Below are 243,793 nucleotides of genomic sequence, written 5' to 3' on the forward strand. Positions count from 1 at the left end.
AAAACAAAACACTTTAGTCACTTTAACAAATAGACACCAACTAGCAGTGACTGAAATAAGATAGAAGCTTATTTCTCTTTCATAGAAAGGTACTGTGAAAGGAAAATATCTTGGGCCCCCAAAATTACTAAGTAAGGGAAAAATCAAGCCGGGAACTGCTTATGGCAAACCTGCCTCCCATTCTGTTCAAAGTCACCCCTCTGCTCACTGAGATAAACGCATATCTGATTGCCTCCTTTGGAAAGGCTAATCAGAAACTCAAAAGAATGCCCCCCATTTGTCTCTCACCTACCTGTGACCTGGAAGCCCCCTTCTCTCCCCCACTTCCAGTTGTCCCGCCTTTCTGGACCTAAACAATGTTCATCTTACATATGTTGATTGGTGCCTCATGTCTCCCTAAAATGTATAAAACCAAACTGTGCTCTGATCACCTTGGGCACATGTCATCAGGGCCTCCTGAGGCTGTGTCATGGGCAGACGTCCTCAACCTTGGCAAAATAAACTTTCTAAATTAACTGAGACCTGTCTCAAATTTTCAGGGTTCACAGTACATATGGGCAGACTTGGGCTCAATGGCAGTTCCATAATTATCAGGTACCTGGGCTCCTTCCATCTTATTTTTATGCTATCCTCAACGTTGTCTGCCCTCTTCAGACACAAGACAGCTGCTGTAGCACCTGCCATCATGTCTGTATTCCAGCCATAGAGAAGCTTGCAACGGGGAAGCAAAGGGCATGCCCCTTATTTTTAAGGACACTTCCTAGAACTTGTACATACCATTTCTGTGTACATCCCATTGGCTGGAAGGTAATCATAAGATCATATCACTACCACAGAGCTGCAATTGTTACTGGAAAGGAGTCCTGATCCAGACCCCAAGAGAGGGTTCTTGGATCTCGCACAAGAAAGAATTCAGGGCAAGTCCATAAAATGAAAGCAAATTTATTAGAGAAGTAAAGAAAAGAAAAAAAGAATGAGCCAGGTGCAGTGGCTCATGCCTGTAATCCCAGCACTTTGGGAGGCTGAGGCAGGCAGATCATTTGAGTCCAGGAGTTCAAGACCACCCTGGGCAACATGGCGAAACCCCATCTCCACACACACACAAAAATTAGCCAGGCATGGTGGCATGTGCCTCTAGTCACAGCTACTCAGCAGGCTGTAGTGGGAGGATCACTTGAGCCCAGGAGGCAGAGGTTGCAGTGAGCTGAGATTGTGCCATGGCACTCCAGTCTGGGTGACAGAGTGAGACTCTGTCTCAAAAAAATTAAAACAAATTAAAGGCCGGGCACAGTGGCTCACGCCTGTAATCCCAGCACTTTGGGAAGCCAAGGTGGGTGGATCACGAGGTCAGGAGATCGAGACCATCCTGGCTAACACAATGAAACCCTGTCTCTACTAAAAATACAAAAAATTAGCTGGGCGTGGTGGCACCTGCCTATAGTCCCAGGTACTCAGGAGGCTGAGGCAAGAGAATTGCTTGAACCAGGGAGGCGGAGGTTGCAGTGAGCCGAGATCATGCCACTGCACTCCAGCCTGGGTGACAGAGCGAGACTCCGTCTCAAAAAAAAAAATTTTTTTTAAATTAAAATTAAAATAATAGCTTCTCCATAAACAGAGAAGCTATGAGAGCTGCTGATTTGCTATTTTTATAATTATTTCTTGATCATATGCTAAAGGGGTGGATTATTCATACGTGTTTTGGGAAAGGGGGAGGGATTTCCTGGAACTGAGAGTTCTTCTTCCTTTTAGACCATGTAGGGTAACTACAAAAATTAAAGAAAGAGGAAAGAAACACGAAAGGTGGCTCACCAGTCAAGACAGGTTTATTTTAGAGAAAACAAACCTGAGAGGAGCTTCTGGTGAGTTGTCAAAGGCACACTCTCTTACAGACTAAGAGTTTTTAAGGATTCAGGGTGGGAGAGTTTATCAGAGCCTTGGGCTGCTTCTGTGTCTCTTTGTTGTGCTTATCTGGGAGGGAGAGTTGTGTGTTTGTTGCCAAACATCTTCCTGCAGCTGCAGGCATATCCTCTGAGTCTGCTTTTAGCTTCCCTATCTTAGTGCACCTGAAGGGAAAGGAATATGCTTATTTAAGGCTCACTGTTTTACTGGGGCCCATTGTATGAGGGTGAAGTTTGGCAGTTACCTAAGAGACTTTCCCCCTACCTCCCTCTGTGCCCGAGCTATCTTATCTGTGTTTTACTGTCTGCTCTTTCTGGCTGCTTGTAGTTAGAAGAGAAGTGATTTCCTTGAAATGAATGAAGCTGGAAAGGGAGCTGGAACTTAAAGTAGTGGTATTTGTCAGAGATTACAGTGCTCCTGCTCTGTCAGTAGCTTCCAGATGTTGCCATGGCATTTGTAAACTGTTGTCGTGCTGATGGGAGTGTCTTTTAGCAGCTAATGAATTATATTAAAAAAAATACGCACACACGCACACACACACACACCCAGAGGGGTGAAGTCATTTGCTCAAGGTCACATGGCCAGGAAGCAGCCATTGCTGCTGTATCTATCTATCTATCTATCTATCTATCTATCTATCTATCTATAGATATAGATAGATAGATAGATAGATTTGTTTGTTTGTTTTGAGACAAAGTCTCACTCTGCCATCCAGGCTGGAGTGCAGCAGCACAATCTCAGCTCGCTGCAACCTCCGCCTCCCAGGTTCAAGTGATTCTCCTGCCTCAGCCTCCCGAGTAGCTGGGATTACAGGTGTGTGCCACCATACCTGGCTAATTTTTGTATTTTTACAGGTCATAAAAACCCCACTGATAAAACAGGATGCAGTAAAGAAGCTGGCCAAAACCTGCCAAAACTAAGATGACAATCAAAGTGACTTCTCGTCATCCTGACTGCTCCTTATACACTAATTATAATGCATTAGCTTGGCCGGGCACAGTGGCTCATGCCTGTAATCTCAGCACTTTGGGAAGCCAAGGCAGGCGGATCACCTGAGGTCAGGAGTTCAAGACCAGCCTGGCCAACATGGTGAAACCCCATCTTTACTAAAAAATACAAAAAATTAGCTGGGTGTGGTGGTGGGCGCCTGCAGTCCCAGCTACTCGGGAGGCTGAGGCAGGAGAATGGCATGAACCCAGGAGGCGGAGCTTGCAGTGAGCCGAGAATGCGCCACTGCACTCCAGCCTGGGCGACAGAGTGAGACTTAATCTCAAAAAAAAAAAAAAAAAAAAATTGTAAACTCCATATTAATTCAGAGCAGGGGCTGGGCCTTGCAATGGGTAGGGCAGAGACCGCAGGTATGGAATTGTCTGATTGGTTTCTCCTCTGGCCCCCAAACTAACAAAACAACACCCCCACTGCCAAAAGGCTGTGGATGAGGACGGGCACAGTGGCTCATGCCTGTAATCCCAGCATTTGGGAAGCTGAGGTGGGCGACTCACGTGAGGTCAGGAGTTCAAGACCAGCCTGGCCAACATGGTGAAACCCCATCTCTACTAAAAATACAAAAATTAGGCCAGGCATGGTGGCTCACACTTGTAATCCCAGCACTTTGGGAGGACGAGACGAGCAGATCACGAGGTCAGGAGTTCAAGACCAGCCTGGCCAACATGGTGAAACCCCGTCTCTACTAAAAATACAAAAATTAGGCAGGCGTGGTGGCAGGCACCTGTAATCCCAGCTACTCGGGAGGCTGAGGCAGGAGAATCGCTTGAACCTGGGCGGCAGAGGTTGCAGTGAGCCAAGATTGAGCCACTGCACTCCAGCTTGGGAGATAGAGTGAGACTCTGTCTCAAAAAAAAAAAAAAAAAAAAAAAAAAGCCAGGTGTGGTGGTGCACACCTGTAATCCCAGCTACTCAGCAGGCTGAGGCAGGAGAATCACTTGAACCCGGGAGGTGGAGGTTGCAGTGAGCCGAGATCGTGCGACTGCACTCCAGCCTGGGTGACAGACCAAGATCCAAGACTCCGTCTCAAAAAAAAAAAAAAAAAAAAAAAAAAAAGGGCTGTGGATGAGATGGGCTTGTATTATCCCAATGGAACCTGGCTTTTCCAGGACTTTCTTCTGACTATACTCATCTCTGAGGCGGGTCCCTGTGAATGGTTTTCTTGTCCTGTCATCCACAGGGTTAATCCCATGAGGGATGTGTTCAGATTGCTGCTTGGCTGCTTCCTGGCTGTGTGACCTTGGGCAAATGACTTCACTTCTCTGAGCTTCAGTTTCCTCCTCTGCAAAATGGAGGTAAGAATAGTGCTTAGCTAACGCAACTGTTGTGAGGGAATGGAAGAGATGAGCAATGGGAAGTGTTTAGCCTACAACCTGATCTTAGAGCACCTGATGCAATCAAACTATCATTACCATTCTCAGATAATTTTTTAAAATAGTGTCTCCTTAAGCAACTGTTTAGAACAGCACTATCCTTTAGAAATAGAATTCAAGGCTGGGCGCAGTGGCTCATGCCTGTAATCCCAGCACTGTGGGAGGCCAAGGCAGATGGATCTCTTGAGGCCAGGAGTTCGAGACCAGCCTGGCTAACATGGTGAAACCCCGTCTCCACTAAAAATACAAAAATTAGCCAGGTGTGATGGTGGGCGCCTGTAGTCTCAGCTACTTGGGAGGCTGAGGAAGGAGAATCGCTTGAATCCGGGAGGTGGAGGTTGCAGGGAGCCGAGATCTCACCACTGCACTCCAGCCTGGGCAACAGAGTGTGTTTAAAAAAAAAAAAAAAAAAAAAAAAAAAAGAATTCAAACCACATATGGACTTCTAATTTTTCCAGTAGCCTCATTAAAAAAGCTTTACAAAAGGTGAAGTTAATTTAAATGATATATTTAATTTAACCCAACATATTTTAAAAATGACCATTTTAACATGTAATCAATATAAAGAAAGTATTCTGGTTGGGCACGGTGGCTCATGCCTGTAATCCCGGCACTTTGGGAGGCTGAGTCGGGTGGATCACCTGAGGTCAGGAGTTCAAGACCAGCCTGGCCAACATCTCTACTAAAAATACAAAAATTAGCCAGGCGCGGTGGTAGGCACCTGTAATCCCAACTACTTGAGAGGCTGAGGCAGTAGAATAGCTTGAATCTGGGAGGCGGAGGTTATAGTGAGCCAAGATCATGCCATGGCACTCCAGCCTGGGCGACAAGACAGTCCATCTCAAAAAAAAAGAGAGAGAGAGAAAAAAGAAAGTATTTCAAGGCTAGGTGCAGTGGCTCATGCCTGTAATCCTAGCACTTTGGGAGGCCAAAGTGAGAGGATTGCTTGAAGCCAGGAATTTGAGACCAGTCTGGGCAACATAGTGAAACCCTGTTTTGAAAGAAAGAAAAGAAAGAAGGAAAGAAAGAAAGAAATAGAGAGAGAGAGAGAGAAAGGAAGGAAGGAAGGAAAGAAGGAAGGAAGGAAGGAAAGAAGGAAGGAAGGAAGGAAGGAAGGAAAGAAGGAAGGAAGGGAGGAAAATTAGCTGCAAGTGGTTACACATACCTCTAGTCCCAGCTACTTGTGAGGCCATTACAGCTTGGGTGACAGAGTGAAACCCTGACTCATAGAAATAAAAAAAGAAAGAAAGAAAGAAGGAAGGAAAGAAAAAGAAAAAGAATGAATGAAAGAAAGAAAGAAAAGAAATTAATTTAGCACCATAGGAAAGGTTTTTCCAAAAAAAGCATGAGCTATTTTATCCTCTTTTTTTTTTTTAATGTATAAGGCTTCAAAATCTGGTATTTTGCACTTATATCCCATCTCAGTTCGGACAAGCCACATTTCAAGGGCTCAAAACCCCATTCGGGGAGTGGCAGCCATATTGGATAGAGGCAGCCCACCCTCTCTGGTTTTGTCTCTGCAGATAGCCAAGGAAACCTAATTATGCATCCAACTCGCTGGCCCATTGGCTGAGTCACCTGCCGGGAAGCTTTCAGAATGTTTATAGGTAACTGATCTACAGAAAACAGAAAGTGATACCATCTCCAGCCCCCACAACCTTCCTTCAGTCTCAAGTTTGCTGTCTCAGCTACTGTTTTCTAGAGGCCCAGTGGGAAGGGTATGCAAAGTGGCAGTAAAGTATATATGTAAACGTGTAGGCAAAAGGCTGAGAGGATTCTTACCAAATTACTCACAGTGGAAAATAAGAGTAATGTCAAAGCAGAGTTTAGTTTTGTCAGTCATGCCCTAATTTTGTTTTTGTTTTTTAGAATGTATTCATTCACATATTACTTGTGTAAGTGAAAGTCAATTGATATATATAGAGATAATGATAAAGAAAAGTAACCATGATTTGCGGTAAATCCCCAAGAAGTTTAATGGAAAGCAGTGAGTGCAGAGATTACAAGGTGGACTCTGGGGCCGGCTGCCTGCCTTTGCATCCTAGCCCTGCTGTCTACTAGCTGTGTGACCTTGGGCAAGATTCTCTTGCTCTCTGGGCCTCAGTTTCCTCATCTATAAACTAAGGATAATGATGGGACCTATGTTACAAGGTTGTCACGATGATTCGATGAGCAGGTGTAAGATGTTGAGATGGGGTCTGGAACACAGAGTGTCAGCTGTAATAACTAAAATAATTAGTATTATCACTGTTTTTGGTGGGAGGAGTAAGTAGCAACAAACTCTCTTGGTGAAAATACAAGAGCTGTGGTGGCTCACGTCTGTAATCCCAGCACTTTGGGAGGCCGAGGTGGGCAGATCACTTGAGGTCAAGAGTTTGAGACCAGCCTGGCCAACATGGTGAAACCCCATCTCTACTAAATATAGAAAAAATTTGCCGGGCATGGTGGTGCACCCCTGTAGTCCTAGCTACTCAGGAGGCTGAGACAGGAGAATCGCTTGAACCTGGGAGGCGGAGGTTGCAGTGAGCTGAGATCACGCCACTGCACTCCAGCCTGGGCAACACAGCGAGACTCCATCTCAAGAAAAAAAAAAAATGAAAGAATACGCTGGAGTGAGAGCTGCGAGACCAACTGTTAAGCCTGGATCTGCCATTACCTAATTTGTGTAAACTTGGGCCTCAGTTTTGTACTAATTCTAACAACAACAACATACATTTTCTAGTCCTTACTATCATCTCGGAACTCTACATGTCTCGTTTCATCAGATCTTCACAACACCCCTCTGAGAGAGAGATACTGTTGTTATTACTATTATTATCTTGAGACGGAGTCTCATTCTGTCGCCCAAGCTGAAGTGCAATGGCACGATCTTGGCTCACTACAACCTCTGCCTCCCGGGTTCAAGTGATTCTCCTGCCTCAGACTGCCGAGTAGCTGGGATTACAGTTGCCCGCCACCACACCCAGCTAATTTTTGTACTTTTAGTAGAGACGGGGTTTCACCATGTTGATCATGCTGGTCTTGAACTCCTGACCTCAGGTGATCCCCTGCTTCAGCCTCCCAAAGTGCTAGGATTACAGGTGTGAGCCACCACGCCTGGTCGAGATACTGTTATTATTACCATTCTACAGATAAGGAAACCGAGGCTCAGAGAGCTGACACGGCTTGCCCAAGTCAGCAGCTTCTAAGTCCCAGGGAAGGGATTTGAACTCAGGGTTGTCTAGCCGACATGAGAGACTGAGGCAATGCTCTCTGCACCATGCAGCCCCATGTGTGAAGTCTTTTCCAGCTTTGCTTTGTCTGTGATGCTGGCCGTTGAGTTGCATGATAAGAGCTAGGAGTTTGGGGTTGGAGTACAGGTTCTTTTGAGCTTTTGGACCCTAGAGTTTTTTCATCTGTAAAATGGGGCCAAGAACAATGCAGTGCCCTGAATTTGAGTTTTGTATTTGCTTTTGTTTTTTTGGGACAGGGTCTTGCTGTGTCGCCCAGGCTCGAGTGCAGTGGTGTGATCTCGGCTTACTGTAACCTCCGCCTCCTGGGTTCAAGCAATTCTCCCACCTCAGCCTCCTGAGTAGTTGGGATTACAGGTGCCCACCACCATGCCAGGATAATTTTTGTATTTTTAGTAGAGAAGGGATTTCATCATGTTGGCCAGGCTGGTCTCGAACTCCTGGTCTCAAGCAATCCACCCACTTCGGCCTCCCAAAGTGCTGGGATTACAGGCGTGAGCCACCATGCCTGGCCCTGAATTTGAGGGTTTTCTTTCCAGCCTTCTCCAGGGCTTTCTTTAGACTTTCTTCCTCATTTTATCTTATCTTTCCAAACACCTCACTCACAAGATCACTTGAAGATCACTGGATGCCAGTGGAAGGTATTTGAGATGATTAAACAGCACCAGGTTTTTTTAGCTATGTTACGTAAGAGGAGGAAAAGAGGGAAGTTGCAGGGGAAGAAATTTGAATCAGATTACATTAAAGGATACAAGTGGGGCTTTCAGACAATGGTGACTTTTGCACAGGGTCTCATGAGGCAACACACGGGGGCACACACGTGCGTGTCTTCACGTAGACATGCTGTGTTAGACACCCCCGCAGCGGATGTTCTGGGGGAAAACAAGGAAGCCGTTAAATGATCCAGCTGTTCTGTCTGAATATGTTGCACATCTGGTGGCCTGGAAATCTCCAGGTGACTTTTCACTTTATATTCACTGTCTTGCTGCCTGGCCCCAATCTTGAGACTCTAGAGGAGGGGAAAAGGGAGGGAAAAAAGAGAAACGGGGGTGGATTGGAGGCAAGGGGTCGGGGGAGGAAAAGAGCAGAGAGAGAGAGAGACAGAGAGAAATGGGGAAAGGGAGAGGAAAATCAAGAGAAAGTGACATGGAGGGATAGAGAAACACAGAGACAGAAAGATAAACTTCACAGAGAGAGAGACAGACAGAAAAAGAAAGCTAGATGATACAGATCCACATAGAGAAAGTCAGTCATATACAACATACAGTGTAAGAGAGAAATAGACAAAGATTGTGAATGAGGGATCCACATACAGAGATGGAGACAAAGAAAGTCAGAGACAGCTGGGCACAGTGGCTCACACCTGTAATCCCAGCATTTTGGGAGGCTGAGGCAGGCAGATCACTTGAGGTCAGGAGTTCGAGACCAGCCTGGGCAACATGACGAAACCCTGTCTCTACAAAAAAAAAAAAAAATTAGCCAGACATGATGGCTGGTGCCTGTAGTCCCAGCTACTTGGGAGGCTGAGGCGGGAGGATAACTAGAGCCCAGGAGATTGAGGCTGCAGTTAGCCAAGATCTTGCCACTGCATTCTAGCCCGGGTGACAGAGTGAGAACCCATCTCTAAATAATAATAATAATAATAATAGAAAGTCAGAGACACACCCACAAACACTCCATGAGAGAGATTCACATAAAGAGATGGACTGCCAGCCCTTTGAGGAAGAGAGGGACAGAGGAAGAGACAAAGAGATTGAGACTGAGAAAGACAAATGCACTCACAGAGATACACAGAGAGATAAAAGAAATAGAGACAGAAAGAAAAAGGCACAGAAACAGAGATCCACTCAGAGAAGGAAAATAAATTGTTTAAACAAAAAGAGCCATCAGGGGCTTGGCATGGTGGCTCATGTCTGTAATCCCAGCAATTTGGGAGGCTGAGGCATGTGGATCACTTCAGCCAAGGAGTTCGAGACCAGCCTGGGCAACATAGTGAGACCTTGTCTCTTAAAAAAAAAAAAAAAGCCATCAGGATTTTCTGTTCTGCCAAAAAAATCCTGAGAGTCAGAATGTGTTAGGCCTTAATGCAAAACATTCGTCTCTTCAGAGGAAAGAGTGGGTTTTAAAAATGTTTTTAATATAAGTAATTACTCCCCAAATGGAAAATTATTTTATTCATTTTTTTCTTCTTATAACATCAGAACTTTCTGAGCCACACCAAAGACAGTATTCAAGTGTTGTTTATCTACTTTCTACTAACATCTAGCATCAGCGGTTTCTTTTTAAGAGGAGAAAAAAGTTTCCGGGCAAGACTGAGGCCTCTTGCTGAATGTTGTGGGCTGCAGAGCAGGCTGCCATGTAGAAAATGCTAGAACAGGGAAGGAAATCCCCTTGCACCTCCTGTGTGGATGGGTGATGAGGAGTGGCTGCTGGCGGGGCTGTGTGAGAGACAGTTCTGAGGCTGCCTCTCAGGGAGAAAGAGTGCTATGATCCATTGCTGATGTCTGCCACAATCAGGGAGGGGGCAGTCACAGTGGGCTTGCCATGTATTTGCCATTCCTATACCAGAATCTAGAACTTGCCTGAAATATCAGCATGGTCTGGGATAAGAGTATAAATGGAGGCCACATACCATACATGTAAATATGTAAGTTAGAAAAGTCAGAAATCAGCCGGATGTGGTGGCTCATGCCTGTAATTCTAGCACTTTAGGAGGCTGAGGCGGGAGGATCGCTTGAGCCCAGGAGTTCAAGAACAGCCTGGCCAACATAGCAAAACCCTATCTCTACAAAAAATACAAAAATTAGCCAGGTGTTTTGGTGTATGCCTGTGGTCCCAGCTACTTGGGAGGCTGAGGTGGTAGGATGACCTGAGCCCAGAAGGGTGAGGCTGCTGTGAGCCGTGCCACTGCATCCAACCTGGGTAACAGAGTGAGACTCTGTCTCAAAAAAAAAAAAAAAAAAGAAAGAAAGAAAAGAAAAGTTTGAGGCCGGGCACAGTGGCTCACATCTGTAATCCCAGCACTTTGAGAGGCCGAGGCAGATGCATCATCTGACATCAGGAGTTCAAGACCAGCCTGGCCAACATGGTGAAACCCTGTCTCTACTGAAATACAAAAATAAGCCAGGCATGGTGGCAGGTGCCTGTAATCTCAGCTACTCAGGGGCTGAGGCAGGAGAATTGCTTGAACCCAGGAGGCGGAGGTTGCAGTAAGCCATCACACCATTGCACACCAGCCTGGGCGAAAGAGCCAGACTCTGTCTCAAAAAAAAAAAAAAAAAAAGAAAAGAAAAAGTAAAGTTCAAAACCAAGTTATTCCAATGGCCTGGCCATGGGATCTTCCTCTTGGTCCCAGCAGCCCAGCCCCTGGGATTTCTCTGACAGCCCGTGCACAGGCTAAAGGAGCTGAAGTCTTCCCTGGGCCATCCTCGCCACCCACAGTCCTGAGTGGTGACTGGATGTGCAGGGCAAGGCATGGTGACGGGACCTGCAGAGGCCTGCAATGGAGACTTCTCTAGGCGATCTTACTCAGGATTTCCAGGCAGTTCTAAATTACAACTATCCCAGTAGGGGGGAGGAAGGAAGCAAGGCTATCTGGGGAGTGTGATCTAAGACATCAACTTTGGGCGATTAGAGGCAGCCGGCTTCAAACCAAAGGAGCCATTTTTCCTTCAGTGCCCAGCTCAATGTCTGGCACATAGTAGTTGCTCAGGAAATATTTGTTTCAAAAAAATGAAAGTGTTAATGTCAGTGTTGTAGGACTCTTTAAAGATGTTGTAGGACTCTCTCTGTAGTTCAGCTAAGAGCTGGATCCTTGTCACACGGCCACAAAAAATTAGGCTTACAGATAATTTGAAGGGTGAGGAAGGCAGGGTTTATTGGGTGAAAAGGAAAAAAGGGAAACAGAGACCCTCCGCAAGGTCAGAGTTCTCCTGACGTGCTTCCTGCTTCACAAATTGAATCCCAGGTTCCGCCCAGGAAGAGGAGGGGCCAGGCTCCTCCCCGCTGCAAATGGTGGGAATTTCTGTGGCTCCACCCCAGTGCACACTCCTCCCAGTGCGCAGGCTAGTTGGAGTTTTTTTGGGGACCCCCTTACACTTGACTGTCTCATTAGTTCCTGCAACTCAGTACTCCCTCCCAAAGGTGAGGGACCAGGGAGTGCGGGGTGGGGGCGCTGATTTTATTTTATACAGGTGGTCAGAGGAGGACACACAGGTAAAGTGACATTTGAGCAAAGACCGAGGGAAATGAGGGAGTGAGCCGTGAAGGTATCTGGGGGATGAGGTGGTAGGCAGAGAGAACAGCCAGTGCAGAGGCCCCGAAGGCAGGTGCCTGTCATGTTTTAAGAACAGAAAGGTGCCGGGCGCGGTGGCTCATGTCTGGAATCCCAACACTTGGGCAGGCTGAGGCCAGCGGATCACCTGAGGTCAGGAGTTCGAGATCAGCCTGGCCAATATGGCAAAACCCCGTATTTACTAAAAATACAGAAATTAGCTGGGTGTGGTGGGGCATGCCTGTAATCCCAGCTACTTGGGAGGCTGAGACACGAGAATCACTTTTCCAGTTCTCTCTCTCAAAAAAAAAAAAAAAAAAAAAAAAAAAGAGACAAAAGAACAGCAAGGAGGCCTGTGTGGCTGGAATGGTGTGAGTGAAAGCGGAGCAAGGGGTTGTGTGATCAGAGAGGCTGAGGCTTATTCCCATAGGGCCCTGTGGCAATGTTACGGGCTTTGGCTTTTATTCTGAGTGAGATGGGTTCATCTGAGAGTTTGGACCCCAGAACTGCCTTGCCCAGGTGAGAAGTGATGGACCAGTAACTTGGAGATGGAGAGAAGAGGTCAGATTTGAGATCTACAGTCGTCCCCCACTTCTCTGCGGTTTCACTTTGTGTGGCTTCAGTTACCCATGGTCAACCGCAGTCAGAAAATCATAAAATAGAAAAATTCCAGAAATAAATAATTCGTAAGTTTTAAATTGAGTGCCGTTCTGAGTAGCATGGTGGAATCTTGCCTGTCCTCCTCCGTTTTGGGATGTGAAACATCCTTTTGTGTCACTTGGTAGCTGTCCCAGTTATCAGATCAAAAAAACATAGTCTATGCAGGCTTCAAGGACCGTCCTCAGCTTCCAGCATCCACAGGGAGTCTTGGAGCATGTCCCCTGAGGATAACGGGGGACTGCTGTGTGTTGGAGGCAGAGATGACAAAATTCGGTAAAGAATTGGGCATGGAATGGGAGAAAAAAAGAGTCTGGGAGGATCCAAAGTTTTTGACCTGAGCAATTGGAAGGATGGAGTTGCCGCTATTTCCTGAGTCTGGGGAAAGGTGTGGGAAGCACTCATTTAGGGCCACCAACCATAAATTTGACATCAGAAATGGATTCGGGGCCAGGCGCAGTGGCTCATGCCTGTAATTCCAGCACTTTGGGAGGCCAAGGCTGGTCTCCAGCTCGAGACCAGCCTGGCCAACATGGTGAAACCCCGTCTCTACTAAAAATACAAAAAATTAGCCGGGCATGGTGGCAGGTGCCTGTAATCCCAGCTACTCGGGAGGCTGAAGCTGGAGAATTGCTTGAACCCGGGAGGCGGAGGTTGCAGTGAGCCAAGATCACGCCACTGCACTCCAGGCTGAGCGACAGCGAGACTCCGTCTCAAAAAACAAGAAACAAAAATCAAAAAAAAAAAGAGAAATGGATTCAGGGGCCAGATTGTGCAATCCAGTTGCAGTAAATACCACATAAGATAATTGCATTTTTTTTTTCTCCTTCTAGGACTTCCTGGCTTCTCATCTTTATTTTGATTCCCCCTCTTCTCTCTGCAAATAGGTTTTTCTCTGGTTGTCAGCACGCCTCAGGCTGAAACCACCCATCTCTTCCCTGATTCCACCACTGTTTGGCCAGCTACTGCCTCTGTCTCTCAGTTTACACCCTGAAAGCAGCAATTTTCAAATTGTGGGCCAAGGCGCTGGGGTTCCCCACAAACTCACAGGTTCAGCAGGGGATATTTACATTTTCAAAGCAAATACAGTGAAAGTTCTCATCTCTCAGATGCTTCCCAAACTACTGGCTAAAGGAGCTTACAGTTTCAGCGTGAGACCGCACTACATCCCTTTCCACAATGTCATCTTTTTGCACGCTGGGCTTTCCATGATTGCTGTAATAAAAAGCAATTAGTAGCCGAAAATCAGCATGGAACAGGAAATGAGGCAGTGCCCCAATCTGATTCCAAGGTTCGAGAATTTGTGCAGTGCCCAACAGACACACACTTTCCATTCGACAGCAAGCATGGATATTTCAGAATGAATGAAAAATATTTTTTCTTTCAATTTATCTTTTCAAATGGCTGCTAAGTTATTAGGCCACAAATAGTTATTAAGTTGCTTGATGTAACTACTTAACAAATGGAACTGTTAGGTATTTCTTTTGGCCTAAGGCTACCCTGAAAAAAAAAAAAAGAAAACCCTAAGATTCCTTTTTTTTTTTTTTTTTTAGAGACAGAATCTCGCTCTGTCACCTGTCACCCATGCTGGAGTGCAGTGGCACAATCTCAGCTCACTGCAGTCTCCGCCTCCTGGGTTCAAGTGATTCTCCTGCCTCAGCCTCCCGAGTAGCTGGGATTACAGGCATGCACCACCGCACTCAGCTGATTTTTGTATTTTTAGTAGAGATGGGTTTCACCATGTTGGCCAGGTTGGTCTTTAACTCCTGACCTCAAGTAATCCACCACCTCAGTCTCCTAAAGTGCTAGAATTACAGGTGTGAGCCACTGCACCTGGCTGAAACCCTGACCATTCTTTTATTTATTTATTATTATTATTTTGAGACAGAGTCTCACTCTGTCATCCAGGCTGGAGTGCAATGGCATGATTTCAGCTCACTGCAACCTCCGCCCTCCCAAGTCCAAGTGATGTGATTTTCCTGCCTCAGCCTCCCGAGTAGCTCAGATTACAGGCACGTGCCACCATGCACAGCTAATTTTTTTGTACTTTTAGTAGAAATGGGGTTTCACCATGTTGGCCAGGCTGGTCTTGAACTCCTGACCTCAAGTGATCCACCCGCCTTGGCCTCCCAAAGTGCTGGGATTACAAGCATGAGCCATCGTGCCTGGCTGAAAACCCTGACCTTCTGAGGACACCAGGAATGGAGAAAGCTTGAGAGCCTCTGCTCGTGGGAGAGGCTCTACTTGGCTACTGGCCAGCCAATGGGTTGATAGCTTTGGATCAGGTGGCCATGGCTGCCCCAGTCAGGGGCCCGTCTGGTCCAGAGGTTTCATCTGGGGAAGGGAGTGTGAGCTGGCAGGTAAGATCCTTTAGGGACGGTCACAGCGGCTCATACCTCTATTTCTGGTGCTTCGGGAGGCTGAGGTAGTAGTTTGAGGCTTCAGCTTCCTGAGGCTTGAGTCCAGGAGTTTGAGACCAGCCTGGGCAACACAGCAAGACCCCATCTCTACAAAAAATACAAAAATTAGCCAGGCGTGGTGGTGTGCGCCTGTAGTCCCAGCTATTCTGGAGGCCGAGGCAGGTGGATCGCTTGAGCCCAGGAGTTGAGGCTGCAATGAGCTACGATCACACCACTGCACTCCAGCTAGGCAACAGAGCAAGATCTTTTCTTAGAGAAAAAAAAAAAAAAAGATCCTTTAGGACTTTAGGATCCACTTTGGTGCCTGCCCCTAGTCTCTGACATACCTGGCAAAGTAAACACTGTGGGCTTTCCATGTTTCCGCTGCTCAGCGATTGTCTCCCCGGGCTGAATTTGTGACTTCTCTGGTTGATGGCTCTCAGGGGCACAGGCAGAGCACACCTCAAGGAAGCCGGGTTGCCTGTACTCCCTTTCCTAGTATCCCTTATAACCGACTAATCAGCTGCACCCACCGATGATTTTTTTTTGACTGGGGTCTTGCTATATTGCCCAGGCTGGTCTCGAACTCCTGGGCTCAAGCAATGCTCCTCCTGCCTTGGCCTCCCCAAATGCTAGGATTACAGGCATGAGCCACTGGGCGTGGCCCATCCACAGAGGATTTGGACCCTGGAGTGGGCAGAGAAAGGGACAAAGAGAAATTTGGGGTGATGGATGGAAGGTGGGGTGGAAGTGGCAGGACTGTGCATGTTCCAGGGTCAGCAGTAGCAGTCAGTGGGCTGGCAGGGTTCAGAGACACGAGCTGGGGGGTTCTTAGCAGCCTGGTCCCAGGCAGGTTTCTGGATGTGTTTCCCACTGTGTGTCTGTCTTCTGTATGTGCCTTCCAGGCAATTGTGGGAGCTCATGGCTCTCCGTGTTGAATTCCTTTTCTGCTGAATTTAGCCAGTCTGCTTCTATGTCTGGAGTTGCTACTAAAAACCCTGAAGAGGCCAGGCGTGGTGGCTCACGCCTGTAATCCCAGCACTTTGGGAGGCCAAGGTGGTCAGATCACTTGAGGTCAGGAGTTCAAGACCAGCCTGGCCAATATGGTGAAACCCCGTCTCTACTAAAAATACAAAAATTAGGTGGGCGTGGTGGTGGGCACCAGCTATTCAGGAGGCTGAGGTGGAAGAATCTCTTGAACCCGGGAAGCAGAGGTTGCGGTGGGCTGAGGTCATGCCACTGCACTCCAGCCTGGGCGACAGAGTGAGATTCCATCTCAAAACAAAACAAAACAAAACAAACAACAACAACAAAAACCCTGAGCTGATACTGGTACTCACCTCTGAGAGTGAGGACAAAATTGAAAAGTTTTTCAATTTTCAATTTTTTCATTTTCAGTTTTTTCCTCTGCTCTCACTCCTCAACTGCAACAATCACAGGCGACTTCTGTGACCATATGCATAGGGGTTTCTCTCCACCACTAAGCAAGCAATCGAGTTTGCAGTGGACACCAACTGAGCATCCTCCAATTCATTTCTGACACTATGTCCTTGCAGGTGGTGTCAGATCCAGGTGTCAGGTTGGGGGCTCAGTCCCCAGGACTGCTCCCCCACCTTCAAACACCAATCGCAAGTCCCAGCGTCCAGAATTTCTACTGACCTACTTCAGGATGGGGTTCCCATGACCTCCTTTTTGGGTTTGATTAATTTGCTAGAGTGGCTTACAGAACTCAGGGAAATACATTTACCGGCTTATTATAAAGGATTTTACAAAGGATACAGATGAAGAGATGCATATGTTGAGGTAAGGGGGAAAGAGCATGGAGCTTCCCTGCCCTCCAACAGCCTTGGGGAGAGAACACCATCCCCTGGGAACCCCCACATGCACGGCTGTCCAGAAGCTCTACAAACCCTATCCTGTTGGGCCTTTTTTTTTTTTGATGGAGTATCGCTCTGTTGCTCAGGCTGGAGTGCAGTGGCACAATCTTGGCTCACCGTGGCCTCTGCCTCCCAGGCTCAAGCGATTCTCCTGCCTCAGCCTCCCGAGTAGCTGGGATTACAGGCACGTGCCACTGTGCCTGGCTAAATTTTGTATTTTTAGTAGAGACAGGGTTTCACCATGTTGGCCAGGCTGGCCTTGAACTCCTGACCTCAGATAATCTGCCCTCCTCGGCCTACCAAAGTGCTGGGATTACAGGCTAGCACACGCAGCCGGCCCTTTTATGAAGATTTTATGGGGTAGACATGACCGACAACTGTGTAGAAATGTGATTGGACGAAAAGGGCAAATGGTCTAATGCTAGTAGACTGAGGGGGGAAACCCAGCAAGCCTGTCTGTTCAGATTCTTCTTGGCCTCTCTGTGTAGCCTTCTTTCCTCTGCGTTATGGGGCAGGACGCCTTCTGAAATGAGGGTCTTATGATTTTACTATCAGACAAGGTAGGTCAGAGAATTTCCTTATGGTCAGCTCCAAGGTAGAAAGATGGGGGAAGATTTCTGCTTTGGGGAGAGAATGGAGCAGGTGAAAGAAGGGGAGGAGAAGGTCAGATAGAGATTCTGTTTCTGAGGCTGGCTTCTGAGGCCTAAAGCACCCCAATGTTACAAAAAAGGCTGTGGGGGCGGGGCGCGGTGGCTCACGCCTGTAATCCCAGCACTTTGGGAGGCTGAGGCTGGCAGATCATGAGGTCAAGAGATCGAGACCATCATGGCTAACATGGTGAAACCCCGTCTCTGTTAAAAATACAAAAAGTAGCTCGGCGAGGTGGTGCATGCCTGTAATCCCAGCTACTTGGGAGGCTGAGGCAGGAGAATCACTTGAACCCAGGAGGCAGAGGTTGCAGTGAGCCAAGATTGTGCCATTGCACTCCAGCCTGGTGACAGAGCAAGACTCCGTCTCAAAAAAAAAAAAAAAAATTAGCTGGGCATGGTGGTGCATGCCTTTTTTCCCAGCTACTTGGGAGGCTGAGGCAGGAGAATCACTTGAACCCCGGAGGCAGAGGTTGCAATGAGCCAAGATTGTGCCATTGCACTCCAGCCTGGTGACAGAGCAAGACTCCATCTCAGAAAAGAAAAAAAAAAAAATTAGCTGGGCATGGGCATGGTGGTGCATGCCTGTTTTCTCAGCTACTTGGGAGGCTGAGGCAGGAGAATCGCTTGAACCCGGGAGGCAGAGATTGCAGTTAACCAACATCGTGCCACCGCACTCCAGCCTGGGAGACAGGGAAGTCTCTGTCTCAAAAACAAAAAAAAAACAAAAAACAATTGACTAGTAGGCCACCTATGTTCTCCACTTCCCTTCCTCCATTGCAGCCCCTTCCTTTTATCAAGGAACCACTATCTGGAAATTTACTTTACTTATTTTTCCCTTTTCTTTATGGTTTAAGTACCCAAACAATGTATTGCTTAGCTGTACGTGTTTTCAAGCTTATATAAATGGAATAATCCCATTCATTTTTTTTGTGACTTGCTTCTTTCTCCCACTTAATGTCAAGTATGTGAGATTTATGCTTTTTGTTGCAAATAGCTATGGTTTATTTCTTTCTCCCACCATATAACATTCCATTATGTGCAGAGACCACAGTTTATCCCTTCTCCTTTGGGTGAGAAGTGACTTGTTTCTAGGTTTTGTCATTATAAACAATGCTGCTAGGAATGTTCCTGGATGTGTGTCTTGGCTGACTTGGGCAAGCATTTCTGCAGAGCTTATCTCAAGGGGAATAGCTGGCTCATTGTCATGCACATAACGAACTTTATAATTTAGTTTTGCCAAACTGTTTTCCAGAAAAGAGGTACCTTTTGTGTTAGTTTCCTGAGCCGCTGTAATGAATTACTGCAAACTTGGTGGCTTCAATCGACAGAAATGTATGCTGTCTTTCTTTTGGAAGCCAAAAATCTGAAATCAGCATCACTGGGCTGAATTCAAGGCGGGCAGGACTGTCTCTCCAGCTTTCAGGGGAGAGCGCTTCCTTGGACTTTGCAGCTTCTGGTGGCTCTAGGCATTCCTGCCTTTGTCCCCATGTGGCTCTCCCCTCTGTGTGTGTGAAATCTCCTTTTGCATCTTTTCTAAGGACACTTGTGATTACATTTAGGGCCCACCCAGATAATCCAGGATAATCCCACCAACGTAAGCTCCTTAATTTAATCACATATTTTGCCATATAAGGCAATATTCTCAGATTCTGGGGATTAACGCCTGATCAGTTTGGAGGGGGGTATTTTTCAACTTTCCATCAGCAACGGATAAACCTTCTTGCTGCGCCTCATCCTCCCACCCATGCTTGGCATCATCTGACTTCCACATTTTGCTAGTTTTATTATTTTTATTTTTTGAGACAGAGTCTCGCTCTGTCGCCCAGGCTGGAGTGCAGTGGTGCGATCTCGGCTCACTGCAACCTCCGCCTCCCGGGTTCAAGTGATTCTCATGTCTCAGCCTCCAGAGTAGCTAGGATTACAGGCATGCACTACCATGCCTGGCTAATTTTTGTATTTTCAGTAGAGACAGGATTTCACTATATTGGCCAGGATGGTCTTCAACTCCTGACCTCAGGTGATCCACTGGCCTCCCAAAATGCTGGGATTACAGGTGTGTGTGAGCCACCATGCCCGGCCATTTTGCTAGTTTTAAAATGTATTCATCTTGAGGTATTGATGCCTCTTCTGGGCCTGGCCTGGTGCTAAGCATGGAGACACAATGAATCAGACACAATCCTTGACCTCTAGGACTTCAGGGTTGGATGAGCGAGATGGACAAGTGAGTCAGGTGCTGTGACAGAGTCAATTGTGAGTGTGTCTAAGAGCATTTGACCCAGCCTGGGGAGGTCAAGAAGGACTTCCTGGAGGAGGCGATCCTTCAGTTGAGGCGTAAAGGACTAGAAGAAGTTAGGTAGGTGGGAGGACTTGAGGAAGTGAGAGAGGGTGTTTCAGAGACCAGCAAAGGTAAAGTCGTGAAGGCATGAAACAACATGACTTATTTGAGAAATGGTAGGTAGTTTCATGTGGTTGGAATGAAGGGTGGGGGTAGTTGAAGAAATGAAGGCTTTGCGTGTTAAGCTAAAGAATCTGGGCTGGGCTCTATGACTCACATTTGTAATTCCAGCTCTTTGGGAGGCCAAGGCAGGCAGATCCCCTGAGCCCAGAAGTTGACCAACCTAGTGAGACCATGTCTCTAAAAAATATATTAAAAAACGTAAAGAGTCTAGGCTGGGTGTGGAGGCCAAGGCAGGAGGATTGCTTGAGACTAAGAGTTCGAGACCAGCCTGGGCAACATGACAAAACCCCATCTCTACACAAAATACAAAAATTTGTTGGACATGGTGACACGGGCCTGTGGTCCCAGCCACTTGGAGGCTGAGGTGGGAGGATCGCTTGAGCCTGGGAGGTCGAGGCTACAGTGAGCCATGATCTTGCCTCTGCACTCCAGCCTGGGTGACAGAGCAAAACCCTGTCTCAAATAAGAAACAGAATACCAAAAAACTCCACAATGATTTTTCATATATATTTAAAGAGAAAAAAATTTTTTGAAGAGTCAAATAAAATATGAATTTAAAAATATTTATATTTCAAAAGTATTTGTATTTGTGTGCTTATAAAATATTTAGATACACATTGGAAGTCAAAAGCTCCCCATGATCCCAACTGTTCCAGGAGATAATCCCTAATCATATTTTTGGGGTATATCTTTTTTTCCTTTAAAAAAATTAAGGCAGGCTTGGCGCAGTGGCTCACACCTGTAATCCTAGCACTTTGGGAGGCTGAGGTGGGCGGATCACCTGAGGTCGGGAGTTTGAGATCAGCCTGGCCAACATGGTGAAACCCCGTCTCTGCTGAAAATACAAACATTAGCCAGGCATGGTGGTTCACGCCTGTAATCCCAGCTACTTGGGAGGCTGAGGCACGAGAATCGCTTGAACCTGGGAGACTGAGGTTGCAGTGAGCCAACATTACACCACTGCACTCCAGCCTGGGTGACAGAGCAAGACTCCATCTCAAAAATAATAATAATATCTAGAGTCACTACCAATAGTTGGATGTAGCTTTTATTTTAAATAATAGAATGAATCCTTAAGTTCAGATATAGAGGAAGACAATCAAACAGTTGCTGAATACCAGCCCTTTTCAGCTGCTTGGGAGGCTGAGGCAGGAGAATCGCTTGAACCCAGGAGGCAGAGGTTGCAGTGAGCCAAGATTGCACCATTGCACTCCAGCCTGGGCGACAAGAGTGAAACTCTGTCTCAAAAATAAATAAATAAATAATTAAAACATGATAATATACAGTATATAGGAAAGTGTCCAATTCTTAAGTACAAATTGCTGAATTTTTACCCATGTTTAACCTATGCTTACGTAATCACCAATCACCACTAAGAGCAAGATGTAGATCAGTATGCTGGGGGTCTTTCTATATACATATATATATATATATATTTTGAGACAGATGCTCTCTATAGCTCAGGCTGCAGTGCAGTGCCACTATCTCGGCTCACTGCAGCCTCTGCCTCTTGGGTTCAAGCAATTCTCCTGCCTCAGTCACTTGAGTAGCTGAGAGTATAGGCGTGCCACCACCCCTGGCTAATTTTTATATATTTAGTAGAGATGGGGGTCTCACCATGTTGGTCAGGCTGGTCTCGAACACCTGACCTCAAATGATCTGCCGACCTCCATCTCTGAAAGTGCTGGCATTATAGGCATGAGTCACTGCACCCAGCCTAGATTTTTTTTTTCTATTTATAGACCAGTAATCATATACATATCCAAATATATCCTAATATGTACAATATCCACCTGTATACTAACCTACACATGCATATGCTAATATCCAATACAATTTTGTGTACTGAATGTAATTATCTTATCTCTCAAAAATGAGATCATCCTTTATGTAATATTCTACACTTTTTCATATCAATACATATCAAGAGATAAAGTATGATCCTGTTCATTCACACATGTATTAATTTACCAATCCAATCAACAAATACTTTTTTGAAATTATCCAATATACTCAGCTATGTGTCACTGAAAGGATTTAAACAGTGGAGCAACATAAAGAGGAGAAATATAATCAACTTTCTTTTTTACTTATTTGTTTATTTTATTTATGTATTTTTTTGAGACAGAGTCTCACTCTGTCACTCAGGCTGGAGTGCAGTGGCAGGATCTTGGCTCACTGCAACCTCTGTCTCCAGGGTTCAAGTGATTGTCATGCCTCAGCCTCCCAAGTAGCTGGGACTGCAGGTGCCTGCCACCACTCCCAGCTAACTTTTGTATTTTTAGTAGAGATGAGGTTTCACCATGTTGGCCAGGCTGGTCTCGAACTCCTGACCTCAGGTGATTTGCCCGCCTCGGCCTCCCACAGTGCTGGGATTACAGGTGTGAACCACCACACTCGGCCAGGACTCTTTATTTTTCTATTAAAAAAATATTTATTAGGCCAGGTGTGGTGGCTCATGCCTGTAATCCAGCGCTGTGGGAGGCCGAGGCAGGCAGATCACCTGTGGGCAACATAGCAAGATCCTGTCTCTACAAAAAATATAAAATTAGCCAGGTGTGTTGGTGTGCACCATAGTCCCAGCTACTCGGGAGGCTGAGATGTGAAGATCACCCGAGCTGGGGAGGTTGAGGCTGCAGTGAGCCATGATTATGCCACTGCACTCCAGCTTGAGCGACAGAGTGAGACCCTGTCTTAGGGAAAACAAACAAACAAAAAAACCCAAATTAAAAAAAATTCATCTTTCTTACTTCACAACATCTCTTAGAGACCAGTCCCATCAGTATATAAGGAGCATCTCATTGTTTTTTGCCACTGCACAATATTCCATGGAATTGATGGACATTTTCCATTTCAAACCCTACCCAGCAGCCTGGGGTCGTGTAGTCCCTGCCAGACTTGTCTCTGCTCTTGGCCAGAGAACACATAGGTGGGCTGGGTGGGAGGCAGGGCTCTGAGGGTTGGCCAAGTTCCCTGGCCTGTCTGGGGATTCTTGGAGCTAGAGTGGAGGGACACACCTTCCTGCCTTCCCAATTCTTTGCCCCCGGAAGGCATCCTTTGGCCCCATCCTGTTCCCATTCTGTTATTTCAAGAAGCTGCCCTGGCTTATTTCTGGTCCTTTTCTCCCTTGTCTCTGTGGCCAACTGGGTCACCAGCTGGCCTCAGGGGCCTCCACCCACCCCACATCCATTCTCGACCTCTCACCCACGCAGGCGTCCAGCTGTTCCACAGCTGTGTCAGAGCCCCCAGGCCTGTGTCCACATTTTCTGGGGCAGTTGCCAGGCAGACAGGGTCACCCTTGGTCATGGGATAAAAGGACTCACTTAATGAGTACCTACTATGTGTGAGGTTGTCTGGTAGCCTTTTGCAGGTTTATGTTTAATTCTCATAACAATCCTGCCAAATAGATATTCTTATTCCCATTTAATGGATAGGGAAACAGGCTCAGAGTCAGAGATGGGGAATGATGGGGGAGCCTGAATTTGAACCCACCCATTTTATGGATGGGGAAACAGGCTCAGAGAGCAGATGTCAGAGATGGAGAATGACGGGGGAGCCTGAATTTGAACACACTGTTGCCAGAAGTCTTGGTTACCCTTGTACCCTTGGGGTTCCTGAGTCATTAAGCAGTAAGCCTCAGTAAATATGTGCTGAATGAATGAATGAATGAATGAATGAATGAGTTTGAGAGATATTTCCTGGGCAAGTCTTATATGTCAGGCACTGGTCTAGGGGCTAGAGATAGAGCAGTGACTAAACAGGTTTCTTGGCACTGAAATTCTAATGGGGAAGACAATCTAAATAAGTAAGCAAGCAAACAAAAATAAGATAATGAGGCGGGGCGCGGTGGTTCACTCCTGTAATCCCAGCACTTTGGGAGGCCCAGGCAGGCAGATCACCTGGGGTCAGGAGTTGGAGAGCAGCCTGGCCAACATGTGAAACCTCATCTCTGCTAAAAATACAAAAAATAGCTTGACGTGATTGTGTACGTCTGTAATCCCAGCTACTCGGGAGGCTGAGGCACGAGAATTGCTTCAACCCTGGAGGTGGAGGTTGCCATGAGCTGAGGTCACGCCACGGCACTCCAGCCTGGGTGACAGAGAAAGACTCTGTCTAAAAAAAAAAAAAAAAAAGATAGTGAGATAGTGACAGGCTCTATGGGAGAATTCTAATAAGATGAGGTAGTAGGCAGTAGCTGGGTGGGAGTGAGAGTGGGTGTGCCTCATTTAGATGGGAATGGGGTCTCTAAAGAGGCGACTTTTGGACTGAGATCTAAATGGCAAGGTCAAGCCAGCTACACAAATAGGTGGGAGAGGGGAGAGGATTTCAGGTGAAAGGAACAGCACATGCAAAGGCCCTGAGGTCAGATGAAGCCTGGTGTGTACGGGGAACAGGAAGAATGCATGTGGCTAGCGTAGAATACAGGAAAGGCTGAAAGTTCAAGATACAGGCCATAGCCAGATGAAACAAGTGTGTGGCAGCCACATAAAAACTTGGAGAGGCTGTTGAGTGCAGTGGCTCACACCTGTAATCCCAGCACTTTGGGAGGCTGGGGTGGGAGGATGGCTTGGACCCAGGAGGTTGAGGCTACAATGAGCTGTGATTACGCCACTGCACTCCAGCCTGGGTGACAGAGTGAGACCCTTTCTAAAAAAAAAAAAAAAAAAAAAAAAAAAACATAAAATGCAAAATAAAACAAATTTTTAAATAGAAACGTGGAGAGCTTAAGCAGGAGAATCATGTTTCTCAGGGTGCTGTGTGCAGAGCAGGCTGTGGCATGGCAAGAGAGGGAGTAGGGAGCAGGTTGAGGAAGTTCCTGAAGTCACCCTGGCCTGAGAAGGCAGTGAGCTGGACTAAGGTGGGAGCCGTGGAGACAAAGAGAAGATTGGGGAAATGTTTGGAAGGAGAGCCAATCAAATGATGATGAATTATAGTTGGGGGATTCAAGAGAAGAATCAAGGCTAAATCCTTGGTTTCTGGCTCACGCAACTGGGCAGATGTGATGGGGCCATTTATCGAGATGGGGAATACGAAGGAGTAGGTTTCAGTGAGGGTGGTTGGAGAGCGAGGAGGATGAAATGGAGAAGCTCTATTCTGCACGTGGGAGGTTTGCTATGGCCATTGCACCTTCTGGCTGACATGTCAGTTAGCAGGTGGATAATGGTCAGGGACTTAAGGTGGAGGCAGGGGAGGAGACTGATGAGTCATCCTATGAACGATCCTTAAAGCCTCAAGACTAAGGAGATTGGGCAGGGAGTGAGTGAAGACAGTCCCCTTCCGGAGACAGGAGAGTGATGAAGATGCTTGTCACTCAGGGTGGAGGGCTGGCTTCCAGAATGGTGACCTGGGTCCGGGCTTAAGCCTGTAATCCTAGCATTTCAGGAGGCTGAGGCAGGCAGATTACCTGAGGTCAGGACTTTGAGACCAGCCTGGCCAACATGGTGAAACCCCATCTCTACTAAAAATACGAAAATTAGCCGGGTGTGCTGGCACATGCCTGTAATTCCAGCTACTTGGGAGGCTGAGGTGGGAGAATCGCTTGAACCTGGGAGGCAGAGGTTGCAGTGAGCTGAAATCACACCATTGTACTCCAGCCCAGACGACAGAGCGAGACTCAGTCTCAAAAAAAAGAATGGTAACTTGGGACATCCAACAGCTCAGCCTTCTACCCACACCCAGTGGGGCCTGGAGGGGCCCTGACTGGGGTCGCTGTGATATTCTGGCAGCTGGATCTTAGCCACTGTCCTCAGGGTCTTTGACCTTTTATTTCAATGCCCTCATTCTGAAGGCCCTGAGCTGGTCATGATCTGGACTTGCTATTTCCCTAACATCTTCCTCCTAGAACTTCAGAGGCCTGGCTGGGGTGCCCAGGAAGCTGCTGTTCTCCCCTAAGGGGCAGGAAACTGGGATAGCAGATACCTCATTCAAGGTCACAAGGGTTAGGGCAGGGCTGCCTACAGAACTGGGGAGGCCAATCCCTCTTCCATCCATGTCCACATTGGTTTGACTTATCACCAGGCTTTTGTTGTGCCAAGTGGAGTATGAAAACAAAAAAGAACTCCTCGGAATAATGAAGATGTTTAGCAAGGCAGGACGGAGAGAAGACATCCTGCATAACAGAGCTTAAGGAGAGAAGAGAAGTTTAATACAGAAATCTGAAGCCAGGTGCTGTGCATGTACCTGTGGTTTCAGCTACTTGAGAGGCTGAGGTGGGAGGATCACTTGAGCCCAGAAGGTTGAGGCTGCAGTGAGCTATGATAACACCATTGCACTCCAGCCTGGGTGACATGAGCAAGACCCTGTCTCTAACAAAAGAAGAAAAGTTTGACAACATTTAGTTCATAATATGTGATGTAATTCCTTATTAGTCCGTTTTCACACTGCTATAAAGATACTACCTGAGACTGGGTAATTTATAAACAAAAAAGGTTTAATTGACTTACAGTTCTGCATGGCTGGGGAGGCCTCAGGAAACTTACAATGAGGGTGGAAGGAGAAGGGGAAGCAAGGCACATCTTACACGGTGGCAGGAGAGAGAGCGCAGGGGAAATGCCAGACACTTATCGAACAACGAGATCTGTGAGAACTCCCTCACTATCATGAGAACAGCATGGAGAAAACCACCCCTATGATCCAATCACCTCCCATCAATTCCCTCACTTAACACGTGGGGATTACAATTGGAGATGAGATTTGGAAGGGGACACAGAGCCAAACCATATCAAATATCATCCTTGGTCTCCACTAGGAAACTTAAGCAAAATATTTTAAGCAAAAGTATTGTACGTCAATGCTTTGGGGGTCAGGTTTGTGGTTTGGGGGTGGAACAATGTACTGAAACCAGTCCTTGGAAGGTTCTGGAGTCTCAACTACATATGGGTTATGTTGGGAATAGTTGAGGAATGCCATGGGATGCTTTCTGCTCCAGATTGGAACTCCTGGAGACTGGGAAACACATGAGTCACTTCTGCGCCCCCACTAACCATCACTGTGCATGAACAGAATAGGGGGTTCAGGAATTGTTTGTGGAATGAATGAACGAATAAGGAGAGGAGTAGGTTCCAGGCGTGAGCCACCGCACCCAGCCTTTTCTTTGTTTTTTTTTTGAGGTAGAGTCTGGCTTTGTCACCCAGGCTGAAGTGCAGTGGCATTGTCTCCACTCACTGCAACCTCCACCTCCTGGGTCCAAGTGAGTCTCATGCCTCAGCCACCCAAGTAGCTAGGACTACAGGTGTGTGCCACCACACCTGGCTAATTTTGGTATTTTTAGTAGAGATGGGGTTTTGCCATATTGGCCAGGCTGGTCTCAAACTCCTGTCCTCAGGTGATTCGCCCACCTTGGCTTCCCAAAGTGCTGGGATTACACGTGTGGGCTGTTGTGCCCAGCCCAAATTCTTCTTAGCTTTGACTCTCTCTGACCTCTTTTAAGGGCTTACTGGATTAGGTCAGGCCACTTGAGGCATTTTCCCTTTTGATTAACTCAGATTCAATTGACTAGGGACCTTAATTACATCTGTAAAATCTTTTCTGCTTTATAATATAACATAATCATAAGAGTGATATCCCACTATCTTCGTAAGTCTTGACACACACAAAAGGAGGAGAGTATACAGGGTATGTACACCAGGAGGTGGGATCTTGGGAACTGTTTTAGAATTCTGCTTACTACAACGGTGTAGCACCCTTCCACACTGAATAGTGCTGACCTGTGTGACCAGATGGATATTGCAGAAATGATGGTGTGTGATTTCCAAGTCTGAGTCATAAAAGACATTATGGCTTCTATCTTGCTCTTTCTTTCTTGGATCACTTGCTTTGCGGAAATCCAGCTGCCATGTTGTGAGGATACTCAAGCAGCCCTGAAAATCACAAATGTACACACACAAAGAATTTATTTAAAAAACACATGTGGCCTCCATCACTTGGAGTCTGTCACTTGGAGCCTGGTACTCAGAACTATCATGGCACAACCTACAGTCCAAAACCCTCACTTTCATGACTTATACGATTTCGACTCTAGAGAAAAGCTTCTCCACATCCCTTAGACTAGGTCCTCAAAATAACAACCGTGTCCTAATGCAGTGAAAGTTCATGGGTTGGGCTACTGCCAATGTTGGAGATTGGGCTGCTGCCAATGTTGGAGATGAATGTGCTTATAGGGGGCAAGGATAATTTAAGAAGTTGAGGCACTTAGATAAGAGCAAAGACCAGTGAATTAATTTACCAAATTCTTCCTCTCTGGCTGGGCGTGGTGGCTTATGCCTGCAATCCCAGCACTTTGGGAGGCCGAGGTGGGAAGATCACTTGAGGTCAGGAGTTCAAGACCAGCCTGGCCAACATGATAAAACCCTGTCTTTACCAAAAAGACAAAAATTAGCTGGTGTGGTGTCATGTATTTGTAGTCCCAGCTACCCAGGAGGCTGAGGCATGAGAATTGCTTGAACTAGGAGGCAGAGGTTGCAGTGAGCTGAGATTGCGCCACTGCACTCCAGCCTGAGACAGGCTTCTTTCTGTGTTCCACTTTGTGGTTCTGGAAGTCCTCACACATCAGTGTAATCTTTGCACAACTGCACAAGACAACTGTAGGGGACACATTCTAAAACGCTCCCCAGTGATCCCTGCCTTCTAGCATTCATACCCCTGTGTAATCCTCTCTGCTGGAGTATGGGAGGGCTCTGGGACCTGCTCTTAGCATATAGAATACAGCAAAGGTGATAGGATTTCACGTCTGTGACTACATGGCAGAGGATTGTAACTGCTGTCTTACATGCAGACTCTTCCAATTGATGTTCTTCTTTGCTGGCTTCGATGAAGTAAGCCACCAGAGGAGTTGGCCCATGTGCTTAGAAACTGAGGATGACTTCCAGCCAACAGCCAGCAAGCAACTGAGGCACTTAGTCTGACAGCCTGAACTGGATGCACAACAACTGTATGACCTTAGAAGCAGATCCTTCCCCAGGTGAGTCTCAGATGAGACCCCAGCCCTGGCTTGACACCTTGATTGCAGCCTTATGAGACCCTGCAGCAGAGGATCCAACTAAGCCATTTCTGGATTCCTGATCACAGAAATGGTGAGATAGTAAATAAACTGCCAAATTTATGGTAATTTGTTAGGAGCAATATATAACTACCACAACAAGAGGATCATTTAGAAATATTAAACAATTTGGCTGGGTACAGTGGCCCACACCTGTAATCCCTGCACTTTGGGAGGCCAAAGTGGGCAGATTGCTTGAGTCCAGGAGTTCAAGACCAGCCTAGGCAACATGGTGAAACTCCATCTCTACTAAAAATACAAAAATTAGCCAGGCATGGTGGCAGGCACCTGTAATCCCAGCTACTCAGGAGGCTGAGGCAGGAGAATCACTTGAACCAGAGAGGTGGAGGTTGCAGTGAGCCAAGATTGCGCCACTGCACTCCAGCCTGGGCAACAGAGCAAGACTCCGTCTCAAAAAAAATAAATAAATAAAAAAGAAAGTTAAATGCATTTTATTTGACAACTGTAAGCTTGATTTATCCCATGAAGATGTTTAGCTGGTGTGGTGGCATGTACTTGTGAACCTCCCTTCATACTCTTGTCCTGGGTCCTGTGGCTGTCAGGGCAGGCTGGCTCAAGCTCACTCAGCTGGTAAATGGAGCTGAGATTCAAGCTTGGACCCTGAGGTCTGGACTGTGTGAGATGGGGCCCTGCCCTGGGTCAGCTCATCTTCCAGGTAAGAAGCTGCCACCTCAGGAAGCCGATGGGAACTGAAAGACTCCATGGTTAGAGGCAGGAGAAGGACATAATTTGTGGGGCCATTTGCAGAAAGAAAATGCAGAGCCCCTTGTTCACCAATGACTAAGAATTTCCAAGTGCTGACAGTGGATCACATGAGGCCTCCTAAGGGCAAGCATGAGGTCCTTCTAAGGGCAGAGTCCTATGCAATTGCATGGGTCGCATGCCACTGGTTGGGGGGCTTCCTGGAGGTGGTGGCATCGGATTCTCCCAACCTCCCTGATAACAGAAAGGATTGAGTGTGGTGGAAAGAAGGGGCAAAAGCCAACAGAAAAGATGAGGATCATCTATGTATAGGACTCATCAGTGGCTTCCTTTAAAAATGAATTTATTTAAACAAAAATATCTGTCACTTAAAGAAAAAATTAAGGAAATAAGAGCACATGTGATGTACAGATATGGAGAAAAAAATTGAGTTGTGTCATTTGAACGACTGGAGTTTGGGAAATTGCTATCTGGGTGTGTGCGTCTACAGTGTGTAATTGTGAATCTGTGCATGGGAGTCTGCATATGGATCTTTGATTGTATCCATGGAAATGAGTGAGTCTATGAGTGTGGGTGTGTGATATATTTATAAAAATGTGTGAAAGTGACAGTGTGTCTGAGCACATGTTATTGTGTGACTGTGTATAAGGGGGTCTGGGGAGGTAAATTTTTCTTATCCTAAGCTTCTCCAAGGGAAATGTACAATTGTGGACTTGTTTACACTGAGCACATCTCTAATACTTGTGTATCTGTCAGCTATTGCCACAATAACGCTGTGTAACAAGTACCTCTCTAACCCACTTAGTGGCTTCAAACAACAAACAGAAATGGGAAGAGACTGGGGATAAGAGTGAGACTTCTCTAAAAAAAAAAAAAAGGAAAAGGAATGGGGAGAGACTGCTAATACAATAGGTATAGGGTTTCTTTTTGGGGTGATGAAAATGTTCTAAAATTAATTGTGGTGATGGTTGCACAGCTATAAATATGCTAAAAACTGCTGGATTATACTGTTTACATTGGTGAATTTAACAGTACATGAACGACATTTCACATACTACTAAAAAGCCACAACAACAAACATTGATTTTCTTGCTTGTGAATGTACGAATGAACCGTAGGTCTGCTGGAATCACTTGGGCTTGGCTCCTGGCTGCAGCTGGGTTCTGGTATGTTCCATGTATTTCTTCTACATTTTTTTTTTTTAATCCTCTTCGGTCAGCAACTACTCAGGCAGGTTCAAGGTGGCTAGCAGAAATGCAAAGGGATGAGCAGACACGTGTAATGTTTCTTAACACCTTGGCTTGGAGCTAGCACATCACTTCTGCACACGTTCCATTGGCAAAAAATCTATGCCACTATCTATAGCTATTGCCAAGCCTGACATCAACAGGAAAGGGAAATAGACCTTCCTCACTCTCATGCATTTCAAGGTCATATGACAGAAGGGAATGAAGAATTAAGAAAGATAATCCGATCTACCACACCTGTGTAACATGGTGCTCCTTCTCCTCTGAGATCTACTTAAACATGGCATAGACCCAAATTCCAAGTTGTGGACAGCTTAAAGCCTCCCGTCAATTTCTGCCTGTTCCTGTATCTTATATCCTCTTGCTCTTCTCTTCCTCATACTCCTCCTGGTCTCAGGGCTCTTGTGACTGTGTGAGCTATCTTGCTCCCACCCCAAGTCAAAGCCAGGTTAAAATCCCCACCCCCCACTATTTTTGAGAAGACACCCAGTCACACTCAGCATTTAGTACATGTAGTGATTTTGTGGAAGATTTGAAAGGTTATGCAGAAGGATTGCAAGTTGCACAACCTTCTACTGCATTTGTGGCCCCACCACTCTCCCATTTCTGGCTGGAGACATTAGGGAAGGCTTCCTAGGGGAGGTGGCATTTGAACAGATCTTGAAGGTTGAGGAAGAGCGAGGCATAAGATGGTGGCAGGAAAGAACATTCCAGACAGAGGGAACAGCAGCATGGACAAGAGAGGAAACATCTGGTGTAGTTGAGAAAATGCAAGTCGTTGGCATGGCTGGAGTAGAAGATGTGAGCTGGGGAGTGCTGGGGGGTGAGGCTAGAATGCTGCACAGGCCCATGAATGGCTTGTTCTGTGTTCAGCTAGGCTAGAACCACTTTTCCAGAATTACCATCTCCATATGGTTCTGGGTTGGCATTAGCCACAGGAGAAATTTGTATGAGATTTGGAAGGTGGGAATGAAACTGAGCCATATTTTTAATGCTAAGAAGGTCAATGCAGAGCCCCAGACACTGTGGACACAGCTTCCAGTTGGTGCTCTCAGTTGTCCTTGTGGTTCCCAGTTCATCCTCAAGGTTCCAATTTGTCCTAGTTCTCATTCATGTCCAGCCTCCTCCTTGACAGCCGATATAAGTGACCCAGAGACAATATTAATAAGTGACCCAGAGACAACATTAGTGAATAGAGTCCTCTACCAGCTCCCACAATTGTGTAAGGTCTAAACCCTGTAATAAATCCCTTCTCTGATGCTCACAGTGGATCTCTGATTGAACCCTGAGTGATAGACCTTTGTGTGCCACACTGAGGAATTGGGGCTTAATCTTATAGACTTGTTTTTCTCAACTTTTTGTCATTTGAGGACTGCAGTGGCAGAGGTAATACTAAATGTTCACCATTCTCGTCTTCTTCCTGGGCTTGTGCTTTAAAGTTCCAGCCTCTCTTGCAGCTAAGTGGAACTATGTGATGAAGTTCTAGCCAATGGAATGTGGGCTAAAGTGAAGTGTTCATGTCTAGGCCTGGTCTCCCAAATCCTTCCACATGACACCACAGCCTCTCTCTCACTTCTCCAGTTGGCCAGCTGAACGCAGAAGGTTCCATGGTGGACCCCAAGGTGTGGGGGGTTTCAGAGCCAGTAGCTGGAAGGAGCCTGAGTTCCTGAATGACTCTGTGGAACCGAGACTCTGACTGCCTTGCACTGGGCTGTGACTTGAGAAGCATAACTTTATTATGTAAAGCCAGTGAGATTTGGAATTACTTGCTAGAGTGGGTAGCCAACATCTGTACCATTACTGATTTAATCATATTTAAAAAATAAGTTTACTCATTTTTTTTTTTTTTGAGGCGAAGTCTTGCTCTGCCACCCAGGCTGGATTGCAGTGGTGCTATCTCGGCTCACTGCAAGCTCCGCCTCCTGGGTTCACGCCATGCTCCTGCCTCAGCCTCCCGAGTAGTTGGGACTACAGGCGCCCACCACCACGCCCGGCTTATTTTTTGTATTTTTAGTACAGGCTGGGTTTCACCGTGTTAGCCAGGCTGGTCTTGATCTCCTGACCTCGTGATCTGCCTGCCTCGGCCTCCCAAAGTGCTGGGATTACAGGCGTGAGCCACCGCACCCGGCCTCATTTTTTCTTTTTTTTTTAAGATGCAGTCTAGCTTTGTCACCCAGGCTAGAGTGTAGTAGCATGATCTCGGCTCACTGCAACCTCTGCCTCTTGGGTTCAAGTGATTCTCTTGCCTCAGCCTCCTGAGTAGCTGGGATTACAGGTGCCATCACGCCTGGCTAATTTTTGTATTTTTAGTGGACATGGGGTTTCACCATGTTGACCAGGCTTGTCTCGAACTCCTGGTGTCAGGTGATCTGCCTGCCTTGGCCTCCCAAAGTGCTGGGATTACAGGCGTGAGCTACCACACCTGGCCAGTTTACTTTTTATAGCTTTAATTTATTTGAAAAGAGAACTTTTTATTACTATTTATAAATGCAAAACAGTATCACTCATAGTAGAGAGAAGGTAATAACAAAGAAGTGGTATGAAAATCAAGCAATGATGTGATATTCTTTCCATATCTTGTTCAGGACAAGAGCCCCGAAGCCTGAGCCTGCTCTCACTTTGTTATAATGGGAGATTAACAAGTGCTTGACAGATGTTAAAGACAGGGTGGCACCAAACTAGACTTTTTCTGCAATGTCCTTGAAACACCATATTATCATGATTATATGATAATCACATCACACTTTATGAAACTACACGAGGGAAATAAAACTGATGAATAATTTTTAAACATTCCTTACCATGGGAAATTTCTTTCTTTCTTTCTTTCTTTTTTTTTTTTTTTTTTGAGACAGGGTCTCACTCCATTACCCAGGCTGGAGTGCAGTGGCGATCTTGGCTCATTGCAACTTCTGCCTCCCAGGTTCAAGCGATTCTCCTGTGCCACCACACCCAGCTAATTTTTGTATTTTTAGTAGAGTCGGTGTTTCACCATGTGGGCCGGGCTTGTCTCAAACTCCTGACCTCAGGTGATCCACCCGCCTCGGCCTCCCAAAGTGCTGGGATTACAGGTCTGAGCACCGTTCCTGGCCTGTAATGGAAAATTTCAGACACACACATATAAACATCATGAAGATAGTACCATAAACCCCTGGGTATGCATTACGCAGCTTTAACAACTACCAACCCTCTGCCATTCTTACTACATCTCCTACCCCTTACACATACTCTACTTCCTTTTCTTGCTGTTCTTGTTGGAATATCTATGTTTTATTTTCTTTTTTTTTTTTGTGAGACAGGGTCTCACTCTGTCGCTGGAGTGCAGTGGCATGATCAGGGCTCACTGCAGCATTGACCTCCTGGGCTCAAGCCATCCTCCCACCTCATCCTCCAGAGTAGCTGGGACCACAGGCACGTGCCACTGTGCTTGGCTAATTTTTTAAATTTTTTGTAGAGACAGGGTCTTGCTATATTGCCCAGGCTGGTCTCAAACTCCTGGCCTCTAGCGATCCTCTAGCTTCGGCCTCCCAAAGTGCTAGGATTACAGGCATGGGTTACCATGCCCAGCCTGGAATATCTTTAAATAAATTCCAGACATCATAACACTGTAATACATATTTCTTTTTTTCTTCTTTTTTTTTTTGAGACAGAGTCTCGCTTTGTCACCAGGCTGGAGTGCAGTGGTGCGACCTTGGCTTACTGCAACCTCCACCTCCTGGGTTCAAGTGATTCTCCTGCCTCAGCCTCCCGAGTAGCTGGGACTACAGGTGTGCGCCACCACGCCCAGCTAATTTTTGTATTTTTAGTAGAGATGGGGTTTTGCCATGTTGGCCAGGATGGTCTTGATCTCTTGACCTCATGATCTGCCTGCCTCGGCCTCCCAAAGTGTTGGGATTACAGGCGTGAGCCACCCCACCCGGAATGTAATATGTATTTCTAACAATAAACGCATTAGAAAATATTCACAATACCATTATCATAGTTAAAGAATTAACACTTCCTAAGCCGGGTGCTGTGGCTCATGCCTGTAATCCCAGCACTTTGGGAGGCTGAGAGCGGGTGGATCACCTGAGGTCGAGAGTTTGAGACCAGCCTGACCAACATGGAGAAACCCCATCTCTACTAAAAATACAAAATTAGCCAGGCATGGTGGCTCATGCCTGTAATCCCAGCTACTCGGGAGGCTGAGGCAGGAGAATCGCTTGAACCTAGGAGGTGGAGGTTGTGGTGAGCTGAGATCACACCATTGCACTCTAGCCTAGGCAACAAGAGTGAAACTCTGTCAAAAAAATAAATAAATAAAATTTAAAAACCCACTTCCTTGTTACCGTCCAATATTCTATGTTCAATCTGCCCTAATGACTACAAAAATAAGGTTTTGCAGTTGGTCTGTTGAAGTCAGGATCTGAGCAAGGGCACACATTGCATTGATTGATATATACTTAGTCTCTTTCTACTTTGTGGCGGATTGATTGCCAAAAAATGGTCTCTTTCTGTATTTACGTCCTTGGCAAGGTGAAGGCGTCTTCTCTTGTTGAGGAGGAGTCTATTTTCAACCTTTGAAGCTGGGCTTGGTCAGGTGACTTGCTTGGGCCAATAGAATGCAGCAGAAGTAAAAGTGAGTGACGTCTCGGTCCCAGCCTTGATGCCTCTACGTGATTCTACATGCTTCTTGGACCCCTGCCTCAGCAAGGAGAGCAAGCCCAGGCATCCTGCTGTGGGACAAGCGATTGTGGGCAGAAGAGCTGTGCCAGGTGAGGCCGTTCTAGGCCAGCCCATCTTCTGACCCGCCAGCTGACCACAGAACATGAGATCAGCCCAGCCCAGCTCAGCTGAACCTAGCCCAGACCAAAAGAGTCACAGCTTCTTGTGTAATAATAATTGTTATTTTAAAATCACTAAATTTGGCCGGGCGCAGTGGCTCACGCCTGTAATCCCAGCACTTTGGGAGGTCCAGGTGGTTGGATCACTTGAGCCCAGGAGTTCAGACCAGCCTGGGCAACAGGAAGAAACCCTGTCCCTACTAAAAATAGAAAAATTAGCTGGGTATGGTGGTGTGCGCCTGTGGTCTCCACTACTCAGGAGGCTGAGATGGGAGGATCACCTGAGCCTGGGACCGGAGGTTGCCATGAGTCGAGATCGCACCATTGCACTCCAGCCTGGGCCACAGAGTGAGAACCTGTCTCAAAAAATAAATAAATAAATAAAAATAAAAAAATAGGCCAGGCGCAGTGGCACACACCTGTAATCCCAGCACTTTGGGAGGCCAAGGTGGGCGGATCGCCTGAGGTCAGGAGTTCGAGACCAGCCTGACCAACATGGAGAAACCCCGTCTCTACTAAAAATACAAAATTAGCCAGGCATGGTGGCACATGCCTATAATCCCAGCTACTCGGGAGGCTGAGGCAGGAGAATCACTTGAACCCTGGAGGCGGAGGTTGTGGTGAGCCGAGATTGTGTCATTGCACTCCAGCCCGGGCAACAAGAGCGAGACTCGGTCTCAAAATAAATTAAAAAAAAAAAAAAATCACTAAATTCTAGTGTAATTTATTATATAGTATTATTGTGGACAATAGATAACTGATACAAATCTACAAATTTCTTCCTGTTTTTTAAAATGTCATTTACTTGCTGAAGACCTTGGAGCCTTGCCTTCGGTTTCCAACATTCTAGATTTTTGCTAATTACATTCCAGGTGTTATTTATTGTTGGGCTCCATATTCCTTGTAAATAAGTAGTTACTCTACAGGCTGGATTAGAGTCACATGGGGCAAGAACACTTTATAGGGATTCTTGTTCGCATCACATTAGGAAGCACTCAATGTTCGGTTATCCCACTTGGAGTGATGTCAAGTTTGGTCAGTGGGTTCAGTGAATAATTTTAGACAAGGTTGGGATACCCAGGGGAGACTTCCTAGAGGAGTCAGGTTTGAATTAAGCCTCTTTTTTAAAATGAATTTTATGTATTTATTTTTAAGACAGGGTCTTTTAAGACAGGATCTCTGCTCCGAGTTGAGCCTCTTTGAAAGATGGGTGGGATTTAGATAGGCAGAGAGAAGGAGGACACATCCAATGTGGGGAGGGAGGGGTGGATGGCATGAGTCAGAGAGTGTTTTGAAAATGCAGAGCAATAACCAGCAATAACCTTCTATCAGCTTTCTTTATTATCCTCTGGTATAGAGGTCAGGGCAGGAACCAGATTTTATCTCAGGTTCTAATTCTAATGGGTTGGTAATGGGTACATGGAATACTTTGTTGAGATACATTGTGAAACCACATTCTTGCTCAGTGGGAAACTTGCTGTAATTGACTAGTGATGTCTGTCATGGATGTGAATCTGTTCCAGATCAATGCCTCTGCTCCTGCCTCGGGGTCTTTGACATGGAAGCCCCTAAGGAAATGAGGGCTGAAAGGGATATCTAACATGGACTGTGGCAGACCTTACCAACATGCATTCACTTTTTTTTTTTTTTTTTTTTTTGAGGTGTAGTCTCACTCTGTCACCCAGACTGGAGCGCGGTGGCATGATCTCAGCTCGCTGCAACCTCCACCTCCCCTGTTCAAGCAATTCTCCTGCCTCAGCCTCCCAAGTAGCTGGAATTACAGGTGTGTGCCACCATGCAAAGCTAATTTTTGTATTTTTAGTAAAGAGGAGGTTTCACCATGTTGGCCAGGCTGGTCTAGAATTCCTGAGCTCAAGTGATCTACCTGCCTTGGCCTCTCAAAGTGCTGGGATTACCGGCATGAGCCACTGTGCCCAGCTGCTCCATTTCCTTTTAAGGAGAGCTCTGTTCCAGCTGCTGAAAGTGGTGTCCTCAGAGAGCATCCAGGTGTCAGGTCCTTGGGCTGAGCCCCTGCCTCACCTGCAGAAGGCCACCTTGCCAAACGTCACATAAATTTCCTGGGATGTCCCATGTCTAGTAATTTTGATTAGGGGATATACAAAGGTCTGGCCATCTTGGTCCAATCTAGACAATTCTGAACAGCCATTTTAACTTCCTGTTTCCTGGCAAGGTTGGTTAAGATGGTGTTGCACCTGCATTTCAGGTCAACTTCTCTCCCTACCCACTCCTGCTTCCTCTCCGCTCCTTCCGCAGGAGGTGATCTCAAGGGGGCTCCTTCAAATATCCCCTGAACACTAAATTCTATCTTAGAGTCTGCTTCCTGGGGATCCTAACGCAGGACACACATAAGTCAGACAAGAGTTTTGAGAAACGATACTTATCTTTTCTATGTGTCATGCATTCTCATATTATCTATACTATTTTATTTATTTTCATGTTGGTCATGACCTACTACATTGATTTCAATCAGCCGTGGCTTTGAAAACACCTGCCTGGGCTATGCCTGTGAAGCATGGAGGATGGTTAGTGTGTCCTTTGGGCTGTCTTTGGCTGCAAGTAAAAGAGCGCCTGGCTAAACATGGATTAAATACTAGGGGTTCCTTTTTTGCATAATGGATTTGGTAATAGGTGATTTCAAAGTTAGTTCATGACTCAACAACTTCATCAATGACCCAGGTTCTTTCCATGTATTTCCTCTCTGACACCCTTGACATGTTGGCCATGTCTCCTCATAGTCATAGAATGGCTGTTGCTGCCACTGCCAGGTATCACATCCTCATACAACCACCTCTAAAGGAAGCAGGTGTGGAGAGCAGCTCCTCACACATTTATTTTAATTCAGAAAAAAAAAAAATTCTGCAGTTAAATTCAGGAAAAAAAAAAATTCTGCAGAAGCCCCAGGAATAGCCTTCCCCTTATGCCTCCTTGGCTAGAAGTGGGTCATTGTTTATGTCTAATGAATCTCTGCCTATCCAATACCTAAGGTTTCATTAGCAAAAACAAAAAGATGACTAGGCCAGGCACAGTGGCCCACTCCTGTAGTCCCAGCACTTTGGGAGGCTGAGGCGGGAGGATTATTTGAGGTCAGGAGTTCGAGACCAGCCTGGCCAACTTGGTGAAACCCCGTCTCTACTAAAAATACAAAAATTAGCTGGGTGTGGCTGTGCGTGCCTGTAATCCCAGCTACTTGGGAGGCTGAGGCAGGAGGATCGCTTGAACTTGGGAGGCGGAGGTTGCAGTGAGCTGGGATCATGCACTGCATTCCAGCCTGGGTGACAGAGCAAGACTCCATCTCAAAAAAAAAAACAAACAAAAAAACAAAAAAAAAACAAAGGAAATGGAGCATTTCATGCCCATCACAGTGTGAGTGTGTGTTTGTGTGTTTGTGTGTGTGTCACTAGATTGTGATGCAAATGTCTTCCTTATTGTGAGTCCTGGTCAGAGTGGTTTGCAAGCCCCTGGCTGGGCTGGGCTGTGCTTCTGCCTGAGTTGTTTTTCTCCTAATTGCCTTGTGGGGTGTAGTCACTTTTTCCAAGGCTCTGTTTGTGAGAAGCAGCCCTGCATTCATGAGGCAGCCCCCTGGCATATTTGAACACCAATGCCAGGCAGAGTTGTTGGTGCCTCCCATGCATTAAGAAATGGCAGCTGCTGCTGATGTCCCCAAATGAAAATGACTAAGGAGGGCTAAAGCCAAGCAATGTCACTGCTACCCCTGATGCATACACTCACAGGAGCCTTCTGGTTTCCAGGTCCTCCTCTATCCTGTCTTGGCTGCCTCCTCCTTGACCCTTGGTTTCTTTCTTTCTCTGTCTGCCTTCCCAGAAGATTGTCTTCAGCAAATTGTATTTTAAGTCATGTAATGATGAGTTGGTTAGAGGCTCAGAGCTAGCTCTGCCCTTGGCAAAAATCTGGATGAACCTCTCACGCTGTTGGTTTGCAAAGCCCTCCATGTGTGGCTCTTTGCTTGTTGCCTGGAACAGCAGGGAGGGACAGAGAGTAAGAACCTTACGGGCTGTGCTTCTGCCCTCTGGGAATGTAGGCTTGCATGTCTGCAGAGCTCCCATGTCAGGCTTCTTGTGTGCCCAACTGCCCTAGGGAGTGTGCTAAAAATGCAGATTCCTGGGCTGCTCCAAAAGTCCCGTGAGTGACCTGGGGATCTGCATTTTACAAAAACCAAAACTTTTCACTGACATAATTTCACCCTTAAAGAAAAGTCGCAAGAATAGTTCCAAGGAGTCATGTATAGCTCATCACATTTGCTCTATCACTTCTCACTTTCCAGATATAAATATGCGTATTATTTTTTTCTGAATCATTTGAGAAGTTACAAATGTAATGCCTCTTTACCTGAGCTTATCTCCTGAGAACAAGGAAATTCTCTTACATAACTCAGCACTGAATTATGAAATTTAGGATACTTAGCATCAATACGAATATCTAATCCACAGTACATGGTAAGTTTCCCTAATTGTCACCACCCCTTTATTTTTTAATGATCACACATTGCTTTAGTCATATTAGAACAAAAAATTCGTTCTCTTTTATTTTTTTTGAGACAGAGTCTCACTCTGTCGCCCAGGCTGAAGTGCAATGGTGTGATCTTGGCTCACTGCAACCTCTGCCTCCTGGGTTCAAGCGATTCTCATGCCTCAGCCTCCGAGCAGCTGGGACTACAGGTGCGTGCCACCATACTCGCCTAATTGTTTTGCATTTTTATTAGAGATGGGTTTTCACCATGTTGGCCAGGCTGGGCTCAAACTCCTGGCCTCAAGTGTTACACCCGCCTCAGCTTCCCAAATTGCTGGGATTACAGGTATGAGCCGCCATGCCCAGCCTATCTCTTTTAATCTGAGAGTTCTTCAGCACCCCCCACCCCCATCATTCATGACCTTGACATTCTATTTCTTCTATCTCTTCCTCCTCCTCCTCTTCCTCTTCCTCCCCTTCCCCTTCCCCTTCCCCTTCTCCTTCTCCTTCTCCTTCTCCTTCTTCTTCTTTTCCTTTAGAAATGGGGTCTTGCCATGGTGCCCAGGGCAGCCTGAGCTCAGGCTATCCTCCCACCTTGGCCTCCGCAGACTTGGATATTTTACAAGTGTTTAGACCACTTGTTTTGTAGAATGCCCCTCAGTTTGCATTTGTCTGGGGAACCTGTATTTTTAACATCTCCGTTGACCTTGAAACCTTTGGAGGATTGGGCGGCCCTATCTGAGATGCACATATTTACAACTCTTACCTTTCAAGAATTCAAAAGACTTGAAAAAAATAGCTTTGCGGGGCATCAGATTTAGTTCCTCAGAGGGGTTTTGAGTTGGGGACATTTTTTTTCAAGATCCGATTTGCTCAGAACTCAAATCCCAGAGATTTCTTAATTGCCTGGGTTGCTAAGCTGGCTGAGTCTTAAGGGATCCTGCTGGGCTTTTAATTTCTCTGACTTTGATCCTGTGGAAGGCGGGAGGGTTTTGGCAAGGTCGAGGAGCAGGCTGGCAGGTGGGAAGTGCAGGGCAGACAGGGATCAAGGCTGGGCGGGGATAAAAACAGCAACGTGGCTGGGTGCAGTGGCTGTTTGTAATCCCAGGTCTTTGGGAGACGGGCAGATCACTAAAAATACAAAAATTAGCCCGGCGTGGTGGCAGGTACCTGTAATCCCAGCTACTTGGGAGGCTGAGGCATGAGAATCGCTTGAGCCCAGGAGGGAGAGGTTGCAGTGAGCCGAGATCACGCCATTGCACTTCAGCCTGGGTGACAGAGGGAAACTGCCTCAAAACAAAAACAAAAACAAACAACAACAACAAAAACCAAAAAACAAACAAACAAAAACCTCAAAAAACAGCAACGTGTCCTCCCTGCACAATAAGTGCCAGCAATGTGCTAGGCACTCTGGGCTGATCTGTCCCCCAGGACTCTCACTGTTCTATTACCATTAGCTCCATTTCTCAGATGAGGCGACTGAGGTTCAGAGAGGTGACATCACTTATCCCTCATTGCTTAGTTAGGAAGTGGCTGAGCTGAGATTTTGTTGTTTTTTGAGACAGGATCTCACTCTGTCACCCAGGTTGGAGTGCAGTGGTGCCAACATGGCTCACTGCAGCCTGGAACTCCTGGGCTCAAGTGATACTCTCACCTCAGCCTCCGGAGCAACTGTGACTACAGGTGTGCACCACCATACCCAGCTTATTTATTTATTTTTGAGACAGAGTCTCACTCTGTCACCCAGGTTGGAGTGCAATGGAGCCATCTCAGCTCACTGCAGCCTTGACCTCCTGGGCACAGGTGATCCTCCTGCCTCAGCCTCCCAAGTAGCTGGGACTACAGGCATGCATCACCACGTCTGGCTAATTTTAAAATTTTTCTTGGTCAAGGCTGGTTTTGAACTTCTGGGCTCAAACAATCCTCCCATCTTGAACTCCAAAGTGTTGGGATTACAGGCATGAGCCACCACACCCAGCCTTGAGCTGGGATTTGAACCTAAGCCTGTCTGACTGCAAACAGGCTTTCACTGTGTTTGCTTAACCATTGTGGCATCCCTCTCACCAGGGATCAAATAAGGTCCAGAAAGTTCTGGAAGGAACCCAGTTTCATGAATGAGAAGCATGCAATTTGACCCAAACACCAGTTTAACTGAGGTTGTGATCCAGCTGTGTTGGGGTGCGCCCCATCCGTTAGGTGGTCTTTAGACCTCACCATCTGCAGCTGAGTATGTGCTGGAGCCAGATGGCTTGAGTTCGAATTGTGGCTCTGCCATTAACTAGCAGTGTGACCCTGGGCAGTCCTGGGTGTCTTCTGGTGGCCTCCCCAGATCCCTTCCCTGCCCCCTCCACTTTCTCGGCACCTGGGAGTTTGCCCTCTGCTTTTGGGTGAATTTGGCCAATTGGGAACCTGGACGGAATAGAGGGCAAGAGGGGAGGGGCTCATGATGTTCATTTTCCCAGCTCCTTCTGTTGGGGACACCATGCATTCTTCCATTGAAGGCCACAGTTTCAGTCAGGCCTCTCTCCCAGCCAGGACAGCCACTGGGTCTGGTTTTGGAAGCCTCCTCTTCTAAAACACTCCCTCCTGTCTCCTTTAGGGCTGCAGTGCTAACGGCTCCCTGCTGTTTTGTTTTGTTTTGTTTTTTGTTTTTTGTTTTTGTTTTTTTGAGATGGATCTCACTCTGTACCCCCAGGCTGGAGTGCAATGGTGTGATATCTCGGCTCGCTGCAACCTCTGCCTCCTGGATACAGGCGATTCTCCTGCCTCAGCCTCCTGAGTAGCTGGGACTACAGGTGCCTGCCACCATGCTTGGCTAACTTTTGTATTTTTAGTAGAGACATATCACCATGTTGGCCAGGCTGGCCTTCAACTCCTGACCTCAAGTGATCTGCCTGCCTCGGCCTCCCAAAGTGCTGGGATTACAGGCCTGAGCCACTGTGCTTCGCCCCAATAGCTACTTTTATTGAATGCTTACTATGAGCTAAGATTTGTGCTATACCCTTTGTATTACTCAATTCCTCCTCACAATCCTACGAGGTAGGTACAATCACCATCCTGTTTTACAGCTGAGGAAACTGAGGTTCAGGCAACTCAAGCAACTTGTTCAAGGTTACACAGCCGAGAAAACATTGAGACCCTAGGCTCAGGCTGTAGCCACTACCCTGCCTCGGCAGCATGAAGGCAAATATGTGGTCTGAATGGGAATTCATGATACAAGAGGGCAGTATTGTGTCAGCCTGGCCCTGGTTTTGGGACCTGAAACGTTTGGGGCATTTTTGGCTGGGTGGTAGGTGACAATGAGATGTTTTGCTCTGACACATGCCGAGGGTCACCTGGTCCAATTCCTGCTCAGCTACTTCCAAGCCTTGTCACCCTGGCAAGTTCCCTAACTGCTCCGTGCCTTAACTTACCCTTCCGTAAGATGGGGATAACCACATTACCTGCCTCAGAGGTAATGTTGTGAGGGTGAAATGAATGAATGTATTAAAAAGCTCAGAACAGCATCTGGTAAATATTTCATTACATTAATGTTAGCTATCATCATTATCATCATCGTTGTCATCTCACCTGTTGGACAACCCATGTGTGTGTGGCTGAGGAAATGGAGCATCTTTGGCGAATTCCCTCCTTCCCTTGCTGCCTGGATCTCATCTGGTGCAACTGAGCTGGTCTCTGCTGAATTATTTTACTTCTTTGTCCTCTGCAGCCAAATGGAGACCCCTCCCTGACTCTGCCTGGCCTTCAGACACTTTCAGAAGGCAGTTAACACCATCTGGCCTTGAGAATTCTGAGTCCTTATATTTCAGGATTGAGCTGAGACCTTTGTGAAACATCATCTCTGGGAGGGCTAGCCTGGGCCCAGCTCACAGACATAAGCTGTCCTAATATCCCAACTTCTCATTGACTCACACATGCACTCAGTGCTTTATTGAGCACCTAGTGTGTGTCAGTTGCTGTGCAAGGTGCCGGGGCTGTACTGCAGCAAGGAAAACAGGAGACAAGGTCCCTGCCATCATGAAGCTCATGTGCTATAGGGAGTGACAGACAGCAGGTAAGTAAACAATAACAAATGAATATATAATAGCAGAGAAAAATAACAGCAATGGAAACAAGCAAAGCAGGGGAAGGGGGTTAGACAGTGACTGGGACGGGGAGGTGGATGGTGTGTGAGTGTTTTAAACTCAAGGAGGTGCTTCTTCCTGGGATGCTCTGGGATATTCTGGGATACCTGAGATAGCCAGGTAAAATCCACTAGGAATTTGTTGCTGACACTGAGGCAGGAGAATAGCGTCTGGAGGCAGGGAACCTAAGGTCGGTTCACGCTGACTTCCTAGAACTAAATCAAAAGGAAAATCCCAACTTTCCAAGCCCAAGTAACAAAAGGACCAGAGGAAAAAAGGACCAGGGGCTGGACCGCGCCCGGCCTGTTCTTCCTACAATCTTTATGCAGATATAGATGAATGTGAAAACTAGAGAGTTTTAAAAAGTCTAAAAGGAGCTAGTTAGAATGTCAATAGAGGTTGTTCACAGAACCGTAAGAGGCAGAGGAGATAGAGGGTGGAACCTCGTTTCTGAGCCTGGCTGCCTGGGTTCATATCCTAGCCTTGCCACTTGCTAGCTGTGAGAAGAGGGCAAATCACTTCACCTATGTATGCCTCAGTTTCCTCATCTGTAAGATGGTGCAATAATGACACGCAGGTATGAGATGATCTTACTATTTATAAAGCACTTCCAATAGATCTACTACAAAATGAATCCAGTCTAAGTGTTTTTTTTCTAACTGTATTGAAACAAGTGGGCACGAAAAGAGATTCCTTTTCCACGCTGAGCTACAGATTGAGAAGTTTTTGGGGCTGGGTTCTGCTACCTGCATTAAATATATATTTTTAAATTGAAAACCTTTTGTTGTAGAAAATGTTGAACATATATGAAAGTAGAGAGAATATTACATTTTTTTTTAATTGAGATGGAGTCTCGCTCTGTCACCCAGGCTGCAGTGCAGTGGTATGATCTTGGCTCACTGCAAGCTCCGCCTCCCAGGTTCACGCCATTCTCCTGCCTCAGCCTCCCGAGTAGCTGGGACTACAGGCACCCGCCACCACACCCGGCTAACTTTTTTTTTTGTATTTTTAGTAGAGACGGGGTTTCACCGTGTTAGCCAGGGTGGTCTCGATCTCCCGACCTCGTGATCCACCCGCCTTGGCCTCCCAAAGTGCTGGGATGAGCCGCTCACTACAGGCGCCCACCACCACGCCTGGCTAATTCTTTGTATTTTTAGTAGAGACGGGGTTTCACTGTGTTAGCAAGGATGGTCTAGATCTCCTGACCTCGTGATCTGCCCGCCTCGGCCTCCCAGAAGTGCTGGGATTACAGGCGTGAGCCACCACGCCCGGCCAGGTGTTTGTTTTTATCCTCCTATTTTTTCCATTTCTAGCACTTTCCATATCTGTAAAATAGGATTAATAATAGTACCTATCTCATAGGGTTATTGTCAGAATTAAATGAATTAATGCTTATAAAATGCTTATAAAATGTTATAAAACATGGCCTCCCAAAGTGCTGGCATGAGCCACCACGCCCGGCCACAATTTTTTATTTTGTTTCTTTTCTTTTAAGACAGAGTCTTGCTCTGTCACCCAGGCTGGAGTACAGTGGCACCATCTCAGCTCACCTTAACCTCTGCCTCCTCCTAGGTTCAAGTGATCCTCCTGTCTCAGCCTCCCGAGTAGCTGGGACTGCAGGCATGTGCCACCACGCTCCACTACTTTTTTGTATTTTTAGTAGAGATGGGGTTTAACCATGTTGGCCAGGCTGGTCTTGAACTCCTGACCTCAAGTGCTCCGTCTGCCTTGGCCTCCCAAAGTGTTGGGATTACAGGCGTGAGCCACTGCACCTGGCCTATTTTTTATTTTCTTGAGACACGGTCTCCCTCTCTTACCTAGGCTGGAGTGCAGTGGCACGATCATGGCTCAGTCACCTCAAACTCCTGGGCTCATGGGATCCTCCCACCTCAGCCACCTGAGTAGCTTGGACTATGGGTGTGCACCACTACACCCGGCTAATTTTCTAATTTCTTTTGTAGAGACGGGGTCTTGCTATGTTGCCAGGGCTGGTCTTGAATTCCTAGGCTTAAGAGATCCTCTTGCCTCAGCTTCCCGAACTGCTGGAATTATAGGCATGAGCCACCTTCCCTGGCTCAGAATATTATAATTAACCTTTGTACACCCATTGTTCATGTCAATGATTAGCAACTCATGGTGACACCTGCATTTTTAACAAGGCCCTGGTGCACATTACATCTTGAGAAACCCCCAGTGGAATTCCAGGACACTCCTGAGGCTGTTACTGGAAAGGGGTCCCGATCTAGACTCCAAGAGAGGGTTCTTGGATCTCTCAGAAGAAAGAAGTCAGAGTGAGTCCATAGAGTAAAGTGATAGCAAGTTTATTAGGAAAGTAAGGGATAAAAGAATGGCTACTCCATAGACAGAGCAGCTCTGAGGGCTGTTAGAGGCCCTATTTTTATGGTTACTTCTTGATGATATGCTAAACAAGGGGTGGATTATTCATGCCTCCCCTTTTTAGATCATATACGGTAACTTCCTGACATTGCCATGGCATTTATAAACTGTCATGATGCTGGTGGGAGTGTAGCAGTGAGGACAACCAGAGGTCAGTCTTGTCGCCATCCTGGTTTTGGTGGGTTTTAGCCGGCTTCTTTATTGCAAACTGTTTTATCAGCCAGGTCTTTATGACCTGTATCTGCCTACCTCCTATCTCATCCTGTGACTTAGAATACCTTAACCATCTAGGAATGCAGCCCCGTAGGTCTCAGCCTCATTTTACTCAGCCCCTATTCAAGATGGAGTTGCTCTGGTTCACACGCCTCTAACAAGGCCTGTTGGATACATGTTAGTATGTTGGGATTTTGCTAGACCAATTGCTAATCTTGAAATCAGAAAAGATAACAAAACACTTTTTTTCTCTCCCAAGAAAAATTTTGTCTGCTCCTAAGAAGAGGATTTTCTGTCCAAGTTCAGTGGACGAGAGCACCAGACACTCCCTGGAAAGGCTCAAGATTCCAGCCGTGTCCTGTGGTCCCTTCAACTGATGGCAACCACTCACTCCCCAGCCCCACTTACTATCAAGGGAGGCCAGGCCCTGCTTCACCCATGCCCTGGGAACCAGATTTGAGAAGCAAACGAATTGTGTGAGTTAATTCAAGGGCCACCTTTGGCTCCCTTAGCAGCACAAATTGTCCCTGAGGACATTGACTCGATTCTTGGATACAAAGGGAGATACGAATTTACCTTTGACTGCTCTCTGGGCATTAAAGCTGCTCTTGAATGTTTTCTCTGGGCGGTTCCCTGTCATTAGGGAGGTGCCCACATTTACCAAATCAACGAGCCCGATTTCACCTGGTCACACCCTTCTTTGGCACAGAAAACAGTGACTTCTTTTTCCTCCTGCTAATTTGCTATCAAGATGTTCTACTAATCATCATCATAATTACTAATATTCACTGCCACTTAGTAAGCTCTTTATACCCATTAACTCAATTCGTTCTTGCAACGACCTTGTGAGGTGAAACTATTGTTACCCGCAGTTCACAGAAGAGGACACTGAGGCCTAGAGAACTGTGGCAAAGACTGCTCCATGTTCCCAACATCCATTTTTTTCCCTCTTTCAAAGTAAAAGAAATCCAATTTTACCAGGGAACATGGCTGTCCAGAAATTCCCAGCCTCCTTTGTGGGTAACTGTGGCCATGGGACTCCGGTATGGGCTAAGAATGTCGGGGGAAGAGTCCCGCAGTGGTTCTGAAACACTCTCTCTAAGAGGTCACTGCTTCTTCATCCCTTCTTTTATTCTGGCATCTGGAACTTGAAGGCCGCCATCTTGAACTGTGACGTGGGAGTGCCCTGAATGGAGGTGCATCTGGCTGAGAGGATACCCTTGACCACCATAACCAGGCCTAGTTAAGAAAGAAATAAGCTTCTTCCTTCTTTGTTCTTCCTTTTTCCTCTTCTTTCTTCTCCTTCTTCTTCTTCTTCTCCCTCTTCCCCTCCCCTTCCCTTTTTCCCTCCTTCCCCCTCCCTCCTCCTCTCTCCCTCCCTCTCTCCCCCTCCTGTTCTTTTTTCTTCTTCTCCCTCTCCTCTCCCCTTCCTTTCTCCCTCCCCCTCCCTCCCCCCTCCCTCCCCCCTCCTCCTCCCTCTCTCCCCAGTCTCCTCCTTCTTCTTCTTCTTCCTCTTTCTTCTTCTTCCCTCTCTCCCCTCCCCTTCCCTTTCCCCCTCCCCTTCCCTTCCCCTGGCCCTTCCCCTCACCCCCTCCCTCTCTTCCCCCTCCCTTTATCCTCCTTCCCCTCCTCCTCCTCCTCCTTCTTCTTCTTCCCCTTTCTTCTTCTCCCTCTCCCTCTCCCTCTCCCCTTCCCTCTCCTCCTCCCCTTCTGTCTCCCCCTCCCCCTCCCCTCCCCCTTCCCTCCCTCTCTTGCTCCCCTTTTTCCTCTCTCCTTCCCTTTCTCCCTCTACCCTTCCCTCTCCACTTCTTCTTTCTTCTCCTTCTCCTTCTCCTTCCTCTTCTTCTTTTTCGGTAGAGATGAGTTCTCACTGTGTTGCCCAGGCTGGTCTTGAACTCCTGGACTCAAGGGATCCTCCTGCCTTGGCCTCCCAACGTGCTAGGATTACAGGCGTGGGCCACTGTGCCCAGCCTCTTCTTTCTTCTCAAAGCTTTACATTTTTATTTATTGAGTCAAACCTCAATACCAAACATGGTGACAGAATTGGGACTTGAATCTACATCTGTGTGACTCTTAACTAACCTATCTGCAATTGTGGGAGTATATTGTGTAACCCTGTAGGATTCAGAAAACCCCTGTCCAAGGCGTTATCTCACATGGTCTCAGATATCAATTCACTTTTGAGTAAGGAGTCTGTTTTTTTTGTTTTTTTGAGACAGAGTTTGCTCTGTTGCCCAGGCTGGAGTGCAGTGGCGCAATCGTGGCCCTCCACCTCCTGGGCTCAAGTGATTCTTCTGCTTCAGCCTCCCGAGTAGCTGGGATTACAGGTGTGTGCCACCAAGCCCGGCTAATTTTTGTATTTTTAGTAGAGACTGGGTTTCACCATGTTGGCCAGTCTGGTCTCGAACTCCTGGGCTCAAGCGATCTGCCCTCCTTGGCCTCCCAAAATGCTGGGATTACAAGCAGCAGCTACCACGCCTGGCCAGAATTGTATACTCTAAATGGGTGAATTGCAATGTATGGGAATTATATGCCAATAAAGCTGTTAAAAAAAATAGTAGTGCTGAGGTTGAGAAGCCCTGAACTAGGGGGTAATTAATTTGAGAGAAGAAACTTGGGGGATCAGGTAAGGGGACAGGTTAGGCAGGCTAAGGAGTTTTATCTTTGTTACCACTGATGGGTGACAAGGTTGGTGGACTCACCCCTGGAGACGCATTCAAATTTCAAGGTTGTTTGGGCACCTACCTTGTGCTGGGCATTTTCACGTATAGCATTCTGTATCATCCTCATGATGAATCTGCAGTTAGGTCTGGCCAGCTCATTGTGGAGATGAGTGGCTGAGGCTCAGAGAGGTTTGGTGACTTGACAAAAGCTGCACAGCTGGTAAGTTGTATAGCTGTGGTCTGAACATGTTTGGACCCTGTGGCTTTCTATGTTGCGCCCTGACTCTCACTGAGGGCTGTGGACCAGCTGGTGCCAGGGGGGTCACCTTGCCTCTGCTCTCTCCTGTTACAGCCCTGGTTGCAGCTTGAGTCCTGGAAATGCCCCCAGGAGACCCTTCTCAGAGTGTTGATGTCATCCCTCGGCTGGGGTGCAGCTGGCATCTGGATGGGGGTTGGTTGCTTAGCAATGTAGAGGCAGATTCTGCCCTGAGCAGAGGGAACCATCTTATAGTCTTGGCTGCGGGAACTTCAAGGAGAACAGCCCCAGGAGGGCCTTGGGAACCTGGGGCCTGTTCTGAGTTGGGAGGGCTGGGAACAGCTTTGTCCCTGGGCTGGACTGGACAGAGAGAGCCCTCCTTAAGGGGGTAATTGAGCTTTAGAGGACAGAAAAGGAGAACCATGAGGCCTGGGTTGATCATAGTGATATTGTTATTATAACCACAGCTACCTTTCATGAGCACCACCTGCACTATGCCAGGTACTGCGCTAAGTGCCTCAATTCCATCATCCTCCCTGAGCCCCTTGCTATAGGTTACTATTAGCATCCCCTTTGCAAAGAAGGAAGCCAGGGCTCATAGAGGTTAATTGACTTGCCTGTAGCCAGAAAGTGGAGAATCTGGGACCTGAACCCCAGCTTCTCTAACACCCTGGATCACCTCACATGGCAGCTCTGCCTGGTGGAGAGACTTCACCCTGTGTCCCCAAGGTCCTGGGTGGTCTGTTCTAGTCTCTCTGTGGCTGTCCTTTGCCAGCTCCAGACATCGTGTCCTTGCTTCATTTCCAGAAACACTCCGACCCCCTTCCAGCTACAGGGCCTTTGCACTTGCCGGTTCCTCTGCTCAGGGTGCTCTTTCATCCCTTTGTTCACGTGGTTTGCACTGACTTATCCTGGTCTCCAATGCAACATCCTTTCATTCATTCATCCATTGATCCAAACGTAGTTACTGGCCGGCCGTTGTAGCTCAGGTCTGTAATCTTAGCACTTTCCATGGCCGAGGTAGGTGGATCACCTGAGGTCAGGAGTTCAGGACTAGCCTGGCCAACACGGTGAAACCCCATCTCTACTAAAAAAACAAAAATTAGCCAGGTGTGGTGGCACGTGTCTGTAATCCCAGCTACTTGGGTGGCTGAGGTGCAAGAATCACTTGAACCCGTGAGACAGAAGTTGCGGTGAGCCGAGGTCTCGCCACTGCACTCCAGCCTGGGTAATAGAGCAAGACTCTGTCTCAGAAAACAAAAACCAAAAAAACTCACATAGTTGGGGTGCCTCCCAATGCCAGGTAAACAGCAGTAAATAAAATATACACGATCCCAGACCTCTTGGAGCTTACACACTGGTGCCAGAGGCAGACAATGAATGATAAATGAATGGACAAGCCAATAAAGACACAGTTGCAAACTCCCTCTCCTCCTTGGAAACATTCCCTGACTCCCCTGCCCTTTGGCAAGAATAGATCTGGTCTCCCTTTTAGATATACTCATGGCCTTTCACAGTGGTTAGGCCAACAATAACTAATCACTTAATTGTGTAATTATTTAATGCTGGTCTGCCCTCTTAGGCTGTGGGTTCTGTGAGGCCAGGGACTGTGAGGCCATCTGGGACTTGCTCACAGGTTTGTTCACAGCACCCACCATAGCTGCTCCTTCAACACCATTTAACAATAATAACAAACACTTACACAGCACTTGTGAAGCACCAGGTGCTGTTCGAAGTGCTACCTGTGCAGTAAGTTATTAAATCTTCTCAACAATTCTATAAGGTCAGACTATTTTTTTTTGTTAGACAGAGAATGAATAACTATTCTTATTCATATTTTACAAATGAGGAAACTGAGGCACAGAAAGTTGGCTCACTGCAACCTCTGCCTCCCAGGTTCAAGCGATTCTCCTGCCTTAGCCTCCCAAGTAGCTGGGACTACAGGCATCTGCCACCATACCCAGCTAATTTTTGTATTTTTAGTAGAGACGGGGTTTCACCATGTTGGCCAGGCTGGTCTCAAACTCCTGACCTCAGGTGGACACCTGCCGTGGTCTCCCAAAGTGCTAGGATTACAGGCATGAGCTACTGTGCCTGGCTGGTGCTAGACTTGAGCTCATGGCTCCAGGGCCCATGTTTTGAATCAGTAGTCCTTGAACAAAAGTAAGAAAGGAAGGAAGGAAGAAAGAGAGGAAGGAAGTAGGGAAGGAGGGAGGGAAGGAAGGAAGGAGGGAAGGAAGGAAGAAAGGAAGGAGGGAGAGAGGAAGAAAGGAAGGAAGGGAGGGAGGGAAGAAAGGAAGGAAGGAAGGAAGAGAGGGAGGGAAGAAAGGAAGGAAGAAAGGGAGGGAAGGAAGAAAGGGAGGAAGGAGGGAAGGAAGAAATGGAGGAAGAGGGAAGGAAGGAAGGGAAGGAGGGAGGGAGGGATGGAGGGAGGGAAAGGAAGGAAGAAAGGAAAGAAGGATGGAAGGGAGGGAGGGAAGGAAGGAAGAAAGGAAGGAAGGAGGGAAGGAGGAAAGAAAGGAAGGAAAGAAGGAAGGAAGGAAGTGAGGGAAACAAAGGAAGGGAAGGGAACTAGGTGCGGTAGCCCATCAAGTGGTCATACCTGTAGCCAGCCAGATTTGGAGGGAAGTTGTCATCTTTTTCAGAGCTGGGAGCCCAGCCTCCTGGGTCCCTGCCTTCCCTCCTGCTGTGTGGCAACCAGGGTTATACAACAGCCTGGGGAAACTCTTAGTAATAGAACATGCCGCCCATCAGCTTGCTTTGGGCCACAGGGAGGGAGCCAGGAGAAGGCAGGTTTGAATGTGAGAGTGGCCTTTGGGATGGTCATTGCAACTTCTGCTTCTCAACTGGGAAAGCCAGGATCTCGAAAATCTGATCTCACAGCTCCTGAATCCAGCCCAGAGTTCTAGAAAGTACTCGGCTACTCTGTGCCAGTATTCCAAAGAGTGCATTCTCTCAAATCTCTGAGCCAGTGGGCTTTCTGGGGCCTTCTACATTGTCATACCAAGGAAAGATTCTGGCCAGAGAGCCCCAGAGAACAGTTTTATGAAAGGCTGGGGTCAGAGCACAGAACCAATCCTGTTTTATACAAAAGAAGGCTGGCGATGTTGAGCATGTGCCATGCGCCAGGCAGTGTGCTAAGAATTCTACATAGACCCACACCTTCAACAGCCCTTCTTGTCTCTGTTAGACATAATTTTGCTCCCTCTCTTGCTAGTTGTGACCTTAGGCAAGTCCCTTCCTTTTTCTAAACTTCCATTTCTGTTTGACCTCAGAAAGATAAGGGGACTTGGCCAAAGTCACAGAGCTAGTAAGAAGGAAAGCCCAATGTGTCCATTCACAAACATTTCCTTAATGTATGAACACCTATTACTATTTGGGGCAGTGAGTGGGAAGAGCTGATGAAGACTCTAATAGAACTCGTGGTTTGTCTTGACAGATAACCTGGATCACTTAGTAATGGCTGCCTGGTGGGTTGCATCCTGGATCTAAGTGGAAAGAGTGCCGGAACTGCTTAGTAATGTCTGCCATGGGATCAGCCATGGGGAACTAAATATTTGCCATGCCTGGAATTGGAAATACCAGAGAGAAAAAAGGGAGGGGGAGACAACAACTTACAGTTCAAGGAAAACTCTTTGGTGATGGCAGAGGTGCTCTGAGGGGGAAGGGATGGACTGTGGCTGTGAAGATGTGTATGGTGTTGCATCCACCCAAACTGAAGCTCTCTGGAGACAGAACAGCAGGCTAGAGAGTGCACAGGCCCTGGATTAAATAAAATTTTTGATTGTTTTTTTCTTTTTCTTTTCTTTTCTTTCTTTTTTTTTTTTTAGACAGAGTCTCACTCTGTCACCCAGGCTGGAGTGCAGTGGTGCGATCCCAGCTCACTGCAGCCTCCACGCCCCAGGTTCAAGCAATTCTCCTGCCTCAGCCTCCCGAGTAGCTGGGATTATAGGCATGCGCCACTATGCTGGGCTCATTTTTGTATTTTTAGTAGAGACAGGGTTTCACCATGTTGGCCAGGCTGGTCTTGAACACCTGACCTCAAGTGATCTGCCCGCCTTGGCCTCCCAAAATGCTGAGATGACAGGCATGAGCCACCACACCTGGCCTGTTTTTTTTGTCTTTAGAGACAGGGTCTTATTTTGTCACCCAAGCTGGAGTGCAGTGGCAGTGATCGTGGTTCACTGCAGCCTCAATTTCCTGGGCTCAAGTGATTCTCCCACCTCAGCCTCCTGAATAGCTGGGACCACAGGTGTGTGCCACCACACCCAGCTAATTTTTAAAATTTTTTGTAGAGATGGGGTCTCACTATGTTGCCCAGGCTGGTCTTGAACTCCTGGGCTCAAGTTATCCTCCCACCTCGACATCCCAAAGTGCTGGGATTACAGGCATAAGCCATCCTTGCCTAGCGTGAAAGAAATTTTGTATTCTAATTCTTGCTCAGTCGTTTATTTGACCTGTGACCTGGGGCATATCATGTAACCTCTCTGAATCTCAGTTTCCTCTTTTGTAAAATGAGAAGGCTATTGGGATGATTGCTGAGTGCCTACTCTTGACATGTGGAGCCCTGACTGAGGGAGGCAGTGTTGTCAGCGCCACCACCTCACAGGACCCTAGGGATGGCGTTCACTGTATTGTCTGTGTAAGTGGCGCCCCCTGGTGCACCAACATGAATGGTGTTTCCTGGAATTGTGCCACATGGCAGCCTGGATCATGAAACAGAGGCCGCGAGAGGTTAAACCACTTGCCAGAGTCACATCGCAGAGGTGGGATTTGAGATCAGGTCTGTCTGCCTCCACCGCCCAAGCTTATAACCAGCATGCCCTCCTGCCTACTACCAATTTACCACATCTGCAACAGTTCAGCATCCGTGACTGCTTGAATGTCGGGAGACCGCTTCAGCTGTGTAACCTCCTCACGTGGCTCTTCCCACAGGGGTGTGCAACAAATGAGCTCAAGCCTGCAAAAATCTCTAGCACACTCCCTTGAGTGCGGTGGCCACTCGGGCAGGGAGGGCTGAGAGGGCTGAGCGTAAAAATCAGAACAGTGAGGAGGAGGCTTGCTGGGAGATTGCCCCCACTTGAAGCTAAGTGTGAGAGGGGAAATCCTAAGAGAGAGAGGTGACAGCTCTCCCCGGAGCATTTTCTTTCTTTCTTTCTTTCTTTTTTTTTTTTTTTTTTAACTTTTTAAATTAAAAAAAAAAATTTTTAAGACGAAATCTCACTCTGTCGCCCAGGGTGGGTTGCAGTTAGCAGGATCTCAGCTCACTGCAACCTCCACCTCTCCAGTTCAAGCGATTCTCCTGCCTCAGCCTTCAGAGTAGCTGGGACTACAGGTGCATGCCACCACGCCCAGCTAATTTTTGTATTTTTAGTAGAGACGGGGTTTCACTATGTTGGCCAGGCTGGTCTCGAACTCCTGACCTCAAGTGATCCACCCACCTCAGCCTTCCAAAGTGTTGGGATTACAGGCATGAACCACCGCGCTGGCCCCCAGGGCATTTTCAATGAAAGGGAAAAGCCCAGGAGTCCTTGGCCTAGAGGCAAAGAGGTAAAGGGAGCCGGGCAAACAATGTAGGGAGTGGTGGGAGGTGTGCTCAGCTCTCAAAAGGACTGCTGGGTCTCCAGATGTATCATTAGGGTCCCCTGGAGACAGTCACGTGGGAGTGACAAGCGAGTGTGTGGGCAGGATGGGGAGAGCCAGCAGGGATGGCGAAGTGCCTGGGACTGGCAAGTGCAGGGGAAAGACTGTTCTGGAGTCTGAGATCAGAAGCTGTGAGAGAGGGGCTCCCTGATAGGAGCTCTCAATAGAGGAATAGCTACCTGCATCTGACAGCACGGGGCAGCCTCCACAATCTCATGGACTGAGCGCCAGGAGATGGGATGACCCTCCAGAGGGAAATTGATGTGCTCTTACAAGAAGGCAGAAAAAGACAACAGCGGGTCCTTACACAGCCCCGAACAGGATAATTTCTTTTCTTTTCTTTCTTTCTTTCTTTCTTTTTTTTTTTTTGAGATGGAGTCTTGTTCTGTTGCCCAGGCTGGAGTGCAATGGCATGATCTTGGCTAACTGCAACCTCCGCCTCCCGGGTTCAAGTGATTCTCCTGTCTCAGCCTCCCAAGTAGCTGGGACTACAGGCGCCCACCACGCCTGGCTAATTTTTGTGCTTTGTTTTTTTTGAGACGGAGTCTCACTCTGTTGCCCAGGCTGGAGTGCAGTGGCACGGTCTCTGCTCACTGCAACCTCCGCCTCCTGGGTTCAAGCAATTCTCCTGCCTCAGCCTCTCAAGTAGCTGGGATTACAGGCTCGCACCACCATGCCTGGCTAATTGTATTTTTAGTAGAGATGGGATTTCACCATGTTGGCCAGGCTGGTCTCGATCTGCTGACCTCAAGCGATCCACCTGCCTTGGCCTCCCAAAGTGCCGGGATTAAAGGTGTGAGTCACCATGCCTGGCCAATTTTTGTATTTTTAGTAGAGATGGGGTTTCATTATGTTGGCCAGGCTGGTCTCGAACTCCTGACCTCAAGTGATCTACTCACCTTGGCCTTTCAAAGTGCTGGGATTACGGGCATGAGCCACCACGCCCAGCCCGAACAGAATAATTTCAGAACATGCTGGCAGCTCTCAAGTTTTTTAGTTTGATGACTATTGACTTGATCAGCTTTTATTTTCCAGGACATTAAATTGTAAGGAATTTGGTGGAAGTTTAAAAGGGCACAGATTCTGGGCAGGGTGGGTGGCTGGGGGGAGGGGGCCGAGGGCTGAGGCCATGGGTGTTTAACTACAGCTCTTCCTCAGGTGGCCTTTGTGTTCAAGCCACCGATGCTCCCAGAAGGTGAAAAACGCACCATCCCCAAACTCCCTGCTGTTATTAATCAGCAAACATGTCAGGGGCAGGTGCGCATGAGTGAATTTTGGGGTCACAGAGGGTAATCAGGTCTGGCTGGGCTGAAGCAGGTGACCCGACTGTCTGCCTGATCCTGAGCTATTGGAGAAGGAGATTAATCTAATTCTGTCTGAGGAGAGGATGGCTTTTTGAGAAAGCCTGGGACCCAGAAAATGAAAGTTGGATTTAGACCTCAGGCTAAATTCCCAGCTCCGGGGCCAGCGTGACCTGAAGCGTGCTCCCTGGGGATCTTTTGGCAAGGCTGTCATTGTGCTTGAGCCCCCAGGATGTAAGGAAAGGAAACACAGAGCTCAAAGGGGCTTGGGAGGAATGGAAATAGGAAATTGGGGTGGGAGTTGGGGCGAAGTGGGGAGTCCATGCCCTCCTCGAGGGGTTAATTAAGACCCAGTGGTAGCTGACAGTCATGCCTAGAGTCAGACAGTTGGGGTTCAGATCCTGGTTCTGCCCTTTACTCGTCGTGTGACACTGGACAAGTCACTTCCCCTCCTTGTGCCTCAGTTTTCTCATCTGTAAAACTGGACAATAGCAGAACCCATCTTGGCCAGGTGCAGTGGCTCACACCTGTAATCCCAGCTCTTTAGGAGGCTGAGATGGGCGGATCACCTGAGGTCAGAAGTTCAAGACTAGCCTGGCCAACATGGTGAAACTCTGTCTCTACTTAAAACACACACACACACAAAAATTAGCTGGGCGTGGTGGTGTACATCTGTAATCCCAGCTACTTGGGCGGCTGGGGCAGGAAAATCGTTTGAACCCAGGAGGCGGAGGTTGCAGTGAGCCGAGATCATGCCATTGCACTCTAGCCTGGGTGACAGACTGACACCCACTCAAAAACAAACAAAAAAAACAGAACCCATCTCACAGAGTTGTTCTGAGGGCTGAGTGGGTGAAAGTTTTGCAAACGCTTAGAGCAGTGCGTGGTGCGTAGTAAAAAGTATTATATGCCAGGCGGGGTGGCTCGCACCCATAATCCCAGCACTTTGGGAGGCCAAGGTGGGAGGATCACTTGAGCTCAGGAATTCGGGACCAGCCTGGTAACCTAGGGAGACACTGTCTCTACTTAAAAAAAAAAAATTAGCCGGGCATGTTGGCGCATGCCTGTGGTCCAAGGTACTCGGGAAGCTGAGGTGGGAAGATAACCTGAGCCTGGAAGTTCAAGGCTGCAGTGAGCTATGATCACGCTACCATATGCCAGCCTGGGTGACAGAGTGAGACCCTGTTTCAAAGAAAAAAAGGCATTATATACAACATTTGCTAAATAAATTAGGTAAATAAGAATGTAACCACCCTTTTTGTTGCCAGATCTTCTAATCTTTCGAGGAAATTAAATCTGGAAATCCAAATTTTCATAATCCTATTAATGCCAAATACTCAGGCAGTTCCAAAACACCTTAAGATGTTAAATATTAACAAAACGTTATGACGTAGATACGGTTATTACTCCCATTCTACAGATGGGGAAACTGAGGTACAAAGATGTCACATAATGTGTGCTGGGCCGGGCTTGGTGGCTCACGTCTGTAATCCCAGCACTTTGGGAGGCAGAGGCAGGCGGATCAATTGAGGTCAGGAGTTCAAGACCAGCCTGGCCAACAGGGTGAAACCCCATCTCTACTAAAAATACAAAATTACCCAGTTGTGGTGGTGCGCACCTGTAATCCCAGCTCCTCAGGAGGCTGAGGTGGGAGAATCACTTGAACTTGGGAGGTGGAGGTTGTATTGAGTTGAGATCACACCACTGCACTCCAGCCTGGGTAACAAGAGTGAACAAACAAACGTGTTAAAATTATACTAGTTATTGGTAACTGGGATATAGGGTGACCAACTGTTCTGATTTTCCTGGGACTGTCCCTAGTTTTTGTACTGTAAGATCCACGTCCCAGGAAACCCTTCAGTCCAGGAAAACCAAGACTGTTCATCAGCCTAGGCTGAAACCTGGTCAGTGCGGCCCCAGCATCCTGCCCTTCACCACTGTGCTCCATTTTCTCTTGTGTGAATGCTCTGGATTTTTAAATGTTGGTCCCTGTGAGCCAAACGAACAAGTTGCAATTCTTGAAAGACTGATGCTTCGTGACATTAGATTTCCCACTTGTTATACAGGTGGGCCTCAGTTTCCTCACCTGTAAAGGGGGAAAATCATAATCTAGACCTCATAGGGTTCTTGTGAGCATTAAATGAGTTCATAGATGTGGAGCACTTAAAGCTGTGCCTGGCACAAAGAAAGTGCTTTATAAAAGTTTGTGTTCATGATTTGTTGTTGCTGTTGTTGTTGTTTGTTTCTTTTCTTTTCTTTTTTTTTTTTGAGACAGAGTCTCATTCTGTTTCCTAGGCTGGAGTGCAGTGGCGTGATCTTGGCTCATTGTGACCTCCACCTCCCAAGTTCAAGCAATTCTCCTGCCTCAGCTTCCTGAGTAGCTGGGACTACAGGTGCACGCCACCAAGCCCAGCTAATTTTTGTATTTTTAGTAGCGATGGGGTTTTGCCATGTTGGGCAGGCTGGTTTTGAACTCCTGACATCAAGTGATCCGCCGCAGCCTCCCAAAGTGCTGAGATTACAGGCGTGAGCCACTGTGCCTGGCCTATGATTGTTGATAAATACATTCTCAAGATTCTCTCAGACTTTCCGAATTGAAATCTCCAGCCATGTCTCTGTGACCGGCCCCCAGTAAAAACCCTGGACACCAAGGCATGGATGAGTCTTCCTGGTTGGCAATGCCTCTGATGTGTTGGTGTACATCATTGCTATTTGTTATTTTTGTTATTTGTCACTTATAATTAAGTGATGTTTGTAAGACTCCACTGGGAAAAGACAACTGGAGGCTCATGTCTGCTCTCTGTGCCTTTAGTCTTTACTGATTTTGATCTGTACCCTCTCACTGTAGTAAACTATAATCATGAATATGACAGCTTTTCTAAGTTCTGGGGGTCCTTCTAATGGAATCATTGAACGTGGGGTTGGTCTTGGGTGACCATCTTGGAGCATATCTATTATAAAAGGAGGGAAAGTGGGAGATTTGCCCCTCATGGTCTTCTCCTTTTTGGGCAGAGACTCCCTGCAGAGATCTCCATATGCCTCATTTGCCTGAAAGGATATGCCCACCCCTTGACTAATATGTTGGGTATGGTTTAGCTCAAATTAATCCATCCCCAGGACTAAGGAAGAAGTGTAATGGCAAGTGGGCAGGCAACTAAAAGTGACTTCTGTGCTGATGGGGTGGGTGCAGTCATTACCTTCACCTTGCAGATGAGGAAACTGAGGCCCAGAGAGGTAAAGTGTCTTGCCCAAGATCTCACTGCTAGCTAGTGGCAGCCCAGGTCTTCCTGACTCCAGAGCCTATGTCTGGATGCTGTGATGTACCACTGAACCCAGCTTGGTGCCCTACAAACAGCAGACTCTATGGAAATGAGTTAGGGAATCAAAGATGCACAGCAGAGGGCCCAAGAAGAAGAGGAAAGCGGCACCTGTTTCCTCCGAGCTATGCTGGCGGGGCATGGAAACATCTCTTTTTATTTATCAAGAGAAACAGCTTGATGTCTCATTTTTAAAAAAACAAAATGAGGAATAATGATTGTTTTTAATGTTGTCTGTGATTTGAGTTGGTTGCCCAAGAAGTGTGGGAGAAGCTCTCTTAGGGTGAAAATTACTCTCTTATTTAGGAAACCATCTGGATGAGACATTTTAGTTTCAGAGGTGATCCTTCCTAGCTCCTTCCATTTTCCCTGAGCCAATCTAGCAGAATCAGGAGATGAAAAGGGTTTTTTTTTTCTTTTTTTTTTTTTGAAATGGAGTCTCACTCTTTTGCCCAGGCTGGAGTGCAGTGGCTCAATCTTGGCTCACTGCAACCTCCACCTTCTGGGTTGAAGCAATTCTCTTGCCTCAGCCTCCCAAGTAGCTGGGATTACAGGTGCCTGCCACCACACCCGGCTAAATTTTTTTGTATTTTTTTTAGTAGAGATGGGGTTTCACCATGTTGGCCAGGCTAGTCTCGAATTCCTGACCTCAGGTGATCCACCCGCCTTGGCCTCCCAAAGTACTGGGATTACAGGTGTGAGCCACCGCGTCCAGCCAAAAAGGGGTTAAATTTATCAGCATAATGTGCTAACCAGGATTCTGATTTTTGGATGGTCCAGAAGAGTGGGCAGTGTAGAGTTAGCCTGAGTTATTCTCAGTTGCCTCATCTGTAAAATGGGGATAATGTGGGTATCTACCCTGTGGGGTTGTTATAAGAATGTTGGCCAGGCGCGGTGGCTCACACCTGTAATCCCACCACTTTGGGAGGCTGAGATGGGTGGATCATTTGAGGTCAGGAGATCAAAACCACCCTGGCCAACATGGTGAAACCCCGTTTCTAATAAAAGTACAAAAATTAGCCGGGCATGGTAGTGGGTGCCTGTAATCCCAGCTACTTGGGAGGCTGAGGCAGAAGAATTGCTTGAGCCTGGAAGGTGGAGGTTGCAGTGAGCCAAGAGTGCACCATTGCACTCCAGCCTGGGTGACAGAGTGAGACTCCGTCTCAAGAAAAAAATAACAATAAAGAATGTTTAAGTGAGTTATTGTATGAAAGGTGCTTAGAACAATGCCTGGCACATAGTAAGTGTTCAACCACTGTTACTACTACTGCTACTATTATTATTGCCATTGCTATTATCATGGAAGAGAGAGATTTTGATTTTCTATGGAGGGGACAGGAAGCTATAGGGGGTGAGTGGTGATCAGGGCCTAAAGAGAAAGATATTCAAGGGAGAAACTCCCTGTCGTGGGGAAGATTGTAGAACTTTATTAGTTGACTATATTAGCAGTTATGTAGGTTGCTAAATCTAAAACCTGAAAAAGAGTCGGCTGGGTGCGGCGGCTCATGCCTGTAATCCCAGCACTTTGGGAGGCCAAGGTGGGTGGATCACCTGAGGTCAGGAGTTTGAGACCAACCTGGCCAACATGGTGCAACCCTGTCTCTACTAAAAATACAAAAATTAGCCAGGCGTGGTGGCACACGCCTGTAGCCTGTAATCCCAGCTACCCGGAGGCTGAGGCAGGAGAATTCCTTGAACCCAGGAGGTGGAGGTTGCAATGAGCCAAGTTGGTGCCACTGCACTCCATCCTGGGCAAAAGAGTGAGACTTCATCTCAAAAAAAAAAAAAAAAAAAAAAAAAAAATTAACGCTCTATTTTTCTCTCAGATAAAAGAAGTCTGGAAGAGGTAGGAGTCTAGGACTTTTGGCTACCCAAAGTTATCAGGAAGCCACAATCTTTCTATCTCTATGCTTATTACGGTTACAAGATGACTGCTGGAGCTCCAGCCATTATATCTACTTTTTAGGCAGGAAGGGAGATAATGGTAAAAGAAGGAAAGAGAGAGCATGCCAGTTCAGTCAGACTGTTTTTAGGAGATTTCTTGGAAGTGTCCTGCTTAGGTCACATTCTCCCAGAAGACCCTGAACCAAAGATCCAGATGCAAGTGATTAATTCGGGAAATGCTCTCAGGGGAAACTGGTCAGGGAGTGAAGGAAGCAGAATGAGGAAAAGGAACACGCCAAGCAAGGGTGCAACTTCAGGGCAGCCTCAGCTGGATCCTTGGGGAGCTTGGGAGTATAAATTACATCTCAGAGTTTGTCCTGCCTCAGAGGAAAGGAACTGGGCTCCTGCATTCCAACCCAGCCATGGGCTGCCCAGAAGAGGTTGGAAGGAAGTAAATCTCCAGGAACTTCTGGCTTTCCATACAGCAGAGGTGGCCCCATTGCCCAAATCTATGTTAGAAGCATAGAAAGGCTGCAGATGCTGGTGAATGTTTGCAGAGTTAGTAAAGGGTAGGCATCTGCTCAGGGCATCAGCAGAGCTCCTTCTACCCCACCCGCCGTAGCTGCTGGTCCAGATCTTAGTCACATGGCTGTCCATTTCTGTAAAGGAGCCTGGGAGATGCAGTTTTTATTTTTTATTTATGTTTATTTTTTTATTTTTTGAAATGGAGTCTTGCTCTGTCCCCCAGGCTGAAGTGCAGTGGCACGATCTCAGCTCACTGAAACCTCTGCCTCCCAGGTTCAAGCAATTCTCCTGCCTCAGCTTCCCAAGTAGTTGGGATTACAGGCGTCCATCACCACGCCTGGCTAATTTTTGTATTTTTAGTGGAGATGGGGTTTCACCATGTTGGCCAGGCTGGTCTTGAACTCCTGACCTTAAGTGATCCACCCACCTCGGCCTCCCAAAGTGCTGGGATTACAGGCATGAGTCACCATGCCCAACTGAGATGTGGTTTTCAAAGGTGGGCATGTGCCATTCCCAGTAAAAGTAAGAAAAGGGAGGAAGGAGAGAGTAGATATTGAGGAGACAAACTGTCACACTGAAGCTTCCATTTTCCCTTGAGGAGGAGGCCAGACAGACATGACCTTTGCTCAGAGCAGCTGGGCAGCACACTGGGTACGTATACTGCTTGGGGCATCAGGTCTCTGCTGCTGCCTCCAGATGGGCAGCCATTTGTTCTCCCGTGCCTTGCAGGGCCACAGCATGGCCTGCAATCTTCTCTTTTCCTCTCACTCTCCCAAGCTCTGTGAGCTCTACCTGTTCATAGCCTCAGCTGGGGAAAGTGGGACCATGACAGGGAGAGGAAGGTGGCACATAGAGGGAGGGAGAGAGCTCAGTTCTTTACTTTTTCAAAAAGATGAAACAAGGCTGAGGCAGGAGGATCACTTGAGCCTAGGAGGTTGAGGCTGTGCTGTGATTGCACCACTGCACTCCAGCCTGGGTGACAGATTGAGACCCTCTCTTGAAAAAAAAAAAAAAAAGAAAAGAAAAAGAAAAAGATGAGGCCGAGTGCAGTGGCTCCTGCCTGTAATCCCAGCACTTTGGGAGGCCGAGGTGGGCGGGTCACCTGAGGTCAGGAGTTCGAGACCAGCCAGGCCAAAATGGTGAAACCCCAACTCTACTAAAAATACAAAAATTAGCCGGGTGTGGTGGCATGCCCCTGTAATCCCAGCTACTAGGGAGGCCGAGGCAGGAGAATTGCTTGAACCCGGGAGGTGGAGGTTGCAGTGAGCCGAGATTGTGCCACAGCACTTCAGCCTGGGCAACAGAGTGACTCGGTCTCAAAAAAAAAATTAAAAAAAAAAAGAAATAAAATAAAAGATGAAAGCATTTGGCACAACTCCTGGTGCCAAATTGAAATTAATGCTGGCTTCACTCCCGGGCTGGTTCCCACCACTCTGCTGAAGGCACAGTCTCTGCAGCATTGAACCCAAGAAGGTCACTTACTTGTCACATGGGAAGGTGAGGAGTGGCTGTGATGGTCAGGGCTCCGAAGAAAACTGAATCCAACCCAGACAGTTCAAAAGACTTTAAAGAAGGACTTCTCTTAGAGTGTGGGCAGGGTTAAGGGAACAGAGAAGGGAGGTTGAGGCACTGAGAGAATAGCAAGAGAAGGAAGCCATTGCTACACTAAAGGTAGGATGAGGCAGGAGAAGGAACTGGTGTGATGGAAGCCCAGTGAGGGCTGGAGCTGGAGAGGAGAGCCGTGTGGACAGAAGCTGTAGCTGCACAGGTATGTAGCGACTAGCAGGGACAGGATGTCAAAGCATGCAAGAGCTTTGAAAGAAATGTCTCACATCTCTCTCACCCTGCCTGGCTGGTCTCCCGCTGGTCTCTGTCATTGGCTACATTCAACCAGAAGACAGAAGGCAAGGGAGCCCTTGAGTGATGTGGATCACACTGTCCACCTCTTGAGACACACAGCAGGAAGAGAAGAGTGGCAAATGAACTGGACAGAAGATGGACTAGATGAGAAAAAACAATATGTACATACCATGCATATGCTTAATAGATGTGGGTATTTTATTTTATTTTATTTTATTTTGTATTAAACATTTTTAAATAGAGATGGGGTCTCACTATGTTGCCCAGGCTGGTCTCAAACTCCTGGACTCAAGCGATCTTCCCACCTTGAGCTCCCAAAGTGCTAGGATTATAGGTGCAAGCCACTGCACCAGGCCAGGTGTGGTTATTTTTATATTTTTCAACGCTCTAGAATGTTCCATGAGTAGATAAGCCATAATTTACTTTAAAAATCCTCCTCTTGGCCAGGGTGTGGTGGCTCACACTTGTAATCCCAGCACTTTGGGAGGCCAAGGCGGGCGGATCACGAGGTCAGGAGAGCGAGACCATCCTGGCTAACATGGTGAAACCCTGTCTCTACTAAAAATACAAAAAATTAGCCAGGTGTGGTGGCGGGCACCTGTAGTCCCAGCTACTCGGGAGGCTGAGGCAGGAGAATGGCGTGAACCTGGGAGGCGAGGTTGCAGTGAGCCAAGATCACACCACTGCACTCCAGCCTGGGCAACAGAGCGAGACTCTGTCTCAAAAAAAAAAAAAAAAAAAAATCATCCTCTTGTTCATCTGTCTAGAAAACTTTTGTATCGGAGTACAATACACACATATAAAGCGTCCATATCAGAAGTGTACAGCTGGATGAATTTTCACAAATGAAATTGACTACGTAACCAGATCAAGAAACAGAACATCTGCAGCCCTGAAAGCCTCTTGATTTCCCTTCCAGTTATTCCTTCTCTATCCCCCTCTACCAGATAACCTCTATTCTGACTTCTAAAGGCAAAGTTAGCTTCCCCTAATTTCGTGCTTTGTATGAATGGCATTTTTCAGTATGAGCTCTTTTGGGCTTGGCTTTTTTCATTCCAAGTGTTTATTTTGTTGATTTTTACTTATTTCCACTTCCCTATGTAGAGATGATTTTACAATCGGCATCTTTGTATATATGGATATTTTTTGCCTTTAGCTTATTTTCTTTTTCTTTTTAAAAAGTGCAATGCTGTTAATGTAACTTGAAAAACACCTCAGCATTCTAAACATACAAAATAAAGAAGATTCTTCTTCTTCTTTTTCTTTTTTTTCGAGATGGATTCTCACTTTGTTGCCCAGGCTGGAGTGCAGTGGCAAGATCTTGGCTCACTGCAACCTCACTCCTGGGTTCTAGTGATTCCCCTGCCTCAGTCTCCCGAGTAGCTGGGATTATAGGTACCTGCCACCATGCCTGGCTAATTTTTTTTTTTTTTTTTGAGATGGAGTCTAGCTCTGTCGCCCAGGCTGGAGTGCAGTGGCGGGATTTCGGCTCACTGCAAACTCTGCCTCCCAGGTTCACACCATTCTCCTGCCTCAGCCTGGCTAATTTTTTGTTTTTTTAGTAGAGACGGGGTTTCACCTTGTTAGCCAGGATGGTCTCAATCTCGTGATCCGCCCACCTCGGCCTTCCAAAGTGCTGGGATTACAGGCATGAGCCACCGCGCCCTGCCTTTTTTTGTATTTTTAGTAGAGATGGGGTTTGCCATGTTGGCCAGGCTGGTCTCAAACTCCTGACCTCAGGTGATCTTCCTACCTCGGCCTTCTAAAGTGCTGGGATTACAGGCATGAGCCGCTGCGCCCCACCTGATTCTTGAACTTTCATTGATGGGTGGCTCTTTGCTTTGCTGACAAGGAAGAGTTCTGTAGTTTGTTTAAAACAAAATTTAGGCCAGGTGCAGTGGCTCATGTCTGTAATCCCAGCACTTTGGGAGGCCGAGATGGGAGGATCATTTGAGGCCAGAGGTTCAAGACCAGCCTGGCCAACACAGACCCTGTCTCTGTTTAAAAAAAAAAAAAAAAAAAAAAAAGCCAGGTGTGGTGTAGTTCCAGCTCCTCAGGAGGCTGAGGTGGGAGGATCACTTGAGGCTGGAAGGTCAAGGCTGCAGTAAGCTGTGATTGCACCACTGGACTCCAGTCTGGGCAACAGAGGGAGAGCCTGTCTCAAAAAGAAAAAAAAAGGCTGGGCATGGTGGCTCACGCCTGTAATCCCAGAACCTTTTTAGGAGGCTGAGGTGAGTGGATCACCTGAGGTCAGGAGTTTGAGGCCAGCCTGGCCAACATGGCGAAACCCTGTCTCTACTAAAAATACAAAAATTAGCCAGGTGTGGTTGTGGGCGCCTGTAATCCCAGTTACTCGAGAGGCTGAGGTAGGGGAATCGCATGAACCCGGGAGGCGGAGGTTGGGGTGAGTCGAGACTGCACCATTGCACTCCAGCCTGGGCAACAAGAGTGAAACTCTGTCTCAAAAAAACAAAAAACAACAACAAAAAAACCCCAAACACTTCTCATGCCAGCTGATCCCACTTTGTCCACAGCTAAGAATGGCAGCAGAATGCTATGTCACTCTATACGGAAACAAGACCACCTGAAGCTAAATAGATGCTCACCACGGAGTCAACAGGTCCTGTCTCACAGTGCACACCCTGAGCTACCACTCCTCCGAAAGCCATCTTCCCCCACGGCCTCATTGCCAAGTGAGGAACATTGAGAGTTTGTCTTGGTTGTTTTGTTCTTTTTTACAAATTATGGATATGTACAGTTGATAACTCAGGATTTCTAGCCAATAACCGTATAGTTAACATTGTCTTAGAATTTAAAAAAATGCCAGAAACATCTTTAAATGCCTTGCCATACCATCAAAGGGCACAGAGAGAGGAGAACACAAGAGTGTCTTTGCATTTTAAAAATCTTTGACTTGGCCGGGCACGGTGGCTGATGCCTGTACTCCCAGGAGTTTGGGAGGCCAAGGCAGGTGGATCATGCGAGGTCAGAAGTTCGAGACCAGCCTGGCCAACATGGCAAAACCCCATCTCTACTAAAAAATGCAAAAATTATCTGGGTGTGGTGGCGCACACCTGTAGTCCCAGCTACTTGGGAGGCTGAGGCAGGAGAATCGCTTTAATCTGTGAGGTGGAGGTTGCAGTGAGCCAAGATAGGGCCACTGCACTCCAGCCTCAGCAATAGAGGGAGACTCTGTCTCAAAAAAAAAAAAAAAGTCCCCAAGTTTGACTTATTTTCTTAGGATGAATCTCCACATTTAGGTTTCCTGGGTTGAAGAATACAAACATTTTTATAACTCTTGCTGTGTGAGGCCAAAATGTTTTCCGAAGAATCTACACCTGTGTCAGAAGTCTGTCACTGAGATAATGAGTGGCACTTATCTTATGGATTAGTACTGTTTTTACTTATGTCGTTTGTTTGTTTTTTGAGATGGAATCTCACTCTGTTACCTAGGCTGGAGTGCAGTGGTGTGATCTCGGCTCACTGCAACTTCCACTGCCCGGGTTCAAGCGATTCTCCTGCCTCAGCCTCCCAAGAAGCTAGGACTACAGGCACGCATCACCACATCCAGCTCATATTTGTATTTTTAGGAGAGATGGGGTTTTACCATGTTGGCCAGGCTGGTCTTGAACTCCTGCCATCAGGTGATCTGCCTGCCTAAGCCTCCCAAAGTGCTGGGATTACAGGTGTGAACCACCGTGCCAGCCCTGTTTTTATTTTGAATGCCATGGGTGGGGTAAAATATTTCACAATCTTTGCAGGCTGTAAAGTTCTCCATTTGGTCCTGGCAGTCTCAATAAATCAAGGCTCAGAGAAGTCTATTTGCTTTTCTAGGGGCACACAGCAAACCAGTGGCATATCCAGGACTCCAGCATTCTGTCCACTGCGCCATTGTGCCTCATTGTGTTACAGGAAAGGGATCCGGATCCAGACCCCAAGAGAGGGTTCTTGGATCTCCTGCAAGAATGAATTCAGAGTGAGTCCATAGAGTAAAGTGACAGCAAGTTTATTAAGAAAGTAAAGGGATAAAAGAACGGCTACTCCATAGACAGAGCTGTCCCGAGGTCTGCTGGTTGCTCATTTTTATGGTTATTTCTTGATGATATGCTAAACAAGGGGTGGATTATTCATGTCTCCCCTTTTTAGAACATTCCTGACATTGCCATGGCATTTATAAACTGTCATGACGCTGGTGGGAGAGCAGCAATGAGGATGACCAGAGATCACTCGTCGCCATCTTGTATTCGGTGGATTTTGGCTGGCTCCTTTTTTGCAAACTGTTTTATCAGCAAGGTCTTTATGATCTGTATCTTGTGCTGTCCTCCTGTCTCATCCTGTGACTTAGAATGCCTTAACCATTTAGGAATGCAGCCCAGTAAGTCTTAGCCTCATTTTACCCAGCCCCTACTCAAGATGGAGTTGCTTTGGTTCAAACGCCTCTGACAATTGGAAGGGAGGCCAAGAGGGGTGCAGTTCTGGATCCCACTAGGGAGGAATTGGAAACTCTGGATGTCAACAATGGCCACGGTCTCTGTATCTGATAGTTCTTTTTTCTTTCCTGCCTCAGTTTATTTGTACAAAGAGCACAGGAGGACAATAGTCCCGTGGGGATGACAGCCCAGGGGTCACGCCAGTCCTTCCATCGTCATGTAGGCAGACAGAGACCTCTACTGTGAAGCCTTTGTCAGGGCCTGGGTGCCTTCAGGAGCCTGAGCTGGAAGTGAAGCTGGACCCCAAGCCTTGCTTTGATCCTTGGCCTTGGCCTTTGGCCGACAGAGCCTGAGATGCTTGGCAGTGCCAGCACGAGGCAGGAGAATCACTTGAACCTGGGAGGCAGAGGTTGCAGTGAGCTGAGATCGCACCACTGCACTCCAGTGGGGTGATGCAGGCAGGTTGATGGAGCTTCCCAAGCTTGGAGTGGGCGATGCAGGCAGGCCGATCAAGCTTGTGGCTGATGCCCTTTGGGATCTTGGGTTTAGCCTCCTCGGGCTTTGCCAGGGCCTTGATAGCCTCGGCACGTGCACCCATGGCCTTGGCATTGTTGGCCTGCATCTTCTTCAGGCTCTTTTTGTTGTGCTTCTTGGCAAAGCGCATGTTCTTCAGGAACTTAGGGTCCACCCCCTAAAGAGATTCATATCTTTGCGATCAGAATTTGTTTTTTGTTTGTTTGTTTGAGACAGAGCCTCCCTCGGTCACCCAGGCTGGAGTGCAATGGTGCAATCTCAGCTCACTGTAACCTCTGCCACCCAGGTTCAAGCGATTCTCCTGCCTCAGCCTCCTGAATAGCTGGGACTACAGGTGCATGCCACCATGCTCTGCTAATTTTTTTGTATTTTTAGTAGAGACAGGCTCTCACCATGTTGGCCAGGCTGGTCTCAAAGTCCTGACCTTTAGTGGTCTTTCCACCTTGGCCTCCCAAAGTGCTGGGATTACAGGTGTGAGTCACCGCACCCGGCCTGTGATCAGAATTTTTTGATGCCATTTCTGTGCTGTTTTTGGGACTGGTTGTCTGCAGTGTGGTTCTTGGACTTGGCAATGTCTGCACCGTAACCTGCAGCCCCTGAAGCACCTGGTTCTGGAAGGGAAAGGCTGTATCTGATAGTTCTTGGTTGCAAACAACAGAATCCTCTCCAGCTGGCTTAAGTGGACGTGGAATGCACTGAAGGCCATTAGGCAGTCCATGGATGATCTGGTGGACTTGGTGGCTCTGCAGCGGGAACAGAACTCACCTCCCTCCACCTGTGGGTCCATGCGCTTCAGCTTACACCATGGACTCTGAGGACTGGAGATATTCGGCCAGCACCTGTCCCAAGTTCTCCCAGCGGACTTCCCCTCTCATTGGCCACCCTGAGATCTCAGGTGGGCTCGATGAGATCTTGAGACCTGTGAGATCCAGGGTCCTCCACTCAAGTCTAGAATAAAAATCGGGACTTTGCTAGCAAGGAAAACGTGAGGAAGGGCTTTGTGCACAGTCTGCCTGTGCGGCCACGGCAATGTAGACTTGGCAAAAGAAGGCTACCCTGGCCTGACTTCACACAGTCTGTTGGCTCCAGCACCCAACATCTCATGAACCTATTCATCAGTCCTTTGTTTCCCAGGGAATTTTGTGTCCAGATTCCATTTCCTGGGAAAGGAGCTCTGGTTGGTTTAACTTGCGTGAGGTGTTCTTGTCCAATCCGCCACAGAAGGAGGGAGGATTAGGGGACTTCGAATGCTACAGGTGTGGAGATTAGGCCACTCAGCAGGGCAGGGGAAGATGGAAGGGGCTGGAGTGGCCTCCTTCGCTGAGGAACAACAGTTTATTTGTTACCAAGAAAACAAATGAAGTGAGACTAATGGCACTAGTGAAGTCGAGACACCCACACTTTTTTTTCCCCCAAAATGATTTGTTATGTTATTCAATACACATGACAGCAGAAGTCAGAATCCAGACTACTTGACACTTAGCTTGTGGATCAGTACTGTTTTTATTGAATGTCATAGGTGGGGTGAAATGTTTCACAACCTTTGCAGACTTTAAAGTTCTCAATTTGGTCCTGGCAGTCACAAGAAATTGAGGCTCAGAGAGGTCTATTTGCTTTTCTCAGGGCACAAAGCAGAGCAGTTCTCTCCATTACACTACTGTGCCCTCCCTGCCTGTGCCCCCTTTTCTAAGAATTTTTTTATTTTTTATTTTTCTGAGACAAGCTCTTGCTCTGTCACCCAGGTTGGAGTGCAGCAGCATGATCATAGCTCATTGCAGCCTCGAACTCGCAGGCTCAGGTGTTCCTCCTGTCTCAGCCTCCTGAGTAGTTAGGACTACAGGTGCATGCCACCATTCCCAGCTAATTTTTGTATTTTTTGCAGAGACAGAGTCTTGCCATGTTGCCCAGGCTGGTCTCGAACTCCTGGGCTCAAGCGATCGACCCACCTTGACCTCCCAAAGTGCTGGGATTACAGGCATGAGCCACTGCGCCTGGTGAGAATTATTTTCACAGTCCCTGTTGGGGGCCACCTGACCATGTTACCCTGGACCCACATCATTGGGCCAGGACATCAAATCTAGACTAGGACAATCGTGTTCTTTTGGGAAGAGAGGAGGACATTGGAGCATCTCTTGGGAAGAGATGAGGAAGTTGAGACGAGGACATTGAATTTTTTTTTTTAAACTGAGCTCTAAAATGAGAACTCATAAGAAGCAAGATGGGAGGAAGAGGGGACAGCAGAGAAAATAGTCCTTAAAAAAGAGGCCAAGTTGAGAGACCAGGTGGTTCCAGAGAGGGCTGGAGGGAGGAGCTGCCTTGGTTTCTGACAGCTTACTAGTTCTGGGTTCTTGTTCCTCATGGGATCTGTCTCCAACCTTCGTGAGATAGCCCTAGTATTCATACGATGCAGCATGCTTTTGATGAAAGAAACAGAAATTGCAATCCACACTGGCTTAAAAAACAAGAAAACATATTCATTCACATAATAGGAAGTGCAGAGCTCCTATTGTTCATAAGGTGGGTTTCAGGCAAGGTATGATCAGGGTGCCAGCCACATTGTTCTGTAATTCTCCCTAGGCTCCTCCCTCCACCGTGTGTTAGCCTTGATCTCACACTGGCTTCCCTCATAGTTGCCAGAGGGCTGCCAGCAACATGAGGGGCAACATGCTTTCTTGTTTGCATCCATAAGGGTGGAAAAGCCTCTCTCTCCACCCCAAGTTCTTCTTTTCTGTCTGATAGGCCACTGTCAGTTGCATGCCTATTCCTGGACCAGTAGGAGTTTCTGGGAGAATGCCATGCACTAATTGGCTTAAACTTAGATTCCCAGTCATTGGCAAGGAGGATGGGATGGCTGTGATTCGCTAACACTAATGGAGATCTACCTTGGAGGTATGTGTAAAACTCAACTGCTCCTGGTTACATAGGCTCAACGGGGAAGGACTGTTACTGGAACAAATTGGGATCGGCTGGGAAGAAGGAAAGGGAAACAGATGAGGAGGCCAAAAAAAAAAAAAAAAAAAATTCATTTTGAGTTAGTTCAAGTGGGTTTCTGATTTTTGTAACCAAGGAGTCACTTGGACTGTCAGTTTCTGGTCTGCGTCCAAATGCCTCTGCCCGGTCCCTCTGAGGCTTGGCTCTAATTTCCTCCTGTGCTCTGGAGGCTCTGCTGTCGCCAACATTTCCCACCGCTGGCTCATCGCTTTGGCAAGCTGGCATCTCACCCTGCTCCAAGTCCCGCTGATGAAGCAGAAGGTCCCTTTAGCAGAATCGATTCTGACATGTTCTAATTAAAAAAGCCTGGTACGTCTCTGCATGGGGGCTGCTGAGAGCTGAGCCCATAAAGACAAAGAGAGTAAATTCGTCGGAGGAAGGTCTATTTTTAACAAGTCCTGAACCTAATTGAACTTAAATTATTTTTCAGTCGTTGACACTTGAAATGTATGAGTCATTGGGCTCTGCATGGAGCTGAGTGCTGGAGCAGCCCTTTAAATATCAGAGATGGGAGATATCAGCTTGCAGGGCTGCTCAGCTTTGGGGCTATGGTTTCAGTCAGGGTGTGGAAAAGCGTGGGGCTCTAGAGACAGGGAGCCTTGGGTTCAAATCCTGGCTGCTCCACTGACTGCAAAACTCAGTTTCTCTAAGTCTGTTTCCCCATCCGTAAAATGAGGATGGTCAAATGTATCCAAAACACTTCATATGAATCATTTGGAGGCAAGACCTGACATGTAGCTGTTCATAATCTATCCTTATCTTACTCGACATGAATATTGATGTTTCCTTGCAGAAACGGTAATGCGTTTGATCTGGACTGTGTGGCCCGAACCCTATATGTAATACACTGTCCCACTGACTTCCCTCAGGGTTACAACGTGGCTGCCAGCAACATTAGGGGCAACATACTCCCTTGTGTACCATATTATCTTTCTGAAACCAAAAATATGGTAAGTTCTTTTTTTTTTTTTGAGACGGAGTCTCACTCTGTCACCCAGGCTGGAGTGAGCGTGATCTTGGCTCACAGCAACCTTTGCCTCCTGGGTTCAAGCAGTTCTCCTGCCCTAGCCTCCCGAGTAGCAGAGACTATAGGCACCCACTGGGTGTGTGCCACCATGCCGGGCTAAATTTGTTGTATTTTTAGTAGAAATATAAATTTGTTGTATTTTTAGTAGAAATACAAAAAAAAAAAAAAAAAAAAAGAAAGAAAGAAATACACAGGGTTTCGCCGTGTTGGCCAGGCTGGTCTTGAGCTCCTGACCTTAAATGATCTACCCGCCTCAGCCTCCCAAAGTGCTAGGATTATAGGCATGAGCCAGCGCACCTGGCCTCCAAAATATGGTAAGTTCTAAAACACATCCTGTCCCAAGAATTTACCGATGAAGTGGAGACCTTAGCAGGGCTGAGCTACTACAATCCACTCAGGGGGCTAGGAGTTAAAGTGGAAATCACATGGAATCAAAATTACTGTAGAAAACAGATACCCCCAATAATTTTCCATTAATTCTGTGATTGTTTCTAGAGCTTAGCCCCAGAGAAAGTAGCTGACTTGTGTTTCAGGGCTGATTGTACGAAAAATGTGTATCTTTAAACTACTAAACTCCGTTAGGGCAGTGAAAAAAGCTCACTTGCCTGGATCACACTTGGGTTCCCGTGTTACGCTCACAGTGGGTGGGGGTTAGGTGGATGTTCTGAAGAAAATTCTCCTGCACTGATGAAGTTATTTTTCTCATGAAATATTTCTCTTCCCCCCCAACATTTTTTTAAATTTATTTTTATTTTATTTTATTTTTCAGAGTAGGGAAAACTGGGCTCCTTTGAGTTAGCTGCGTGTGAAGTCTGTACCTAGCAGGGCTGCTGTGAGCATGAGTGTAGGTGTAGGCTAAGAAGACGGTGAATGGGGTGTGAGTGGGGCGAGGTGGACCAGCGATTACATGGCGTTGGCCGAGGGAGGAGCTAAGACTGTTGATTGACTCAAGAAGTCACTTAGCGTCATGAGCGTCCGGGTAGTCTGGTAAGGGGTCGCTGGAGAGTGTGTCGCCCCTCTCCCCCAACCAAAAGCTTCCCTCCAACCAGCTGCTCTTGTCTTCTCCTCCCGAGGGCCCTGTGCCCTCCCAGTGGACTTGCAGGGGAGAACGTCCATGTCTGTGCGAGTCACAAAGGCACCCGTTCCAGGGGTCCCAGAACGCCCGGGCGTGGGGCTGGGGCTGTGGCGCAGCGAGGCCGCGCAGCAAGCAGTCCTCCCGGCACCGTCGGAAGCCTAGTTGCAGCAGCCGTCGGACAAGCGGCCCGAGCAGCCACGGACAAGCAGTCCGGGCCCCGCCACTGGTAAGTTTCACCGCCCGCCCGGCCGCGCCTGCTGCGCCACAGCTCCCCCTGCCAGGGAAAAGCAAAGAGCGGTCGCGGTCCCCAGTCCATTCAGATCTTGCTGCCCTAAGCCTGGAAAATATCAGGGTCTCCCGCAATCATGCATAAATAAATCGTAGCGTGTAAAATAACTTCAGAGCCGCGCGAGGTGGCTCACGCCTGTAATTCTAGCACTTTGGGAGGCTGAGGCAAGAGGATCGCTTGAGCCCAGGGGTTCGAGACCAGCCCGGGCAACTTCGTCTTTACAAAATATTTAAAAATTTAGCCGGGCGTGGTGGCGCCACCTGTAGTCTCAGCTTCTTAGGAGGCTGAAGGGGGAGGATCGCTTAAGCCCGGGAAGGTTGAGGCTGCAGTGAGCCGAGATTGAACCACTGCACGCTAGACTGGGTGACAGAGAGAGAGAGATCCTGTCTCAAAAAAGGAAAAAAAAAACACTTCAACAAATTTTTATTTTCCTCCCATAATAATCCTTAAAAAACAAAAAACAAAAAACAAAAACAAAAACAACAACAACAACAACAACGACAAACCGTGTATGTGTTTCTGTGCTCCTGTTTGGCTAGTGCCCTAAGCACATGTTTAATTCCATCACCAGGTTGTGCAGCCCTGGCTCAATATGATCCACATAGCTGCCTGTCCCAAGGTCCCTAGGGAATCCTTCGGGGGCAGGCTTGTCTTTTAAAGGCAGGTTGTTAAAATTCAGAAGCAGAGGAGGTACAGGCCTAATTAGATATTAGATAAATGAAGATGATCTCCGCCTGGAGGAAACTTCATTCATTCAAACTGTATTTGCCAAGAGCTGCCCATGCGCCCAGGACTGTGGATGCTGTGGTGAATAGACTGAGGCCCAAGGAGCAGGAGGCCCTTGCCTGACGTCCCCTGACCTGGGCCGCTGGACTTCTCTGCACTTTTCCTCGCACACGCTGTTCCCCAGAAGTGGGCAGGTTTTAGATTCCTACCAGGAACTGCAAATTCAAATTCCTGCTGGCTCTAGGCAGTTACAGAAAATGTGAGAATTGTGGGGAGGGGAGGTTAGCCAATAGGGAGGAGTGGGGCCTGTGGCCAGGAGAGCGAGTGCATGACCCACATTTATGTTTTGAAACACTGTGGAACAGAACTGGAGGTAGGCTGAATTGGCCCCATGGGCTGTGAGTTTGAGACCCTTGAATGAGAGGGTGGTAAGCCAGGGGTCAGGACATCTGGGAGATGCTCTGCAGGCCAAGCTATGAGGATAGGGGTGAGGGGGTGGATCTGTTCCCCAGGGAACATAGGAGCCCATCCCAGAGGGCACTGACTGAAATGGAAAGGCCTGGGTTAACATCTGGAACCTGAAGAGAAGCCTAGGGGAGAGTGACTATGTATGCATGTATGGATCAGCAAAAAGGCAGGAGGTGACGGAGCTTTTGGTTCCTAGAGAATGGTGCATAACCCAGCCAATGATCTCATGGGCCAGACAGACTGGTACTTGAAAATCCCAATTCACAAACAGGCTACGTTCACCCAGCGTCTGTCACGAGCTAGGCACTATGCTAACCACTGAGACATTATTTTACACTGAGATATGGGTGTGGGTATCCCCATTCTACAGATGAGGAAACTGAGGCCCAGAGAGGCCAAATCACACTGTCAGTGAAGGTCAGGTATACCCAATTCATGTTATTAAGATGGTGTATTACAAATCCACTTAGGACCCAAAGGGCCCTGGAACATAGAACAGCTCCTGGACAATATGAAATTGGAGCAGTCCCAAATTCCAGGGTTGAAAGAGGTCCCAGAGAGAGTATCCTTTGCCCATACCTTGTTAGTCAGGTAAATCCTCCTACAGCTTCTACCCCTACCTGGAGGACCCTTCCAGAAATGATCAAGATACAGAACCATTGTCTTATACCACTTCCCTGCCTGTGGGAATTTCCCAACATTAGACAATTCAGTTGGCCCCCAAACCCTCAAAAACATCGGGGAAAATCCAGAGGTTCCTACATTACCAGCCACTATTTTCCTATCACCCATTAACCTGAGAACCATTTCCAGGGTATGGACCATGTGAGTTAGGAATGCTTTAGGCTTCAATGAACAAAATATTTGGTGACTGCGTTAATCAACAGTGACTCTTGTTATTTCACCTAACGTGATGTCTAGAGGTAGGCAGTTCCAGGGATGGGGCAGTAGCCAACAGTGTCAGTTAGGACCTAAATTTTTCCCCATCTTTCCTCTTTGTTGTCTTTCGTGTGACGGTGATATTTCTCTTCATGGTCATGGGATGGTTGCCACTGCACCATCATGCATGCCTTCACAATAATTTCTAAAAGTAGAAGGAGAGAGGAACACGGACAAGCTCTCACTTTTTTTTTATTTTTTTGAGGCGGAGTCTTACTCTGTTGCCCAGGCTAGAGTGCAGTGGTGCGATCTCAGCTCACTGCAACCTCCATCTCCCAGGCTCAAGCGATTCTCTTGCCTCAGCCTCTTGAGTAGCTGGGATTACAGGTGCCCACCACCATGCCCAGCTAATTTTTGTATTTTTAGTAGAGATGGGATTTCGCCATGTTGGCCAGGCTGGTCTCGATCTCCTGACCCCAAGTGATCTGCCTGCCTTGGCCTCTCAAAGTGCTGGGATTACAGGCATGAGCCACCGTGCCCGGCCCAAGTTCTCACTTTTTGTCCCAAAGGAATGGAATATACTTCTCCTTATGTCTCATTGGCCATATCTGGGTCACATGTCTATCATTAGACCAATCATTGACAAAGGGAAGTGGGGTTACTATGATTAGCAGGAACCAATCATGAGTCATCCTCTGGGACTGGGCACATTGAAGGGGTACAAAATCAGATTTGTGTTAGGAAGAAAGAAGTTAGTGTATTCTCTGAGGCATGCTAGCTGCTCTAACAAATACATCCCCACATTTCACTGGCTTAACACAACAGAAGTTAATTTTGCATTTGTGTAACAGCCCCATGAGGATGTTCATGGTTGGCAGGTGACTTCTTCTACAAGTAGATCTGGGGACCTGTCTTGTGGCTCTGCCTCCTATAAATGTCAGATGAGGCAAGAAAGGATGGAAAGGTCACATCCACTTCTTAAAAGTCATGATCTGGAAGTGACAGACTTCCCCTCTGCTCACATCCCATTGGTGAGAATTCATCAGAGAGCCCTGCCTTGATCTGAGAGGAGCAGGGAAGCGAAGCCCTGGATGGGCAGCTAACTCAAACAACAATGCCACATGAAGGGAAATGACTGTTGGGAAGGCAATGAACTGATCTCTTCCAGGCTGATCTTATCTCATCCTTGCTTTTAAGAAGCATCCAGGCTGGGCGTGGTGGTTCACGCCTGTAATCCCAGCAGTTTGGGAGGCCGAGGTGGGTGGATCACCTGAGGTCAGAAGTTTGAGACCAGCCTGACCAAAATGGTGAAACCCCGTCTCTACTAAAAATACAAAATTAGCTGGGCATGGTGGTGCATGCCTGTAATCCCAGCTACTTGGGAGGCTGAGGCAGGAGAATCGCTTGAACCCGGGAGGCAGAGGTTGCAGTGAGCCGAGATTGTGCTGTTGCACTCCAGCCTAGGCAACAAGAGTGAAATTCTGTCTAAAAATAAATAAATACATAAAAATAAAAAGCAGCATCCAGTCTTTTCCAGATCTCTTTGCTAGCCACTTTCCACTAGATACTGCCTATACTTGAGCGCAAATCATTTTCTGAACACTCCTTTCAGTCACTTCCTTCTCACCCTTTGCCCGGACAGTTCTCTCTGCCCAGAATACACCCCCAACCTCCAACTTTTCTTCTCTGCCTGGTGAGCTCCTATTCATTCCTCAAAACCCAAGTTAAAAGTCATCTTCTTTGTGGAGCCTTTTTTACTATTTTGTCCTAGGCAGGATTTATGGCACTTTGCAGGCTGACTTACCGCTGAATTCCACACAATGTGTAGCATACAGTGGGGGTTCAGTTTATGTGCTAAATAGATATAAGTACTTCAGGTATGAGAACTCATTTGGTTGCAAGCAATAGAAAATGCATCTCAGGTTGCTTTAATGGAATATATTGATTTCTGTAATTAGACATTACCCAGAGGTATGTTCAGGCTTGGCTAAATTCAGGTGCTTGGATGATGTTCTCAAGCCTCAAGATTCAGTCTGTCTTCATTTTGTCTTCTCTCTTCCATTTTATCTTGGTTCTCAGCCTCTTGCAGAGGCAAGATGGCTGTCAGCCCCTCCTGACCTTATCCACCGAGGTTCAAGTGCAGCAGGAAACAAAGTCTCTCTCTTCTTGAGTGTTCCAGCTTAAATTCCACCATTCACTCTGGTTGGACTAGCTAGCTTCATGTGCCCATCCACCCCTGAAGAAAGCCCAGGCTAGAGGGCTGAGATCATGCAGATTGACCGGGATCTGGCGCTCTGATTCGTCCATCCAGAGTCAGATGCCCCAATCTTGAAGGTGGTGGGGTATGGTCAGCCCCCGGGAGTGCAGGAAGGTGTGGCTTCCCATGGGAACTTCAGGGTATTGTTACCAGGAGATAGAGGAACACCCCTCTCACCCTCATCAACATTCACCACCCTGCACCTTCGCCCTCTGAAACAATCCATATCCTGCCATATCATCCCAGCCACTGTGTACTGAGAGCACTTACTACATCCCAAGCACAGTGCTGAGTGTCTTACACACTCAATGACGTGGCTTCTAGAATTTCTCCCATTTTCCAGGTGAGGAAAATGAGGACTACAGAACTGAAGTGACTTGCCCAAGGTTAATAAGTGGCTTTGGAGGAATTTGAAATGAGATCTGATGATTGGCACAACCAATGCTTTAAACCACTGCATTGCAGGACCCTCAATGGTGGCAAAGCTGGAATTTCTGCTTTTGGAACCCAGCTCCTGCAGTCTGGAATTGGCTGTGCACGGGGTCTCACAACCTCAAAGGATGTGTGGGATTAATGCTGTCCCTTGCTCCGAATAACTATGGGCTAGATGAAGTTCAGGTGGTGACATGATAAGAATACTGACTCCTGCTCTAAGATGGGAGGATGGGGATTGATTCCCTGACAGTTGCAGCTGAAGTTGGGCACATTTCTATTTAACCCCATCAGGGGACACACTGCCCCGATGCCTTTTTTTTGTGAGATGGAGTCCCGCTGTGTCACCCAGGCTGGAGTGCAGTGGTGCGATCTTGGCTTACTCATTGCAATCTTTGCCTCCAGGGTTCAAGCAATTCTCCTGCCTCAGCCTCCTGAGGAACTGGGATTACAGGTGTGTGCCACCACGCCTGGCTAATTTTTTTGTATTTTTTGTAGAGACAGGGTTTCACCATGTTGACCAGGCTGGTCTTGAACTCCTGACCTCAAGTGATCCACCGACCTTGGCCTCCCAAAGTGCTGGGTTACAGGCATAAGCCACCATGCCCGGCCCCCTGATGCCATTTTGCCCCCTCTTTGGGTACACAGGGAGCAGGAGGGTAACTGACATGCCAGAACCATCTGCCCAGCTCCTAATAATAAATGGTGAGAGAAACAGGTTCCAGGCAAACATTGCTTTAAAACAAATAAGTGCCTTTTGTCACACCCGGGCAGCCATCTTTGTATCCTCCTCATGTGCCAAGGTGTGGGTGGAGGAAGGGATGGCAGGGGGAGGGAGGAGGTGCCGTTCTGACCTGCACCCCCAGCAGGGTTGGCTTACAAGTTCTCTTCCTTTTGCCACTATGAACAGGGCATTGCAGAGAGACAGAGAGAGAGAGGAAGGCTCGCTGGCTTTGAGCTCTCTGGGTACAGTGTCTGAGCGGAGGCAAAGTGTGGTTCCTTCAAGATGTCTGTGGTAGGTGATGCCAGCTCCTGGCCACAGAGCACCTACTATGGGTTCAGGCACTGTGCCATCCACTTTACACATGTTAGCTCATCTCATCCTGACAACAGATCTGTGCTCACCCATTTTGTAGGTGGGAGGCTGGAGGCTCAGAGACATCCAGTGACTCACCCAAGTTCCCACTAGATGGAACAGTCAGAGCTTGAACCAAGAACCCCAAAGAATACCCTCACCTCACCACAGTATGCAATTACAAGTCAGTCATCTCTCCACCCTAGCAAGCCAGAGTGGATTTTCCATGTAATAGACAAGCAGCTGACATCACCCAAGGGAAGGTCTTCCACTTCTAGCCATGGCCCAGCCACCCCCACTGCCCTTCACCCTTAAGCCCATCTGTGGGCTTGTCTAGCCACCTGACCCACTACGGCCTCCCACTCCTTTCCGTCTCCCCCAGTTGAAGAAGCACAGGAGAAAAGACTCCGACACTCCCCAGGAACTTTCGGAGAAGGCCAAAGAGCAGCAGGCAGAGGCAGAGCTCCGGAAGCTAAGGCAGCAGTTCAGGAAGATGGTGGAAAGCCGGAAGTCTTTTAAGTTCCGAAACCAGCAGAAGATCGCGAGTCAGTAGTAAGTGATGCTTGGAGTTTCGCACTGAGTGACCTTGGAGGAAAGTTGGGGTTGGGTTTCACGTTGCTTGTCTTCTGTCCTGTGACCCCTGGGGTAGGGAGCCACCTCTGAGCCCCATTGGAGGACTCATGGTCTTTTATCTGCAGAGCCTAGTTTCAAGAGAAACTCACTTGAGATGGCTTCAGTGGAGAGGGGGAATTTATTGTCAGAATGCAGGGTGTTTCGGGGACCCCCGGGGGGCAGGGCACCCAGATCTCAGGGAAGGACCTAATTGAGGAAGGAGTTCTGGTTTCTGTTTTTCTCCACACATGACTTTTGTTCTCTCTCTCTCTGAATTTCAGCCTCAGCTGGTGGGAAGTGGCTGCTCCAACTCTTGTTTACCAGCTGCACAGAGAGAGGGTCTTGAATCAATTCCAACCCCACATTCCTGGGAGACGGAGACTCTGATAGGCTCAGCTTGGGTCAGCGGTCTCCTCCTGGTCCAATCAGCTGTGGCTTGAGAGGGCAAGAGATATGAAAATGTCTGGGGCTGTCACTCCCTTGGTCCTACCAGGGAAGTGGAGGAGTTCCCAGAGAAGGCGGAAACCCTAATGACGTTTCCTATTTGTGTGTCTTATGAGAACTACAAGATAGAATATTTGAAATTGGATTGCATCAGAAATTACAGAGTGTATCATTTCTTTTCTTTTTTTTTTGGAGATGGAGTTTCACTGTTGCCCAACCTGGAGTTGGCAATGGCGTGATCCCAGCTCACTGCAACCTCCGCCTCCCGGGTTCAAGTGATTCTCTTGCCTCAGCTTCCTGAGTAGCTGGGATTACAGGCGCCCACCACCATGCCTGGCTGATTTTTGTATTTTTAGTAGAGGCAGGATTTCACCACATTGGCCAGGCTGGTCTCAAACTCCTGTCCTCAGATGATCCACCCACCTCGGCCTCCTAAAGTGCTGGAATTACAGGTGTGAGCCACCATGCCCAGCTGAGTGTATCATTTCTTCAGGCAACAGAAAGGTGTTCCCTGGGGTTGAATACACAAACATTAAACAGGCTTTCTTAGATTCCCTCCAAGGGAATGTAATTCCTTAGCTGCATCCATATCGTTTATAAAGGCAGAAACTGTCCATTGTTAGAAAGGAAATCTTACTGTTAGATGTGAAGTTCACAGGATGGGGAAAAGGAATTTTTATTTTTATTCTTTTTTGAGATGGGGTCTGGCTCTGTAACCCAGGCTGGAGTGCAGTGGTGCCGACTCGGCTCACTGCAACCTCTGCCTCTCAGACTCAAGCGATGCTCCAACCTCAGCCTTCTGAGTAGCTGGGATCACAGGCGTGTGCCAGCATGCCTGGCTAATTTTTTGTATCGATGGGGTTTCACCAAGTTGCCCAGGCTGGTTTCAAACTCCTGAGCTCAAGCAATCCGCCTGCCTAGGCCTCCCAAAGTTCTAGGATTACAGGCATGAGCCACCATGCCCGGCCTGAAAAGGGATTCTTTAGATTTTCCATGGATTCAACTTACTCAGGGCCAGGGCTAGCCCATAAGGGACCTCCATGTGAATTTTTTTAAAAAGTACACTTTCTCAAGACACTTTACTGTCATCTGTTGCAAAAATTGTCATTATGTAGAGATTTTGTTAGAACAAGAAAGTGTCTCCCAGAAAAGTGTAATAAATCTACAAAACAGTGGTGGGTTTTCAAGCCAGTGGCGCTTCCTAGGGTTGTGCAGGCCACAACCTGCACATCTGTGGCTGGCTGACCTGACTCTCAAGCCTACCTCTGGTGGGCATCAGGCAATGCCTCCTTTTGATATGTCTCTGACAGTTTTTCTTGAATTTAACCCTTCTTCACCCCAACCGCACCCCACACACAGGCTTCTGGCTCTACTAAGTCAATCCATTTGATCTGGTTTCACTTTGATGGAACTGAAGGGGAGGAGGGTGGAAGAGTGGAGAGTTTAGGTTCTTATTATTTTATTTGTTTATTTTTTGAGACGGAGTTTCGCTCTTGTTGCCCAGGCTGGAGTGCAATGGCGTGATCTTGGCTCACTGCAATCTGTGACTCCTGGGTTCATGCAATTCTCCTGCCTCAGCCTCCCGAGTAGCTGGGATTATAGGCATGTGCCACCAAACCCAGCTAATTTTGTATTTTTAGTAGAGACGGGGTTTCACCATGTTGGTCAGGCTAGTCTCAAACTCCTGACCTCAGGTGATCCGCCCGCCTCGGCCTCCCAAAGTGCTGGGATTACAGGCATGAGCCACCGCGCCAGGCCAACTTTAGGTTCTTTAGAGTGAAACACCTATACAGTATTTAAGGAAGCACTTTTCCCCAGCGCCAACCCTGGCTTACAACATTCAGGGAGTAACTTAAGGTTTTGGGGTACTTCACTTCCTTTACACCAGTCCTGGCCCTGCCTGCAAGAGAGACACACCTTCCTTTTGCTTTTACCAACCCTCTCTGAAAACCTCTTTTTTTTTTCTTTTTTTTTTGAGATGGAGTCTTACTTTGTTGCTTGAGCTGTAGTGCAGTGGTGCAAATTTGGCTCACTGCAACCTCTGCCTTCCAGGTTCAAGCGATTCTCCTGCCTCAGCCTCCTGAGTAGCTAGGACTACCGGCGCCCACCACCATGCCTGGCTAATTTTTGTATTTTTAGTAGAGAAAGGGTTTCGACAGGTTGGCTAGGCTGGTCTTGAACTCCTGACCTCAGGTGATCTGCCTACCTCGGCCTCCCAAAGTGCTGGGATTACAGGCATGAGCCACGGCACCCTGAAAACCTAACTCTTGTAGAGTATTGTACTCTCTTTTTTCTCTCCACCTTAACAAAGACACTCGCCCCAGCTTCCCCCGCCCGCCTCCTTCCAGGAGGGGCTTAAGCAGGGCAGAAGAGTCCCCAGGCTGGTTGAGAAGATGGCAGGTCACTGGCCAAATGTGGCTATTTACATTTGTAATTAATTAAAATAAATAAAATAAAATAATATTTAGTTCTGCTGAAATAGCTGCATTTCAAGTGCTCAATAATCACTTGTGCCTAAGTGGATACTATGGGCCCCTCAGATAGAGAACATTTTCATCACTGCAGAACGTCCTATTAGAATGGGATCTACAAACTACGGCCAAATCCGGCTGGCTGCTGGTTTTTGTAATTAAATCTCTGTTGGCACACAGCCATGCCTGTTGGTTCACTTTTTGGCCGGTTTGCCAACTCCTGTCCTAGGACATTTTCTTTTCTTTTCTTTCTTTTTTTTTTTTTTTTTTGAGACAGGGTCTCACTGTGTGTCTCCCAGGCTGGAATGCAGTGGCACGATCTCAGCTCACTGCAACTTCTGCCTCCTGGGCTCAAGCAATCCTCCCACCTCAGCTACTTTTAATATTTTCTGTAGAGACAGGGCCTCATTATGTTGTCCAGGCTGGTTGCAAACTCCTGAGTTCAAGCAATCCTTCCGCCTTGGCCTCCCAAAGTGCTGATGTTACAGGAGTGAGCCACTGCGCCAGTCCTGTAGAATATTCTTTTTTGTTTGTTTTTGTATTGTTGAGATGGAGTCTTGCTCTGTCGCCCAGGCTGGAGTGCAGTGGCACGATCTCGACTCACTGCAACCTCCGCCTCCCGGGTTCAAGCAATTCTCTGCCTCAGCCTCCAGAGTAGCTAGGATTACAGGCGCCCACCACCACCCCCGGCTAATTTTTTGTATTTTTAGTAGAGATGGGGTTTCACCATCTTAGCCAGGCTGGTCTCGAACTCCTGACCTCATGATCCACCGGCCTCGGCCTCCCAAAGTGCTGGGATTACAGGCATAAGCCACTGCTCCAGGCCTGTAGAACATTCTTTACTGTTCTATAGCAGTGTGTCCAAAACTTTTGAAGCATCTGGACAGTCAATCTTGTAATAAAGCAGATTCTGATCCAGTTGGTCCCAGGTTGGGCACCTGAGATTCTGCATTTCTCCAAGTTTCCAAAGGACATTCATGCTACTGATCCGCAAACTACATTGGGGAGTGGGTGTCAGTCTCTAGACTGCCAGAAACTCAGCCTCTGTGCCATTTCTGCTTGTTCTATTGTGCAGTCTTTCAAGCTCCCTTTGCTCTTTTCCAGATTCCCCTGTTTTCCCACATCCCAGTAGACATTTCATCGTTAGCACCCCAAGGAGAGAAACTGGTGGAGCTTAGAGGCTATTATGCATCCCTGTGTTGATGCAAACTTGAAAAATCCTGCCTGGCCAGGCACGGTGGCTCATGTCTGTAATCTCAGCACTTTGAGAGGCCGAGGCAGGTGGATCACATGAGGCCAGTAGTTTGAGACCAGCCTGGCCAACATGGCGAAACCCGTCTCTACTAAAAATACAAAAAGGCTGTAGTCCCAGCTACTCAGGAGGCTGAGGCAGGAGAATCGCTTGAACCTGGAAAGTGGAGGTTGCAGTGAGCCGAGATCATGCCACTGCACTCCAGCCTGGGCAACAGAGTGAGACTCTGTCTCAAAATAAAATAAAATAAAATAATAAAATAAAGTAAAATAAAATAAAATAAAATAAAATCCTGCCTGATGGTTTGCTCCTCATTACTGGAGATAATTGGCGGTAAAGTCTGGAAGGATGGTCTGCAGAATCAGACAGGTGCCAGGGAGTTGCTGGCAAAGGAGAACTTGGGGGCTTCCTGCATGTCTGGGTAATGGGTTTTGACAGGCACAGCTGCAAATTGTTACCTAGAGAAAATACCCACCTCAGAGAAGGCGGGGCAGCAGGAAATCATGGTGAACAAGGTCTCAGGTGATCAGGCTTCCAGACCTGGATCTGAGACCCTGCACACGTCCCTTTTGCCTGCTTGCTCAGATGGGAAATTCCTCCCTCCCAGTCTCCTTGCAGGGCTGATGTGCCTGGAGTGCTCCGTCAAGTTAAACTTAGGGGTTTGGGGTTAATCATGGGCTGCTTTTCCAACAGCAAGGAGATCAAGACCCTGAAGGCAGAGCAGGATGAGATCACCCTACTGTTGAGTCTCATGAAATCCTCGAGGAACATGAATCGGAGTGAGAAGAACTACATGGAGCTGTGTCTCCTGCTGCAAACCAAAGAGGACTACGAGGCCTTGATTAAATCCCTGAAAGTGCTGTTGGCTGAACTGGATGAGAAGGTGTGGTCTTTCTCTTAAAGGGTTAACCAGAACACAGAGCAATGGGGAGGAGGTGGGGTGCATATTCATGATGCCTTAGGCCAGACCTGACACCCCTGTATCACAGTATCTCCTCTGGACAGCCTGCTAAATGTGACTGCTGCTATTGTCTCGCTACCCTTGAGACCTCTGGGCTCCGGTACCCAGGCTCAGCCATACCAATCCATCCCTCTGCCGTGCTCCCCAGCGCCACCCGCTGCACCTTGAATAAACCCCCACAGCTGCACCCTATCAGTTAGGAGAGGCAGGAATAAATGCCACCCCCTCACGCATTCTTAGTGGTTTAAAACTTTAAGGTTTCTTCCTTGTTGATGCTATGTAACTGTTGTGGGTTGGCTAAGAGCCTTTATATCTTCTCACACTGGGACTAGGCTGAAGGAATAGCCACCATCTTGAACATTGCCAGGTATTATGGGAAAGAAAAAGTTCTAGAGGGTTTCATGCTGGCAATTGAATGTTCCAGTCTGGAAGTGAAACATGTCACTTCTTCTTCTTCTTTTTTTTTTTCTGAAACAGAGTCTTGCTCTGTTGCCCAGGCTGGAATGCAGGGGTGCAATTTCGGCTCACTGCAACCTCTGCCTCCTGGGTTCAAGTGATTCTCATGCCTCAGCCACCTGAGTAGCTGGGATTACAGGCGTGCACCACCATGCTGGCTAATTTTTCTGTTTTTAGTAGAGACAGCATTCCACCATGTTGGCCAAGCTGGTCTCAAACTCCTGACGTCAAATGATCTGCCTGCCTCGGCCTCCCAAAGTGCTGAGATTACAGGCGTGAGCCACCACACCTGGCTGAAACACGTCACTTCTGCTCATGACCCAGGGGCTCAAAATAGTTGTGTTTTCCAATTATGGTAACAATAAAATAAAATAAAATAAAATAAAATAAAAAGCAAGAGAAAATAGTCATGTACGTGATCCTACCCATCCACAAAGGGGTCCGGGAAGGGCCACCCTCTCATTATCTGGAAGGCAAAGAGCTGAAAGTATTTGCAGGACAGCATTAATGGTAATGCCCCTTTCCCTGGCTTGAAAGGCCCTGTGTGATCTAGCCCCTGCCTACCCCTTGGCCCACCTCAGGGCCTTTGCTTATGCTCCCCCACTCCCACCCCTTCCCCCACTCCTGCTTGTCCTTCAGGTCTCAACTTTAATGTGACTTTCTCAGGGAGGCCTTTTCTGTGCCCACTCTCCAGTTTATACCTCCCTGTGTCAGTCAGGTTCTGGCTGGAACACAGAGCACTCCCAGCGGGGTACTTTGAGGAGAGTTGAATGCAGGAACCATTTACAAGGGTGTGGGCATGAGTAGGGATGTCGAAACACTAGGGTTCACAACATCGGGGGAGGGGGCAGTGGTCTGGAACTTGGAGAGCCTGGGGCAAGCCAGGGGAAATGGCTCCTCTTTCTTCCAACCCTCTGATCCTCAGTGCAAGGGAGCCCCTCAGGGATGCAGCCAGGTCAGCCTGTTGGGGCACAGAGCAGTGGGTCTGGGGGGCAAGTGGGGGATCCCATGGCTCCCCACAGTACCCCCTTCATAGCTCTTCTCACCATTGTCCTTATGCCTTAATCTGATGTTTAACGGCACCCTAAGCAGCCTGACAGCTTCACAAGGGCGAGGACCACGTCTACTTTGTTCCCTACGGTGCCACCCCTGCCCCCAACCCCATGCCTGTCCCAGTGTCCCGGACACAGTAGATCCTCAGTAAACATTTACTATTTCTATTATAGTATTAATTAATTGCTATAAAGAAATGGCTGAAACAGGTAATTTATTAATTTTTAAATATTTATTTATTTATTTATTTATTTATTTATTTTTGAGACAGAGTTTCACTCCTGTCGCCCAGGCTGGAGTGCAGTAGCACGATCTTGGTTCACGGCAGCCTCTGCCTCCCAGGCTCAAGCAATTCTCCTGCTTCAGTCTCCCGTGTAGCTGAGATTACAGGCATGCACCCCCACGCCCAGCTAATTTTGTAATTTTAGTACAGACGGGGTTTCACCATATTGCCCAGGCTGGTCTTGAACTCCTGACCTCAGGTGATCCACCCACCTGGGCCTCCCAAAGGGCTGGGATTACAGGCGTGAGCAGCCGTATGCGGCCAACACAGGAAATTTATAAAGAAAAGAGGTTAATTGGCTCACAGTTCTGCAGGCTATACAGGAAGCATAGCAGCTTCTGCTTCTGGGGAGGCCTCAGGAAACTTATAAATCATGGTGGAAGGCAAAGGGGGAGCAGGTACGTCACATGGCTGGAGCAGGAGGAAGAGAGAGATGGGGGAGGCGCCACACACTTTTAAACAACCAGATCTCATGAGATTTCACTATCGCCAAGACAATACCAAGGGAGATGTTGCCAAACCATTCACGAAAAACCGCCCCCCACCATCCCATTGTCTCCCCCAGGCCCCTCCTCCAACACTGAGGATTACGATTCAACTTTAGATTAGGGAGGGACACAGAGCCAAACCAAATCACTACGGAATGAATCTGGAAATCTCTTCACATCTTTTGTCTGCTTCAAACCCTTCAGAAAGTTCCTGTTGTTCTTTCCATAAAGGCCCAACTCCCCAGTGGGGCTGCATCAGCTCTGCGTGCCTCTCTCACCTCCTCCCCTACCCCCACCTGCTCTGTGTTCCACCCACTGAGGCGCCCTTTGTGTCCTTTGAGCCCACAGTGCTGTCCCTCACTTCCAGGACTTTGCACGTGCTATTCCCTCTGCCTGGGGTGCCTTTCCCTGTCCTCTTTACTTGGAGACCTCCTATTTATCACTTAGGTCTCAGCTCAAATGCTCTTTTTTTTTTGAAACGGAGTCTCACTCTGTCACCCAGGCTGGAGTGCAGTGGTGTGATCTCGGCTCACTGCAACCTCCACCTCCTGGGTTCAAGCGATTCTCCTGCCTCAGCCTCCAGGGTAGTTGGGACTACAGATGCCTGGCTAATTTTTTTTTTTTTTTTTGTACTTTTAGTAGAGATGGGATTTCACTGTGTTGGCCAGGCTGGTCTCGAGCTCCTGACCTCAAGTGATCTGCCCTCCTCCGCCTCCGAAGTGCTGGGATTACAGGTGTGAGCCACTGTGCCCGGCCTCAAATGCTATTTCTGCTGGGATGTCATCCCTTCATCTTTCCCCACTAGATGCCCCTACTGTGCGTGCCTGAAATACCTTGTGTCTCCCATCCCCTAGGTCTTGACGCCCCCTTCGTGGCTTGTTTCCAGTCCTAGATTGTAAGTTCTCAGAGGGCAGAGACCCTCTGTCTTGATTATTATCATCACCCACCCCTGCTGTCTGGCACCAGAGCAGGTGTTTAATAAACACTGGTGAATGAATAAATGGCTGCAAGATGACAAAGGAGGCAATAAAGGGAATAAAGAGAAAAATTGAAGAAGAGCTGGGGCCATGGGTCTTTAGAAGCATTAGGAAAAGGCAACACAGTGTGGGGTCCTCAAAAGTTTCTGGGGCTCACTGCCCAGTGCAAACCATCTTTGCCCAATTTCATTCCAGGGTGGCAGGCACCAGAATCCCTTCCTCCCATGCCCACCCTTGATGGGCAAAGCCTCGTCCTCACAGGAGGTCACTGGAGGTGGGGACCTCCCCAGGCCCTACCTGGCCTTCCTCGCAAAATAGTTAATAAGCCGATGGGAAGACAGCATCTTGCTTAGGGAATACAATTCTCCACCAGCCGTTGCCTTGGAGAATGTCTCCCATTGGGCAGAGGCTGAATGACTCCCAGCATCACAAAAGCAGCATCTGACAGAAAGACTCCAGAGGAAATCCAACTCTGAATGTACTCATGAGAGTCACCAGGAAATGCTGATGCCACAGCTTCCCTTGACAGGGAGCCGGAGCTGGAGGACTGCAGGCCCAACTCTAGTGGGGGCGGGCCTGCCTTCAGAGCAGGTGATGGCGCAGTCTGGAGATGCCGCCCTTGTGGATATGAAAACAAATTGGTTGTTTTCTTTCTTTTCTTTCTTTCTTTTTCTTTTTTGAGACCATCTTACTCTGTCACCCAGACTGGAGTGTAGTGGTGTGATCTCAGCTCACTGCAACCTCCACCTCTCAGGTTCAAGCAATCCTCCCGCCTCAGCCTCCCTAGTAGCTAAGATTACAGGCACCCGCCACCATGCCTGGTTAATTTTTGTATTTTTAGTAGAGATGGAGTTTCACCATGTTGGCCAGGCTGGTCTCGAACCCCTGACCTCTGGTGATCCACCCGCCTTGGCCTCCCAAAATGTTGGGATTACAGGCATGAGCCACGGCGTCCAGCTCTTTGTTTTATTTCATTGGTGAGTTAGTGAGGGTTTGCACTGAGACCCGGCTGTTTGTTTTATTTCATTGGTGAGTTAGTGAGGGTTTGCACTGGGGGCGCTGCCTGTGTACGGAACAGAAGGGACACCAAAGTAGAGCGGGGGCCTGACTCCACTGTGTGTGTCAGGGCAGGTGAAGCCCTTTAGTCTCGCTTTGAGTGACACACACGCGTGTGTGTGTGTGTGTGTGTGTGTGAGTGTTCCAGCCGAAGTCCCAACCACGGCTAGTATCCATCGTAATAGCATTCATATGCCTCACCAGTTTGTGTGAAACCCAACAGTTCCCTTGACACCTGATCATCCGAGCTGCCACTCGCATGATGTACCAGTGAGGAAAGGTTGGGCTGCAAGTAACAGAATTCTCAAGTGGTATTAATTGAGAGGGTAGAGGTTTGTTGTTATCATGTTGTTATCACATAACAAAATATCTGATTGGAAATAGGCTATCCCAGGGATTTTTTTTTTTTTTTTTTGAGACAGAATTTTGCTCTGTTGCCCAGGCTGGAGTGCAGTGGCACAATCTCGGCCCACTGCAACCTTTGCCTCTCGGGTTCAAGCAGTTCTCCTGCCTCAGCCTCCCTAGTAGTTGGGATTACAGACACGTGCCACCATGCCTGGCTAATTTTTGTATTTTTAGTAGAGATGGGGTTTCACCATGTTAGCCAGGCTAGTATTGAACTCCTGACCTCAAGTGATCTGCCCACCTCAGCCTCTTAAAGTGCAGGGATTGCAGGCGTGAGCCACCATGTCCAGCCTCCAGGGATGGTTTAGCATCTCTGCAATGATGGTTTGTCTTTTTCTCTCTGATCCTCTTTACTGGTCTGCTCCTCATGGTCACAAGGTGACTGCCAAAGCACAGCTGGCATCAGCTTCTGCCATAGCCACATTCATCCTCACAGAACCACATTCAAAGACATGAAGATGAGATGGGAGAGAGTATTTCACAAAATCCCTCTGGCAGATTTCCCCTCATCAGCCATGGCTGGCATATATGCCCATTTCAATGTCAATCACTGACAAAGGGAAGTAGAATTTCCAGAACTGGCTTTGAGTAGACCAGGGGTAGCAAATTACAGGCCAAGGGCCAAATCCAGCCTATCTGTTTATAGTCTTCCAGCAAAGAATGGCTTTGACATTTTAAATGATTGTATGAGTACCTGGTTATAACCTCTTAGTCCGTGGAGCTTAAAATATTTACCATCTGGCCCTTTAAGAAAAGTTTCTGAGTCCTACACAGTCGCCCCTGTGGTCCCAGTTACTGGGGAGGCTGAAGCAGGAAGATCTTTGAGCCCAGGAGTTTGAGACCAGCCTGGGCAACATAGCAAGACCCTGTCTTAAAAAAAAAAAAAAAAAAAAAAGAGACTGGACGCCGTGACTCATGCCTGTAATCCCAGCACTTTGGGAGGCTGAGGTGGAAGGATCACCTGAGGTCAGGAGTTCCGAACAGACCAGCCTGGCCAAAGTGGTAAAAACCCCATCTCTGCATATGGTGGCGCATGCCTGTGATCCCAGCTACTTGGGAGGCTGAGGCAGGAGAATCACTTGAACCTGGGAGGCAGGGGTTGCAGTGAGCCAAGATCACGCCACTGCACTCCAGCCTGGGCAACAGAGTGAGACTTCATCTCAAAAAAAAAAAAGGAAAATAAAATAAAATGTTTTCCACTTGGCTTAGACCAGTGATGCTCTATCCCCTGGAGCTGGGGTGGAGACCACCTTCCCTGATAGATGACTGGTAATAAGGAAATGTTTTGTCTCATATGACAGGAAGTGCAAAGGTAAGGCAAGCTTCAGGGCTGGTTGGTTTAGCAGCTCAATTTTGCTGTCAGCTATGTTGGGTGTTATCCTTTGGCTGGGGCAAGACGGGAGCAGCAATTCCAGGCACCACACCCAGACTGACACTACCTTCAGGAGATGTACCCTGTCCTCCAATAACTCTTTTAGGTATGAGAAGACTTTTTCTAGACGCTTCCTTAGCAGATATCCCTTCCCAATAGAGAGGCCCCAGCTGGTTTAGTCCTGCTCACTCTGGAATCGATACATCACAGGCAGAGGGGGTTTCTCACTGTGGCCTTGGATATGGGAGGAATGGATGTGGGGAGCCACCAGCCACTGTGTCTATCACAGTCCTGGGTGTCACCTCTGCCAGCTGTCTGGCTCTGGGTCACTCTTCTGTCTTCCACTGGGCACTTCTTGCTGCCTAAAATCCATCTTTCATCAGAGCGCTGTGGTTCCATGACTCTAAATGTGGATGTAGACCAAGGATCTGAAACTGGTAGATCTCAGGATGGATTAAGCCTGGTGACATGAAGGCTTTGGCCCATTTATTGTTTAAGATTTCATTAGTTGACAACATGTTAATAATTGATAGATGTTCAGCACATACAAAAAAAAAAAAAAAAGAAAAAAGAAAAAGAAGAGACAAAGAAAAAAGAAAAAAAATTGAGAGATTTCATAAAGAAATAAGAGTTCTGGCTTTAGAAACCGAAAGATCTGGGATATCAGGCCTGAATTTTCATAGAACAACCATTAACTAGTGTTGTGGGTGACACTGACAACTGTTCCCCTATTCTCTACTTTTTCTTCTCTAACAGATTTCTGACTTTGTTCAAGCTGGTCTTGTGCCCAGCTAAAATGCTCCTCCTGTCTTCCCTTGCAGCTAAGGGTGGACAGTGAGTTTTAAGAGGAAGTCTGTTGGGGTTTCTGGGAAAGTCTTGCTTTCCAGATAGATGACCTACGTCTTCAAACGTATTGCATCTTCTACTTTCCTCCCTGGAATAAGACCGTGAAGGTCGGTGCAATGGCAGCCATCTTTTAACGATAAGGGAACAGTCAGGTGAATTACAGAGATCTTGTCCTTACTTCTTTGAGCTATGGAACTTAGCTCAGCAACTTTTTTCTTTCTTGTGTGTGTGAGACAGAGTCTCCCTCTGTCACCCAGGCTGGAGTGCAGTGGCGCATCCTCAGCTTACTGCAACCTCCGCCTCCCAGGTTCAAGCAATTCTCATGTCTCAGCCTGCCAAGTAGCTGGGATTACAGATGTGCACCACTATGCCCAGCTAATTTTTGTATTTTTAGTAGAGATGGGGTTTTACCGTGTTGGCCAGGCTTGTCTTGAACGTCTGACCTCAGGTGATCCACCTGCCTCGGCCTCCCAAAGTGCTGGGATTACAGGCAGCAGCAACTTGTTATGAGAAAAAGATAAACCGTAATTTGCTTAAGCCGCTCTTTAGTTGGGCTTTCTGTAACTTACATTTTTTCTTAACTGATAACAAGCTGGTGCCCCTTAAGATAGGGTGCACACATTCTAGTTTGCTATCGTCTCTGCCATCCTGTCATGTCTATTTGCTGGCCCACTTTACTTTTGTATGCCACCCTCCTGCCACTTTTTGCAGCCCACTAGTGTAGATTTTTCTCTCAGCTTCCCATGAAGATAGCTGAGACTGTGCTGTGTAGACTTTCTGAAGACTTGGGGATAACCAAAGGGAATTAAAACTCAGGGATGCTAACACGGAATCCCAGATGCAACTGCTTGCAGAATTCACCAGCCCGGGCTCTGCACGGGGCCCCTAATTCCCAGCCGGAGGCTGACAAACTTTATATTTCACAAAACTGAGCACTTAAGCCTTCCTCATCTAGAACTTCTCAATTCCAGAACAGGAACTGAGCTTTAGACTATCCTCATCAAGCCACCATCTTGACACAAACAGGAACAAACCAAGTTGCTTTGAATGTCATTGTCCTCTTCATTCCCTGTTGCCTTTACCTACCAGGGTTCCAAAAAGACATCTCAGAGCTTAGTCTCAGCCCAGCCTCTAAGAAGATAATGTGCCTCTGTTGTGCTTAGGATCTGGTATTTACTAGTCTTGAAGGGCACTCTTCTTCAGATACTAGTTCTGAAACTTCTCTAAGGCCTTCCGGGACTTAGCATTAGCTGTCTGCTTCTAGATGGGGTTAAATATTGAGGTGGGGTTAAATATCTGAAACTTCTCTAAGGCCTTCTGGGACTTAGCATTAGCCGTCTGCTTCTAGATGGGGTTAAATATTGAGGTGGGGTTAAATATCTGAAACTTCTCTAAGGCCTTCTGGGACTTAGCATTAGCCGTCTGCTTCTAGATGGGTTTAAATATTGATAATGAAGATATTTGGGTGTGGGCTAAGGCTGCATCGTGGGCTGGTTATGCACACTGCTAGCAGTGTGTTGGAATGCCTCATATGAGAAATTATGGAGTGAAGTTTCCCGGACACTGGCTGGGGAGTGTTTGGGTCTGGAGAACTGAGCTGGCATTACGAGGGTATAGAGAGACACTAACATTTTTTCCTGCCAGCCATGGCAGGGTAGATTTCACTTATTTGAAGTCAGAGTCAATTATCCTAATGAGTAAAGTGGATGGTGTTTCAGGAATGCTTTTGGCTGCAAGTAACATAATACCCAACCAAGAGAGGCTTTGACCAAAAGGACATTTATTTATCAATTATTTTTAATAAGCTTTTTATTTTGGCATACTTTAAAATTTACAGAATGGTTACAAAGATAATATAGTTCCCACATATCCTTCACCCGGCTCCCCCTAATGTAAACATTGTACATTACCATGGGACATTTGTCAAAACTAAGCGATGAATGTTGATATGTTACTATTAACTGAACTCCAGTTTTTATTGGAGTTTCTTTTTTTGAGATGCAGTTTTGCTTTTGTCGCCCAGGCTGGAGTGTAATGGCATGATCTCGGCTCACTGCAACCTCCACCTCCCAGGATCAAGCAATTCTCTTTCCTCAACCTCCCAAGTAGCTGGAATTACAGGCGCCCACCACCATGCCTGGCTAATTTTTGTATTTCTAGTAGAGACGGGGTTTCACCATGTTGGCCAGGCTGGTCTCAAACTCCTGACCTCTGGTGATCCACCCGCCTGGGCCTCCCAATGTGTTGGGATTACAGGCATGAGGCACAGCACCCAGTCCTTTATTAGGATTTCACTAGTGTTTTCCATTCATGTCCTTTTACTGTCCCAGGATCTAACCCAGGGCACCACTTTGCATTTAGGTTATTTATGTTTCACTTAGCAAAAAGTCCTCTGAACATAGGTGGCCTCAGTGTTGTTTCATCTGCTTTAAAAGACTGTGGCAGCCATGCCTTTCCCTGCACCCCAAGAGGATGCATCCCTCCATCCTCTGCTCCATCTGCATTGCCTCAGAGGGAGAGGTGTCCCATTGCCCTTCTACGAGGCCAGACCCCATCCTGTGTTAGCCTCCTTCAGTCACATCCCCCATTATTAGAGAAAGACCTCTCTCCATCAATGACTGCCCTGGTTGCTCTCATCTTCACCTTCTGTTTTGTCAAGGTATCCCTCCCTTGCCTCTTTTATTTCAAAATAACCTAAAAACTGAGCACAAACGAAACTCAAAACACAACCCACCTGCAATCCCAAATTACTGCCAGCTTCCCCCTTTCTAGAAGTTTCTAGAAGGACTTGCCTACATTCCCTGCTTCCCTTTCTTGGGCAGATGTTATTTCCACCTCCGTCCCTGGTGAGGGGAAGAAGTCACCTCCACTGAAACTGCTTTCTCTGGGGTCACCAAGGACCTCGACCTCTCTAAGCCCAGTGGCTTTGCCTCAGTTTCCATCCAGAGACTTTGAATCTGTGAATACCAAACTTCCAAGCAGGAAAGGACCTCCTAAATACACAGCCCATTTGTGGATCCCTTTAGGACAGTGGTTCTTTTTTTTTTTTTGAGACAGAGTCTTGCTCTGTTGCCCAGGCTGGAGTGCAATGGTGTAATCTTGGCTCACGGCAAGCTCCACCTCCCAGGTTCACGCCATTCTCCTGCCTCAGCCTCCTGAGTAGCTGGGACTGCTGGTGCCCGCCACCACGCCTGGCTAATTTTTTGTATTTTTAGTAGAGACAGGGTTTCACTGTGTTAGCCAGGATGGTCTTGATCTCCTGACCTCAAGATCCACCCGCCTCAGACTCCCAAAGTGCTAGGATTACAGGCGTGAGCCACTGCGCCCAGCCAGGACAGTGGTTCTTAAACTTATCACTCCCAAAAACCATAACACTCCTTCCTTCCTTCTTCCCTTCCTTCCTTCCTTTCTTTCTTTCCTTCTCTTTCTCTCTCTTTCCTTCCTGCCTTCCTTCCTCCCTCCCTCCCTTCCTTCCTTCCGTTTTTTTTTTTTTTTTGAGACAGAGTCTTGCTCTGTCACCAGGGCAAGACTGGAGTGCAGTGGTGCAATCTCCTTCCACTGAGTTGTTAATTACACATGATGAGGTGCACATGTCTTAAGGATACAGCTCAATGAACTGATACTTAGGTATATACTCATGTAATCATCACCAAGATCAAGAGGTAGATTATTGCAGTGTCCGGAAGGCTTCCTTGGTCTCTTTCCACAAACCACCCCCAAGGAACCTCATCCTGATCTCCAGCATCATAACTTTGTTTTGTCTGCATATAGAATTGCATCTAAATCACCTCTTCCAGGATATGCACTTTATAACTGGCTTTTTTCATTCAACATTATGTCTGCCAACACCCTTTTTCAACAGCAAATAATTATCCCTTTACAATCCTGAAATGAAATCCATAAATGATAGAATATTTTCCCTTTACTTATGCTTTAAAATCAATATGATGCCTTAATTATAATATAAGGAAGAAATAAAAGTTATTTGTACTAAAATGATATTTATTTTGATACGTGAATGTCCTCATCTGACTTGCCTAGAACAGGGCCAGCAAACTGTTTCTGCAGGGAGCCAGATAGTGAATATTTTGGCCTTGTGGACCACGTGGTCTCTGTTGCAAGTCCTTAGCTCTGCCTTTGTAGCTTGAGGGCAGCCATAGACAATACATAAATGAATGGGCATGGCTGGATTTCAATAAAACTTTATTGACAAAAACAGGTAGTGGGCCAGATTTGGCCAAGGGCTGGAGTTTGCAGACCCCTGGCCTAAAAACTGCAGTGAGAGGCCTGTATTGATAGGCAGAACTGCCAAGCATTACACATACTGCAGACAGATGCAGGCCGACTGTATCCACAACTCGAAGAACATGATTCAGGCTGTGCTGGTGACGTGATTTTCAGAATGGTGACCAACTCTTAAGTAAAGTTCCAAACAAATCGAAGAATAATCTTCTCTTGATTGATACAGTGACTACAGTCCCGGATAATTCAGTGTCTATTAGAATTGAATGGAAAATTCTGTGTGTGTACATAGAAAAGATAGTTGTGTTTTTTTTTTTTTGTTTGTTTGTTTAAGATAGGGTCTTGCTCTGTTCAGGCTGGAGTGCAGTGATGCAATCATGGCTCACTGCAGCTTCGACCTCCCAGGCTCAAGTGATCCTCCTGCCTCAGCCTCTCAAGTAGCTGAAACTATAGGTGCATGCCACCAACCCTGACTATTTTTAGATTTTTCTGTAGAGATAGGGGTCTCACTTTGTTGTCCAGGCTGGTCTCAAATTCCTGGTCTCAAATGATACTCCCATCTTGGCCTCCCAAAATGCTGGCCAAATTTTCTGTACCTAGAATCAAACTATCTTTTTTGATCAGATGTGGAAAAGGAGCTGGGCACGGTGGCTCATGCCTGTAATTCCAGCACTTTGAGATGCTGAGGCGGGTGGATCACTTGAGGCCAGGAGTTTGAAACCAGGCTGGCCAACAAGGCGAAACCCCATCTGTACTAAAAATACAAAAAAATTAGACAGGCATGGCGGTGCATGCCTTTAGTCCCAGTTACTCGAGACGCTGAGGTAGGAGAATTGCTTGAACCTGGAAGGTGGAGGTTGTGCTGAGCCAAGATCACGCCACAGCACTCTAGCCTGGGTGACAGAGTGAGACCCTGTCTCAAAAAACGAAAAGAAAGTTTCAAAAGAAAATAAAAGTATAAAGAGGACTCTCATCTACGTAACGTCCAGAGGGCCACTGGGAGGTCATAAGGATGGAGGATAAGTCTTGGATGCCTGGTGCTATCTCACATGTTGCAGGGTATGTGACCTCTCGTGACCCATCCATTACATGCCACTAGTGCCTTCATCATTGCAAGAGCCAAAAAATCACTTCTCCAAGTTTACAGAAGGCCCCTGGGAGGACGATGTCATTTCTGCTGGAAACCATGGCTTTGGGTAGGCAGAATGCATGTCACTGTATATAAATGTCACAGGTGAGTGACATTTACATGCACAGGTGACAGAAAATCTCCAGATTGCTTTATTGTACCCCAAACTGGCTAAGATTAAGTCTAATTGAGGAGGCATCCAAGAGATAAGTTAAAATTCCATTTATAGGAAAAGGAAGAACATTGCAGTTTTTGTCTGAGCACACTTCAGTTAGTGAACTGTAGAGCTGGTACCCATACAGATGCTATCTGAGCACACTTCAGTTAGTGAACTGTAGAACGGGTACCCATACAGATGCTAACACAGCTGGAATTTCTCTCTCTCTCTCTCTTTTTCAGATTCTTCAGATGGAAAAAAAAGTCGCAAACCAAAAACAGATTTTCGCAAAAATGCAGGAGGCCAATAACCCCCGGAAACTGCAGAAACAGATTAACATTTTGGAAACCCGTCTGAATCTCGTATGTAAGGTGTTCTCTGCAGCTCTGCAAACAGCTCTGCCCACGTTTGCTCAGAGCAAAGAATGATGTCTGCCCAGCCATTAGCAGAACATTCCCATTTTCCTGGTTGACTCAGGAGAGTGAACTAATGGCCACACAGGCCAGAAAGCCTTTAGGATTTACCCTCCACCTTAGCAAATGCGGTTATCCCCTCAAACCCTTACCCGAATCCCCCAACCTATCTGGGATGCCTACTCTTAGTTCTCTGCCTCCAAACTTCCTGTTGGTTTTCAAGAAGCAGCTCAAGCATTACCCATTACCAAAGCAGCATTAGTTAGACCTTCCTCCTCTGTAACAAGCTGCTCATGCCTCTATCATAGCCAGTGCCTTTTTGTTGTTGGTGTTGTCTCTGAGAATGAGTAGGCATAGATATGCATAACTTGATAATGGGAAAGGTGACACTGATCATCCTCAATCTACAGGTGACTTTTGCATTAAGCCGGGTTCCCTAAATTGCAATCTGGCTTAAGAAAAAAGGGGAATGTGTTTGTCATAGAATTGAAAGATCCAGAGGAGGAAGTGGGGCCTTCAGGCATAGCTGGATCCAGGTGCTCCATACATGTCTTTAGGACATATTCTCTGTCCATCTCTCCTCTGAGTGGATTTCATTTTTGGGTAGCCCCCAGTGTGAACAAATGCTAGTAGAAATGAAACATCTTTTTCCTAAGAGTTTAATCACATATTCTGGGGAGAGTTCCCACCGGGCCAGCTTGGGTCATGTGCCCATTTCTGAACCAATCAGGATGGTCAGAAGAATGAAATACATGGGCCTGAGTCACATGGCTACCCTGGGGCCCCTCTCCCCCAAACCCACCCACTGCTACCCCAACTCAGGGAAGGGCAGCCCTATTCAAAATATGTGGATTAGAGAAGAGGTGGTTCCCCTGGAAAAGCAAAGAGTGGAGAAGGAATGATGGACAGGGACAAACCACACATTCCAGTCTGGTTTGTGAAACTGTAGCTCCCACATGAGCTACTAGAGAGAGAAAGTGAATGGATTTGGAAGAAAGCCTGTCATTCCCTCACTAAACAAAGCTCTTAGCTTCCCCCAGACTTTGACCACCAGGCTTTGACCAGGCATGGTGGGAGCTAATTGGATCTGATCTCTGTCTGCCTCCCCAAGTTGCTGCTGAAGGACTGGGCAGTGTCTTTTTAATATCCATGCCCAGTGATTTGCAGCTGTGCCTCAGAATTCCCAGGATATGGGTTAAAAATACAGGATTTTTGGATTTCCTCCAGATTCACCAAATCAGAACCTCCAGGGCTTAGGTTCGGGCATCTTCACCGTTATTAGCAAACCCAGAGAGACTGAAGGTCCCGTTGGTTAAGAATCATAGATTTAATGCCTGGCATGGGGTTTAATGCCTCAGCAAATGTCTGTCGATTGAATGAGTTACTAAATGCATGCATGATTTAATGATGACTTGTCTATAGGTATAATTTTTTTTTTTTTTTTTTTTTTTTTTTGAGACGGAGTCTCACTCTGTCACCTAGGCTGGAGTGCAGTGGCACGATCATGGCTCACTGCAGCCTCAGAGGTCTGCTTTTTTGTTCTAAGTCTATTCAGATGTTCTATTCTTCTCGAGTCAATTTCAGTAGTTTATGTCTGTCTAGGAATTTGTCTATGTCATCTAAATTATGCTAATCTGTTGGTATATAGTTGGTCCTAGTATATCCCTTATACTTTTTCCATAAGATCTGTAGTAATGCTCCTTTTTATATTTCTGAGAGGTCTGTTTTTTGTATCTCAAACTGGTCCCCTCTTCCCTTCATCCCTAACGAGATGTGATTGTGCCTTTTAATAGGTTAGGCAGCTGGCCTGGCGCGGTGGCTCACGCCTGTAATCTCAGCACTTTGGGAGGCCAGGGTGTGTGGATCACTTGAGGTCAGGAGTTCGAGATCAGCCTGGCCACCATGGTGAAACCCTGCCTCTACTAAAAATACAAAAAATAAAAAATAAAAATTAGCCAGGCACGGTGATGCATGCCTGTAATCCCAGCTATTTCAGAGGCTGAGGCAGGAGAATTGCTTGAATCTAGGAGGCGGAGTTTGCAGTGAGCCAAGATTGTGCCACTGTACTCCCGTCTGGATGACAGAGTGAGAACCTGTCTCAAAAAAAAAAAAAAAAAAAGGTTAGGCAGCCATCTCTAAAGGCGATTTTGGGGTCTCAGAGTACCCCATGGTCCTAAATATCCTCCATCTACTCAGTGGGGCCTGAGAGTCCTCCCCATAGGTCAGGTCTTTCCCCCCCACAATCAGAGGATAGATAGTATGCCTACGGTCCTGGAGCAAAATTCACAGTAAGGAGCAAATGACTGGTAACTGATAACTTCCCAAGAGGAAGTGGAGGATGCAAAGATAGAATAAGAATACTCTGCTCCCAGGGACTCCCCTACCTTGTATGGTGGCTATGGAGACACTCAGGAACACCCAGAGCTCAGACTAGCAGAAGCAAGCAAAAAGCCCAGGATGCAACATTTTAGGAGGCTCTCCCACTCAGGCTTGTGGAAACACAGGACTGGCACCTGAGAGTGAGTGCCTCCTTAAATTTCATGCCCTGGTTGCCTCACTTGCTTTACCCCAGTGTTGGCCCTGCAGAAATCGAATGTTTCTTAGAACATACTTTGAAAACCTCCAATGAAATTAAATCCCCTTGCTGTTAGGAATTTTTTTTGTAGTTGTCTCTTTTCAGTGCTTATGGGGGCACTTCACGTGGTCTTTTAAAAAAACTTAAAAAATAATTTTATTGAAAAAAATAGACCAGATGTGGTGGCCCACATCTATAATCCAAGCACTTTGGGAGGCTGAGGTGGGAGGATCATTTGAGCCCAGGAGTTTGACACCAGCATAGGCAACATGGTGAAACTCTGTCTCTACTAAAAATACAAAAAAAAAAAAATAGCTGAGCGTGGTAGCCTGCACCTGTAGTCCTAGCTGCTCGGTAGGCTGAGGTGGGAGGATCACTTGAGCCTGTGATTGCACCATTTTATTCCAGCCTGGTTGACAGAGCGAGACCCTGTTTCATAAAAATAAAAAATAAATTCTACTGTGTATATTTAAGGTACATATTATTTGATACATATAGATATTAAAGTGGTTACTATAGTGAAGCAAGTTAACATATCTGTTATCTCACATAATTACCCATTTTTGTTTTTGTGACAAGAACCTCTAAAATCTGCACATTAGCAGGAATCCCAAATACAGTACAATTTTTTTTTTTTTTTTTTTTTTGAGATGGAGTCTGTCTCTGTCCCCCAGGCTGGAGTGTAGTGGCACGATCTTGGCTCACTACAACCTTCGCCTCCCAGGTTCAAGTGATCCTCCTGCCTCAGCCTCCTGAGTAGCTGGGACTACCGGTGTGTGCCACCACACCCAGCTATTTTTTTGTATTTTTAGTAGAGACAGGGTTTCACCATGTTGGTCAGGCTGGTCTCAAACGCCTGACCTCAGGTGATCCACCCATCTTGTCCTCCCAAAGTGTTGCGATTACAGGCATGAGCCACTGCACCTAGCCCCAAATACAGTACAATTAGAGTCCCTGGAGTCCTGATGTTGTACCTTAGGGCTCTAGACTTGCTCATCCTCCATATCCGCTACTTGCTATCCTCTGACCTCCATCTCCCTGCTCCCCTTCCCCCTCACCCCACCTGCCCTGGTAACCACTGTTTTATTCTCCTTCTCTGTATATTTGACTTTCTTTCTTTCTTTCTTTTTTTTTTTTTTTTGAGACTGAGTCTCATGCTGTCACCCAGGCTAGAGTGCAGTGGCGTAATCTCGGCTCACTGCAACCTCTACCTCCCAGGTTCAAGCGATTCTCCTGCCTCAGCCTCCCAAGTAGCTGGGGATTACAGGTGCCCACCACCATGCCTGGCTAATTTTTGTATTTTTAGTAGAGATGGGGTTTCACCATGTTGGCCAGACTGGTCTCAAACTCCTGACCTCAGGTGATCCACCCGCCTCAGCCTCCCAAAGTGCTGGGATTACAGGCATGAGCCACTGCGCCCAGCCTTGACTTTTTTTTGTTTAGAGTCCACATATAAATGAGATCATGCAATATTTTTCATTCTGCGTCTGGCTTATTTCACTTAGCATAATGTCCTCCAGTTTCATCAATGTTGTGGCAAATGGCAGAGTCTCCTTTTTTAAGGCTCAGTAATATTTTATTGTGTATATATATGCACACACACACATATATGCATCCACATATACATACATATATATACCTATATGCATATATGTATACACACGTATACATACATAGGCACATACATATACACATACATATAAGTATGTGCATATATATACACACCCACACACCCCAATTTCTTGTTTTTGAGACAAAGTCTCACTCTGTTGCCCAGGCTGGAGTGTAGTGGTGTGATCTCGGCTCACTGCAACCTCTGCCTCACAGGTTCAAATGATTCTCCTGCCTCAGCCTCCCGAGTAGCTGGGATTACAGACACCTACCATCATACCTGGCTAATTTTTGTATTTTTAGTAGAGACGGGGTTTCACCATGTTGGCCAGGCTGGTCTTGAACTCCTGACCTCAGGTGATCCACCCGCCTTGGCCTCCCAAAGTGCTGGGATTACAGGTGTGAGCCACTGTGCCCAGCCCCCCACTTTCTTCATCCATTCATCTGTCAGTGAATACTTAGGTTGTTTCCAAATCTTGGCTGTTGTGAATAATGCTGCAGTGAATGTGAGACTGCAGATGTCTTTACGAGGTGGTGATTTTATTTCCTTTGGGTGTATGCCCAGGAGAGGGATTGCTGGGTCATATGGTAGTTCTATTTTTAACTTCTTTAGAAACCTTCATCCTTTCATTCCATAATGGCTGCACCAATCTACATTCCCATGAACAGTGTAACCAATCACATTGCCTTTAAAAAAAAACTTTTAAAAAAGCTAAGACAGTTTATAAGACATACAGGAAAGTAAAGGGAATAAAATAATGAGCAAATCTATCACTTTGATTTAATAACTGTTAACATTTGCTTTATTTGCTTCACCATTTTTCCCCTAAAGTATTTAAAGGCGAATTACAAGTGTCACGACATTTCATCCCTAAATACTTCAGTTTGCATATTTTAAAATTAAACTTTTTCTTTCACAGTCATAAGACCAGTATTACACCCTACAAAATGAATAATATTTCCATAATATTACACAATACCTAGTCCATATTAACATGTACCTGGTTGGCCCTAAAATGTCTTTTAAAGGTAGATCCAGTCAAGGTTCACATAATTGTTAGGTCTCTTAAATTTCTTTAATCTAGAACAGTGGCTTTCAATTGAGGGTGATTTTGCCTCCAAAGGGACGTTGTCCCCAAAAGGAGACACTGTTGGTTATCATAACAGAGTTGGAGGTGAGGGTGCTACCTGCATGTAGTGAATATTTAATATCCCACAAAGCATAGGACAGCCCCCTATAGCAAAGAATCATCCAGCCCAAAATGCCAGTAGTGCTGAGTTTGAGAAACCCTGCATGAAAACAGCCCCACCCAATTTTTTTCATGCTATCAATCTGTTGAAGAGTCCAAGTCAATTGTCCTGTAGAAAGTTCTATTAATATCTTCTCAGTTTGGCTGATTATTTCCTATGCTGTCATTTAGCTTGTTCCCCACTCCTCTGTTAATTGCCTACAGCTGGAACTTAGGTCTAAAAGTAGTTAAGGAATTTGAAATACAGTAGTAAAAAGGATCCACTAAAGAGCCCTTAGCCAGTTGGTGGGCCACTCAACTGGCTCCAACCAGTTGAGCCTCTTGCCTAGTGCTCCAGCCACTCTTCCATGGCCCTTGGGTATGAGGTGGGGCAAAGACCTGACAGCCCTCCAGGTGCCTTCTGGTAGCTTGTCTTACACCCCAGAAATGAGACCTGTTTTGAAGTATGGCCCTTTCAACAGGTCACTGTTCACTTTGACAAGATGCTGACCACTAATGCCAAGCTCCGGAAGGAGATTGAAGACCTACGATTTGAGAAGGCTGCTTATGACAATGTCTACCAGCAGCTCCAGCACTGCCTGTTGATGCAGAAGAAAACCATGAACTTGGCCATTGAGCAATCTTCTCAGGCCTATGAGCAGAGGTGGGCTGGGGATAGGTCCAGGGGCAGTGAGGTCTTTTAGCCCCTTGCTGAGCATCTAGCTTCCTCCTCTGAGCCACCACTGTCCCTGGTTGTTGTGTGTTGGAGAATCTTAAATCATAGTAGTGATAATTCTGAGCACTGACTGTGTGCCAGGCATGATGCTGGGTACTCTGGTGGGTATTGTTTTAACTCTCACAACTGGCCTAGGAGTTATTATCCCCATTTTACAGACCGGAACATGCAGGCTTAGAGATGCTAAAATGCCTACCTGAGATCCAGGTAAGTGCTGATTGTGGTGAAGTTGAGATTCAAACCTCTGTGCTGTACCATCTCCTCCAAGTTCCCCTGCCTCTAGTCCAAGGGGATCTTTCTCAATCTGGGTCTCTGCTGGCTTCACACTCATAGGAGCAAAAGGCATATAGTTTGGCTGTGAAGGGCATAGGCTTCAGAGTCAGATCTGGGTTTAAATCCTGGTTTCATCACTACTATATTGTTGTAGGAACTCTTTAGATGGTAAAGAGGATTAAATAATATATACATGTAAAGTAGTGCCTGGGACACAGTAATTGATAAGTGGTGATGATGGTGGTGACGATAATGATGGTAATAATGGTGATGATGGTGATGGTGATGACGGTGAATAATGGTAATGGTAATGATAATGACTGTGGTGACGGTGGTGGCGATGATGGTGATGGTGATGATGGGGATGATAGTGGTGATTAGGAAGATAATGATAATGATGGTGATGGTAATCATGGTGATGATGGTGATAATGGTGATGGTAATGATGATGATGATGATGGTGATAATGATGGTGATGATGGTGGTGGTGGTGGTGATAATGATGATGGTTATGGTGATGATGGTGATGATGAGGATGGTGATGGTGATGGTGATGATGGTGATGAGGATGGTGATAGTGGTGATTAGGAAGGTGATGATGATGGTGAGGTGGTGATGGTGGTGGTGATGGTGGTGGTGGTGATGATGGTGAGGTGGTGATGGTGGTGGTGGTGATGGTGGTGAGGTGGTGATGGTGGTGGTGATGATGGTGAGGTGGTGATGGTGATGGTGGTCATGGTAATGATGGTGATAATGGTGATGATGATGGTGGTGGTGGTGATGGTGGTGATGGTGACGGTGGTGATGATAATGGTGATAATGGTGATGGCGGTGGTGAGGATGATGATGGTGACAGTGATGATATTGGTGATGGTAGTGATAATGGTTATGATGATGGTGGTAATGGTGATGGTGGTGGGGGTCATGGTGATGGTGATGATGGTGGTGGTGAGGATGGTGATGGTTGTGATGTGGTGATGGTGGTGGTGATGGTGATGGTGGTGATGATAGTGGTGATGGTGGTGATGGTGGTGGTAATGATGATGGTGATGGTGGTGATGAGGATGGTGATGGTTGTGATGTGGTGATGGTGGTGGTGATGGTGATGGTGGTGATGATAGTGGTGATGGTGGTGATGGTGATGGTGATGGTGGTGATGATAGTGGTGATGGTGGTGATGGTGATGGTGATGGTGGTGATGATAGTGGTGATGGTGGTGATGGTGATGGTGATGGTGGTGATGATAGTGGTGATGGTGGTGATGGTGATGGTGATGGTGGTGATGATAGTGGTGATGGTGGTGATGGTGATGGTGATGGTGGTGATGATAGTGGTGATGGTGGTGATGGTGATGATGGTGATGGTGGTGGTGGTGATGGTGTGGTGATGATGATGGTGGTGGTGATGATAGTGGTGATGGTGGTGGCGGTGATGATGGTGATGGTGGTGGTGGTGATGGTGTGGTGATGGTGATGGTGGTGGTGGTGATGATGGTGATGGTGGTGGCGGTGATGATGGTGATGATGGTGATAGTGATGATAGTGGTGATAATGGTGATGGTGGTGAGGATGTTATGGTGACAGTGATGATGGTAATGGTAGTGATGATGGTGATAATGGTGATGATGATAGTGGTAATGGTAATGGTGGCAGTGGTGATGATGGTGATGGTGGTGGTGATGATAGTGGTGATGGTGGTGACGGTGATGATGGTGATGGTGGTATGGTGATGGTGATGGTGGTGGTGGTGATGATGGTGATGGTGGTGGCGGTGATGATGGTGATGATGGTGATAGTGATGATAGTGGTGATAATGGTGATGGTGGTGAGGATGTTATGGTGACAGTGATGATGGTAATGGTAGTGATGATGGTGATAATGGTGATGATGATAGTGGTAATGGTAATGGTGGCAGTGGTGATGATGGTGATGGTGGTCATGGTAATGATGTTGATAATGGTGGTGGTGGTGATGGTAATGGTGGTGATGGTAATGATTGTGGTAATGGTGGTGGTGATGATGGTGATAGTGATGGTGATGGTGGTGATGATAGTGATGATGGTGATGATGGTTATAGTGATGGTGGGGTGGTGGTGGTGATGGTGGTGATGATAGTGGTGATAATGGTGATGGTGGTGGTGATGATGATGGTGACAGTGATGATGGTGATGGTAGTGATGGTGATAATGGTGATGGTGATAGTGGTAATGGTGGTGGTGGTAATGATGATGATGGTGACGCTGAAGGCAATGATGATGATAATGATAGGAAAATCATTTCTGGGAGTGATCTAGAGCTTACACCTCCTGTTGTTCAGGTAAGGAGGATTGTTTTTACACACTGAGAAACCTTTATGATTAATAAAAGTGATAGTCATTCTCTAGGCAGGAAGGCCTTCTGGACTGGCAGGGAAAGGGAAGTAGAGAGGAGGAGCCTCAGATGCTCAGGCTCTGTACTCCCTTTGCCCAGGGTGGAGGCCATGGCTCGAATGGCTGCCATGAAGGACCGCCAGAAGAAGGACACCTCTCAGTACAACCTGGAGATCCGAGAGCTGGAGCGTCTCTATGCCCACGAGAACAAGCTCAAGTCCTTCCTGCTTGTCAAGCTGAATGATCGCAATGAATTTGAGGAGCAGGCCAAAAGGGAGGAAGGTACACCCTCCAGGAGCAAGCTTGTGCTCTCTCGCTCTCTTTCTTGCCTTCTTTCTCTCTTTCTCTCTTTTTAAGTGAAGGTGCCCAAGTCTCCTTGTGGTTGTCAAATTTAGCAAATGAAGATATAAGATGCCTAGTTAAGGTTGTGCATGGTGGCTCACGCCTGTAATCCCAGCACTTTGGGAGGCCAAGGCAGGCTGATCATTTGAGGTCAGGAATTTGAGAACAGCCTGACCAACATGGTGAAACCCTGTCTCTACTAAAAATACAAAAAAATTAGCTGGACATGGTGGTGAGTGCCTGTAATCCCAGCTACTTGGGAAGCTGAGGCAGGAGAATCACTTGAACCCAGGAGGCAGAGGTTGCAATGAGCCAAGATCATGCCACTGCACTCCAGCCTGGGCAACAGAATAAGACTCTGAGACCCTGTCTCAAAAAAAAAAGCCTAGTTAAATTTAAATATCAAATAAACAATAAATAAATGTTTAGGATAACTATGTCTCATGCAGCATTTGGGACATGCTTATGATAAAACTTGTTTGTTTATCTATAATTGGGACATATTTATACTTAAAAATATATTTGTCTGAAATTCAAATTTAACTAAGAACCCTCTATTTTATCTGCCAATCCTAATTTGCAGCGTGTGTCTTCATCTGGGGCTCTCTTTCTATTATTTAGAGGGAGACTTATTGTCAGGGGTCCCCAGGTTCATCTCTAGGTTTGATGATTCACTAGAATATCTCGCAGGACTCAGCACTGAGGCACATTCATGGCTGCGATGCATTACTGTGAAAAGGCGCCAAGCAAGATCAGCACAGGGAGAAGGTGTACGGTCCGGCGTCTGGAGGAAACTGGGCACAAGTTTCCAAGTACAGTCACACTGAGCACACACGGTTCTTCCAGGATCTGTGACCACACATGTCAAGAGTTATCTACTAGGCTGGGCATGGTGGCTCATGCCTGTAATCCCAGTGCTTTGGGAGGCCAAGTTGGGAGGGTCACTTGAGGCCAGGAGTTTGAGACTGGCCTGGGCAAATGAGCAAGACCCCATCTCTATAATGAATAAAAAAAAAATTAGTTGGGCATAGTGGTACATGCCTGTGGTCCCAGCTACTCGGGAGACTGAGATGGGAGGATGGCTTGATCTCCGGAGGTCTGATGGTGACAAGGTGCTGAGGGGTAGAAAAAAGCAGATCCTAAGTCCAGGAGTTTGAGGCTGCAGCAAGCTATGATTGCGCCACTCCAGCCTGGGTGACAGAGTGAGACCCTGTCTCTTAAAAAAAAAAGGTTATCTCATAGTGGGGTATACTAGAGATTCAGTACCCCAAATTCTTACCGGGGGCTGGTCGTGTAGACACCCTCTGCCTAGCACATACCAAAATTCTAGACACCCAGAGGAAAAACAGGTGTTTGGGATAAACTGCTGGGCATGGTGGCATTTGCCTGTGGTCTCAGCTACTGGGGAGTCTGAGGTTGGAGGATCACCTGAGCCTCCCCAGAACAGTGGGGAGCCACAACCTGTAAAAAGGTCACATGGTCAGGTGTGCCTAAAAGATCCCTTTTTTTTTTTTTAAAGAAACAGGGTCTTGTTCTTTCTCCCAGGCTGGAGTGCAGTGGTGTGACAGTCACAGCTCACTTCAGCCTTGACCTCTTAGGCCCAAGCCATCCTCCCACCTTGCCGTCCTGAGTAGCTAGGACCACAGGCATTCACCACGACACTTGGCTAATTTTTAAATTTTTTTTTTTTAAGACGGAGTCTTGCTCTGCCTCCAGGCTGGAGTGCAGTGGCGCAATCTCGGCTCACTGCAACCTCCACCTCCTGGGTTCAAGTGATTCTCCTGCCTCAGCCTCCTGAGTAGCTAGGACCACAGGCATTCACCACGACACTTGGCTAATTTTTAAAATTTCTTTTTTTTAAGACGGAGTCTTGCTCTGCCTCCAAGCTGGAGTGCAGTGGCGCAATCTCGGCTCACTGCAATCTCCACCTCCTGGGTTCAAGTGATTCTCCTGCCTCAGCCTCCTGAGTAGCTGGGACTACAGGCATGCGCCACCACACCCAGCTAATTTTTGTATTTTTAGAAGAGACGGGGTTTCACCATGTTGGCCAGGATGGTCTCAGTCTCTTGACCTCGTGATCCACCTGCCATGGCCTCCCAAAGTGCTGGGATTACAGGTGGGAGCCAGTGCACCCTGCCTAATTAAAAAAATTTTTTGTAGAGGTGGGGTCTTGCTATGTTGTCCACGCTGGTCTTGAACTCCAGGGCTCAATCCCTGTGCTGGGATTACAGGTGTGAGCTACCATGCCCGGCCAGGGCAGGGATTTTGTATCAGCAGTGCCTAGCACAGTGTGTGGCTCATAGTAAATGCTTCATGAGATATTTGTGAAATGAATGATGGGTGAAGCTTCTGCTCTATCTCCTGAAAACATCTAGCCTCATCCCTAAAGCATACTACTAGATAGATAGATAGATAGATAGATAGATAGATAGATAGATAGATTTTTTTTTTTTTTTTTTTTGAGATGGAGTCTTGCTCCATTGCCCAGGCTGGAGTGCAGTGGTGCAAACTCAGCTCACTGCAACCTCTGCCTCCCAGGTTCAAGCAATTCTCCCAGCTTAGCCTCCCATGTAGCTGGGATTGCAGGCATGTGCCACCACACCTGGCTAATTTTTGCATTTTTAGTAGAGACAGGGTTTCGCCATGTTGGCTAGGCTGGTCTGGAACTCCTGACCTCAGGTGATCTGCCTGCCTTGGCCTCCCAAAGTGTTGGGATTACAGGCATGAGTCACCATGGCTGGCCACAATAATATTGATCACGTTACTGTCTGCCTGGCACGGATCTGAGGTGCTTCCTTTTGAGTGTCACAGTGGCTGATTTTTCCTTTCCTAGCTCTCAAGGCAAAGAAGCATGTCAAGAAGAACAGGGGAGAGAGTTTTGAGAGCTACGAGGTGGCCCACCTCCGGCTGCTGAAGCTAGCTGAGAGTGGGAACCTAAACCAGCTCATTGAAGATTTTCTGGCCAAGGAGGAGAAGAATTTTGCTCGGTTCACATATGTCACGGAGCTCAACAACGACATGGAGATGATGCACAAGAGGACCCAACGAATCCAGGTCAGGGCGGCTCTGCTTTCCCAGGCCCTGGGCCCCTGTGTCCACAGCAGCCTTTCCAGGGCAGTCTCCTAGGAAGGCTCTGTGAGAGGCACTACAGAAAGCAGTTTGGCCAACACCACTCTGTTCCCCCTACATTTTATTTTTGAGACGGGATCTTACTCTGTCACCCAGGCTGGAGTGCAGTAGTGCGATATTGGCTCACTGCAGTCTCGACCTCCCAGGCTGAAATGATCCTTGCATCTCAGCCTCCTGAGTAGCTTGACCTACAGGTGTGCACCACCATGCCCGGCTAATTTTTGTATTTTTTGTAGAGTTGGAATTTTGCCATGTTGCCCAGGCTGGTCTCGAACTCCTGACCTCAAGCAATCCTCCCACCTTGGACTCCCAAAGTACTGAGATTACAAGTGTGAACCGTTGCGCCCAGTGTCCCCTTACTTTTTATTTGTATTTTTTTGAGACGGAGTCTTGCTCTGTCATCCAGGCTGGAGTGCAGTGGTATGATCTTGGTTCACTGCAACCTCCACCTCCCTGGTTCAAGAGATTCTCCTGCCTCAGCCTCTGGAGTAGCTGGGACTACAGGCGCCTGCCACAACGCCCTGCTATTTTTTTTTTTTTTTTTGTATTTTTAGTAGAGATGGGGTTTCATCATGTTGGCCAGGCTTGTCTCAAACTCCTGGCCTCAAGTGATCCACCACCTGCCTCAGCCTCCCAAAGTGCTGGGATTATAGATGTAAGCCACCACACCTGGCCTGTAATTGTCTTTCAATGTATAGATACATTTCATGTATTCATGTCCCCCAACCCAATAGTGACTTTATAATCCATGGCATGTTTTATTAACCAGCATTCAGTAAACTACAGTCCATGGCTATTTCTGTGTAGCCCATGAGCTAAGAATGATTTTTACATTTTTAAAGGATTGTGAGAAGAAAAAAAAAAGAGAGAGAGAGAAATATGCAAGAGGGACCTGCAAAGCTGAAAGTATTTCTTATTTGGCCCCTTACCTGACCCTTGTTAATCAACAGTTTCGAGGAGTGAGAACTCATTCTTATCTTGGTGAGACTTGATGCACAGGCCCTGACAAGTCCTGCAGTAAAGAAGCCTGTCTACCTTTGTTGAACCCATAATTTCTCAAATGTCATTGGCTTCCTGGGCTATTTACACTCCAGTACATAAATAAACATCCTTTGGAACTGTCTGCATGGAATAGAGTCTAAACCCTTCAGTGTGACATTCCAGCCCCTTCAAAATTTGGCTTCTACCTGCCTTTGCAGACACAGGTCCTGTTATGACCTCCAAGACACCCTCTGCTGCTGCCAGCCCCAGCTGTCCCATGCATTTCCCTCCACCAGTGCCTTCCCGTGCTGTTCCCTCTCCCTCCCCTCCTTTTCTTTTCTGATGAAATCCTGCTCATTAGTCCTGACCCTGCACAAATGTCGCCTCCTCTGGGACTTCATTAGTCCTTCTTCTGCAGGACCTGTCCTCTGCTTACGTGATGAGGGGAGCTGCTTTCCTTTGCAATATGTCACTGTTTCCCAAATGTGGGGCATGCACGCTGGCCATGTGCAAATAGATTGCAGCTAGAATATAGGTGAAAACATTTTCATTTACTAGTGACGAATTAATTTTTAAAGGAATAATAGAGCTTGCAGAGCAAACTTGTGATTTAATGGATATTTACTTAGGGTAGTAAGTAATAATAACAGTAAACAAAGAATAATAAACATAATAAACAGATTGGCTTGGTTTACAGAAAACCATTATAGATAATAACAGTCCATGTGGCTGCAAAAAATGGAGTGAAGGTGACTTTATCAATTAGGGTTGTCACAGGAAACAGCACAGCCAACATGGGTAAATTGGTCAGGCACAGTGGCTCACACCTGTAATTGCAGCACTTTGGAAGGCTGAGGCGGGTGGATCACCTGAGCTCAGGAGTTCGAGACCAGCCTAGGCAACATAGTAAAACCCTGTCTTTACTAAAAATACAAAAATGAGCTGGGTTTAGTGGCCTGCACCTGCAATCCCACTATTTGGGAGGCTGAGGCAGGAGAATCCTTTGAACCCAGGAGGCGGAGGTTGCAGTGAGCCAAGATGGCACCACTGCACTCCAGCCTGGGCGATAGAGGGATACTCCATCTCAAAAAAAAAAAAACAACAAAAAAAAACCCACCCCAAAAAACCACCAAAGCTCAAAAATAAAATGGGTAAATTGAGGAGAGTTTTTAAAAAGGGACTGTTTCCAGACATCTAAGGAAATTAAGAAGGGAGCATGCGGGAGTATCCAGAGCTCCAGAAATGGGTCAGGGGAGGGAGGAATGAGGATATGGCTGCCTGCTATGCCCTTCCTGGAGGGGTGCAGCCAAATTAGGGACGGGCCCAGGGGGTGGCAAATACCCCAACCTCCCTCTCCTCCCACCCTTTATCTCCCACTTGTGCCTCCCACTGGCTGGCTACTCAGCAGCCAAGCACAAGGGAGCCCATTGGTGCAAGCCCTGCAGGTCCCAGGCAGGGCATGGGGAGGTGTGGGGTGGGAGGTGCACCCGGGGGTGGGGAAGACAGACTTGAAGGACCCTCATGCCACTCTCTGTCCCCCTCCCAGAAGGAGGTCTTCCTGGACAAGGGTCCAGGACAGGCACAGGAAATGGTTCTTCCCCAGAAATGACCTTGACCTCCCATTCACCTTGAGGCTGCTCTCATCCTTTCCTCCTGCAGTCGCACAGCATCTCCCGCACAAGGACAAGTGCAGGCACTCTGGGACTCAGTGTCTCTATCTGTCAAATGGCACACACACTTGGACTAGAGGAGTCTTCCAAGTCCAAACTCTTTTTGTAAAAAAAGTTTCAAACTTTTATTTAAAAAGCTACAAAACTTTTTTTTCTTTTCTTTTTTTTTTTTTTTTGAGACAGAGTCTTGCTCTGTCACCCAGGCTGGACTGTAGTGGCACGATCTTGGCTTATTGCAACCTCCACCTCCCGGGTTCAAGCGATTCTCCTGCACAGGCTCTGGAGTAGCTGGGACTACAGGCATGAGCCACCACGCCTGGCTAATTTTGGTATTTTTAGTAGAGACAAGGTTTCACCATGTTGGCCAGGATGGTCTTGAACGCCTGAACTCAGGTGATCCGCCTGCCTCGGCCTCCCAAAGTGTTGGGATTACAGGGATGAGCCACCACGCCCGGCCATACAAAACGTTTTTGTTTAATCCCATGTTATGAGGAAACACTGGTATATAAAACATAGGAAACGGAGCAGACCTGGATGAAGGAGTGGGGGTGGGATGGGCCATGGGCGGGGGCTGGGACCCTACCTTTTTGCCTTCTTCTGGCACCTTTGCTCAGACTAAGGGATCAGGTTAAAAAAATTTTTTTTAATTAAAAACAATTAGGATTCTAACATCTGACTTCACCCCTCCCTAGAGGGCTGGGGGCGGAGTCTCATAAACCAGCCTCCTGAGTTGCTGGGACCACAGGCACGCGCCACCATGCCCAGCTAATTTTTATATTTTTAGTAGAGACGGGGTTTCACCATGTTGGCCAGGATGGTCTCAATCTCTTGACCTCGTGACCCGCCCGCCTCGACCTCCCAAAATGCTGGGAATACGGCGTGAGCCACCGCGCCCGGCCCCAGCCTTCTTTTTTAGTTTCGTTTGGTCTCTTCCACCTCCCCAAGTTGTTAAATTCTTAGTGGCAGTGATTTAAAAACCAGGATATTCCACATGAAACTCTGAATTTCTGGTTTTTCTTGGAAAATCAGATCTGACACCTCCCGCCCACATTCCCGCGGGAATCCGAGTTCCTACAAACGGAGCCATAGGCTGCCGCTTCGCTCACAGACACCAGCCAGGCTGAAGTGCTCCAGGGCCCGCAGAGTTTAGCGGGCCTTTGAGTTGCTAACTGAGGTTCAGGCGCGTCACCACTGTCCTCTGGCGGCCATTTGCGGTATTGCAGGGAAGGTCTTTGCGGGCAGGCCTGGAAGTGGGCAGGACTCTGAATTCTCGGGTCCCAGTGGGACACCGAGGACAAGCCCTAGCAGAGGGGTGTGAGGACCCCGGCTGGATATCCTGACCTGATAGAAAATATTCCTGAGTTGAATTGGCCTTGATTTTCCCCACTCCTCATAAGGGGACCCTCTTCCTTAGAGTCATGACAAATATGTCTAAGATGGGTAAGCGCTGCCCTCTCTGGGCCTCAGTTTCCCCATCTGTAGAGTGATGTTTGGACAGAACAGTAGCTTCCAAGCTCTTTGTTAAGGTTACATAACTGTGACTTTTTGGGCTCAAATAGAGCTGCAAATGCCTGTTGAATAAGTCCAGAGAGCACTGATTTCCAATGGTAAGACTTAATTTTGCAAAAAATGTTACAGGACAAAGATACGCTCACTGTAGAGAATCTGGAAAGCAACTAAGGATGGAAGGAATTTTAAACCACCCACTATCCCATTGCCTGAGACAATCACTGGTGACATTCTGAAATATTTCCTTCCAACTTCCAACTTTTTTTGGTCCTTCTTTCCTTCCTTCCTTCTTTCCTTCCTTCCTTCCTTCCTTCCTTCCTTCCTTCCTTCCCTCCCTCCCTCCCTCCCTCCTTCCTTCCTTCCTTTTTCTTTCTTTTTCTTTCTTCTTTTTTTGCAGGATCTCACACTGTCACCCAGGCTGGAGTACAGTGGCTTGATCTTGGCTCACTCCAGCCTCAATCTCCCTGGCTCAGGTGATAGTCTCATCTCAGCCTCCAGAGTGGCTGGGACTACAGGCGCACACCACCACACCCAGCTAATTTTTGTATTTTTTGCAGAGATGAGGTTTCAGTGTGTTGCCCAGGCTGGTGTCATTGGTTGTGCTTTTAAAATGTACCATGGTTATTATCATATAAAGTTGTGTATCTGATTGAAGCAAATGTCCTTTTGGTTATTCGTTCATCCAGCAAGTATTTATTGAGCACCTACTGTGTTCCAGACACTGCTCTAGACCCTGATAATGTGGCAGTGAACAGGATGACAAAAAGTTCAGCCCTCACAGAACTGCTGTTTTGGCAGGGAGAAACAGACAATAAACAACAAGCCCAATACTTACGTAAATTATAGAGTAAGTTAGAAAGGGAGATGCAGTGTGAGTAAAAAGAGGAAGTAGCACAGCGTAAGACGGGTTTTGGAGCTGGTTGGGGGCCCCAGGCAGTTGGGAAGTTAAGATCTGAGTGAACTTACAGGTGAGGGATTGAGCTGTCCAGATCTCTGGGGAAGAATGCTCCAGGCAGAGGAAACAGCACACACAAAGGCCCTGACGCAGCTTGCAAGCAGGCCAGGCTGTCTGGCTCGCAGAGAGAGACATGGGAGGGAGAGGAGATGAATCTGGGAGGTGAGGGCTGCTGGGCACATTTCCAGAAGAGGTTTTGGCCATGTCTCAGAGAGGCAGGGGCCATGGGAGATCTCCGAGCAGGGGAGCGGCGCCATCGACTCAGGTTATTGATGCAGTTTGAAAAATAGTAAAAAGTCTCAATGTGAATCCCATCACCTGGATATGGCATTGGTTCATCTTTTTGGTAGAGATCCCCCACCCCACCCCTGCCCTGTAAAGATCGGAAGACTCAATTCCTTTCTTTTTTTCTTTTTCCAAAATAATATATTTTTTTCCGATTAGAATTTTTTTTCACAATTTGAAAAATACTAAAAAGTATAAATACAACCCCCAAATCAGGAATAATTCCATCACATGGACATAGCATTGTTTCATCTTTTTGGTAGAGTTCTTTCTTGCTTTTTTAAAAATTAAAAATTTTCAGCACTTTGGGAGGCCGAGGTGGGCGGATCACTTGAGCCCAGGAGTTTGAGACCAGCCTGGGCAACATGGTGAAACCCCATCTCTACACAAAATACAAAACACAAAAAGAAATTAGCTGGGTGTGATGGTGTGTGCCTGTAGTCCCAGCTACTCAGGAGGCTGAAGTGGGAGGATTGCTTGAGCCTGGGAGGTCGAGGCTGTAGTGAGCCAAGATTGCACCACTGCACTGCAGCCTGGGCAAGAGAGCAAGACCCTGTCTCAAAAAAAATTTTTTTAAATTAAAGGAGATGAGCCTTCCAATCTTTACAGGGGGAAAAAAAGCAAGATAGAGCTCTTACCAAAAACATGAAGCAATGCTATGTTAGGAGATGGGATTCTTCCTGATTTGGGTTTGTATTTGATCTTTGTAGAATTTTCCAAATTATGTAAATATATTATTATACACCTGTGGGAAAGTGTAGGCAATTCAGAAAAACATAAAGAAAAATTAAAAGTCACCAAGATATCATGACCTGGAGATAATAAACATTTTGTTGACACTGCTTTATGAAGGCAGTGTGTGGTTACACGTGTGCACACACAGACACACAGACACACACACACACATGCCCATTTACAAGCCTATTTGTAGTACTAGATCATACTAGACAGTTCATGCTGTTTTGTAAATCTTTTGTTTCCCAACAATTTACCATAGATACCGGCATCTTCTATTTTTTCCTCCCTTTTTTTTTTTTTTTTTTTTTTTTTTTTTTTTTTTTTTTGAGACAGGGTCTTGCTCTGTCTCCTAGCTGGAGTGCAGTGGCGGGATCTCAGCTCATTGCAACCTCCGCCTCCTGGGCTCAAGGGATTCTCCTACCTCAGCCTCCCGAGTATCTGGGGACTACAGGCGTGTACCACTACACCTGGCAGATGGGATATCACCATATTGCCCAGGCAGGTCTCGAACTCCTGGACTCAAGCAATCTGCCCGCCTTGGCCTCCCAAAGCACTAGGATAACAGGCGTGAGCCACCATGCCCAGCCCACTGTGTTTTTTTAATGGCTTCTGGAGACCCTAGCTGCTCTGTAGTATGGAATCACAAGATGCTTCTTAAAAATGCACATTCCAGGCTGGGCGTGGTGGCTCATGCCTGCAGTCCCAGCTACTCAGGAGGCTGAGATGGGAGGATCGCTTGAACCCAAGAGGCAGAGGTTGCAGTAAGCTGAGATCACAGCCACTGCACTCCAGCCTGGGCAACAGAGCGAGAGCTTGTCTCAAAACAAACAAACAAATAAACAAACCAACCAAAAAACAAAAAAATGCATTCCTGGCCAGGCACAGTGGCTCACACCTGTAATCCCAGCACGTTGGGAGGCTGAGGCAGGAAGATTGCTTGAGCACAGGAGTTCAAGACCAGCCTGGGGAACATAGTAAGACTCCGTGTCTACAGAAAATTTTTTTAAAAATTAGTCAGGCATGTGCCTGTGGTCCCAACTGCTTGAGAGGCTGAGATGGGAGGATCGCAGTCAAGGCTTCAGTGAGCCGTGATTATGCCACAGCACTCCAGCCTGGGTGACAGAGACAGAACCTTTCTCAAAAAAAAAAAAAAAAAAAAAGAAGAAGAAGAAGAAGAAAAGCACATTCCCCAGAACCCCTCCCATACCTACAGACCTAGCTTCCCTGTGGATGGGCCAGGAATCTGCATTTTAGCCATATTTTAACCTAAGACCCTCTCCCCTGTTTTATGAATGTGCCATCATTAACTGACCCCCTATCAGTAGACATTTGGATTGTCCCCAACTGGGGGCCGCTATAAACAAGAATACAACAGACATCCCTGAGGGTCCACCTTTGCCGACCTGTTCTGTTATTTCCATGAGACAGAGTCCTAGGCATGAGATTGCTCAGTCGAAAGGTGTGTGCCTTTTTCTGTCAGGGCACATGGTTTAAGCCCAGTGGTTCTCAAAGCTGGTCCCTGGGACAGCAGTGGCAGTATCACCTGGGAACTTGTTAGAAATGTACATTCTTAGGCCCCACACAGACCAACAGAATCAGAAGCCCTGGGCATGGGGCCTGGCATTCTGCATTTTCACAAGCCTCCAGGTGACTCTGGAGAGTCTGAGAGTATGCTCAGGTTTGAGAACTCCCACTCCACAGCCACACTGTTCAATACCATAGCCACCAGCCACGTGTGGCTTTTTAAGTTACATTAACTGAAATTAAATAATATCTAAAAATTAGTTCATCAGAGGTTGGGCACGGTGGCTCATGCTTGTAATCCCAGCACTTTGGGAGGCTGAGGTGGAAGGATTGCTTGAGTGCAGGAGTTCGAGACCAGCCCGGGCAATATAGTGAGACCTCATCTCTATAAAAATAAAAAAAGAAAAAAAAAAATTAGTTCCTAGTGGCACCAGTCATATTTCAAGTGCTCAGCACCATGTGGCTAGTGACTATAGTATTAGGGTGGATAGGACATTACCATCAGAACAGAAAATTCTATTGACTGCATTGTTCTAGAATTTTCCAGAAGAGGCTGAGGCAGGCAGATCGCCTGAGGTCAGGAGTTTGAGACCAGCCTGACCAATATGGTGAAGCCCCCGTCTCTAGTAAAAATACAAAAAGCTGGGCTTGGTGGTGCGCGCCTGTAGTCCCAGCTACTCAGGAGGCTGGGGCAGGAGAATCGCTTGAACCTGGGAGATGGAGGAGGTTGCAGTGAGCCAAGATTGTGCCATTGCACTCCAGCCTAGGCATCGCAGCGAGACTTCATCTCAAAAAAGAAAAAAAGAAAGGATGACTCACCCCTCCCATCCCCTTTCATGCTCTCACCCTCCTTTTACTTAAGAAACATCAGAAGAAAAAAAAAAATAACCTCACAGGCCTAAGAGGGGCCCAGGTGTTCGGGGCTCCTTGAAACGGATCATTGAAATCCTCATCGACTCTTTGAGGCGCATACTTATTTTTGGGAGCGGTGGGGAGGAAAGAGCCTGCTTTTCCTCATGGTCTTGTTCTCTTCCGAGCAGGACGAGATCATCCTTTTGCGATCCCAGCAGAAATGGTCCCACGATGACAACCGCTCTGTCCTGAGACAGCTGGAGGTGAGACCAGGATCGGGAGGGAGGGATGCGGGAGCTTCTGTTGTCTGTCTCTGTGTCCGACGGGAGCTTCTGTCTGTCTGTCCGTCAGGCATCTGTCAGCTGATTCTCAGGAGCAGTAAGAGGTCTGCCCCATGACTCGAGGCTGGCCTGGATCACATCCAGACATGTCCTGACATTTTGTCCCAGGCAGCCTCTGCTACAATGTCATTGTAGAATTCTGTCCCTTCATCCATTCTAAAGGCCCCCCCTTTTCAGGGAGTCCAGCCCGGGCTCTTGGGCCTACAATTTCATCCCCGATGGGCTCCTTCCACATGGATCTCTGCCTCTTTCCCTCTTTCTTCCCCTTGTCCTGCCTGTGCCCTGTTCTCAATCAGTAATAGCAAATACACACATTTCTGGAGTAATTACCATGTATGAGGCACCGGGCTAAGAGCTTGGCTTGCACTTTCATTGAATCCTGGCGGCAGGTGCTGTTGATCTCGTCGTTTTACAGATGCAGAGGCTAAGGTTCACAGAAGTTAAGTCACTTGACCAACATCAAGGAGCTGGGATATTGTATAAGTTTTGAGTTTTATTCAGCTGCTAATAATAGGGACTCCAAATAATAGTGGCTTAAGCAAGATACAAGTTTATTTACTTTAAGAAATAAGTCTGCCACCCTGGTGAAACCCCATCTCTACTAATAATACAAAAATTAGCCTGGTGGTAGTGGCGCACAGCTGTAATCCCAGCTACTTGGTAGTCTGAGGCAGGAGAATCGCTTAAGCCTTCTCCTTAAGGTGGAGAAGCCTTCTCCTTGAGGTGGAGGTTGCAGTGAGCCGAGATCGTGTCACTGCACTGGGCGACAGAGTGAGACCCTGTCTCAAAAAAAAAAAAAAAAGGAAATAAGTCTGGAAATAGGCACTTCAGGGCTGGTATGGCATCTTTATGATGTCATCAGTGACCTGGGCTCCATCTATCTTTCTGTTTTGCCATCCTTAGTGGGTGACTTATATTCCAAGGGCAGCTCATGGTTGCATCGTAGCTGCCACAGATCCAGCCGTTGCATATACATTCCAGATAGGAAGAAAGTGGGAGCTGCAAAAAAAAAAAAACCAAAAAAACCAAAAAACAAAAAACAAAAAAACAAATCCTCACTAGCAGAGTCAGACAGCTTAAAAGTGCCTTGCCAGAAGTCTCAGCCAATGACTTCTGTATTTACACTTAATTGGCCACCCCTATTGCAAGAGAGGTTTGGAAATGTAACTTTTAGTTGGTAACATTGCCACCCTACATACAATCAGAGTTTTGTTACTGAGGTATAAGGAAAGAGTGAATAGCATATGTCTGACAAAGATCTGGGAACTGCCCTCCGGAGTCATTTCCCTTCCCTTCTTTGCGGCTGTTTTCTGCTTTTTTTCTGTGTGACGCGCACCTGGGAGACAGAGATGGCCACCACGGTGTTATTCTCCTGTAGGCCACTGGATGGCAGCAAAGCATATGCTGCCCATTGAGGTGCTCAGAGCGGCATCTCCAGGGTATCTGGGTATGGAGAATAACAGGGTTCCAGGCAGGGTCCGGGTCCACGGAGACCCTCCCCAAGCTGGGCAGATGCCTGGGGGCCCACGTCCTTCACTCGGGGCCACCCAGAATCCAGACTCTTGTTGGGATTGAGACTGGCGCCCCTCTACATCTTGGGGCTTGGAAGAGGCTGATCAGGCAACCCCAAACATCTCCCCCGCCTCTGCCTGAAGCCCCTCCGCTAGCTTTTTGTTGCTTTGGCTTTAGCATGACTTTGAGGGGCTTCTTTTCAAATGCAGATACTCTAAGCAGGATAATTGTTTTGTTTGTTTGTTTGTTTGTTTAGACGGAGTCTTACTCTGTTGCCCAGGCTGGAGTGCAATGGTGCGATCTCCGCTCACTGCAACGTCCACCTCCCGGGTTCAAGCGATTCTCCTGCCTCAGCCCCTGAGTAGCTGGGATTACAGGTGCACACCACCATGCCGAGATAACTTTGATTTTTAATTTATTTTTTATTTTAATTAATTTATTTATTTTGAGACGGAGTCTCGCTCTGTCGCCCAAGCTGGAATGCAGTGGCACGATCTCGGCTCACTGCAACCTCCACCTCCAGGGTTCATGCGATTGTCCTGCCTCAGCCTCCCGAGTAGCTGGGATTACAGGCACGTGCCACCATACCCGGTTAATTTTTTTGTATTTTTAGTAGAAACGGGGTTTTACCATGTTGGCAAGGCTAGTCTCCAACTCTGACCTTAGGTGATCCGCCCGCCTTGGCCTCCCAAAGTGCTGGGATTATAGGCGTGAGCCACTGTGCCTGGCCAGAATTAGTCTTGATAGCAGTGGACTCACAGATGTTTCCTACGCCCTGCTAAAGATCACTTCCACCTGCTCTATTCTTGAAACCCTTTATTTCATCATCTCCTTCCCCTTTGGGAGAAGTGGTGGGACCACATCCATCATGGGAGGGTTTTGCATAGCAATTAAGCAACCAAGCTCTGGGAGCCTGACTATGACTTGCAGAAAAGTCACTTCCTAGCTCTGTGACTTTGAGGTAGTGGCTCAACCTCTCTGAGCTTCAGTTTCTCATCTGTAAAATGAGGATAATAATCATATCTACTTCTTAGGGCTGTGAAGGTTGAATAAAATCACACATGTATACATTTGGCACACTGTAATGCAGACAGCTGTACATTGTAGCTATTATTATTGCTGTTGTTGTTTATCATGTGAGCCAGAAAAACTGGTAAGTCACCCTCACTTTGTTACTAAATAATTGCCCAAGTAAAGAGTCGAGCTCAAGGTCAAGCCTTTGGATGAGCTTGGTACAGGGAAGCTAAACCTGAGTTCACTTTTCTTCTCTTACCTCAACATTCCTCATCTGAAAACTAGGCCGATTATAAGGCTGAGTTCAGATGATGTGTGTAAAGTACCTGGAATATTTTAGGAGCTAGACATGTATTATCACCAGCACATCAAGCTGAACATTGACTTTTTAAAAATGAATCCTGTGATTTTTTAAAAAATGTGATTTTCTTAAATGCACTTTTATTATAATTTATTTATTTTTTGAGACAGAGTCTTGCTCTGTCGCCCAGGCTGGAGTGCAGTGGTGCGATCACAGCTCACTGCAGCCTCAACCTCCCAGGCTCAAGTGACTCTCCCACCTTAGCCTCCCAGTGTGCTGGGATTACAGGTGTGAGCCACCAAGCCTGGCCTAATGCACCTTTAGAGAGGGCCGCTCTTGTTGTCACATGGGAAATTTGCGGCCCTGGGAACTAAACATTCTAGTAGCCAGGTGGAGGAAGCCACCTGATGTGCTGGTTGAGAGACTGAGCTCAATTCCTGGCTTCCTTCTCGTGGCTGTGTGTCTCAGAGCCTCAGTTTTCTCACCTGTAAAATAGGGGTGTGAATAGGGCTGACCTCTTGGGATCATTATCCGGGATGGTGCGTGCAGAGTTCACCAGTGGGAATGGGACTGGTTCATCCAGGGTCCAGTTCACCTTTGCAAGCTAAGATCTCTGAGGGAGAGGCAGGAATCCGTGAAGGAAATACCCTAGAACAGTGATCCTCAGTCCAGCTGCATGTCACAATCACCTGGGAGGCTTTAATGAGAACTCCCAGGTGCCCAGGCTGCGCCCCAGGCCAATTAAGACTCTGAATCGCCGAGGGTGGGGTTGCGCAGCAAATATTTTTAAAGTTCCCAGGTGATACCAGTGTGAAGCCAAGGTTGAGATCCAACAGGCTGGCAGAGCTTCTCAGACTTTACTGTGCACCAGGATCACCGGGAGGCTTGCTAAAACCCAGGTGGCCCGGTCCACCCCCAGGGTCTTTGACTGAGTAAGACTGAGGTGGGGCCCAAGAATATGCATTTCTAACAGTTCCCAGGTGAAGCTGATGCTGCTTGTCCTGGGACCACACTTTAAGAACCACTGAGCTAGGGCAATGTGTTTTAAACTGTGAATGGTAAAATCAGTTTATTGGATGGTAACCAACATTTTAAAATAGTGAGATAGAACAGAACAGAAGAGAAAATATTAGAACACATAATAAAAATATTGATTTGAGGCTGGGTGCAGTGGCTCACATCTGTTAATCCCAGAACTTTGGGAGGCCGAGGAGGATCATTTGAGCCCAGGAGTTTGAGACCAGCTTGGGCAACATACTGAGACCTTGTCTCTAATTTCATTTAAAAAAAAAAAAAGAATATTGATTTGAACCGGCATGGTGGCTCACACCTGTAATCCCAGCACTTTGGGACCCTGAAGCGGGAGGATTGCTTGAGCTCAGGAGTTCAAGACCAGTAGATCCCATCTCTACAAAATTTTAAAAAACCCCAAAAACTTAGCTGGGTGTGGTGTTGCATGCTTGTAGTCCCATCTGCTCAAGAGGCTGAGGCAGGAGGATCGCCTGAGTCCAGGAGTTCAAGGCTGCAGTGAGCTATGATCACACCACTGCACTCCAGCCTGGGTGACAGAGCAAGACCCCAACTGTATTTTTTTAAAATATTGATTTGTGAAATTTTATATTCATTTGATTAGATAATATGGATAAATCTACATACACAACATACGTATGTATGCTGTGTATGTGTTGGCTGCAATGTATTTCTTCCTGTGGACCACGTTTTTTTGTTTGTTTTGTTTCATTTTGTTTTGTTTTGTTTTGTTTTTGAGATAGAATCTCGCTCTGTTGCCCAGACTGGAGTGCAGTGGCATGATCTCGGCTCACTGCAACTTCTGCCTCCTGGATTCAAGCAATTCTCCTGCCTCCTCCCCAGTAGCTGGAATTACAGGGACATGCCACCACACCCAGCTAATTTTTGTATTTTTAGTACAGACAGGGTTTCACCATGTTGGCCAGGATGGTCTTGAACTTCTGGCCTCAGGTGGACCACCATTTTTTAAAAAATGAGTGAACTGGCTGGGCGAGGTGGCTCATGCCTGTAATCCCAGCACATTGGGAGGCCAAAGTGGGAGGATTGCTGGAATCCAGGAGTTCAAGACCAGCTTGGGCAACATGGCAAAACCCCATCTCTAAAAAAAATACAAAAATTAGCTGGGCATGGTAGCGTATGCCTGTAGTCCCAGCTACTCTGGAGGCTAATGTGGGAGGATAGCTTGAGCCCAGGAAGTTGAGGCTGCAGTGAGCCGAGATTGGGCCACTGAACTCCGGCCTGGAGCCTAGATGGCAGAGTGAGATCTTGTCTCAAAAAAAATAAATAAATAAAAATTAAGAAAAGAGTCAACAGCTTTTAAACAATATTCTAGTCTGGGCGTGGTGGCTCATGTCTGTAATCTCAGCACTTTGGGAGGCCAATGTGGGCAGATCACTTGAGATCGGCAGTTTGAGAGCAGCCTGTGTCTCTACTAAACACACACACACACAAAGTTAGCTGGTGGGGCACCTGCTTGTAATCCCACCTGCGTGGGAGGCTGAGGCATGAGAATTGCTTGAACCTGGGAGGCAGAGGTTGCAGTGAGCTGAGATCATGCCACTGCACTCTGGCCTGGGTGACAGAGTGAGACTCTGTCTCAAAAAAAAAAAAATCATAATCCTGTAGACATGTAGACACACATAGACACGTAAGTGAAGCAAAACTTACATTGAACAATATTTACCCCTAAGTCCCTCAATGTACACTAGTATTTTTTCTTCTCTCCCTTTCTATGCTATTCTATTTTATTTTATTTCTTCAAAATTCGATGTGAACCCATTTAATTGATCTCATGTCCCCTCAGAGGTTTGAAAACCTGCAGTTTGGAGACCCTGACCCCAGAGGGTCCCAAACACCCTGCCCACTGAAAGTCCTCCTGAGCAGGTGGGAATTGGGGTCTGCCACCAGGATAAACTGAGGAAGACCATGGAGGAGGCAGATATGTATGAGAGCAAGTACAGGGAGGTCAGCAAGACCTTGGATCTACTGAAGAACTCAGTGGAGAAACTATTCAAGAAGATAAACTGTGATGCCACCAAGATCCTGGTGCAGTTAGGGGAGACGGGGAAAGTCACCGACATCAACCTTCCGCAGTATTTTGGTGAGTCAAGCTGGGGCCTGTTGGAGTCTTAGGAAACATTTCCAGAACTTTCTGTGACTGGGCATAAGGACTTGCTCTTATGGAGTAGTGAGCTTGGTGGCGAAGTGTGTGGGCACTAAAGCCAGCCTGCCTGGGTTTGAATCCTGGGTCTACACTTACCAGCTCTGGAGCCTTAAGCAGGTTTGTTTTTTGGTTTTGTTTTGTTTCTTTTGAGACACTGTCTTGCTCTGTTGTCCAGGCTGGAGTGCAGTGGTGCAATCATGGCTCACTGCCATCTCAACCTATTGGGCTCAGGCGATCCTCCCACCTCAACCTCCAAAGTAGCTGGGACTACAGGCATGTGCCGCCATACGCGGCTGATTTTTTGTATTTTTTGTATTTTTTTGTATTTTTTGTATTTTTTGTAGAGACAGGATCTTACCCAGGCTGGTCTCAAACTCCTTTGCTCAAGTGATCTGCCCTCCTTGGCCTCCCAAAGTGCTGGGATTACAGGTATGAGCCACTGCACCTGGCCAGGGCAGGTTTTTGAACCTCACTGTGCTTCAGATTTTTGATCTGCAAAAACGGGTCTCTTTTAATGCCTTCAGTTTTGTTTTGTTTTTTTAATTGGTGTGAACCCAGTATTTACCTCGTAAGACTGTTGGGAGGCTTAAATAAATGTATAGTTATTAGAGAAAAATGATATTATCATCTCAATAAATGCAGAAGCACTTGATAAAATTCAACATCCATTCATGATTTTAAAAAAGAAAACTCTCAGCAAACTAGAACTAGAAGGAAACTTTCTTAACTTGATAAAAGACACCTACAAAAAAACACCCAAAACTAGGCCAGGCACAGTGGCCTGTAATTCCAGCACTTTGGGAGGCCGAGGCGGGCAGATCACTTGAGGTCAGGAGTTCAAGACCAGACTGGCAAACATGGTGAAACCCTGTCTCTACTAAAAATACAAAAATTAGCCGGGCGTGGTGGTGTATGCTATAGTCCCAGATACTCAGGGGGCTGAGGCAGGAGGATTGCTCAAACCCGAGAAGTGGAGGTTGTAGTCAGTCAAAATTGTGCCACTGCACTCCAGCCTGGGTAACAGAGCAAGACTCTGTCTCAAGCAAACCAAAAAACAAAACAAAACAAAACAAAAAAACCCACCCAAAACTACAGCAAACCTTATCCTTCCTGCTGGGAGTGGGAAGTGGATGTTTTTCTCCTAAGATCAGGAACAAGGAAGGGATGTCTGCGTGCTGTCACCATGCCTGTTCAGTGCTGTACTAGAAGCCCTAGCTGATGCAGTAAAGCATGGAAAATAAATAAAAGGCACACAAATTAGAAAGGAAGGAATGAAGTGCTCAGAGCAGTGCCTGGCATGTAGCAAATCTATTAGCAATCACATACATTTCTAGGCATTGACCCTAAGCTCAGAGTGGACAGGGAGGGGCATGCCTGCATAGATCCTCACAATTTGGAATGAATGGCTTCCACTGCTCCTTGAGTTAAACTTCAGATTCTTTTTTTTTTTTTTTTTTCTGAGATGGAGTCTCACTCTGTCGCCCAGGCTGGAATGCAGTGGCGTGATCTCAGCTCCCTGCAACCTCTGACTCCCTGGTTCAAGTGATTCTCCTGCCTCAGCCTCCCGAGTAGCTGGGATTACAGGCACGTGCCACCACGCCCAGCTAATTTTTGTATTTTTAGTAGAGATGGGGTTTCACCATGTTGGCCAGGATGGTCTCGATCTCCTGACCTCATGATCCACCCGCCTTGGCCTCCTAAAGTGCTGGGATTACAGGCGCGCCCGGCCAAACATCAGATTCTTAATACACTCTGTGTTTGGGAGGTTCCCCAAACACATTCTAGCCTCCTGGCCACATTCAGTGATTTGCTAGAGGACTCCCAGAACTCAGTATATAGTCACACATATGGCTATGATTTATTACAGTAAAAGGGTACAGAACAAACTTAGCAAAGCAATGTGTTAGTGTGAACCATGTGATAAACCATATAGTGCAAATTAGGCATGGTGAGACACTCTTTTAAAAATTTTTTAAAAAATTTTGTGGGTACATAATAGGTGTGTATTTTTGGGGTACATGAGATATTGTGATTCAGGCATGCAGCGCACAACAACCACATCGTGGAAAACAGGGCGTCCATCCCCTCAATCATTTATCTTTTGTGTTACAAACAATTCAATTATACTCCTTTAGTTATTTTAAAATGTACAATTAAATTATTTTGACAATAGTCACCCTGTTATGCTATCAAATACTAGTTCTTACGCATTCTTTTATCTATTTATTTTTATTATTTTTTTGTAGATATGGGGGCTCGCCATGTTGCCCAGGTTGGCCTCGAACCCCTGGACTCAGGTCATCCCGCTGCCTTGGCCTCCCAAAGTGCTGGGATTACAGGCAGGAGCCATTGTGCCCAGTCTTACTCATTCTTTCTGTTTTTTTGTATTCATTAACCATCCCCACCTCCCTCCCACCAGCCACTGCCCTTCCCAGCCTCTGATAACCATCCTTCCACTCTCTAGCTCCATGTGTTCGTTGTTTTTCATCCTGCAAATAAGTGAGGGCATGTGAAGTTTGTCTTTCTGTGCCTGGCTTATTTCACTTAACATAATGACCCCCAGTTCCATCCATGTTGTTGCAAATGTCAGGATCTCATTCTTTTTTTGTACATATACATCATGTATATGTACCACATTTTCTTTCTTTCTCCTTCCTTCCTTCCTTCCTTCCTTCCTTTGATGGAATTTCGCTCTCATCACCCAGGCTGGATGATCTTGGCTCACTGCAACCTCTGCCTCCTGGGTTCAAGTTATTCTCCTGTCTCAGCTTCCTAAGTAGCTGGGATTATAGGCGCCCACCACCATGCCCGGCTAATTTTTGTATGTTTAATAGAGATGGGGTTTCACCACGTTGGCCAGGCTGGTCTCAAACTCCTGACCTCAGGTGATCCACCTGCCTTGGCTTCCCAAAGTGCTGGGATTACAGGTGTGAGCCACCACGCCCAGCCACCACATTTTCTTTATCCATTCAGGCGAGCCACTCTTATCAGTTAATGGTGTTGGGAACCCTGCTGAAATCCAGGTTCCCGGATGCCAGCCCAAGCCTGACCTGGTCAGCAAGGCTTTCAGAGGAGAGAGCCTCACCCTGCTGTGTTGACTTTTTTCTGCACACAGCCTATCAGGTTCTTTCTAGCCTGGTCTTGCTTACATTTCTCATCTCCTCTTGTCCTGCTCTGTCCCTGGCTCACCTGTAACCACACTATCCTCCTCTCAATCCTTCCAAATCCATTGCTGCTCCTGCATCTTGTTCCTACCTCGGGGCCTTTGCACAGGCTGTTCCTGGAAGACCTGTCCCACGCCCAGTTCCTTCACATTCTCAGATCTCAGTTTCATTGTCCTCCCTGCACTGAAGCTGCCCTGTTCCCACCCATCTGAAGCTGCCCCCCACTCCCTCCCACCACTATTATTCCCTCTCACCGCAGTCCTAGTATTTAGCATTCACCCAATTTGTCTCTATGGACAGGTTGCTTTCAATGTCTGAATCTATGTGGTTCCTGAGATATGATAGCAAATTTTGGATGCCAGTATTTATTTATTTATTTATTATTTTTTGAGACAGAGTCTTACTCTGTTGCCCAGGTGGACGTGCAGTGGCACAACCTTGCCTCACTGCAACCTCTTCCTCCCGGGTTCGAGTGATTCCTCTGCCTCAGCCTCCTGAGTAGCTGGGATTACAGGTGCCCGACACCACGCCCAGCTAATTTTTTTTTTTTTTGAGATGGAGTCTCGCTCTGTCACCCAGGCTGGAGTGCAGTGATACCATCTTGGCTCACTGCAACCTCCGCCTCCCAGGTTCAAGTGATTCTCCTGCCTCAGCCTCCCGTGTAGCTGGGACTATAGGCCTGAGCAACCACATCCAGCTAGTTTTTGTATTTTCAGTAGAGATGGGGTTTCACCATGTTGGCCAGGCTGGTCTCGAACTCCTGACCTCAAGTGATCTACCTGCCTTGGCCTCCCAGAGTGCTGGGGTTACAGGTGTGAGCCACTGCACCTGGCCTAATTTTTGTTTTTTAGTAAGACTGGGTTTCACCATGTTGGCCAGGCTGGTCTTGAGCTCCTGACCTCAAGTGATCCACCTGCCTCAGCCTCCCAAAGTGCTGGGATTACAGGCGTGAGCCATTGTGCCCGGCCTGGATGGGAATATTTTTGATCCCTGATTTTCAGATAGAATAGCAGCAGTCTGTATAGTGTGAGGTTTATTCAAAAAACATACCCAAATCCAGTAGTTATTGAATCAGATAATGAACATCGGGATGGCGAGGGCTGCCTGTAGTGATCAGTTCAATTGTTGAACTTGACTTTCTATCTATGCCTCCATACATACTGAAGCTCTGGTAGGGCAAGGGCTGTATTTTTGTTGTTAGTGTTGTCATTGTTTTGTTTTTCCTCCATTGCATCCTTAGCGTCTAGCACGGTGCATGGCGTGGTAGACTTTGAGTAATCATTTGCAAATGAATGAATGAATAAATGAATGAATGAATGAATGAATGCTCTTGTGACTGCATGGGGCTATGGAGCTACAGTGCAAGGGGATGTCCCCCGAATGAGGCAGGCCAGGGAAGCATTCCTGCACGTGGCGAGGCCTGACCTGAGTTTTAAAACACCTCTAGGGGGTTATTCAGGAAGTGTGTAGGGAAAGGCATTCTGGCAGAAGGAACAGCATAAGCAAAGGCCTGGAGACTTGAAACAGAGAACACTGGGGCAAGCCAGGGGTTTAAGGTGGGGCTCCCAATTTTTAGTGTAACCTGGTGTTTCTCAACCTTCTTTTCATTATCATCCTGCTAAGGAGCCTCTCTATACATATTTTCCTAGTTGCCCTCCTTGTGAATGTAGTATTTTAATATTGTTGAGATACTGTATGTCTGCTTATGTCCTGTGCGTATCTGTGTTGTATACATTAAGAAGTCAGAGGCCAGGCACGATGGCTCACGCCTGTAATCCCAGCACTTTGGGAGGCCGATGCGGAAGGATCACTTGAGCCTAGGAGTTCAAGATCAGCCAGACACGGTGTCTACAAAAAATACAAAAATTAGCTGGTCACGGTGTCATGTGTCTTTGGTTGCAGCTACTTGGGAGGCTGAAGCAGGAGAATCACTTGAACCTGGGAGTTTGAGGTCGCAGTGAGCCGAGATCACGCCACTGCACTCCAGCCTGGGCAGCAGAGCCAGACCTTGTCTTAAAAAAAAAAAGGTCAATTATTTTTCTCTCAAGAACCAAATTTCAGCCTCTAAGGGTGAGGAGTGATGTTGTCCTGTTGAGAATGCATGGTGACACCCAGGAGAAAGCCTTGTCCTTGTCAGAGCCCAGATCCCGCACCTCCTGTACTTCCTGCTCCTCCCCGCCCTCTGCAGTGGGGGCACTACCCACAGCGCCCCCAGGCCCCGGTCTCTTGGCAGCCATCTTGGTCCTGCTTCTTGTTCTCCAGCCATCATTGAAAAGAAGACCAACGACCTACTGCTGTTGGAGACCTACAAGCGCATCCAGGAAGTGGAAGGGGCAGAGGCTGAGATCCCGCCACCCTTCGTCAACCCTTTCTGGGGTGGCTCTGCCCTCCTCAAGCCCCCAGAACCCATCAAAGTCATCCCCCCAGTGCTGGGGGCTGACCCCTTCAGCGACAGGTTGGATGATGGTGAGTTCTCTCTCTCTCAGTCTGCACAGGTTACTAGGGAACCTGTGCCTTCAGGTCTGGGGAGACCATGTCCAGGTGCCCGAGAGGGTCTGCAGTATTGAGCCTCAGTTTCCTCTCTTTATGAGCCCTGTGGCCCGCCAGTTTCCTTGGGTGCCATCTTGGCTGTGGTCACTTGGTGTCATTTGCTTAGGGACTTTTCTTTCTATGATGCTAGGGTGACACAGATCCTGAAGTTTAGTTATTTTGGATATTTTTAAAAGTCAAAACTACCTTTTGATCATTTAAAATGAACCTTAAAATATCAAAAGCTTACAAGTTGGCAAGTTATGGGTAAACAGAGTTCCCAGACTCTGTGTCTCATGCTCACCCTATCTATGCTCCTGAGTCTCACTCACCTATGACCTCCCTTTCCCTGAACCATTGTGCCTCCAGGACCCATCCTTGGCCCCTCCCCATTTTTGTCCCCTAACCCCACGGTTGAAGCAGCTTCAACCTGGTCCATGCCAGAAGCGAAATGGTCAACTGTGGCTCTTCCAACACTGGCCCATTGATCTTCCTTCTTTTCCAAGGTGGAAACTCACTCATCCCCCTCATGCAGGGAGCCAGGCCTTTGCTCTGAAGGTGGGAATCAAATTGACCTCACCTGCTTTTTGGAGAGCAGTTTGGCCACATATATGGGAACCGATCCTTCCAGAAGGACTACTCAAGGGTGGAAGATGAAAGGTGGAGGAGTGGAGGCTGTTCACTGCATCCCCAAACTGGAAACAAATATAATGCCCACCCCTTAGAGACTGGTTATTGTAAGGTCCAGCTCATCCACCCATGCAGTGGAATTCTAAGCAGCCCCAAAAATAAGGCATGGGGCCAATATGAAGAGACTAGGAAGATGCCCTTGATATTAAGACAAAAAGGGAAAACAGTCAGTTGCACGACAATTGTCTGGGCATCCTGAGAAGTACTGTATTGTATAATCCCATCTTTCTAAAAACATTCTCTACATATGCATGCAATACACAGGCACACACGTGTGTGTACACACACACGTGAGTGTATATATATGTGCATGTGTGTATATGTGTATATATGTATGTGTATGTGTGTGTATATCTATTATATATAATAGATATATTATATATAATATATATAATATATAATATATAATATATTATATATTATATATTATATTAATTATATATTATATTATTATATTATTATATATTATATATATTATATTATTATATAATATAATATATATTATATAATAATATAATATATATAATATATAATAATATAATATATATATTATATATAATAATATATATATTATATATATAATATAATATATATTATATATAATATAATATATATAATATATAATAATATAATATATATTATATATAATATATATAATACATATATTATATATTATTATATATATAATATATATATTATATATAATATATTAATATAATATATATAATATATTAATATATATAATAATATTATATATTATTATATATATAATATATATATTATATATAATATATATTATATATATAATAATATATAATATTATTATATATATTAATATATTATATATATTATATTAATATATATATTAATATATTATTATATATAATAATATAATATATATATTATTATATAATATAATATATATATTATATATATAATATATATATTATATATAATATAATATATATATTATATATATAATATATATATTATATATAATAATATAATATATATTATATATATAATAATATAATATATATATTATATATATATAATATTATATTATTATATATATATATACTTTTTTTTTGCCAGTAGTCCTCAGTCAGGGGTAATTTACCCTTTATGGGACATTTGGCAATATCTGAAGACATTTTTGGTTGTCACAACTGAAAGTGATGGTGCTGCTGTCATCTAGTGGCCAAGGATGCTGCTAAAAATCTCACAATGAACAGGACAGCACTTCACAACCCTGATACGTAATAAGAGATATAAGACATGTGAGAGAGGGGGAGGGAGAGGGACAGAGGGAGGAAGGCTCAGAGGTAGGAAGAGGAGGAGAAGGAGGAGGAGGAGGAGGGAGGGGCAATGAGAGAAAGGGAAGGAGGAAGGTTTCTAGATTATGCATAAAAAACCAAACAGAGGTGTATAAGCCACCTGTTACAGTGAATAATTCTGGAGGGTGGTTTGCAAATAATATTGCATTTCTAAGTTAAACAATTCTGTATTGTTTGAAATTTTCTCTTACAATGACCTTGCATGACTTTAGTAAGTAGAGAAAAAAATCAATTTTTTAAAAGCTGCCCCCATTTCTGTGAGCAGCATTTCAAGTGTGCCAAGGATGAAGGGAGAGACCCCCAACAAGCACATGTGCACACACACACACACACAACACATGCATACACACGCACACACAGAGATCCTGTGTGTTTCAGCTGAGGAGACTGAAACGCGGCAGGAGTGAAAGCTAGGTCAGATGTCACCCATCTCAGCACAACTTCCACCGCCCTTTCAGTTTCTAAAAGGTTGGGGGGAGAGGTGGGCCGAGCTGCTGGTTAAGTTGTCCTCACAAGGTCAGAAATGTACAGATACTGTCTTCACATCTGTTCAAGGGAATGTTGATGAATATTAGGTTCTCCCAGCCCACTGGCCTCTATGGCCTACAGGTGTGAATTAGAAGGGCCACTTCTGGGTAGATTAATTAGAAAAAGGTGTCCCTTCTGGGTAGCTATGGCTCAGCAATCAAGTGGGGGCTGGATTTCAGCCCATCCATCTACCCCTCTCCTCAGGTGTCCTTGTGCAGTGCACATCCTGAACAACTGCACATGGTGGCCCTAACTCCTTAACATTAAACCAGACATTCTTCACATCCTTGTCTGGGAGGAAAACTAGTCATCGTCTGGGCAGTCCCAAGAAGTATATTTCTGTTCATTCTCCTCCTCCTTGAAACCTGAGAATTTCCATGCTCCACTCCCCAATGCTATGGAGGGACGCCAAACCAGGCTTAGCCCCAGCCCTGGGTTTGATTTCCCAGCACCTCACACAAATCTGATCTTGGTGCAGTGGAACAGCCCCTGGACCACAGCAGCCTTCGGCAGCTGGTTCTCGACAATTATATCCTGAAGGAGAATCGGAGTAAGGAAGTGCACGGAGACAGCCTGCCTGAAAAGGTGGATGACTTCAGGTCCAGGAAGAAAGTAACCATGTGAGGTACATGGATGGGGCCACCTTTGCACCATAACCAAAAGAATAAATGTTTTGTTCTGTAGCCTCATGCCTGTCACATGCATTACTAAGGGCTTTGGGTGCTGGGGCCACCTCTGGGCTGGGGCCGAGAAGCGAGAAGTAAAAGTGGGAACGGGGTGGGAACCATGTGAGTCCATCAAGGCCCCTGGAAACCTCTGAGCTGGAGACCAGCACAGGCCACCCCCAGATATGCAGAGACACGGATGCAGATGCGGTCCACCGGATGTAACAGACACTAGCCTGGGGGAGGGGCCATGCTGGAGCCAAAGTGTGGATACTGAGACGCCGCTGGCCACCTGAGGTGTGGCAAACACTTGCAAATGGGAAGTGGGAGCTGGGGGCGTGCTAGATCTGCTTCTCTGGGTGTGTCTGTGTACGTGTGTGTATATCTGTGTTTCTGAGTGTCTGTGTCTCTGTGTGTTTGTATCTGTGTGTCTGTATATATGTCTGTGTATGTCTCTTTGTGTATCTGAGTGTGTCTCTGTGTCTGTGTGTCCGTGTGTGTGTACCCGTGTGTGTCTCAGTATCTGTGTGCATCTCCATATGTCTCTGTGTCTCTGTCTCTGTGTGTCTCTGCGTGTCTGCACCTGTGTGTGTCTCTGTATATCTCTGTGTGTTCGTGTGTGTCTCTGCATATCTCTGTGTGTTCGTGTGTGTCTCTGCGTGTCTGTATCTGTGTGCATCTCCGTATGTCTCTGTGTCTCTGTCTCTGTGTGTCTCTGTATGTCTCTGTGTGTTCCTATCTATGTGTCTCTGTGTGTCTCTGTGTGTCCCTATCTGTGTGTCTCTGTGTGTGTCTCTGTATGTTTCTGTGTCTCTCTGTGTGTCTCTGTGTGTGTCTCTGTGTGTCCCTATCTGTGTGTCTCTGTGTGTGTCTCTGTATGTTTCTGTGTCTCTCTCTCTGTGTCTCTGCGTGTCTGTATCTGTGTGCATCTCTGTGTCTCTGTGTGTGTCTCTGTATGTCTCTGCGTGTCTGTATCTGTGTGTGTCTCTGTATCTCTGCATGCATCTCTGTATGTCCCTGTGTCTCTGTCTCTGTGTGTTCTGTGCATCTCTGCATGTCTGTACCTGTTCTTGGGATTCTCTTTTTTTTTTTTGAGCCGGAGTTTGGCTCTGTCGCCCAGGCTGTAGTGATCTCAGCTCAGTGAGTGGTGTGATCTCAGCTCACTGTGTATCTGTGTGCATCTCTGTATCTCTCTGTGTGTCTCTGCATGTCTCTGTCTCTACGAGTGTCTGTCATGGGTGAGCATGTCACTGCGGAGCTGAGTCCAGGGTGTCTTGCCCAGAACCACGCACTGCCCTGGAGTGTCCTGAGTCCTGCCTTCTTGGTGCCGGACTGCATCTCTGACCACAGGTGCCCGGGTATGAGGCTCTCGGCCTGGACTGACTCTGGAGTGCAGGGAGGCTGTGAGGGGCGAGGGTCACCACAGGGTGTGGGGTGTCCTGGGTCATGGGGGTGGGGCCGTGGCTCTCCTGGGTCCCTGCCCACACAGCCTGCTTTGAAAGGGGCCCCAGGTCTCTGCAGCCAGGGGACAGTTTCATTCGTCTTGTTAATGGCTCAGCCCTGAGCTCCTCCCACTGTCGTCATTGTCAAGCCTTGAGGACTGGCCCTAACTGTGGCTCCTCTGGCCTCCTGGGCCCTCCTGCCTTCACTGTGATGCCAGCTGCACCCCCTTACCACATCTCAGCTTCTTCCCATCACATCATTGACTTGGGCTGTGTCCTGGGTTCTTGAGTTCTTAGGATTCTCTCTCTCTCTCTTTTTTTTTTTTTTTTCCGAGACGGAGTTTGGCTCTGTCGCCTAGGCTGGAGTGATCTCGGCTCAGTGAGTGGTGTGATCTCAGCTCACTGCAACCTCCGCCTCCCGGGTTCAAGTGATTCTCTTGCCTCAGCCTACTGAGTAGCTGGGATTACAGGCATGTGCCACCATGCCCGGTTACTTTTTGTATTCTTAGTAGAGACGGGGTTTTGCCATTTTGGCCAGGCTGGTCTCGAACTCCTGACCTCAAGCGATCCACCTGACTCGACCTCCCAAAGTGCTGGGAGGGTTCTTGGGATTTTCTTAAAAACTTGAAGTGCCCGAAGTCCACTCCCTGCTTCTTCTCAGGTTTTCCTCCGGGGAAATCTTCCCTCCCGTCTCCAGGCCGTATGGTTCAGGAGGACTCTGATTTCAACCCCAGCACAGGGCTGATCAGTTGAGCCAGGCCTGTCCATCAGAGCACTGCCCTTGCCAGTCTATGGTGATTGGCTCAGGGGTGTCAGGTGCCCCAGAGGGATCCCACGAGGCCCTGTTCTGATGTTTGTATGGAGCTGGAAGAGAGAGGAGTATGCTCTTCTAGGATTGCTGAGGGGCTGGAAAAGGGGCAGGAGCTGCTCAATTATTTTGCCACTGCTGAGAGCAGAGCAATGTGACAGAAAACAGAGGCCTCCCCAGCCTCTGAGGGCACTGCCTGGGCTCCTGGATGCAATTGTGCCTGAAGCCCTTGGACTTCTTAGTTATTTGAACCTCTTTTTTTTTTTCCTTTTCTGAGAGACAGAGTCTCACTCTGCCACGCAGGCTGGAGTGCAGTTCACTGCAGCCTCGACCTCCTGGGCTCAAGCGATCCTCCCACCTCAGCCTCCTGGGTAGCTGAGACCACAGGTGCACACCACCATGCCTGGCTATTTATTTTTTGTAGAGATTGGATCTCACTATGTTGCCTAGGCTGGTCTCAAACTTTTGGGCTCAAGTGATCCTCCTGCCTCAGCCTCTCAAAGCGCTGGCATCACAGGCGTGAGCCATCACACCTGGCCCTATTTGTTTCTTACATTGGGACTCTTGCAGCCATAATAGACCTGAATGCTTCAACCGTGACTGTGGTCACTCAAAATCAAGGGTCAACTCACATCCAGGCTTGGGCCCCAGACAGAGACAGAAGTCAGTACCACTCCCCCAGTTTGCTAGGGAAGAAGTACAGACAACTTCTACTTTATCTGAAACTAGAAATCACCCTCTTAGGATTAGCAGGTGTGATTACTGTTGAACGAGCTATGTTCCTACCATGTGTCAGGCTGCTTCCTTCTTGTCACTGTCACTGGCAGGAGAGGCATTCCAATGGCATCTCAAGGGAAAGATGTCATGGAAGCAAGGCCCTCTAAATGCTTGAGCTCTTTGGAAGAGAGGGCTTTGGTCATCCAGGTAACATTCCAGTAAAACGTGATCCTTGATAGAAACAGTTCTGAGTGACTGAATAGATCTACCTTAAATAGTCACCAAGATTCAATAATAATGACTGCAAGGCCGTCACTAGCTCATCTGCCTTTGCCTTCCTTACGCAAGGCACTGTCTGTCAGAGAAATGTCGTGACCAAATACACGACCTCCTGTTTATTGGAACATGGCCTCTGGATGGATTTCCATCTGTAGGATGTGCGGCCATGAAGTATCCATAGCCACCCAGGCTGCAAAGAAGATGGAGGTGGATAAATGGGGCAGCCACACGGCTAACAGACAAGGTGGGGACAGAGGCGGTACTCGGGGGAGAGAGATGAGGGCAGGGACCACTCTGCAAAGACGAGCCCAGGGCGCAGCAGCGAGCCCCCTCCTAGTCCTTCTCTTCTCCGTGGGTGATGATGTGCACCAGGTTCTTGTAGTCCAAGTTGCCAGTCACGTCAGGGGGGAAGGCAGCGAACATCTGTTCAACCTGCAATGAGCCAGGAAGACGTGCTAAGGACGAGGGGAGGGGAACTGAGACAGAGGGTGGGGGGCTGTGGGCGGGGCCTGAGTGAACGGGTAACGGGGGGTGGGGGATGGGAACATGGGCCACTCAGAGGGTCCTCTGGGGAAGGACTTCCCCAGCTGCTGCAGGGCCCCCTCGCCCAAGGTCATGCCCTTTCTGGGGCAGCCCACAGCCAGCGGATGGGATTGGTGTGTATTGGGGTATAAAGGCGTGGCCATCTCGCCCAACTTGGTACCTCTCAGGAGAGCTGTCCAATAAGCCCCCTCCCTGGGGAGTCAGCGGTGCCGATCTTTGGTCCTGAATCTTGGCTCAACTTCTTCCTTCATGCACTTTTCCTTCCTTGCCCTTCCCTGTTCTTTCTTCCCTGACCCCAAGGGCCCTCCCAAGTAAACATCATGCAGAGATGTCCCTGGAAACCCAGCCTTCCACTGGGATCACAAACTCAAGGGTTCCAAGGAGCCAGGCAGGTTATGTAAGGGAGCAGGATAGGTCCTGTGGCTAAATGGAGACACGTGGCCATCTAAAAAGATGACATGAAGGTGGCCACAGGGACCAGGGTGTCAGAAATCTAGATTTTTGTTTTTACACAAAATTTCCCCATTTAAAAAGCATTGGCTAGTTATTTTTTTTTAAAAAAAAACATACTGGCTATTCATAGCTAGCACTTGTATTGCCCTTGCCACAAGTTCACACTTTCCCCACATTAACATGTAGAATCCTCTCAATCTCCTATGAGGGAGCTTCTATTATTATTCCCACTTTACACATGAGGAAATTGAGGTGCAGTGAGGTTAAGGAGCTTGTTCAAAGCGCACAGCAGGTGGAAGGTGAAGGCAGCCCTTTTAGCTGCTTGAATTTTGGGGGAGGGAAATCTACATACAATTTTTAGTAAAATGTGGAACTTGATGGAAACAGGCCTGTAAGGCTATGAGGGGGGCATTTAAAATTGACTTATTAAAGTTCACTAATAAGGTTGAGAGCACCATTGCTTGCTCATACAGAAGCTTTGGCAAATTAGCAAAAGTGCCCCTTCTACCAAACTCACTACCGCACCACCTGAGTTTAAAAAACAATTATTACCAGACACTTTACTGCCAGTTCTGGAAAGCTGTTGCAACAAATACACAGTCTGATGACTTTTATGAAACTGACATCTAGAAGAGTTGTTCAGTGCACAACTCACATGACAGTATGTGGCGGCCCTTCACGCCACAATAATTTCATGCTCTAAGCAGGTCTCTATGCATCGTGAGGAAGGCAGAACCTGCAGTCACGCAGACCCAGGTTTGAATCTAGGTCCTGGAATTTACTATTAGTGTTGTTATTTTCTTTTTGTGACGGAGTCTTGCTCTGTTGCCCAGACTGGATTGCAGTGGCGTGATCTCAGCTCATTGCAACCTCTGCCTCCCAGGTTCAGGCGATTCTCGTGCCATGCCTCAGCCTCCTGAGTGGCTGGGAATACAGGCGTCCACCACCATGCCCAGCTAATTTTTGTATTTTTAGTAGAGACAGGGTTTCATCATGTTGGCCAGGCTGGTCTCAAACTCCTGGCCTCAAGTGATCCTCCTGCCTTGGCCTCCCAAAGTGCTGGGATTACAGGTGTGATTGTTGTTATTTTAGACGAGTGACTTTACTTCCCTGGGTCTCAGTTTGCCCATCTGCAAAATGGCGGTTATGCTAGTCCCTACCTCATAGGGTGGCAGAGAATGAAATGAGGCCAGGGCTCAGAAGATGATAGCTGGTTCCCTGTCAGTGTGGGGTCAGGGATGCGTTAGACGAGATGGGGAGATGGAGCCCCCCGGAGGGAGAACCCAGGAGCTGGGGTGCAGGGAGTGCTTGAAGGACCCCATTACCTCCTCCTTGGAAAACCTCTCCGCCTGCGTGGTCAGCATGTCCCGAACACTGCAGAGAGAGGAAAGCAGGTGTTGGTGTCAGTTGTGTGTGTGTAGGGGGGCAGGAGGGCAAGCAGGGAAGCCCCTCCTCCCCACAGACCCCACTCACTAATCAGCCTTCAGCACCCCTTTGCCTTCAGGGTCAAACACTTTGAATGCGTTGAGAATGGTTTCCTCAGCGTCCGCTCCTGAAACGGAACACAGGGCTTACATGTACTGGGGGTGGCTGGGAACCACTGGCACCCCAGGCAGCAGGGCCCAAGTTCCCCCAGAGATGAAGGGGCCAGAGCAAGGCTGCTTTGCATGGAGGAAAAAGACCCTGCTTTCATCTGATCACTGAGCCTCTGTATTTCGAAAGAGAGGGCTGAGAACCCAAGGTCAAACATCATCTAGATTCGAAAGCCTGGGATTCGAATCTTAACCCTGGCATTTGCTAGCCGTGTGGCTTCAGACAAGTGACTTTCTGTCTCTTAGTCTCAGTTCCCCATCTGTAAATGGGATAAGAATAGAGCATACCTCCTAGTTGCTATTAAGTGGGGTAATGCATATAAAGTGGTTAGCATGAGGTCTGACTTAGGTTAAGTCTTAGAGCAATGTTAGTTGCTGTGTTTTTGTTTTGTTTTGTTTTATTTTGAGACAGAGTCTCACCTTGTTACCCAGGCTGGAGTGCAGTGGCACAATGTCAGCTCACTGCAACCTCTGCCATCCCGGTTCAAGGAATTCTCCTGCCTCAGCCTCCTGAGTACCTGGGACTACAGGTGCACACCACCATGCCCGGCTAATTTTTTTGTGTGTTTTTAGTAGAGATGGGATTTCACCATGTTGGCCAGGCTGGTCTTGAACTCCTGACCTCAAGTGATCTGCCCGCCTCGGCCTCTGAAAGTGCTGGGGATTACAGGCATCAGCCACTGCGCCCAGCCAAGTTGCTGTTTTCATTATTTTTTTCCAATGGTGCTTTATCTCTTTTAAAGTTAACCATCTTCTGCCAGCCCCCCCGAAGAAACATAGATGCACACACACACACACACACACACACACGACCTTACCCTTAAGTTTCTCCCCAAACATTGTGAGGAACACAGTAAAGTTAATTGGACCCGGAGCCTCCTTGATCATTTCATCAATTTCTTCGTTTTTCACGTTCACACGCCCTAGGATAGGAAACACACACTCAGGGACTCCAAGCTGGGGAGAAAGAGCCATTATGACACTGCCATTGGCTCCTGGGATTCCACTTCAAGAAATCTAGTCTAGAAATAATCAGAGATGGGGTGGATGGAGGCAAAGATCTTATCTGAGAAGATATTCTTGACAGTGTTATTTATAATAACCAAATGACGGGAAGCAACCCTAACATCTGATGTGGGAAGGGGTTCGTTATTTATTTATTTTTCTTTGAGACAGGGTCTGGCTCTGTCACCCAGGCTGGAGTGCAGTGGTACAATCTCGATTCACTATAACCTCCACCTCCCAGGTTCAAGCGATTCTTGTGCCTCAGCCTCCCAAGTAGCTGGGATTGCAGGTGCATGCCACCGTTCCTGGCTAATTTTTGTAGTTTTTTGGACAGACAGGGTTTTGTCATGTTGCCCAGGCAGGTCTCGAAGTCCTGGGTTCAAGTGATCCTCCAGCCTACGCCTCCCAACGTTCTGGGATTACAGGTGTGAGCCACCATAATCCCAGTTCGTTATATTTAAAATAGTGTCTTCAGAACCTGGAACATCTGTTGCAGATATTTTCATTTTTCACTCAAATGGGAAAGGCTCGTATTGTAAATTAGCCCTTCACAGTTGGAGGCGGGAGAGACAGATCAGGATCACCTGAGGGAACTTTTTCAAGTTAAACTTGCTGTAACCCACAGCCTTGGAGGTTCTGATTTACCTGCTCTAGTCCTGCCACAAGCCTACCTTTGTGCAAATAAGAAAAATCTGTCACTTTTTAAGCCAATGTATGTTTTAAGTATAAAAAGCTACACTCACTACAAATGTGAATAGTTCCCTGTAGAATTGTTCAGTGTGCAGTCTGCACAGCTGTGTATGGTTGCCCTGAGTTCTAAGGTCAGGAGTAAGTGGTGGTGGTGGGTAGCAGATTGGACATGTATATTTTGAAGAAAATCCATGTACTCATGCTCACACTGTTGAGATGATACATTTTAGAAGATGAATTTGAAAGAGAATGATTCCAATAATTTAAAAAACTAAAACCCAAACCTAACAGACATGTCTAGAAAGACTTAGAGGAAAGAGACTGGAATGTTCACAGTGGAATATGACCTTCTGGGTGATGTCATTTTCTCCTTTATACTTTTCTGCATTTTTTCCCCATTTTCTGTTGTGAGCTGACATTGCATTCAAAATCACACAAAAAAGTTGTTTCAAGAGAAAAAAGATATCTGAAGATACTCAAAGACTAAACACTTCTTTCCCATCCCCTGAAATTTGTCTTAAAGACCAGTTGTGGCGGAGTTGTTTCTTTGGGAAATGACACCATCTTGAGCTTTTCTGATGGTCCCACCTCCTGCTCCTCATGGATGTGAGATAAAGAGACCCTCATGCAGGGCTAGAGAGGGTGACATACCAAGGGCAGCAAAGGTGTCTCTCAGATCGTTCTTGTCGATGAAGCCATCCCTGTTCTGGTCCATGATAGTGAAGGCCTGTGGAAAGGAAGTGATTGGCAGCTCAGCCTGGGAGAAACTGGCAGAGTTGCCCAAGAGGCTGGGCCAAGGACTTGGCAGGAGTGGATTCTGGGATCTTCAAAGATCATTGTAGGACCTCAGATTAAAAGTCAACAATTGAAGATAATCCAACAGTTTCTTCAAAATGTCAGGCCTCGTGTTATCATATGACCCAGACATTCCACTGCTAGATATATACCCAAGAGAATTGAAAACATGTCCACATAAACGCCTGTACACAAGGCTGGGTACGGTGGCTTACGCCTGTAATCCCAGCACTTTGGGAGGCCTAGGCCGGTGGGTCACTTGAGGTCAGGAGTTCAAGACCAGCCTGGCCAACATGGTGAAACTCCATCTCTATTAAAAATACAAAAATTAGCCAGACGTGGTGTCGCATGCCTGTAATCCTAGCTACTTGGGAGGCTGAGGCAGAAGAATTGCTTGAACCCAGGAGGCGGAGCTTGCAGTGAGCTGAGATCATGCCACTGCACTCCAACCTGGATGACAGAGCAAGACTCCATCTCGGAAAACAAAAACAAAAACAAAAAAAACCTGAACACAAATGTGTATAGCAGCATTGTTCACAGTAGCCCAAAAGTGAAAATAACCTACATGTCCATCAACTGATGAATGGATAAACCAAATGTGGTCTGTCCATACAATGGAATATTATTCAACCATAAAAAGGAGGGAAATTCCTACAAAGGTTACAACATGGATGAGGCTTAAAACATAAGTGAAAGAAGCCAGACACAAATACCACATATTGTATGACTCAATTTCTATGAAATGTCCAGAACAGGAAATTCATGGAGACAGAAAATGGATTAGCGGTTGCCAGGGGCTAGTGGGAGAGGGAGGAGCAGGAAGTGACTGCTAATGGGTATGGAGTTTCTTTCTGGGGTGATGGAAATATTCTGAAAGTAGATAGTGGTGATTGTTGCACAACTTTGTGAGTATACTGCAAACCACCAAACTGCACACTTAAAAGGCGAATTTTATGGCATGCAAATTATAACTCTATAAAGCTATTTATTTATTTATTTATTTATTTTTGAGAACAAGTCTTGCTATGTCACCCAGGCTGCAGTACAGTGGTGCGATCTCGGCTCACTGTAACCTCCGCCTCCCGGGTTCAAGCGATTCTCCTGCCTCAGCCTCCCAAGTAGCTGGGAGTATAGACGCGCACCACCAATGCCCAGCTTATTTTTGTTTAGTAGAGTCAGGGTTTCACCACGTTGGCCAGGCTGGTCTCAACCTCCTGACCTCAAGTGATCTGCCCACCTTGGCCTCCCAAAGTGCTGTGATTACAGGTATGAGCCACTGTGCCTGGCCCATGATTCCTCATTTGTAAAATACTTGGGGCATTTATAAAGTTCTGAGAATCTCCCTGACTGTCAGCTGAGATAGATTACTGGTTCCATTTTATAGATAGGGCAGGCTAGGGAGTGGGGAGGCCAGATGAGACACCAGTTTTTAGCTTTTTAAAAAATTATAGCTTTAGGTCAGGTGCAGTGGCTCACGCCTGTAATCCCAGCATTTTGGAGGCCGAGGCGGAAGGATCACTTGAGGCCGGGAGTTTGAGACCAGCCTGGCCAACACAGTGAAACCCTGTCTCTAGTAAAAATACAAAAAAATTAGCCAGGCATGGTGGTGAGTACCTGTAATCCCATTTACTCGGACAAACAAACAAACAAACAAACAAACAAAACCAAATGGAGAATCCTGGCTACATGTTTTGAGTTCTTTGCATCCCCTGCCCACACTGCCGGCAGCTGATGCTGGAGGCTAGGAAAAGAGGCGAGTGTAGCTTTCTCCCTGGAAGGTGACTATCTCAAGGTCAGATATGACACTTGTCTCAGGAATTTCTCTTTCCCTATGGGACACGGCATTCCTGCAATCTGAATGTTAGTGAGGACAAAAGGTACAACTGTTCATTTCCTGTTTGGAAGCCCCAAATAGTTTCCCCTTTGATATAAAGCACACTAGGGCAGGGTGTAGTGGCTCATGCCTGTAATCCCAGCACTTTGGGACGTCAAGGCAGGAGAATTGCTCGAGCCCAGGAGTTTGAGACCAGCCTGGGCAACACAGGGGGACTCAATCTTTACAAAAATCACAAAAATTAGCTGGGCATGGTGGTGTGTACCTGTGGTCCCAGCTACTCAGGAGGCTGAGGTGGGAGGATTGATTAATCTGGGAGGTTGATGCTGCAGGGAGCCGTGGTTGTGCTACCGCACTCTAGCCTGGGTGACAGAGCGAGACTCTGTCACACACACACAAAAAGAAAGCAGTCTGGTCTCTTTAGCATCATTTTAGCATAGTTCCCTCTGGAAAGCCAGGTGGGAATGTGGATGAGTCAGTGTGAGCCCTCGTGACGGCTGGAAAATAAATTCTGAGCCTGTCCATCCAAGCCCGTGTGCAGTTTGGCCTAATTGGTACTTGGGTTCTCTTCATAAGGTCCATTGCCATCAAATGCGATGGGGTTTCAAACGGGGCTGGTGGTTAATAATCAAAGACTGTAAAATGTAAAACCCAGAAGATACTGCTTTTCACCTCTCAGACTGGCAAAAAAAAATTGTGACTATTAATACCCAGTGTTGATGGAAATGTGGGGAAAGGCACGAGGCTGCTGGGCATAGGAATTAGTGCTGTGATTTTGGGGGGCAATTCGGACCAGCAGTTCTGCCTCTTTTTAGTTCTCTTGTTGTTGTTGTTTTAAGTTCCTTTGACCCAGCAGTTCTGCTGTTATGAAGTTACCCCCAAGAAATAACCAGAGATACGAGCAAAGAGGTGTTACTTATAGTAGTAAAACATTATAAACGAATGTCATATTTAACAATAGGAAATGGTTGAAATACATGATAGGAAATGTTAATGGTGAATTTCTCAACGAAAAAATGCAGGTGTAATCAGTGGGCACAGAAGATTATAATTTTGTTTAATAAATATATACATAGATAACAAAAATGATTTGAAGGGTATATACTCAAATGTGAACTGATTATCTCTGGGTAATAGAATTGTAGGTACTTTTTATTTCCTTTTTTGTGCTCTTCTGAAAAATTTTCTGACATTTTTCAACAAGGAATATGTTTTACTTTGATAATCAGTGAAGATATTAAAAATAGTTTCTTTTAAAAATTCACATATCCGTTCAGGCCGAATTTGGGATTGTTTGGAGGATAGAGGCATCTAATGAAAGGTCCCTGCTGGGAATATGGAACAAAAGGAAGGTTCTCCCTCACGGGTGGGATTTCCATCCAGGCGGATGATTCAATAGCTGCACCCACCTCCTTAAATTCCTGGATTTGGGTCTGTTCGAACATGGAGAACACGTTGGAGTTGGCGCCCCCCGTTCTCTTCTTTGCTTTCTTAGGTGCCTGGGGGAAAAAAAGCATCGATTAAAAGAGTGAGAGGCTGGGGGTCATAAAACTAGGTCAGGTCCCTACTCTGGGTGAGTTCATCTCTGTTGCAGGGCTCAGCTGCCCATCTGTGAAATGTGGGTACAGCATCCACACTCAGGTCTCAAAATGGTGATGCTGGAGGGAGCAAAGGACACGATATGAAGTTTCTCCAGAGTCCTCCGGTCCCAGTGGATCGTAAGCGTTTGTGCATCTTGCAGTGGCTCCTTCACCAACTAGGAGAAGCCACAGGTGTGTCCCTGGGGATGGAGGCCACACCTTCAGATCACCCCTGCAGGATCCAGCCGCTTTTGTTCTGATGCATTTCACAAAAAGCTCAGTAATGCACAGAAGGAGAATTGATTGGAGGGAAAGAAAAAGTCAGGCTCACTAAGCCATGATGAATGCCAAGATGAAATGACAGTTCTTCAAGCTGTTAAAACCCAACTGTGCCCCACACCCCACAATTTTCCCTTGATCTAAATGGCAGCAAAACCTCCTCTCTGAATGCTCTGTCCTTGCACCACGTCAACAGGGCAGAGAAGAGCGAGTTGACCTTTCTTCCCCACCCCACTTCTCTCTGACTTTTAATAACAGCAAATGCTTCAATACTCTACATATGTATTATTATTTAATTCTCATAACCACTCTGTCAAGTGGATACTATTATTATCATCCCCATTTTACAGGGGAGGCAACTGAGGCTCAGAGAGATTGGGTTGCTTGCCCAAGATCACACAGCCACACACACACAGAAGGCAGAGCCGGAGTTGAACTTGGGCATTGAACTTGGGGAGTTGAACTTGGGCATTCTGACTCCAGAGCTCCTGCCTCTAACTACTCTCCCTCCTGTGCTGACCCTGATTTGGGGACTGCCCACTTCAGGAGGGGGACACCTAACCCAACAGCACAGAAAGAAAGGTTTTAAATTTGCAAGTTCAAAAGGTGAAAACAAAAACATTCTTTTTCCCAGCTGCCTGAACAAGAGAAAAGAATTACAATTTGATCCTTAAAAGCGTTCAATCCCATTTTGCAAGCCCTGGGAGTTATTGATTCCTCGAGAGGTCAGTAGACAAGCCATAAGAAAGCCAACTCTCTTATTTTGTGTTTGTGAGTCCCCGAGAGCTGCTGTTATTTGTGGCCTATCGGGGCATTGATTGGGGTTCCTCTGTGCCCGCGCAGTCAATGGGGCTTTTTCCACAAGGGGCTGGAGGCTTTGAGAGCCGCCTTCCTTCCCCTCCACCGTGGTCCCTTGCTTGTAGTGGCCTCCTCTCCTTGCCCACCCGGCATCATCACCTCCTGGAGCCCTTGTACTCACCATGGTGGAAAGGACCCAGCACTGCCTCCCGAGAAGAATTCCACACTCCACCCAGCTCTCTGCAGCCCGGGAACAATAAATACTTCCTCCCCATGTTTAAAAATAACCCCATGACCACTTTTGGCAGTCATAGGTGAGGCGGGCACCACCTAAGGCCCCCCCACCCCATGCCGTTCTTCTGAAGTAAGGGTGGCTCACTCGCCACTGGGTGACACGTGAGCCCCCAAAAAGGCATTCAAGGTTAAAGAGGCAGTAGCTGGGTCATGGTCACGGGGAGAGATGCTGCACGCTCTCTGCAGTGCTTGGGCCGGGGACACTTGTGCTTGTCAATTTTGAGAAAAAAAATGTCAGGGAGAGGAGACTGCTAAAATGCTCTGTTTTATCAGCCTGGATCTGGCCTCAGGGTCTTTGCACCTGTGTGCCCTCTACCTGGAATGCCTTTTTGTCAGTCATCGCACGGCTCCTTCCTTCACCTCCTTCATTGCATCTTTGCTCATATGTCATCTCCTGAATGAAGCCTCCCCGACCACCATCTTTAAAATAATCATGAAGGCTGGCACTGTGGCTCATGCCTGAAATCCCAGCACTGTGGGAGGCCAAGGTGGGAAGATTGCTTGAGCCTAGGAGTTTGAGACCAGCCTGGGTGACATAGGAAGATGCCTGTCTCTACGCAAAAGAAAAAAAATAGCTGCGCATGGTGGTGCATGCCTATAGTCTCAGCTATTCAGGAGGCTGGGACAGGAGGATCACTTGGGCCCGGGAGGTTGAGGCTGTGGTGAGCCACAATCACACCACTGCACTCCAGCCTGGGTGACAGAGCAAGACCCTGTCTCAAAACAAACAAATAACACAGCCATGCACCCCCTGCCCTCCGATCTCCCTTCTTTGTTTCTCTGCACAGCGTGAGGCGGTCCCAAACACTGCCCACAGTGCACTGACTCATTTTCTTCAGCGTCCGTGGAGCGTCAGCTCAGAGGGCAGGGATCATTTTAGTTTCCCTCACCACTGACCGTCTCCCCAGCTCCCAGCTCATGATGCACACAGCAGCAGCTCAAAAATGAATATTTGTTGACTGAAGAAATGACAAATCTCATTGACTGAGCACTGGCACGTGCCGGACACTGTGCTCATGGCTCCCACACGTAATTTTCCAGCCACCCTAGAGGGTGGGGACCACCTCATCATCCATGCCCCCATTTTACAGATGAGGAAGCAAAAGCTCAGAGAGGCGAAGTGAGCTGCCCAAGGTCACACAGTGATGGAGCTGGGCGTGGACCCCTCTGGAGGCCCCTTTGTCTCCAGAGTCCAGGCTCTTTCAGAGCCTTGAAAACAGCAGCTGCTCTCAGAATGCAAGGTGTTATTATATAATACTTTTACTCAAGACAGCTTTCCTGCTGGGTGCAGTGGCTTATACCTGAAATGCCAGCACTTTGAGAGGCTGAGGCGGGTGGATCACTTGAGTCAGGAGTTCAAGACCACCCTGGCCAACATGATGAAATCTGTCTCTACTAAAAATACAAAAATTAACCAGGCATGGTGGTGCGGGCCTGTAGTCCCAGCTACTCAGGAGACTGAGGCAGGAGAATCGCTTGAAGCCAAGAGGCAGAGGTTGCAGTGAGCCAAGATAGCACCATTGCACTCCAGCCTGGGCGACAGAGCGAGACTCCGCCTCAAAAAAAAAAAAAAAAGGATGGGCATGTTGGCTCACACCTGTAATCCTAGCACTTTGGGAGGCCGAGGCAGATAGATCACCTGAGGTCAGGAGTTCAAGACCAGTCCGGCCAACATGACAGAACCCCGTCTCTACTAAAAATACAAAAATTAGCTGGGCGTGGTGGTGCATGCCTGTAATCCCAGCTACTTGGGAGGCTAAGGCAGGAGGATTGCTTGAACCCAGGAGGCGGAGGTTGCTGTGAGCCGAGATCGTGCCATTGCACTCCAGCCTGGGCGACAGAGTGAGACTCCATCTCAAAAACAAAGACAAAAAAAACCCCAAACCAAACCAAAACAACAAAAGATGGCCATCCTCCTGTGCCCTTAAACACAGCCTTGGGATTCAGGGAGCAAGAACTTGGGGCTTGGAATCATTGTGGTTATTTAGTGGCCGTGGGTGGCAGGGCTGAGTGCCAGAGGCCACACCTCTAAGAAGGAGAATGTCCCTCTGCCCTCCCAGTAGTGTGGGTGCAGGGCTGATGGCTGAACCAGCATTCATTCCCCTTCATTGAGCCCAGCGCAAAGCAACAAATTCCCTGCCCTTGAGGTGCATAAGTGCGAGGGGAAGATGGACAAAGAGAAAGTAAACAAATGCACAACCCAGACAGTTGCAGGCAGTGACGGATCTCATGCAGGGATGAGACAGAGGCATGGCAGTGGCCAGGTGACAGCCTCAGACAGGGGCGCAGGTGGGCTCCTCCAAGCAGAGTCTGCAAAGGGGGCTCCAGGCAGTGGGGACAGCACATGCCTCAAGGCAGGGAGAATTTGGAGGCTTTGAGGAACAGAAGGCCCCCTGGGGCTGGAGTTTTCCAGAACATAAAAAAAGAAATCAGTTTTCTTATTAGGTTTTCCGGAGTGTAAAAGGAGGTGAGACCTGGCAAATGGTAGCTATCACTCACTCCCCTTCTCAGGTGGAAATAAAATCTCAATTTGGGGGCACACAAACCCAAGGACCATTGATGCCTGGACAAAAAAAAGGTGTGGGTTTTTTTCTTCTCTGCAGTCCCACATGGGTTAGAATCACCCAGGACACTCTTCTAACAGAGTCTTTAATAACAAAAGATGTGTTCGCGTGTGTGTGTAGGCAGATGCGTGCACAGACAAAAACACGTCTGCACATGCATACAGGCACACAGACACGTGCATGTACACGCATCCACATATGTGCAGTGCACACATCAAGAGGAACTTCTCTGTCCAAGGTTCTCTGACAACACCGGAATAAATGTTTCCCTAGCTAATAGGCACACCATGGATTTTCGTTAAAACCCTGTGTGAGCAGTCAGTAGCTCCAACTGGCCAAGTGAAAAGGTTGTTGCAGCCACAGAAGATGTGGAGAGTGTATGATGGGGGTGGGAAGCCCCGGGGTGGGGATTAGGATGGGCTGGGCCCCCAGAGGCAAGAGGGAGTGTGTGTCCCTGAGGGACACCTGTACAGCCAGGCCTCCAAAAGGGGTACTAGAGGAACCATTCTGGCTGGATAGCAAGAGGGGTTGTCAAACAGGGCACTCACCCTCTCGGGCCTGTTTCCTCACCTGGAAAATTGAGATCACACACCTCCATAAGGCTGCTGGGAGGATTAAGTGAGTTTGTGTCTAGGGATTCTGGGAAATGGCGGCCTGAATGGGGCATGGAACCATGTGGCTGCTGGGACGTGGAGCACATGGGGTGCAGGTTAGGCCTTGGGGTCTGTTCAGAGAGCCAGAGATCCAAAGTCTCTCTCATCAATGGGTCGTGTTGCCCTGGGGAGCCCCCAAGACCAGGGACAAGGCCCTGGGATTGGAGAATCCAGGGAGGACTTGGGCATTGGTTCTGTGTAGACTTCAGGGGTTCCTTTCAGCATCAGCCTCAAGACCGCAGGGGCTGGGGAGGGAGCAAGTGGGCGGCTGGGGCTGCTGTGCCCGGCCCTCAAGGCTGGGTGGCGGAGGCCTCTTGCTGAGAAGCACATGCCCACAGGACCTGAGACCCCTGCCTTTTTGCTACCTGTGGGATTCCTACAGCTAGTAAGTTTCCAGCAGCTAGACCTGAATCCCACTGAATAGAAGAGAAAAATAACTGCTCACTTGAGGCTGTCAGAAGCCAGAGAGAAGCACAGTGGGCTGATCCATCAGAATAGCAACTTCCAGAAAATCAGAAACCCAAGTGTATTTGTTTCTTATTGCTGCCATAAAAATATTACCAATTTGGTGGCTTAAAATAGCACTTCTTTTTCTTTTGAGACAGGGTCTCACCCTGTTGCCCAGACTGGAGTGCAATGACACAATCATAGCTCACTGCAGCTTCGAACTCCTAGGCTCAAGTGATCCTCCTCCCTTGGCCTCCCGAGTAGCTGGGACTATAGTCACGCACCATCACGCTCGGCTAATTAAAACAATTTTTTAGTAGAGACGGGGGTCACATTATGTTGCCCAGGCTGGTCTTGAACTCCTGAGCTCAGGCCATCCTCCTGCCTCAGCCTGCCAAGGTGCTGGGATTACAGGCTCAAGCCACCACACCTGGCAACGTATTTATTATCTTGTAGTCACAAATAGGACTGTGTTCCTTCTGAAGCCTCCTGGGGAGAACCTGATTTTTGCCTTTTCTACCTCGGAGGATTCAGAGGTTGAAGCGATGTGGACCACGAAGCAGGGAATGAGGCGCCGACATTCCTTGTGGACCACGAGGTCCCCACATTCCTTGGTTCGTGGTCCACGTCACTCCAACCTCTGAATCAACCTCTCTGACTCCTCCGCTTCCATCCTTTTTTTTGGGGGGGGGTGGGGACAGGGTCTCACTCTGTTACCTAGACTGGAGTGCAGTGGCACAATCTCGGCTCACTGCAACCTCTGCCTTCTGGGTTCAAGTGATTCTCCTGCCTCAGCCTCCCGAGTACCTGGGATTATAGGCACCCGCCACCATACCTGGCTAATTTTTGTATTTTTCTGGAAGAGATGGGGTATCACTCTGTTGGCCAGGCTAGTCTTGAGCTCGTGAGCTCAAGTGATCCGTCTGCCTCAGCCTCCCAAAGTGCTGAGATTATAGGCGTGAGCCACTGTGACTGGCCCTGTTGACAATTTTAAAAGAAGAGATGAAGAGAGGGAAAATATTATAAGTGTTCTTTATAGGTACACACTGCTTTTAAGTAAGAATGATTTTAGCCCCAAATCAAAGGACATGAATTTGCATATAGATATTTATTCGAGCCCCACTATGTGCAGGGCGTGACGTACATCAGTAAAGTTTCATGCAGAGTAAGGGGAGAGATATACATATTAAGCTTAAATTCAAGAAAAGTGGAAATTTACGTTCAACTGTATTATGGTACAACAGTCCTCATTTTAGAAAATAGAATACTGTATTAATTTCATTATTTTTTAAAGCCCAAGTACTGGTTTGCTCCAAAGAATAAAAATAAAAACAAACCAAAAAAAAACCTTAGGGAAATTCAAGTGAAACCCAAAAATGACTTCCTAGAGCTTTAAGACCTGATTTTCAAACTAAAAATGAAGTGAATGAATTGCAGGAAAGGTTAGTTTTGTTGCAATTTAAATAGTGGCCTAGAAGATGATATCTTGGGAATATCATGAAGCAAAATAACAAAGAAATGCAAATAAAAAACATTCCAGAAACAGAAGCCAAAAGTAAGCAAGTAATACAAGAAAATGTTCTTCAGCACAGAAGAGAACAAAATCTGCAGGTTGAAAGAACTCCCGAACTCCAAGCTGGAAGGAAGGATAAGGAAAATCACACACCACGGTGCATCCCAGTAACATTCACAAACTCCAAGGATTAGGAGAATATCTGGCCTACTTCTGGGCAGAAAGAACATAACTCTAGTGGAAAAGTCAGCCTGGTGTCGTACCTCTTGGCAACACTGCCAGCAAGGAAACAGAGAACAGAGGGCTCCGACTCACAGACCCTAAGCCTGACAAGGTATTGATCACCTGCCAGATTGAGGACTCGGGGAATATTTAGTTTTGATTGGCCTGACGTGGTAGCTCAGGGCTTTGTAATCGGACTAGCCAGGGTTTGCATCCAGGTCAGCAATGCGACTTTAGATAGGCTTCTTCTCCTCTCTGAGTCTCAGTTTCCTCCTCTGTAAAATGGGATAATAACAGTACTCATCTCCTAGGGCTGTTGTGAGGATTAAATCAGAGTGTGCATTAAGACACATTTGATCTCAGTGGCTCACACCTGTAATTCCAACACTGTGGGAGGCTGAGGCAGGTGGATCACTTGAGCCCAGGAGTTGGAGACTAGGCTGGGCAACATGGTGAAACCGTGTCTCTACAAAAGTACAAAGATTATCTGGGTGTGGTGGTGCACACCTGTATTCCCAGCTACTCAAGAGGCTGAAGTGGGAGAATCACTTGAGTCAGGGAGGTTGAGGCTGTAGTCATGCAGTCAGCTGTGTTCACTCCATTGCATTCCAGCCTGGGTGACGGAGCTAGATAGATCCTGTCTCAAAAAAAAAAAGATATATGAATAAACAGGTAAAAAATGAATCTGAGCTGTGAGAAGTCAGGATAGAGGAGGGTAGTGACAAGGAGGGAACATTAGGAGTGGGATTGCCAAGTTTAGCCAAAAAAAAAAAAAAAAAATTACAGAACATCCAGTGAGAGCAGAATTTAAGATAAGTAATTAGGGGACCTCTTGGAAGAACTGGGAATGTTGTGGATCCTGATCTGGGTGTGTCACAGGCTGCACATTTATGATCTGTGCACTTGTCTCTGCACGCTGCATGCCCATAAAAAATTAAATTAATATAATGTGAGCAAGCACATTTTTACTATAAAACAGTTGAACGTGTTACGGAAGATATCGACTAAAACGTCCCCTTCCTATCATGACAACCAAATCCTTTCCAAAAGGAACAGGGTTTGCAGTTTTGTGTGAAGCCTTTCAGATGCTACTTTTTATTCTTTGCTTTTAAAATTGAGATGGCAAAGTGCATGTGTCTTAAGTGTCCAGTGAGATCAGTTTCTACACAGGCGCACACTGTGTAACCACCACCTGGGCCAGGACACAGAACATTTCAGCCCCAGAGCTTTTCCTAGTGTCCCTTCCCAGCCAACCCTTCTGAAAGTCAGTACCTCTTGGCTTCTAGCCCCGTAGATTAGTTTTGCCATTCCAGAACTTCAGCAGATTCCTTCCAGACATTTTAAAAATAAAAATTGCATTTAAGAATTTATTTTAAAAGTGGCAGAGTTCTCCTTTCCCCTGGCCCAGTTTCCCTGATGTTAACACATGTTACATGACCCTAATACATCAGTTACAACAAGGAAACTGATATTGATGCATTACTATTGACCAAACTTCCTGGCTTGATTTGGATTTCACCAGCCTTTCCACCATGGTCCTTTTGCTGTTCCAAGATCTAATCCAGGATATCACATTGCATTTAGCCTTCCCAACTCTCTGTCTCTCTCTCTCTGACACACACACACACACACACACACACAAATATATACTTTTTTCACAATAATGATGTCATACCATGCAAACAGAGATACACATTTTCATGTTAATGGTGTCATAACTCACACACGTGCACACACCCGCCCCAGCCACCTGAATTTTCCCACTCTATGGTGGCCTTGGAGACCTCCTTTGCAGTCCCCACCTCACTGACGGAGGCTGGCGTGGCCTGCACTCAAGCTGAGCCAGGCCGTGCAGCTGGCACATTTAATACAAGCCCAAAGCACCAGAGGTGCCAATGACAACAAAAACCCAACAAACTTCTTTTGGGGGAAATATATATATATATATATATATATAAATATATATATATATATAAATATATATATATATATATATATATTTTTTTTTTTTTTTTTTGATACAGAGTCTTGCTCTGTTGCCCAGGCTGGAATGCAGTGGTGTGATCTCGGCTCACTGCAACCTCCGCCTCCCAGGTTCAAGTGATTCTCGTGCCTCAGCCTCCTGAGTAGCTCTGATTACAGACATGCGCCACCACGCCTGGCTAATTTGTGTACTTTCAGTAGAGATGGGGTTTCACCATGTTGGCCAGGCTGGTCTTGAACTCCTGATATCAGGTGATCCACCTGCCTCAGCCTCCCAAAGTGCTGGGATTACAGGCGTGAGCCACCGTGCCCGGCCAATTAATGTTTGTTTGTTTGTTTGTTTGTTTGTTTTTAGGTCAAAATAGCCACCATGGGGAAAAACTCCGAACATGCAAGGATGTTCTCACGCTAGCTGGACCATTAAGTACTGTTTTTATCTTTCATTTGCTGTCAGGTGGTGACAGCGAGCATCTTTTCAGTCTTTGGGGCTTTTAAAGGTTTCAATCCAGCCCTGCTGGAGGCATATTTTAATTCGTTTCTTCTGCAGGGGCTTTTTGCACTTCGGCTCCTGGAATTCAAGTCTAAGCCATTACATCCCATATTGTAAGGGAGAAAGGGAAAGGCTTCTCTATGTGTCTGTCTTATAAAACTCTTCAGCAGCTCACATAAGTATGTATGTTAATATCAGTAGCTTAAAGAGTTAATCTAGTAATGTATTAATATTTAGGACAGAGCCTGGCACAGGAAAGTGTCACATAAGCGCCCACCATGATTTCCAATGGAAGCAAGTAGCACAGTGAGTTAACTTGCCTTGGGGCGTAAGGCCCCTTTAAAGAGGGCGGTGAAGTCAGCCACCTCTTGATAGAACAAAGGCATACCAGGCCCTGCCAGCCCAAAGCCGGGTGGCTGATGGCTTTTGTCACCAAGTGATAGCCTATCTCCTCATGTCAGGGCCCCCAGGCGTCAGTGAGAGCCACCAAGAGGGGAGGGTGGCTTCTCTTGCGAGTCAGATGTAGGTGGACCAGGCCTGTGCCCAGCAAAGATGGGTGAGCCACATAACGGGGCACCCCCTGTGTACACAGCACCACCGGGACAAGCAGCATCAGCTCCCTGTGCCTCAGTTTCCTCATATGTGAAATGGGAACATGTAATAGAGGTCCTTATTTCAAAAAGTTATCATGAGGTTTGAATGAGTTAATTACTGCTTCTAAAGTTCTAGAATACTGCTGGGCATGGTGATGTTCAGTGAATGCCAGCTCTTATTCCAGAGAACTGGCTGGGCACCCATGTCAGTGGAAATGGAGGTAAAAGAAATAACGTGTTCCAGCTGGGCGTGGTGGCTCACGCCTGTAATCCCAGCATTTTGGGAGGCCAAGGCGGGCAGATCACGAGGTCAAGAGATCGAGACCATCCTAGCCAACATGGTGAAATCCCATCTCTACTAAAAATACAAAAATTAGCTGGGCATGGTGGTGCGCACCTGTAGTCCCAGCTACTCAGGAGGCTGAGGCAGGAGAATCACTTGAACTTGGGAGGCGGAGGTTGCAGTGAGCTGAGATTGCACCACTGCACTCCAGCCTGGTGACAGAGCGAGAGTCCGTCTCAAAAAAAGAAAAGAAATAATATGTTCCAATGAAAAGAAAAGAAATAACATGTTCCAACATGAATTCATTTTCTCTCCTCTTCCTCTCCCAAATCCTTTTCCTGTTAATGACTTCACCTCTCTCAGGTTCCCAGACCAAAATCCTCAGCCATTTTGATTCTGCCCTACTAGTGACAAAATCTATCTATTCTTCCTCTAAAATGTCTTGCAAATCCATTTCCTCAAGTCCAGCCCCAGCTGTGGCCTAAGGTAGTAGCCCCCAACCGGTTTTGGGCCTCCACTCTCTTGTCTTTAATATCTTGCCCTTCACATGCTGAATCCAACTGCTTTCCCCCATACCCCATTCTGATGATGACTTGCACATGCTCTAGAACCCTCAGTGGTTCCCCACTACCCCAGGAGGAAATCTTCCCTCCTTAGCCTGACAGCTAAGATCTTTTATCACTTGACCCTGTCCTACCAGAATTACGATTGTAAGCTGGGTTCCAGGTCAGCTCCTCTGCTTCCTTGACTGTGGGGCCCCTGGACAGGTGACTTAACCACCCTAAATCTCAGAGTCTTCACTTGATAAATGGAGAAAACTATCATGTTAGCCTTGGAAGAGTGTCGTTCAAGTGAAGCTAGATAATTGTGATACTAATGATAGCAGCTAACATTTATTGTGTGTTTATCCTGTTCCAAGCCGCATCCACATGGTTACTCATGCAATGAGTGTAAATGGCTTTGCACAGCACCAGGCATGGAGTACAGCCACTGTGCGTGAGAGAGTGTATGTGTGTGACTGTATGAGTGTGTGTGACTGTATGAGTGTGTGTGACTGTGACTGTGTGTTTGTGTGAGTGTGTGTGACAGGTGTGTATGTGACTGTGTGAAAGTGTGTGAGTATATGTGTATGAGAGTGTGTGTGTGTAAGTGTATGTTGTGACTGAGTGTATGTATGAGGGTGTGCCACGTGTCTGTGTGAGTGTGAAAGTGTGTGTATATGTGAGTGTGTTAAAGTGTGTGAGAGTATGTGTATAACCGTGTGTGTGATTGTGAGAGTGATTGTGAGAGAGTGTGTATGTGAGAGTGTGAGTGTGTGTGTGTGTATGAGTGTGTGTGGTTATTACTGGTTGTCTTCCCAGCCTCATATCCTACTCCGGCCCCCACCTCACCCTCCAGCCCGTTATTCAGTGCTCTTAGGGACAGCTGCTCTGAGCTGGCGGAGTAGAAGCTATCATGTATTGAGTGCTCCAGTGGACTGGGGGAGGCAGGCCTGCCCGCCATGGCCACCACCCAGCCACTGCATAGCTTGCCAAGCTGAAGTCCCAAAAGAAATCAAATCACCATCATCCCCCTTCCCTAGAGCTCCCTGCATGTCACGCACTGAGCCATATGCTTTACCCACCTGGGATATAATCCTCACAACACTATGAGGAAGGTACTAATATTAGACCCATTTTCCAGATGAGAAAACTGAGGCTCAGGGAGGAGCAGTCACTCCCCAAGGCCCTACTGCTAGCATCTGGTAGCGCTGGGCTTTGAACTCAGATTGTCGGACTCCTCTGTACACACTTTTCCTCCCCATGGTATTCTGGTTTCAAAGCCGGGGGATCCGGCCCCACCTCTCACCACCCTCCAGGATCCCAGAGCTCGGATCCAGCCTCATCCATCCAGATAGCCCTTCAGTGGCTTTCTTGTCCCTGGTATTTTTAGCCCTCGGTCATCTATCTTGCCTGCACTGGGGACAGCGGCACTCAGACAAGCCCATTTTTACTGGTGCCCTTCAGATGCCCGTGGGCTCAGCTGTCTCGGTGCCTGGCATTCCGGGGGTATTGTTCCTCTCTGTGAGTCCCAGATTCCAGCAACAGCTGCTGCCCCAGGCTCCCCTGCCAGCTTCCCCCTGCCCTCCCCTTGCCCGCCTGCCAGAGCCCCCTTGCTGAAGAACGTGGCACAGTGACAGCCGAACCTGGTCCCGCATGCCTGGGCCCAGAGCTATATAAAGGCCACACTTCTGGCTCATTAGTCATCCGACCTGAGGTTGTCGGGTGAAGGACCTTTCAACGAGTCTTCAGGGCACACCAAGCTCTGCAGGCCCAGGCCCCTGCTCCTCCCCAGCACAGATGCAGGCGTCTGTGGGGCTTCCATGCTGGAGTAGCATGCTCATCCTGGGCTCTATGGAAGTGTGGGGCTGGGTAATTCTTTGTTATGGCAGTGGAGGGTGTCCCGTGCATTACAGTATGTTCAGCCTCATCCTTGGCCTCCACCCAGTAGCAGCCATTAGCAAACCCCCCTCCCAAACTGTGATATCCAAAAATGTCCTCAACATTGCTCACTGCCCTGAGGGGCATACATTATCCCAATTTCAGCACCATCGACATACAGAGCAATTCCTAGGAAGGGAGAGACAGGTTTCCTGCTCGTAGAGTTTGAGGATGGTTTAGGGCTGCCCGAGGCCACCGACCTCCTGAGGTCTCCTGGCTGGGGACCTTGGGGAAGAAGGGACATTTGGAGTTGGGTCTAGGCTAGAATGTCACCTCTGCTGCTTGCTGGCCGGATGACACAGGTCCAGTGGTTCCATTTCCATTTCCATTTTTTTATCTGCGAAACGTGTTGGTTCAGAACACTGACCTCATGGGGGCGCTGTGAGGCCGGCTCGAGATAATTTTGAGCAAAACACGTCGTTCTTCATAAATTCTGTTCCCGGGGGCTAATCTGTGCCTGTTCTCAGATGAAAAGTCAGGATTTTTCCGCTTACTCTTAGGGAAAAGGACAACCCTAAGATCACTGAGTCCCAAATAGTCTTTTTTTTTTTTTTTTTTTGAGACAAGGTCTTGCTCTGTCACCCAGGCTGGAGCCTCAGCTCACTGCAACCTCTGCCTCCTGGGCTCAAGCAATCTTCCACCTAAGCCTTCCAAGTAGCTGGGACTACAGGTGTGCACCACAGCACTCAGCTAATTTTTGTTTGGTTTTTTTTTTTTTTGAGATGGGGTCTTGCTATGTTGCCCAGGATGGTCTCCTGAGCTCTTCTGGGCTCAAGTGATCCACCCCCCTCAGCCTCCCAAAGTGCTGGGATTACAGGCATGAGCCACCACCCCCGGCCCCAAATACAGTCTTAATTCAGTGTGTAGAATGTGCAGCCCCAAGCAGTCATCATAATTCAGAACCCCTCCCTAGAGTTCATGTCTAGTCTCCAGGCCTGCGGTGAGCACATAGCCACCCAGGGCCACATCCGCACACCCGCTCTCCCGGTCTCTGCTTCCACCTTTGCCACACGGCAGCCAGAGGGACATTAAAGAAAAACAACAACAACAACACCCAGCTCGGTCATCACCACCCACATTTTTTTTTTTGGATGGAGTCTCACTCTGTCGCCCAGGCTGGAGTGTAGTGGCGCCAACTTGGCTCACTGCAACTCCCGCCTCCCAGGTTCAAGCGATTCTCCTGCCTCAGCCTCCTGAGCAGCTGGGATTATAGGTGCCCACCACCACGCCCGGCTAATTTTTGTATTTTTATTAGAGATGGGATTTCACCATGTTGGCCAGGCTGATCTCGAACTCCTGACCTCAGGTGATCCACCTGCCTTGGAGTCCCAAAATGCTGGGATTACAGGCGTGAGCCACTGCACCCAAACACCCGCATGTTTAAATGGCTGCCCACTCTCCTAGGATGCAGACCCTTCCATCTGCCTGGACCCGCCTCCATCTCCTCTTTGTCTGGATGGGGGTCTCTCACCTTTGGCACTGCTGACATCGGGGCCAGGTCATTCTTTGCTGTGGGGCTGTTCTGTGTCTTGGAAGATGTTGAACAGCATCCCTGGCCTCTACCCACCAGATGCCACCCAGTCATGACAACCAAAGATGTCTCCAGACATTGCCATGTGCCTCCTGGGAGTTGGGGCAAAACTGTTCTCCCCGAACTTCCAGACTAGGCCCTCCAGCACTGTGTTCCTTTCTCCCTCCCAGTGTTGAACCACAGCTGCATTCTACTTTTTTTGGTCTGATTAGCTGAAGAACACCCAACTTTCTGCTCAGACCATAACTCTACGGGACAGGCACCATGTCTATCTTGCCCACCGCTGCTTCTCCTGCACCCAGTACGGCACCTGGCACATAGCGGGCACTGCATCAGCCCTTGTCGAATGACTGCTGTCTTGTGGCACTTTCTGCATTCTGCTTCATTGTTTGTTAGTCTGTTTCTTCCACTAGAATCTTCTGGGCCAGGGGCCAGGATTCATGCATCTCTGCTGTGCCCTCGGTCCTGGCACATAGTAGGTGATCATGATAGATTTGTTCCATGGCACTGAATTCAACTGTGACCAAAGACGATCCTGGAGTGAGTCCAGGACACATGCCAGAAGGGCCTGAACAACTCTCTGTGCTGTGTCTCCAGGGCTGAAGGCATTGATCCTTGCACACCCACCTTGCTTGCCCAAGGCTCTCCAGGCCAGCTAGGTCCCCTCTGGCTAAGAGAGAATGGGGGTGTCAGGCCTCAGGAGAATTTTTTTGAGGTGAGTGTGAACTTTACTCTTTATCCCCTGTCTCCAACCATGTCATAGAGGTCAGGGCTTCAGCTCATCTTCCCTGCCAACTCCACTCAGTAAGAAAGAGTGCTGTGATTGATTAGCAATGTCTGCCATGGACTGAGTGAAGGAAGGGTGACATGTATGCCATTGCCACATGCTATGTATTTGCTATTCCTCCTTCATAGGTGTCCTCTGAGACAGAAAGAAAGTTCTAGGGCCATGCATGGTGAAGAGAATAGGAGAGACTTTTGGGGTTGGGACACACAGTGAAACAGTTTCATTTGCCCCAGGAAAAGCCAGCCAGAAAAAGTTAGGTTGGCCCTGTTCTCTTGGGTGACTTTGGACAAGGGAACAGGAGCCCAAGGGATTAAGGGGGAGGGTGTGCTAATACCTCTGTATCCTCATAGGGGGCCAGGGCATTTTACAAAGGACAAAAATAGATGAGAGAGAAGAAAGACAAAGAGGGATGGCTCATGGAATCCTCTCTGGAATGAAGGTGTGTGGCCAGCAAGGGCCTCGGAGGTGAGTCATGGTTTTACAAAGGGAACAGGCCCCAGGGAGGGTATGGGCTGCCTGGTGCAATGCCCAGACACTGTCCTCAAGGTGAACCAGAGAATATTTAGACAAATGGAGAAAACCAGGATGATTTTAATTTGGAACAGAGAACTGGGACCCTGGATCAGTGAGGAATGTTCTGGGATGCAGGTGATGGAAATCCATTAGCAGCAGCTTAAACCAATGGGGGTTTCGTTTTCTCTCAAGAAGTTGGGGAACAGACAGTTCCAGGGTTGCTCAGCAGCTGGACATGATTGGGGACCCCAGAGTTGTCTCTGTGACTCTGTGGATGTTCCCTCTTGTGGTCCCAAGATGGTGGCAGCAGAGCCAAGTGTCCTGTCCTCACGACACTACGTTCAAAGCAGGAGCTGGGGCGGGGGCGGTGGCGGTGGGGGTGGGGTCAGGTGCAAATGTTTCTTTACTTCTTATGGAGGACAATATCTTCATGGGGAAGCCCCTAGGAGACTTTTCATACATTTCACTGGCCAGAACAAGGTAAGGCGCCCACATCTAGATCAAGTCTGACCTACCTGCTTTGAGATCCAAGGTTCTTTGGCCTAATCCTGAACATAACCAGAGTTCTACTAGCAAGAAAAAAGACAGCAAATGGACTTGGGGTAGGCAATGAATAATGTCTGCTCTACCCACACCCCCAGTAACTGAAGTAATATCTCCCCAATATAGATGGTAGAGCACCCAATATCCTGCAACAAAATGGTTCTATAGGCTGGGCGTGGTGGCTCACGCCTGTAATCCCAGCACTTTGGGAGGCAGAAGTGGGCGAATCATTTGAGGTCAGGAGTTCGAAACCAGCCTGGCCAACATGGTGAAACTCCGTCTCTACTAAAAATACAAAAATTAGCTGGGTGTGGTGGCGCACGCCTGTCATCCCAGCTACTTGGGAGGCTGAGGCAGAAGAAGCTCTTGAACCTGAGAGGCGGAGGTTGCAGTGAACTGAAATGATGCCATTGCACTCCAGCCTGGGCGACAGAGTGAGTCTCTGTCTAAAAAAAAAAAAAAATTTCTATAGCCAACAAGTGAGTCTAGTTCAACAGGTTCCCCAGTTGCAGATCTTCTCAGAGTCTTTAAACAATGATGACTGCTTATTGACTATTTGCCAGCTGCTGTGACCATAGCTACATCTCTATTATCTCATTAAATCCTTATAATAACTCTAAGAGACAGAGGAAATAGAAACTAAGGAAGGGGGCAGAGCCAGGAATTGAACCCAGGACTCTGATTCTAGACTCCTATGCTGTCCTTTTACTACAGAGCAAACATCTACTAAAAGGGACAGGTTATTCTTCTCTGGGGGGGGGATACTGAATTAAGACCGAAAGCCTGGAAACTTCCAGCTTCTCTCTTGCTATTCCTTTCTCCCCATAGATTGCCCCTGGCTCCTGGGAGAGGAATTCAGATTAAATCTCATGTCTTCGGTGTGGATTCCCAAAATTGAAGTCTGCTCTTTTTAAAATTTTTTTTGGTAACATCTTGTTTTTCTCTTTCAGGGCACTTACCTTAGTTTTTAGTTATTTTCATGTATTTGTGCGTTAGGGACTTGTCTCTTTTACTGTAATATCGGCTCCATAAAGGCTGAGGTTTTTGTCTGTCTTTTTTGCTGCTGTAGCCCCAGCACCCAGAACCGTGGCTGGCACACAGTAAATTCACAGTAAAAATGTTGAGTCAATGAACAATCTTGACTTGGCTAATTGATAGGGTTTGGCTGTGTCCCCACCCAAATTTCATCTCCAATTGTATTCCCCACTTGTCGGAGGAAGGGCCTGGTGGGAGGTGATTGTATCATGGGGGCGGACCTCCCCCTCCCCCTTGCTATTGTCGTGATAGAGCTCTCCTCACTTCTCTGTCTGTCTCTCCTGCCACCATGGAAGAAGGTGCTTGTTTCCCCTTTGCCTTCCGCCATGATTGTAAGTTTCCTGAGGTCTCCCAGTCATACTGCTGGTTAGGCCTGCGAAACTGTGAGTCCATAAAACCTCTTTTCTTCATAAATTACCCAGTCTCAGGTAGTTCTTTATAGCAGTGTGAGAATGGACTAATATACTAATACATTTCCTCTTTCTGAAACTGCATGTGCACATTTGTTAAAAAGTCTGGGTAAAAACTTGTTTTGAAATTCTGGTTTTGTGGGGTGGGTTTGATAAAAGGATACATGCTCACCACAAAACCTGCGAGGAAACCTAGGGAAACCAGAAATTCCAAAAAGAGATCCCTGGGAGTTGGCCTTGAATTGCACCTGGCTTCCATCAAGGTCAGCCTTGGCCTCAACAAGAGAAACCCATTCATTGTGAGACGTGGACTCTGCTTGAATCCGGGTCCTGCAGCTGAGAGAATGGGCTGCATTTTTTTTTCTCGGCTCCTCTTCCTCTCTGAAAAGGCCTCCCGCAGATCCATCTGGCTGCCTCACCCCCGATGACCTTTCCATCCTGTTCCTTTCCAAATTCCCAAGTGTACTTGTTTGAAATGTATCTGGCCCAATCGCTGAGCGTCCGCGCTGCATTTCTCCAAACTGCCCAGCAGGGGGCGGTGCTACTTCAGGGCTCCGCGCAGCCACGGCTTCCCGCCGGCGAACGAAGGGCGCGGAATCTGGAGAGGGCGAGGGACATCTTTCCTCCCACCTGTCCCCCGCCAGGCCTGCCAGACCTGTCTCATCCGTGCTGCTGCTTCTGAAAATCAGAAGAGTGAGGATGAAATAAAGTCTTCATAAAGGAAAACCATTTGCTTGTTTAGATTTCATTCATTCATTACTCAAATATTTACTGAGCTCCTACTGTGTGTCAAGCCTTGTTCTATGCCCTGGGAGTCAACAGGGAACAAAACAGACACAAATTCCAATTCCTGCCTTCCTGGAGCATTCCTTCCTGCTGGGGGCCGGTGGGCAGGAGGTCTTAGATGACAAACGTAATAAATAAGCAAACGACCTAGGAGGTTAGAAGTTGATACCTTCTATGGAGCGAAACAGGAAAATAGAACAAGGTAAGAGGGAAGAGAGACAGAGACAAAAAGGAAGAAAGAGAGAGATAAACACGATTTTTTTTTTTTTTTTTTTTTTTTTTTTTTTTTTTTTTTGAGATGGGGTCTCACTCTGTCGCCAGGCTGGAGTGCAGTGGTGCGATCTCGGCTCACTGCAACCTCTGCCTCCCAGGTTCAAGTGATTCTCCTGCCTCAGCCTCCCGAGTAGCTGAGTCTATAGGTGCATGCCGCCACGCCCAGCTAATTTTTGTATTTTTAGTAGAGATGGGATTTCATCATGTTGACCAGGATGGTCTCGTCTCTTGACCTTGTGATCCGCCCACCTTGGCCTCCCAAAGTGCTGAGATTAGAGGCGTGAGCCACGGTACTCGGCTGATTTTTTTTTAAATATACTTTATTGAGACAGGGTCTCTCTCTGTCACCCAGGCTAGAGTGCAGTGGCACCATCATAGCTCACTGCCGCCTGGAACTCCTGGGCTCAAGCGATCCTCTCACCTTAGCCTTCGAGTAGCTGGGATCACAGATGTGTGCCACCATGCCCAGCTATTTAAAAAAATTTTTTTTAAATATAATGTCTCGTTTTGTTGCCCAGGCTGGTCTTGAACTCCCAGCCTCAAGCCATCCTCCCGCCTTGGCCTTTCAAAGTGCTGGATTACAAGCGTGAGCCACTGTGCACAGCCAAGACGCAATTTTAAATCGAGCGGTCAGGAAGCCTCCTGGAGAAAATAACATTTGAACAAAGACATGAAGAAAGTGGAGAATATTTGGGGAAAAGCATTTCAGGCAGAGGAAAGTGCCAGGGCAGAGGCCCCGAGGTGAGACTGTGCTAGCATGTCATTTAGTTTTTAGTTTTAAAAAGTGCAAAATAATATCCATTTACTGTGGGAAAATTAGACATTAAAAAAATCACTTCCTGTCCCTCTACCCAGAAATAACTGGTAACATGGTGGTGTATGTTTTTGTGTTCTATTTTTAAGCATACACACATACATACGTGTGTGTATATTATATGTATTTTTTTTTTGCAAAAATTGGGGTCATACCATCATACGGTTTCATAACCACTTATTTGCCTAATAATATAACAAGGCAATCATTCCATGTCAATAAATATTGATCCACATCATTACTGAAACAGTTGTAGAATGTTCCATCTCACAGATGTTCGGGTTTTATTCAACCATTCCCCCACTAATGGGCACTTAGGTGATCTTCCCAATTATACATAGCGATGCAGCCACCATTCTTGTACAATTTCTACACTGTCTGAGTATCCAATTATTTCCTTAGGATGTGCTTCTAGAGTGGGAATGTTGGAGCAAAGGTTGTGCACTTTGCTCAACAGTCTGTGAGGCCTGTGTGTTTCTCAAGAGGGTTTGGGAGGGTTTCAGGGGGACCCTATAGCAGCCTGAGAATGTTCCATTTGGCAGGAAATCACCTTTTCTGAAGAGAAGCGAGTACCCTACCACATTGCCAGGGCTTGCCTCTGGAGGGCTGGTCGTTTGGGTAATTTTAATTTTCTTCTTTATTCATTTCTTTATTATATTTTCTGTATTGGACGTGCATTGCTTTTTGTATTAATTTTCCTAGCAAAAGCAATTTTTCTTGTTATAAAAACCAAACACAAGAGAAGTACATACAGTAGAAAGAAAAGGCCCACATCTCCCCAAAAGTTGCCCGGATTCATTTTGTGTGTCCACCTGCTAGACATGGTTCAGCTCCTGCGTAAGTTTTGTTATGGGAATATTCCCTCAGTAGGAAGAAAATACTGTCATAAAAATAAAAAATTTAAATAAAATTAGTATCATGTTACACGTTAAAGAAACCTCCAAAAGGGCTCATTTAAAACATGATTTCTATTCCTTGCTTTCTTCTTTTTAAAAAAAAATTATTAATTTTTGATTCTTTTGTAGAGAGAGGGTCTTGCCACTTTGCTCAGGCTGGTCTCAAACTCTTGGGCTCAAGCGATCCCCCAGCCCTGGCCTCCCAAAGTGTTGGGATTACAGGCATGAGCCACTGCTCCTGGCCCTTGCTTTCTTCTCTTAACAAGACAGTTGTCCCTTGGCATAGGTGGAGGATTGGCTGCAGGACCCCTTTGTATACCAAAATCCTTGCATACTCAAGTCCTGCAGTCGGCTTGAAAAAAATCCACGTGTAAGTAGATCTGCATAGTTCAAACCTGTGTTGTTCAAGTGTCAACCGCCTATCTTAGAAATTGTTCCATATAGGGGCACATGGGCTGCCTTGTTCTTTTTTCTTTTTCTTTCTTTCTTTCTTTTTTTTTTTTTTTTTGAGACAGGGTCTTGCTCTGTCATTTAGGCTTGAGTGCAGCGCTGTGATCATAACTCGCTGCGGCCTCGACCTCCTGGGCTCAAGTGATTCTCCTGCCTCAGCCTCTGGAGTAGCTGGGACCACAGGCACGTGCCACCATGGCTGATTTTTTTATTTTTATTTTTTTACTGTTAGAGACAGCGTCTCACTATGTTGCTCAGGCTGGTCTTGAACTACTGGCCTCAAGTGATCCTCCCACCTTGGCCTCCCAAAGTCCTGGGATCACATGCATGAGCCATCATGCCCAGCCTGCCTTGTTCTTTTTAATTGATGCAGCAATTTTCATTATGTAAAGGTCACATGAGTTATTTATTTGATCCCCTATGAATGGATAGCTGGGTTGTTTTGCCATTAAAACAATGATACATGGAACATCTCCATGCTCTAGTCTATGATGAGAGCAGGACCAGGCTGAGCAGGGCTGAGAGGGCCCACGGCCTCCATCAGGCTCACCTCTCAGCTGCATGACTACAGTAGCTCAGCTAGCCTCTCAGAGCCTCAGTTTCCACATCTGCCAAATGGGTACAATCACAGTTCCCACTTCATGGTTTTGTGAAGATTAAGTGGTCAACGTTTCTAAGTGTGTGGCACAGGACTTGGCACATTATACATTCTCAGGACATTGTAACTAATATTTCTGGTGGGTATTTCCGTTATTATTTCATTTCCATGAGTGGCTAGCTTGAGAGAAGTCCAACTGTACCAATTTTACAGGTAAAGAAGTTGAAGAAAAAGGCTACACACAAGCCAGGTCACCTAACCCGTAACCCATGCATGGCAAAGAACATGCCCAGGGCTGCACCATGTTCCCCAGCCCACTAGCGTCTCCCTTGGTGTCATTCCTGGCCTTGATGAAAGACCCCAGAGGGTCAGGATGGGAACTGAGACCTTGGGCCCATCCCTGACTGCTCTGAGCCCCCCACTACTTCACCTTCAGAGGAGGGTTTCAGAAGAGCTGGCCTCTGCCCTTTCAGCCTGAGATCCCATCACGACTAACCCAAAACACCGGCGTCCCCTAGAGTGTCAATGTCACATCCTCACTTGAGAACTCCCAGCTCTCCTGGGGGCTGGGGCGGGAGAGCATTGGGGCGGGGCCCCTCCGCCAGCCTCTGTTGCTTGGCTCTGTGGGTGCACGAATGACCTCATTGCCAGGAAAGCTGAGATGTGAGCCCCTGACACCTGCAGGATAGCATCTGTCATTGCCTTGAGCTGAGCTCCTAGCAGATCTCAACACAGAAGGGATGCACAGGGTTGGTTCCTGGGGAGGTGGAGGTGGGAAAGACAGGCAGGGAATTTTCCTTATTAAAAATAGCTGCCTTTCTTTGAGCGCTTCCCATGTGGCAGGCGCTCAGTTAAGCCTTGGTGTAAATTATGCCGTTTAGTCCTCAGGCCAACCTTGAGAGATAGGCACCATTATTACCACCCTCGTTTCACAGATGAGCGCACTGAGGCTAAGTGAGGTGCTGGGACTTGCTCATGGTGAGGGGGGTGGTGGCTGTGGAATGTGCCACTCTCCCTTCAAGAGAGCACCTCTTTCCTCAAGGTGTTGGTGACAGCCCCCAGTGCCACATCTCCAGATTGACATGGTGTCCATTGACTGCTCCCAGCCAATGACTGGGCACAGCCGGGATGGGAGAGCTGGGTCACGCCTGCCCAAGACGGGGACAGGCAACCCTTGCTCTGGGCTCCCCATCAGCCTGGGGACTTTCTCAGAGCTGTACTGCAATCTGAGGCTCCTCCTCCCATCTTTCGTCCTTATCATTCCCCTCTCCATTCCCAGGTGTCAGACCAGCCTCAGGATCTGAAGGCGCTCCCTTCCCCCTCCTACTCTCTCCTCTTTATCCTTTTCATTTTCTTTTCTTTTCTTTCTTTCTTTCTTTTTCTTTTTTTTTCTTTTTTTTGAGATGGTCTTACTCTGTCACCCAGGCTGGAGTTCAGTGGTGCAATCATAGCTCACTGCAGCCTCGACCTCCTGAGCTCAAGTGATCCTCCCATCTCAGCCTCTTAAGTAGCTGGGACTATAGGCGTGTGCTACCATGCCTGGCTAATTTTAAAATTATTATTATTATTATTTTGTAGAGATGGGGTTTTGCCATGTTGCCCAGGCTGGTCTTGAACTCCTGGGCTCAAGTAATCTACCCGTCTTGGCCTCTTAAAGTGCTGGGATTACAGGTGTGAGTCACAGTGCCAGGCCCTTTCATTTTTAAATTTTTTTGTAGAGATGGGGTCTCACTATGTTGCCCAGGCTGGTCTTGAACTCCTGGGTTCAAGCATCCTCCCACCTTGGTCCCTCAAAGCACTGGAATTACAGGCGTGAGCCACCGTGCCTGGCTTCCCCTTCCCTTTATCCTTCATAGGTATCTTCCTCAATAAATCTCTTGCAAGTTCACTTCTACCTTGGTGTCTACTCCCCAGAGGGCTGAACTGGAACTCTGAGGGAACTAGAATTTGAGTTCAAATCTTTCTGAGACCATGGTCTGCACTCTTCATCACTGTGCTATTTGTTAAGCTTAAAGCAAAGGCCTAGGTTTGAGGACTCTCCAGAGAACCAAGAAATGGCCTAGTTAACAACAACAACTATTAACAAGACTGTTTGTCTTCTGCCCTGGCTGAATCAGGTAATGTCATAGGAAGAGTCCTCAGATTAGTGTAAACTTAAGCAAGTCACTTATATTCTGGAAGCCTCAATTTCCCAGCTGTGAAAGGAAGATGGCAATGGTACCTCCCTTGAGGGTTGTTACAAAGATTAAATGAGCATAGAGAAGAATTGCAATAGAGAGAACAACAGTGCTGCCAGCAGTTGAAAGGGACACACCCCCTACACACACACACACACACACACACACACACACACACACACACACCACAGCCTCTACACTTAGGGCCAAGCCCAGGCATTGTGGACATGATGGAAACCCCAAGAGATCAGTTAGGATCATCTCTGCCTGTAAACCTCTGATAATCTGGCTTAAACATAATTTATTTCACAAAATAAAGAGTTCGGGGCAGGCAGCTCAAAGCTATGCAAAGCATCAAAGAAGCTACCAGAGACATCAGTTTCTTCTAATTTCCTGCTTCATTTTCTTAGGATATGGGACTTCCTCATGGACACAAAATGGCTGCTGCAGCTCCTGGCCACACATCCACCTTCCAGGTAGAAAGAACTCACTAGGAAAGGCAAGAAGAAAACTGTTCTCCCTTAATAAGAAGCTCCCCAGTTGCAGCTTTCTTTGTGGGGTAGTGGAGAGGCAGCATTCAGAGAACCCAGAATCAGACTCTGCTTAGAGAAAGTTGGCTTCTGGGGACATCTTTTGATCATGTCTGCTCAATGTCACCATCTTAAGGCAGGAGGAAGCAACAGAAAACAGGGAAGCAAGTGTCCCAGGAGGAGCCCAATGCCATGGAAAGATGGGAAAAGAGGTGGTGAATGAGATCCTGGATTCTTATGAACTTTATCTACTCCACTTGTGCAGATGATGGAGGATTTGAGGAGTGTTGGTGAATGCTCTGTGTGGACTGGACTGGGACCAGACTGGGACTGGAACTCTCCAGGGAGGGCAACTTTGACCGAGACATCTTTAGGGTCTGCCAAGTCCTCAGCAGATATATTTTGACGTGCCTTGAGATCCTCAAATGAGAAGAGCAGTGGGATTCTTCCCTCTCCAGCCAGGACCACATCTGTGCTTTTCTGTAATTGCGGCGGGGGGCCGGGGGGGAAGGTCTTCTAAAATTTTCTGATGGAATATATGCTCACAGCCCCGAAAAAGGAAAAAAAAGATGAGTGTAAGGAAGAAAAAAATTATCTGGAGTTCCACTACCCACAAATGAGCATGGTTAACATTTCTTCTAGACTTCTAATGTATTCAGACACATGCACTTTCCGCCCCCATACTGTACATATTGCCTCTTAATCTGCATCTTTTTCACTTAAAATATGTCATGCACACCTCGGCATGTCAATAAATATAGAAGAATGTCGTCCCTTTTAAAGTTTGCATAGTCCACGGTTGTGCCAACATTTATTTACGAACCTTCTCTTAGTGGGGGTTGTAGGTTGATTTAAACTTTTGTCTGATTATTAGCCATCCTCTATTGCTTGCCCTTATATCTATTTTATCTGACTAATGTTTTATACTTAATTCCTAATAGTGCAATTGGGGGGTCATGGAACTTTTTAAAAAAAGATTTCATGCATAGAACCAAATTGCCTTCCAGAAAGATGCTAATTTACACACTCAACAGCTATATATGATATTATCCCACACACCACTAAAACTGCTCACTAGAGAGATTGGATATATTTCCAAATTGGTTTTTAGCCATTTTTATTTCTCCTCCTCATCCTAATTCTTCTTATTTTGCATTGCATGTTTCTATCTTTGCCTATGTTTTTAAAAACTGGCAATATATAGCCGTTATTTTTGCAAATATTTTTCCAGTGTTCTATTTGTCTTTGAATTATCTTGTTTATTGTGGTAAAATACACATAACATAAAATTTACCCTTTTAACCATTTTTAAGAGTCCAGTTCAGGCTGGGTTCGGTGGCTCACGCCTGTAATCCCAGCACTTTGGGAGACTGAGGTGGGGTGGATCACTTGAGGTCAGGAGTTCGAGACCAGCCTGGCCAACATGGTGAAACCCTGTCTCTACTAAAAATACAAAAAAAAAAAAAAAAAAAAAACTGGGTGCGGTGCTGCATGCCTATAATCGCAGCTACTTGGGAGGCTGAGGCACGAGAACCCCTTGAACCTGGGAGTGGAGGTTGTAGTGATCTGAGGTCGCGACACTGCACTCCAGCCTGGGCGACAAAGTGAGACTCAAAAAAAAAAAAAAAGAGTCCAGTTCAGTGGCATTAAGTACATTGACATTGTTGTGCAACCATCACCATCATCCATCTCCAAAACTTTCATCACCCAAATTTGAAACTGTGCACCCATTAAACAGTAACTCTCCATTCTCCCTCCCCCAGCCCCTGGTAGCCCTTATTCTACTTTCTGTCTCTATAATTACTCCAGGAACCTCACATAAGTGAAATCATACAATATTTATCTTTTTTGTGTGTCTGGCTTATCTCACTTAGCATGATGTCTTCAAGTGTCATTCCTGTTGTAGCCTATGTCAGAACTTCCTTCCTTTTTAAGGCTGAATAATATTTCATTGTGTGGATAGACCACATTTTTGCTTATCCATTCATCCATCGATGGACACTTGGATTGTTTCCATCTTTTGGCTATTGTGAATAGTGTTGCTATGAACATGGGTATACAAATATCTTTTTAAGTCCCTGCTCTCAATTCTTGTGTGTATATACCTGGAAATGGATATCTTTAACTTTTAATGTTGTCTATGACTCTTTTTGGTATGCAGAAGCTTTACATTTTAAAGTACCCATCTATCAATATTTTTCTTATTGCTTTGGCTCTGGGTTCATTTCTATGCTATTTTTAGAGACCTCTAGGTAAAGGTTTTATTTATTCATTACTGTGTAACAATGTACCCCATAACTTAGTGGCTTGAAATAAATAATAATCACTTATTTTGCTCGTGTGTCAGCAATTTGGACAGGACTTAGTGGGGTCAGCTTGTGTCTGTTGCATGGGGCTTCAGCTGACACAGCTCAATGTGGGCGGGAAGATCCACTTCCAAGATGGCTCACTCACGTGGCATCTTGGTGCTAACCATTGGTTAGGAGCTCAGCCAGGGCATTAGACTGAGAGCTCTGGTTCCTCTCCATCTGGGTCTCTTCAAAGGCTACTTGGGTTTCCTCACAGCATGGTAGCTGGGTTTCAAGATTGAGCATCTCAATAAATCGAGGCAGAAGTATATGGTATTTTTGTGACCTAGCCTCAGAAGTCACATGGTATCACTTTTACTGTACTCCACTAGTCAAGAAAGTCAGAAATGCCAAACCAAGTTCAAGTGGGGATGGGACATAGATTACACCTCTTCATGGAGGAGTTGCAAAGTTCTAGAAGGGCCTGTGGGTTGGGAAATATTACTGCAGACATTTTTGGAAAATATAATGTGCCAAGCTCACTCTCTGGCCCCAACAATTCTTATCCCTTTCATATGTAAAATACACTCTTCTGAGACCTCCCAGGAGTTTCATCCCATTACAGGATCAGGCTTAGTATCAAGGTCCAGGATTTTATCATCTAAATCAGGTTCAGGCCCACATGATGCTCCTCAGGGATGATACTTTGGGAACAGCTCTTTGAGTACCTTTCTTTTTGACCTGAACATCTATAAAGTAAAGAGCAAGTTAACTGCTTCTTACACACTCAACATGCAGTCATGGGTCAGGCAGAAGATAACGATTATAGGCACTCACATTGAAAGAGGTAGAAAATGGGAGGTAAATCACTGGTCCATAGCAATTCTAAAATCCAGCTGGGCAAATGTTGCTAAATGTTGCCAATTCCTTGATTGGGATTCATGATTGTTCCCTAGATATGATTCTGAGTCACTGTTATTTTCCATAAAGTACAGCCATGTTTGCAGCTGAGGGTTTTTCTTGGCTTGCTTCCTACCTATAGAAGTTTGGAAACCCAAAGACCTCATTTTATTTTCTATTCTCTCGGTTACTTTTAGTTCAAGCAGGCACAGCTTCCACCAAAACAATTCTATTAAAAACATTGTGTGTTTCCTACAAACCTTATCAAGATTCATGCCATTAAAGAAAAGCCAAAATCACAAATCTCTTTGAGATAAGCCCTTTTCTACTGTGGGTTCCCATTGAGATCACTGTAGATCAATGCCTTTAAGATCTTAAAAAGGCTTGTCATATAATGGAAAGTGCCTGTGAGGCATGGCCTTTAGATCCTTAGAGAAGCTTTTCTCTACTGGAAAGGTTCTACGAGGCACTGCCATAAATCTTTCTTGTGTCTTAAAGGAACTTACAAATCCCACCTGAATTCGATATTTGGTCTGAGGCCCTTCCTTTTTGTTTTGTTTTTTTTTTTTTTGATGGAGTTTTGCTCTTGTCACCCAGGCTGGAGTGCAATGGCATGATCTCAGCTCACTGCAACCTCCACCTCCCGGGTTCAGGAGATTCTCTTGCTTCAGCCTCCCAAGTAGCTGGGATTACAGGTGTGCACCACCACGTCCAGCTAATTTTTTGTATTTTTAGTAGAAATGGGGTTTCACCATGTTGGCCAGGCTGGTCTCAAACTCCTGACCTCAAGTGATCCACTTGCCTCGGCCTCCCAAAATGCTGGGATTACAGGTGTGAGCCACTGTGCCCAGCCATTTCCTTCTTTTTCCTTGCTATGTCTCTCACTTCTCCATTTTCTAAGTCAAAGTTACTGAAGTAAAATTTATATAGAGAAAAATTTGCCCTTTTTAGGGGTATAGTTCTGTAAGTTCAACAAATGCATACAATTATGTAGCTACCACTACAATCACCCAAAAAACTTCCCTTGTATACCTTTGTAATCATTTCTATCACCCACCCAGCCCCTGGCAGTTCCTCATTTATTTTCTGTCCCTGAAGTTCTGCCCTTTTCAGAATGCCATATACAGGGAATAAGGCAGTATGTGAGTAGAATCCCATTGCATGGATATTCCATAATTTGTTTATCCATATTGGTGGATATTTGTCTATTACAAATAAAGCTGCTATGGACATTGATGCTTACAAGTCTTTGTGTGGATATATGTTTTTGTATTTGTTTGCTATGGGTGCTATAAAAATCACCACAAACGTAGAGGCTTCAAACAACACAAATTTATTATTTTATAGTTCTGGGGGTCAGAATTTTAAAATGAGTTTCACTGGGATAAGATCAAAGTGTCAGCACAGCTGCATTCCTTCTGGAAGCTCTAGAAGGAATCTGTTCCCTTGCCTTTTCCAGCTTCTAGAGGCCACCTGAATTTATGGCTTGTGGCTCCTTCCTCCATCTTCAAAGGCAGCAATGACCAGTCAAGTCTTGTCACATGATGTCACTCTCACACTCACTCTTCTGCCTCCCTCTTCCACTTATAGGGACCCTTGTGATGACATCAGGCCCACCTGGATAATCCAGAACAATCTCTCCATCTCAAGATCCTTAATCTAATCACATCTAAAAAGTCTCCTTTGTCATGTAATTTAACATGTTTATGGGTTCCAGGGATTAGGGCATGGACATCTTCAGGGGCCATTATTTTGCCTACCACAGCTTTCTTTTCTCTTGGGTAAATACCTAGAAGCAGAATGGCTGGCTCCTGCAGCAGGTGTTTAACTTTTTTAAAAAATTGCCAAACTGGTTTCCAAAGCGCTTGTACTATCTTACATTCCCATCAGCAACATACAAGAATTCCAGTTCCTCCACATTCTTCCCCAGCATTTGGAATGGTCAATATATTCGATTCCAAGGGTTACTGTAATGAATTGCCACAAACTGGGGGTCTTAAAACAAGAGAAACGTGTTTTCTCACAGCTCTGGAGGCCAGAAGTCTAAAGTCAAGAGTCAGCAGGGTTGATCTCCTCTGGAGGCTCTCAGGGAGAGAGCTTCCTTGCCTCTTCCAGCTCTGGTGGCCACAGATATTCCTGGGCTTATATATGCATCACTCCAATCTCTGTCCCTGGCTTCACATGGCATTCTCTTCTCTGTGTGTCTGTGTCTTCATGTGGCCTTCTTAAGGACAACAGTCAGTCACTAGATTTAGGGCCTACCCTAATCCACTATTACCTTGCTTTAAGTAATTATCTGAAAATATCTTATTTCCAAATAAGGTCACATTCTGAGGTTCCAGTGGACACAAATTTGGAGGTGACCCTATTCAACCCAGTATAGCCAGTCTTTTAAATTTAAAATTCTAATAGGCATGTAGTGGTGTCTCATCGTGGTTTAAATTTGCATTTTTGTAATGACTAATAATGCTAAATGTCTCTTCATGTGTTTATTTGCCATCTTCTTTGGTGAAATGTCTGTTCAAATCTTTTGCCCATTATAAAAGCTGGGCTGCTTATTTTCTTATTATTGAGTCTTGAGAGTTCTTTATGTATTGTGGATACAAGTTTTTGTTTTTCTTTAATTCAGATGTGTAACTTGCAAACATTTTCTCTCAGTCCATGGCTCATATTTCCATTCTCTTAAAAGAGTTATTCAAAGAGCAGAAGGCTTTAATTTTGATGAAGATCACTTTTTCAATTTTTTTATGGCTCATGCTTTTGATAGTGTGTCTAACAACATCCCCTTTGCCTAACCCAAGGTCACAAAAATTTTCTTTCTTCAGGAATCTTTGTAGTGTTGTATCTTTACATTTAGATCTATAAACTGTTTTGAGTTAATTTTTATATATAAGATATAGAATGCCTGCTCTCACCCATTCCTATTCAACACTGCAGTGGGTGTTACAGCCATTTTGATAATGCAAGGCAAAGACATAAAAGGCATTAACACTGGAAAAAAGGAAGTAAAATTTGCACATGATATGATAATCTTTATATAAAATCTGATGATTTTCTAGTAATTGAGAACTAGTAATTGAGTTTAGCAAGGTTGCAGGATACAAGATCATTATACAAAAATCAATTGCACTTCTAAATACAGTCAAGAACAACTAGAAATTGGAATATTACAACACAATACCATTTACAATAGCATCAAAAGTAAAAAGTGTTATGGGATAAATCTGACAAAAAAGTGATGAAATACTTCTAGACTAAAAACTACAAAACACTGCTGAAGGAAATTTAAAAAGAGCTAAATAGGTGGAGAGATATATCCTGTTCATGAGTTGGAAGACTTGGTGTCGTTGTGATGGCAATTTCCCCCAAATTGAACTATAGATTTAATGCAATTCTGATCAAAGATCCCAGGAGGCTTCTTTTTTTTTTTTGGTAGGAAGTGACAAGTTTATTCTAAAATTCATAGAGAAAGACAAAGGACTTAGAAAGCCTTTGAAAAATAATAAAGTTGGAGAACTAACACTACGTGATTTCAAGACTTATTATAAAACTACAGTATTCAAGGCAGCATGGTATTGGTATAAAGACAGGAATATAGATCTATAGAACAGAATACAGAGTCTGTAAATAGATCCACACATAAATGGACAACTGATTTTTGACAAAGTTACAAAGGCAATTCAGTGGAGAACAGATAGTCTTTTGCCCACTTTAAATTGGGTTGTTTTATAATAACATTGAGTTTCCTTTCAAAATTGAGTTTTGAGAGTTTTTTTGTCTTCTTATTTTGGAAACCACTCCTTTATAAGATATGCATTTTGTAAATATTTTCTCCCAGTGTGTAGTTTCTTGTCTTTTCATTTTCTTAACCAAGGCTTTGAAAGAGCAGAAGTTCTAAATTTTGATGAAGCCCAATTTATCAGCTTTTTTCTTTTATGATTTGTGTTTTTGTGTCCCACATGAGAAATCTTTGCCAAACTTAAGTCACAAAGATTTTCTCCTATGTCATCTCCTGAAAGTTTCATAGTTTTAGGTTTTACATTTAAGTCTATGATCCATTTAAAGTTAATTTTTGTACAGGGAGCTAGGTATGGGCTAAGGGTCATTTTATTTTGCATATAATGTCCATTTTTTCTAGCCCTCTTTATTGAGAAAGACCATCCTTTTTCTATTGAATTGCCTTTGCACCTTGGTTGAAAATCAATTGACCATATACGAGCAGGTCTATTTCTGGATTCTCTATTCTGTTCCATTGATCCATGTGACTATCCTCTCACCAATACCACACTGTCTTGATTACTGTAGACTTACTGTATAGTAAGTCTTGAAATCAGGTAATAAAAACCTGAGGCCTTTTCTCAGTTTGAGAAGTTTTTGCCATCTAGAGAAGCTAGGAAAGAAAAATAATTTTGTTTTCAAGTCCAGCAGGTCCTGGCTCCTTTATATTTAATAGCTTGTTTTAGTTCATTTCTTTCCTTTTACATTTTATCATAGGTAGCAAGAAAAAGCCAGATAACACTTTTAATATTCTGCTATAACAGTGAGTTCACTGGATACCTGTTTTCTTTCTGTGTTACCCCAGGTGACAAACTTTCCACCACCACATAACAAAAATCCCCTTTCTTCCAGTTTCTAATAACGTTTTTCTTAATTCGGCGCTGACATCCTTCTCAGGACTCTACAAGCTTTTAGTATGTCCAAGGCCCTGCCGAGGTCTCTGATGCATGGATCTGGCCCAGAGCCTCTTGCACAGTTATGGTCAAATGTTGCTGGTGCTGGGCCAGCAGGGCACAGCTGGGTGTTCCTGGGCCTCTCTCTCTCTTCATGGAGTCTCCGGGCTCTCTGTGCAGTCGCTCTGCATAGGCTAGTTCGGGCTTCCTCACAACATGGCAGTCTCAGGTTGGCCAAATTGCTTACATGGAGGCTGCAGGCTTCAAGAGTGAGTTTTCTAGGTCACAAGGAGGAAGTGGCACCATCTTTTCAGACTTAGCCTTGGAAGTCACCTATGGATGGAAGCCACTTCCACCATACTCTATTGTTCCAGGCAATCCCAAACTCACCCCAATTCAAGGAGAGGGGACACCGACTCTTACCTCTTGACAGTAGAGTGGCAAAGTACTAGAAGAACATTTGGGAATAAGAGATATTTTGTGGCCACCTTTGGAAAATACAATCTACCACAATAAGGAAAACCCCTCATTTAGGAAAAATTGTTCTTAATGCATAATTTTAAAAATCTCTCATGTCCCATAATTATTTAATACATTTCCTCTTTTGTTATTCTTGAAGCTTCCTCTGGGGATTTAGGGATTTAGCTATCAAAACCAGAGGTATGCTGGAGGTAGCTCACACTGGCTCATGAAAGCCAATTGTTAAACTTTTAGAAATTTTGCAAGCTAGTTGTTAAACAGCAATTATTTTAAATTAAATTATATAACACTCGAAGAGATTAAATTAAAAACATATAATAAATGATGCACTACTTGTTACTTTCTGATTATTTTATAAATTTTGCTATTATCTATGTTCTTGAGATTAAAGTCTATTGTATCTATATGGTGGAAATAACGTATAATGGTGGGTCACTCACTGTGCCTCTTTTTCCAACTTCACATTCAGTGACTCTATCTTGTTAGGTTGAATCTAGCCATGGTGGGAATATTTACACCATGAAAATAGACAGATGCTACCAATCAGGGCTTTGGCTGATTGTCTAGACCTCAGAAAGAAATGAAGAAAATGTTATAATACAGATTAAATTTTTAAAGTGTGTTGTGTTATACCCATTACATTGTGAATAGCAATAAAAATTGGAGTAAATATTCTTCCAGTATTAAAAACTATTATCCAATTTAGCAAAGAAGTCGATGGCTGAGTGAAGTTCCAACATATGTCTTCATTGTCTCACTTTCATTTTACTCATTAATGGAAATGAAAAATCAGCCAACATTCATGTTGGAAATACACTCATGGTTGGGGTGCAACTCCATTTGTCAAATCATGGTTGGCTTGCAGCCCGGACAACACAGAGAGACCCTATCTCTAAAAAAATTTTTTTTTAAATCATTAGCCAGGCATGGTTGGTGGGCGCCTGTAGTCCCAGCTACTGAGGAGGATGGCTTGAGCCCAGGAGTTCAAGATCAGCCTGAATTATATCAAGATCCCATTTCAAACAAATGAAGGAAGGAAGGAAATCATGGTCAACTTGCAATTACGTATAGATAATGGCTACAGAGCTTGGCAAAACTAAATGAAACTTTATTATTATTTGCAAATTTTGCACCACACATCCTTTAAATCAGTAAAATTCATCACACAAAAAAGTATGCATGTACATGCATACATGTATACATTTTTTAAGAGATGGGATCTTGCTATGTTGCTCAGGCTGGTCTCAAACTCCTGGCCTCAAGTGATCCTCTCACCTTAGCCTCCCAAAGTGCTGGGGTTACAGGCATGTGTCACTATGCCTGGCTTACAATTTTTTTAGGACAGCTGGTTGCTACTAGCCTGCCACTTATCAAAACCCACCACTGAAAGAATGACAGTTTTCATTTACTGAGAAGTTAGTGAATGTTATAGCTAATATTCATTGTGTGCTGTTCTAAGCCCTCACATGTCTCGTCACATTTAATCCTCACAAGAACCTGCGAGGTGGGTATTATTATTATTACCATTTTCAAGATCAAGAAACTGAGGCACAGAGGCGTAGAATAACTTGCCTAAGGTCACAGAGCTGAAAAATGACAGAGCCAGGATTTAAAGTCATGAAGACTGAATCCAGAGTCTGCGTTCTTAGCTCCTGCTCTGTGCTGTTTCTCCGAGGGTAGCGTGCTATCTTGGAAAGTCATAAAATAATTGTAACGATTCTACTGACAATAAAATAGCTAATTTTTGGCTGGGCGCAGTGGTTCATGCCTGTAATTCCAGCACTTTGGGATGCTGAGATGGGTGGGCTGCTTGAGACCAGTAGTTTGAGACCAGCCATGGGAAACATGGTGAAACCCTGTCTCTACAAAAAAAAATACAAAAATTAGACAGGTGTGATAGCACACCCCTGTAGTCCCTGCTACTCACGAGGCTGAGGTGGGAGGATTGCTTGAGCCTGGGAGGTTGAGGCTGCAGTATGCTGTGATTGCACCATTGCACTCCAGCCTGGGTGACAAAGCGAGACCCTGTCTCAAAAAAAAAAAAAAAAGCTATTTAAAAAAAATCAATTACTTCCATTGTGTCAGGCTCTGTGCTAAGAGATTTGCATGTTCTGTCATTTAACTTCCAAATATACAATTTCTGTTACTATCCCCATTTTACAGGACAGGAAAATGAGACCCACAGAAGTTCAAGTCACCAGACCAGTTATTGTTGGGCTAGGACTTGAAGCCAGGTCTGCCTGAATTTAGGGCCTCAGCTCTTTCCCACACATTTTTAGCGCAGAACCAAGCTGTTCATAAAAGGTGTGCCTGCAAATAGGAAACTAGAGAGCGTGGGCCTTCAGAGAGAGCTCTGAACCCCATCTTCGACTTTGAACCTGTCCTTGGACTGAACCTGTCTTTGGGAGGTCTGCCCATACAAATGAATCTGGAGCAGAGGCCGGGCTCAACAGAAGAGCTTCACAAAACTGAGATTCGATGAAGCAGAGCCCCGTTTCAAGGGCTGCACAAATCCACCTGGGGCCTTCCGTGTTCTCTCTCTCTCCAACAGCCTCCCTATGAGGAGCAACCGTAGGGACTGAGAGACAACAGCAGGCTGGGCCATGGGGAGGGATATTTTCCCGGGATCTCAGTGGAGATGGGGAGGTAGAGTGAGGGAAGGAAGCAGCCAGGCAGAGAGGCGCGGGGCTTTATTAATTAATTGAGGGAGAGACGTAATGGAGGGTGGAATCCACAGAGGGAAAGCGGGCTCCATCTCGAGTTTATGGGTCATTTTTCTGGTGGCAGTTCAGTTGCCCCAGAGAGGATAGCACCTCGTTCTGTCGCCTCCTGACAAGCACTAGGGGCCCTCAAGGCAAGTGGGATGTACCCCCTCCTGGCCTGCAATAGAAAGAACTCCCTTCCCGGATTCCAGGCGCGCTGGCTTTGGCCACGTGGAATGGTCATGGTGGGCTGCACTGGAAACCACATTGCAGGTTCGAATCCCAAATGCACTCTGTAGGAGCTGCGTGACCTTGAGTGAATTGGTTGACCTTTCTGTGCCTCAATAACCTCCCCTGTGAAGTGGGAACAACAGTACCTTCCTCGTAGAGTTGGGACGAGGATTAAATGCTTGAAATGATGCCAGTCCCACAGTAAAGCGTTCGGCAAAGGATGGGATTATTGGACCTGGGAAGGAGAAGACAGGTGCCTCAGTTTACCACGGATTCCACATGTGACCCAAATGCCAGCATGGGGGAGAGGAGACGTCTCCTTACCCCTTAGGCCTGGACAGTAAGAGGACTCCGTCAATTCCACAGCCTGCCAATTTCTGGTGAATTCCTGTGTTCTTTTCTCCTCCACGGCCTCCTTCATCTGCCATCTCTGCTCCTCCATGGGTACCTACGCAGACCCCAGAGACGTCCCAGGGTCCCTCGGACACTCGCAGCTTCAGTTTCCCAGCATTGATTGCACTGCTCTGGGGAACAGTGCCCGTCCGTCCCCAAGGGCCCGTGGGCTTCTGGGAAGTGACATCCTCTTCCAGGGGTGGGGCCTGTGGCTGAGGTCTGAGCCAATCAGGATAATCTCCACCCCTTGGCTACAGTGATTGGCCCAAGGATGGGCATGTGACCTGAGCTTGTTCAATCAGAATAAAGATGAATGTTTTCTACAAATTGAGGGAACAGACTCCTTTGCTTGCTGGTCTAAAAAAAGGAAAGATCTTTCTCCAGGTGCTGCTGACAGCCACCGTGTGCTGCAGAGGAAGACTGCCTGAGAATGGAGTCATTAAGTGGGAAATGGGGCAGAGAAATAAAGAGAAATCAAATCCCATCTTTTCAGTCCCGCTTCCCTCTCTCCCTCATCCATTCTTCCTAGCGGACTATTCAGTTGTGCTTTTTGAGATGTATTCTGTTTTTGTTTTTCACCTAAAACGGTTTAGCTTGTTTGTTTTTCTCTTGTTTGCAACCACTGTGTTCTAGTGGTTATTACGAATTTAATAGACTTTATACAAGATTTTGTAAAGGGCAGAAAACTCAGATTGAACAGTGACTTTCTCCTAAGACACTATCTTGCCGGTGCCCTCACCTCTGTCTCCACCCTGGATCTCCGATTTTGTCCCTGAAGCTTCAAATTCTTTTCCTTCAATTATACAATGCAGCAGCTCTCCTTTCAGTAGTGCTACTTTGTACCCTACCCTGGGGAAGAGGAAGCTCACCTTCGAACCTGAGCTCTTGGCAAGGTCTTTTTCCAGATCTAAGGCAGTTCCCTTCCTAAGGGAGAGTCAGATGCCGCTGAGGAGAGAGAAAGGTAGTCGGAGGGAATGTTATGGCAGACACTGTGGTTGCCCACTAATGTAACATCCCTTCTCTTCTTCCTTGCTGTAAGGACTCTAATCTTGTTCCGGGATTTAGGGAAGGTGGGTTCAGCCTCTGGCATAGAGGATGGGCATGTAACCCAGTCTGACCAGCAAGGTATAAAGGTCAATTTATGGGCAGTCTGGGAAAGTTTTTCTTCCCTGATAAGAGGAAAACATAAGGGGATCTCTCTGCTCTAAGCCTCCAGTTACTTCCTTCTCCAAATGCAGTTATGTGAGGATGTGATGCCTGGAGCTGTGGAAGCCATTTTGTGACCATGAGGAGAAAGCCAAGAGAATAACAGAGATACTATCCCAATGTCTTGAGTATGGTTCAGCTATGAAACTAACCCTGGAAACTCCTTGGGCCACATAGTAGATATTTTAAGTTTTGCCAGCCATATGTCTCTGTCGTGACTATTAAACTCTTCATCTACATCACGAAAGCAGCCTTTGACAATATGTTAACAAATGGGTGTGACTATGTTCCGGGAAAACTTCATTTTCAAAAATGGGCTAAGGGCCAGATTTGGCCTGTGTGCCATAGTTTGGCACAACCTGTATTTTCGGCCGTATTAGCTGGATTTACGGTTACTTGCACTCAAAGCATTTCTAACAGAGCATGTATGGGCTGCCCTAGAGGGCAGTCTCTCACCCCAAACACAGCTGTGCTCACAGGCTCAGTCGCCACTTGTTGGAAGCAACAGCTTATTTTCTTCTGTCTACCAACATTCATTCACTCAACAAACATCTATTGAGTGCCTACTCTGTGTCAGGAACTGTTCTGATGCTGGGGCTGAAATACGAGATGTTGAACCCTGTCCTTGGGGAGTTCTCTTTATATAACATTGGGAATCAAGAAAGCCTTCCTAGAGGAGGTGATAACTAAGTTAGCTCTGAAGAGTGAATAGGAGTTAGGAAGATAAAGGGCAAAACATGTGGGCCTGGGCGGGTAGGAGGACATTCCAGGCACAAGTAAGAGGGGACATGGCGCATATGTGAGTAGAAAAGGGAAAATGAGGGAAAGAGTGGAGGAGAGTGAGGCCAGAGAGGTTAAATGAGACCAGATCACATGTGAGCTGGTAGGTCATTGGTTTTCACACTGAGTGAGATGGGGCGATTGGAGGGCTTTGAACAGAGGGGGACATCAACCACTGACAGCTGCCTGGCCTAGGGTGATGAAGAGGTCATGAATAGGAGATGGCCTTGAGAGATTCCAAGGGGTAAAATAGGACTCGAGGATAAAGCAGATGAGGGAAGTGTCTAGGATGACATGCAGGGTTCTGATTCTTAACTATTTTGCTACATCTCTAAAGAAATAGACATAGAGCAGAGGAGAGTTCAGAAAGTTTTTTTTGTTTGTTTGTTTTTGAGACAGAGTCTCACTCTGTCACCCAGGCTGGAGTGCAGTGGCGCGGTCTCGGCTCGCTGCAAACTCCACCTTCCAGGTTCATGTGATTCTCCTGCCTCAGCTTCCTGAGTATCTGGGACTATAGGCGCCCACCACCACGCCCGGCTAATTTTTGTATTTTGAGTAGAGACGGGCTTTCACCTGGTCTCAAACTCCTGACCTCAGGTGATCCGCCGACCTTGGTTTCTCAAAGTGCTGGGATTACAAGCATGAGCCACTGTGCCCAGCCCAGAAAGTATTTTTGAGGCCTTTGTGCAGTGGCTTTATCAGAAAGAAAGGAGCAAAAAATAGACAGGAGCTTGGGCTCCTACCTCATAATCAAGCTTTGCCTTGCATTTGTCCCAGAAAATTCACTGGATTAATTGGACTTCAGCACAATTGTCTTAATTTATAGCATTAAGTAAAATCTATATATGTCAAGATGCAAAGTGCAGGAATGTAATGGGGACTGTCACAGAGGCTGCTACATCTGCAGTATTCTTTCCTAACTGCCTAAGAGGTGTTTGCCTGAAGAATGGGGGAGGACATGCTCTAAGAGCTGTGCAGGAACTAGGAAGAGACCTGGGCCTCGACCAAAATTACATGAGAATCCCATGTGTGCCAGGCAGTCCCTGAGTCCAGGGACTATTTTACTAACGACTAACACTCTACTCTACTAATGTATTTTAAAATTTAATTTTAATGGTTATCAAAATACTGCAGATACATTGATTTTTTTAAAAAAAGTCAAACAGTCCTTATATTTGCTATGGATTGCACATGGCTGCAAGTAGCAGAAAACCGAATTGCTGGTAACATAAACTATAATAATTGATTTTAATATTTTTGGTGTTATTCACAACCAGAGGTCCAGACGTGAGCAGTTTGTTAAGTGGCTCAACAGCATCAGGTCAGATGTTTTTCCAGTTTCTTGGCCTTTCCCTCATGATCACAAGATGGCTGCTGCAGCTCCTCAAGTCATCAATCACATCTGTGTTCCAGGCAGAAGGAAGGTAGCAAAGACTTTCCCAGAAATCCCCAGCAGGTTTCTGATTGTGTTACTGGCAAGAGCTGTGTCTTCATTACCCTCAGCTGCAAGGGAGTTTAAGCTGGTGAGAGTTTTTCTTTTTTTAGCTTTTCAGCCTGCATAGTAGAAAGTCAAGAAAAAGGAGGTTGGGATGGGTGTCAAGTGGTCAGTATCCACCATGGTCCCTGTTCCCTGTCCCACCTCTCCTCATCCTGAGTTCTCACTCTCCTGAAGCAATTCTCTTCCTCCATTTTTCTAAATAAAATGTTTATTCCGTAACTTCTTGATTTTTTCCTCCATTCAGAAACTGATTGTCTCTCAACTATGAAAGGTAAAGATATCTTCCCTCATCACTATCCCCACATGCCACACACATGCCACACACACATGCCACACACATATACAGTCTTCACCACTTCATATTCCAAGTATAGATTGGTGCCATTTAAATTTTTAAATTATATTTTATTTCTACTTTATGTTTAATATTTTAAAATTATTTAAGTGACAAACAGTACCTTAGGTGATCAAGATCAACATCAATAGTGATAAAACATGTTGATAATATATGTACCCTCGGTATGATGTAATGAAAATGGCACTTTACCACTGTAATCTTCCTCCTAAACACCCATAACTCAGGCTAATCATGAGAAAAACATTACACAAACCCCAGTTGAAGGACATTCTGGAAAATACTTGATCAGTACTGTTCAAAACCGTCAAGGTCATCAAAAACAAGGAAAGCTTAAGAAACTGCCACAGTCAAGAGGAGCCTAAGGAAATACATACAAATAAATGCAATATGGATTCCTGGATTGAATCTTAGAACAGAAAAAAATCATTAGGAGAAACTAAGGCAATCTTAATCACCCATGGACTTTAGTTGATGATAATGTATTGAGATTGGTCCATTAAATGTAACAAATTTCATGTCAGATAGTAATGTCAGATGTTAGTGATGGGGGAAACTGGATATGGAGCATATAGGAACTCCCTAAACTATATTATTAATTTTCCTTTAAACCTAAGACAGTTCTTTAAAAAGTCTATTCAAATATTGAATTAATATTTGATGGTTATATTATGATGATTGGGTTTTGTTGTTGTTGTTTTTCTTGTTGTTTTTGAGAGACAGGGTCTCACTTTGTCACCTAGGCTACAGTGCAGTGGCAGAATCATGGCTCACTGCAGCCTTGACCTCCCAGGCTCAAGCAGTTCTCCCACCTCAGCCTCCCAAGGTTCAGGGATTACAGGCATGGAGCCACCATGCCCAGCCTGATGATTGGTTATATTATTCACAACTGGGCCACTTCGTGTGCTATGACTATAACATTTTGCTTTTCCTAGAGTTAGCCATTGCCTCTTTTTTTGTTTTCTGTGTTCTTATCAATAACTCACCCCAGGCTCTCTGCTATTTGTATAAATCTCTCAATACATTCAAGAACATTGAGTAATTTGTCAGTTTAATGTATTTTTTGGCTTCAAGCGCTACTGCATTGTCCTAATACTCCGTTGTCATAATACTCCCTCATTCAGAAGGTAGCAGGGTTTTAAAACACTAAAGTAGTTTTAAATCTATCTTTAAAAAAAAAAAAATCTCAATTTTACTGCTGGAGAAGGCTGTAGAACTCATCAGAGAAAGAATAGAAACTGGGCATTCCTCTAACCACTGAACAGTTCTTTCCTTCCAACACCTAGCTCCTCTTAGCACATTTCTTTGTGTATTACAGTCAGAAAATAACAGGATATTGGACTTTCCGGGGCTTTTCAGTCTTTGGTTTAGGACTCCCCCTTAGGCTGATGGACAACAATCATCATAATAGCTACCATTTCTTGCATATCGTCTGGATGCCAGGCACTGTGCCAGGCACTTACATGCAGGATCTTATGTGACCCGCATAGCAACTTACTAAATTTGTCACCTTGGGTGTGGCACATGCCCAGTGAAACACCATCCTCAGGATTATTGTTTCAACCTGCCAACTTTATTCATTTATCTTCCTGTCTAGCCCCCTAGATGCCATCTGAGGCTTTGACGTTCTTCTCTAGGAAAGACCATATTTCCAAGTTCCAGATGGAAAATGGACTGGTTATGGCCAGTCCCTGTGGCTTCCTATGGCAGCTTAAAGGACTCATCTTGCAGGATCCTGCCCTGGGCTCCCTCTTCCTCCTGTGTGCTGGATATGATGACAGCTGTCAAGAGGGACAAGGCATTTCAGGTGGGAAGTTTTCTAGACCCAAAATGGGGATCAGAAGTCACAGCTCCAAGCACAAGGGCTTGCCCTGGGGCTGGCTTTTCTTGAATCATTTCCTCTGAGATTCATGTTTTCCCATAAGAACCACTTGAATCCCCTCTTATTAGTCTCCCTCTGTCCTGAGCACTGGCCACACCCCTGTTCCTGTGTCTAAATTCTCCTGCTTCCCCAAGGGCTCTTTCTTGGCTGAGGTTTATCAGGCATCAGAGCATCTACTCCACAAGGTCACATGACTCTGGCATCTTCCCACTCATGCATTTCTTTTTTTTAAATATTTTATTTTATTTTATTTTATTTTTGAGATTGAGTCAGGCTCTGTCACTCAGGCTGGAGTGCAAAGGCATGATCTCGGCTCACTTGCAACCTCAACCTCTGCCTCTCAGGTTCAGGTGATTCTCCTGCCTCAGCCTCCAGTGTAGCTGGGATTACAGGCACACACCACCCCCGGCTAATTTTTGTATTTTTAGTAGAGATGGGGTTTTGCCGTGTTGGCCAGGCTCGTCTTGAACCCCTGACCTCAAGTGATTCACCTGTTTTGTCCTCCCAAAGTGCTGGGATTACAGACATGAGCCATCATGCCCAGCACCTACTCATGCATTTCCATCTAGCCATGGCCTGGCTGCCTGCAGCCAGTGTAAAATACCAATCCATCTTGATCTGTACACTTTTAATGAGCAACTACTATGTACCAGGCATTGGGCATTATTTCAGTGTTTCTCAAACTTCAGTCATTTGAATTCTGCTTCACAGGTTTTTGCAAGTTTCATCTGTACTACTTTTGAATTAATATTTTTATTTAAATTGTCTCCTTTTTTGTTTCAATAAATTTATTTTGAAAAGGAACTTTAGAGCACTGCCATCAGTGAAAAAAACAGTAGACAGTAACATTTTCCAAAAGTAGACAGTAACCTTAAAATAAATGCGTAACTATTAAAATAAAAACTTTTGGTCTCTGTCCCCCTAGTACCCACCAATGCTGCATATACCTGGAATGATGCTGCTTTTCACCCCATTCCCACAAGGTGGGTTTCATTGCCATCTCCATTCTACAGATGTAGGAACTAAGGTTCAGAGGGGTGAAGGGACTCGTACAAGGAAAGAGGTTTGGAAAGTGGTGGGATCGAGGTTCAAATCCAGGTCTGTCTGGAATGAACACCAATGACCCTCAGCCACAAGGCTTGGGGCCTCTGAGGCCCAGTCTTGGTTCCCAAGGTGTATGCAAGGGTCTTCTGTCTTCCCAGTGGTGGTATGCATTGATTCCCCAGGACGATGAAAACTTGCTGTACCCCCTTCTCCATTTATCCAGAGATAAAAGAGGCAGAGATTACTGTGAAAGCTTCCTGATGGTGTGAGAGAGTCACAGAGGTTCAATCTCACATCACATGACCCAGGTTTGTTCTCTGCCCATTCACTAACCACTATCTGCACTAATCTCTGGCGAGAGCTGATTGGCCCAAGCTGGGCTCCTGGCTCCAGCTGGGCCAATCGGATTCTTTCCTCTACTCTCTCTTTCTCTGTCCTCTAGCTGGGCTTGGGTCAAGGTGAGGAGACAATCAGCCCAAAGCGGACCCCGAGTGGAAGATGGTTGGTGTTCCAAAGGCAAATTAGGGTGCTAGTATCTGAGCAGGAAAAAGAGATATCAGGAAGGCCAAACAACAGACATTCCCTGTGGGCATAAAGTTGGTATTTGCAAAACAGCGCCAGTACCTGGATATTCCTGTTACCAGAAAAATGAAGAGCTGGATCGCCTTCCCAGTTTCTCGGATGGACACCGTGGTGTTTCTGAGGGAAGGTTATCAGGGCCCAGGAAAGTCGTTTTCTTTTCAGCCCCCACCCTGACCCTGGTTCCCTGAAAAGGTTGGAAGAGCTCCATCCCGGCCCTGTGGTGATGCCAGGCGATTATGTCCAGGACACCATGTCTGGACTAGTTGACCGAGAGATCTCGAGATCCCTTCTCTCTCATCACAAACCTCAGCCAAGAAACAGCCCTTGGGGAAGCAGGAGAATTTAGACACAGGGACAGGGGTGTAGCCAGTGCTCAGGAAAGAGGGAGACGAATAAGAGGGGATTGGCAAAGAGATGGTGATCCCTTTCCTTCCCCACTCCCCTCCACACCCCCCCTTTTTTTTTGAGATAGGGTCTTGCTCTGTCAGCCAGGTTGATCTCAAGTTATCCTCCCGTCTCGGCCTCCCAAAGTGCTGGGATTACAAGCATGAGCCTCCCCATACAGCTTTTCTTTTCCTCTTGTTCTCTCCCTCCCTCCTTTCTGCCTCTCTCTCATTCCCCCTCTCTTTCTATCCCTCCCTGTAGCCCAGATTCTCCCTTCCCACACACGTGGCCTAACACCACTTCCCCACTGCGCCCAAATTTCCTTCCTTTAAAGGTCTCAGTGCAGCTTGAGTAGAAGAGCGAATCCGATTGGCCCAGACAGAGCCAGCAGTCCATCTTGAGCCAATCAGCTCCAGCCAGGGTGGGGGTCACGTGATTTCCAGCCCAGTGATTTCAGGCGAAGGCGCCCAGGTCTCAGGAAGAGGGTGGTAGGGCCCAGGCTCCCATCCCGAGAGAAGCCCTTAAAATCCACCAGCATCCAGCTTCAATCTAGTGACTTTTAAATTTCTATATTCAAATCAGGCCTCTCTCTCGGGGCATGTGTGTGGCGGAGGGTGTGAGGGCTGCCTTCCGAGTGATAAAAAAGAGATTTAATAACATTGTTCAAATGTGGGAAAATGACACTGCGCCGTCCTTGTAAGAAGACAGGACTGCCCGAGCCACCGCTCAGCTCTGCTCAGAACTCCTGGGCCTGAGATAACATTGATTTGGGCGCTTGCATCACACATGTGCCACATGACGGATTGCTGGACGTTGACAGCATGGCTCCGCTACTAAAAACATATGACTCCATATGGAACGCCGTGGTGTGGGGTGGAAATCCTGGACGGCTCCAGGCTGCAGATGGCCATGTATAATTCACGGGATTTGTAAGACTCTGCATCTGCTCCGTTGCTCATTCTTCAGTTGTCAGACAGACATAATCCCGAGCCTCTTATTTTATAACACAGATCTGCCAACGGGAGTGGGGAGGGGAGCCGGGGAGGCAGAGCCGCTGCCAGGAGAACTCAGAAATAATTTGGGGAGAACATTCGGCATGTCAGCGAGGACAGAAGCGCGCACCGCAGGAAGCCCAGGCGAAGTTGGAAACAGGGCTGCCGGTTCCCTGGTCCCTCCCTGGAGGCCGGTTCTTGAAGAGGCTTCTGGAAGGGGATGTGCTTTGATCTTGTCTCTGCCTTCAGCTTCACCATAGCATTTAGGCTTAACCTGGATCAGCCTCACGGGTGAGCCAACAGGCCAAGTGTCAGGATATTGAGGCATTTTGTACATGAAGTCTGCCTCTCTTACAGGCTGTGTCATTGTCAGATTGTCGCACTATGTGACCAGCAAAGGTTAGAATTTTTGCACCACTACCTTAGGAAGCTTTTCCTGACTCTTCTTCACTAAATTAGGGAACTGTGGCAGGCATTGCTGGTAACCCATAGCTTCTCTGCCCTCACTGGAGTCATCTGCACTGGAGTTTTGGTGCAAGCCCCGGGGTTCTTCCATCTGCCTGGCTGGAGGCTTTTAATATTCTTTAGATGCCAGAGCTCGCTGGGTCCGTGCATGAGGACAGGCCAGCGTGCCAGGGAGTTGATGTCCCCAGGAGCAAATCTCAACCAACAAGACACAAGAGGTGGTGGCTAAACATCCCAGCTGCTCACCCCTCCTGAGGCAACACCGAGATATGTTCTGCACAGTTTCCTAGAGGGTCCTCGGTTGGGGGGTGGCGAGGTTGTGCCCTAGTTGCCACAGCATAAAGTCTGTTTAGTAACACACCCTTTAACACATATTCTCTTCCCTATTTAACTTCCCGCATTCCCCTACCGTCACTTCCTGGGATTACCTCCTGCAAATCTATATGCTCTCAAATTCTTGCTTTAAGGTCTGCTTTTCGGGGACCAAAATTAAGATAGGGATCCTCTTTCATTTTTTCTCAGAGCTGGAGATTTCTTCTGCCGTAACACTGATCACATTTGGTTGCCATGACTTGTTTAACTTTCTGCCTCCTTGTTGCTCTATGGGATCAGAGACTGTCTGTCTTATTCCCTTTTGTATTCACAGTGCCTGGCACTTAGTAGGTGCGTAATAAACATTTGTTGAGGTTCTCCTGGCCTCCCCACTTACCAGCTATAGAATCTTTGGCAAGTCACTTAACATGTCTCAGCCCCATCCATTCCCTCATTTGTAACACATGGACAATAATATCTACCTCACTAGTTTGTGGAATTGCAGTGAAGATTAAATAAAAGGATGATGGAGGAAAATCCTAGTAAATTCTGAAATGCTCAACCAAAGTAAGGACCCTACTGAGTCAGAATTTCTAAAACTGTCACTGCACTGGTTTACATGACTCAATTTCAGATGATATCCAGAAGCAATTTTATTGAACTAATTGCATGTTTATTTGAATTAAAATAGAGAAAAAATATAAGCAGTCACTCAAACTCAGATGTATTAATTAGAGATGCATTTGGTTTCAAATAACAGAAAACTCAACAAGTAGTGGCTTAAACAAGTAAGGGTTAAATGTTTTCAGTTAGCAAGATTTTTGGACTTCAACAGTCTAAGGTTGGTGCAGCTATCCAAGGACATTGCCAAAGACCTTGTCTTCTAAGGCCAGGGGTAGTGGCTCATGCCTGTAATTCTAGCACTTTTGGAGGATGAGGCAGGATTGCTTCAATCGAGGAGTTAGAGACCAGCCTGGGTAACATAGCAAGACCCCATCTTTATTTAGGGGGAAAAAAAAAGACCTCGTCTTCTAGCTTCCTTCTTTCATCCTTAGCATGAGGCTTTTATCCTTATAGCCTCAAAATGATGGCTCTACCTCCAGGCATTGCATCCCCATTCCAGGAAAGAAAAAGGGAAAGGGAGGAGGAAAAAGGATATACTATCTGAGTCTGTCCACCACCATCATTACCACTACCACTATTGCAATTTTTGAATTAGAAAAACAAGGAGTTATCTGGGAACTCCACCCAACAGACTTCTGCCTACATTTCATTGACCAGAACTATGTTTCCTGACTACTCCTAACTACATGGGAGTCTGAGAAAGCTTATTTATTTATTTATTTTTGAGCCAGGGTCTTGCTCTGTAGCCCAAGCTGGAGTGCAGTGGTGCAATCATGGCTCACTGCAGCCTCAACCTCCCGGGCTCAAGTGATCCTCTTGCCTCAGCCTCCCAAGTAGCTGAGATCACAGGTATGCACCACTATGCCTAACTAATTTTTTTTTGTTTTTTGTAGAGACGAGGTCTCCCTGTGTTGCCCAGGCTGGTCTCATACTCCTGGGCTCAAGTGATCCTCCTGCCTTGGCCTCCCAAAGTGCTGGGATTTGAGAGTAAGTTTTTGCCAAGTACAATGCTAATCACTTAGTGGGTCCTCATAGTTACTTTTTACCTAAAAGAAGTTCAGGTGGCATACGTACCTGTTATGGGTTAAATTGTATCCCCCCAAAAAGCTATGCTAAAGCCCTAACCCCCAGTACCTCAGAATGTGACTGTTGGGAGACAGGGTCTTTCCAGAGGCAATCAAGTTAAAATAAGGTCATGAAGATGGGTCCTATCCAATACAACAGGTGTCCTTATAAAAAGGGGAAATTCGGACGCAAAGACACATACCCAGGAAGAGGGTCATGTAAAGAAGAAGATGGAGATCGGGGTGCTGTTTCTACCAGCCAAGGAACACCACGCACTGCCAGCAACCCCAGAAGCCAGGGAAGCGGCCTGGAACAGATTTGCCTTCACAGGCCTCGGGGGGAACCAATGCTGCCAATACTTTGGTCTTTGGTCTCAGATTTCTGGCCTCTAGAACTATGAGACAATACATTTCTGTTGTTTAAGCCACCCAGTGTGTGGTACTTCATTATGGCAGCCCTAACAAACTAACACAGCACTCTTCTTCCATCTTATTTTGTCATTGTTGGATTTTTTTTTTTGTCTTTCCCGCAATATTTTATTTTCTTTTTGTTTTGTTTTGTTTTGTTTTTGAGACAGAGTCTCACTCTGTTGCCCAGGCTGGAGTTCAGTGGTGCCATCTCGGCTCACTGCAACCTCTGTCTCCTGGGTTCAAGCAATTCCCCTGCCTCAGCCTCCTGAGTAGCTAGGATTACAGGCATGCACCACCACACCTGGCTAATTTTTTTGTATTTCTAATAGAGATGGGGTTTCACCATATTGGCCAGGCTGGTCTCAAACTTCTGAGTGATCACTTCAAGTGATCGGCCCGCCTCATGCTCCCAAAGTGTTGGGATTACAGGTGTGAAGCACCACACCAGGCCTCCCTCAGTATTTTCTTATGAAAAATCCCAAATATACAGAAAAGTAGAAAGAATTGTGGATACCCATGTACCCACCTTCTACATTTTGTTATAATGTTAATTTTGATACGTTTAAGAAGTGCTCTGGCCTGACATAGTGTCTTACACCTGTAATCTCAGCACTTTGGGAGGCTGAGGCAGGAGGATCATTTGAGGCTGGGAGTTCAAGACCAGCTTGGGTAACATAGTGAGACTCCGTCTTTGCAAGATTTTTTTTTTCTACAAAATTTTTTAAAAATTAGCCAGGTATAGTGGCACACACCTGTGATCCCAGCTACTTGGGAGGCTGAGGCAGGAGGATCACTTGAGTCCAGGATGTTGAGGCTGCAGTGAGCTATGATCTCACCACCACACTCCAGCCTGGATGACAGAGCAAGACCCTGTCTCAAAAAAGAAAAAACAAAGGGTGTTGTCTGCCACTGGGACCTTTCCCGAGGCCCTTCTCTGTGCCCAGCACGGTGCTAGACACTTTACATGAAGAGCATCAGTCAGGGTTCTCATTGGCAGGCCATAGACACCCACCTAGCTGGACTGATTTAAGCAGATGAAGAATTAACGGAAGGACGTGGAGTCGCCGCAAAATCACGTGGAAGAAGCAGCAGCTTCAGAAGGGGAAAAGGGCTGAAGGGGGACTATGCATCCCCAAGCACAGCCAAAATCACACCCCAAGCCAGCCTGGTGAAGGCTCCTGTGCTAACCACTGACCCAGGTGTTGCTGACTGTGTCCCCCACTGCTGGAGCTGGATGTGACTGCCATTGCTGATGCCCCCCAATAATATGTTTCCCTGTCCTGGTTTCTTCAAACCTCAGCTCCCAGTTCAAAGTCTGAGGCCAGTGCACCTGATTGGCTGAGCCCATGTCATATAACCTATGACACAGGACACCCTGGCAGCCAGGGAGACTGGGAGAGCAAAGGCCAGGCTTCCAACTTCCAAAAAGAGATGAGGGTTCTGCCTTCCCATCCCCCATGACTGATACAGCCAAGAATTCCCAAAATGTAGAAAGCGACTTCAGATACCAAATGGCAAAAGAAGTGACAATACCTTCTATGTAAATTCTTATTTAACCCTCATAGTAATTCAGTGAAGTAGGCCTGATCATGACGCCCATCTTATAGCCAAGAAAACTGAAGCTAATAGCTGTTCTGGGTCACACACTGTAACAGTTCTAACCAGGAATGCAACCCAGGCAGTCTGTCAAGAGTCCACACATTTTCCATGACATCTCCCAAAGCCGCCATACTGCTCAACTCCAGTGGGAGGGTCCACTCACATTGAATGCTGAAGCTGTGCAACCCAGTAGCCCCAATCCATCTCCCAGCCCCAGAAGCCTGAAAGTTTTTGTCCATTGAGCTGACATTATGAGGTCAATACACCTTAAAATTCAAGCAGGAAGTGTGTGTCATTTGAGGAAGTGTGTTACAGACCCAAACAGTAGCCATATTCAAAGCCTTCCCTGGCCCAGCCTTGATGAATGGGGCCAGAAGCCTACCAATAAACAAAAGAATTCAGTACATTATTTTCCTATTATCTTTTCACTGTGTGAGAAATAATCCCAAAACTTAGTGGCTGAATACAGCAACCACTTTTATATTGCACAATTTTCTGGGTCAGCAAATCAGGCAGGGCTTAGCTGGGTGATTCTTCTGTTCTACATGGTGTTGATGGAGATCACTCAGGAGCATTCAGCTAGCCAGTGGGTTAGCCCGGAGGGTCCACTCCCGTATCTGGTACCTTGCTAGGGATGGCTGGAAGGCTGGGCTCTGCTAGGGTCCCCCAGCTGAGGCTCCAACATGTGGCTTCTCTAGCATGGTGGCAATTACAATCCCATCCTGATTCAAATGATGAGCACAGAAAGACCTCACTTCTCAATGGTGAACTGTCAAAAACTTTGCAGTCATGTTTTAAAACCACCACACCCATCTAGAGAGATGTTATCTGCTACCTAGCCTGTCCTGTCCCTGTAAGCAGAGAGGAGAAAGAAGTTTCTTATCTCTGCATCAACAAAGAGAAAAAATGAAATCAGAAAACACATTACTCTGTGACCTGCTTTGACCCCAGGCAGTGAGGGCTTCTTTGGCCATACACAGCAGACAGGACAGATAGCAGACAACAAATCATAGCACCGGATGATTGCTACAACTGGCTGTCTTCCTTCTGCATCATCACAGTCCCTGACATTTTGACTTTGAGTGACCCAGTCACCCTTCCTCCCATCCCTGCTTAGCCCAAACCTCCCACCCTCGGTCTCCAGGCTGAACAAACTATCTTACTTGGGGACAATGGAAGCTTTTGTCGTCTTTTCCTTCCTCGTGTGGGCCACTGTCTGTATGAGAATCCAGATTACCCTTGAGGGCCACGTTAGTGATTACCTCTGAGAATCTCTTCATACCAGCCTCTCCTGGAAGTGAATCAGGGCTGCACAAAGGGAAGAATGTTATCACGGTAAACCAGGACGAGCCTGGCTTGGCTCGGTTGCAGAAAACACACTTCACTCATGCAGAACACGCCAAATTGAAAAGATCGTGGGTTAATCAAATCCTTTTCTCCTCTGTTTTTATCAAACTCAAGAGGGGCTGGCCTATTAATTAGAAACGCTTTTTCATGTAAAACACGGGCACTTTGGAGATAAGGAGGGAAGACCCTTGATTCTACAGTCACAATGATGTTTCAGTTATTTCATTACAAGACGCCACATTCATCGCTGGCCCCATGGACGCAGCGCAGACCTCCCATCACTCTCATGGAAAAACTCCCTGAGATTCAGAAAGTTTCTCTCGCAGCAGACAAGGGCAAGAGAGTTTCTTTTACTACAGACCAGATGCATTGAAGATCTCACATTTCTATCCAACGCTAAAAGAAAAACTTAGCAGGCTTTTATTCTGTGTTGTCTGATTACAGCAGCCACCGGCCTTGTGTGGCTATTTAAATTTAAATTAATTAAAATGAAAAATTCAGTTTCTCAGTCCCACTAGCTGCATTTTAAGAGTCCAGTAGCAACGTTGTAGCTTGTGGCTTCTATACTGGACACCGCAGATATAGAATGTCTCCATCATTCCAGAAAATTATATGGAACTTCTCACACCAAGCTCACAACACCTCTTATTTGTCATTTGAGAAAACTGAGAACAGATAATCAGAATGGCTCAATAGGATGCATCTCTTCTACTGGAAAAAGAGGGGAAAACCCCTACTACATTTCTGCAGCAACACTTCTTGGTGTGCTCTGCCTGGTGTCCACTTCCCTTCTTTTGGAAAAAGCACCTGATTTAGTCACCCTTCTCCTACTCTCTGTCCACATGGTTCAGGCAGGGCTAACCCTACTACCCAGCCCAGGGGCAGGCCCAAGACCTACTCCTGACCAATCGGCCACCTCCTTTCCCTTGGCCATGGTGATTGAGTCAGTGAAGTCTCAATAGGAGTGAGCCCTGGGACTTTTGCTGTGAGGAGTCAGGCCCTCTTCCTGTTGGGGTTGCCAAGGTGGTAGGATAAGTCAGGAACTGCTGGGGCCTTTGCACCTTATCCTGGAGAGAGTTGGCCTGTGAATGCCTCCATCGCAGAAGAAAGTGGAGTGGAGCAGAGAGGGTGGGGAGTGGGGAAGAAAGAGTCTTGGTGACACTGTAGGCCTCTTGGCTGTAGCTGTGTTTGATGACAGATCTACCCCCTGAACTTCCCAGTCACATGAGCCAATAAATATCTTCATGCTTAGGCCAGTTTAAATTGGGTTTCTGTCATGTACAACCAAAAGAATTCTGATCTTGTTCCAAGAATGATGATCCATTTACATGCACAAAAAAATTAAAAGGATGCTATTTTTTTTCTCTTCCTACCTATTTTTATTCTCAAGCCATTATTAAGATGCACTTCATGGGATAGGAGGTTATCAGTTCCATATGGGTCTCACTGGCTGCCCATAATTTGACCATAATTCGACCAAGGAATCGTCTAACGTAGAGGAGCCAGTCCCATAGGCTGAGGCTCCACCAACCAGCTTCTCTCTTTCTTGAGAATTTGGATAGAATTGAAATGAAGACTGAGTTGGCAGAGTCAAGTCAATGAGAGCATTAGACTGAGAGGCCATGAACTTCAGCTGCTGAGAACCCTGAAGCTGCTCTGCTCTCACCCTTCCTAAGGTCTGTGTCCTTTAAATAAACCACCTTGAATTTGAGCTAGTTCAAGTAGCGATCTATTCCTCACAACCAAATATGACTGGTTCAGAGAATGTCAAAAGCCTGAAAAGTGTTTTATTTAGATCAAACAATTCTACCTCTAAGAATTTATTTCCAAAACATAATCAAAGTATAAGTTCAAAGATTTAGCTATGAGCATATTTAATATAGTGCTCTTTATCCTAGTGAGAAGTTGGGAGAACTTATATATAATACTAGAGGCTCTCTTAAATACATCCTGAGACACAAAGTCACTCAGTAAATGCTTGCTGAGTGAATGAATGAAATACACAATAATCATACAATTATATTGGAGAAATATATTTATTAACATGGAATATAATTGTGATGTGTTAAATTAAAAAAAGATTAAGAAATGGCACACTCTGTACAATCTCATTAAAAAAGAGATTCATCATACACTTGCATATGCATAGAAGAAGATTTGGAAGCTGGGCCAGGTGGCTCATGCCTGTAATCCCAGCACTTTGGGAGACTGGAGCAGGAGGATCACTTGAGCCCAGGAATTCAAGAGCAGCCTGGGCAGCATAGCAAGACCCCATCTCTGAAAAAGAACTAGCAGGGCATAATGGTACACACCTGTAGTTGCTGCTATTCAGGAGGCTGAGGTGGGAGGATCACTTGAGCCCGAGAGGTTCCGTGAGCCACAATTGCACCACTGCATTCCCGTCTGGGTGACAGAGCAAGATTCTGTCTCAAAAAAAAAAATTTTTTTTGAAAGAATCATTAGCACCAAGATGTTAATAGTAATAGCGCCCGAGGAGGTAGAACTATAGTTTGTGTGTGCGTGTTTCAAACATTTTCTTCTTTCTGCTTGTTTGGTTAGTTTTCATGTTGATTTCTGGTAATGAACATTGCTCTTACGATAAGGGAGCACCAGCCTCCTCCTCCCTTGTATAAAATAGTCAAATGGTGTGTTTACATTGAAACAGTATTATACCTCCAAAGGAGCTGGGTGCAGAGGCACATGCCTGTAATTTCAGCACTTTGAGAGGCTAAGGTGGGCAGATCTCTTGAGGTCAGGAGTTTGAGACCAACCTGGGCAACATGGCAAAACCCCGTCTCTACTAAAAATACAAAAATTAGCCAGGCTTGGTAGTGCCCGCCTTTAATCCCAGCTACTCAGGAGGCTGAGGTGGGAGAATCGCTTGAACCCAGGAGGTGGAGGTTGCAGTGAGCCGAGATAGTACCAGTGTACTCCAGCCTGGGCGACAGAGTGAGTCTCAGTCTAAAAAAAACCAGAAGACAAAAACCCTCCAAAGGAACTTAAGTTCTGGGACTACCATGCAAGACTTTTCAGTTAATCTTTATAATTACAGACTGGACAACACTTTCAGAAAGAGGGTCTCCATCCACCTCCCTCCCATTCCCCACTCCTCCCGCCACCACATCATGTGATTCAGGCGGAAGACTGGTTAAGAGCAGAGATTTTGGAATTCAAATCCCTGCTTTGCACTTCCTAGGTTTGTAATTTGGGGCAAGTTGCAGGATCTACTTAGGCCTCAGTTTCTCCACCTGGAAAATGGGGGTAATAAGTGTATATGCCACAGAGGGTTGCCAGAGGCTCCAATGAGCTGATGCAGCTAAAAGGCCTAGCACCGTGCCTGGCAAGTAGCCGGGGCTCCCCAAACAATATTATTGCCACTGATAGGGGGACGTAGAGGGGTGATGGGAAACAAGAGAATTCCTGTAGGACCCAGCATTTCTACTCCTGGGTACATCCCAAAAGAATTTAAAACAGGGACTCAATCAGATGTTGCCATTCTGATCATTTCTGAGTATACTATTCAGTGGCCTTGGGTACATTTGCTTAGTTTGGTTAGTTTTCATGTTGATTTCTGGTAATGAACATTGCTCTGGTAATGAACATTGTATAATCAGAAATGGTCAGAATGGCAACATCTGCTGGAGTCAGTGTTGTGAAACCATCACCACTATCTCTTTCCAAGACTTTTTCATCATACCCACTAAGCAATGCCAATATTGTTCACGGCAGCACTGCTGGCAGCAGGTCTTCATCCTCACAGTCTTCACGATGAAGGGGTTGGTCTTGCTGTCTCAGGAGTGGCGGAGGTGGAAGAAAAAAGTGGAAATGACCCAAGTGTCCAGCAACAGGTGAACAAATAAGCAAAATGTGGCCCCTCTGTACAGTGACATATTATTTAGCCGTGAAAAAGAATAAAGTCCTGATACTGCTAAAGTGTGGATTGCAAACCTGCTAAAGTGTGGATGAACCATGAAAACATTGTGCTAAGGGGGAGACACAGACACAAAAGCCATATATTGTATGATTTCATATACAAGTGTCCAAAAGAGATAAATCCATAGAAACTGAAAGTAGACAGTAGATTAGAGGTTACCAGAAGCTAGGAGGAAGGAGGGAGGGGAGGAATTATTGCTTAACGGATAAGGCTTCCAGTCAGCAGTTGATTAACACATATGTTGTATGTTACATGTATTATATACTATATTCTTACAATAAAGTAAGTTAGAGAAAAGAAAATGTTATTAAGAAAATTATAAGGATGAAAAAATATATTTACCATGCATTAAATGGAAGTGGATCATCATAAAGGTCTTCATCCTCATGGTCTTCATGTTGAGTGGGTGGAGGAATAAGAGGGGTTGGTCTTATCTCACGGGTGTCAGAGATGGAAGAAAATCCATGCGTTAAGTGGACCCAGGTAATTCAAACCCATGTTGTTGAACGGTCAACTGTACAAGGAAACTTTAAAACATGTTGTGATGTCCCCCACGTCCCAATACTGTTTTGGAGAAAGGTACTTGCATTTGCATTATGGAAATTATTTGTATTATTTCAAACATTTGGAGCATCTGCTTGCCTGGTACCCTATGCATAACCGAATATTTTCTCAATGGTTGGAAGAGTGTTCTGGACAGAGGGAACAGCAAGTGCAAAGGCTCAGAAGCAGGGTGGGCTTGGCTTCTACTAGGAATTTTCTGTCCTTGAGTGGTGGGGCCTCAGGATGGGAGGCCAGATGTGAAGCTGGATAGGTAGGCAGGACCCAGTCATGAAGGGGCTTATGGGTCATTTGAAGAGTTTCAACTTGACCTTCAAGGCAATGGGAAGTCATTGAGAGGATTTAAACTGGGAGATGACATGCTACAGCATTTTTAAAAAGACCTTCTTTTAGAGTCAACAAAATGAGATATTATTAGCCACAGTGGCTAGGGAAATTGCTTTTTAAAAAAACCCCGCAGGCACGATTTTTAGCTTGACAGTATTTTGCAGACATTCTGGAGTGGGTTTTGTTTTTTTTTTAATTCATTATGCTGACACTAACTATCAAACCCCATTCCCTTGAGCTCAGCTGTGTTGTAGCTGAAAACTTGCTCAGTGTGTTTACTCCACACAGCACCCAATTTTCCAAATCTCTGCAAATTTGCCCTTAACTGTAAAATACCGGGTACAGAGCATCTTCCCACTCCACCCAAATTATCCCCCTTGGCGTGTGCTAACAGTCTGATGCTATGATTGTTGTTATGATGGGAAAGATTGAAGCTGTGTCTTTGTAAGCCTTTCTGGAGGAACCTGTGGGAGTTTTCTGCTTTAACCTTGTTGATGTCACAGATGAGGGTCATTGGACAACTCATTCACCCTCTGTAGCAGTCAGGGGAGACTGGATTATGCTGCAGCAACAAACATCTAAGTCTCCATGGCTTACAACCATACAGGTTTATTTCTTGTTCAGGTTACATGTCAATGGTGGGTAGCTTGAGCCTCTGTTCTGTCATCTTCTTGTTGGGATCTAGTGGCGTGGCCTATGTCTGCAACGGCAGAAGGAAATGGGAACATGATGAACCATGGTGTTGGCTCTTAAAGCTTTTGCTGAGAAAAAAAGGAACCAATCATTCGCCTAACCTTTCACTCTGCCTGTGCTGACCACCTTTTAGGCATTCTTAATAATATCCCAAATAATTATGATGATAATGAAAATCATTATACTATGTCCCATTCACTGAGGGCCTACAGTGTCCCTGTGTCCTACAATAGTGCCTTATGTGGCACAACTCATGTAATCCTATGTAACAGGTGTTCTTATTATCAAAAAGATGGAAGCTTACAAATTTCACAAAGCTTCCATCTCCTTGTCATTGAATGAGTGATAATAAGGTTAAGAGACTTGCCTAAAATTAACAGCTGATATGTGGGTGGAGCCGGGATTCAAGGTCACACAGTATCAGTCCAGAGCCCATGCTCCCAACTGGTAAGCCTTTTCTTCCTCTTTATTTTTTTTTTTTTCCTGAGACAGAGTCTCTCTCTGTCACCCAGGATGCAGTGCAGTGGCATGGTCTTGGCTCACTGCAACCTCTGCCTCCCGGGTTCAAGCGATTTTCTTGCCTTAGCATCTCGAGTAGCTGGGATAACAAGCACGCACCGCCATGCCCAGTTAATTTTTGTATTTTTAGTAGAGACGCAGATTTACCATGTTGGCCAGGCTGGTCTTAAACTTCTGATCTCAGGTGATCCTCTCGCCTCAGCCTCCCAGTGTTGTGATTATAGGCGTGAGCTACCACACCTGGCCTGTTCTTTCTCTTTTTCATCAATCCTGTCTATACCCATTGGTCCCATTATTTATAGCATCCATCACCTCCTTTCTAGTTCTTTACCTATGTCAAGCCCTATTACTTCTCACTCGGGTTATTGTGGTACCCTCTTGCCTGGTTTCCCAGCCTTCAGGCATTGCCTCGTCTTGGGCACACTGCTGTATTTCTCTCTGGGAAGCATGGGTTTGATAACACTCCTCTTCTGCTGAAGAAACTCCAGTAGCTTCCCATGGTCTACTAAAACAAATGGCAATTTGGCATCCAAGCCCTCCATGATCTGACCCCAGCCCATGGAACCCCAGTTTGTTCTTCCTGTGTCCTTGTTAGACTGCACTAATTGTGTGAGATCACTCTTTACATTCTTGCCTTCATCCTTAGAGATTCTCATGCTTCCTCCCAAATTCACATTGAAACTCTGCATGATTGTTACTTGAGTATGAATGTTAGCTTTCCTTCTAGATTATGAATTCTCATGAGGAGTAATATCATGATGGGGGGCAATACATAAAAGAAATTTAACAGTGCTCCTTAAAAATAAGCTAACAGGAGCAAAGAACACAACACTTTCTGCCAACAAACAAAGCCAATAGTGCAAAGGACAGCAAGAAATAGAGAAATTTCAGCACAAACTTGCATTGTAAAGAAACTAACTTGCATACATCTGTTTTTAAATTAAGGTATAACATGATAAAGAGCACATATCCCTATGTGTTCAATTCAATGAATGTTGACAAACATTACATACACCTATGTGACCAGCACTCACATCAAGATACAGGCCTGGCATGATGGCTCATATCTGTAATCCCACCACTTTGGGAGGCTGAAGTGGGAGGATTGCTTGAGCCCAGGAGTTTCAGACCAACCTGGGCATCATAATGCGACTCCTGTCTCTACAAAAAGATTAAAAAATTAGCTGAGCATGGTGGTGTGCACCTGTAGTCCCAGCTAGTTGGGAGGCTGAAGCAGGAGGATCACTTGAGCCTGGGAGGTCAAGGGTGCAGTGAGCTGTGGTTGTACCACTGCACTCCAGCCTTGGCAACAGAGCAAGACCCTCTCTCTCTCTCTCAAAAAAAAAAAAAAAAAAAAAGATACAGAGTATGTCTAGCACCCGAGATGTTTCCCTCACACCCCTTGACCACCTTACCAGAGGGAAACGTAATTTTGACCTTCATTCATTTTGCGTGTTCTTTCCCTTCACATAAATGAATTCATACAATGTCTGGCTTCTTTCGCTCAATATAATGTCTGTCTCACATAGTTTTGATTACAGCATAAAGCATAAAATAATTTGCACAAACTTAAAAGAAAAAGGCATTATTAAAATGATGATTTTCAGCCAGGTGCGGTGGCTCATACCTGTAATCCCAGCACTGTGGGAGGCTGAGGCAAGGGGATCACTTGTGCTCAGGAGTTCAAGACCAGCCTGGCCAACATGGCGAAACCTCGTCTCTACTAAAAATACAAAAATTAGCCGGGCATGGTGGCAGGTGCCTGTAATCTCAGCTACTCGAGAGACTGAGGCAACAGAATTGCTTGAACCCGGGAAGTGGAGGTTGCAGTGAGCCGAGATCATGCTATTGCACTCCAGGCTGGGCAACAGAAAGAGACTCCATCTCAAACAAACAAAAAAAAGAGATGATTTTCATCAAGAAAGAACGTGGAGGATCTTATAAGCACTCCCCAGTAGCATGATGGTACAATGATGAAAGGAACCAGAAATTTGGGTTTAATTTAATCCTAGGGCAAATAGCACATTAAGACTTTTATAAAAGACGTTAGGTGTATGAACTGGGTGGAGAGGTGAGAGGGAGCAAAGGAAGGAAGGGTTTGTAGTTTTGTGTAAATGTGCAGATCCAAGCATGGTCCAAAGTATTGGTGTGAGGCATTTCCTCCACCACAGTGCCCAACTTGCATGAGCTTCGGTGGAGGAAGGAAATTCTGGCCTGTAACCAGGATGAGGGTTGAGCTCTGGGGCACAGCTGGGCAGACCTCTGACAAGGAGCCGGCCTCCTCTAGAAGCCAGTGCCTGAACCTGGCATGCCTGAGCTTGCAGAGTTGTTCCGGGCCTATCACAAAGCTCCTTCTCACTGTTCTTTCTTAAATGCAATGACAGTATTTCAGAGCTGAAATTACCGAGGAGGCAGAAAGTTCAAGGATCAGGTGAGTTTTTCAGCTAATTTCATGCGATTGTGTCTAGAGGGTAATTACTGTTGGCCTCAGAGAAATTCGTTGTATTTCTTTACTGAAAAGCCTTGTTTCTGCATATGTGGAAGTGGAGGGGGAGACAGATGAGCTCACATCCAGCTGGGTGCGACGTGTCACACTCAGAGCCTATCCCAGTGATATGCACACAACAGGTGCTTACTAAGAGCTTGCAGAGTGGAAGAGAGAGACAAAGGGAGAGGAAGAAATAGAGAGACAGGAGGGAGGAGGGAAGGCAGGTGGGAAGAGAGAGAAAGTGGAGGAACAGGCACAAGGAAGGAGTGAGGCAGAGAGGGCTGGTTGGCTGGCAGAGAGACAAGGTCCCTCCTCACCCAGGTGGGTGGCTGCAGACCCAGGTGCCCAGTGGCAGGGACATGAGTTCCAGGCCAATGGCTGCTCCCACCTCCCCCACTCAGAAACGCAGACCTCTGCTGCCTCCTGATAGTGCCAGCATCCCTGTAAGCATCCTCTGAAGAAGCTTCCAGAATGAAGAAGCTGTCCTGATCCAAACCGCTATGAAACTTGGGACAGGGGACCAGGTGTGGTGGCTCATGCCTGTATTCCTAGAACTTTGGGAGGCTGACTTGGGTGGATTGCTTGAGGCCAGGAGTTCGAGACCAGCCTGGCCAACATGGTGAAACCCAATCTCTACTAAAAATACAAAAATTAGCTGAGTGCGGTGGTGCATGCCTGTAATCCCAGCTACTTGGGAGGCTGAAACACAAGAATTGCTTGAACATGGGAGGTGGAGGTTGCAGTGAGCCAAGATTGTGTCACTGCACTCCAGCCTGGGCAACAGAGCAAGACTCTGTCTCAAAAACAAGCAAACAAACCTGGGACAGGGGATATCTGTAAAATGGACATCACAGGGCCCAGTTCCCCAGTTCTCCTCAACATCCTCTCTAACACTTACCCACTTTATCCACAAATAATACCTGCTGGCCCCTAAACGTCAATGGGGCCTGCGACCCCTGGTCTAGAGGCCACGTGTTTTTGTTCTCCACTGAATGACAAGGTGTCATTTCCATGCTTCATAGAAATGTGCATCAGGCTGGGCGCGGTGGCTCACGCCTATAATCCCAGCACTTTGGGAGGCCGAGATGGGTGGATTACCCGAGGTCAGGAGTTCGAGACCAACCTGGCGACTGCACTGGTGGTGGCCCATCTGGTGAAACCCTGTCTCTACTAAAAATACAAAAATTATCTGGAGGTGGTGGCCTGCACCTGTAATTCCAGCTACTCAGGAGGCTGAGGCAGGAGAATCGCTTGAAGCCAGGAAGCAGAGGTTGCAGTGAACAGAGGTCACACCACTGCACTCCAGCCTGGGCCACAGAGTGTGACTGTCTCAAAAAAAAAATAAATAAATAAATGTGCACCAGATTCCTGACCACACACCCAGCATCTCGGGACACAGAATGGTAGAGGCAAATCTGCAGATTCTACAGAAGAAATTTTTCAGCCTCCGTTTATTCTTTCTATGATCATCACCAAATATTGAGGAGCTTTGCTATTCTTGGAAATATTTCCACTAAACAGAAAACACAGTTCATTGGCTTTCCAATTCAGGCATGCTTTGATTTGGATTCACTTCTTGGTTGACTAGAATATATTTTCAAGTAGTTTTTTCAAAAGATCATACAAGTATTACATTCTCTGAGCCCTTGACTATCAGAGAATGTTCCTTAGTTGCTTTCACACATGAGTAATAACTTGATTGAGTATAAAATTACTATGAACATAATTTTGCTCTGTAACTCCATATTTGGGGTTGCATATGTGAAATTCAATTCTTACCTTTCTCAGGCAACCTGTGTTTTCAACTTGGACCCTTAGAGGTTTTTCCTTGAAATATTTTTAAGGGCATGTCAGTAGGGATGGGAGCTTGTTTCCAAGATGGCCACCATCCATTCCTTCCCTCCCCGTACGTGCAAGCCTTTCACGATTGAGAAGTACAATCTCTTTCTCCACTTCTTTGACTTGACCAATAGAGTGAAATGGAAAAGAAGACTCTCAGAAGACTGTGTGCCTTCTGAAGCTAGGCACAGAGGAAGCCTTGAAGCTTATTCCGGGGCTTCTTAGGACATTCAGTTTGGAGGAAGCCAGCCACCATGGGAGAAGCCCAGTAACCTTGATTGAGACTGCCAGGCTGTGAGGAGGCTCAAGCTAGCCCACAGACAGGTGGGGTGAAGAGAAAGAGATGCCCAGCCAGCCCCTACCTGTTCCTGCCATCCCAGCCCAGATCCCAGACACAATGGTAGAAGCCTTCAAATGATCTAATCCCTGCCACCAGCTGACTGCAACCAGAGACCCTGAGCAAGGTCACCCAGCTGTGCCAAGGGCACCCACAAAACCATCAGAGATAATAGTGAGATGATGGAGTTCATTACAAAGCAAAAGATAGCCAGAAAAATGTGCGCCTCTTCTCAGTAATTTTGCCTGAATTGCGATAAGTCCTTTTTCCTGTATAGTTGGCCTTTTTTTTTTTTTTTGGAGGAGTCTCACTCTGTCACTCAGGCTGGGGTGCAGTGGTGTGATCTTGGCTCACTGCAACCTCCAACTCCTGGGTTCAAGCAATTCTCCTGCCTCAGCCTCCCAAGTAGCTGGGATCGCTGGTATGCACCACCATGCCTGGCCAATTTTGTATTTTTAGTAGAGATGGGGTTTCACCATGTTAGCCAGGCTGGCCTTGAACTCCTGACCTCAGTGATCTACCCACATCGGCCTCCCAAAGTGCCGGGATTACAGGTGTAAGCCACCACGCCCAGCAACTTGGGCTTTATTTTTTTCTGACCCAGAATGCTTTCTGTAATTTTTGTCCATGTTTGTTTTTGCATTTTATTTCTTTTTTTCCACCATGAATGCCCATTTTCCTTAAGCTGATATTGCCCCTCATAAATAATCTTTCTGTCCATAACATTTATCATTTTTCCTCTTTATGCTACAAGAGCTTCTCGAGCTTGGCTCCCATATTACTGATTTTGGTTTCCTGCAAGGTCACTGCTGCACTTTAACCACTCCCACTGGGTATTTAAATTCTGTCATTGCAATCTTAGTTTTGCTTTTGTTTTTTAATCTCTGTCTACACTGTTCTTAGAAACTTCTGCTCCTATTTTATTGAAATTATCCCCTTTGTGTATGTTCTATGTAGCACACAAGACAAATTTTCATTGTTTTTCTTCTGGGACACATCGTAAATATTTTTTAAAGGTAGCTTCTTCCTTTTAGAAAGACATTTCCTTCCTCTCATTATGCAGTAATTTTTTGCATACTCTCCACAGATTGACTTTTGTTTATTCATCTTTGCAGAAGCTGGTTATTACCTAGGCTTGTGTTTACCGATAGACAGGTTGTGTGAATTGCCCTCAGTACCTCTCATTGTCCACTAAAGTACTGGTTGACCCCAGCTCCTCACCCTAAACACCACCATTTTATTTGATATTTATTTATTTATTTATTTATTGAGACAGAGACACTCTGTTACCCTGAATGGAATGCAGTGGTGCGATCTCGGCTCACTGCAACCTCTGTCTCCTGGGCTCAAGTGATCCTCACACCTCAGCCTCCCAAGTAGCTGGGACTATAGGCACCCACCACCACGCCCAGCTAATTTTTTAAATATTTTGTAGAGATGGGATTTCACCATGTTGCCCAGGCTGGTCTTGAACTCTGGGCTCAAGCCATCCACCTGCCTTGGTCTCCCAAAGTGTTGGGATTACAGGCATGAGCCACTGTGCCCAGCCACCACCACTTTATAATCTAAACCTGGAGAGGAAAGACTGGCTGGTCTGTATAGCAACTAGAGCCAGTGTCAACCAGGCGCTCGCCTATTACACTGTGTTGAACTGAGGAGGGAACCCCTTCTATCCCACTGCACTGTTGGCTCTTTGGCACAATGAACTAAAAGAAATGCATTAAAAACTATAATCCCCAGCACGCACTCCATCCCAGTGTCTTCCATGGGCAATAGCACTTCTGGGAGTTGTCCTTCTTGGGAATCAAAGTGCTTTTGACATTCTTCCCTCTATTTTATCTCCCCGACCTATATAGTCTTCTAGAAACTTCATTTTTTAAAATGTTTTAATTTTTATTTTTTTGAGACAAAGTCTTTATCTCTCATCCAGGCTGGAGTGCAGTGGTGCAATCATAGCTCACTGCAGCCTCAAATTCCTGGGTTCAAGTGATCCTCCCACCTCAGCCTCCCAAGTAGCTGGGACCACAGGTGTGCACCACCACACCCAGCTAATTTTTGTATTTTTAGTACAGACGGGGTCTCCCTATGTTGCCCAGGCTGGTCTCTAACTACTGGGCTCAAGTGATCCTCCTGCCTCAACCTCCCAAAGTGTTGGGATTTGAGGCGTGAGGCACCATGGCTGGCCTTGGAAACTTCAGTCTCTAACTTCAGTAGAACTACGGGCCAGTAAGAAAAAGAGTACTTTGCCTACAAAATTACACATCCCTCCTCACCACACAGTGGAGAAAACTTCCACCCCTCCTCCAACCTCAACTTTCTGATTGGCACAGACTCTGGGTCTCAGAGACCGGAGTTGTAAATGGGGAAATGGTTGAGTGCTTTTCGACCTCTTTTTGGCCTGGAATGGTTCCCCTGACTCAGGAGATAAAACTTGAACAGAATCCTGATTGTTTATCTTGACCCAGCTCCATCTGCCTTGTATTTATGGAAATTCCTCCCAGATTCTAGCAAAAAGGGCCTGTCAGTCTTGGGTGTCAGCACTGTGAGTTTTCAATTCTTTCTGCCTTCTTAGGTATTTTAGTGGAAAGCTGGGAAAATACATCTCAGGAGTTTCTACTCTGGTGTCAGTTTAATTCGACCCTCTTCCCATTACAGTTTCACCTACTTTTTCACTCGTTCACTCATTCAATCAACAAACATTTATGGGGAACTTAAAGTGTGCAGGGTATGATAACATATACTGGGAAGCAGAAGGTGAATTGAAGCTTCTCCTTGCCTTTGAAAGGGCCTGTCTTTTGGAGGAAGCACTGTCATAGTTCTAGTGTGAGTATAAGAATGGTGTGTGATGCTGAGACCTGGATAAACCAGAGAGGTTAAGTGACCTGTGCAAGGCTGCACAGTAAATTGGAGCAAGAGAAGAGGCCAGTTCTCCTGGTTCTCCAGTCCACATTCCTCCCACTGTGTCTCCCAGCCTCCTCCTTCTTATCATCCTGAGTTTCCTCTCCAGCTGTCCCATTGCTGGGATAACTTATAGCTATTGCTCCATTCCTTACAGATATTTATGTGTGGAGTTCAAGCTTCTCCCCAGTTCTCACCTAGCCCCAGGTCCTTCTCACCCTAGAGCCCCTTTTTGGGCTAGGAACACCGCATATCACAAACTGGAGGAGGTGCCAAGAGGTCTCTGCTACCCTCTTCTTAAGTTGGTGGCCTATGACTTAACCCCTTTGCTTTTCTCCTTTGACCAGGTCTTTAGAGCAAATGGAGTGATGTCTGTGACCTTCAGATCCAAACAATCTGCTCAAGGCCCCACTCTGCCACCTCTTTGCTGTGTGCCCTTGGCCAAGTTACTTGCTGTCTCTGAACTTCATCTCTTCACCTGTAAAATGCGAATGATAACACTGTTCCCACTATTGATGTGTTTAAATGAGCTTGTTTGAGCATGTATTTAGCATAGTGCCTGGAATGTAGCAAATGCTCAGTAAATGAGAACTGCTATTATTACTGTTGTTGTTGTTAGTGCTAGTATTCTGCCTGGCTAGATCATGTTCTCCTTGAGGACAGAGACTATGTCATTTCGAGGCTGCCTCCCAGCACCAACACACACAAGTCTTTGACAGATGTTCATTCAGTGTTTGGTGACACACTTACGTCCAGTCAAGATGATCAGGCTGCACCCTCAATTGTAAGAAGGTAAACTTGGAAAGGAAGATGTAACCCAGTGGCTCCCAAAGTGAAATCCCTGGAACCCCAGTTCTTTAGCTTGTTTTGGGAAAAAAAGCGTTCTCTATGCAAATCAACTTGGGAAACACCAAATCCTCTACCCCTTCTTGGGAAAGTCAAATGAGCCTTAAGACATTAAAGGCTCTGACAATTTCTGCGTGAAATAAACCTGTGGAACTTTGTTAACTCGCTGTTGCCCATACTTAATTGACCAGGGAATGCTTTTCTCATAGAACATCTATTATCAACTCACTAACTTTGTGTTCTAGAGGATACTCTCAAAGAGACCCTGGTGCACACCATTCCTGAATCCCATCCTGTAGCTGCCACTCTGTAGGTATAATCTGCCAATTAGATTGCTTTCAGAATACTTGATAGGGGCTAGGCATGTATTTGCTATATCTTTCACGGGGCACTGCTACCAAAAACTCTGCCAATATCCCTCATGAGGCCAAAAGCCAATGGGGAAGCCAAGAGCACAGTGACTTCTTTTTAAACAACAGAATAGTCATCAACATCCATTTTTTTTTAAATCCTCAGTTTATTGTACAAACAATAATGAATAATTGGTTTGCTATAAAGACAGAAGAAACATAATTCCTGTGCCCTTGCCAAGGGTTATTTTGAACAATGATACCTTTGCAACTGACCTGAAACCTTATTCCTGTTTTAATCCCTGGGCTTTAAAGGGATTACATTAACATTAAAGAACTGGGGTTCCAGGGATTTCACTTTGGGGAGCACTGGGTTACACCTTCCTTTCCAAGTTTACCTTCTTACAATTGAGAGTGCAGCCTGATCATCTTGATTGGACTTAAGTGTGTCACATGGAAACTACATATTTATACTTTGCAATAAATGCTGTGATCAGATGAGGTCCCCCACTAGCATATTCAGTTGGATCCAGAAATAGACTGGTTTCTCCCACCTTCCCTCATCATGCCTGTGGGTGTCTCTAGCCCAAAGTAACACCTTGCAATCCACAGCCCAGGCAATCTCCCTGCCTGTCTCTCTGCCTTTACCCTTGAGCACCATTTTTCTTGCCTGTAATGGTAATAATAACTGCCATTTGTTGATCACTTACTGTGGGCCAGGCTCTGCTATAAGCTTTACCTGATTTAATTACCTGATTTAACTGTTACCTGATTTAATTCTTCTGGCAACTCTGTGAGTGGATATTTATAATCTGCAATTGACAGATGAGGAAATTGAAGCACCAAGAGGTTAAGCAATGTGCCCACACCTAGTAGGTCCCGCCCACACCTAATAGGTCCTTCTCCTCTTCACACGGCTAGGTAGGAGGGCGGGTGGAGCTGCATTTACCCATCTGTGCCTCTAGTTTTTGTTTTCGTTGAGGTGAAATTCACATAATATAAAATGAACCATTTTGAAGTGTACGACTCAGTGGCGTCTATTAAGTACATTCACAGTGTTGTGTAGTCACCCTCTCTATCTAGTTGCAAAACATTTTGTTCGTCCCAGAAGGACACCCTAAACCCACAAAGCAGTCGCTCCCCACTTCCCCCTCACCCAGCCCCTGGCCCCTTTCATTCTGCTTCCAGCTTCCAGTTGATTTGGCCCATCCAGTATCTAATGCCTTGCCTGGAATAACACCTTACTTTCCTCAGGGAAATTATCCTTTCCTTGTGCAAAACCAGTTAGTCCTTGGATTCGTGGAGAGGAGGGGCTGGGTCTTGGTCCGTTCCGCATCTCCAGCAATCAGCATGGAGCACAACACAGATTTGTTGAAATAACAGAAGCTCCACCTCATTTCTAGTGGTTTACCTTTAACGTCTATTGAGTTTATTGAGGCCCTACTATGTGCCACTATGGAACTCTAGCAGGAGGCAGAAAAGATGATCCCTATCATACAGAAGGGGAAACTGAGGCTCAGAACGTTTAAGCCACTTATCCAAAGACTGATTTCACTGTGACTTTGTAATTACTGTTCCCTTGAACACCAGAGCTTTCTGCCCATCAATGCCCTTGCCATCCCTCCCCTCTCTGTTTGGGGTCTGGGTTTACTCCTGTGTTAAAAAAGCAAAAAGCCCGACACACAAAGGGAACCCACATACCCATAAGGCCACCCAGCCTTCTTCAAACACCCAGCTGCTTTGCTCTTGGCTGGGATTCTCTGGGCTTTGGGAGCCTCCTGCTAATCAGAAACCCTGGTCTGCAGTTTGTACGTCTTTGATGAATAAAAAATGGGGAAACAAATTAATTATTACTTAATAAATTCAGTTTGGTTGACAAAAATTTTTCAGAACATGAGGCCTCCAAAGTTGGAGTCAGCCCAGGTGTCCATCAACGGGTGGCCAGTGAAATGGACGATGACGCCTTCTCATGGTGGCATGCCTGGGATGCGGAGCTCCAGGCAGTAATGTGGAAAGGTGGAAAGGTGTCCGGGGCATCATGTCTAAAGGGAAAAGAAAATTGCAGGGGAACTTGAGTTTGGACAGCACAAACTCATTCTTGCGGATAGAAAATAAATGTACATGCGCAGGGATGTAAATATGAGGTAGTCACAGAGAAAATTCTAAAAAAATGCCAAATTTCAACAACAGTGATCTCTGGGTAAGAGAGTAGAATTAAGGGAAATTTCTGCTTCCTTTTCCTCACTGCGGGTAATTTATTTTAACTAAAAAATGATATAGAATCAATGTAAAAACTTTTAAACATCACAAAAATGCATAAAATCTAGAGAAATATCCCTGGTCTTCATGCATCTTATAGAAGTATAACCACGGTTTGGAACATATTCTTCCACAATTTTTTCTTTGCACACATAAATATATAATATGCATATATGTACTTTTGGAAGCTAAAAACTGAATTGTAGAATTGCATAGCATGCTCTGTCCCTGGGACTCTATATCGTGGGCATCTTACCAAGTCCATTCATGTCGATCTAGTTTATTCTTTTTAACTGCTTCACAATATTCCATGGTTTTCATGCTCCAAGTGTATTTAACCAATCCTCTCTCATAAACACTTAATGTTTAGGTTGCTTCCAGTTTTTTGCTACTACAAACTGAGGTGCACTGAATATGTGTGAACATTCATCTTTGCACCAGGTGAATATGACTAGTTACAAGATAAATTCCAAGAAGTGAAATTGCTGGACTAAGGGAGATACATTTATAAAAATGTGGATGCAGCATTCCAGCAGGGCGCTGTGGTGTCCATCTGTAGTCCTGGCTGCCCGGGATGCTGAGGCTGGAGGATCAATTGAGCCCAGGAGTTTGAGACCAGCCTAGGCAATGTAGTGAGACCCCCGTCTCAAAGATAAATTCATAAAATATGGATGGGTATTGCCAGATTGTCTTCCAAAAAAGTTGGTGAGATTTACCACATCATCTGCATGAATGGAAGTGCCTTTTAACCACATCCTAACCAAAAATGGATGTTCTCCCATTTTTTTTTTTTTTTTAGATGGAGTCTGGCTCTGTCACCCATGCTGGAGTGCAATGGCACGATCTCAGCCCATTGCAAGCTCTGCCTCCTGGGTTCATGCAATTCTCCTGCCTCAGCCTCCCAAGTAGCTGGGACTACAGGCACCCACCACCACACCCGGCTAATTTTTTGTATTTTTAGTAGAGATGGGGTTTCACCATGTTAGCCAGGATGGTCTTGATCTCCTGACCTCATGATCCGCCTGCCTCGGCCTCCCAAAGTGCTGGGATTACACGTGTGAGCCACCGTGCCCAGCCTGTTCTCCCGTATTTTTAATCTGATAAAGATGGAGCTTATTATGGTTTCAGTCTGCCATCTTCAATTACAAGTACAGTTGAATTCGTTCTCAGCTTAGTGGGCAGTTGTTTTTCTTCTGTGAATATCTACATGCTTTGCCGACTTTTTGTTTAAGGCTTTTACTTTCTACATTATATAGACTTTCTTATGGCAAATAGCCAGTTCAAGTCTACAATCCTTTATCTGAAACCTTTGGGGGAAGATCTATTTCAGGATTCAAAATCAGTGTGGCTCTTAGAAAGGCATCGGGTGCCATGTCTTATCTAACACTCCCAGAGAGGTTCGGGGCAGCACTCTATAATCAAACACATTAATATTTCTGCAGTGAAAGGTATAAACATTTCCACAAAGGGGGATGAATAAGTAACATAAATAACCTCATATTGGTTCCGATCAGCTTTTGCCACCACACATGTTAAGCAGGAAGGACTCAACAGTTTCCAGAGCTTTTAGGACTTTAGAATTTTGGCTAACAGATGGTGGACTTGCATTATTTTTGTTTGCAGAGGGGAAAAAAAATGATAAAGTTGATACGGTTTGGCTCTGTGTCCTCACCCAAAACTCATGTTGAATTGTAATTCCCAGTGTTGGAGGAGGAGCCTGGTGGGATGTGATTGGCTCATGGCGGTGGAATTCCCCCTCAGTGCTGCTCTCGTGATAGTGAGTGAGTGTTGCAAGATTTGGTTGTTTAAAAGTGTGTGGCCCCTCCCAATCCCCTCTCTCCTGCTCTGTCATGTGAAAATCTGCCTACTTCTCCTTCGCCTTCCGCCATGATTGTAAGTTTCCTGAGGCCTCCCCAGTCAGGCTTCCTGTATAGTCTATGGAACTGTGAGTCAATTAAACCTCTTTTTTTTTTTTCATAAATTACCCACTCTCAGGTAGTTCTTTTTTTTTTTTTTTTTTTCCTGAAATGGAGTCTTGCTCTGTTGCCCAGGCTGGAGTGCAGTGGCACAATTTTGGCTCACTGCAACCTCCATCTCTCAGGTTCAAGCAATTCTCCTGTCTCAGCCTTCCAAGTAGTTGGGATTACAGGCATGTGCCACCACACCCGGATAAATTTTTTTTTTTATTTTTTTTATTTTTAGTAGAGATGGTGTTTCACCATGTTGGCCAGGCTGGTCTCAAACTCCTGACCTCAAGTGATCTGCCTGCCTCGGGTTCCCAAAGTGCTGGGATTACAGGCATAAGCCACTGCAACTGCCCTCAGGTAGTTCTTTATAGCAGTACAAGAACAGACTAATACAAAAGTTAACCTTAAAATTAAGGCCGTGCTGGTTCACACCTGTAATCCCAGCATTTTGGGAGGCTAAGGCAGGTGGATCACCTGAGGTCAGGAGTTTGAGACCAGCTTGGCCAACGTGGTGAAATCTTGTCTTTACTAAAAATACAAAAAAATTAGAAAGGCGTGCTGGTGGGCAACTGTAATCCCAGCTATTCGGGAGGCTGAGGCAGGAGAATCACTTAAAACTCGGAGGCAGAGTTTGCAGTGAGCCGAGATTGTGCCATTGCACTCCAGCTTGGGCAACAGGAGTGAAACTCCATCTCAAAAAAAAAAATGAAATTAATAATGCCCATGCAGGGAAATTAACAGCAAGTGACAAAGGGCCAGGGTTCCTTCCTTCATCTGCAGACTTTGGGAGCATCAAGGCAGGTGGGACGAGATGGGGAATATGTATGTTTTGCCCAAGCTCTCAGGGACAGAAGCACATACGCCCCATCACAGTCGCCTTCAGCCAGCTAGCTACAGCCCTCTCCCTAGCATGCTTTTTCCTCTTCCGGCCCTGTGGCCCTAACCCCACTCCCCCAATCCCCCATTCCCAATGCCTGTCTCCTGTGCGTCAGGGGCCACCTGTGCATCAAGGCCAGCAAAGACCACCTTTCCAGCAGCCCCTTCTCCCCTGACAGCTGTGTGACGTCTCCTTCACACCATGCCTGGATGCAGATGAAATTAATTCAGTCTCATGGAGCACCCTGGCAGAAGAGCCTCTCACCTCCCTGCCGTCCAAGAGCGTAAGTCAGTGATTTCCACGAGGAGGCCCTGATACTAATTCTTTCCCCAATATATAAAAACCAGGTGCTTCCAGGAACTGTAAATATGAATCTACTTTAGGCTCTTAGAGCTACTGTGGAATTGAATAATCATAAAAGATACTTCTTCCATAGAGATTTATGCCTTCCTTGTGTCCCCACCCCAGTTCCCAACCGATAAAAAAAACCATATTTTACCAAAATATATCTCCCATCAGCGGTCCTGGAACACCTCACTAACTGACTATATTTATTGGGAAATGACTCACATTAATTTCAGGCATCATCCTAATACTATATTTATGACAGACTGTGTGAGCACAGGCAAGGGCCCTCGCCTTGTTCCTGGCATACATTTTCTGTTTCTGCAAATACATATTGTAAACACTGCCTAGAGAGATAGAATCATAAAACCAAAATAGGTTATCTTTGGAAAATCTGTTAATCCTAATCAAATAAGACAACTGCTTGCCTGATTTGAGAAGCTGAGAGGTTTTACCCAAGGTCTGGGGGAGAATTTCCCTTGGAACTTTCTTATTCCCATATCCCTCCCACAGCCATTTTTATTCTAAGATGTGACTCGACTTTTTCATGCTGGGGAGACCCTCATAGTGAATGAAGCTTGACTTTCAAATCTTGCCAAGTAAACAGTTGCTCATTGTGTGGAAGGAGGAACTAAAGGGTTAAAAGGAGACAAGGCAGGAAGATAAGATCAAGGTATGTTTGTTCAGTGAATGCATTTTGTGTTGTTTGATGCAGAGAGATGTGGTTATGGGCCCAGATAGAGAAACCACAAAACGTCTGCCCCTAAGGATAGGGGGACTCTGGACAAGCCAGAGGCTCACCAGAGACAACTCCCTGATGCTGGGAGGGAAGAACCTGAAGGCTTTTAAGAATAGGAGATCTAATATTTAATCTTAAATTGCATTGTGCAATGTGATGTAGACACACACACACACACATGCACACACTATTGCAAGTGTCATGTCTAATAAAAGTCATACACCCAGTATAACCTTGAGTTGGAGGCACTCTGGGGAAAAGGGACAAAGGGCTTTGTCCCACTTTAGGGTTGCTATCATCTGCCTGCCTATATTCATTCCAGCATCTGGGAGCAGCACCCCTCACCCCTCCCTCACCACAGTGCAAGGTTTGGGTGAAGCCCACCTCAACCCTTGGCTCCTAGGATGGGCACATGACTTAGACCTGGCCTATCAGAGCATTTTATCTTCCTCGACATAATGATTGGTTCCTGATGCCCATGTGACTCGGGCCTAGCCAATTGGAGCATTTAATCCTCCTAGACACAATCACTGGTGTCAGACCTGGCCAATCAGAGCTTGTTGTCCTTCTGGCTACAGTGATTGGTTCTGGGACTGGCACTCATCTAAGACTGGCTCATAAGAACAGGCTCTCTCTCTGGCCCCAGAAGTTGGTACAGGAAAGGGCAGGACTCAAAGACAGACTAAAGAAAGCCACTCCAGGATTTTTGCTGGAACTCTGAGGAAGGAAACGACAAGCTCTCTTTAGACTGGGGCTTTTGAGGGATGGGATGCAAGCTTGAGTACCTAGCAGCTATTTTCCTACCATGAGGGTGGAAAAATTTTGCCACATGACTGAGAATAAAGACCATAGACAAAAACAGCAGAGCAGTAAGAAAAGCTAGATTCCCAATGAGATAAACATGATGACAAGAAAATGAATACTAATAACTCATATCTTGTGCTTACCATTGTCAAGCTCTACTCTAGAAGCAATACCTATATTTACGTGGTCCTCTAACAACCCTAGGAGCTTTTATTACTTTCACTTCACAGATGAGATGATGGAGATACAGAGAGATCACCCAGTAAGGGGCAGAACCAGAACTGGAAGTCAAGCAATCTGGTTTCTTTAATCACTGTTCATAACTACTGTGCCTCATTCAACAAACATTTACTGAGCACCTACTCTGTGCCAGGCTGTGTGAGGACATGGAGAGGAACCAGCCTTAATCCCTGGTGCATCAGTTTGCTAGGGCTGCCATAACAGAACACAACAAACTGGGTGGCCTAAAGAACAGAAATTTATCTTGGCTGGGTGCAGTGGCTGATGCCTGTAATCCTAGCATTTTGGGAGGCCAAGGCGGGCAGATCACTTGAGCCCAGGAGTTTGAGACCAGCTTGGGCAACATGGCAAAACCTCGTCTCTAAAATAAAATTTTTTTTAATTAGTCAGGTATGGTGGTACATGCCCGTAGTCCCAGCTACTCAGGAGGCTGAGGTGGGAGGATCACCTGAGCCTGGGAGGTTGAGGCTGAGGTGAGCCATGATCGTGTCACTGCACTCTAGCCTGGGTCATAGGGTGAGAGCTGGTCTTAAAAAAAAAAGAAAAGAAATAAAAGAAATTTATCTTTTCACAATTCTGGAGTCCAGAAGTCCAAGATCAGGATACCATCAGGGTTGGTTTCTAGTGAGGCCTCTCTTCCAAGCTTGTGGACAGCTACCTGCTTGCTGGGTCCTTAAATGGTCTCTTCCTTGTGTGTGCAGAGAGAGCAAAAGCATGAGAGAGATCTATTGTCTTCCTCTTCTAAGGACACCAGTCCTGTTGGATAAGCCCCCCGCCCTTATGATCCCATTTAACATTAATTACCTCCTTAAAGGCCCTGTCTGCAAATACAATGGGGGTTAGGACTTCACCATATGAGCTTTAGGGGAACACAATCCAGTTCATAACTCCTGGTCTCCAGGAGCTCAGGGTCGAGGAGGGGGTCATGAAGGACGCAGGCCGGTTGGCCACTGGGTGGACTAAGAGCTGCAAGTGCAGTAGGTGCCCTCCGCCCGCGACTGTGCCGCCACCTGCTTCCATTTGCAGAGACACTCATTCTCTTCAGGAGAGCAGCTCTGGCCCTAACAGGCCTTCAGAAATGTCAGGGGTATTTTTAGCCTGGAGAGTTGGTGCGTCCCATGGCACATGAAAGAAGCGAGACTGCTCTGGGAAGACAAATGGGAAACCACAAGAGACTATTTCAGGAGAGGGGCTGGGTGCAGGGGCAGCCTGGGAGCTTTGTAGGGAGGAATGAGGGGAAAACAGCCAGATCGCTGGGTATCTGGAACTGGGGAGGGGGCTGATACTTGGAAGAGCCTGGAACCTTCCAGAAAGTGCCACCTTAGGCTGGGTGTGGTGGCTCGTGTCTGGAACCCCTGTACTTTGGGAGGCTGAGATGGGCGGATCACTTGCGGCCAGGAGTTTAAGACCAGCCTGGCCAACATGGCGAAACCCCGTCTCTACTAAAAATACAAAAATTAGCCAGGTGTGAGGGCAGGTGCCTGTAATCCCAGCTACTCAGGAGGCTGAGGCAGGAGAATCGCTTGAACCCAGGAGGCAGAGGCTGCAACGATCCAAGATTCCGCCATTGCACCCCGGCCTCAGGGACAGAGCAAAACACTGTCTCAAAAAAAAAAAGTGCTGCCTTAGCATTTTCAGGTATATGAGGGAGTAGCACTCACAGTGAGATGGCCAAATGAGCACAGAAAATGGAAATAGGTCCTTTAGCCATTCAACAAACCCACACTCTGTTGCTCCAGAGCCCAACACGCCATCAGTGCTGGAACATTTTGTTGAATGAAGAGTACTTGGTCTCTGAGCATGCATCTGCAGTGGTTCAGAACCATATCAAGAGCCAGAAATACAAAAAAGAAAGCACAACTCCTGTTCCTACATTAGCTGGAGGTGGAACATTGTAGAACAGTGTGGTAACCTCAGGGGCTCTGCTTACACTTAGCCTGTTTTGCAAGGTCAGGGAAGGATCCCTAGAAGAGGTGATGCTTGAATTGGAGGCTTCAAAGGCAATCCAAAGAGAGCCAGGCCAAGAGGGGAGTCAAGTGCAGAGGCCTGGAGGTGTACTGGCAAGAAAAAGAAAATGATAAATAAAAATAACAGCTCCCCAGCCTGGGCAATATAGTGAGACCTCATCGCTACAAAAAAAAAAAAATTAAAAATTTGCCGAGCATGGTGGCATGCATCTGTAGTCCTACCTACTCAGGAGGCTGAGGTGGGAGGATCGCTTGAGCCTGGGAAGTAGAGGTTGTAGTGAGTTGAGATCGCATCACTTCACCCCAACCTGGATAACAGAGCAAGTCTCTGTCTCAAAAAAAAAAAAAAAAAAAAAATTCAAATAACAACTCCCTGAGGGCCAGGCACTGTGCTAAGTGTGTAAAAGCAAGACTGAGTTTCATCCCCACAACAACCCCAGGAGGAAAGTGCTATTATAACCTCTGATTTGCAGAGAGGAAAAATCTGGCTATAAAAAGTTAAGAGCATGGACTTTGCGGCCAGGTGTTCTGAGTTTGAATCCTGACTTCGACATTTACAAGCTGTGTTACCCAAGGCAAGTGACAGTTCCTCTCGGGGCCTTAGGTCACCCATATGTAAAAGGAAAATTATAATAGCATCTACCTCATTTAGGGTTGCTGTGGAAGTCACATGAATTGCTGCAAGGAAAGTGCTTAAAATGCTGCTCAGCGTGAAAGCCATTGTTCAGTAAGTGCGGAATGGATGAATGAATGGAGAAGTGAATGAATGAAATTAGGGCTTGATATGGTTTGTCTGTGTCCTCACCGAAATCTCATCTTGAATTGTAGCTCCCACAATTCCCACGTGTTGTGGGAGGGTCCTGGTGGGAGATAATTGAATCATGGGGGCATTTTCCCCCATACTGTTCTGGTGGTGAATAAGTCTCACGAGATCTGATTGTTTTATAAGGGGTTTCCCCTTTCACTTGCCTCTCATTGTGTCTTGTCTGGTGCCATGGAAGATGTGTCTTTTGCCTTCCGCCATGATTGTGAGGCCTCCCCAGCCATGTGGAGCTGTGAGTCCATTAAGCCTCTTTTTCTTTATAAATTACCCAACCTTTGGTATGTCTTTATCAGCAGCGTGAGAACACACGAATACGAGGCTCAAAGTAGTTACTTTCTAAGGCCACACAGAAAGTAAGGTCAAGGTCAGAATTTGGTACCAGGTCTGACTCTGGATTCTGAGCCTCTGTTGTTCACCACCAACTCATGGTTTAGTAAAAGCAAGCAATCAAGAACATCATCATCCCTGAGGCTCGCAGGGATGGAGGGAGCATGTACCATGTGCTGGGTACCAGGCTAAGCGCTTTCCTTGCATTGTCTCCTTACTTAGCCCTTACCACAACCCCCTGGGGTAGGTCCTCATACTTTCCCCATTTTACAAGTGAAGAAATGGTGGGTCAGAGTGACTATGAGGTATGCCTGAGTTACACAGCTAGCAATTGGCCCACCTGGGATTTGAGTCCAGTTCTGTGTGGTCAATCCACGATCCAGTTACACATGGGCCATACGAGTAGGTGGGGGCTATCAGTCCTATTTGAAGATGGGGAAACTGAGGCTCAAAGAGGCCAAGTGACTTGCCTGAGGCAACACAGCAAGTTGGCAGCAGCATCCTCAGTCCAAAAGCCTCTGAAGAGGAAAAAGGTTGTTATAGTTTGTCAAAGCAGCAGCTTCCAGGCCTTGACAAACTGTGGACAAGATTTTGTGTGGACATATATTTTCATTTACCTTGGGCATATACCTAGGAGCGGAATTGCTGGGTCACATGGTAATTCTATGTTTCACCATAAAAGGAACCATCAGACTGTTTTCCACAGTGGCTGCACCATTTTACATTTCACATTTGACCACCAGCAACACGTGAGGGCCTAGGGTGATTCTGAGGTTTTGATGTAAGAACACATGTCGAAGGCTTAACCAGGGCTTCAAACATAGTCACTGCCCAAAAAACATCAGCCCCTTGATGATTCTTGTTAGCAAACACTACTATGTGTGTCCTCCTTGTTGGCCCTGCCTCTTAGTGCATTCACCCTTCTTTGCAAGAGTCCAAGTTTGGGTCCAGAAAAGCAACACTCAGCCTGCCTTTGCTGTTGGTCATGGCTCTGATTTAGGAGAGGCTGGGAGGGGTCCTTTCTGTAGGTGCTCAGCTAGTATGGACTGCTGGGTGGATTTCCAGGAACCAGGATTCACACCCAGGCCCTCGTGTTGATGCTGAGGTACAAAGACGAATAAAAAAAGTATTCCTGCTTTCAAGGCGTTCTTGTTCACCTGAATGACTTCTCTTCAGGCTACTCCAATGGGCTGGTTTGATTAACAACAACAACAACGATGATGACAGTCATAATAGTTAGGAAGCTACCTTTGTAAAGATAAAGAAAATTATGACCATGAAAGAGATTTGACCAAACTGACTCCATCTTGCCTTTCACCTTCAGGCTGCTCTTGTTCATTCCTGGGTGTAGGCAGAACTAACTTTGGGAGGAATTTTATTTATAATTTAGCTTTAAAATAAAAGTGATCACAGTGCCTCCCCAAAACAAACCCCCTCCTCGCTCAGGGACCAGACAGTCTTTGTAAAGCTAACACATTAGCCACAAGATTAGAAATAATGGCTCAGGAGTCATGCAGTCAGAGGCCACAAAATTTCTAACCTCCCCAATTGCTCCTATGGATAATGTTACTATTGTGAGACTTAAGATTGGTGTTTCAGATATTTTTCAGACCCTACATTCTGATGGATCAGCTGGTGCCGCCCAGACAGGTAAGCTGGCTCATCTGTTCTTGTGGCCCCCACCCAGGAGCTGATTTAGCCCAAGAGGACAGCTTTGAATCCTTGTGATTTCATCCCCAACCCAACCAATTAGCACTCCCCATTCCCTAGCCCCCTGCCCACAAACTATCTTTAAACACCCTAGCCTCTGAATTTTCTGGGAGGATGATTTGAGTAATAATAAAACTCTGGTCTCCTGTTTAGCCGGCTCTATGTGTATTAAACTCTTTCTCTGTTGCAACTCCTCTGTCTTGGTAAATTGGCTCTATCTGGGTAGCAGACAAGAAGAATCCATTGGGTGGTTACAGCTGCAAATTTAATGACTGTTTACAACATGCCCGGCATCATGCCAAGGTCTTTATTCACTGCCTTCACGTGGTCCCTCCCAACCCAGAGAGTAGGCAATATTATTACCCCTTCTACAGGTGAGAAGACTGAACCCACAGAGGGAGTGAGTGGGCCTCAGCCCCATGGCTGGCCTGGAGCTATGGTGTGAACATGAAGCCCATGCCCTTTCTGACCACTCAGAATTGAAACATGGATTTGTTTACTCTTGATTTTGCCACGGTCCTGGAATTAACCCAATCTTGGCTTTGTATTCAGCTACACATGCCAGTTTGGTTAAGGTATCTGGTGGGTAACTTCTGAGATAGGTATCAAGGCTTTAGTCAGGCCAGCCCCTGAAGGGACAGTCTTTGTTGCAGCTCAAAAGGTCACTTTTTGGCCTGATTACAGGAAGCAACTGAGCCTTCAATACTTAAAGTATAGGCACTCTGTTAGATTTGATTTTTCCTACCAGGTGGCAGGCCTTTCCCTCCAAAGCCCTCCCTGCCTGCTGCCTCCTTGCTGACCCTGCCTGTTGATGCATTCACCATCATTTGCAAGACTCCAAGACCATCCAATTTGGGTGCAGAAAAGCAACACTCAGTCTGCCTTTGCTGTTACCCATGGCTCTGATTTAAGAGAGGCTGGGAGGGGCTCTTTCTGTAGGTGCTCAGCTCATAGGGACTGCTGGGTGGATTTCCAAGAACCAGGACTCACACCCAGTCCCTGGGACCTCCCAGACCAGCTGCTGATCCCTCTGGTCATGCCAGTCAAGGGGCCAAAATGACCATCCCAGTGGCTGCCTCCCCTGGCCTGCAGGGTGAGACAGAGGGTGAGTTCAGGGTCTCTGGGCCTGGGGGAACCATAGAAGACCCTCTAAAGCTCAAAAGACCCCAAGAGCACCCTCTCCCAGCCCGACAGCTTTGTTCCACCACCTTCCAGCGGCTTTTGCTGCACCGATTGGGACAAGAGCTGACTCTATCCTGTGTCTCTAAAACAGCCACCCGGGAACCACCTTTCATAATATCTTCCCATATGTACTGTTGTCACTTATTTTACACTTTTCTTCAAATGGACTCAGTTTTCTTTTTCTTCTTTTTCTGTAAATATATGTATTGGAGAAGGAAACATTACGTTGCTACTTTAAATGAAACACCAGTTTTCCTTTGCAGAAAGAAAATTAACAGAAAAATAAATCTATATATGTTAATTTAAAAAAATTCCATGTTTAACTTGGTATGGTCTTATCTATAATAGCTCCCTTTATATATTTCTTACTAATTACAAAGGGAAAAATTATAGCGGAGAAACCTGGCAGATACCACCCTATTCAAGAGGTAAGTAGGTATGACACCAGTGGGACAGACAGATGCCAGGTGCCTCCTGCTACAACGCACTGAGGGGGACATAGCATCACTTCTGTGGTATTCCTGCTGAAAGTGCATCACCTGAATCTAATCTCCAGGAAACATCCAGGAAACCCAAAGTGAGGGAAATCCTCCAAAACTGACTCTTTGAAAATGTCAAGACCAAGACAAAGAAAGGCTAAGGAAGGATTCCAGATCAAAGGAGACCAAAGAGACATGACCACTGATTTCAGTGTATGGTCCTGCATTTGCTCCTAGACTGGAAAACCAATTGCTGTAAAATATAACATTAGGACAATTGGTGAAATTTGAAGATGGAATCTAAAAAATTCAGATCATAGAACTAGATCAATGTTAAGTTCTCTGAATGCGATAATTGTACAGTAATTATGTAAGGGAATGAATGACCTTATTCTTAGGAAAGACACACTGAACTGTGTGTGTCAAGGATCGTGGTAGTGACTGCATTAACTCATAAATGCTTCAGGGGTTGGGAAATAGAGGCAAGCGAGATACAGTAAATGTGGCAAAATGTCAACATTTGGCAACTCTGGGGAAATTCAGGGAGCTTGTTGTACCTTACTCTTCTTGCAACTTTTCTTTTTCTTTTCTTTTCTTTCTTTCTTTTTTTTTTTTTTTTTAAGGTACAGTCTCTCTGTGTCATCCAGGCTGGAGTGAAATGGTGCAATCACAGCTGACTGCATCATTGACCTCCTGGGCTCAAGTGATCCTCCCACCTCAGCCTCCCAAGTAGCTGAGACTACAGGCACACACCACCACTCTTGGCTAATTTTTATATTTTTTATAGATATGGGGGTTTTGCTATGTTGCCCAGGCTGGTCTCAAACTCTTGGGCTCCAGCGATCCGCCCACCTCGGCCTCCCAAAGTGCTGGGATTACAAGCATGAGCCACCACACCTGGCCTACAACTTTGCTAATATTTTTCCCCAGTAAAAAGTTTTGGAAAATGTCCACTGAGGAGAGCAAGAGCAACTCACACGTCACCAGGAGCTCATCCTGCGCTGTGGAAAGTGCTACTCAGTTGGTGCGATTTCTCCTTTTTTTTTTTTTTTTTTGAAACAGGGTCTCATTTTGTTGCTCAGGCTGATCAGTGGCATGATCACAGCTCACTGAAGCCTTGAACTCCTGGACTCAAGCAATCCTCTTATCTTTGCCTCCTAAGTAGCTGGGACTGCAGGTGTGCACCACCACTCCTGGCTAATCGTGTGTGTGTGTGTGTGTTGTTGTTGCTGAGACACGATCTCACTGTGTTGCCCAAGCTGGTCTCAAACTCCTGGGCTCAAGTGATCCTCCCACCTTGGCCTCCTGAAGTGCTGGGATTACAGGTGTGAGCCAATGTACCCGACCTCTAATTATTATTTGTAATTCTTCTCCTCACAGCTCAATGATATCTTTAGTAGACTCTGCCTACTCATTTCCCTCTTAGAGATTCATGACCCACATTAGCATATTAAAGGCTCTGAAAAGTCCTGCATCCACAAAAATGTGTTCAATATGTTTTTGCTGGAGGGAAGAGCTGCCATTTGTTGAGCCCCTACCATGTCCCTGGCACTATGCTGAGTGCCCTAGGAGATGGATGCTATCATTATACCTGTTTCGCAGATGAGGGAACTGAGGCTAAAAGAGGCAAGTCACTTATCCCAAGATTCCCAGATAGAAAGCTGCAGAGCCAGGATTAGAATACTTTCCCTTAATTGCCACGAGACACCTCCTTCTGAAGCCACAAAGCAATTATTGGAGGCAATCTAGTGGCTGAGACCAGGGACTCTGGTTCAGGTCCCAGCTCTGCCACTTGCTAGCTGTAGCAGAACAAGTCACTTACCTGTACCATGGGGTTACAGAGCCATTGAAACAAATCAGTCTTATACAGAGTGATCAGAGCAGTGTCTGACAGCGCCTGGGGGAAATGGCGATTCAGAGAGGTGAAGTGATTTGGCCACAGTCACACAGGAAGTGGCAGGCGCAGGGTTTGGACCCAGGCCTGGGTGACCCCAGAACCTCATGGGATCCTGTGTCCTGTTGACCCTGAGCTCACTTCCTGATTCTGGTCCCCGTTTGTCCCTGTATCTCAGGCTTCCTTCCAGCTCCCCCTGTCCTAGTGGGTTCACCTTGCCTGCTGCCTAGACAGAGCCGATTTATCAAGACAGGGAAATTGCAGTAGAGAAAGAGTAATTCACGCAGAGCCAGCTGGGCAGGAGACCAGAGTTTTATTATTACTCAAATCAGTCTCCCCCAAAATTTGGGGATCAGAGTTTTTAAGGATAATTTGGTGGGTAGGGGGCCAGTGAATCGGAAGTGCTGATTGGTTGGCTTGGGGATGAAATCGTAGGGAGTCGAAGCTGTTCTCTTCTGCTGACTCAGTTCCTGGGTGGGGGCCACAGAACTGTTTTGCATGTCCAGGTGGGGCCATCTGGTTTTAGGAAATGCAAAAACCTGAAAAGACATCCCAAAAGGCCAATCTTGGGTTCACAACAGTGATGTTACTTTTTTTTTTTTTTTCTTTTTTTTGAGATGGAGTTTCGCTCTTGTTGCCCAGGCTGGAGTGCAATGGCACGATCTCGGCTCACTGCAACCTCCGCCTCCCGGGTTCAAGCGATTCTTCTGCCTCAGCCTCCTGAGTAGCTGGGATTACAGGCATGCGCCACCACGCCCAGCTAATTTTGTATTTTTAGTAGAGACAGGGTTTCTCCATGTTGGTCAGGCTGGTCTTGAACTCCTGACCTCAGGTGATCCACCGGCCTCAGCCTCCCAAAGTGCTAAGATTACAGGCGTGAGCCACCACGCCCAGGCTGAGCCACTGCACCCGGCCAATGTTACCTTTAAGAGTAACTGGGGAAGTTGCGAATCTTGTGACCTCCAGGATAATGGCTGGTAATATTTAGAATTCCAGCCCCTCTCATTCTAACTTGGTGGCTGGTGGCCTTTCATTCCTTTTACAAGAAGAGTTTAGCTTTTGGGAAGGGCTATTATTTAAACTATAAACTAAGCTCCTTCCCAAGGCTAGTTCGGCCTATTCCCAGGAATGGACAAGGACAGTTTAGAGGTTAGAAGCAAGATGGAGTTGATTAGGTTTGATAGCATTCACTGTCATAATTTCCTTAGTTATAATTTTGCAAAGGCAGTTTCAGTAGTCAAGGCCTGCAGTGGGTGCCATGATGAAGACGCCATTTTCCTAGTCTAGGGGTGTCTCCAATCAGTCCTCAGGGGGGCAGGGGATATTTCTTCTGGGCCCTCAGCCTGGATCTTCTGCTCATATCCCATAGCCAGCCTGGGTAGGGAAGCTGGATGCCCCTTCACTGCCACCCTTAACTGCCACTGAAGTCAGTGCCACTCAGAAACCCATAGGTTACCAGAATGTTCCCCTGGCTTACTCACTACCTTCCTTCAAGTGAACTGGGCCACACTAAAGCCATCGTGTGAGATATTTATTTATTCAGCAAAAGAGAATAAAACAACAACAACAATGAGAGCAACAGGGTTTGAATCCATTTCAGCCTAACTGATATTTTACACAATTGGATACGTTTGACTAAACTAATACATATGTATGGGTACTGGTGCATTTCCATTCAAACCAATGTAAATTACCTTTGACCAATATATTTTTCTGAAAATCAATGCATTTTAACAGGAGATAATATTTATGAAATTGAATTTTTTATTGAAGCTAATGCAATTCTATTCTATTTTATGCATTTTTATTAAACTAATGCATTTTAAATTAATCCACTGTATATTAAGTATAACAGACATTGGTACTTACAGTAAAATAATATATGCCCACTGAAATCAATACAGTGTCAAAACCCAGTGTTTTCCATTTAACTGAAGGGCGTCGAGAATACACAGCCATGAGTTCAGGCCATGTAAATGTAAAATCCTATCTTTCCTTTTTCTATTTTTCAAAATCATTCTCACATAAAAGATATTGTGCCTCAATGTATTGAGGATTTAGAATTTAGAATGTATTGCGGCCCAAGGATTTAGAATTAATTCATGGTTGTAACAGCCAACCCAATCACATCCGAGCTTACCGACTTTTTGACCAAGCGGACAGGTGATTCTTAATCACCAGGTGTGACACAAGTCACTTGTAGCTACTAATGAAATACCGAAGTTTGCAAATAACTTTGGGGAAACAAATAAACAAACAAAAAAAAAGCTAATGTCTTGAATCAGTCAGTGTCTTGGTAGGAAAAGGCAAAACCCTCCAACCGGTATTTACAGAGGAGTTTAATAAAAAGACATTTATGCATTTACTTTTAGAGACAGTGTCTCTCTGTGCTGCCTAGGCTAGAGTGTGGTGGCGGGATGATAGCTCACTGCAGCCTCGAAATCCTGGGCTCAAGTGATCCCCCCACCTCAGCCTCCTGAGTACCTGGGAACTACAGATGCATGCCACCAAGCCCAGCTAATTTTTAAAAAAAATGTTTGTAGAGACAGGGTCTTGCTTTGTTGCTCAGGCTGGAAGACTGTTTATGAAGGTGAAGGCAGATTTGGAAACAGCAATTGTGCTAGGAGCCACAGGGAGCTGTTCCCATGTGGGCATCACTGAGATACAGAGCAAGCAGCTGGCAGAGAAAGAGAAGCCGTGGCCATCGGTAGAGAAGCTCAGCCTCCCTTGGCAGTCCCCCAGGGAGGGAGCCAGAAGAATCCATACCTGACCTCCCTCTCCTTCCTGCATCTGATCTCCTGTCAATATCTTCCATTGGCCGAATCCAGCAGAAGCCAGAGCCGAGGGAGGCCGTTGCAGTCCTGGGGCAGCACAGAGCAAGCTGGAGAGAGGTGGAGAAGAGTGGATCTGGACAGGCAAAGTAAAGATATCAGTGCACTTACTTATTATAGCAAGTGCTTATTACAGGCTGATAAGCTTTCTCAATTAATTCTCACAACACCTTATCAGGAAGGTGCTATGATTACTCCCATTTTCAGGATGGGGAAATTGAGGCTCAGAGAGATTAAATGGACAGAGATCCAACTTTGTGAAGGAAGGGGACAGTCTCTGAGGAAGATCATCCTTTTAAATAAAAGAAGACAATGGCCAGGCGCGGTAGCTCACGCCTGTAATCCCAGCATTTTGGGAGGCTGAGGTGGGCAGACTGCTTGAGTCCAAGAGTTCGAGACCAGTCTGGGCAAAATGGCGAAACCGTATCTATACTAAGAGTACAAAAAATTAGCGGGGCGTGGTGGTGCGCACCTGTAGCCCCAACTACTTGAGAAGCTGAGGTGGGAGAATCACCTGAGCCCAGGAAGTTGAGGCTACAGTGAGCCGTGATGGCACCATTGCACCCCAGCTTAGGCAACAAAAGTGAGACCCTGTCTCGTAAAAATAAAGTAAAAAATAAAAGAAGACAAGATTCTCTTTAGCCCCATCATACATCTTCCCTGCTGCATGGGACTCAGATGTGAGGACCTGATGTCTGGGTCTGTGGCAGCCACCTTGTGACCATGAGGGGAGACATCACCAGCACACCGAGTCTAGCAGAACAGAAAGAGCAGAGGAGTCTGGGTCCTTGTTGCCTTGGTTGAGTCCCTAAACCAAGCCCAGAACTCCCTACCTTCAGGCTTCCTGCTAATTAACAATAAATGCCCTTTTAAGTCTTTTAAGGAGGCATTAGTTGAGTTTACTGTTACTTGTAGCTAGAAGTGTTCCTAACTGAAACACCATCACCTATACATTGCTTGCATTTTTAATAATGCATATGTATTACCTTTGCAAAAGACACAAAAGCAAATAAGAAATAGCTGTTAACCACATCCCTCATCCAACTTCACCAAACTGGTGGTAGGATTTTTCTCCTTCAGGATAATACCCAGGTGCACATGATGTTTTAAAGTTGAATTCACAGACCTATTTTATTACATTTTTATACAAGTTTTTTCACTATGCACATTCAGGCAGCAGAACCATTGAAGCATATGCATCTCAGCTCCCCTTTCACTGAGGACCCCATCCACAGCTCTCCCAGGGCACAACACTGCTATCATTGCATTTCCCGTGGGGTTCCCTTAAAAGCCTTCTCTCTCCCACATCCACCAGCTCCGAGTCAGTTCAGGGAAACTGCCAGGGTTTCCAGGGGCCCGTGGGGAGCTCGTGGCATTTTCCCAGAATGCTCCATGGATTTTAGCATCTTTCCTCTATGAGAGGAAAATTTTGCTCTAAATCTCCATCTTGCTCCTGTCTCTGAATATGGACTTGTAAAATTCTATACCTCAAGGGGTTTGGGAAATTTACTCCTCCCTCCGTGGTTTTCAATGGTGAGATTTCTGTGGAGCTTCAGTTTTGTCATCTGGAAAATGGGGGTGTCGCTATGATCTACCTCATAGGATTGATGCGAGAGGGAAAGAGTGAAAACATGTGGAGTGGCCGGCACAGGGAACAGGCTCAGTGACTTCGGGCTCTTGTGAATAGCAAAAGTAATACCATTATTAGCACTTGGAGAGTCAATAACAGTTTGTAACGTGCCCATCCACATCACGACCAGCTTCCTCAGTGGTGTCTGCTCTTATGAAAAAATTTAGGTCATGACAATGTCTCAACTTGGGATGAGTATCTGTTTTATGAGCTTATCCATGGAACTGGTTAGCCAGTAGGAGTCAGTGGGGAGCTAAGAGCTTGGACCTTAAATCCAGAGAAACCTTGGGCTGGGCGCAGTGGCTCATGCCTATAATCCCAGCACTTTGGGAGGTTGAAGTGGGTGGATCACTTGAGGTCAGGAGTTAGAGACCAGCCTGGCCAACATGGTGAAACCCCGTCTCTACTAAAAATACAAAAATTAGTTGGGCATGGTGGCAGCCACCTGTAATCCCAGCTACTCACTCGAGAGGCTGAGGCAGGAGAATTACTTGAACCTGGGAAGAGGAGGTTGCAGTGAGCTGCGATCATGCCACTGTACTGCAGCCTGGGCAAGAGAGTAAGACTCTGTGTCCAAAAAAAAAAAAAAAAAAAGAAAGAAAAAAGAAAAGAAAAGAAAAGAAAAAGTCCAGAGAGATCTGAGCTCAAATCTCAGCTTCACCCAGCCATGTGATCTTGGGCAAATCATTTTGACTCTCTGAGCCTCAGGTTCCTCATTTGGGAAACGGGACTAGTCATGGATGCCTCATGGGCTGGCTTGGGGATTAAATGAGGTTTGACACAGAAAGCCCTGAACACAGGGCACTTAAGAGCATCTGCCATCTCTCTTTATAGCTGCCATTTTTTTTTCTCTTGCCATGGAGGGAAATAAGTAGGAAAAAAATGAACACAGAGTCCTGTAGTCTACGTGCTGTTCTGTCTCCAGAGACAGATGGAGAGAGGAAGAAAGTGCAGGGAGGTTATTGGTTGAGTTAGAAATTTCTTTTCTTGAATAAAAGTGATTGGAAAGTTACAGAAAAGATAAAAGAGATCCATTACTGTTTTTTTTTTTTTTTTTTTTTTTGAGACAGAGTCTCACTCTGTCACTCAGGCTGGAGTGCAGTGGCGTGATCTCAGCTCTCGCTGCAACCTCCACCTCCAGGGTTCAAGCGATTCTCCTGCCTCAGCCTCCTAAGTAGCTGGGATCACAGGTACACGCCACTACACCTGGCTAATTTTTGTATTTTTAGTAGAGACGGGGTGTCACCATGTTGTCCAGGCTGGTCTCGAGCTCCTGACCTCAAGTGATCTGCCCACCTCGGCCTTCCAAAGTGCTGGGATTACAGGCATGAGCCACCGCGCCTGGCCCCATCATTGATATTTTGATACTACCTCTAGATTCCAAGCTGTTTGTGCACTGAGACCCAGCGAATGAACCTTGGCATCCTGCATGTGTCTAGCACTTAGCAGGTGTACAATAAATGCCTGTTGCTCTAAATGGAACCCTACATTCATCAGCTGGGGCTGCCATAACAAAATACCATAGACAGGGGGCTTAAACCACAGACATTTATTTCCTCGTAGTTCTAGAAGCTGGAAATCCAAAATCATGGTCAGGTTCTGGGGAGGGCTTTCTTTCTGGCTTGCAGGTGGCTTCCTTCTTGCTATGTCCTCACATGGCAGAGCGAGGGGGAGAGAGAGAGAGAGAGAGAGAATGCACACAGGCTCTCTGGTGTCTCTTCTTATAAAAGCCCTAATCCCATCATTAGAGCCCTGCTTTCTTGACCTCATCTAAATCTAATTATCTTCCAAAGGCCCCATCTCTAAATACTATCACCTCAAGGTTAGGGCTTCAACATGTGGATTTCAGAGGGATACACTTTAGTCTGTAGCAAGCCCCTAAAATGTCATGCTTCAGCTGCAAAGTAGATACAATCTCTACTTTGTGTGACAATCCTTGGATTTTCACATGACAAACATGTGTGACAATCCTTGGATAAGGAGGATGGCGGGTGAAAGGGAGTCTAGAGTGGGTGTCATAGGGAATCACAGACTCACCTGCCCTCTTCACCCTTGCTGGCGGCAGTGGAGTGGTTAAGAGTTCAGGAGCTGGAGTTCATTGCATTGATCCACTGCTGTGAGACCTTGGGCATGTGTCTTACCCTCTCTGGGCCTAAGTTCCTCTATCAGTAAAATTAAAGCCAGAGGAGACAAGCACTTCTTTTGCCTGCATACCATTTTTCTTTCTTGTAAATGTAGCTTCTTCATTTCTCTTTGGCCGGCATACTCTCGTTACTCATTAGCACCCTGCCACAGCTATAGAATTGGGCATGTGATCTGGGCCCCATCTTGCAGAGTCCTGGTGATGGGTTCAGGCATAGGCATATAATCCACTCTGGACTAGTGAAAACCTTCCTCAGGATTTCTGAGGGAACTTTTGGGAAGGAGCACTCTCCTTTCCTTAGGGATGTTAGGCTGGGAGGATGGAAGTCTGGGCTCTGGTAGCCAACTTTGCCCCTCTAAGAGGAGACACCTGTCTAGATTGAAGACAACACAGAAGAAATTGGAGCCCAGAGAAGGAGAATATTGAAGTCAAAAATTCAACTGCAGAGGCTCTTGATCCAGCTATGCCTGAAGCCCATCCATACCATTCAACTTTCCAGGTAAAGCCAATACATTATTTTATGCCTAAGCCAATTTGAGTTGTATTTCTGTCACAGAAGGCTGTGACTTACACACATGCATTGGGTGGAGCTAGCTCAGGGTTTTGCATCTGTGCCTGTGGTATGTGATTTTCTCAGGTTTGGGATGGTCTCCGTCCCATATTTTCTCACAATGTTGAAGAGAATTACAACTTTTCTGAATCTTACTTCCCCCCTGAGAGGTAGCTGAGCAGCTAGTGTCATCTTGTATAGTTCACACTGTTGGTTGCCTTTCCAGCATTCTTGCCACTCTTCCACCCCCCATTTTGTTCAAGTTCCCAGCCCCTTCCCCACCACGTCACTTGCCTTAGGGGAAGGCGAGCCCACTGCGGTTGCAGAGGAATCCCATTCCTCCTCTCAGGCACTGATTCAGGAATGGGTGTGTGACCCAGCTCTGGCTGTGTTATTCTGTTCTCACGCTTATAATGAAGACATACCTGAGACTGGGTAATTATAAAGGAAAGAGGTTTAATTGACTCACACTTCCACATAGCTGAGGAGGCCTCACAATCATGGCAGAAGGCAAGGAGGAGCAAGTCACATCTTACATGGTGGCAGATAGGAGAAGAATGAGAGCCAAGTGAAAGGGGGGACCCCTCATAAAACCATCAGATCTTGTGAAACTTAATCACTACCTGGAGAACAGTATGGGGGAAACCACCCCCACAATTCAATTAGCTCCCACTGGGTCCCTCCCACAACATGTGGGAATTATGGGAGCTGCAATTCAAGATGAGATTTGGGTGAGGACCCAGCCAAACCATATCACTGGCCAAAGAGATATGAGGAAAAATTTGCTGGGTGTGGTTTCTAGAAGTCTCCCAAGATCTACGAGAAAACTTCTGTGAACTTTGTCCCATTCACAAACTTCTGGAACCATTGCCACCATCTTGCTTTGTCCTGAGGAAGAAACCCTGAAGATGGCAAAACAAAGAGATGGAACATGCCTGCAACTGGGGTGACATGGTTGAACCACAGTCACCCACCTTGAGATCTGCTCCACTTGCAGTATCCCTGTTATGGGAGATCATAGTTGTCCCTCTCACTTAAACCAATTTTGAGTCTAGATTTCTGTTACTTACAATCAAAACTGTCTTGAGCAATACATTCTCATTTTATAGATGAAATAAATAATTTCAGAGAAGGAAAGTAGCTTTCTCCAATATCTTGTCAAGATTATTTGGTTGCAAGTAATGGAAACCTGACTCAAACAGCTTGAGAAATAAAAAAGGAATTTAGGGCAGAAGTAAATTCAGAGTACAGAAGTAGACAAATGGCCCTCCACTGGTACGTGGTGAATATACTGTGTAGCATATTCATACAGTGGGCTATTATTATCCAGTAATGAAAAAGAATAAACTACCGAATGTCAACAACATGAACCTCAAATGCATTTTGCTAAGAGGAAGAAGCCAGACTCAAAAGGCTGCATAGCGCATGATTTCATTTATACGACAATCCGGAAAAGACAGAACTTTACAAACAGGAAACAGATCGGTGGTTGCCAGGGCCTGCAGGGTGGTGGGGAGTAGGAGAGCAGATTACAAAGAACCAAGGAATGTGAGGTCAGGGGATAGAACTGTTCTGTATCTGGATTGTGGTGCTGGTTACACAACTGTACGTATTTGTCCAAATGCACAGTAAAAAGGGAGAATTTTACTGTATGTATATGTTATACTTTAAAAAATAAAAATAGGCCAGGTGTGGTGGCTCATGCCTGTAATCCCAGCACTTTGGGAGGCAGAGGCAGGTGAATCACTTGAGGTCAGGAGTTCGAGATCAGCCTGGCCAACATGGTAAAATGCCATCTCTACTGAAAATACAAAAATTTAGCTGGGCATAGTGGTGCACGCCTGTAGTCCCAGCTACTCAGGAGACTGAGGCAGGAGAATCACTTGAACCCGGGAGGTGGAGGTTGCAGTGAGCTGAGATTGAGCCACTGCATTCTGGCCTGGGCAACAGAGCAAGACTTGTCTCAAAAAAATAAAAATAAAATTAATTAATTAATTAATTAAATTAAAAATAAAAAAAGAGTCCTGGGGTAGAAGGGGAGGTATTGCTTAATGAGTACAGAGTTTCTGTTTGGGGTGATAAAAAATTTTAGAAATAGTGATTTTTGTTGCACAACCTTGTGAATGCCATTAATGCGTTGAACATTTAAATGTATTATACAACTCTCTCTTATGTAGAAGGGTCTTATTCTGGATATTAAAAGAAATTATAAATCTGGAAAGTGAGAAAATGGAGGAAGTCTCAAGTTATAAGCTCACTTCTAAGCAAAGTTGGATTTTTTTTTACAAGACCCTAAGATTTAATGGAATAACCAAGAACAACACAGCCAACATCACCTCATGAGAAGCTGAGGATGATGCAACACGAGACTCTTCTTGAAGATGTGTCCTCATCACAGTAGACCCAGTCTAACTTTTCCCTTTCTGAATATTACGACATTTCAAAACAGTGATTGATTCCCTAAAGGCTAAGAGAATTTCTGAGTAGCATAGTAGCCACACTCCCAATCTCCTTCACACTCACATTTTAGAATCAAATGCCCACATGACATCAGATATTTGCATCAAAGGAATCAGAGTGGGATGTGGGAAGGTGGGCAGGGACCAGATCAAAGGAGACAGCCAGGAGATGACAGCATTGGGGTTTGTTCTGTTAGTTCCACGTGGCTGGGGAAGCCTCACAATCATGGTGGAAGGCAAGGAAGAGCAAGTCACGTCTTACACAGATGGCAGCAGGCAAAGAGACAGCAATTTTAAAGACTTTAATACAAGGGAGAGGACACTATGGGCAAGCAGTGAGAGGGCTGGTTGGGCAAGATGGTAAGGATTCACAAAGGAGGTAGAGTTGTACATTTAAAAATGGTCGAAATGCGAATTTTATGTTATAGATACTTTACCATGATTTTAAAAGGAAAGGACGAGGAAGGAAAAGAAAAGAGAGAGGAAGGAAGGAAGGAGATTTTTGGATTTCAGGCATGGCTGGATCCAGGATTCTCTCCATCTCTCAGGCTTCCTATTCCCCCACCTTGGCTTTATTCCCAGCAGGCTCTCTCCAAATGGGGACAAAGTTGGTATTTGGCAGTTTCAGGTACCGTTTTAGGTATCAACCAGCCACTTTACAAGAGGAAAGTGCCTCCATGCCAGTAGCTCCTGAAAGTCCAGGGTTGTGTCTCATAGGCTTGCCTTGGGGCATGAGCTCCCCCCAACAACCAATTGCTGGGGCAAATGGGTTTGAATGACCTGATTGGCCAAACCTGGGTCACATGCCCGCTCCTAGGGACATTGGAGGAGCCCCATTCAAACCCCAGGAACAGAGAGCAGGGAGAGACAGACCTCAGAGAAAACCGAAGCACTTGTGCCAGCCGCCCCTATATCCAAGTTACATGTTGAATGGCCAAGCCCCAATTCTCTGCCCGACATTTCTGCAGGCTGTGCATTCTGTCCTTGCATTCTCTCCAGCAAAGCCCACGTAGGTACAACATACACTCATCATTCCGTCCCTGGGTTTGCATAAAAACCCACGTCCACGAAGTAGCAACTGCAATGTTTTTCAATCACACAGCAAAGATATTTAAAAATATCACCCATATGTGTTTTAAATACAGGCAAATAGCTGGCAAGGCAGCCGGCTTCACACCCGCGTGCCATTCTGAGTTATAATCTTCTCGCTTCCAACTCTCAAAATCACACGTTGAAGGCCAGATGAGCCCAGAACGCGAAGGCTGTGCATCTCCCCGGAATCTTCCCGACCTGCGCAGTCCAGCTTTCTTTCCTGGTGGAGGAGATGTCAAGGATCCTGTGAAGAAATTGAAGGGCCCTGGGCTTGAGCTGAAATCATTTGCTTTCCACTGAGAATACAGAAATGGAACCAGGAATTTGTTAATGACTTCCAATCCAACCTCCTTCCTGAAACCCTCCTTTTCATCCAGCCCAGCCAGCTCTCTCACTGTCCCCTTCCTGCCTGCCTCTAGTGTCCCCTCTCTCATGTTAAAGTCTTTAAGATCCAACATCTCAACTAGGTTGCTAGCTGATTTATAGTTTCCTTTAATATCCAAAATAATGTCCTTTTACTATAAGAGATAATTCCAACTCAAACAGGCTAAAAACTAGAATAGATTATCTTAATCTTACACAAGAAGTGCAGAGGTAGGCGAACCCAGGTTTGGGTGATCAGTGGCTATGTGATGTCAACTCTCTCTGTGTGGCCTTTAACGTTGGCCTGCTTCCCCTCATGGCCCCAAAGTGGTTGCCCCAGCACCAGGTATCACACCTGGACACAGAAGCATCTACAGTAAACCTTCGCTAGAAGCACCTCTGCAGACCTTCCCTCACATCTCACTGGCTAAAACAGTCACATGCCCAGTCCTAGACCAATCACCAACAAGGGTAATGGAGGCATCGTAATTGGTTTAGACTTTAGATTAATCAAGATTTAGCTCTGAAATTGGGGAGAGTCATTCTCAGCTTCTTCTGAGTCAGGATTTTGGGCAGATGGACATGCCCACAAAATTGAGAATATGCCAGCAAGGAATATGGGGAGCATGATTGTGAGGTTAATGTAACAGGCCCCATCAGTACTCTGCCCCTGTTTGCTTATCCTCTCATTTCAGGACAAGCCTTCTGACTGCCAACTGCTAGCACCTGCATATCCCTGGCAGAAGGATTTCCCTGGCTGCGGTAGCCCACCTTGCCCACCCACACAGGAATCTGGAAGAGCCAGGGAAGGTATGCCCCTTGGTGGTACCCCTTGGCAATGACTGATGGCTCTTGGTGTGTAAATACCCCAGCTCCCTCGTTCCTCAGACAGGATAAGGCTGAGGGCATGTGTTACATTGTCTACAGCATTTCCTGGTGGATTAAACCATAGGCAACCAAGTTGATAAGTCATTTTTTAATGGGCTTCCTTCCCTTCCCTGTCTCACTTCCCCATTGCTCTGTGCCTCTGCCCTATAGTCATGCACCACATAACAACATTTCAGTCAATGTTGTACCACATATACCACAGTCGTCCCATAACATTATAATGGAAATGAAAAATTCCTATCACTCAGTGACATGGTAGCCATCATCACATTGTAGCCCAATGCATTACCTTTTCTATGTGTAGATATATTTCGATGCACAGATTCTTACTACTGTATTGCAGTTGGCTACAGTATTCCATACAGCACTATTCTGTGTAGGTTTGTAGCCTAGGAGCAATAGGCTAAACCATACAGCCTAGATGTGTATAGGCTAGACCATCTGGGTTTGTGTAAGGACACTCCCCGCGCTATGTCATTACCTAACCAGGCATTTCTCAGAATGTATCCCCATTGTTCAGTGACACATGACTGTACTTGCATTTGAGTGCTAATCTTGGGGTCTACTACTGGGGGTACTCAAAATCAAGCAGTTGGATAGGACTGCCTGCTGCAGAATGAAGATGGAAGAAGAAGAGGGGGAATAAGAAGAAAGAGGGATCTGGGCATGGTGGCTTATGCCTGTAATCCCAGCACTTTGGGAGGCCAAGGGGAGCAGATCATGAGGGGTCAGGAGCTCGACCTTGGCCAACATGGTGAAACCCCATCTCTACTAAAAATACAAAAATTAGCCAGGTGTGGTGGCACCCACCAATAATCCCAGCTACTTGGGAGGCTGAGGCAGGAGAATCACTTGAGCCAGGTAGGCAGAGGTTTCAGTGAGCAGAGATTGCACCACTGCACTCCAGCCTGGGTGACAGAGTGAGACTCCATCTGAAAAAAAAAAAAAAAACCAAAAAAAAACAGAAGAAGAAGAAAGAGGGAAGAAGGAAGAGGAGGAGGAAGAAGAAGAAAGAGGAAGAAAGAAGAAGATGAGAGGCAGGGTCAGCTCAGAGGAGGCGCTATCTCAGAAATTTGGGAAGCTCTTATAATCCGCAATCCATGGATGGCACCCCTTGCTTTCTCTAATCTTTTCCTCTGGGCTCTGGCCTCTCCCTGCTCCCTCTGCCTTGGTGCTGCATGAGCTTGATGGAATGCATATCCTGTGCTGGGTATGCTGGATGTTTCTAGCTCATTTAGTCTTGTGCACCCCCGACCCAACCTCCTGTGTAGCTGGTCTAGGTCCATAGTCCATTGTCTGCAATTTCAAAATCCCCAAAGCTTTGGAATTCGAAAGGTTTTATTTTCAAGTTTACATGGCAAATTCGTTTGACTGAAAAGTCTGACCAGGACTTGTAGGATGTATGGACTTAAAAACAAATCAAAACAAAACAAAAAACACTTAATATGAACAGCCATCCATTTGCTGCAGAAATATCAATGTGCTTGGTCACAGGGTGCTGCCCAGACTCTGCGTGTAACTAATATTCAGTATATAGTATTCTAAAACTCTGAAGAATTCTGAACTCCAAAATACATCTGGTCCCAAAGGGTTTAGATGAAGTGAGTTATGGAAGTTTGATTAGTTTTATTATCATCTCCATTTCACAGATGAGGAAACTGAGACTCAGATAAAGTCAGTAGCTTGCCCAAGTTTATATAGTGAGTGTGGCCTGGATTTAAATTTGGCACATCTAATGTCAAAGCCAAGGTCAGTACCCAATGGAATCCTTCAATCCTTGCCATCCACATTCTCAAATTTTGCCATATCCGTGTATCATCTCTGCTATTATTTTTTAAATATTTTTTCTCTAACTTGGCTCACTTTTTACTTAAATAAGTGTATTTGTAAAAGGAAACTTCCTACCACCACTCTAAGTAGAAAACTGGCATCTCTTGCCCTAAATAGAAAGGAGATACTTATAAATAAATATGTTGAGAGTAATGAATACGTTTTTGCATGCCAGAGGGACCGAGCCTGTAACCTGCTCTCTCTCTATTTAAAAGAGAGATTTTTTTTTTCAAGTTACAGACGCACTAGCATCTAACTGAAGCTTGCACTTTGGGAATAATCAGAAAGATTGAGAGACATTTGAAATAGGGCCAGAGGAGGAATGTAAGAACAGCTGCTGTCAAATTGCCCATCTTCCATTTGAGGTGTGGATGGGGTTTCAAGTGGAAATTAAATTGGCTTAAAGAACATCAGGAGGTCGGGCATGGTGGCTCATGCCTGTAATCCCAGTACTCTGGGAGGCCAAGGAGGGCGGATCACTTGAGGTCAAGAGTTTGAGACCAGTCTGGTCAACATGGTGAAACCCCATCTCTGCTAAAAATACAAAAATTAGCTGGGCATGGTGGCACACGCTAGTATCCCCAGCTACCTGGGAGGCTGAGGTGAGAGGATCGTTTGAACCCAGGAGATGGAGGTTGCAGTGAGTTGAGATCGCACCATTGCACTCCAGCCTGGGCAACAGAGCAAGACCCTGTCTCAAAAAACAAAAAACAAAAAAGAATATAAGGAGACCCACTGTTTCTTGTACACCTTGTCTGTGAACTGAGATGTGTTCCTAATACCCATGGAGCCGGAAACCAGGTGTCCCCATACATGCAAAGTCTGTCTGGCACATCTTGCCCCAAGGAGAGTCTTGGTAGCCCTGTCTTTCAGACCTGGACAGCCCCCAAGATGCTGCAACCTGCTCCTTCCCCCAGATTGTCCCTTCTCTCAGCACTCTCTTCTTCGAGGACAAGGACTTTCTCACCAATATCTGTGGGACTCCAGGATGAGTCTACAGATTTGTTAGCATCCTAACAATTTTTCTACCTAAGGCTGTCTATGCATTTTTCCTTGATTAAGAAGAGCAGAGCTTCCAGCATAGACAGAAGAGGATCTGAGAGATGCCAAGCCTGGCATCCCCTGCTTAGACCAATGGGATGTTAACCATGGAAGGCTGTACCAGACAATGCTTTACGAGGTGCTGTGTTTCCATTTGTCCCGCCATGACCCCCAGAGATAGAGGCTCCATTGTCCTGGGTGCCTGAGTGAGGGTGCTCGGGCAGAGCCCTGAGCCAACCCACAGTGGACACATAACAGGAACAAGAAACATACATTTGTTGTCTTAAGCCTCTGTGGTTTGGGGATTGTTACTGAGGAGGCCAGGAAAAGTCTGATGCACACAAATCCTACTTTCTCCAAGGAACCTTCCCTGTAACTCCAACCAGAGCTCTCCTTTTTCCTACCTTGACTGTCTACAAATACCATCTTTTCCCTCCTTCCCTCCCTCCCTCCCTCCCTCTCTCTTTTACCTCTGTCTTTCCTCCCTCCCTTCTCTTCTTCTCTCTCTCATCCTTCCTTCTTTCCTTTTTTTTTTAAACAATTTTTTTTTCCTTTTTTTTTTTGAGACAGAGTCTCACTCTGTCACCAAGGCTGGAGTGCAGTGGCGCGATCTCGGCTCATTGCAACCTCCTACTCCCTGATTCAAGTGATTCTCCTACCTCAGGCTCCCAAGTAGCTGGGATTACAGGCATGTGCGACCATGCCCAGCTAATTTTTGTATTTTTAGTAGAGACGGGGTTTTGCCATGTTGGACAGGCTGGTCTTGAACTCCTGACCTCAGGTGATCCACCTGCCTCAGCCTCCTGAAGTGCTGGGATTACAGGTGTGAGTCACCGCATCCGGACTTAAGAGGTATTTTCTGAGTGCCTACTATATGCTGGTCATGCAGAATTCTGTGACATCAGTGCTCCATTCCAGGCTATATTGTGCCGTGTTATCCTCGAACTGTCTCTCACCTGAGGCAGTTTCATGTCTTTTGGACTGTGATAGCCAAAAGGATAGTAACTCTCGGGACGTCGTCATTGTTGTGTCTCCAACACCAAGCACAAAGTGGGTTTGATGAATTACCTGTTGGCTGATGGGGGGAACAAATCGTAAGCTCCTCTGGACCTTGCACCATGAACATATTTTTGCAGACCCACTGGCCTCTTGCAATGGGCTCATAGAAATATGTTCTAGTTGGATTGGATGTATCTGAAATTGTCTGGGAATCCACGTCTGGAGCCCACTCATTGTGTCCACTGGGTCTTCTTCTAGGAGATGCTGATGGGCAAGACCTCATCTCTTTTCAGCCCAGGCATCACCATAGAAGCAGACGCCAAGAGGATAGCTGCCTCTCCCTCACCCTCCACAATACTCATTTTCTTGGGTACCCCTAGACACCTTGCTTTAAGAAAACTGACATGAGGCTGGGCATGGTGCTCATGCCTGAAATCCCAGCGTTTTGGGAGGCTGAGGCAGGAGGAATGCTTGAGGCCAGGAGTTAGAGACCAGCCTGG

The 243,793-nt window shown here is 46.3% G+C and overlaps 4 protein-coding genes across 13 annotated transcripts; 1 reads left to right on the forward strand and 3 right to left on the reverse strand.

Annotated features, from left to right (window-relative positions):
- Positions 1-68,989: 68,989 nt before the first annotated feature.
- On the reverse strand, positions 68,990-70,073 carry LOC103892134 (large ribosomal subunit protein eL29-like). The gene is given in 4 exon segments (XM_024257323.2): positions 68,990-69,133; positions 69,225-69,483; positions 69,792-69,897; positions 70,052-70,073. Coding segments are annotated over 4 exon segments (531 nt in total).
- Positions 70,074-71,917: 1,844 nt separating this feature from the next.
- On the forward strand, positions 71,918-135,191 carry CCDC63 (coiled-coil domain containing 63). 8 transcript variants are annotated; one of them, XM_054528237.1, is made up of 12 exons: positions 71,918-72,175; positions 80,341-80,445; positions 80,888-81,057; positions 85,978-86,167; positions 98,952-99,071; positions 105,020-105,201; positions 108,015-108,196; positions 111,090-111,310; positions 120,088-120,162; positions 126,005-126,197; positions 131,687-131,890; positions 134,987-135,191. In XM_054528237.1, the coding sequence occupies exons 2-12, from the start codon at positions 80,437-80,439 to the stop codon at positions 135,130-135,132; spliced, it is 1,692 nt and encodes a 563-aa protein (XP_054384212.1). In that variant the 5' UTR covers positions 71,918-72,175; positions 80,341-80,436; the 3' UTR covers positions 135,133-135,191. The 8 variants fall into 8 exon arrangements, with proteins under 8 accessions (XP_054384212.1, XP_054384214.1, XP_054384215.1 ...); XM_063711906.1 differs by having other exon boundaries at positions 71,961-72,175; positions 80,567-81,057; XM_024256811.2 differs by lacking the exon at positions 71,918-72,175 and adding an exon at positions 74,475-74,605.
- A 3,329-nt stretch (positions 135,192-138,520) lies between these two features.
- MYL2 (myosin light chain 2) lies at positions 138,521-182,697 on the reverse strand. Of its 3 annotated transcripts, none has more exons than XM_054528243.1 (8): positions 182,449-182,697; positions 182,271-182,359; positions 146,741-146,830; positions 143,354-143,429; positions 141,826-141,930; positions 140,889-140,967; positions 140,741-140,789; positions 138,521-138,851 (listed from the first exon to the last, which is right to left on the reverse strand). In XM_054528243.1, exons 1-8 carry the CDS (start codon positions 182,564-182,566, stop codon positions 138,753-138,755), a joined length of 705 nt encoding a protein of 234 aa, XP_054384218.1. In that variant the 5' UTR covers positions 182,567-182,697; the 3' UTR covers positions 138,521-138,752. The 3 variants fall into 3 exon arrangements, with proteins under 3 accessions (XP_054384218.1, XP_054384219.1, XP_024112581.1); XM_054528244.1 differs by lacking the exons at positions 182,271-182,359; positions 182,449-182,697 and adding exons at positions 143,866-143,947; positions 145,694-145,713; XM_024256813.2 differs by lacking the exons at positions 182,271-182,359; positions 182,449-182,697 and adding an exon at positions 148,170-148,226.
- Positions 182,698-196,874: 14,177 nt separating this feature from the next.
- LOC129049389 (UPF0764 protein C16orf89-like) lies at positions 196,875-222,076 on the reverse strand. The gene is made up of 4 exons (XM_054528517.1): positions 222,022-222,076; positions 220,529-220,684; positions 216,538-216,608; positions 196,875-196,931 (listed from the first exon to the last, which is right to left on the reverse strand). Exons 1-4 carry the CDS (start codon positions 222,074-222,076, stop codon positions 196,875-196,877), a joined length of 339 nt encoding a protein of 112 aa, XP_054384492.1.
- Positions 222,077-243,793: the final 21,717 nt, after the last annotated feature.

The sequence above is a fragment of the Pongo abelii genome, chromosome 10 (genome assembly GCF_028885655.2).
Source record: "Pongo abelii isolate AG06213 chromosome 10, NHGRI_mPonAbe1-v2.0_pri, whole genome shotgun sequence".
NCBI lineage: Eukaryota > Metazoa > Chordata > Mammalia > Primates > Hominidae > Pongo > Pongo abelii.

What these genes read in the sequence shown, in the direction of transcription:
- LOC129049389 (XM_054528517.1), bottom strand. Translation starts at nt 222,076, where the DNA reads ATGGCGGAAGGCAAAAGACACATCTTCCATGGCACCAGACAAGACACA. An exon ending in CAGACAAGACACAATGAGAG is followed by an intron (nt 220,685 to 222,021) that starts GCAAGTGAAAGG and finishes TTTTTGAGACAG; the next exon opens with TGTTTTGCTCTGTCCCTGAG. An exon ending in GGCTAATTTTTGTATTTTTA is followed by an intron (nt 216,609 to 220,528) that starts GTAGAGACGGGG and finishes TTGTATTTTTAG; the next exon opens with TAAAGACAAGATTTCACCAC.
- CCDC63 (XM_054528237.1), top strand. An exon ending in GCAGGCCAAAAGGGAGGAAG is followed by an intron (nt 108,197 to 111,089) that starts GTACACCCTCCA and finishes TTCCTTTCCTAG; the next exon opens with CTCTCAAGGCAAAGAAGCAT. An exon ending in CAACCTTCCGCAGTATTTTG is followed by an intron (nt 126,198 to 131,686) that starts GTGAGTCAAGCT and finishes CTTGTTCTCCAG; the next exon opens with CCATCATTGAAAAGAAGACC.
- MYL2 (XM_054528243.1), bottom strand. Translation starts at nt 182,566, where the DNA reads ATGGAGGAGCAGAGATGGCAGATGAAGGAGGCCGTGGAGGAGAAAAGA. An exon ending in GGGGTGCTGAAGGCTGATTA is followed by an intron (nt 140,790 to 140,888) that starts GTGAGTGGGGTC and finishes CTCTCTCTGCAG; the next exon opens with TGTTCGGGACATGCTGACCA. An exon ending in AGAGGTTTTCCAAGGAGGAG is followed by an intron (nt 138,852 to 140,740) that starts GTAATGGGGTCC and finishes GGCTCATTGCAG; the next exon opens with GTTGAACAGATGTTCGCTGC.